Source organism: Poecilia reticulata, chromosome 14 (assembly GCF_904066995.2).
Source record: "Poecilia reticulata chromosome 14, P_reticulata-male-v2, whole genome shotgun sequence".
Classification (NCBI taxonomy): domain Eukaryota; kingdom Metazoa; phylum Chordata; class Actinopteri; order Cyprinodontiformes; family Poeciliidae; genus Poecilia; species Poecilia reticulata.
Genome location: NC_088843.1, coordinates 18,083,613 through 18,371,970, shown reverse-complemented (window position 1 = coordinate 18,371,970; position 288,358 = coordinate 18,083,613). Strand labels below are relative to the sequence as shown.

The window sequence follows — 288,358 nt, the reverse complement described above, 5'->3', positions numbered from 1 at the left end:
CTGTGTTGCCCTGCGACAGACTGGCGACCTGTCCAGGGTGTACCCCGCCTCTCGCCCGAAACGTTGGCTGGAGATGGGCACCAGCACCCCTCCCGACCCCACTGAGGGAAAAAGGGTGCAAGAAAATGGATGGATGGGTTTCTCTGGCAAACTGTTCCACAAACAGGAGCCATATTACTGGATGGATAATAAATGACTAATACTATATGATCACGTAAAAGGTTAAAATAAGATTCAGAAATATAAATGCATATGTATAGAAAAGAACAAGAAAAATGACAAAACAAACTCTAATCGATTTCTATTTGCTTTTTCTCTTTCTCTCTGTTTGAGCCTCGCGCGGTGCATCTGACCTCTGACCTCAACTCCTCCCATGGACCAGATGATGTCAGCCAGTCTCCAACTGTCAGTCTCCTGTTGGGCATTTGGACTGAAAACTGTGTGAGCTTTAACAAGAGACTGAGCTTTAACAACCTCCGCTGGTCTGCTGTCCAGTATCAGCGTAGAGGAAGAAAAGCTAAACATGCTTCAGAGCTGTGAGAATCCACATCAACCACTGTGAAGGACGACCTGTCTAATGTCAATCTAGATCACGACTTTAAATCTGAAACAACAGAGCAAGAGTGAGCAGCAAAACTTCACTCTACCAAGTATCAAGTATTTCAACTTTTGACACCAAAGAGGACAATGTCCAGAGCAACAGCTAGTTTGGATGTTTCTGAAAGGCTCTCCACTCAGAGAACTATTGCTGATCCACTGTCGAGTGACCGAAGTCCAGAGTGAAGTTTTAGACTTTAATGACAGGAGGTAACAAATCCTCCAGAGCAAAGAGACAATCTGTGTTCCTGCTTCTACGCTTTACCTACTTTCCAGATGGAAAATCTGCGCTTTCTTGTTGGGTTTTGAACGGACACTTATCTATACCTTCACTGCACTAATGTAATTTATTTTGTTTTTGTTTTTTGTGGGGTTTTCTATCTAGAAAACACATGAAATTGGGTAGCTTAATTATGATCATTCTTAGTTGTTTGACTCCTAAGGATGTTTAAGAGTTTAGAAATTCATTCTTCTAGACATAAGAGAAGTCAATTTAAAATGAACTTTAATGTGTGTAAAAGACTCATGTGTTGTCTCTGCCTGGCAGAGCTTTCCATCCAGAATTGCTTCATGATTGATTGTCCTACAAGCTCTCTGTATTGTGCATAATTTTTAAATAAACCTGATTGAGTGATTTTACCTGAACAGTGCTTGGTAAGAGTTTTTTTTCCCACAATAATGGACAAAAACATTAAAGGCTCTCAAGTAAAAGGTGCGGCAGTTTTAGCCAATGTTGGACCCATGAGCCCATGCTAACATTAGCATATTAACCTGCAAAGACTTTTAAGCATCATTTTTTAAAAGAAAAATTAACCTGTAACCATATAAGCGAGTAGTAAAGCCAGGGGCGCTGCCAGGAATTGTGAACCCCCTGACAAAAAATTTTGTCTGGACCCTACTGAGCAGCTGCTGTTACAATTCTTTGAGTCTATTTGACCCATAAAAAGCATCACAATTTTAAAGTCTTGCATCTGCCTTGCCTCCTTTGGTTCAATACTGGTAATTAGCACAATATTTACTGCTCATGAATTTAACATCCAACAGTCCACATATGCAAGTAGGTTGCTTACATTTTTTCTATTAGTTTTAGATTACTGAAATGTTTCTCCCCACAAGCAACGTGCAACCACACATTTGCAATCCAGACTTCTAAAATTGCTATGTAGTTGCATTTTATTCAAGCTGCAGTATATAACTTTAATAAAAAATATGTTTTCTCCATATTTGTTAAGCTGTCACGATGTGGTAGCAGTTTGTTATGAGACAGATAATCTGTGTAAACAATCAAATCTCCTCCATCTCCTTCCTGAATTACTATTACTGGTTAAAGTACTGCACCGTTCTGACCAAAACAACCAATCAGAACTAGTAGGACGCTCTTAGCGCTGTCAATCATCCTCATTCACTCACTGCTAAACGTGCTAATGGTGGAGAAACAACTTATCATTACAAGAAACCCTTTATCTGCTGTCATTGGTAGCTATGCTAACTAAACTGAATATTCACAGTTTGAATCTGCACAGCTCTATGCTATGCTAGCTGCAGCATGGCACAAATCGAGGGGGAGGAAGGATGAGCAGCACCACATGAGATTGTGATTGACAGCACTAAAACTCTCCACTGTCTGGTTGTTTCTAGCATTGGGAGAAGACAGAAGAAATAGATTTTTCACAGATTACCTCTCATACCATACTGTCACAACATAATGACAGTTTAAAAAAAATATGTGAAAAAAAATATTTATATAAAAGTGGTAAACTGCAGCTTTAATTTCACTCAGGAGAGGATGGGTCAGGGATGTGGGTTAGAGCTGCTGCTGACTCACTCATCTGTTAAGTGGTCAAAGGCACAAGGAACAAGTTAAATATATGAGTATGTTGGAAAAACTTTTTCAAGCATTCACTCCAGTGACAAAAATAGTCAAATCCAGTTTACTCAAAATAACGTAGTCTTGTACTTTTCTCAGGCCAAACATGTACATTACTCATGTAGCAGTTTGCACATAAAACGGCTATGTATTGTTTTATTGCACCCATACAGCCCCATAACACCAAAAATAACAATTATTTATATATAGCACATATTGGAAAGCTGATCCTCCTGCTGTGGGCTGGAAAGGTTCCTCTGGTTTGGGATGAAGTCATCCAGCTCTGGTAGGCGACGATGGTTTCCTCTGTCTTCCATCTTCTGTAAATCACCTACTAACCTTTTGATTTAATTCCAGCTCTGAGACTGCTGCAGCTCACTGGAGACCCTGCTGTTTTATTTCACTGTTTTCTTTCATTTTTTTGTTTAGTTTATCTTGTTTCATTGGTTGACTATGTTTCATTTTTGTAACTGCTTTGTTCAATTTGTTTTGTCTTGTTTAGTTCCTTAGTTTTGGGTTTTCTTTGGTTTAAATTTGTTACTTTGGAACATTCTATTGTTTTGTGTGGCCTCCAGCCTTGCTGCAGGTAGCAGCCATGGGTTCTTTTATACTATTAAAGTATTGATGATTTTAATTGGTTATGCTGGAGGTAACCTCATTTTAGTCTTTGGCCAAGTTTAAATTGTAGTATTTGTGTTTCCTTTTGTGTTTGCTTGTTTGACCCCACCCTTTTGTCTCCAGGCTGAGAGCTGAAGGTAGTGGGAGGGGCCTCCTGGGAGACTGGAACTGTGTGTTGTGCGAGTGGCTGGTGTTGGGATTTCTTCACGATTGCATGCCTGTTCACAAGTGTTTGGGGTGATTTATTTTGGATTTATACATTTATTTTAGGAACCAGTTCCCATTTGGACCACCCTCCCCCTGCTGGTAGGCCTCAGTACTGTACACTCCCTTCTTATTCCTTATGTTTTGATTGTCTCTTTTTAACATGAAACAATAAAATGTGATTCATTTTTTTTGGAAAAGTCTTGTTCTCTTTGGTCACGAACCTCGAGCCTGCTGCCAGTCAATTTCCTTGGGTGCAATTCCCAAGGTGGCGTTGTTGACAACTTCTGGTTACCCTGCTGTTAGGAGCAGGTATTAGACTCCTACCATAGTGTTGCCACACTCACATTACTTGAGTTGAATAAACAATTTAGTGAGACTTGAGTAAAGCATATAGACCTAATTTAAGTAAGAATAGGTATTGCCTTTTAGAATGTTCTAAGCCAAAGGAAAAGACACCAAGAGGTAAAGACAAAGTGGGAGAATGTTGAGTGTCTACTTATTAACACTAACAATTTTCTGACTCGGTATCATTAACATTATAGATTTCAACATATTTGTCTGTTTAACCCCCCAGCTGAATCCAGCATGACGATGTCAGTTCTATAAAATTCACCAAAGAAATTTAAAGGGGCAGTATTATGTGTTTTCCAGGGACATAGTGCCATTTCATGGCACAGTCAAGTAACTATCTCCACTTCAGATGCTCTAAAATTCTATATGTATCAAATATAACTAAAAATAATTTTACTTCCTAATTTAATGCCATTGTCTCTGTAAAAACTCCTGCTCTTTCTGAAACTTCACCTCCAGGAAGTCATCACATCGCTCCTCTATCAACCCGTCAACGTTTTTGTTTTTTTTCTTTTAACCAGTTTTGCACTGAAGTTACATGTATAACTGATTAAAGGATTTCTCAAACATGAAAGAATCAAGCTAACATTCCAGGTATGTTTTTGATGAGGGAATAAAAGAAAATAGGATGTAAAGCTGAAGAAGAGTTGAATTTACATAACACTGCCCCTTTAAATAAGAGTATTTGTCCCTGTACCTATTAATACCCTCATTTCTTACACTGAAAAATTATTCTCATTTGACAAAGACAAGGTTAGTAATCAGTGAACCTGGCGGTTCTGAGAGTACAGGATAATTTTTGCTTGTTGTTGGATTTTAGAAGTCAGCTGGAATAAATTAGAATTTGAAAAAAAGAATAAAAGTAGGATGTAAAACAAGTTTTTTTTAAAGAACTTTTTTTAGTATGTTTTCAGAAAGTAATAACATTTCTTTCCATAATTAATAATAATAATATTTGGTAACCAATAAATATGATCAGATTAACCATGATTTAACCCTCCTGTTGTCCTCGGGTCAAAATGACCGAGATTTGTATGTGTTTTCCCTATACACAGAAAATGAGGACAAGTACGTGGGGTACGAAGTTGTTTATTTTTAGGCCCAACATGTAAGAAGAACGAAATGGCAACGAAATTGGGTTCGACATTGGGGGGAACGAGCGAATCGTCCATGGACAAAACGCACGTTCAAGTTTCCGTAATAAGTACTACATTTCCCAGGTTACCTAGCGGTCGGAGCTTGCGCAATATGTTTTGCACGGCCCTGGCTCTTGGCAGTGTATGTTTGGTATTGTTGTCATATTAGGAGAGTGAAAGACGCATTTATTACCGGGGCCATAACCGTGAACGTGTCGCATGAGGTAAGGAAGATAATGGGGCTCTTTGTGTGCTCTGTCTTTGTCTTCGCTCGCCTCCACAAGTGTTGTCTCGAATATAAACAGCACAAATTAAGCTGCTCAGCGTGAACACTGAGCTAACAGAGACACGAGCTAACAGCAACACTGGAACAACCCAGCGAAAGTCAAATATTAGGAGTTAGAGGCTTCTTGTTAAATAGTTCACACAAGGAGGCTGTTGACCGATCAAGTTAGAGGCGTTTTGGGAGGTCAGTGGGATCAACTTCTGCCTGAGTGATCCCAGTAAATTAAGCTAACTACCTGTAGTCAGCTGGCTAATGTTGACTCACACACAATAACCATAGCTGTATGTGTCTAAAATAAGCAGGTGTGCCTTGCTGTTGAGCTAGTTTAAGGAAAAGGAAAGTGCAATTATGGTTTTATGATATTTCCATGGAATAAATGCTTGAAGTTGTTGCTAATAAAACAAAATCGGCATGAACGGGTAAGAGGAATAGCTTTGTTTTCCTGAGTTCACAAGCAGAAGTTCCCCCTCCCGCCAGCTGAGAACAAAGGATCCTCTCAGACTTGTTTTAGGTCTCATGGTTAACTTTAGACTTCTAGCATTTTTTTAAAAAACTAAGAACAAGTCAGCATTTATGTGACTTCATGATATCTTACAAAGTAGAATAAAATCTCTATCAGATGTTTTAGTTAATGTGATGACTTTGGAAGGGTTGTTTTTGTTCCAAAGTTCCAATCACCATGTTATTATTAGTGATTCAGCACAAAATGGCTCCTAGAGAAATACACATCTGTGGCATTTTACACAGGCTTTTTTTCCTTTATTTTTTCTAATTAATCTGAACTATAAAAATCTGAAGTGCCTGCACTTGTGTGAAAAAGTAACATTGTTAAAGCCTAAGTTAAGTACATAAAGTAGGTTGGAAACATAAAACGAATCCCTCACTATTATTTTTTTTGTGTCTTTTATGTATTTATTTGCAGGGATTTCTGAGGAAATGCATTGAGTTCCTAACAGTTTTATTTATTTATTTTCTTGTGAATTGCGGCAGGTTAGTACATGGGCCCCACCCTGCCATGAGAGTGGACCACCAGGTCAGCAGCCCCCCCTCCTTCTGCAGTTGATGGATCTGCAGCTGGTCCAGAGATGACAGACAGCGTCAGGGCCTTCCTCCAGAATGTTGCGACGGTCAGCACACACACGCGACACACACTCATGAGACACGGCAGGATGGTCATCACGATGCCGTCGTTTAGCTTGACTGCTTACCTGAGTGTATGACCTTCCTCAGCAGCGGTGATACTTATACTTGAGTAGGAAGGAAGTGGAAAGAAGATCCAGTCCCTCATTGTGCTCTGTGCAACATAATAAAGGTTTGAATGTTCAAGTTAAAAATAAACAAATTAATCAGAATAAGATCCAGCATCGAGCAAGAAAAACCTTTACAGAAATGTATGTTCAAATGATCTGAACCCAGTGAAAAATGCAACTTTTAGACTCCAAAAGAGTCATTTTTGCTTTCAGTGCAGCTAAGAGAGGCTCACGTAGATCCCCAGAAGTTACATGACCTTTTGACAAAAAAAAAAAAAAACAGCTTAGAATTTTTTTAAACAAAACATCTACTAAAAAAAAGCGTTATCATTAGAGAACCAACATTGTTTTATTCTTAAAGGTTTTCAAATAAAGAAAACCGTTAGACTTTTCCCATAGCCAAATGTTGGGAAATGTTGATCCATGAAATATAATTTACTGTCAGTTCAGAGAAAACTGAACTGAGAACCACAAACAGGGTAGAATTTTAGGAAGGTGTGTAAGTTTTACTAGTTATACACGAGATTAGTGCATTTTTATGCTCATCTGCCAGCATAAGCTTTCAGAATTGAGCTTCTTACTTTCGCTAGAACCGTTATCATTTAATACCATCAGCATGACTGCTAGACATCTGAGATAAGAATTAAAGGCGTCTCTACGTTTTCTCCATCTGTGTGTCATTTATTAAATTCCCCTGCAGACCTGGTTTCTCTACGCTAGCTCTTTATTTGTAGCAGTAGCTCAGCAGTTGAGTCTAAAAGTTGAATTCCTCTCCCAACACTGAGAAAATTTGAGTGTTAAAATTAAAAGAATTTTCAACCACATACGTGTTTGTATATATTTGTTTGTTTGTTTGTTTGGATCTGCCAGGGGATCAAGGACTCCATATTGGGGATTGGAACCATCTCCAAGCTGGATGCTCGCATCCAGCAGAAAAGGGACGAGCAGCGGAGAAGGAGGGCCAGCGGGGCCCTCGCACAGAGACGGGCACAGAGTGAGGAACGCAAACCGGACAAGTAGGTCGGAAACACCAGGTTCTGACTGAGGTCGGGTTCTGACACATCTGTTTGGGTTTTTACCGTAACACATCAACACAGGTTACATCTGTTTATTGTAGTATGTTGAATTCACGGCATGCTGCAAAAGATGTTTGGGGGAAAAAAAAACAAGTCTGGAGTGTGGAATTTGATAGAGATGTTATCCAGGTCTGGAGCTGCGCAACGTCGAACTGCAGTTGTCGTCACAACGTTCACGAGTGTCGTATATCAATCCCGATGTTTTATTGTGAAAGCAGCTCTGGGTTGTTGCTTCCATCAGGTGTTTTTCTGCTGTGTCAGAAACGAACACCTGAGTTACATGAGACACCAAAAGAGTCTCATGTAAAGACAGTGGAAAATAGGGTTTTCAAATATTCATTTTAAACTTCCTAATATATTTTTAGCCATATTTACACTGTTGTACTCAAAAGCACCAGCTTTCTTTTATTTTACCAATTTTATTTATTCTTGAAGGGGGGGAAAAAGGCAAACTACTTAAGTGATCAGTTTAAAGATAATAGACAAATTCCTCATTTAACTGATCTGTACTCAGCATAATAAACACTGACGTCATTCAGAAAAGATCAAATATTTAATAAACAGAGACTTTAAACGAATGAATGAGCGACTCGAATGAATGATGTGCCAGCTCTGACTTATTGCAGAGGTAAAAATGTCAACGATGATTTCCACTCTGCACAGACGCACCTTTATTAAAACTAAAATCGCTTTTCCTATAAATAATCCTGACGGTTGTAATTTGTCTTTAATCTTTTAGTGAGCCTAGAGTAGCCAGCAGGATATTTCAGTGCTGTGCCTGGAATGGAGGAGTGTTCTGGGTAAGCTGCTTCTCTGCTCTCTCTTCTCTTCTGGAAGCTCCTTGGTTTACAATTGTTGTTTTTGTTTCTTGCTTCTTCTTTGTTTTTTTGTCAGGATGCAGTCAAACGTGATCCCTCACTGTGCTTTATCTCCTCAGCTCAGTCTGTTTCTCTTCTACCGGGTCTTCATCCCCCTGCTGCAGACCCTCACGGCAAAAATCATCGGTACGCGCAGCCGCTGGTAGTTGCGGAGCGGATTGTTGGGCTTGCTGTTGATGGAAGCTGTCTGTGCTGCAGGTGACCCCTCCCTCCACGGCAGCGTGTGGTCCTGGCTGGAGTTCATCCTGACCTCCGTCTTCAGCGCTCTGTGGGTTCTCCCTCTGTTCGTCCTTAGCAAGATAGTGAACGCCATCTGGTTCCAGGTCAGAGCCACAGTCTGCAGTGTTCAAATCAAAAATAAGAAATAAGAAAATAGTGGTGGGATTAGATCTAAAAATTGAAGGGGCCGGAAATTAAGGAATCCTATTTTAATCTAAAACTATACATTGACAAAATAAGCAACATTGGCGCTTTATGATACCAAGTTATTGAATAGTAGACATATGAGATACACCACAAAGATGTTTGTGTTTTTAATCTTTTATTTTGGTTATCCAACCATCAGATTGGTTTTAACCAATTCTAACCCGTTCAGCTTTCAAGCGTTTCAGGAACAATTGAAAGCTGAAACACTTTGATCATTTTTAACATGTTGAAGTTGATGGAGATAATCAAAATTAACTGGAACAAAAAACAGATACACTTTGAAAAACAAGCATAGAGTCAATTATTGGTTCAATTAAATCAAGGTCAGGTCATCACAGCGACATTGTCTCCAAAGGTCAGAGGTCAGCCTGTGTTTTTTTTTTTTTTCTTCTTTTTTTGTGCAGGACATAGCTGACCTAGCGTTTGAGGTGTCCGGCGTCAAAGCCCAGTCGTTCCCCAGCGTCAGTAAGATCATCGCCGACATGCTGTTCAACCTGCTGCTCCAGGCGCTCTTCCTCATTCAGGTAAAACGCTCTCCTCGCTTTCAGAAACCACATTCCTGCTCAAGCAAAGATTCCAAAACACATGTCACGTCCACGAACGGCACAATGAGTGAAAGCTGTGGTCCATCAGGGGATGATTGTCAGCCTGTTCCCCATCGACGCGATCGGACAGATGGTCAGTCTCCTCCACATGTCTCTGCTCTACTCCCTGTATTGCTTCGAGTATCGCTGGTTCAACCACGGTGAGACTACTCTTCGTTTTCCACCCTTGCAGTGAGTTGTGTGGATTTAAGAGGGGGCTCAAGCTAAAATGATCACTTCTGTCTGCCGAAGGCATCGAGATGCACCAACGACTGTCCAACATCGAGAGGAATTGGCCATATTACTTTGGCTTCGGTTTACCCATGGCTCTGCTGACCGCCATGCCCTCCTCGTACATCATCAGGTCAGTTGTAGAGTCGATTTCTTTTTTCTTAGATATAATGAAATTACACAAAACATAGTACTTTCTCAAAAAGAATACCAGAAGTAGTTTCTAACTGATCTGTATTTTTTTCCCCCCCTTTGTAGTGGCTGCTTGTTCTCCATCCTCTTCCCTCTGTTCATCATCAGTGCAAATGAGGCAAAAACGCCAACAAAACTATAGTGAGTGTCAGCTACTTTTAAAATGCATGGAAAGTCTTGAGCCAACCCTCACTCATCAGTTTTTTTTTTGTTTTGTTTTGTTTTACATATTTATTAAAACGGTTTTAAAATAACTGAAGTGACATGGTTATTTGAACACAATGTGGCTGTAAAATATATAAATACTTATCCTAGCCGCCATCTTGTCTACTGTTTCACTATGCAGGGACGTGACACTTTTAAACTCTGTTAATTTCCGAATTGCCTTCTTGTTCTTCTTCGTGGCATCATGATTTTTTTTTTTAGCATCAATGTGGTTTTTGAAACTTTCATATCATGACAGTCCTACTTCACCTTCAACTTCACAATTATGTGTTTTTATTGTTCTATCACAAGAAATTTCAATAAAATACAGTGACGTTTGTGGTTGTAAGACGACAAAAACACGAAGCGTTTAAAAAGGCATCGGCAAGTTGCTGTAAAATTGTTAAAGTAGTACTAATTAGTGTTTTTTTAAACATTAGCTTCTTTTGCATTCTTTGTCGCACCTTCTTCGCTACATTACCCAAAAGCTCTGGCGGTTTTTGGTTAAAACGTACAGAAATGAGGCGCAGCTCCAGACTTTCCTGTGACGCCGTCGGTAAACCCGATGCGTCTCTGATAACGTGCGTTCCCTCCCCAGTCACTTCCAGCTGCGGCTCTTCTCTCTGGTCGTGCTGATCAGCAACAAGCTTTTCCACAAGACCGTCCACCTGCAGTCGTCTCTGACGCCGTCGCCCTCGTCCGAGAAGCTGGCCTCGCCCCACACCTCCCCGAACCGCCACAGACTGCTGCAGCACAGCCAGTGACGGATCCACGCGGAGCACGGAACGATGTCGACCAACGTTTGGCGATTCCTCCAGAAGGGTTGACCTCGAAGAAGGCGACACGCAACGCAAGATGAAGGGTTTACGTAGATTATCCGATCTTCGGCGGTTGGGTTCGGTTTAAATCCACGCCAGGCACATTTTGACTCACGCTTCTCTCTTAACACGTTATAGGAATATTTACAGCTGTAACTTTATTTTGGTTTGGTCTTCTTTCTGCATAGGTTTTTTTTTTGTTTTGTTTTGTTTTTTGTATAATGTGCCATTTGAGTGACGCTTCGTAACAAATACAGCACAAGAGACCATATAGTTTTAATCTTAAGCAGATATACCTTAAATAGACTTTTTCTCTCTTTGCAGGAGCATTGAGAAGAAACGGCACATTTAGGTTCCACCTGCAGCGTTTTGCTTAGTGCTGAGTCTTGCACATGGATGTCGATATCCGACGAGTTTCATAAACAAATCCTTTAAAAGGAGTGTTCTTCTTTTTTGTTTTTCCTTCCTACGTTGCAATCTCAGATCAATTCAGGCGGCACCATGTTGCTGTTGATTACCTTTTATAAGAAATGGCCACTCTTGTGTTTTTTGGCTTCTCTTCCCCCAGAAGACCACCACTATCTGTAGTATATGTAGTGACACCAGAGGGTGAAGGGTTAACCCCACTCCTTAATGGTTGTGTGTCATTGGCTGGTCATAGTGAGACAACACTGCCAAACCACTGCAGTTCTGTTTTCTTTTCCACTTCAGGCACAACCATGTGAAGCTCTATAATAAAGAGGCCTTTCTTTAGAAGTACCAAGTAGGTGATCTCCATCACTTAGCTAAACCTATCCTACCCAGAAAGCTGATGTCATTATACCTTATCTGCAAAGATTTTTTTTATTTTTATTTGATTATGGTGTACATAATTTTGGCACCTCCTTTCTTCAGACGCCCTAGCTCACTCTGTAATCTTTTCTCTTTCATTTATCAAAAGCTCATGGCTGTGGATAGGGGCAATGATTTTGAAAAAGTGTGCAATTCTGACAGGAGTATAGTGTTAGTGATTTTATTGTTGTCGGGTTTTTTTTTCTTTTCTTTTTGTAAAAGTAACATTTAATTTCAATAAAATTTGGTCAGTATTCAATGTTTGAAACGTGTCTGGTGATTATTTCTGCTTTTGCGTGATTTGAATTGTGAAGTGAAATGTGCTGCTGTTGCAGTTTGCATTTATTTTATACCTGCTGCTGCCAGACGTTTCTGGCCAGACCTTCCCAAAAACAAGATTCTACTGGCACAAATAAGGCAATTGCGATATTTAAAGTAAATCCATTTGTATTTTTTCATCCAGTTTTTTTTTTTTCAATCAAATTCCTCCTTTTAATGTGTACTTCTGCTCTCTAGTTGCTGTATGTCAGAAAAGTGCATGTATTTCAGGAACCAAAACATGTCAGTGGTCAAGAATTTTCTATGGTTATTTCAAACCATGTGATTAGCCATCTGATTGACATGTTATTAATTATGAAATTTCAATAATGTTTTATGGAGCATCACCAATAATTGTTAGGTGAAGATTCTGCTGAAGAGTCTAGCTAGCCCAGCCTTGTTCAGTAACTTGTTCAGTGATCCTCTGGGATTAAAAAAACAACAGAAATTACTTATAATCGTTTAAAAAGAAAATATTAGCCTGTTTTCCTTAATGGAGTCTATCTAAATGTAATTGCATTATTTACACATTTCCTACAACTCACTCTCAGTCAGTAGGGAGGCATCTCCCCCACAGATCTAGTGGAGCTAAATAGCCAATCATGTGTAGTTGCCAGGGGAAGAAATAAACATTTGGCCAATCAGCATCGCTGAATTTAATATATTTGGGGCGCTCAGAATATCTAGCCCCTGCCATATGTGGATGACAGAAAGTTTTGGGTCGCCATGGTGATAAAGTTGCTAGTGGCGACAACGCCAGTTGAGGGAAAGCTAAAATTTCCACCTTGACTGACAATGACAACATAGAGGATTTTTTGTAGACGGCGGGTAAGCTACAGCTTCTGCTCCTCTGCCATGATATTGCCCTGCTCTTTTTTGTTGTTTACTTTTTTTGTTCAGCAACTGCTGTCATGTATTTGCTGATTGTTAGTTATGAACGTTGCGGTGGTTTATTTAATGATACTCTGGATAAGATAAAATAAAATAAAAAAAGTATTTTTATTATTGTTGTTACTAGTGAAGATGCTCTTGTTGCATTTGAGTTCCTGCTGCTATTATAAAGTTAATGTTTGGTTAATTACATGATGATTTCTGGGACAGATGGACATTCTGGTGTGGTGTTTGTACAGGGAGGAGCTGAAGTCCTATTTCCAGCAAACTCAGCTCTATTAACATTCATATCAGTAAGATTTTGCTGGACTTATTATTGTCAGATTAATTCAGGTGATAGCTTGGGGTATCCAGTAGAATTTGAAGTCTTTTCGATTCCTATATTAAATGTTAGCTGGTTATTTCACCCTATAACAGTGTGTTTTAGTTCTTTTGGGTAGGAAGACCCCTGCTGCTTAGTGTTATTAGATGTGTTTCCTAATTTTTCATAGAATTTAGTCTGTCGTTTATTCAGAGTTAAAATTGTAGGCGACCACAAATTAGTTGGCATTTTTCGCAGCAGTTTTGAGTCTCATTCAGAGTTAACTATTTGACACTTATTAAATAATATACGTTTTGCAAAATACTGAACAGACTTTTTTTGCTTTTAACTAATCGAACACTTTATGTTATTTTGTTGTATGAAGAATTCAAATTCAATTCAAAATATCCTATTGATCCCAGAGGGAAATTAAATTGACCTTTTCCATTTAGATTTACTGTAATGTTATCATCATGGAATTATTGTTATTTTTCTACTGCTTATTTGATTCAATTTCCCACCACAGTCCTTACACTGGACTATGAAGGGAAAGAATGTATGTCTGAATTATTTCACTAAGAGTCTGAAATTGTATTTATTTATTTTTTTAAGTTACAGGTTTTAGAAACATAGAAATTACTTAATTGGTAGTGCCCAACAGCAAATGAAAATTGAAATACTTGAGTTTAACTTATAGAATATAAACTTTTCATCTGAATTCATTAAATTCCTATGTATTTGTATATTTATGCATTAATACATTACTGGCACGCTGAAATGATCCTGGGATAATTTATTTCCAGTTGTATTTTATTTTAATTGTATTTTAATTATAATATTCATGAATAAATGTCAGACTGGCGACCTGTCCAGGGTGACCCCGCCTCTCGCCCGGAACGTTAACTGGAGATAGGCACCAGCAACCCTCCTCACCCCACTGAGGGACAAGGGTGTAAAGAAAATGGATGGATGGATAAATAAATGTCATGATTTACCTACTACCTTTTAGCAATTTTTATTCTCCATCTATATCATTTTTGACCAGTAGGTGGAGACACACTTCTTCATCTACTCTAAGGACACGTCACTACACCGCAGAGCCAAGGCAGAGAGCAAAGATTAAATGACAACCAATGAACCAATCAAATTTATTGTAGGCTGCCGTTGACTGGCTTTTGACCAATAAACGTGCACGCAAATGATAGTGGAGGCGGGATTACGTTGAGGGTGAAGGTAGTGTGTGAGAAGTGTATGAGTAGCAGGAGCGGCGGAGCGGGTGAGTGAGTGTTTAAAAAATATATATATTATTGAGTGCTTGTTTTGCTCGGGAATATATATTTTCAGTTTGAGATCTGGAATTTATGGAGGTTTTAAAATAAATAAATAAAAAAAAAGAAAGGCGCGTTACTGGTTTTCACTTAACAGGAGCTAGCATGTTAGCCTCTGTAGTTTATCTTCTACATATACATACAGCAAGGGAACTAACACATACGGCCTAATTTCTACTCTTCCCTACATATCTGCATGCTGTCTAAGTGCAGCAAACATTTTAATATCTTGGCTAGCTTTTACTACAGCTGCCGTGGAAGTGGGTTAATGCCATTTTAAGTCTAGCTTTGATTGATGACTCTGCTGCTTAAACAGATCTTTCAAATAGAATGTGATTCCGCTTCAAATGTGATTCCGCTTTAATCGTTAGACGAGATGTTTGAGTGCAAAGCTGGACACAGCGGTCTGCACGGGCTTCAGAGTGGCTGCTTCCTGGTTTCTGACGCCATATGCAGTGCGTGGCCTTAGCTGGTTGGACTGGAGACAGAAGTTCTCACCAGCAGCTCAGACCCTGAATCTTGACTCTTGCTGATCATCGTTGCAGTGGTCTCATAATGCAGGATCTGACCAACGTGCGCCGCTGCTTGTTCTGTCCTGAACAGGTAGTACGGTGAGCTGTCCCTGATCTCGCCAAAATGACCAAGCTGGGCTTCCTGCGTTTGTCCTACGAGAAGCAGGACACGCTGCTGAAGCTGCTCATTCTGTCCATGGCTGCTGTCCTCTGTGAGTCCTCTGCATCCTATATCCTAACAGAATGGCTGGGAAACGAAACGGAACAGGTGTTTATGTTTTGTTTTTGCTTTTGTTGTTTCTCCTCCTCCTCAGCATTCTCCACCAGGCTCTTTTCCGTTTTGAGGTTCGAAAGCGTCATCCATGAGTTTGATCCGTAAGTTTCCATTGATGCCTTTTAGATGAAATGATGTCCTCATGCTGTTGGCTCACCCTAACTTTCTTCTAACAATCAGATACTTCAACTACCGTACCACCCGCTTCCTGGCAGAAGAAGGATTTTATAAGTTTCACAACTGGTTCGATGACCGAGCATGGTATCCCCTGGGAAGGATCATCGGCGGCACCATTTACCCAGGTAGGAACGATGAGCTTACAGTCATTCCCTTTTCCAGCTCTTATTTGTGTTATGCAAACTAGAGCAATCCATTCACACGTTTGTCACACTTGGTCATGATGACCAAAAAGCTTTAAAATATATATTAATCTTTTGTTTTAGCAGCATGAGCTGCGCTCATAACAAGTAGAACATATTCAGTCTTTATAACCACGTTGAGAAATTCTGTCAAGAAATAGTTTTCGATGAAATCACCACGACTACAGATGATTTAGTCCATTAAAAACACATGTTTACTTGACTTGTAGTGCACCAGGTTTCTATTTAAAATGCCCTGCTATTTTAATAACTTGATTATGTTCCCACAAGCCCTCAGCATCACACATCCTCACCATACCCAACACTGGCTCAGCTTTTAGTTGATGGGGAGAGCCTTTAGTGGTTGTCATGGAGATGCCAAGACGCTTCTGATTGCTTCAGTGAATTTTAGAGAATCATACGGTTTCCCTCTGTACCATTTGGAACGCTAAATATTGGCTCCTGTCCAGGCAAGTCCAGGGTTTAAAAGAGATGGATCTCTGTGCCACGTCATATTTCCACCCCAGGAAACAGAAAGTTGTATAATACTAATTAGAAATTCCTAGAAACAAATGTTTTGGTTTCATTCATTTCAAAATTATTTCTTCACACAGGATTTTTTTTTTTATTATATTTTTCATTTTTAAGTATTTTTAAGCAACTTTATCAGACGTACCACATAATGAGTTGACCGTCTTCCTCTCATTTTCTTCTCCAGGACTCATGGTGACGTCGGCCGTCCTCTACCACGTCCTCCACTTTTTTCACATCACCATAGACATCCGAAACGTCTGTGTGTTCCTCGCTCCCCTCTTCTCCTCCTTCACCGCCATCGTCACCTACCACCTCACCAAGGAGCTGAAGGTAAAAACATCCACCACCGGAACACACTCTCGGTGAAGAATCCAGAAACTTACAAGTGAAAGGTCTTTTTCTTTCTGTGAGATGTTATCTGGTTTAAACAGAGCAACTGTCCATTTCTACATCTTTGTAGTATATGTTATATGCATTAGGAAAGGACAGAATCAATTTCTTTCCTTCCTACTTTGAAATGCAAAAGTTTGTGTTCATGCTTTATTTACAAAAATAAAGTTAGTTTCTCCTGATAGTTATGTAATTTTGGGACCTTTTTGATTGCGGAAACTTCTTTTTTAAAATTTTTTTTTTTACATAAACTTGCAACTGGTTCATTTATTTATTTCTTTTATACTTTCAGTGACTTAGTCTTCCCTCACTATGTTGGATCTTTGTTCAGTAAACAGTCGCACTCTGACTGAGTTGTCAATGCAGGTGGAATTGAAATAAAATGTCAATACTTCTTGGTTGGTCTGTACAGCTGCATGCTCCTTGTGTGTAGGATGCAGGTGCTGGGCTCCTGGCGGCGGCCATGATCGCAGTGGTTCCTGGTTACATCTCCCGTTCGGTTGCCGGCTCCTATGATAACGAAGGTACTTGACCTGCTGTGACCGCTCAGCTGTTAGGTCACAGTCTGCAGAAAGGTTCTGGATCGGACTCGTAAAAGCAACGTTATAGTTAAGATGCCCATGTCTGTATCTCCTCCCCCTCTCAGGTATTGCCATCTTCTGCATGCTGCTGACCTATTACATGTGGATCAAAGCGGTGAAGACCGGCTCTGTTTATTGGTCCTCCATGTGTGCGCTGGCATACTTCTACATGGTGAGGCCAGTGAGGTGTTGGCATGGCGTTTGTAAAGTAAACAGCGGTGACTGTGAGGTGTGTGTGTGTGTGTGTGTGTTCAGGTGTCGTCATGGGGCGGCTACGTGTTCCTGATCAACCTCATCCCCCTCCACGTGTTGGTGCTGATGCTCACTGGCAGATTCTCTCACCGTATTTACGTGGCTTACTGCACCGTCTACTGCCTGGGCACCATCCTCTCCATGCAGATCTCTTTTGTCGGCTTTCAGGTATGTTGCATCGCCAGTGGCAGTATTTTCTTTTTGTAATAAAAAAACTCCCCAAAAAGGCTTCCATGTAACGGTGCGTCTCCCCTCCCACGCCAGCCGGTGCAGTCATCGGAGCACATGGCCGCCTTCGGAGTGTTTGGGTTGTGCCAGATTCACGCCTTTGTGGATTATCTGCGCAGCAAACTCAACGCGCAGCAGTTTGAGATCTTGTTCAAGAGCGTCATTTCTCTGGTGGGCTTCATCCTGCTGTCTGTGGGAGCCGTTCTCATGCTCACAGGTAAACGACGTTGACGACATTCTTGACCGACAATAATGCCGTTTCCGTCAACGTGGTGTACATATGTGTTTTTTCTTTAATACAAATTTTAAAGAACTGCATTAGAAAAAGGTGGATGGAAATGGCGAAATTGGAAATGACGTCATCATATCAGCTTCACGTTTATATCCTTGAAGTTGATATAATAAAGCTGTAAATCAAATCAATTTCAAGGATATAAACATCGCATTACGACTATCTGAGGACTGGTCTGTGAAACGGGAGATGATTTATTTGGAACATGCTGGATTTTTTAAATATTTTTTTCTTGTTCTGGTTTCCTATCAGGTAAAATTTCTCCCTGGACCGGTCGTTTCTACTCTCTGCTGGACCCGTCCTACGCTAAAAACAACATTCCCATCATCGCCTCGGTGTCGGAGCACCAGCCGACAACCTGGTCCTCGTACTACTTTGACCTCCAGCTGCTTGTCTTCATGTTTCCTGGTGAGTCGGCAGAAGCAGAGGATGCAGTCATCACAACGTGATCTCTCTGTGTATTTACCTTCAGATTTCCTTTCCCTCCTTTCTTCCAGTCGGCCTCTATTACTGTTTTAACAACTTATCCGACGCCAGGATCTTCATCATCATGTATGGAGTGACCAGCATGTATTTCTCAGCCGTCATGGTACGTTTTGTTTTTAGCACGCTCCCCCAATACATCCGCTTTCACAAAGGATCGTAGAAAAGGAATCTTTTTGCTGATTTTAAGTGCTAAAGAGTCAGATCAACGTAGGGATAAAACGATTAATCATGATTAATCAGTTGTTGAAATAATCGTCAGTTAATTTAGTAATCGATTAATCATTAAGTGGAGTATACAGACTCAAAAAGTAATTTCCTGGAAAAAACGCATTCAGAACAGTAGATTATCCAAAACTTTACAAACACATGTATTTTGCATTTAAGATAGAAAAAACCCCCCATCTTTGTCTGTAAATATATTTTGTCCCAAACTCCACAAAATGTGTGTAGTTTTAGTTCAGATTTATTAAAGGGATGCTATGTTGCTGCATTTTAAGCACTAAAATGTTTATTTTCTTAATTCCAAAATGTAATTAACTTGTTTGGATCTTTTAAAGTATTTCTTAAGTTGTGTAAATGTCGCACGAATTGAACAGATCATTTTTTTTCACGCTTCCAGGTGCGTCTGATGCTGGTGCTGGCTCCAGTGATGTGCATCCTGTCGGGTATCGGTGTGTCCCAGGTCTTAACGACCTACATGAAGAACCTGGACGTCAGCCGGCCGGATAAGAACAAGAAGAAGCAGCAGGACTCCACCTACCCCATCAAAAACGAGGTGAAGTCAGAAATCACTCACCTGTTTAAAGCACTTTCCACTGAAGGAGAAATGCTTTGGCGTTTCAGTGAGCTTTACTGTTTATGCTACCATTAATCCTTAGCGTTTCAGTCGAAGGAGCATCTTGCTTCAACAGTAGCGCGTTTCTGATGTGTGTGTGTGTGTGTGTGTACCCTGCAGGTTGCCAGTGGGATGATCCTGGTCATGGCTTTCTTCCTCATCACCTACACCTTCCATTCCACCTGGGTGACCAGCGAAGCCTACTCCTCTCCCTCCATCGTCCTGTCCGCCCGCGGCGGAGACGGCAGCCGCATCATCTTTGACGACTTCAGAGAGGCCTACTACTGGCTCCGCCACAACACCCCCGAGGTCAGTCAGAGAAACGAGGGATGGAGGTGGTGATTGTTAAAGGGGCAGTATTTTAACAACTTTTTTTTTTTTTAAAGCTTTACGTGATGTTACAATGTTATTCCCTCATCTAAAACATACCTGGAGTGTTGCTGTGATTCTCTCTTGCGTGTTTGAGAAATCCTTTAATCTCCCATGCAACCATTCAGCTGTGCAAAACCCCAGGGTGGACCCAGTGCCGCCTTCGGACGCAGCTCATCCTCTGAGTTTCTTTAGACACGTTTGTTGGAGTAAAGCATTTTTCTCCTCTCTCAGGATGCCAAAGTGATGTCGTGGTGGGATTACGGCTACCAGATCACCGCCATGGCTAACCGGACCATTCTGGTGGACAACAACACGTGGAACAACACGCACATCTCCAGGGTTGGACAGGTGAGTTTTACTGTTTAGATTTGTCGCGTCAAAAAGGATTTCGGCGCTGACTGCGGATGTCTCCTGTGCTGTAGGCCATGGCATCCACTGAGGAGAAGGCCTATGAGATCATGAGAGAGCTAGACGTTAGCTACGTTTTGGTCATCTTCGGAGGACTGACTGGCTATTCGTCAGATGGTACGTCATTAAGCTACAGGTCGGTGCTTTATAACTCTAGTTACTGTGTGTTGAGTCTGATACAAGCATCTCTTTACATGACAGACATCAATAAGTTTCTGTGGATGGTCCGCATCGGCGGCAGCACGGAGACCGGCAGACACATCAAGGAGCATGACTACTACACTCCCACCGGAGAGTTCAGAGTGGACCGCGAGGGTTCGCCCGTCCTGCTCAACTGCCTCATGTACAAGATGTGCTACTATCGCTTTGGACAGGTCTACACAGAGGGCAGTAAGTCATCCGAGCAGTATGAACCGATTAGTCACAGGCCAAAGAAGAAAATGTTGACCGTTTAGATTGGATTTTATCTAGCTTTAATTAAAAAATTTTTTATACTAACGCAAATTGTATCTATAGGGATTGCACTCAATACAGTCCTTTGCAATGATTGTTCTGATGATATATGGTGTAGCTTAAAATTTTCTATTTCATGCACTTTAATTAGCATGCTTTTTATTTCTATGTAAATGAAAAACTCTAATCTCAGATAATTAGAGACGTAATCCCCTATTACATGATCTGTTCTGTTGGCTAAAATACTTTATTTCTTTAACAAAGTAACATTCTTGATTTATATTAATTAAAATACTAGGAACCCTGTAAGATAACATTTCTCTAGATATTGAAAAAAAAATTCAAAGAATTGCCAGAATTTAGTTCATTACTATTAGCTATTTATGCCGTCAGTGCGTCATCTGGTGGACTCAGATAAAAATACCTTTATTTTTAGAATTGCATCTTTGAGATTAAAGTTCTCAAAAGATCTTTACACCTTCACATTACTGAACATGGCACATCTAATTTTTTAAATCTTGTTCTCTTTAGATCATACACTATTTTTACAATAAGAAAAAGTGAAAGTATCCTCCCTGGAAGTATTTGTTTTAGCACATGCCCAGATTAGCTGTTGGCACCAATTGTGCAGTGACGGGCTCCACTGAGAATGATGGACTATAGGAAAACCTGTCTGCTGTTGTTGCAAATACAAGTGCACATAGTTAAGATCTAAAATAAATACTGATTATTGCTGCAAAGAGTTTCCACTCAGATTCTGCTGTTCTCTGCAGAGAGGCCACCTGGTTATGACAGAGTGAGAAATGCTGAGATTGGGAACAAGGACTTTGAGCTGGATGTACTGGAGGAGGCCTACACTACAGAACACTGGCTGGTCAGGATATATAAGGTGAGTCTGTCGGGATTGTTTGAGGGAAAACTCCAGTCAAGGTAAAATGCATTTATTTCAAACTTCAAGTTATTGGTGCAACAGTTTCAGACAAAAAAAGAAAAAAAAGCAGCAGCTTAGAATGTACACAGGCACTTCAGCATAAATAGAACATGTTGCATTGCAGCTTTCCACTGAACAGTCGACATCAATGAAAGCTTTGAAAATGTCAGTCCTGGAATCAGATTAACTCATCGTCTTGTTTCGGGATTCAACTTTTCTCTTATGTTTCAGGTCAAAGACCTGGACAACCGGGGCCTTTCAAGGACATAAAGCCTTCAGACAGCAACATTGCTCTTCAGCCTACAGCACTGAACATCTTCCCATGGGAGTCGGCGGACGGTTGCGAGAAGTACTTTTTATACTTTAGGGAAGAAAACTGCATCAAAGTGATTTTGGTTCTTGAGTTGTTTTGGGGTCATTTGGGTTTTAAGAATGTCCGTTTTTACCAGAAGCCGGAGTCAAAACATCCTGTCTGATATCAGGAGGTATAATTTTCCATTGGGTGTGTAACTGAAAGCAGTGTTCAATTAAGAGTGCTTTGGATTTTTTGTTTTTTACAATGTGATCAATTAAAGTGGGATTGATTGTGAATTGTGTTGAATACCTTTTTTGTTTAGTCATTGCAAGCTCTTAGTAGAGCTCACATCCTCTGATTTTCTGAGTTTACATTTCTGACTCTTAAAACACAACAGGAAATAGATTAGGTGTCATTTTATACTGACAAAAATTGAGTAACTGTAGAAAATAATTTCATACACTTACATTAGGTTAGTAAAACAAAGTGTACCTATGTAGTGTGCCATAGCTCAAGTCCTTTACATTTCCGTATAAAAACTAAATACCTAGCATGTATTTTGGTCCGGCAGCTCCTGCAGAAGCGCAGGGTTCTTCCTGTAGATGTAAGCGTTAGGATCGTCGTCCAGCTTCACCAGCTCGGCCAGCGACGACACGCATGGATCGTGATCGGTGAGCATTGAGGGCAGATGGGAGGATTTATGGTGGATGCGACTGGACCGGCGCACCGGCGTCAGAAACTTCAGGTCTTTGATGTTGCTCTTCCTCCTCGATGCACTCGCATTCACCTTGCCTTCAATCGTTTTCTTCACACTACATGGTTTCAAGAGTTGGGGGGGGGAAAAACAAAACAAACAGAATGAAGACAGGAAGTAAACAGTGGTGCAAATAAAAATGTCTGCACTTACCTCTGCAAGTATGGGGTGGTCTTCACACTGTATTTGATAACTGAAGCGCTAGTTTGGGGCGTCGTCTCCATCACATCATCATTGCTATCATCTTCTGAATCATCCTCACTTTCCTCAACATCTTCCTGTTTCACTTCCGATTCCTCTTTAGTCTCTGTCTGTTCATCCTTCTGCTCTTCATCTCTACATTCTTCTGCTTGGTCGCATTGTGCATCTGCATCTAAATGAAGCAAAATGAGATTAAAATAATCTTGTGTGGGTTGTATTATGAAGTTACACAAAATCTTGACTTTAAATTCACTGCAGTAACCTTGACAACGTACCATCAGAGCTTGCGGATGGAATCGCCATGGCCTCCAGGGCGTCACAAAGGTTCACAACAATCTGTCAACATGAAAATACAAGATTAGATTACCTTCTAACTTGGTGTAACATTTTTAATCCATTTCCATAAGAAATCTGCTTACATCATCTACTCTGCCCGGAGATTCAGACAGATCTACCTCAGAGTCGTCCAGCAGATCCAGTGTTGTGTTCATGATCCCAGGAATCGGGCTTTGTGCACTACCTCCTTCTCTCCGAGTTTCCACAGAGGGCGCTGGGATTTCATGCTGCACGCTTGGGTTGGGTTCAACTCCACACTGAGAACCGGGCTCCAGGTCAACATTCTCTGGAACCTTTGGATCCACTTTTACTTTTGTAGTAAGCTTTGTTTTTGGAGGTGCTTTGGTTGTCATGGCAGGTCTTTTCAGAGTCTTCCCCTTGGAGGCCAGCCACTCGGCCAGTTTTGCTCTGCATGGAAAGTAGGGGTTTAATAACCTTAAGATTGAGTAAAACTAATTTTCGTTCCTGTTTGCATGAATACTTTACCGTTTTTCTTCTGCCGTCTCTGTGGCAACTCTGTACTGACTAGGTGCGCTTGAGATCACAGGTCTACTGGCTTTCTTGTCGGTGACTGGAATCTTCGGCTTTGTGTTCTGACCACCTCTTGCTTTAGTGGCAGCCACAGTTGTGCTTCTGGATGTAGCAGGTGGTAGCGTGGCTGCGAGGGTTCTGGTGGGAGGCCGTGCAGAGCAGAACCCAGCAGGGCGACAGTTACCGACGGGGGGCCTGCCCACCTGATGGGATTGGTCAGAAACTGACTTGGACCTCATCGGCACTGGCCTTTTGGCGACTTGCCTGGACACCTCGGTTACAGATTTGGACCTTTTCTTTATGGCTGTGTCTTTGACCTTTTCGCTCTCTAGTTTAGATGCTGGTGGCTTAATGACTGCTGCACTCAAAGAATCACTTGACTTCCAAATAGAGCCAATTTTTGACTGAACAATTCTGCCTTTGTACATCCCTGGAGCAGGTTTTAATGTCTGCTTTGGAGCTTCAGCCACAGTAGGTTTGAGTATTTGTGCTTTGACATCTTTAGTATCTCTCTGCAACTTTCTTTGAGTCTCTCCAGACACTGGCTTCCTACCGAGCTGTTTACCCTTTGCCCTAAGAGAATCATCCTTGTTGAAGACATCTTCTCGTTTGTTGGCTTTGATTTGGAATGGCACAGCTGATGTAGGGCCCGTTTTAACAAAGGATTTTGCTCCAGTTGGAGGCTGAGTGTTCTCCTTGTTTCCCTAGTAACGTTAAAAGAGCATGAGCGTTAAATCGGGTGTAAAAGCTGGTTATATTTTCATTTAATAATAAGACTTTTATCCCGAACTCACCTTATGATTGGGATGTTTTCGTAGTGAAATTGTGACGGTGTCCATAATGTGGCCTAAAAATTAGTTGCAGACAGTTAGCGGCAGAAATACACAAGCATGACTTTAATATCTAAAAATTAATTACGCCATCTAATCGATTCGAGATATACGTAATCTGGAAGAAATACGTTGACGTATTTAAAATTTTGGACTAAAACAAATGGTAATTTATTTGGCATGTTATATATATGCCTGCATCACCTTAAAAAATACTACAGTTATTACACAACGCACACAGACTTGCAAGAAATCTTAATTTACCTTGCAACGGTTGGTCCAAACAGCTTTACACCACTGGTATCCTCCACAGTAAGCCTCTGTCTGAGGAAAACACGCGGATACAATTTCATTTGACTTCGCGCTTATTGCTGTGTGATTGGCTGGCTAGTATCGCGAGAATTTAGAACTAACCAATAAATTGTCAAACGACAGTTGCGTCATTACGTAGCCTGAGCGGCTTCTACATTACAGCAATTTGAATGTTTGAACCCAAATAGAATTCCAGAAGTACTGGTCGGAACACACCCATTGTATTGCAGTTCTGACTGAGGCAGGGGAAAAATATAGGGTAGTGAAGATAGACTTATGACATTAGGAGTTTTTACACAAAATGCTTAATGCTGCGCATTTCATACTTTGTGTGTAAATTATGTTTCCAGGTCAGCCTCCATGATTACTGTCTATAATCCACAGTATAACAATGGTCGCTCTCTTTGATTTAGATGCCGTGTTTTTTTTTTGTTTTTTTACATATCTACAATATGACTGGAAAACCACAACATAAGCAGTCAAAGTTCGGAACATGCCGAGACATGTTTTTTGTACCTTGGGAAAGTGGCAAACAAATCTCGCGCTAATTTTTACGTCGGCTAAACGTTGTCTAAACCAACCGGAAGTTAACTTACCTTCAAAATAAGAAAAATGGAAACGTAAGCAAAAACGTAAAGTAAACAAAGTCTGATTGTTGAACTTTTTGTTTTTTTAAAGATAAGGGTTAATAAATTAGAAATGTGTAAATTCTAATATAATAAATTAATAAAAGTTCATTTATTTTAGTAACTTAATTTCCTAAGTAAAACATGTGGATAATGTGGATTATCCTCCTCATTATACACAGACTGATTTTCCACTTAAAGTTATGTGAGTAGTGGGCTTAGTAAAAGTATATGTAATATACTTTTTACATATTACATATATGTAATATGTATGTAATATATATATGTAAAATCTTGTAAAAATATATCTAACCTTGTAAAAATAAAGGTTTTTATTTTTACAAGGTTCTTTTAATCTGATGCATCAAACCTTTAACAAGGGCTTATCATGGCAGTATCCCTCTCAAGCCAAAGTAATCTGCTCTGACCTAAACCTTAACCCCAAGGATACTAGACACACCAATTAGAACTAATCCCGTGTTCAAAGAAAACCTTTTAGTAAGGGCAGACCAATCAATCTATAAGTCTATTATTATTTGCATGCATAATATAAACTCTCCAAGAGACCAAATCTTCCTCATTATACCCCTAGCTACAAAGTTACCCTAATTGAACTTCAGCTGCTCTAAATTAATTTCATATGAACAAAAATGCAATTTTTGTAACTTTGAAATTATGTAGTTCTTGAACCACACTGCACTCAAGTTCCCATTTCAGAGGCTTTTATAATTTTATTCTGAAGGCAATAACCGGAAGTCTTAGTTCTTCATAGCTTAATGCTAGATCTTCATAGCTTGGCAGCTAACGTTAGCAGTCGCCTCTTTCCTCAAAAAGTCCACAAAAAATAGAGTTTTAGTCCTAAAAAGTCATAATGCAGAACCACTGCGTCGTGCTGGACTGTCCCAGTGGTATTTCGGACTTTCAGGCGCTCTTCCGGTTTCCACGAGATCCAAACAGGTAAGTGATGCTAATATAGCCAGGAAGATGTGCATCAGTTAGCATAAAATAGGTTTCGCGGGTCTAATAATGTCTTTTAATGCCCCGCTGCATGTAAATTGTGTGGCTTTGTGAGCTCCATTAAGATTTTACTGTTATTCCATAGTTAAATCCTAATATCTGTATAAATATTCGCAGTAAATTCACAGTGAACTTTTGTGCATTTAGTTAAAAATGGACCAAAACGAATTTTGGACTTTTTTTTTTTCAGCAAAAGTCTGTATAATTATTACTAATGGGATCAATAAAGTATTTTTGAATTTGAATATGTAGGAACTCTGTAATATGTAGCGTCATTGTATACCTGGCTTGTTCCTCAGATCGCAGAAGTGGGTTGAACAGTGCCAGAGGGATGACCTGAAAGAGAAATCAGCGGAGCAGCTCTACAAATACTACAGACTCTGTGGGAAACATTTTGAAGCATCTGCATTTGATAGTGTAAGTTCTGTGCTCAGTTTTAATGGCTATGTTGCAGATTAGAGCGAGATCCAACACTACATATATGTAGATTTCTATTTATGTTTCTACATCTCTACTATGTATGCCAGGGGTGTCCAAAGTCGGTCCTCGAGGGCCGGCATCCTGCATGTTTTAGTTTTCTCCCTGGTGATAGTAACAACCTCCTCAGCAAGTCAATGTTCTCCTTAGGCCTCTAATGAGCCATCATTTGATGCAGATGTGTTAAACCAGGGAGAGAACTAAAACATGCAGGACGCCGGCCCTCGAGGACCGACTTTGGACATCCCTGATGTATGCTTTTAAAATAATTTATTTCTGTCATTATAAATCCTTTCACATTTCTCCAGTATTTTCATGCTAATCTACACAATGTTGGTTCCACATTTCCTTATCCTGTAGAATTTTATACCATTTTATACCACAATGGTGGTATAAAAGAAGTCTAATGTAATCCCTATATATATATATATATATATATATATATATATATATATATATATATATATATATATATAGGGATTACATTGTGTGCTTTTGTTCCAGGATGCTCCAGGTTCAGTGTTGAAAGCTGACGCTGTCCCGTCTGTGTTTGATGGTCCAGGCCAGCCTCAGAGTGGACAGGTGAAGCGTGGTAAAGAGACGGTGGGTAAAAGAATGATTAATTAATTATACTGGATGTTAAATGTTTACATCATCTGTAATTGTCTCAAACTTTTGACAGCTTTTTGCAAATGCATTATCACACTAGAGGGAGATGACGTTTTAGAATGATTTGTCATGGTATTTTTTTTATGTATTTGCAAAAAAGTTTTTAACTGCTTTTGATCTAATTTCTCTTTTGATTTGTCTGATTTTCTCTGAAGACAAAAGATAGTGAAACAGAGAGAAGAGGAAGGAAACGTAAGATGAAATAATGCATTTTTTTATTTTAAAAAATGTGTTCCAATTGTAACCAAAATGTTTTGGGTTTTTTTTTTTTTTTTTTTTTTTTAGGAATGAAAAAAGCTCCAGCAGAGCCTATTACTGAAACTGTCCAGAATGTACCAGAGGAAGATGAAGAGAAAAAGTACCTCAAGACTTTATTGGAGGTTCTTCTACTTCTCGGAGAGCAAAGCATTCCGCCATTTGCACCATGTAATGAGAAAGATGACGGCTTGAAGTCTTGTAACTTCCAGGCGTTGCTGGAATACCGCCTGAACTGTGGAGATGAAGTCTTAAAGAACAGGTTTGATTCTTCAAGGCAAAACTGCTTTTCCAACGAACTTGACACGCTAATCACGGTTTGTGAGCAGTATGTGCGCAGTAAGGTGATCGAGGGAGTCAAACTAAGCGGCTTTTTCTCACTACTCACCAGCGAACCGGTGAAGATCTCGGGAGAATGGTGCCTTCCGGTGTTCCTTCGTTATGTGGACCAGTTGAAAAGCCATCAGGAGAAGTTTGCGGGGTTCTTGACCTTTGAAGGAGACGAAAATGACCTGGCAGAAAAACTACTCTCTGAAATGACCGATCGATGGGGTTTAGATATGAGCCAGTGTAGAGCGCAAGCCCACGCCTGCTCTGGGACCCACTCGAGAAAAATTAAAGCATTTGCTTCCAAATTGGTTGAGAAGTACCCCAAGGCTTTACTGACATTAAGATCTACTAATCCCTTGACTCTGTCTCTGGCCAACAGCATGGGAGTGTCGGGGGTTCAACTCGTCCTGTCCACCTTTAAGCAGATTGAATTGTTTTTCTCTCAGTCACCATTACTGCAGGTGGAGTTTGAGCATGCAATTTCCATCTTCTATCCAGACAAAGAGGACAAAGCTGAGGAGCTGAAGAAGATCTGTCGGACCGGCTGGACCAGAAGGAATGATGGGTTTGAGGTGGCACTGGATGTCATAGAGGCACTGTTGCTCTGTGTGGACAGCGTCCACGACAACGAAGACATGAGGTGGAATGACCAAGTCACCCACAGTGCTTTAGAGATCTCCAAAGCCTTAACTGACTTTGAGTTCATCATGGCGTTAATCGTGCTGAAAAACGTGATGGTGCTCATCCAGGCGTTTGGGAAAAACCTCCAAGGGAAAGCGGTGGACATCCATTCAGCTACAGCCAGCTTGACTGCCGTGCTGCAGTCCCTGAAGGAAATGTCCGACAACATCGACGTCTACCACGACTTTTTCTACGACGAAGCCGTCAACCTAGCGGCAGCCATGGAGATCCCTGTCAAGGTTCCTCGGTTCTTCTCGAGGAAGCATCAGGGAGAACAAGGAAGCACTCAGGAGGATGACTACTACAAGGAGCATGTGACGGTTCCTGCGGTGAAGCACGTCATCAGTGAAATGAATGATCTCTTCTCTCAGGATCACATCAAGGCCTTGGGGTGTATGTGTCTGATCCCACACATCATAGAGGGGAAGAAGTCCACTCAGCCGGACGAGGAGAGCATTCAGGTGTTCAGCGACGACATCCCGAATGCAGGAAGTCTCTCCGCTGAGCTGCACTGCTGGTGGGTCAAATGGAGCAAGAAAGGGAAAGGCGAGACGTTTCCCTCCAGCCTCCATGACACGCTGCAGCTGGCGGATGTCAAGTTCTTCCCCAACGTGATGACGGCTCTGAGACTCCTCAGCATCCTACCCACGCTGGCTCTGGAGGACAGCTCCGACGTGGCGTTCAAGCGTTACCGGATGTACATAGAGAATATGCCTGACAATGTCAAGTCAAAAAGCCTCGCCCTCTTCAACATAAACTACGACGTTGGGTTTGATCTGGACTCCATGGTAGAGCTCTACCAGAAGACGTGCCCTGAAAGGCAGGAAGTCTCTTGAGTTTCCAGAAAATATTGAGCTTTATTTTCTGACCCTCAAATGCAAATGGATCGTTTTGTACTTGGTTTTATTTTTTTATGTTGAAGTGTAGACATGAATATGGGCAGATCTGTACACTAGGTCTCCATAGTTTTCTTTTTTTTCACTGTTGATCAGTTCTGTAGTAAAACTATAATTTGTTCTAGTGTTTTGAGAGTTTCGTCTGGATTTGCAGAAAACATGCCCAGTCTTGAATTTGCAATTAAAGAGAAGGAATTTCTAAATTCACTGGTATTGTTGTCATTCTGCTTTTATTTTAGGTTTTCCCTACTTAGCTTTCAAAATATAATTTCTGGATGCGATTGTAAAGTCACACTGATAATAAACAGTATCTAATTATTTTACCAGAAGCAGAGACTATACATTATAAACATTTAACATGTTCCATGCCTTTGAAAGGTTTTCATATTCCCTAACATTTTTTAATTTTTTTCAAAAATACAAACCATTGTATTTTGTTAAAAATGCATGTGACAGGTTAACATACTGGAAAAAGTAATTATAAAGAGGATATTGGGGAAGTGTGTGTTTGTATTCATAAAATACAACCTCGTCTCAATACTTTGTAGAACCATGCTTCAATGTCATTCCAGTTGGACTAAGTATTTTGGGAATAACTTTACTAACTTTTCACATGTACTAACTATTTTGTGCTAAACAACTCAACCTCAGTCAAATTGAATGGAGTGCCTGTAAAAATCACTTTTTCAGCCAGATTCTCAATCGTGTTGAAGTTTGAACATTTAGGGAGCCATGCTAACGCATAATGTGTTGACCTAAACCCTACAATTATAATGCTGTATGTTTACAGCTAATGCTGTGTGTTCATGTCTCAACTCCAGCAGCCTTAAACTGTTTTTTCCCCCCAGTTTGGTTTGTATTTTATTTAAAATCTTGCTGGAAGACAGGAAAATGTTACACAACTGTTTTTATTCTCTTTCAAATCAGTGCAAAAAATAAAATAAAAAATGGACTAGTCAAAAACTTCAGTGATTTTATGTGGAATGATGATGTTGAAATCTAGATTTCGCTTATAAGCATTTCCACAGTTCCATTTATATTCCATTTAATGAAAATAAGTGCCTTATTTTATGGTTTATTGCAACAATAAATATATTCTCAACTGGCAGTGGTGGAGTAAGGGTCATAAAGCCCTCACATTAGATCAGAAGCAGATGTTCAACTGCTGATGTATATATTTTAAACAACATATTGAAATAAATATTGAAGCCATATTAGAAGAGTCAATGTGATTATCAAAATACAAAAAGGCTATTTTTTTTACGACGGAGTATTAGGGCCATAAAAACAAAGAAAAACCCCCGAAATTATGTCATAATTAGCGTGGCCCTAATACTACGTGTTACTTTTTACAAGATGTAAATGAATAATCACAAAGCCATATCTGTTGCAGAGTGCATTTACAAAACAGAAAGCTATCTGTCCCATTCTGCCCTCTGCTGGTGAACTAGTGGTATAGCATATACTAGTTCCTGGTTGATAGGACAACACGCTTTCGGCCACTGTTAGCTTAGCTCGCATCTTCAACTTCGGAAAGCATGGAATTAGTCGGTTTTTAGTTTACCAAAGAGGCACTAGACGAAAGTACAATAGAAATTATAAGGTGTTGCTTGCATTTTATGTCCAAGGTATGGCTCTGTAGACAGAGTTTGGTTTTAGTGGGCTTACCAGCTTGCAACCGCCAGCTAAGCTAGCTAAGTTGCTAGCTACACTACAGTCCAAAATGACTGACTGCTGCGCTGCAGCGAACTGTGATTACCAGCAGCAGGGGTCCGAAAACACCACTCCACTTTTCAGCTTCCCTTTGGATCCGGAGCGGTAAGGATTCGTCTTATTTCGTGGAAAAGTTGAGCAGAAATAAGCCGCGTACAGCTTGCAAAATGAATATGTTAGCCCTGGACTGTTAGCGATGGGGTTAGCTTTACATCATGTTAGCTAATAGTGACACAACTCTGGAAAATGGCGCAGACTCATGTTACTCTTAAAAGAAAAGTCCGTGTGAAACAAAACACGTTTGTTAGCCGTTATTGACTTCCAGGGCTGTTTCATAAGAGGCCATGCCTGACTTTGATTAATTGATTAAGCTCAAGGAAAATAGGCGGAATGGAGTCTTTTTTTTCTTCCAAATGTGTAAATGGCTATCGGATCAACAGACAGTCCACAGGGGTATCACGGGCTGACATGGGGGCAGTTTGGCAAGAGCACACCTCGAGTAGCAGTGTTTTGGCGTTGCAGTTTTAATAACATGCTTAGTTATACAAATTCTACTGCAAGTGTGAAAAGCTAAGTTTGCACAGTTTAACTTGTGCAGTTAGAGTTAACTGGCGATAATAACGCTATAGTGACTAATTATGACTAATTTTATGTTGAAGAAAAAACTGCTTTCTGTTTCGAGATATCTATAGGGTTTGTATTCCGGCTGAAATCCCTCCATCTCCCGAGTACGCGCAGGCAGAGTTGAGGGTTATTCCACAGCTTTTCAGTAACCTTTGATTAGTTTTTGTTCAAAGTCTAAAAATACGTAAAATCTATTTGCGATCTAAATCAATATTTGTGGAACCTCTAGTTTGTCAAAATGCAACAAAACAGGATATCGATTTTTTATTATTAACACACCAAAAAAGAAGAATCAAATTATCCATTTTTGGCATGTGGGCCGAAATTAAATTGGAAGTTGCCATGGGACACAAAAAGTACAATTTTTAAAATACAAATTCAAAAGTTTTTTTCATTGTAATTTTTGCTTGTTTGTTTTGCTAACTTTATTTTACTTGTACATCCTCCCCAATACACTAAACCTGAAATATTTTACAGAAATAGTTTGACTGCAGGAAAACTGGTATGTAATTCATGCTAAATCCAAAGTATAAAAAGGATCTCACTTATTAAAATACAGTTCATTTCAGAAATTGTATTGCCAAGTTATATTCTCAGCAGCAAAAGCATGCTGCTGAAAAAAATTTTTTTCTTTTTTTTCAATCAAAGGTTGTCCAGACTAAATAATCTGGGGAAATCAGTCAGATTGGGCATGCAACTTTTAATTCATCACATGTTTGGAAAGATGGAATAAAGAGCACACAGAGTCATGGTGGCTTGGTGCAAAGGAGACTTTTGAGAAACTATTACTACTGTTGTTGTTTTTTTTCTGAGTCTGTGGTCGGCAGGCTACTTAATGTCATTATTTATCTTGCTTATTTTTCAGATGCCAGCAATGGTTGATCAACTGCCATCGCCAGGATTTGGCATTGCAGCCGCCAGAGCAGTTGCACAAGCTGTACAAAGTTTGTGCAAAACACTTTGAGCCCTCCATGATTGAGCAACAGGTAAGAGTCAAAACTGAGCTCGTTGTCCTGTCGGCAGTTAGAGACGAATGAAGCTGGTGTCAATTCTTAACGCGGTAACTGGGTTTGTTGACAATTAACTTAATGTATGACAGGGAAGCTGTAGTAGCTGAATACTCACCTCAGGCAGCCACTAGGGGGCAGCGTAGCAGGAGGAAGCAACCTGAGCCAGTACAAGGTTAATGGCTTTATGCTGAAAAGTAAACAATGAGGTGAATTAGAGCCAGGGTAGATTTTTATCAGACAGATCGGGAAAGATTAAGATGATCTTGCATGAGAGAGTTTATGAGGCACAAAACCAGAAGACAGAGACTGTCTGTCACCTGCCCAACCAGATTGGTGTGTTGTCATTTGTAATAATTTTAGATGTGTGAGACGAGTGTTCTGCAGGTTGCTTAATTCATTTTCTATGTAGTCTTTACGTTTGTAGACTGCTCTATTGTTTGAATGATTAATTTTACCAATGCATGCTATTGTAAACAAACATGGTTTGTTTACAATCTTCATTGTAGCCACAGTGGTATTTACCACTTACTTTTAAGCTCATTTCATTATGATGACAAATCTACTAGGAATAACGGAGTTAGTGTTAGCACATGTTTTCCTGGGACTTGGTTGACTTTATTGGTTTGTTTATTTATTTCTCAGCAGCTACGACGTTAAACCAGTCTGTAAAATGTTTGCAGTCTGAACAGAACCACCTACGTGTTGCATCAGGTCTAAATGTGTTCAACAGATAATAATCCAATATCGTTTGGTGATGTTTATAACTTTGTTTGTGGTCATTCTACTCACTGCTTAACACTAAAGTTACATTGCATTAGCAGTGTGACTAAAACTGTACAGAAAATCTTTAACTTTGGGTGAAAGTTTATTAACTTTGTGTACCATCCTAAAAACTGTGAGTAATTTAATAAGATGTCCAAAATACCAGAGAATCTTCATTGTGCACGCAACAATAAACATTTAATATCTCTTTTTTTCAGACTGCATCAAGCTGTGTGTTAAAGGAAGATGCTGTTCCTACCATATTTGACTCTACTGCTCCTGTGACTCAACAGGAATCATGCAACAGGAAGCGAGCTAGAGACCCAGTAAGTATACATTTTAGTGTTTAAAATTAGTCCTTTTGGAATTTAAGCATAAAAACCCTAATGATCAAATGTGTCTTTATCCAGTCAGGAGAGGAAGCTGCTGTTGTAAAGAAATCAAAAGGTAACTTGTTCAGTTTGCTGGAAATTGAATTTCTTGCTTTTATCCCAAGAACATGTCGATGCATTAAAAGATGATGAGTTTGTACAATCATTTCAGCTTCTCAGTTATGCTTCTATTATTATTTCACACCAGAAAATGCACCAGAAGTGAAAGAAGAGCTGACAGAAATGGAAGTACCTCAAAAGGAAAACCAAACTCAAGAGGATGTAGCCATCTCAAAAGCAAAAGAAACTCTGAAAATTTACTTTAAGGAAATCCTGGCTCTGACGGGATTCAGCATCAATGGGGCAAACAGCAGTGCGGATGAACCAATTGGCAGTGTGCGGGGTCAGCGGGCTCACAATCCGATATGTGTCGAGAAAATAGACAAAAAGGAAATCCTGCAATTCGGCGAACACTTCATGCAGGAGGAGATCCAAAACAGCCTCAGACTGTCGAGATTCTTCTCCATTCTTGTCCAGGACGTGACAAACATAGAGGGAAAGGAGCAGATTCCGGTTTTCATCCGGTCGGTAACGATTGCAGGTTTCCCCCAGAAGCACCTGATTGGCTTCTTACCATGCGACTTGGATGCAGAGAATCTGTTCTACATGCTGCTTTCTGAGCTGAGAAATAAATGGGGTTTGAGGATGGAGCACTGTCGAGGACTCAGTTATCTCTCCACAGGAAGCATGTGTCAGAAAATGCGGGATCTTACCTGCAGAATTCTGCAAGAGTTTCCACAAGTAGTGCTCTCCCCAAGTGACCCGTACGCGTTCAACATTTGGATCATCCGCTGCATGCCCGTGCCCTCCATTCAGAAGGTTGCAGATACTGTGCAGGAAGTGGCATTATTACTCCGACAAATCCCAGAGTTAAGCAAACGATTGGATGGAAAGATTCAGATGACATATGGGCATATAAAGGGTGAAGTTGACCGGATCAAAGCTGCTCTCAGTGGGATTTGGGAATACGGCACTGACGCCTTCCAGACTATGCTAGAAATCCTCGAGCCATTCCTTACCTGCATCAATGAGATCATTTCGAAGGTGGATGAAGAAACGGCCCAACAGATGGCCAAGCTCAAGCCGGTTCTAAAGAACTTTAACTTTATCATCTCACTCGTCGTTCTGAAGAACACACTCTGCTGTGTGAGCATACTTAACTCCAGTCTCAGGGGAATAATAAGCATCAGCAGTACCTTGCAGTATACTATCTCCAATGCCTTAAAGCTGGTCAGCAAATACCAACAAGAGCTAGCAATATTTCACAGGAAATGGTTCTCTGACGCTGTCGGCCGAGCAAAAAAACTGGGCGTGGAGATCACTAAACCAGAAATGGCCCAAGTGGACCCAAACGAGACCCCACTGGAGGACTTCTACAGAGAGACTCTGAGTAGGCCCATCTTGCAGTACCTCGTTGCAGAAGTGAAGAGAGTGTTCAGCACCGAGATGGTGAGGATTCTCCGATGGCTCTCGTTGGTCCCGTCTTACATGGCCGACCACAATTTCAGCATTCGCAGGGATAAAGTAGCTGATGCCAACTTGAACAACCTCGCACGCCCTGACACATTCTACGAAGAGCTGGGATGTTGGGAGGTGAAGTGGAGGCACGCGAGCAAGCGGAGAATCCTCCCGACCACGGTGTTTGCTACCCTCAAAATTCCAGATATCGGGTTTTACCCAAATGTGCAGAGCTTGCTGAGGGTGTTGGGGACTGTTCCGTGTGTAAACGCGGAGGCAGATGTGTACGGACAGTACCACATGGTACTGGAGCGATGTCATTTCTATCTGAAAGCCACCCCGCAGGAACAAAGACAGTGCAACATGGCATTTGTGTACGTGAACCAGGACGTGCACTTTAGTGTGGAAAAAATGGTGGAGTCGTACATCGAGAAGCATCCAGACATCCTGAAGTTGCTGCAGATGGTGAGCAGATAAACACAGGCTGAATACAAGATAACATGTAAAAGGTTACTGTTCATTCTGAGCTAAAGTGCATTTGTGTTGCTATTTTACAGGACGATGCCATAACAGAGAACCCTTCACAAGGTAATTTCAAGCTATTTTGTTGCAGTTTCAACACAATATTATAGTTCATCAAATTGACATTGTTACATTTATGCCTAAAACCGTAAATTAATTTCACTGTTAATGAATTTTGTTAGAAATACAGACTAAGTCTGGAAAAGGCTGAGATGTCATACCAGATCCATTTTCCAATTTTAATATAAACAAAAAAAGATCGCTTACATTTCTTAAAAAACAAAAAGAAATTACAAATGACAAAATTATTATAAAAAAAGTGGCTTTTTTTCTCCAATCAACTCTTCTGTGAGTTGTAAGACCAGGTATGAGGGCCAGGCTATGAGAATTTTTGTTTAATTACGGGAATAAAGTCATCAGATTCGCAGAATAAAGACACAATTTTACCAGAAATGTATCTTAAAATTACAAGGAAAAAATGTAATGCTGATGTGTTAAAACTATTTCTATTAAGCATTAGGTTTTACTAATAAAACTTATGTAAAAAAGTATAACTTCAGAAGATGCTCGACATTTCTTATATATTTTAATTTTTTTGAGTTCTCAAAAAATTACTACTTCATTCCCTTGATATTATGACTGTATTCTGGTTGTGACGTTATTCTTGTAGTAAAAAAAATAAATATGGCCCTAATAATCTGTCATAGTTTACCTGAATTCAAAGTCTAAATAAATATAAGCTGATATCAAAAATAAATAAATGTATGTAGACATATAAACCCTGAGATTTATTTTCTCATGTCTGGATTTTAAGCAGTTCTTTCATTTATTTATTTTTTAAACAATGGTCGTTATTAAGACTCGATTAGGGATCATTTGAGATTATCTGTAATTTACTTTGCAATGGATTTCTTCTTTATCATAACACTGTAATCTCACCAAGGTCCAATCTCATCTTTCGATTCAGTGACTGTCCATGGAAACCACGCCGAAAAGGATGCTGAGGAGGAACTGAAGCGGATAAATCTAGAGATGGATGCTGATAGGCTCGTGGAGATGAAATGTGCAGAAACTGATAGGGAAGCTCTCAAATCTGCTTTGCAGGCTGCAGTGGTGGCTGCCTACAGCAGTCACAGCAAGCTGCACACAGATGCATGTCCTGTTCAGGATGGAGAGGTGGAGTATGTGACCAAGTCTGAAATGAAGGAAGTTCTCACAGTGTGTGAGAATTCAGTCAGGGAGGGGATCCTCACAGAGGTGGGGAGTTCGTTTTTTTCCCTCATCATCGACCGTGTTGTGAAACTGGGAGAAAAAGAATACCTCCCGATCTTCATTAGGTTTGTTGACAGTTTTGATGTCATGCGCTTAGAGTTGGTAGGATTTCTTGAGGCAGATCTGGAATGTGACGTCATGGTGCAAAGTCTTCTGCAAAAAATAACTGTGGACTGGCGCCTGGATTTAGGTAACTGCAGAGGTCAAGCTTACCTTGGCTCTGGTGATGTTTCCTACAAGCTCAAAGCCTTTGCCTGCAAAGTGCAGGAGAAGTATCCGCTTGCTATCAGCACACATTGTTCTGCTTATTCATTCAACACATGGTGGTCTAAATCAATCCCAGTACCTGCTGTTAAAAGAGCCCTGGATACATTTGAAGAAATCCTGACATTTTTTGGGAGCAGTGCTGCTCTAGAAAAACAACTTGACCATGTGATAGCATATGGCCTGAGAGAGAGCTATGAAAAGGTCCAAGAGTTACAGGGGAAGTTCTGCACTGTTTGGCAGGAGAAGCATGACTCTTATGAGGTGTTTGTGCAGATGCTTGAACCCCTAAGCGAATGTCTGGAGAAGATCAAGAACAACCCACAGAGATGGAAGCTCTCCGTTTCTGAACAAGCCGCAGTCCATCTGCGCAAAGTCATGGAGTTTGATTTCATAATTTCCATGGTCGTCTTGAAGAATGCTTCCTCCTTCACCAGAGAGCTCAGCGCAGGTATCCAGAAGGACCAGTTCAGTGCGGCGTCCCAGCTTTGCCAAATCAGTGGTATCGTGGCCACTCTGAACAGAGTAAAAACCAATATGAAATTGTTCCACCAGAACTGGTTTGATGAGGCTTGTGCGATAGCACAGAGCCTTAGAGTACAGATCGAAGTGCCTGACAACTCTCTTCCAAAAGATGGCTTGATAAAGCCAGCCACATATTACAAAGACTGCCTGAGTGTGCCCCTCGTAGATAACCTCATCAATGCCGTAAAGGATCATTTTTCAGATGACCACAAAGAAGCTCTGAACTTCCTCTCCCTTGTTCCCTGCTCAGTCACAGTGAGCTACATGTTCGAGAGCCTGAAGTCAAAGCCGCCTCTCTATAGCAGCGACCTCCCTGACGCTGACAACTTCTTCACAGAGCTCTGTTGTTGGAGAGTAACGTGGAAGACTAAGGTGGCATCTGTGACTATCCCGAGCTCCATATTTCACACGTTACGCCTGCCGCTCATGCAGTACTTTGGGAACATCAATACCTTGCTGAGGATCATGTCTGTCCTTCCCAGCACCACGCTAGAGGACTGTGGTGTTGTAATGCGCCACAAGAAATTCCAGGACTACTTGAGAAGCACGTATCCCAAGGACAGGTCTGTGTGTTTGGCTATGCTCTACGTCAGCACAAACTTCAGCAGGGACCTGGACCGTATGGTCAGCCAGTGTTTGAAGGTTACGCCACAAGCGTTGGAGGGCATCTGTTTGGTATGTACCCCTATTCTTTACTGTGACGTAGAGGGACCGTTCTGTTTTACTCTACAGCCTTTTTTAATTTAACAAGATTATCTTGCTTTCTTGCAGGACAAGGAATCAAAGAGTCTCATCAAGAATTCTGAAAATAACATGGAAGGTAAACGGTAAAGATATTATTTTTATAATTTAGTTTTTTGCCTGTTTTTCTGGTAATTCTAACCATTTTCCTTGATGTATTTAGTTGACATGGTCAAGGACGAAGTTGGGGAGCTCAGTATTCAGCAGTCTCCTGAGAAGTTGCAGATCCAAGAAATGAAAGCCACGGATGAGAATGGGCTCACAGGAGACAACCGTCAGAGCCTGGCTACAGTTTTTAGGCTGGCAGCACTCCTGGGAAAAAAGAAACGCAGTCTCTGTGAGCTTTCTGAGGAAGACAGAGAACCTCTTGTTCAGGAGCTGAAGTTGTGCCACTGGTTTGGAAGTGAAGGCAAAAGCATACCATGGATTAGTGATGACGAAATGGAGAATCTCCTCATAAACGGAATCAGAGATGTCATACTAAAAGAAATGCAGGAGTCTCCATTTTTCTCCCTGATCACCGATAAACCTGTTAAAGTTACTAACAAAACCTACCTACCTGTTTTCACTCGTTACGTTGGCGAATCTACTCCAAAAGTGGAACTGATTGGGTTCTTACCATTTAATGAAAATGGCGACATTGACAGGCAAGCAAGTAACCTTGCAAAGATTCTTACTGAAGACTGGGGCTTGCCCATGTCGAAGTGCCGAGGCCAAGCATTCATGCATTTAGGTCCAGGTTATCAAAGTCTGAAGAAGATGTCTTTAGATTTCCTCAACAACTATCCGCTCTGTATCGTTACGCCCAGTGAGTCTTGCGGTCTCGCTCATTGGTTGGCCAGTAGTGTGCCTTGTCCTTCTGTGGTAAAAATGCTTGACATCACAGAAGACCTGCTGCTGTTCTTCGACCAATCTCCTGATCTAGAGGAACAGTTGGCAGAGGCTGTTGATGGGCTTTTAAACATGCCAAGAGAGGCTTTAGAGGAAATTCCAGAAACTTGCTGCTCAAGGTGGAAAAAACGGGAGGACTTTTTTGACATCCTTGCTGATACATTAGAGGGCGTACTCAGCTGCTTGGATGCTGTTAGCTCTAGTGCCACAGGCGCCAAGTCGATGCATGCTCAGGTTCTGTCTGCTGCTCTGAGGAACATGGATTTCATCGTCACTCTTGTGATTTTGAAGAACGCCTGTGCACCTCTTCGTAACTGCAGCACCGTTTTCCGCTGCGGAAACCCTGCTGACATCCTTTGCGAGGTGGAAAAAATTCCTTCCATTATAGCAACGCTTGAGAAAATGTTAAAAAATGTGAGCTCTGTGCACACCACTTGGTTTGAACAGGCATTCCAGTTAGCAACCAAGGTGGCTCCTGAACAAGTGTGCTTCTCAGAGGAAGTTAATAGCTATGATTCCCCGGAGATTTACTATGTAGAAAATCTGAGTATTCCACTACTCCATAATCTGATTGAGGAGATGAAGTATTGCTTCTCAGACAACCATTTAAAGGCTCTGTCTGTCCTGTCACTGCTTCCTTCTTGCAATCCACAACCCATACTTTCAGAGGCCACAGACAAGCCTTTCAGCCTATACCTTGCAGATCTTCCTGAGCCTGACATGGCTGAGCAGGAAATTAACGCTTGGGCTGCTGTCTGGAGAGAGAAATACCAAGATAGTGCTCTTCCAACATCTATCGCTGAAGCACTTGTTCATCCAGAATCCAAAAGCCACCCAACCGTTACATTACTGCTCAGACTGGTTGCTGTGTTGCCGAGTGTCAGTATGGAGTGTGACCTGATGAAGACCACTCTGAACTCAATGAGGGATCTGTTTAAAAACACAACGTGCAGAGGCAGCCGGATCAGTCAAGTGATGCTTTTGTTGCACTCCACGACACTGCAGAGACTCCCAGAAGTCATTGAGATGTGCATGGAGGTTGATCCAGAGAGCGCTCCATGTCTGTCCCAGGTATGTTCACTTGTCACATGGATGTTTTAGCCAAACAACTATACTAATGAAAAATATTGAATGTCTAAATTTGAGGTTTATAATGATTCATTTGAATCATTATGAAATGCTCATATAATATAAACATTACATTTTATAAATGAGAATTGGTTGGGCTAGTTTTAAATAGACTCGGATATATATACACTCCCTGTCTAATTTTGGTAAGTTAGGAGAGAAACCATATGCTTTTTGTTGCCATCGGCGCGATTCTGGCAAAGATCTGCTTAGACCAGTGGTTCTTAACCTGGGTTCGATCGAACCCCAGGGGTTCGGTGGAGCCTCTGTCGCGGAGATAAAGACACACTTGTGTAAAGTCGTGATGACGCGTCCCGCTTTGCCATCACTTGCTGCAGAGGATCATGTTACATTGCTTAGCCAATCAGAGCTGCGGTGGAGCACTAATTGAAGGAGTTCCACCCTCAGCATGGATTTGAACTTGTGTCTTTAATTACTTAAGCAAAACTCACCGTTTTTACCATAGACATTAATATTATAACATTAATGTCTATAATATTAATGTCTATGGTTTTTACCAAATTCTATAATCTAAATCTGCTCCTTAGTCGCATCTTTTCGGGGTTGCTACTGCCTCTAGTGGCGTGGGGGTGGTTACACAGCTAATATAATTACATTACTAAATCAGAACACCGCCAAGTATTTTGTGTGTCGGCGGGGGGCAGGGGGGATAAGAAGGGTTCGGTGAATGCGCATATGAAACTGGGGGTTCGGTACCTCAAAAAAGGTTAAGAACCACTGGCTTAGACCTTTGATTACTCATATCTTGGAACATAGCTACCTTTTAAACGCAATCCACCGATTTCCAGGTCCGTATTATCCAAAAGATTGGTTTTAAATTGGATAAAGAAGGCTAAAATTAGTTTTTATGTATTTGATTACTGTCATGGTTGTCTCTAGAATTCAACCATTTAGCTGCTTGACGTGAAGTAGAAATATTAAGAGGAAGGCTGCCTTCTCCTATTTCTCCCACCCGCCTATCCAAAAACCAGTGTTGGCATTGGGACCATCACCATATTTAACAGCTGTTCCAGTTATCTCAGGTTTGAAAGCCTCGTCTTTAATCTTTCAAACATTCATCCTGCCGTTGTGGCCAGATGCCTCAATCTTCGTCTTGTCTGCCCATAAAACTCTGATCCAGAATGTATTTGGCTTGTCCACATGGACAACTGCAAATTTCAGTAAAGATTTAAGAGGTGTTGATGTTGGATCAGGCGTTCTGCTTGTTCAGTTCAGTTCAAATGCATTATTTTTCCCAAAGCGAACTGAAATAAAGAGAAATGTTAAACTTGCTGGTGTTTCAGCATGTTCAGGCTGTGGTGGACCCTGAGTTGGTACTATTCCAACCTATCCAACTTCCTTTTTATCACAGTTGCCAGTTTAGGTCAGGTGGTTGAAACCTGGACAGGGTTGGGTGTCCCAAGCACTCGCCAAAGCTAGAGCAATTTGTCTTCCGAAAAACCTGTGATTCGTTAAATTTTACCTGATTTAGATGTGAAACTAAGCATTGTTACTCCCATTTTTGAACATTTTCACTAAAAGAATGCAGTTACAACTGTGACTTTAAACTAGTAAAATCTGATAAATGAAAGTAATATTTAATTTTGCTTTAAACAATCCTGATTTTTCAAATCTGTTTTAGTAAGTTTGTCTTAAGTCAACTTTAATGTTGGATGTTTCAAGACGTGTGAAAATAACCCATGCCAAGTAGGTCAATGTTTTGTCCAAAATCCTGAAAGGCCGATGGGAAACTCAATTTGTAAAATTATTGAGTGCTGAAATGGAAAACGTGAATGGATGGGACAGTTTTGATATATTGGAGGGTTTTAGAAAAAGATAAAATCCACTATAAATCCAAAATCTTGTATGTATTGAAATTGTATTCATCCAGAAGCAGCATTCAAATGCAAGGCACAAATTGTACAATACTTTCACAATGAGCTCATATGACTAATGCAGTGATAAGAGAACAATCTGTGGTTGTTATCTATGCTAGATAACTAAGGTTTTCAACTCATTTTAGGTCATGAAAGTTCTCCAAAGATTGAAGTTGGACAGAAGTAAGTTGATGTATTGCTTTTTCAGTGACATCATCATCATCATCACCAAGTTTTGTGTTCTGTTTAAATTCAGGGTAGGAGTATAACTTTTGTTTTCTCTTACTGAAATTTAGGGGACCTTGATGTGAAATCAGCAGAATCCCAAGAAACGAGTGTTGCAGAGAAACCTGCAGATGAAGAGGTGAAAGCACCAGATAGGGGAGTGACTCAAAAGGTAGCTGAAGGACCTAGAACGGCGGTGTCTTTCTACGAGCCACAGCTACGTGAACAAATCTTAAAGGAACTCTGGGACTCTCAGTTCTTCACGGTCATAACTGAGCAAGTGGTTGAAATTGATGGTGAGCTCTATATCCCATTGTGCATCAGGTACTTAAACAAAGAGGACATCCAGTGTGAGGAAACACTGGCTTTCATCCCTTTCACCGAGGACTCTGGTGTCCTTTCCGAGGCCATAGAAACCGCCCTGTCTGAGAAGTGGGGACTCAACATGGAGTATTGCAGAGGACAGGCCTCACTAAGTGTTGGTGAAGCAGGAGCTCAGATGAGGGCTGTAAGTTTAGCCATTGCAACAAAATACCCTCAGGCTATTAGAACAGTTAGCTCTTCTCTGTCCCTCAATGTCTGGCTGGCGAGATCCTCCCCTGCTGAAGAAGCAGCCAATGGATCTGTCCTCATGGATAAATTATTACACTGGCTCACAGAGGATGTAGAACGCCAGAACATGCTGGAAGACATGATCATGTTGACGTACCAGCAGAATGAGGCAAAGGCCTGTGAGTTGAGGGACAAACTCATCAAGAACTGGGAGAAGAGTCATGATATGCATGAGGTTATGGTAGAAATTTTGGAAGCAGCTATGCTCTGCCTGAATGAGCTGAAAGGAGAGGGAAGTACTTCAGACCAGCAACAAGCGTCAAATTTCTTTGACGCAATCAGAAACTTTGAGTTTATCTTTTCAACTGTGGTGCTGAAGAATGCCCTAAGCTTAACTAAAAAGCTAAGTCAGTCTCTTCAAGGTAAACCTTTAGATATGTTGCTTGCTGTGAATACCTTGCCTGATCTCAAAGCGTCTCTCGGTAAGGTGAAGAGCGAGATTGACGTCCATCACAAGTCCTGGTTTGAGGAAGCGGTCTCCTTGGCTTCTAAGCTAAACGTTCAGATGCTGCATTCAGTTCTTCTAGAGCCGCTGAGTGACTTTTACAAAGAATCTGTCAGCGTGAAGGTCGTGGAGCACTCGATAGCAGAAATTGACGACCTCTTCACAGACAAGGTACTGGATACTTTAAGATGCCTGGAGATTGTGCCTTATGCAATGTTCAAAGTGGAAACCAGCATTCTTAGTGGTCTTGTGTTTCGCCTGTACAAGGAGGACTTGCCAGACCAGTCCTCTCTTCACTCTGAGATGAAGGCGTGGAAGGAGAAATGGTTGGATCCTCTGGCAGGTTACCTTCCAGCCACTGTGCTTGATACGCTCAAGACATCACAGATCAGAAGTTTTAGTAATATTGAAACTCTCCTCAGACTTCAGGTCATTTTGCCATTTTCGCGACGAGAGAGCAACTTTAGGCAGGGGAAAAGGAGTCTGCAGGACTTCATTCAGCAAGAGAAGAGATCCCTCTCTGAGCTCCATTCTCTGTAGGGGTTACAGGTCCTCTGGTTGAAGCTTTGAGCAGTGTGTTTGAGAGGAAGTGGACGTTTGTACCCCCCAACTAAAGGACTGTTTTAGCCTTCACGGACAATTGTCCCTGTACATTACTAAATTTTTCTGTTGGTTGTCATCCTTCGGTCCTATGCTCTGTTATTTCCTTTCTTTCACTTTGTAGTTTGTACAGTTGTATCTCCCAATGGGACCAATATAATGGAAAAACACAAAGCCCCAGTGATGGTTCTCAGTGCTTGTGCCTTGATGAGAAACTGATTTTTATCCCTTATCATGAAATTGAGATGGTCAGCATTGTCCCATTGGTTTTACTTGAGAATCTTCTACCCCCATAATCAGAAATGACACTGAGTTTAATCACTTTTACCAACTTTTTATTTTTTAAGACTCACTCTTATATTTCCTTGGCACAAATAGAAACCGTTAGTTCTGTCATGTCTCTGATTATTTTCTGTGTTTGCCATCTCCTTGCGAGAATGATTTTGCTGTAAACGTATCTTTGAGAATAATGTTTCCTTTATAGGAAAATCTTCATATATATTTGTCAAAAAACAATAATAAAATGATCCAAAAAGATATGTTCATTGTTGACTATGAAAAGGTAAAGGTAATTTTATTGCACATTTTCAGCAAAGAGGCAATACAAAGTGCTTTACAGGAATTAAAGGGAAATACAAACTAACAAACCAAAGGAAAGAAGAAGAAAGAATCTAATGTTGATCTAAAGTAAATAAACTAGATACTCCTACTCAGGGTTGGTAGATAAGTATAAGTAAGTATCCTCTGGTCTAATTCCTTTTCTGGCTTGGAAATAGTCTAAAAAGTAGTTGCTAAATTTGTTCTAATCCCTGTTCTGGGTTGCTAAATTAAGTATAAGGAAGTAAATATCTGGACTTTCTAAGTATTCTCTAAACTTGTAAAAGTAACGAGTACTCCACAGTTTCAAAGTAAAAACTAAATGAAGTGTCTTTTGAAGTATGGATGCTAATATGAAAGTCAACACAAGGTGGCGCAGTGTCCCTATTATTCAAAAGTGTCTTGTAACAAACTACAGGGATTCAAAAGTAAGAATACTTTTTAACTATAAAGCCGTTTCCTCACATAACCAGATTTACCAAACAAGACTAAAATAATGTACTAATTTCCGTTGTTAATGACGCAGTCTGTTGGTTCCTATTCTTGGTCTAAGAATATGTCCAGAGGAAACATTTGGGATTCTTCATCTCTATATGGTGTGTAAATATTTAGTTTACAGTTGCTACTTATTTGCCAGTTGAGCAGGAGGCCATTCTGCTTCTCGGTATGAGGGAGGGACTTGTTTAACCTGTATTTGCAGGAGATGCAAATCCTCTCTTCTGTGATTCATTGTTGCTTTTGTCTGTTAGTTAATATGTAATTTAAGGAATAAGTTTATTCTGCAGGTCTGCTGCTAGACGTTGCCTTTCCTGTTAATCATTTGTTAGGAATTCCTGCAGTTCTGAAAGGAGGCATTGCAATAAAAAAAAAACCCTGCATGGCTGTTTAAAAATGATAATCTATTGAAAACAGTGATTTTATTTAAGTTCTTGATCTTTTTCTTGTACAAACAGAAGTGGCTATAATTTAAGTGTAAAACCTGCATTACTTGTAGTAAAAACATAAAAAATTCTCCAAAAGGTCCTCGGTATCAATATTAGACTACAAATTACATTTCTGTAAGTGGTAAATCTTTTGCGTTTGTTCACTCATCGCTGATTTTTATAAAGAACGTCACTTCAGTTTGTTTAGTCACAGTTCTAACGTTTTTCATTTTCTCCCCCCACAAATTTCAGTTTTATGTTCATAGAGAAAATATTTCTGTTACATTAACCTCTGAGTACTTTGACATGAGAATGTGTTTTTATTTAAGTTGGCTCGGGAACAGGGATTTCAGTATTAAAATAACTACTAATAAACGTTTCTGTACTGTCGGAACGTGCTAAAGTAAGCTAATTTGTAAAAGCACTGCAGTGACATCTAAGTTACTAGGTCAGATCAGTAACTTTAATAAATTGAAATCAAAATTGTTTTAAGAAGACTTTAAAAGAAAATTGAACCTGGTGAACCTTTCATAAACCCTGCTCTTTGCTCTTCACCAGGAGCTAAACATCTGCAGGCCATGCTGTATTTGTTGACCTTTTTAAATGTCTGTGCTCAGGCTGTTACAGGTAAAATCTCAGGTGTGGCCTGTGCGTTTGAGCGTGAAGAACACATCCTCCCTCTCTAAGCAAAACAAGGCATTCCCATAATTGACCTCTGCAGCAGGCTTCCTGTTTAATGTCAAGGTCCTGTGCTGATATAAGAGCCGTGGCAGTCTTGTAATCATATCCATACACGGCTGGGATTTAACTACACTTGCAGGAAAGACAGAGGGGCTTAAATGGATTTCATTTCAAGGTTCTCTTTCAGGGAGATTTGACAGCACAGACCGCAACACAGACCCGTCTACAAGCAGAAGAACTTTTGGTTTGAGTTATTCAGACGTCAGCTTGTTCATTGTACCCTCAAGAAACACTTCGTTTTTATTTGCAGTTGTAAAACTGTACAATTTGAAACAGTAAGTGAAACGTGAGGGATAGTGTAGGTATTGTTGGTGAGATGGGATAGCATAAATTACCCTCTGGATCGACAGTAAGAGGTTTTTAGATTTACGAGGGATCTCGAGATTTATCTAACTCCGAAGTTATTGCTTTCAAATCCTAGATCTCGATCTGCATCCGTTAGCGGTTATTTTTCGACTCTTGAGAAGTCTCCACTGAGCAATGTGAATATACAGAAGAGGAACGTCCAAATCTTTTGTAATCCTTAAAAACCCAAGCTTTAATCCGTTATGAGGATGTTTTGGTGTTCCGATCTAACAGTGTAAATATTCACAAGAACCAGATGTATCTGCACAATTTATCTAGCGTGGTGTTTAGAAGCCAGTGGCCCGGTCGATGCCGAGATTAGTGATCCTGCCGTCGCCCCCTCGGCTTTGTGTTTAGCAGGAAGTGTGGGAGCAGAGACATCTGTAAATGAATTGAGTGTCTGAGAAGGTTGGAGTCGTCTCCCCACCCCTCATGGCCCATCGTAACCCCCAAGGAACTTGACACATTTTGCTCCTCTTCAGAAACACCTCTTTAGACATAGTAGGGTGTCGTTGTACGTTGTGATGAAGGACCTGTATGACTGATGCTCTGACAACGGGACCTCAAACCTCGAGTTGGACTCACGGAGATGTCAACAGCACCGTGTTGGCAGGAAAATACTGATCCCAAAACTCCTTTATCAAGAATGTAGACAGTATTTTTACCCATAACGTTTTAATTTAGCATGTAAATATCAATTGTAGCAACACAATGTCGGCTTTTGTTTACAAGAAGCATTTGTTGAGTGATGATACAGGTCTGAAATGGGCTGCATGGTGCCGGAGTTCAGTCTGAAATGCTTGTGAAGGACCTCATGTTGAGTTCTGAAGTCTTTCCCCCATCTGTCACTTAAAAGGGCTTCATACTCAAAGCACAAAGATGCCGAGGGTTTAAAATGATGCAAATAAAGTGTGTGAGACGACTGGACGACGCTTCTCGTTTCTGTGGAGGTTTCAGACACAACAAAGTTTGGGGATTTTCACCTATTGAATGTGAGGCTCTCGTCACTCAAAACTAAGCTGCGATCCACAAAAACATTTCGAAACCCAATCTGAAACTAAGCTCCAATCCAGAATGTTCTTATTTGTCAATAACCAGCTAGCAGCACATGCACATGCCTACGTGTCATGCACGAATCGGAGATAAGAGGCTAAATGAAAGCTAACCGTTACAGCTGCGGTTCGCTGACTGTTTCCATTCGAAAAACCCACTTTTAATCTCTTGCTTCAATCCAGAAATGATGGCTTTTAAGAAAAGTCCTGCTTTTCATTTGACTGCAGAATTATCTACGGTTTTCTGGGGGCTTGACCGATGATGAACAGCAGGCAGCGATGAAGGTATCCTCGTCAGAAAGTGAAATATGTTCGTTTATTAGTTTATTGTTGTGGTTTTTTTATTGCTGGCACTGACAACATTAAAGGGAAAACAATGTTTTTTTTAATCAAGAAAAATTCCTAGTTCCGTAAGGTGTTTTCTTCTTCTTCTTTTGAAATTTTAACCTACGGATAATTAATTTTTCCAATGAATTTGGACTACTCTCTTCAGCCCTCTATGTTGGTTTTGTGAATATATCCTAAGCCATGAAAGTAACTGTGCACCATTCGGGCTGGGATCCTCCTGGGTGAAAGCTGAGGGTCCTCCGTCCCATTCATGATATTATGCTTGATCCACTTGAGATTACAGGGACAACAGCCTGGAGCTGTGAAACCTCTTCCTCCTCAGACATTAGCACACAGAAAACCTTCTAAATCATTTACGCAACACAAACAATTCCTCAGCAAAACTAAAATATAGTTACACATAAAGGGTTTGACTGAAGGCTAATAAATTGCAGTTTACATTTTTTTGGTTTCTGAAATATTTCTTTGGGGTTTAATAATATCCACCCATCTGAGGGTACTTGTCTCAATTACATGACATCGCAGCTGAAAATAAACTCGAAGCTCTGGATCAAACCGCATCTGATTGAAAATGTATTTGAACATTTCCAAACCGTGGAGCTGGAGTTGAAGTTTAAGAGACACTGATGCATGTTCGCCAGTAATCCCCTCTATTAAAGCCTCGGCTGCAGTGACAGTTTTAAAAACTCAAATGCAAATGTAACATTATCTCCGCGAAGCTGGTTTTCATCTTCGACGTGGATTATCGATCATAACTCCGTTCTGGCCCTAGTCCTCCATGACGTGAATTATTTCGTTATAATAAACCACCGTGCTCCCCCTCACTCCCCCCGCCGCCACCCCTCACATCTTCTGTGTTGCTTGGAAGGTGAGATGTGAAGATCAAGGGGCTGCGTGTTGATCCTAGCTCAGGAATGGAGAGCCTGTGTGTAAAAAGTCTGTGGACAGGCCCGGTCCTGCTGGAAGCTCCACAACTCCCACACACACTCTGACCTCGTTGCCCATTCACAGCCGACTGCCATGTAAAACACATCAAGCCTCTCTGACACCATCCCCCCGCCACGCTGGCCCTGTGTATTCTAAACAAGGTTCATGCATATGGAGCTGTCGTAAAGCTGTTTGGCAAATACGTATTGAAGCCAGCAGTGGGTTGCCAGAGGAAGAGGGGGGGATTGTTTTGGTCAAAAGCAGAATGACAACACCTGGCCCGCCGCCGCCGCTGCTCCCCGATGGCACAAAAGGCCAGCAGTGGAAGCTGCAAGGTCAAGGCCTGGACAAGAGCTCAGCTCCAGTCACTTCCTGAGCCAAAGCTATACGTTGCGTTCCCACAGCCGTTGCAGCCGCGGCGTATCGCTTACAGCCTGGTTAATACCGGAGGAAAACAGACCGAGCAGGAAAGCTATGTAACATTAGGAAGCTTTTCTGCTTTTTTTTTTTTTTTTTTTTAAAGATTTTTAAACAGAACATGTGTTAGAGAGTGTTTGTGTGTCTAAATGTGGACGGACCACAATATCCTGTCACACTGCATTACGGCGCATATACTGTAACTGTTATATATGGTGTCCGAAATGATTAAAGAAAGATGTATGTCGTCTTGCGAGGAACTCGAGAACGTCGTTTCATATTTTCAAATAGCTTGGGTTTGAAAAATTTGGAGAAAATTAATCTCAGTTGGCATTTGTTGATCTGTATTTATGTTTCTATATTAGCTTTACATTTTTTAACTTGATCACATCTGAAAATTGACCTGGCATGATAATAAATTTTGCTGGATGATAAATTGTCCCAGAAAATATTTCAATAAACGATAATATTGTAGTTTTGAGAACATTTAACATTTTTGAATTAATATAACAATTATGGCATAATAATGCAAGTTTGCCCTCTCAAATATTAATACACTTTAATTTGGTACAGAGCATTTAACACTGATACAACATTTTGAACATAGAAGATGAAACACGACAACCAAAAGCAATTAAAAAAAACACACACACACACATAACCGAAACCATAAATAAAATGGATTATGAAGTTTCTAAACACTTGGAAAAATACTAATTATTAGACTGGAAATTATCGAGCTCATTTGAGTTAATTAATTGCTCATTGCGACGGGTTTTCGGGAAAGTAAAGACGATTTAGAAAAGCCGAGTCCCTGAGTTCGTTCATTTGTTGTGTATGTGTTCAAAGAATCCAGAAATGCCACAAAGTCTAAATGTAAAAAATTTTTTTTTAAATAATAAATAAAAAAAGACATTAATGATAGTAGTTATTAGAGAGTTTCAGTAACCCTACACGGTTCTATCATTTATATTTATGATTTGACTACATTCATTGTCTGAGTTTGGTGATGGGAACCACTACTTTTGTTCACCATTTCCCCCGCTCTGCATTCAAATGAAATGTAAAATAAAATAGATAAACTGCATGTCACGTTAATAGGAATGGTCTCCTTACCTCTATCAAGTTATTGTGGTTTGAAAACTGGAGTACTATTTTTTATTATACCATTCATACAATTTATAGCATAAATAAGATGCCAAGAGTCCCCAGAAAGTTCTCCAACTGTATGGAGCAGAGTAACACAGCACCACCTGTTGCTGTGCACTGCTGGTCAGCTGACTGAAAGAGAACATTTTTATCTTGTCTGCAAGAAAGAAAAAGATATAATTTGGCTCTTTGGAAATGTTTCGAATCATTAAAAAAACCTGATATTTGTTTCACTATGTGTATCAAAATGGTAAAGAAATATAAACGAATACATTTTTATAGAAACCTTTACGTAAAAAGTAATCTTTTATCAATTTATAGGAATAATTGTTGCTTTTTTTCCCCAGTTATCAAACCATGAGAATGTGATCAAAGTTCATGCCTAATTAGTAGAGAATGAGAAATGAACCATTATACATCCTTACAGTAAAACTACATAAATATATATTTTTTGACTGGCAGTTGAAAAGACAAAACAAAGACAAGACAATTTTAGCCCCCGTACAAGGCGTTTAGTTGCCCTGGTCGTCTAAGGCGTTGGTTCGCAAAGTTGAGACTGGGTATCAACAAATGTGGAATGACAATCCTCTGGAGAAAATAATAAAAATAACACTTGGTAATACATATTCCGGCTAAAAATTTTAAGAGACGGAAAACCGCTTCAGGGTGAATAAAACAATATATTGGCTTTGCTGTCTTTGTATCCCTGTTTAGATTATTTACTTTGCAGAAATAAATAAAACGTTTAACTGATTCTCAGAGTAATGAGTGTTGTCCTCTGACATTGTCCAAGTCATAAGCTTAACAGTTTGAAAACAACTGATCTGAGATTTGAGTGGATTTACTGAGCTTCAGTGCTTGGAACAATAACAGGACTTCTGGATCGGCTCGGCGGACTCTTTGGACTCGGATGCCTTTGTGATGCAACATAAAATAGACAAAGGTTTCCCCCCTTCTTTACTATAATGCTCAAGTCCCAGCAGGGTTTTCACAAATAAATAATTAAAACTTAGTAGTCTTGCAAAACGTTCATTTGCTTTTATTCCCCAAAGAGGACAATAAGATTAAACCTTTAAAACAGGTGTGGCGTTTCATGAGTAAAAAATACGATTCTGATCTAATGCATCATATAGGCCTATAAATAACATTTACATTTACAAGACAATATCTTAGTGGTGACATAATGCAAAGCTCGATAAGACACCACTAAATATCCTCGCAGGGATCTGTAATGGACTTTTACTGGCGTTTGTTAATAAAACCAGAGAAACCATAAAGATGTCACAGAGCAGAAACGTGAACGGACTATTTATCATCGGGGCTGACTGGAAGTCTGTCCCTCCAGCTCCCTGTGGGAATATGAAGGTGTTTCGCTCCGGGTCCAAACACCGGTGCAGCCCCGCGTTCTTATGCTAATGCGGTTCTGACATCAGCAGTGAGATCAAAGCGGGGCAGGGGTATTTTAGAGCTCAGTCTGCCCCCATTCAGCTCACTTCCACTCCAGCCTCTCTGTCTGTCCCACACACACACACACAGGCTGCTGGCCGGACACCGCTCACACACACCATGCGTACCTGTCCGGAGCCGATCCACCGCCCCGTCTTGGATTTTACTAAAGCTTCCAGCTGATAGGAACCAGGACAGCTGACCTGAAGGATAACGCGACCCGCTGAGATTTAACTTTTTTCCCTCCTGGCTGCTTGTGCGGACTTGTGGAGCGGCGCGGTAAAGGTGAGCCGCGGAGATACGGCTGGAGGAAAAGTTAAGCTGCTGCTTCAGAAAGAGCGCGGTGTCCGGTTTAAATAATGTGCTGCTAAACAGCATTGGCGGAACCGTAAGCTGTAATAAGGTCCTGCTGTCGCGGCGGCAACCTGCAATTTATCGGTTTATGATGGTAGGTGAGGGGACATTCAGATGGAGGTGATTGGAAGTCTGGCGGTAGAAATATTTGGTCTGCTTCGACGGAATGTTTTGTCCTAAAAAGTCTTTTTAATTTAATTTTGATTTGTTCATTAACTTTTAATCTGTAGTTAAAACTGTTAAAATGACAAAAACAAAAAAAACACGGAACAAAAAAAATATGCCTCTTTCCTTTAAAAGTAATACAGCCTGCTTAGCTAGTCCCCAATTGTTTATCCTAGATATTTTAAACAAAGCTTAAACAGAGAATGTAGATTGAAAAGAAAAAATTTCCTCTCTCTCTCTCTCCCTGTGTGTGTGTGTGTGTGTGTGTGTGTGTGTGTGTGTGTGTGTGTGTGTGTGAGAGAGAGAGGGGGGGAGAGAGATACTGTGTGTCTGCGTGTGTGTGTGTGTGTGTGTGTGTGCAGACCTACCTTTTAAACAGGAGCTACCTTATTGGGTCAGTCTTGGTCACATGTAAATATCGGAAAGTCATTTAAAACGCAACAAAAGCTTCAAATAGGCTTTCCCCGAGGGTTTCCAGTTGTTCCATCGATTAGCTAAAGATTGTATTGTATTTACCTCACAGTGAAAACTTGGCAGAGCTTGAATAGCCGCTGCCACACACTCACAAACACACACACATAAATCTACACCAAGGCAACAATTAATATCACCTAATTTAGTTAAAACAGCTTCGAAAGCGACTCCGACCAATCAGCGCCGAGCTGCGGACCTCGCGCTTTTACGTGCGCGACTTATCAGCGGCGTGCACGTTTCACGCGCTCTCTTCAAAGGCTTTGAGTTTATCAGTGGCTGTTTTTATCAGATCAGGCCTCAGAAGATCTGCCCCGTCCCCCTCTCTCTCTACACAAATCACTGCCTTGATCTGAGCTGCTGTCTTGCTAATGTGATCCTGATCTGGAGCTTCTCACATTTTTCCTTGTGACAATAAATTGAATTAAAGGGGCGCCATGGTACGGAACAATCCTCCACTGCAGATTCCCTTAATTGGAATGAGTAGAAAAATTAAAGTATGGGACTATTTGTTTGTGTTCAGATTTAGATTATGTAAACAGTAAGCTGGAGTAAGTTTATTATTTTTGGTTGTGCTGTTTTGAGCATGTTTACAGTTGCAGAATAAAGATTTTTGTGAAAATGCAAACTGTTCCTTTGTCTTCAAGTTTCACTGCTGTTGCTTTTGTTTTCCCTGTGTTTATTGGCTGGAACGAGCTCCGGCAGAGGATTTTCGGTGCTGAATGATTGAATACTTGGCCTACAACAGCTGCTAGTGGACTCTGCCTTGAGACGTTTTCCCCATATTTGCTTTATTTATGTATTTTTTGCTCTTCTCACCGTTCTAAAATATCAAGGGAGTCGACTCCCTTGATATTTTAGAGACGGATTTCACCAAGTAAAACCAAGCCTGAAAATAAAAAGGCAAAATAATCCAAATGGAAAATAGTACGACTTTATGCACTTAATTAAATTTATCCTAATGTGAATTTTCCAAATTGAAGTTGAAGTTGCGTTTTACATCTCATGCTGAATTTCTTGTGTGCGTTGCATTGATATTCTCCTGATTTGCTGCAGGACTTTGTGACTGGGGGCCGGGCCATGCGCGTTGACCTCTGAGTGTGAGCTCTTTGTGTTTGCGTCCCGTGTGAACTGGAAGCCATCATGAGGAGCAGCTCTCACATCCTGCCTCTCGGTGTGCTCACTGCTCTGCTGCTGTCTCAGGTCTGCTCGGGCATCAAATGGCTGTAAGTATCCTCCACAATCCAACCGTCCTGTTCCGTAAGCAGAAAGTGTGGTTTTTTTTTTTTTACTTCTTCCCCACCAGCTTAACGTGTAAACTGTTTTCACTGAAGATTTGGAACTTTGTTTGCTGGACGTTTTCGGAAAGCGGAAAAGCTCTCGGCAGCTTGGAAACAGACACCAGCTTTCCGTGAAGCTCCACTGTGTGTTCTGTGTGTTTGTATCCGATGCCGGGGGAGAGCGACTGGTTATCGAAATTATAAAGGAAATCGTAATTGTTTCATTACTTGTAATGCGGCCTAAAGTAAAATCTTACACAATTTATGTCGCACATTTTCACGTCGGAGACGGCGAACGTGACGAATTCTGGCGGCAGAAGAAGAGCAGGAGGGCAAAATGAGTTGGCGCCGCGGTGGTGTCACCGCTTTCTGTGTGTAGTCTAGTTAGGCCTCAAATTATAAAAAATGGCTCGCTGTAGCTGGAAGACGCAATGCAGAGGCTGATTGCTTTTACTCGCTGTAATGTAAAAGCAAACAACCAATTTTCACAAGAGATTTGGAAAGTCCATAAAATTCCCAGTTTGCTATTTTAGATTTAGTTTATGTTTGAGGTGAACGTTTGCTATTTTCTTCTTCTTTTTTGCAGAGTTTACAGAGATGCACCGATGTGATTTCTGATTTAGTTTGAGCTCAAACCCGCTCCTTTTCATCCTGTGTTTTTTCCTGGATAACTTTAATGCGTATAAACTCATTTGTGTAAACTGAGCAGGTTTGATAACCTTAAGTAAAAACACAACAACGTAAAGTTGTGGTACAATATAGATTTTTTAAATAATAAAGAAGGACTTTTATAGCATGATTAAATCACTTTATTTAAATAAAGGGCCAAAAAAATTTCACACTGCTTCTGAAAGAAGACAACTTATTTTTTTATTACGTTTGGTGCTATTATGATTTTAATGTGTAGACTTGAGCAAAATGAAAAAGTTATTTTTAACTGCTTATTGCACAGAATATGGTCTCTTTTTGCTGTGTTTTTATTTGGCCACTTTTTGCTTTTTGCTGCTTTAGCTTGATAGCCGTGGTTTTAAGACGGCGCTACCTTGATAATGATGCTAGTTGGTTTTGTTTGAAACTGACAGATTAAGCGATCTGAATCTGTCTTAAAGCGGGGGGGAAAGTGTGCAGCAACGGGTTGGGGAGGGTAGCACAGCTCTACTTCTCTCCACAGAGTTGGGAAAAACGCTGAAAATCTGAAAGACTGAAACAGGTTTTATGGTTTTGAAAATATAAATTTTCAAGTCAAGTTTATTTGTACAGCACACTTCAGCAACAACGCAGGTTAAAGTGCTTTACGTCATAAGAACATAATACGTGTTTTTTGCTGGTTTCACCAATTATGAAACCAGAGAAAAACATTATATTTTGACAAATGACATCATCACAAACGCCAAAAAATAAATCAGAATTAAATTAGCGGTGAGAGAGGTGGACTTAGAATAATAATTAAAAAAACAATAAAAGTGATGACTAAAACTATTTGTTACTTCATTTTTTTAGGTAACTGCGTGGTACAGCTTTTACAGCGCCACAAATATTTCCCCTGAAAAATATTCCTATTTGAAATAAGCTTCTTCAGGACACTACACAGTTAGAGAGCCGTGATTTATATCACTAAACTGCACATAGGAACGTCATGTAATCATATTTTCGAATTTACCGATATTTGTTTTTGTTCTCGCGGAGAAAACAATAAAAAAAAAAACATTTACATTAACTGGAATTTCTCGTGACAACAATAAATCAAAATTCTTATCATGACAAGAAATTTGTCATGATAATTGATACAACCCCTAAATAAAATATTAAAGATATATATTGATCAACGTTCCAGTTATTACCAATGAAGGGGAAAGCTTCGATTTAAATAACTCAATGTTTCGACAGTTTTGCTATTTTCTATTAGTGAAGCTTAAAAACTGAACACTGCCTGTTTGGCTCTGACTCTGGGGATGCAGAGTAGAACCTTGGTATTGTGTAAAATTTGTTTCAACAGAAAAACAACAAAACAAAACTAGAAAATATGCATCAGTTCATGCATCAAAACATGTGTTACTTCCAGTTTCCATCACCAGCTGATTGATTCCTGCATCACTGTGTGTGTCTGTCGTGAATCCACGCCGTTGTGCGTCCTCCGTGGCTGCAGGACGCGCTGGCAACACCTCAGTAGGTGTGCCGGTGAGAAGCCTGAATGCCATGTGGCGAATCTAAGTGGGAAAGCTGGAGAGCCCTGATCGCGCTCAGCAGCGCAACTCAAAACAGATGCAGCTGTAAACACCTGCGAGTGCTGGCTCGGTTCGAGCCCAGCTCAGTCGCACCGGATCGCCGAGCACATAGCGGCGGCCCCTCTAATGCGGAACAGGCGCTGCGACCTCGGTCCCTAACCTGCTTTAATGTCTGAGAACGTTGCGAACCGAATCCGTCCAACTTCTCATTGTTTGTGCTCTGCTGATTCATGTCAGACTGAAGCCGCAGAGGACCACACTTCCTGCGCTGGGAGCTTCTCTGGATGTTTTCTTCATTTTTTTTCTTTTTTTGGCACATCTTCAGTGCTTAAACAAAAGAAAATGCCTGCGCCAAGAAGAAGTCACTTGTATTTTATGAATAGGCATCTGACTTTGCTTTGCAGGGTGTGATAGACCCGTGCTTTTCTGTCTGTGCATGCCAGAGCAGGGGTTAAAGTGCAGGCAAAGACAGAAATCAAACACTTGGCACAATGCAAGGAATAAATCTCGCAATTTTATCTTCATAAAAGTGATACTTTCGCAAATCAAGCAATTAATATATTTTAACCATCAGCACCAAAATCGAAATATGCAGTGTAAACCAGTCAACAATAAGCAATAAATCAAATAATCGCATTATAAATTAAAATGAGAGCAATCATTTCCATTTGCGTGCTAGTTTGTATTGTTTGCTTAATCTTTAAAGAGATGCTCCACTTTAATGTTACTAAAAAGCTGCCATTTTAAAAAAATGCTGCAAACATTTCACATGGTACAAAGATATTACTTTGTGTTTTGGTTTTACAAAAGTCCAAACAGGCAGTTTTGCCAGTTTTCCCTGTCTGAGCCTCATGTTTTGAAGGGCAATTTTGTATTATTTTTACTCCATAATCAATTTTATTTATTGTTTCGGTTGTTTCATGTATTTGCTTTGGATGTTTAAAATGCCTTCCAGTTTCAGAAATAAATTTTAGAAATCAATGTTCTTTTTGTAATCTTTGAGAGGTGTACTTGCATCAATATGCTGTTATTATTATTTTAAGAATAAGAAAAATGGTCTCAAAACGACAACATCATCGTTTTTATGGCGAAATGCGCCAACGTTTCAGGCTTAAAACAGAGCGTATCACGAGAGCACACTGACTGAAAGTGCGTTTGTTTTTTGTCTCTGGCTTTTTGCAGAGCGCTGTCACACACACCCGCCTCAAGACCAGTCAACCAGACGCAGCACTGCAAGCTGCTCCCCGGTATGGTGTCCTCCCAGGCGCAGCTGTGCCGCAGCAACCTGGAGCTCATGCAGACCATCATCCAAGCCGCCCGTGAAGTCAAGAAAACGTGTCAGAAGACGTTCGCCGACATGCGCTGGAACTGCTCCTCCATCGAAATCCCCGTCAATGCCACCAAGTATCGGCCGGACCTGGAGAGAGGTACAGCTGGCGTCGAGAGAGAAAGAGACCGCTGTGTTTCATACACGGATGGGCATTTATCGTATCGTTTATCACTTATTGTGATAAATTTCTTATCGTGACAATAAGTTCAAATTATTGCCCATATTGTTGGGATTATTAGTTATACTATTTTCCTCAGTTTCTTTCCCAGTAAATTTGGAAAATATGATTAAATTAAATTACTATGTGCATTTAGTGACACAAATCATACTTCTTTCTTTGACTGGTGTCCTAAAGAAGCGCATCACACATTTTTTCGAGAGCAGTATTTGTGTTTGTGGAGCTCTGATTGCTGCGCCATGCAGTCACAGCTAAAGTTCCCTTAAAAAGAATGAATAAATAATTCTTACTGTCAATTTTATCATTATCACAATAGTACCACAAAATATCGTGATACAATTTTAAGTCCACATCGCCCAGCCCCAGTTCCAAATCAAAGCAAATATTTAAAGCCACAGCAGTTTGGATTAAAGGCACGCTTTCCATGATCGCCGTATAATTTTGCTGCCAGAAAAATAATTCCCATCGCTTTAACACGAACAACCCGTAGAAAGGAATTGAACCGAGGCTGTTACTCGGTGTGGTAATTTGGCTTGTATGTCTGAAAGCACAGTTTTCTCAGGCCGCATGCCTGCTTGGACTGCAGTTTGATCCAGCAGTTTCCCATCGCCAGAGAACCTTGAAACAGTCAGTGGTAGTTTCAGGGACGGCGCGTCAGGAAAAGTGAGGCGGCGTTTTGGGGCGTACAGCGCTCATTGAACAGGACATGGCTGCCCTGGGGTTAACGAGCAGTCTGCACCGGACAGGAAATGGCTCATCGCTGACCGGGCCTGGCTTTGATCTAACCGTGATTCCTTCCCGTACCTCCGATTGCTCCCATGCTTTGACATTATGTGTGTGCACGTCACTGCCAATCACATCAGCGTTCACTCTACATTAAAGCATGAGAACCGGTGGTTGTGTATGCAGGTCTCTGCTTTTTTGCTCTAACAAAACCAAAGAAAGCACTCAAGAAAAGTTAGAACAGACTGGACATTAGAGAGGCAGAATAAAAAACAGAGCGCGTTTAAATATGGGTATCAAAAGTGGGCTTTTTATCCTTTTTCCTTGATATTTTCATCTGAGCATCTTTAAATGAGTTAATCGTTATGAAAGCTGCAATTTAATGCTTTTAATTGCTTTTATACAGAGCCTTGCAGAGGCATGCCTTAAGTCAGCGGTGTCAGACTCATTTTCATTTTGGATCAAATCAAGATTATGAATGACCTTAAACAGTCGGCTGTGGCAGATTGTATCTATAAAACCAAACTAACTGTTACACTGTTAATAAATAGCTGTCGCTCTGTTTTATGAGTTCTTCTTAGAATTAAATATTTGTGAAAATAGAAACTTATTGAAGATGAAAACATTGATTTCATTCATAAAATAATATTTAAGCACACAACTGTTTTTTTGAAGTCTCTAGCACATAGAGGTCCACATAAAAAGTTACGGTGGGCCCAAAGTTTTTGTAAAGTTGACGGCACAGAATAATTTTATTGTCTATTATTTTCTTATCTTCTCAACAATTAAATGCAAATTCAATAATTTACTGGAACAAAGTGGAAAAGAACAAATTATTGTAGGTAGAAAAAAAGGTATTTTGTCCTAATACAGGGAAGTTGTTCTGTTTCAGAACTTTATGTGTCAAATGTTTTATAATTTGTTGGCCCAGAAAATGTTTTTAATCTATTTTTAGCAACATAATAAACCAAATAATTCAAGAGAAGAAGGTAAAAATTGTATTGCCTAAAATGCTGTGGCAGGTGAAATTAAAACTATTCCACTGGAGGAGTTTGGATAGAACGTGTATATAGTCAAAAAGGAATTTATTGTAAATGCAAAATATATATGCATATATTTTCTAATTAATGCTCTGAATGTGCTGATATCATCTCAATGCAGTTAGCGATTAATCGATTAGTAAATTATTTGACGATTATTTCAACAACTGATTCATCACAATTAATTGTTTCAGCCCTAAACTATGATATTAAAATAAGAGTAAAAAAAATAAGTAAAAAATTAGGTCCATTTGTAGCCAGAGAGGCCACACAAATATTGTTCCTAATACTCTGATCCGTCTCTCAGGAACAAGGGAGGCTGCTTTTGTGTACGCGTTGTCGGCGGCGACCATCAGCCACACCATCGCCCAGGCCTGCACCTCCGGGGATCTACGGACGTGTTCGTGTGGCCCCATCCCCGCAGAGATCCCAGAGCCCGGCTACCGCTGGGGCGGCTGTGCCGACAACCTCAACTACGGCCTCTTCATGGGCTCCAAGTTTTCAGACGCCCCCATGAAAGTGAAGCGCTCCGGGTCCAGTGCCAACAAACTGATGCAGCTTCACAACAGCGAAGTCGGGAGACAGGTACGCGAGTGTTAGAGAGGAGTTCTGCCCAGTTGTTCTTTCTAGATGTGGTGAGTTAATCCAGATTCGTTGGTGTGCAGGCACTGAAAGAGGCGCTGGTGATGAAGTGTAAATGCCATGGTGTTTCTGGGTCCTGCTCCATAAGGACCTGCTGGAAAGGCCTCCAGGACCTCAGGGAGATCGCCATGGACCTGAAGTCCAAGTACCTGTCCGCTACCAAGGTGGTTTACCGGACCATGGGCACGCGCAAGCATCTTGTCCCCAAAGACATTGATGTCAGGCCGCTGCGGGAGAATGAAATGATCTATTTGCACAGCTCCCCAGACTTCTGCACCAAGAATGAAAAACTGGGTTCTGTTGGGACGCAGGACAGGTAAGAGCAGCATTTGGGTTTCTGTCTCTTTCATTCCTAAAATGACCTGTGCAGCTCCACGTACCGTTACGCAGTAGAAATGGGCCACTATCGCAGCAGTGAGGCAAAATACCACAAATTAACCTGCCATCTGATTTACTCAAAAGTATACAATAAAGTGTTAAAGTACTGATCCAAAGGATTTTATTTTAAACTGAAAAGTAAAACAATTAATCGGCTTAATCATGACGATTAAAATAATCAACTAATCGAGTATTTGATTTGTAGTTACAGCATATTTGTTAAAAAAAATGGCACTTGCTGAAAAACATGTCCAGAGACGTAATTAAGCCAAAAATGTAATACATATATTTACATTTTGTACTACTGATAAAAAGAAAAGACAGCTTTAGTTTCACCAAGTTTTGTAAAAATAAATAAAATAAAATAAAAAATTTCCTATTAAGCAACTTTTGCTTTCCAAACACAAATCAGTTAATCCAAAAAAATAATAAACAGATTAGCCTACACTGTATTGATGCTAAGTCATGCAGAAAGGACAGAAATTTTCACATGTTGATATTAAACGTATCTTTTTAGCTGCAGATGCATCGTTTGCAAACAACAAATGAATGATAGGTTATTGAATTTTATAATAATAATAATAATACATTTTATTTCAAAGGCGCCTTTCTGGCACTCAAGGACACCGTACAATAGTAAAAAAAAAAAAAAAAACTGTGACAGAAACAAATAAAATGTAACAATTAAAAATAGATAAAAATAAATAAAACAAAACAATGTTATCTATATAAAATCTATGTAAAATCAGGCAAACCAATTGTGTCATGTGCAAAAGGCAGATCTAAAAAGGTGTGTTTTGAGTACCACGCCGGAAATACATCCACCGCGGGTCTCGTCGGAACTTCCAAGAGGACACGTCGAAACCCATAAAATCCATCTGGTCTACCTCTCGTCGTCTCCGGCGTGCTTCCAACCGGGTTGTTTATTAACTGAAACTCACATTTCAGTGCATAAATCTGAATTAGTTTTTTTTTTAATGTGCGTCTTTTAATCTATTTTTGTAACCATCTGCTTAGCTTGTATCGATCAAGAAATGTTTCCAAACAGCTGATTTTTTATTTTTTCATTCTTCTAACCAGGAGATCTGGGCTGAGTTGTTTTTAACCTGCAGTGCTCAGAAACAGGTGGGGGACGGTGTTGGCACCTACTCACTGCTCCACAGGAACTAACTTTTATCTCCATCATCTCAATATGAAAGCTTTAGCCGTTAATGACTGAAACTGTGGAGGCGTGTTTTTCAGATCAGGATAGAAACTCACCAACCAGGGGAAGAGATTTTCTAGCCTTTTTCTGACTTGTGGACCTTTGGAGTTTTGTGGAGGGAGAGAGCGAAGCATTTCTAATTGGCTGCATTTTTCCAAAATAATCATTTTGTCATATCACTTTGAAGTAGTCAGAAAAGTTCATATTTTATGTTAACTTGAATCATAATGGATTTTAAACCATCAGTGCTTGATTAAAGCTGATTAAATCTGTGGAGAAGCAAGGAAGGAAGGAAAGAAAGAAAGAAAGAAAGAAAGAAAGAAAGAAAGAAAGAAAGAAAGAAAGAAAGAAAGAAAGAAAGAAAGAAAGAAAGAGCCTCTTCTGACTGAACTGATTATAATACGGTTTTACAGTGTAAATGCTGTAAAATAATCACATTTATGGCTAAAACCTCGGGATTTAATCACGCCCACAGCTGTTTAATCTCTTCTATCGCCACAAAAACAAAAGAACACGGAGGTCTAACATGTAGTTTCTATAACAACATTATCACTTATAGCTTTATTACATAAAAACTTTTAATCTCATGATTTGCCTGTACGGACTCCCCGGTGGAAACGTTAACCACGTCAAGCGTTTGTTTTTTAGCTCGCCCAAAGAACCTTGACGAGGTCCGGAGATAAACGCCACAGTTTTTAGCACAGCTTTTTGCTGGAGGCGTCACTGTTCAAAACAATATTGTTTAATGTTTGAGGTAAAGAAAACAAACACATCCATCATAACCTCCGATGGGTTCTGGCTTAGATTTGTAAGCGTGACTCATATCAGCACCAGACAAAGGAGGAAATGACCAGTCCCGAACGTCTGCTCATCCAGGAAGTGAGCTCCAGCTAAGCGCCGCCCGCCGTGCCTTTCGGCTGCGTTTATTTTCCAGGCCCGGCTGATAAAAAGCGGCGTGCCGTCTGCGTTCCCCGCCGCCCCCCCGTCTGAGCATGTGCCGCTGAAAAGGCCATTGTGAATGGAGCGCTTGTGTTGTTATCTAAAACAATTACTAATGGAGTTATTCTTAGCGCCAAGGGCCCCTCGAGTTGATATTGCTCTGAGTGGGCGGCAGAAACGGGGACCTAGCCAGCAGCGGTCAGAGATAAAGATGGACCCACGCCGTTCTCGTTTTCAGAGAAGACATCAGACAGGAGAGAACCCGTAGAATCCCAGATTTAATTAAAAGTCGCTAAATTTGAACGTCTCTGTTGCAGAGGATTACAAACAAAAAAGTGGAAGCAAAAAAGTCCAGATTTGCTCCTGTGTCGACGTTTTGTTTCCTTTTTTTACGGATCACAATGAATCTTTCATCCTTCAGGAAGCGGAGGGTCGTGCTTTGGTACGGACGCCATCACTGCCATATTAGGCCGTCTGAGCAGCTGACAGATTTGTTTTGTTGTAAATGTCATAGAACACATGACTGTTAAATCATGAGTCTTGCAATCTTGTGCCACTTATCACAGATAAGCAGAGGACCGGCTTAATGTAGAGGACACTTTCAGAGTGCAGTGCATGGTGATAACACACCAGAAACACAGCTTATAACATCATGCTTTATACTCACAAGTGTTTACACTATGACTGTCACATCGTTACTGGCTGATACTCGACCTGTTGGGCATGTGTGACGCTCTCGCTTTCTTAAGCTGAAATTTGTTTTTAAGATATTTAAGAAAGCAAATAGTTTTTATCTTGAAACTGAACTTGAAGAATGCACTTCACTTACAACTGTTATTGTTTTCTATAACTACATTTTTTGTATTTTATTCATTCGTTTATTTGACTTCTGAGGCCAGGTGAAATCTGTGGTGAAAAAGCACCAGATTTTTGCATTTTGCATTACAATCAAGCCAAATTTGCATTTTGGCTTGATTGTAATGTAGCAGGATTGTCATTCAAGGTAGCATTAAAAAGATCTAAAAACGTTTTAAATCTGACTTGCTGAAACTTGCAGATACCGTATATAATAGGCCACAGCTAAAAGTTAGTTGTTCTATGTTATTTCAGAGAGGTCTGCAGAGCAATAGATGTTGTTCTGGGAGATTTTGGGGGGCCGTCCGGTCTTGGGAAAGTTCACCTCTGTTTCATGAATTTTAGTGATATTTTAGTGACTAGGGTCACTTAGAAGTTAAAAATTTGAAGGTAAAATATTTTTTTTAATGATTTTTGTTCTGTGTTGCTTTATTTGGGCCTATGATAGATGTCTGAAACACAGAGGGGTATTATGTGTTTTCCAGGCACATGGTGCCATTTTATAGCACAATTAATTAACCATGTGACCTTCAGTTGTTATGAAAATACTATGTATACAAAAAAAATATTTTTTAAATAGCACGCCCATTTCTGACGCCTTGAAATTGGCCTCTGTCTCTTTAAGAAGCTCCTACCATTTCCGACAATCCATCTTTAGCATGTCAGCACAGCAATACTTCTCTGTGATGCCATTTGCAGTTGTTTTTAGGAATGTTGTAGTTTGTATAAGCTCAGGTGTTTGCTAACCTGTGGGTAAATAGGCAGAGCATTGTATGAGCAGGCATCTAGGCACTTCTGATTGGTTGCCATGAGAGATTCAATGATTTCTGACACATGCATAAATGTATCAGAGCAAAACTCCAGTTAAGTTTTTGAAGAGGGAATAACGTTATAAAACGCTCTAAAGAGCCAACTCTGCATAATACACCCCTGTTAAAGAGGACATACTTCGTTCTTCCCTTTCTGTCAGCTAAAAAAACTATCGCCTGCTTAGTGAAAATCCAAGTGGGATTCTGCCAGCATTCCCAATAGATGAAATGGGATCACTTGCTGCATTGGTTTGTCATGTCCTGGAAAGACCAGATATTTTGACCTTGAGCAGAATCCTGATGCCTGCATCTAACCCTGCAGACGTTTTGTCCTCTTACTCCTGACTCTACTAACGTGACCAGTGTGGCTCCCTCTGATGCAGCAAACCTGACGCTCAGTCTTCGCTCTCCCTCCCTCCTTCCTGCAGCGGTCATTAGTTTAGAGGCTCTTTTACCCCGCTGGTCATTAACACCCGGCCACCATAAAACCAAACAGTTACGTTCGGAGGGGCGAGCCAAAGAAAGGGAGAGTCGTGTCCTGTTTGATTTATGAAAGGACTATTCTTTGCTCATTCGGGATGCCTCCGGGCCTCTGGAATGAGAGGCGCCAAAGTAGCCATTGCTCAAAGACAACAAAATGGAGGAAAAAAATGTCTGGAATAAAGAGAGCACGAAAGGTTAAAGCCCGACAGTCGGTCACAACCTCTCAGAAGAAATTATTGAAGAGCCTGCGAGGGGCCGCAGGAGTTTTTTTTTTTTTGAATTATAGTGTAAATGAACCCTTTCGTGCATGAATTATGATCCTTTGTGTCACGATTTTTTTCAAATTTTTTTATTTTTATTTTCTTAAGGCATAAAAAAGGTAGGAAAAAATAAATAATTTTTTTAAATTCTTTTTTAGGTAATCAATTGTAATTTTCTCAAAATACAATGTTATTTGAAAAATACATCAGTAGTATTGTTCTTTAGGGGTGATCTGATGTCACAATATTTTTTTTTTTTATCTGCAAGAGTCGTCTACAGTAGAAGGAGGGACCGCGTCGGTCGGCATGCTTTTCTCTCTGTCGGCCATATTGGATTTAACAAAAATTATTTCTTGCATTTGCAGTGGAAGGCCAGTAGTTGATGGGTGTATTTTATGATGCATTAGTGTCCACTTCAGTGGTCTGTGTGCATTTATAACATAAAAATCCACAAGCAGCACAAGAAAATCTCTTTTAGATAGCTGTCCACTGTGGTGACCACTATGCATGAAAGGGTTAATTGAGTTGAAAGAGATTTAAAAAAAAAACATTCATCATTCACCTCATTCTAACTAGAGATAGAAAAATCTATTTTCCAAAGACAGAAACATTTTTAGGTACAATCTACCTTTAGTTTGTATCTAATCCTTTTAAACCCCTTAAAAAGTGTTCAGAGATCAACTTCTGTTATAATTCAGACGTTCTGTAATTGATTCCAGACATAGGAGCAGTTTGTAGCAAAAACCTCTTCCTCAGTTCAGATTGGAGAAGGTATAGGTAAAATCCCACCGTCTGTTGGTTGATTTAGCTTAGCAGGTACGTAGGTAGATTTCCAAAAATGGATTTATAAATCTGTGATTTAGTCTTCTGGTGGAGACCAGCTCAGAGAAAAAAAAAATCTGTGGAAGGAGCTTTGAGATTTGTTATAAGTCTAAGACAGCCATGCTATAGGCCGAGTCTAACATGCAGACAGTGAGAGGCAGGATGCATGTTTCCAACATGTACAACCTCTTAGAAGCTATACTTGCCTGGCTTCAAATAGGAACAGGGCTGATTTCTGGGGTTGCACTGATTACAGTTTTCTGAACACCGATATTTAAACCGATACCAAATTTGGCTGCCGCAGATTTTTTTGTTTGTTTGAAAAGTCACTAAGTATAGCGACAATAGTTGCAAAGTTGGCATCGGTGGTGTGACTGTTGTCAACCAGACGTGACCCGGTCTGACGGTCGGCCTTCTTTTACTGCAGAGCAGAAGGCGACAAGGTTGGTGGATAAGGTTGGTGCTTCTCACGCAAGTCTCGACCGATCTCCCAAAATTAGGGACATTTCAGCAGATTTATCTTTGGACCCCTAATGATTTCCAAAATAAAACGGCTGATCTTCAGCTGAAATTTCTACACCAGCAGCTAAAAGTGTAGTTTAAATGTGAAACTATCGTATGCAATGTGTTGACTTTGAGCTACATCCTCAAAATAACATGAGTTTGGATTTTTCTGCAATAAAACATGTTTATAGTCAAAGAGTTCATTTTTGAACAGCACTGAGATCATTTTGAATCGTAGTGAATGCCTCTTCCTGTGCTGCCAGAACATAAAACAACTCTATTATCAGTATATAGATGAATGTAAGTATTGGAGGAAGACTGATAATGTCAATGATAAAAAGTAGAGATCCAAGGACTGACCCTGGAGGAATACCGTTCGACATGTTAAGCATTCTTAAAACAAACCTGCTTATACAGTGAGACCCATTCAATAAGTTCAAACATTAAAAAGTTAATTTACGTCAAAGACTGTATCAGTCTTTATTTATGTTAATTACAATAATTTTCTGCTTACGGTCAATAAAAACGTTTAAAATTAGAATAGTGCACAGACCATTAAAAAAACAACTTTTAAAAACAGAAATGTGGACTTGATGAAAAGTATATTTAATACCTGCTTAAAGGTTATTTTTGTAGTTGTACTGTCATTGTTTGCTAAAACTAAACGTACGCTCAGTACTCTTTCAGTTTGCTTTTCTTTGTTGTACCAGAATGTATTTTTATTTCTATTTTAGATGTGAAAATGTTTCATTTTAAAACATTTTCACTGATGGAGAGTCTTCCCATTTTTTAATTTAATTTTTTTTGTTTTTGCAGGCAGTGCAACAAAACCTCCGTCGGCAGCGACAGCTGTGACCTGATGTGCTGCGGCCGTGGCTACAACCCCTACACGGAGTTGCTGGTCGAACGCTGCCACTGCAAGTACCACTGGTGTTGCTACGTGACCTGCAAAAAATGTGAGCGCAACGTGGAGAGATACGTCTGCAAGTGATCCACCGGTGGGCGGCCCCCCGTCGGCTTCGTATTGAGCCCCCTCTCCATCCCCATGCTACAGATTAACCAAAGCACTACAGTACCCAGAAGGCTCCAGTCTTCAGCTTTAGCATGCGTATCTCGACAAGAGTTAGTATATTCTTGTGCAGTATCCATATCACGTTTCATCTCTAAAACTTCCAACTGGGCTTCGAGGTTCGTTGATGGGAAAAGTGTGGAAAGAGGACCGTCCTAACGGGTGTTATCCGCTGTCATGTTAATAATCGTAACCCCTCACCCTGTGGCAGAGGTACGGAAAGCCAGTGTAAACATATTTCTAGTAAAAAGAAATAATATTGGATTTTATGCTGGAGGATATGTTTGGCCTCCTTCCCTGGATATCAAAGGGCTCTCATGGATTCAGACTTTTTTTAGGTACTATCGAAACTTTTTTTTTTTCCTCTGGAGAAATACACCACAGAGGAGGAACACAAAGGGAAAACCTCACGTACTTTTCAATCACGGAACATTTCTGCGGTTGATGCCTGGGACTCGTCACGTGCCCCGCCTGGACCATGACGTGCCTGATTCCCTGTGGAACGAGAGAAGAAATCAAAGAACTTTGTGAAACGGTGCATTATCTCAATTTCATGCAGGCAGATCAAAATATATTCTATTTTTCAGAGCATATGAGCGTAACTCATGGGTTTTGTAAACCACTTTTGCGTGGGTGTATATACTGTTATTTTGTATACTGAAATAAAGAAATAAGTATTTATAAAATATCCCATAACCTTACAGACTTTTTGCATTTTAAATTAAACACCATTGAGAGTCATGTTGTTTCATACCATTTACAGCAGCTGCAGTATATTTTGTATTAAAGCAGATCATCTCAGCATTTCCTCGCAGACATATTCATACCACTTGACCTTCAATATTATTTACTGGACTTTAATGTGAGAGACCAACACGAGGCAGTGCATGATTATGAAGTGGATGGAAAATGATAAATGGGTTCAAATAAAAATCTGAAAAATGTGGTTTGGATTTGAATGAATTCTCTCTGAGTCAACGCCTTGTTTGAGAACAATTACAGCAGCAGATCTGGGGTATTTTTCTGCGTGTTTTGCACATCTAGAGATGGACATTTAAGCGTTTCCTTCTTTTCAAATCAGCGCAGGCTCACTCAGACTGTACGGAGCGTTTCTATGAACAGTTGATGTATGTTTAAGATTGTTGTCCTGCTGGAAATTTCCATCTGACCAGCTTCCCTCTCCCGCTAATAGCTGGCATAATTGTTCTCTTCCTCTTTGCTAATTTTAAAAACGTGTAGTGCTCTTTGCGTCCATTAAATTATAATTTCAGGACAAATCCTAAAATCGCTAATTTCCTTGACTGTTTTATGAAATTCCCGTTTAAAATAAAGTTTGACATCTGTGTTTAACTTTTGGTCACGTGGACGTTTATATTGATGCTCTTTTTTTTAAAGAGTATGTATCCTGCTTATGCAGCTCTTTTGTTTCCTCTCCTCAATTTCTCTGTTTTTCCCCGTATGACTTTATGTCAAATAAGAAATGTACTGGAACAAAGTAAAACATGGACAGTGATATAAAGATATAGAGCATGTAAGTTATAGATCATTTGATTTGAAGTTAGCGCTTCAGCATTAGCTTCTGCTAAATAGCGTGTTGATGTAGCAGTTTAGCGTTAGCGGAGCTAATGTTTATGAGTTAGCACAACTGACCTTTTATTTAGAGGGACCACCACCATTTTTTATTCACAATTATTCACTACTTTATGTTGGTCTATCACACAAAAGCCCAATGAAATACACAGGTTTCTGGTTGTGCAGTGATAAGACATGAAAAGATTTGTAACTGAGTTGAAGGGTTCAATCTGACAGGCTGTTTGGATTATGGACCTTACCAAGCTCCGCCCAGAAACGCCCTCTAAAATCCCACGTGGCTGCATGTCTCACAAACAAAGCCTGGCGGAGCTTAGTTTCTATGTAAACATGGCGTCTTTCATTTCGACTGACTCTCTCAGAGTATTTCTGAGTCGATTAGTGTAGCATTTCTGCCGGATTTTCACAAAATATCAGCCACAACAATGGAACCAACAAGTTCATGTCATCTTTTTTGGATGACATCAAGGTGTTTGAGCCATGCAATGCCTCCAATATTGTGCGCGTCACAGCTAAATGCTACCGGTCGATGAGGAAAACAGCAGATCCTCACACCCTCAGCATAAATATAGCTGTGGACAAGATCACTGATGCCTATTGGTCTTGCAAGGCTGGGTAAGTCGGGCATTCATTGTTTTGAGGGTTATTTTTGAAACCAGTGATTTCTGTTGTTGGCAAATGTTTGAGTGTGCCTAGGCCTTATACACTGTGCTCGGTGCTAGCGTAGCTAACACGATTACAGTTTAGTAAAAAGCCTTTTCAGGTAAAATAAAATCTTTAATGTATGTCAGATACGGTACAAATTGCATCTGTTCAGCTAACGTAAGACTGTAACAGACAGGCTTCAAGGTGCAGATGTTGTATCGGTACTGCCATTGTGCTGTACTTAGCTAAAAGGTTTTCATAATGGATGTGTTTATTATTGACTTTATTATTTTTCATTCACGAAACACAAAGAAAGCAAAGCAATAATACTTACACCAGCAGACACTCCTTTGTTCTTATTGAACCTATGACGGTTGAGCTGCAAATACGGTCGTGCACAAGCTTTGATCCAAGCAACGCTTTCCGTTTCAGATTTTGGAAATCTGTGAATTTTAGCTCCACAAATACGATCAGGATACCTGACATCGCCTGTACAGATACCCCACTGACAGTGGAGAACCATTCTTTTTTGAGTCCTGACGCAAAAACTTTAGCATGTGTTTACTACTGTAGCTTGTGTCTGTAAGACGGTTACGCACGTGGTAGCTGCGCTGTGACGTGAAATGGGCATTAGCCAATGAAACGCGGCCCCTGTGGTAAGGTCCATTCAACTGAACGTTTTACCTTCTTATAAAGCATTAATAAAGCAACTATCTCACCTCCGCTCCAGGTTTAACTCCTCAGCTTCCTATCTGTGTGAGACCCCCACTTCCGACTACAACATGAAATAAAGCCAAGTTGATTTTTTTGCTAACATAAAGCTTACTTCTGCCTGCCTGAAACAAGCCGAGAAACGGTCCTCTAAGGGGGCTTCTCATGATTTTTAGTGGTAGATTTCTAAATTTATGAAAGCAGAAAAATTCAGAGTATTTCCCTTCCTTCACTAAAAAGAATCAATCTTATGCGAATCTCTTCACCAGCACAATTTTTTTTAACCGCATATTCAATGACTCAGGAGTTGCTTCACAGCTGTAATCATCTTTTTTTTTTCTTTTACTGCGTTCTTGGCTTCAAACGCAGGTTAAGCGGATCCCATTAGGAGGATCTATTTCAGGTAATGAGAAGAAAAGTGACTCCACATCCAAAGCCAAGACCCTGAATACACAAACTTATTTAATGTTCCAACAGGAAACCAATGACGATGCATGCTAACAATGTGACTGGGTGTTGGAACCTAGCAGCAAATGCTTAGAGGCCTCACACCGACAGAGATGAGTTTACTAGTGGGGGCATCGGCTTATTTTGGGGTGCGGGGGAAAGAAATCAATCTACGTAGCTGAACATAGACAACAACACCAGTAGCTTATAGGCTATTTGTTAACAAGTTTAACGTGCTGTATCGGTATTAGCTCATCTTTTAGCTAACATTACCTGCATCCAACAGCTTTACTCAACTCAGTCGGTTAGTTTGGGGGAAAAAAACGGTGCCAAGTTCTTTGCGTTTTGTTGGGTTTTGCTGCCATGATTCAAACACACAACCGCGTAGCTTTGCCCAACAGCAGCAGCAGGTCTCCGTCGCTGCCGCACAGATGTAAACCCAGCGCGAGCGTCTTAGAGCTCATGTTGCGTTTAAAGGCGGCTCTGAAAAACAGGTTACGACGTGTTAACAACGGATTAAACAGCTTTAGCTGCTGAAAAAAGTGACGTAGGGAACAGATATAGGAGGAGGTTCTTAGTGCTGTCAATCACTCCTCTGTGTGCAGCTGCTCATTTCTTTTTCTTCTTCCTGCCTTGCTCTCTGTTATGCTCCAGCTAGCACAGCCTGTCATGAATGCTCAGTTAGCATGGCAACCGGTCACAGCAGATAAACTGTTTTCCTGTAAAGCAAAGTTGTTTCTTTGCCTTTATCACATTCAGCAGCGAGATTTCTTCAGACGGCAGAAGCAGCTCAGGGAGGATGTGGATGAGCTCGATCTTTCCACAGATAGTCTCATAACAAAGTGTCACGACATAGTGACAGTTTTAACAGGCGTGTTAAAAACTTTTTTTTTCTTTTTAATAAAAGTTACATACTGCGACTTTAAGGAGCCACTATCATGATGCAAATATGCAAATTTCAATTTTTGCATGTTTTGTCTCCAAGATTACTCCGGCCAAGCCTAGCCTCTCACCTGACAACCCACCCACTTCATTACAAGACAACGCTAATGTTTGTTCTGTTGGATTTACCGCTGCATAATGGCTGCTGGACAACAAAAATGTTTTTATCATCGGCTGCAATACAGAGCACGTGTCCATGCGTTTCCTCCCAGTCACGGAGAACAGAGCTGCATGGCTTCATTTGACTTTTGCTTGCAATGTCCTTGGGATATTGCACAAGAGTGCTGTAGTTTGCGCAAATCAGTTTAGGAAGGATTCCTTTGAAAACTACCAACAGTAATCAAACTTAGACGGAGGGGAGGTTCTGTTCCTATTGTTCATCCCAAATCTGGAGATGGTGGCGATGTAAATACGCAATGATGTCTTGTGTGTCTCTCCGGGAGGAGACCCGGAGGAAGACCAGAGACACGCACTCTATGTTTCTCGGCTGACCTGGAAACGCCTCGTGGAGGAGCTGACCCAAGTGGCAGGTGGAGAGAGAAATCTTGGAAAGTCCTCTCTTCTTAGGCTGCTGAGCCAGGATTAATTTGTTCTAAACATGCATTTTTCTGTAGGATCTAATGAATACACATAAGATCCTACAGCTCTCATCCTAAGACCTTACTTTTTTGTTGAAATACCCATTTGTGTGAATGTAAATTGTTTAATGTTGGGAAAGTCTTCTGCCCTGTTTTTTACCCTAAAGCCAAGCATGAAGTTTGACTAATTCCCTCACACCTCCTCTAGATTAGATAGTGCTCCCACCTGACCTGCTTCAGTTTGGAAACGCTGGACATCGCCGAGTTACCCTCCTGAGCAACCACCGTTATCATCAAGCCGTGAAAGTATTCAGCTGACCTCAGCCTCACCCCCCTTAAATTATCGCACCTTCAGATAGTTCACATAGCAACGAGCTTCATGTGAGGCCCGATTGTGCCGCCACAATTAGAACCTGTTGTTACTCAGTTGTATTATTACACTTTCCAGATTTTGCTGGAATGTGAAGAGATTTGGCTAAAACCGTTTAACAAATAGCCTCAAAACTAGCGCTCAGTTGTACAAAACAGACCCTAAAAATAGAATTACTTCCATTGTTCTGGTTTTCTTTCTGTCTCTCTTTGTCTGAATATCTAAGTATCTGCACATGGTTTGCGTGACCCCTTGCTCTGTGGGAAATGCCCGGTAATGGAGGAGGAAAAGAGGACTTTAATGGAGCGGAGTGAAAATATATCGGAGGCTAATGTTGACCCGGACAATATATTGCCAATTGCCTTTGTGCAGCCTGCAGTCTACATAACAGGCTGTGAATGAGGGCCACAAAGAATTTGGCTGCAGCAGTAAAGCCTTTCAGATGTACTGACCCGTACTGTAAATGGACTTTTGTGGACCATCACCCCCAGCCTCACTTTGCAACCTTTAAAAAAAGAGCCCAGCACCGTGTGCTGTTTAAATGGTGTTTATGTGTGTTTGAGAGTCTCTCTCTCTCTCTCTGTGTGTGTGTGGGTGTTTGTGTTTGGGCAAGTTGCTGGGAGATCACGGATCGTGCAAGGCATGCACCTCTTTTAGATAAAGACAAACAAGTGGACAGCCAAGATACAAACAGCGACACCAGCAGCAGCTGATGGTGCTTAGTCACAAACCAGTTCAAATAAAGACCTGTAAGTGGACGCAAATGAGAAGTCAGAAGCCCACTGTGGCAGATGCTGAGGCTTTTCCTCATCGGGTCAATGTCACTGACGAACCTAGAGGAACATGACCCATTAGTGGTCATGTGACTATAAGATCAGAAAAATGTGGCGTGCTCCTTGCAGATCACGTTTTCACCAGCGATGGAGGGATTGAGGAGGAGATTGGTAAATAGATGAGGGTTGTGTCTGCCGTAATCTATGCAACTCTGCAGTTTTTTGTAAAGAGGAGAGAGATAAGCCAAAAAAGAAAAGTTTCAGACCCTCACTTGCGGTCATGTGATACGGATAATGACAAATAGAATGAGATCTGACCGGGTTAGTTCTGGTAGAAGACCCTACGGTAGACTCAGACCTCGAGGGGAATTGGGATGCTCTGGACTGAGCTGGAGAGATTAGTTTGTTTTTTTATGTTTTAGCTTATCAGTCTTAACAGCAACAATATACAAAAAAATCACATTGGTTTAGGTCTAGCTAAGCTGGTATATCTTGCTTACATGCAGAAACTTAAAGTTCAGATTGTAAAAAATAAATTTTTAAAACTGCACATTATTGGCAAAGAAGACCAGTGATTCCAACAATTTAATATGACATCTTTTACAAAAAATGGCCCACCATTTCAACCTCATTTTATCGTTCTACTTTTTACTTAGCTTTATTTATTTCTTTTTGTTATATTGCTAATATTTTTTACAAATGTGCATGTGATTCATTATTCACAAAAAAAAAACAAAACAAAAACAAAAAAACATCTCCTTTACAAACTCCCACAGAAAATCTGGGAATGGCTCTCGGTTTCAAAACACTTTGTCTTCAAGAGAATTTTGCAGTATTTTATTGTTTTATTCCCACTACGAGGTACTTTTCTTTGAGTACGATATAAGACACTGGGACAGATTAAACTGTATTTGAGAGATTTAAGACGATGCTAACGTGTGTGGTCGAGCTAGCAAAGGAAAGCCAGAACTGAAGCCCTGCAGGAAAGGAAATAGCAAAGGCAGAATTAATATGAATGAATGAAAGGAAGAGGAAGCTAAGTGTGCTGGGAAAAGTAAACAGTGGCCCGCATAATCGCAGTAAATCTGGTCGGGGGGCCACAGAGCAGCCTGTGCCTTCAGTCAAGGAGTCAACAAACCGGGAGGGGGAAAAGCAGCTAGCTAAGCAACATTACTGAAAAGGGTTAAAGAGACTTTATTCATGTGAAGATCAGCAGAACCCTGATGTGTTTGCAAAGAGTCTTACTGCGTTAAACCGGCTAAACCTTAGCAACAGAAATCGGAAGATGACTCTTGGTTCTAAACAGTGTGTGTCCTGAAAAATTGTTTTCAAGATAAATAGGAACTTTTACCCATATTTCTGCTAAAAATATTTGATGTGAAATTCCAGCAACAGAAACGCCGTACAGCGTGTGCTTCATGTTCTTCGGATATTGAAGCTTGGAGCCGGGAATAACGTCAACAGCTGATAAATCACATTCTTTGTTTTCACTACGGCACGATAAAAAACCCTAATCATTTCAATGTCATCCAGACGTCTCGTTGCTGCTTTGGGATGATAAAAAGGGAAACTGTCACACTGTGTCATGGAAACGTATCCTTACAAGAGCATTTTGTAGTAAAACAGTTTGTAGAGATGACAATTTGTGTGAATTAAGAACACATTCTGTGGAATCTGTGATTTACCATCATACTTTATGAAAAACAAAAAAAGAAGAAGCCAAGAGCGTCATCTCCTACAGCGTGCTATCCAGTCAAAACACTGACCCAGACTGTTGTTTTTATCTGGCTGCTCCACTTCACCATCCTGCAACTCAAGTCCTGTTTTCAGAAGCCTCCAAGACCTTCAAAACCAATTTGTAAAGCTGTGTTTTACAATTACTCCGAGTTGTACCTCCTCCAACATGGCTTGATGCTGCAAGAGTCAGTGCAGTTTGTGAGATAAGAGTGTTGAGAACCATGGCTCTCAAGCAGCAGTAAAAGTATCACTTGTGTTCCCTTTTTGTGGTACTAAGAAGAAAGTCTGATATCGTTTTCAAGGTATTTATGAAAACAGTGAACCAGAGGTTTGTTCCATGTGCTTCAGATATTGAAATTTGGAACATCAAATCCAATTGAACCCAACCTCTAAGTTTGAACACTGGTGGGATTTGCTAAATGTTGCACTGCATGTCCAGGCTAAATATTAGCAGGCTTGTAAATACATAAAAAAATAAATAAATACTTCTTCTAACAGTTTTATATCAGGGGAGCCTTGTTGGACTTTGAGGTCGGGTGTTGGTGGAAAAAAAGACTCCAACTGTACCCGCCTGAATTTGAACTTTCTACTTTCTCAAACTTCAAGTGTGGAAATTTCATCTTCATTGTAAACACGGAAAGTATAATTACGCCAGATCCTTTAACCAATCAGTACTGACGCCTACGCATGTTTCTACTTATTTATTCTCTTTCTATCTTTTCTGTTTTGCCTTTATTAATCTCCCACTTACCAGAAAGAGCCCAGGCAGGCCCTGTTTTGCTTTCTCTTTAAACACTCTAGAGAAGCAGAAGACTGGAAAACGCAGCGTTCATTAAGGCTGATCTGGGGAATACGTGTTACCAGCCACAGACTGGATGCCACCCAGAGCTTCAGACCAGAGAGAAACATTCGTCCATCCAGCCGCTCCGGGATCAGCCAACACAATCTGATAAGTGCAATTGCCCGACTCGGTTTTCCGACCACAGATCAGCTAGGCGGTCGGGCCATTAGCCTGTGTGAGGCACATAGTTAGTCTGCATTTTTTTTTTAAATTCTCATTTGTTATTTTTCCCCATTAATGTCTTAATCTAACAGGCTGCAGTCACGCAAAGTTGATCATTGTCATTTAGGTATAATCTGTTTGGAGTGAATAAGGAGAACAATATTAAATGAAACATTGTAATTATTAGTTTTTTGGGTTTTATTTTTAGAATAATTGCTTTTCAAACAGGCAGCTGATTGGAGAAAACAGAAAAATATATATATATATTTCTAGTTTGGGATTCATTTTTTCTAGTCCAATTCCTTGAAATCCCTTCAAAAATAATTAATTGCACCTTTAATATTTCTGTGCAGGGAGTCACAGATTTTTTCTGAGCAGCAAACAGAAACATCTGCCGTAAACAAAGTGTCCCTTTCTTTACTGATTAGTGCGTCTCCATTTGAAGCGATTCCGGTGCGCTCTTTCTGTTTCCAGTTTCATAAAACAAACTGACAACGTTGGACGCTGTCAGGGGGGGGAGCTCTTTGTTTGTCACATATACTGACATATTGAAAGCAGATGTGGCTCTTGTTTATTTCTCAAAGAATACCCCGTTCTCATGGAGACCGCGCGCGGCCCAAAAGGTCAGCAGACGTAAGCGTCAGTCTTTATCTCGCGTTCGGGAGGCTGCTGCTGATTTTCTGTTGACCTCCGGCCGAAACGGGAGGACACGAGTCCAGGCCCGGCAGCTCAAACTGCGACTAGACTTCCCTAAATTAGAGCGCGTAAACAACGGGAGCCATAAAAGCTGATTCCAATTCCCTTCGATCCGGTTAAGTTGTCCAAACGAATGGCTGGGAACTCAAATTCAGACGTTTCTTCTCAAGCGAATCACAGCAAATCAGCCTGTTGCTCTCACACATCTTTCAACTTGTGCTCTCATTTGCAAGAACCATTATTTTACAGAACGAGCGAGCAATAGATGTGGCAAAGGAATAGACCCGGCTCGTATATTTATCTCATTCTCTCGACCGTTTCTAACATCGGGCTACATCTGAACAGTGGCCAGATTACCCCCTTGATTTAATTGCTTCCATATTTCTCAGCCTCGGTGAGGTAATTCCATTTATTCGAGCGCGATAGGCAGCCAGCAGAGCCATTTTGTGCTATTAGCCATGCTTGAAGCGCACACTTGATTTGTGACTTTTCTGAATAAGGGAGCTGTGTTGTGGGAAAAAATAAAAGGTTTCTCCTTTTTTATTTTCACTCTCTGAGAACATCGAGCAGGAAACAATGCGCCAGCATCGATCATAAATAAGCTGCTCCTGAATGTGGAGCAGCTGCTGAAAGGTTTCGAGCTCCGGATAAACACCGAAGGCCAAATCAGCGCTGACATATTTTGCATGTTCTGTCAATCCGAAACCTTCGTTCTGGTTCTGGTTCCGTCTGTTTCCATACAGGCTGAACTGATTTCCATCAAAACAGAGGGATATCGAGTAACGAAAGGTTTTAGAGTGCATTAAAAATTAATTTAATTACCTCAGTAGAACATGTAGAACCTATAAATGCTTCAATTGCTGAAAGGGCAATTACCCACAAAATAAAATAGAAACTGCATTGAAATACTGGGATTAAATGTTCTTTTACTACTACTTTTACTAATGTCAGAAATTATAACAAATATCATCAAATTAACTTAATTGAATTGAATTTAAAGCGCAATTCACATAGTTTTTCCTTTTAAAACCAATCAGGTTTTTCTTCTGACATATTTTTAGGAGATTTTAATGGTTGATTTCACTTAAGCTTATTTTTAATTTCTTTTATTTGAAATGTGAGTCTGCCTTGAGGAAGCTTTAGAGACATGTTGGACTTCCTTTGTAACCATTTGCTGTCAATGGAATAAACAGAATAGAAAAAAATCACATCCAACCAGAACTGAGAGCTGCTCCTGTCAATGTTATTTTCGTATTTAATTTAGCATTATGTTATGTCTGTGCAGCCCACGTTGTTTTCAGGACGCCTCTTAGGACGTCATGTGGTCGAACACGTCATCGTCACAATGTTCAGCAATGTTCCTGCACACAAACATGCTGTCTCGTTGTTAGATTGATGACATCATTCTGTTTCATAAATCTCAGTCATGATTAATTATTCATACCTGCATTTTCTGTTCCCCGCTTTACAGATAGAAAGAGGCAGGATTTCTTTGAGTTTTGCAACAACAGAGTCGGTTCTAGTGATCCAACTTCTAAAATTAAACCAGAATTAAAATATGTCAAAATGTAAGAGCAATTGAATGTATTTTCTTTTAGCACTTTATCACAGGGGGGGGTTTAATTATTGCTTCAATATCTTTCATGCAGGAAAAAAACAATATCCCTCATCTGTTTAATTCATTCATGGCTGTCTACTTATAAAACAATATGTTAACTGGAGAATGAAAAAGCCGATCGATCACAATTTCAGAGAAATGCTAATGGAGCCGTTTGGAGACTCTTGTTCTGGGTCTGGGCCCAAGTCCACACGTGAAGCCTGACTTATAAAGAGTCTGTAAAATGAAACAGTGAATTTTCTTCCTTTATGAACATAATTTGACAGTGACTGTTCAACAAGTATGTATCACTTATATCTAGTTTATATACTTTGGATCAGCATTATTAGATTCTTCTTCTTTTGCTCTTTCCTTTGGTTTGTTGTTTTGTTTGTGTTTCCTTTTAATTCACGTAAAGCACTTTGACTTGCCTTGTTGCTGAAAATGTGCTACATAAATAAAATTACCGTAGAACTTGTTAAGACAGAGAAGAGCTCAGTTTGTTGTGTGTTTCAGACTTTGGATCTGAACTTTCCCAGTTAAGTTCTGTACTGTAATCTATTTTGAAAAACACAAATAAGCAGATAAAAAAATAAATAAACAAAACTGACTGACACATTAAAAAAAGCTGAAAAAAATTGTGGTGAAATTACGTTCATAAACTGAGACGCATCAGGAAGCTTTAAGTGACACTTGGGTGATGCTGGGAAAATCTAAAACAGCTTTTCTGAAGCACATTGCTGAAATGGCTAAAATTTAAAATGCATCTAAGAAAGAAATATAAGCTATAATATGAAGGATCCTGGTCTGTGAAATTCTTGGTTTTTTATATATGTATATTTTTACTTCATTACATTTAACTGTTTTCTAACTTTCTTTTCCATCTCCTCATATGGAGCGAAAATAACTTGAGGAAAACACGAATACTTCGCGGTTTTCCGAGTGAGGTGCATTCCCATCCTTCCCCCTTTGTAAATACCCTCATGCAGGGTGTAGAAAAATGGGCAATCACGCTGTTGATGCGCACATTTGTATAAGGTTCATGCGTTTGGTCCCCCGCGATGCAATAAAAACCTTCAGCTGGGGCATCTGAGTCTACGCTATCAAGATGGGAGCAGGCAACGCTCAGACTCCCTCTGTCCAACTCGGCATACATCATGGAGGGAGGAACTTGTTTCATCCACCAATAAACATTTTAATGTGTGCGGTCACAGAATCTTGTAGTGATAAATACTCCTGGAAGAGCTCTCATTAAACCTGCACTAAAACATTTCGCAGCAGTCTGTGTGGTCTTGTTTGGACCTCTTGATGAAATGATAACCGAGCAGCTGGAAAGTGTGAACGCACCGGAGCAGCCGGGGAAGCCGGGGGCATTTACTGCCCCGCATTAGCTCATGTAATTGTCCCGATCAATGCTCTAAATTAAACGATAGGGTTGCCATTAAAGGTAGAAAAAAAAAAAAAGGCAAAAACAAAATGTAATCGAGTGGTTAGGGGTAGCTCGGGTTTTCTAAAGCGAGGTGAGGTTAAGCTCATTATCAGAATGAGTTTCTTTAGTAGTGGTGAACAGATGTTGTGAGTTTGTAGGAAAAGTGAGCAAATCCTGACAAATCGGCTGCTTTAGGTGATTTAAACACATCAAACAGAAAATGTTAATGTCTGATGGAGAACAAAAAAAAAAGCATTTTTGCCATTGACTCTCAACACTTTGCTAAGTTTAGTCCTGATCCCGTGTGCATTTGTCCTGATCCAGCCAAAGTTACACTAATGGCAGCACGCTCCAAAATTTATTCAGCATTTTCCTCGTAACAAGGAAATTGTTCAGCAGCAACGAAGGCCTATAGGGCATCATCCTCTAACTGCATCACACAAATATGTACTTTTTCTGTCTGAGTCGTTTTCGGCTCCAATATTTTTCTTAAACAAGTTTGTCTGTCTCCTTAGCTGTTAGAATTGCAAGAGATTTCTTTACTTCTCAACAAAACCACGGCGATTTGATGTCTTTATGTACAGAAAACATTTTTTTTTATTCCTTTCAGCATTTAACAATCTTGATATCACAATTTGTCTTTAATCGTTAATTAAATCTTCAATTAATTCATATTATTGGTAATCCAAATTTTGTTAAGACATGTAACAAAACTACACGCGGTGAGCTGCATGGAAGCTTGTTTTGGGTATTTTTTTTTACTGCGGCTGTAAATGTTGAAATATACAAATCGTTCATAAAAATTGCTGGGGAAAGACACTCTGCCACTTTTCTTATTGGCTTATTTTACTTTCTTTTTTTAAAACAATTGCATATGAGAATAGCAATCATAAGTATACTGTGGATATTGAATGTGCGAGTATTGAATAGGTGAAGGCAACATTTTGTCCCACAGCTCATCATTATTGAGAGCTCAGAAGTAAAAAATCGTGTGTATCTCAGATTTTCTGCCACGGCTCCCAGCTCTCCTCACTTGTCCTTCTTCTCCCTCTCGTGGCCCTGCTGCTCTTTCCACATTTCCAACTCGTTTTTAATGGCCAAAACCTAATATTTACATCTTTTGTTTTTGAGCTGAGGCCAAGCAGAAGCATGGAGTGGTGCATGTGTGCAGGATGCTGGAGGTGGCAGGAACTAATGATCTCATTAGATCTCCAGAAGGGAAATAAACAATTGTCCTTTTTTCAGAGTCTTGCATTACTGAAAGGCGCAGGAGCCCTTGCATGAGCGTGTGCGTGTGTGTGTGAGAGAGAGATTCCTTCTAATGGGTCGTGTCGGGGTATCGTCACAGATCTCTGCGCCCGAGTTAAAATAATTCAAACTGCAGCACAGCTCAGAGGATGACACGTTTTTGTTCTCGCTCTGCGCCGAGCCAATCGCTGCTGTCGCTCAGCACTGAGACGTGAATGTCCCTGCAGGTAAAATGCCACCTCCTCCTCCATTTTCTCTCCAAAGAGGTTTTTATAAACACAAGCGGCGGAAACTGCACGCTTTTCAGGATGTTCTTTAACACCTAAGTATGCTCTAAAAGTGACATAGTCGTGTCCAGAGCAGCAGAATCCCCGGTTCTCCGTGCTGCATGCCCGCTGCAGATTCATGGCAGATTTCTTCTCTCTTTCATCTCCTTTCCACCCTGATCTGCAGCAGAAAACACAGCATGGCTGGGAGGATTGGACAGCGGTGCATTCCTACACGACTCTGCTCCCTGAAGCATTTGCATCACAATCTTCACTCCGCAGCTCAACACAATTCACAGCTGTGCTGGTTCAGCATCCCGCGATCTGAGATTCCAGTGGAACACGCGTGGCTTCCAGCAGATCCTTTCTGATGACAGCTCTTAATGCCGTTGAATAAAACTAAAACAATCGAATAAAAATTTACATTTTTTTTCATTTGAAACGTTAAGGATGACACAAAGAACATTTTCCTCAACAAATAATGCAGCATTGCACCATCGTAAATATATGGTAGTTAATGTTTAACTTTACAGAAGCATTATGTGAAATAAAACCGCACACAGATCTGATCAAACTTCAGCGTTCTTCTGCGCCAGAGTGAAAAAGTAAAAGGTAAGATGTTAAAATGATTCACTACAACAAAATCCATCAGTGGGGTTGAATTAAGGACTTTAGTTCACAATAAAGAATGAGTTTATTCACTTAAAATGACATAGAGACATTTTATTTGACATCCTAAGCTAGCACTGGGTTGTGTTTGCTGAGTAGCTAGCACAAGCTAGCGCTAGCTTAGTTTAGCATTCATTTGCATCAAAAAGTTAATGAAAAAAAACAGTAGTTTACAAAGTGTACACTTACGTCAGAGTCTTGACTTAAGCTGATAGAAAATCTGTGGAGAGAGCAAAAGATTAGGGAGATGGGAAGGAGGACGGCCTCAGAGATTTGGGCTACCTCACTAATGCCAGTTAGCATGCTGTTTGGCAACACTAGCTTGCTAAAGGGTTTATGGCATGTAACGCCCATAAAGATTTTTCTCTTGATAAATACATATTTTAAAATAGATCATTATATTATATATAATTTTCTTTCAAAAATAATTGTTTTATTTGAGTAAAAAATAACTTATTTTAATAAGTTATTTAATAATAATTTTAGGCTTCACTATTTGTTTTAAATATGAATTTTATTATTCAAATTCAAATGATTGTCAATAAAAGTCTTAGATATTATAACTTTTTTACGATACATGCTAGGCTAGCAAAATAACTGACTTAACTGGTTTTAACCAACAATTTAACTGATTTTTTTCTAACAAAACAATGCAAAATTATATTATATTACTTACTTTTTACCTGGTTAATATTCTAGACATTGAGGACACAAAGTTTCAGATTCAGCTGGCGTCCTCAACACTGAGACCTTCACACTTCTCTCCGGCCGAACAGTTTGGAATTAGCACCTCAGCCTCAGCTGCTGCTCCCCAAATCCCCCCTTTTAAAAACCTCTGCTAAACTTGTTGGTTCTCCACCTGTGTACTCCAAACACACACACGTCTGGCTGAACCCCTCCGACCCGACATCAGACTCCAGCAGCATTCCTCTTGGTGTCACATGGCCGCCGCTGAGCTCAGTCTGAGTCGAACGGGCCATTTGATTTGTGTACCAACACGGTGCCAACATTCCAGCCTGTCGGGCGTTTTGTTGGAGGGATTTCCTGTGTGCTCTCGTGCCAGCGAGTTTCGATCACTGCTGCGCTGTGACAGGTGGACGCAGGGCCAGGGGTGAACTGCTAATGTGGAGGTTCCACTTAAACATTGAGTGCTTCTCTGGGAGATGAGACTAAAGTGTTGTACCTGCTTTTTGTTTGCAGCTGCAGACAGGAGTGCACTTTTATCCCTTTAAAGACCTTTGCGAAGTTCTTTACCTCGTCAGAGGTCACTTTTTCTTGTCGGCTCGTCTGTCGTACCAAACTTCAGCCACACCAGGGCCAAATTAACTCTAAATCAGATCATGTTTAGCTCAGATTAAATCAAGCCAACTCCCCAACCAGCTGCAGCTGTGAGCCCGGCTCTGTTTTGGCTGGCGTTCCTGAGAGCGCTTTGATGAGGACTGTGGCATGGCTCTCGAAACCAGTCATCCCAGTGATATTTCACAGATACGCCTTGAGTCTATCAGACCGAATTGGGTTGACTTCGTATTTAGACTGCTGAGCCTGTGCTGGTCAGAGAGGAGCTGTCTGGTCAAACACACACTGGTACAGTTTACAAACCGGTCGGAGGTCAAAGCGGTGATGCCATTTAAACAACTACAGCAGATGCTGATCCAGAGATGACAAACAGAGGATTGTTTACAACACCGAAAGGAAAGGGGAACCAGTTCTTCGCCCTTTGAATTCGTCAACAGGGCTGCAAAAAGGGGCGAGTTGTTACTGTGAGTACAGTACATGTTCCTGAACGCCCCTTCTGTACCGTTTCAGCTTCAGCTCTGTCAGTCTGCATTCCTTCCAGGATTTAAATTAGATTCAAACATCTGTGTCTGAAACCTTGGCAATGGGAGCCATTCTTTCTTAACTGCCAGTTAGAGATTGTTGCCGAAGGTAAATAGATTACGGGAAGAAGGTCCGGGGAATCTTTCTTGGGTGCCTAATTCTGGAAAACGCTGTGACCTCAATAGCTCTCAGATTTGTCCTTTGCTCTCTGCCAAGCGACGCCCGGGGGTTTGCTAAGGTCTGTTAGCTGTGGCACCGCTCAGAATAAAGAAGGAGGCTAATTATTTCCAACGACACTTTAAGTTGCGAGCTTAAACTGTTGACCTGAGGGTGTGGAGGAAGAAATTATCTAACTATCTTGTCAGTGTGAGAGATGTGCCGCATTTGTGGAAGTTGAAGGGGGGCCACGTTGTGACTGTGTGGCTTTTTGATTCAGACCCGTCTTGAGGGGATCCTGCATGCATGTCTGGAATCTCAGGTTCCCTCTCTGTTTGTTATTTTCTGCTCTTGTTTTGATAGATGATAGTCAGCTTGTGCTAAGTTGCTCTGAGTGTTGCCTACTCAGTTAAATTTAAACAGGTCGAGGGCAAACTTCTCAATTTCTGGGAAGAAAGTTTTCACTTTTGTTGCTCTTATCAGCGTAGAAAAATGGGCCTTCGAATTCATTTGCACATTTTAATCCGAAAAATGTGCTGTGCATTGCTACGTCGCCCCCTATCTCAGCTTATGGGTATTTCGGGTATGTTTCCTTCAGCTTTAAACTAAAGTTTTTTTTGCCAACTCTTTTTTACAAAATAGCTTAGTTTCAGTCAGATTTAATGGAAGGTGTCTCAGAACAGTACAATTTTAAAGCTACTGATTCTAATTTAGATTTCGGTTTGAACTTTGACTAGACCATACACTCTTAACCCGAGTTTGTTGACTTTACTAGAAAACTGCATGCGAACACGTTGCCTCAAACCATTCTAGTTTTTACACAAAGATGGAACTAAGCAGGTTTAGCTGTGGTAACTTTGTAGCAAACACATTTATCAGTCTTTACCGAAAACGGTTTAGCTCACAGAAATTTCTTCGCATAATAGTACTATTTTAAGGTAAACCTACATGGTCACATTAAGTAAATTACCAGTATAACATTATTTAAAGCTACTTATAATATTTTGTTTATATAGTAACCATTAAGGGACCCTAAAGATCTAATCATAAACATTAGTTCCCCCTTTGGTAATATAGTAATTAACGTCGAATCATAAAACTGTTAAATTTTGACTGATGACACACGTCACTGACACATCATGCGTTGTGACCCAGTATCAGTTTTATATTTTTATTATATATGTATATATATTGTGCTCAAAGGAATTTCTTGAAAATTGAAAAACTCAGAGCTATGGTTGAACTTGCAGGGCTAAGTTTGAATAGGCTCCGCCCCCTCGCTTAAAAGCAACCCCTTAGTTATCTTTGTACAACTGGATCTTTATATTCTGCATTTTTGTAGAACATTAAAGTAAATTAATTTGATTAATTAATGAGACAACATTTTAACCAAACGTGAATGTTTAGTCAATCACTAAAAACTTTAATTACAATTAATACAGGTTTAATCTAAATATTAAGAGATTCGTATGCATTGGTCCAAACCATTCCACTGGAGCTATTGGTGTATGCTTCCCTGTACACATTCCCATATTATGATACTACCACTACCATGTATGATGGTGGGGATTGTGTTAGCTTCCTGCCACGGGTTTGGCATCATCTGATCAGAGCACCATTTGTGTTTTGTCATTAAATATCTACGAGATAGTCAGCGTTTCTGGTTGGTGTGTGGTCAAAAGCTGAAGGGGTGGAAACACTTTGCACACGCCGGTCCAACAGTGAGCCCGATTCCTCCTGCAGGAAGCGGTTCCCGTTCTACGGGCGCTGGCCGCTGCTCATGAAAGCTCAGTGAGTCAGAAAACACCTCGGCTGGACGGGGAGTGATGTGCTGAGGAATCAAACTGGTTTACTTCCTCTGTCTCCACATGCCTGAGCAATGTGTGTGAGCAGCCAAACCGGAGAGATTTATCAGCACTTATGAACCACTACCCCCTGCCTGACCCCAAGAAACCTCCAGAACAAGGAAACCTAATAAATCAAGGGGTCAAACCTCAACATTAGGCTCCCCAGTAGATGTATGTCATGTGCTTGAAAAGGATTCCAGTATTTACCATAGTTCCTTCCTTCTTTAAACCAACTTTTCCTCTCCCACTGTGTCAAGGTTTTCCTTTTGTGACTTCTTAAGCACTCATGTTATTTCTCTTCCCAGCGTTTCTCCTCTTGTTCTCCTGGTTGCAGCAGCGAGTCTGGTGACTCTGGCCCCTAACCTGCCTGCATGAGGCCGCGATCATTTCCTGTGGACCCTCCTGGCCCCGTCTGCCTGATAGCAGCTCTAATCCCCTTAGCTGAACTCTGTCTGCTTACCGCCTGCCAACAAGAAAAAAAAAAAGAAAAAAAACGTGCATTCAGTCATTTGCTGTCATGAAACAGGGGGTAGGAAAACTGTCATATATTTCACATAAAGTACTTTCTAGGAAAAAAAAAATTAAGAATTTGTCTTGGTGAGATAAAAACTATTTCCAAAGCATCTAATGACACCCACACTTCCCTCGTCCATCATAATCCAACGCATGGTCGGACAAACAGTCCAGTTTACTCCATGCAGCCGCTGCCCAAGGAGGATAGCTAAAACACATGTTCACAGAGTCAGGAGAAACATTAATCAGTTGCACCTTCTGCTCCCAGAAGACGCCTGGGGCCGAAATGAAATAATAAGAATAATACATCACGTACGGTTCAAAATTATTTGTACAGTGTACATCCGTGGGATGTATGCTAAACCCCCTGATTGAGATTTCTGAACCCGCCGGATCATTAATAACTCGTGCAACAGAAATAATCTGTCAGCGTGCAAATTATATTTACTCAACCACAGCCATGTTTAGTGAAATTCATGTCTTTCATGTCATTTTCACTTTGGAATTTCTTTTTAAGTGGACTGACAAATTGAGATATGACTACAAATTGTAATCAGAGCGTTTTTGTGGTTCTCCACATTCTCCTGGAAATAACTACGGTTCTGGGGAAACGTACAACCTCGGCTTATGCCATGAGATCTAACAAATGGCCAAGCTGCACAGAGAGGGAGATACGCAATTTTCTAATCTGTCGACGCGATAGCGATGCTTTAAAAAAATAGATGATCGTCAGTCATTTGGGTTTTAAGATCTGTAAATGATATATTTTTTTATGCGGTTTACTCAGCTGTATTTATTCATTTATTAAAGTTTGCTGATTTCATGAGATTGTTATTGTAGTTCTTATTTTGGCAATCTGTCTTCAACGTCTTGTAAACATATTTAAAAAGACAAATTCAGAGGGAAAACTCTTCGGTGTTTTTATAGTTTTATTAGCTCCGGTGGCCTTTATTTGTGAAACAGCAAAGTGAGTTGTGAGAAAAGTGGAAAGATCATTGAGCTTTTTACTCAAACCGCTGACTGCTGCATCAAAGACGAGGCCTCTGTACTAACGCAGCGCATCAAATGTTTTGTGGGGGTTTCAAATAATTTTTTTGGCTTTTTTATGACAGTAAACTGACAGAATAAAAGGAGGTAAAACATGTGGAAAGGAACCAAAGACTGGAGTCTAACTTTGGACGGCAGCGTTGGGATCTTTAACCACTTAAAGCAGTGCTTTATTTTTTTAAAGAAGAAAATCTACCATTTAACTTGTTATATTTATTAAGTGTAGGGAAAAAAAAAGAAGAAACAAGATATATATATTTTTAGAATCAGCTTTAAATTAGTCTTCCATGACTTCCTGCTTCCCTGGTTTGCAAATCTGACTGGACCCAGCGACCCATTTCCCTCAGGCCTCTGAATATCCACCGTTCTTTCAAAAGTCTCGTCAAACACATAGAAGTTTACATCCCCGTACCACCACTGCTGCTGTTTGCACACCTTGCCAATACAAGTTCAGGCTCTCTTCCTTTCTAATCTTTAGCACGTTCAAACCTGCATCCTTATTATTTCACCCAAAAAACAAACAAAGCTGAAAAGACGAAATAAGGTTGAAAATAGAGCTTTTCCTGCATTGATTGTTTGACTTTCTTCTCACCTAATGCAGCTTAAAGTTTTGTAGAAGATGACAAACTGCGCTGGGTCGGTGGTTTTTCTTGGTATTTCTGGAGCAATGTGGCTGTATTGATTTGTGTGACATGACGGTTTCTCAGGCGAAACTGTCTCTGCCTGACTGACAGTGTGGTGAGCCACAACCAGTGCTTTGCTGGGAACTGATGAAGCCCTGCTGTTTTTAAATCTAATCCAAACCCGCTCACCCCATCATCAGATATTATATTAATTGTAAAACCTTCAGGACATACTAACATACATTTGATAACCCGTTTCGTATTTGGACATCTCCTTACTTCTTGCAGGAATGCCAATAGTATGATGTGTGTGTGATAATTACAGGTTCAAGCTAATTAATAAATCAACATTTCTTTTGTATGTTTAATTTTTTTTTCTCTTTTAACTGTGTCAGCGACTGACACACACTCTGAGCACTGCACTTCTTCAAGTATTTACTTAATAAAACGAGTGCAATAAATTACTCAGATAATTGCCGTGACATAGTTGCACAATAAAAATATCGCACTGTTAGGTTTAGCTCAACTTATTTTGTCATACAAAAAATGCAATTACCTTCCTGAAGTATGTTTTGAGATTGAATCTACTCGTTCTTTCATACGAGTTCTCACAGAAAATATTCAGACTTTGTAATAACCCAGCGGTGTAATTTCATGGGTCCAGTAGGCGAGGCTTTTTACGTGAACCCAGCTGAGGCCAGTTCAGCACACAGTGAAACAACCGAGAAAAAACCCCAAAAAACTAACCAATCTAACCGCTCTGGATACAGAAGTGAACATTTTTAATAAATAAATAGGCAATTATTTAAATGTATCAACATTTAATTAATTATTATTTATATAAATATATATAAATATAAAATTTATATACATTTTATTTCCAAAATAGATGTTTTTTTTGGTATATATGTAACAACCTAACCATAAATTCATCGTCACTTATCTGATGACCTATGAAAATCAGTGGACATGGCTAATACTGCCTCTGGTTGGGTTAGTCGGTTGCTATGCAACCAGATATTACAGACCATCACTCTATTGCTCGTCTAACTTGTGATGCATTCGGTAAAGAACGACTCAGCTCCATCACATTTGATCATTTTGAATAAATAAAATGATTGCCACAAAAGTTATTGTGCTGCATTTTTTAGACAAAAGCTTTTGCAGCTCACAAATTCCATGTTTCAACATTTTCCTCTGTGCTGTTGAAGATTCACTCACCTCGAGATGCCAGATGCTTGAAATTGAAAGTGATGGCTTGACTTAGTTTAGGATTAATTTGGAGAATACCTATAATAGTGGCCAATTAGGGACACTCAGAAGATTTCAAATTTAATTCCCAGATGGTCAATTAAGAGAAAAAACAATTATTGGGTGACGTCACTGTAAAATTAAGGCACTCCACGCTGTTGACGCCAGCATACACGCACTATTTTAATCACATACTTTGAAGGCATGACAGGGCGTTATGGTCCATAAATGTCTCATTATTTATATCATTTTTAGAGCCACTAAATATGTTTTTTTTTATTCTACCAACACACATGGCAGGAATCTGTCTACATAATTGGACAGAAAGGACTTTATATTTCTGAATATTCACTTTACACGTTTGCCCTGTAAAGTGTATTGGAACAACATTAGTTATAAGAGATGCTATGCGAATAAACGGAGTATTCAACAAATAAGTGGCATGTGGGAATGCATAGAAAGAAAGTAATTTGTTTCTCTAAGGGTTGCAGTTATGACAGACATAGATAACTATAATATCATAAAGATAGTTTATTTATTAATCAGATTTTGTCTGGATTGACTCTCAATACTTCTTTCTGTAAATGTGACTTTGATAGTTTCTTCCGTTAGATAAAATGCACCCCTTGAAGCACACATCATTTAAATAAATCATACATGTGCCCAAATCACACAGTAGAGCAGTGGAGTGTGGTCAGATAACGCTGCATTTTAACGGAAGACACATTCTGGACAAAACATGAAGAGGACCCTTCAGACAGCTATCAGCAGCGACTCCAAAAGGCAGGTCCTGTAATTTTACTGGGTGGTTAATTTATATTGTCTGTCATTTTAATTTTAGGAATTACCGAGGATGGTGGGAATAAAGCAGAAACAGAACAAGGGTTTTCAAAGCAAAGCATGATTACATATTTTTCAGGACATCCATTAACTTTTGAACCCGACAGAATAAAACCACACCCTGCACACATTATAAAGGCCCAGGCTGAGGGAGAACAAAATGTACTGTGACATTAAAATAATAATAGTTAAAGCACTTTGTTGCTTAATGCCTTGACACTAGCTTACTGTCATTTCTTCACGTGACTCACATTGCAGTCGCAAAGACACGCAAGTCAAAATACATTCAAGAAATCCTGTTTTTAAATTGATTTCTTGTTTTCAAAACTTTTGCATTTCAATTTCCATGGCTGGGGAAAAAAAGGTATTTTGTAGTGATTTTAAGCAAAACACACAAAAAAGGAACACAATTATAAAGAGGAAGGAAAATTATAGTAGGCTTTTCACAATGATCTTTTTGCATCTAGTAATCTGAAAAGTGTGGCACGTCACAACCTAAAGGTACAATGCCCATGTTTAAATGCGGGGGATACGGTAGGAAGATGGTTTGCGCTTCATACAGGGGCAATACTTGAACCTGTTAGAGGCTGATAAAAAGTCGAGACCGGGGCAAATGTTTACCTTCCTGGGACAATGGAGTTACAATGGAATGGTAGATTAAAGCACAGTCAGCTGTTAGGATGGCCCAGTCAAAGTCTAGGCCTAAATTCAAATAAGAATTAAGGATTTACAGACGCTCTCCTTCTTCTTCCAAAAGAAAGGTAATTTCCCAGATGTGCAAAACTGACACATCCTGCAAAAGAGCAGCTGTAACTTCAGCAAAATTAGGTTCTATTGACTCACATTGTATGTCTAAAAAATAGAAGAAAGCATTTAGTTGTGTCTACTCACTTCTACTCTTTAAATCAGAAAAATCTAGCAAGTTTTAGATTTTGAACTTAAATGTGTGAATTTGCGAACGATAAACTGACAGAGTAGTAAGTTGTGTTACCTTTTTATTAATATGTCTCTAAGAGTTGAGTAAACAAGGGTTTTTAAGTTAGCACTAAAAATAACTGAAAGAAAAAGGCGGGAGTGAGAACTGGCTCAGTTTTCTGTATCCCGTGTTGCACCGTGTGAGGTGGAAGTGGGTTACACTGACCTCTCTCGTGTGTTTTCAAGGCAAATATTCATTGTAAAACAGTTTACACTGGTTGAAGACACTGTCCTCTCACGTTGTGTTCAAATTAAATGCTTCTGAGCAGAAGTCATTGTGATCAATTGAGTTGAATAAAATGGATGAGACATTTTTATTCATTCAAATTGGGTCAAGAATGTGTATTCTTCTAATTTAAAATAAATATTAATGTTATAGTATAATTAAAAATAATGTTTTAAGTGTGTGCTCGTTCAGCTAGCTAATGCGGGAGGTTTGGATGACTTTCATTGCAGCCCAGAATGAAGTCATAGGAGAACAGAGTCTAATTTAAAGTGATGCTGGACTTTAAGGATTAAGACTGAAGCACACGCAGAAGCACGAACAGAACAAAAGCGGTTTGTTTCTGAGCGATCCGGCTCGGTTTTCGCTGCAGGCCGAGGCCGCCACGACTCACCGATGCTCCCAGCTAACCGGCTCCTCTGGGCCCAATATCTGGACTCTACAAGTGTCCCCCCTCCTCAGCGGAAACCGAGCCGAGTAATGAAAAGTGGCTGCCGAGAGCACCCCCCTGCTGACAGACAACCATTGAACAAGATGTGTTTGTTTGCTTGAAGGATTCAACAATGAAAATTTGCTCATCAGCTGAAGGTAAACACTATTAGCCGTCTCTGATAGCGACCGCAGCTGTACACAGAGCCTCGGCCGTGGCTTTGATGTGTCTTGCATATAGGAATAAACATTTAGACTCCAATTAAAACCATATTTCATTTCTCACACGAGCTGTTTCTGAGTCGTTATACGGCACGCATTGTTCCAAATCCCCCCCCACCCCCCTCGTCCCGCCATCCTCCACTCGGACTGACAGCTGGACACTGAGTAGATGAAAGATGGATCAAATATTTACTCTCGCTATTGTTCTCCTGGTGGCCTCCCCTCTTTCACAAGCTGATGTATTCATTAGATGTAAACAGGCCCATATGACGAATCATTAACAAATGCAATCTGGCAGTTTTTTATGGTAGTTTCCTCTGTGTTTGTCCTTTCGGCTTAATGAAGCTTAGACCACTGTCAGCCTGTGATAGAGAGATAAACGAGCAGAGCGGATTCAGACTTGCAGGGCTAATGCGGCGGGAGCAGAACAAATATTATTGCAGTTTCTGCTGGCGAACGAAACTCCTCTCTGCTCTTCTGAGCTCTTTACCAAAGAGGAAGAGGTGATAATTAGATGGTTTCAGCTGCTTGCCTACTGAAACGCAGAATCTGATAAAAAGAAGAACTGCATTCACCTGCAGAAGCTCCTCGGTCGTCTCCAAGGCGACGAAACCAAACATACTTTAAAAATTGCATTTTAAAAAAAGGGGGGAAGTCACAATTTTCCATAATAATACACAATTACGTATGTCGTGATTATTTGTCATTCTGCCTGCAGGGAGACATTTTATTGTAAAGAATAAAAACGTGACAGGAGTCAAACGGGAGCAGTTGTTAGCACCTAATAATTTAGTCCAAACAAAGACTTTAAACGACTACTATTATGTTTATTGGGTATTCATGGCAAAAATGGTATGCAACGCTTTTTGACTTCTGAGTGACCTCAAAAAAGAAATGAATGGTTTGAAGCACATCTACTGTTATTACGAAGCTATTCGTGCTATGTGATGAAAGAGGATTTTTTTTCTATCAAATAATAATAATTTTGACTAAGTTTTAAACTGGATTGACTGTTGATTACAATCATTTGAATGTGTATTATTGAAATGACACATTTTGTGTTGTACACTATTTGTTTCCCCTCTCAGTCAACATTAAGGGTTTTAATTCATTGCTGTTTTTATAATACGGAAATAAACAGATTCTTTTTGTTTACACCCAACTCTATTATTGTTAAGATGGATAGAGTAGAATAGAAACAGTGTTTACTGTCATGCAGAGGGGATATTCAGGTGTTACAGTAGCTTAAGGGGTAAAGATTCATGCAAAAAAGGTTCTTTAAGTGTTAAAAACAATATAGAAAAAAATAAATTGCAACAAAAATAACAGTAGTAGCAGTGGGAATAATAATAATAATAATAATAATAATAATAATGATAGTGTACTGTACAAGACTGTAACAGAAAATAATGTGCATTCACTACAAATAGATCCAAGGAATGTGCAAATGAGTCAGATCACGTCTCCATGCATAATGTGCATGTGTGCTGAACACCGAAAAAGTCTGTCATATTAGTAATGAACCCGGAACGAACAGTCCGGTCCCACTGTGATTTACTGCAAATGGCTGACATGCATCCAGAGACGTCGCAACGCAGGATGTTGCTGGTTCACAAGAATGAGATGGGATGAGATGACAGAAAGAGATTTGGAAAAAGTTAAAACCACAATTTCTTTGGCTTCAAAACTAAGGTGAACGGTTTCATAAATCCCAACATGAGTTTAAAAGCCTCTCTAATTAGTGCAGAGTAATTCAATCCAGAAGATTTTATTTTTCCTTATTTTTTATTTTAGTGTGTTCTCGTTACCAAAAAGGGTTAAATAACATTCCTTTTGCGAATCTTGAGCTGTTTTTTAAGGGGGTCTCTGTTCAGTGCAGAATTGATCAGTTCTATGTTTTAGACTTTGAACAACAGATGATTGAATGTGGTTCAATCATCTGAACTGTTAAAGGACTGAAATTTAAAAAAACTTATAACTGGGAAGCGTCTGAGCACAGAAACTAGCAAGAGGACAAGTTCCACCTTTGATTTGTGAAACTGTGTGTACACTGGCCAATGCAAGCATGCAAACAGAGATCTGACAGCTGGAAACTGTTGAGATTTTTATTCCACGTCGCCCTTTATTCATGACTCCAGCTGCTTCGGTGACACTGGAAAACAAGAGACGAGAAAAAGAAAATTCTCTACAACTTTAATATGAAAGCCTCGCAACCGAGCTTTGTTAAAAAACAAACAGTGACGCAAAGATCAAGGGATACAGCCGAAACATCAGGGAGAACGTTGGGGAAACATTTAACAGCAGGGCTAGTTTATAAAACCGAATCCCAAGTTACCTGCACCGTTTCATATATCTGCATACGTTTTGTGTTTGCTGTGTCCTCAGCAAACATTCACTGCGTTTGGTAATTCAGAAAGGACATCCGTAGGTCTTTGCAGTGGACAACGTTGAGTTGAGAAACGTTCAGTCTTGATTTACTGTTTTAGTGACGACATTCACCTAACCTCCCAAAATGCAGCTGAAATAATTAACGTAATTGTTAAAACTGCCACCATGCGATCGAACCAATAGACCACTGGTTTGGTCAACTCTGCCTGCCTCTGTCGTCGTATCCTTGGCTTTCCTGGTGAAGTGGTCCAGGAGACCCTTAAGAAGACTCATGGTTGCTCTGGAAACGCCTAGGGATTTGTCCGGAGGAGCTGACCCAAGTAGTCCTGGGTTAAGTGGACGATAACGGATGGATGATGGCAGGGAGGGGTGTAGATATTAGCTTATTCGGTAGCTTCTTCACTACTGCTAAGACAGTTTCCATTGAGTGTATTAAGGTATATTTGAACTACTAAAATAGGCAGTAATAAATGTATTTAGACGGAGTCTCGAGAATTCATGGATTCTGGATGTTCGCTGATCCTAACCCCCTTGAATGCTGGGGTCCGTTGTACCTCTTCATGTTGACATCATATTGATCCGTGTGAGACAGCCGTCTCTTTGATGAGACCCTAAATGTTTCTCTACAAATGACAGATTTGATCGTGGTGATATTTTGGTCTAGCGTGAGACATAGCGGTCATATCGTACAACTGAGGAAACTAAGGACGTCACTGTGACCAGATGTTGGAACTGACGTCCCCACAAGTTGTGTAATCATGAATCACGTTGTTATAAGTACCCAGCACATGCTGGGCAATTGCACCATCCTACCACCAGGGCTCATACAAACCTACAGCGACCCAATGAAACACTGGTAATACTGACTGATCCTTACACACCCTGGGTCTCAAACTCTGCTGACCTGAAACTTAGAGATGTGTCTCTGCTTGACCGCTCATCGACTGTTTGGCTTTCAGTGATATATGGGAGAGCCTTTACTCTCTATGGTGTTTATTTGAACAAAAGCAACAATATAGTGTGTGTGTACTGGACCAACACCAACTCTAAAGGTTTGGATGCACAACTGACAATATTGGATGAAAAACAAAATAATTCACTTCAGGCGTCCAAAGCGTTTTGTGTCAGGCTTTGAAAATGTGTGATGGTTGTTTTCACACGAGGAATAAGCAGAATGGTTCTCTTTTTATAAGACTAAAAACTGCTTTAAATTAAATGCCCCCAACACGACCGCAGCACTTGTAAAAATCCTGAATCTAAGGGATGGAAGTGAACTCGGCGGCGTCCTGCGCCTGTGCTCTTTAACAAGTTATCACTCAGCTCTCCCTTAATAAACTCAGTAAGAACTCTCTGAGCAGCCTAATAAATCTACACACTCTAATCTTTCCCTTCACTGAGAGCATGAGACAAACGCAGCCACGGGGTGTTTAGTTTCTCTTGAAATCCCAAACCAGAGCATTGATGAGGACCTAAGATGTAGCACTCCCTGGGGAACAAAGGCATTTTATTGGAGTCCGTCCCTGCAGGGAGTTTCTTCTCTTTCAAGAGGCCGAGCTACCAGAGCCGTCCCCGCTGCTCCCTGTTGTGGTGGGATTACAGGGTGAAGGTCTATCTGCCTGCTGCAGAGAGTCGCTGAGGTCAAGCAGGGCTGGGCTGATGGCCCCTGCCCCCTACAGCATTCCTCTGTAGCCACGTCTGGCCTTGCTTTTGAACTACACCTGAGAGATGAGTGCGATTCAGAGACGTTACGGTCACTGATTTGTATTTGACATCCTGGAAGTCAATATCATGTTTGGGTTTTGGTGAAAAAGTAATAAATGTGTCTATAGTGATACTTGCCGGGTTCCTACAGGGATGAGACTTTTTATGAAGTGAATTGTACCTACATGCCACCAGAGAGTATTACAGTGCTACTCTAGGCAAGATCTCTGTTTACTCACAGAGTATGAAATACAGGGTGCTATGGTAACTTACTCAATGGTTTTTTTTTACAAGCTACCTACAGCGATTTGATTTACAGGAAACTCTTCTGTAAATTACTTTAAAATATACTTCTCAGTATTTGCAATAAAATATAAATTTTTTTATTTAACCTTTCAATTATGATCCTTTGTGATCATCTATGGTCATGAGCTTTGGGTCATGACTGAAAGAACGAGATCACGGGTACAAGCGGCCGAAATGGGTTTCCTCCGCAGGGTGGCTGGGCTCTCCCTTAGAGATAGGGTGAGAAGCTCGGTCATCCGGGAGGGACTCAGAGTAGAGCCGCTGCTCCTCCACGTCGAGAGGAGCCAGTTGAGGTGGCTCGGGCATCTGGTCAGGATGCCTCCTGGACGCCTCCCTGGTGAGGTGTTCCGGGCACGTCCCACCGGGAGGAGGCCTCGGGGAAGACCCAGGACACGCTGGAGGGATTACGTCTCTCGGCTGGCCTGGGAACGCCTTGGGATTCCCCCGGAGGAGCTGGAAGAAGTGGCTGGGGAGAGGGAAGTCTGGGCCTCCCTTCGTAAGCTGCTGCCCCCGCGACCCGACCCCGGATAAGCGGAAGAAAATGGATGGATGGATGGATGGGTGTCAGGATTTCTTTCCAATTTTTTTAATTTTCTTGAGGCATAATAAAAAGGTAGGACATTTTTTTTTTGTAAAACAATTTTTTTTTTTAGGTGATCAAATGTAATTTTCTCCAAATACAAAGTTATTTTAAAAATACATCAGTAGTATTGTTCTTTAGGGGTTATCTGATGTCACAATATGTTTTTTTACCTGCAAGAGTCGCCTGCAGTAGGAGGAGGGACCGTGTCTGTTAGCATGCTTTTTTGTGTGTCGGCCATATTGAATTTAACGAAAATAATATCTTGCATTTGCAGCTGATGGCCAGTAGTTGATGGTGTTTTTTATGATGCAATAGTGTCCACTTCAGTGGTCTGTGTGCATTTATAACATAAAAATCCACAAGAAGCACAAGAAATTGGCTTTTAGATAGATGTCCACTGTAGTGACCACTATGCATGAAAGGGTTAATTACGTGAAAATAAGCACTAACTTCAGGTAGCAAACACCGCTAATATCAACAAATGTCCCTTTAGTATCCAGGACTTTCTCTGTATCTATCGTACTGGTACCCTGTAAGCATTTAGCTCTGTTTTTCCCAAATTTCTCTTTTTCTCTTTCTCTCTCTCCATGACATCATAATTAAAAGAACTTCACATGTGGGAGCAGTTCCAGTTAAAATGCTCAATAGCACTTTATCTTCTTTTAATGCAGTTTCCTTTTTTCAACTGGCTCATTTGCTCTCAAACGTCCTCTTTCTTTCCATCTGTTAGGTCACTTATTAGCAAAGCACTGCGGGGATGTTGTGAGCCCAGAACACCCACAGCTGTTAGTTAGGGATGATTTGTTTAGCTTGCTGTGATCAGAGAATGAGGTCAAATGCCTTCACTCACTGAGAGAGAGAAAGAGAGAGACGGTGAGCATCCGAAATAGAACCGAATCCGGCAGGTGCGTACCGACTGTGGTTCCGTTGACCGCATGATTTATCATGTAAAAAAAAAACATATTTATTTTGTTTTTTAAAAAAATTGTGTTTCTTATTTAATGGAAACAATGCAATTGCAAAATGGTGTTTTGTCAACATTAGTGGAATATTGACAAGGTTTTGCACACGTTTGTAATGGAAACACAGCTGTTTCTTTTTTAAACCTTTAATCTTGTGTTTTTTCTTTGAAAACTTTTCCAAAATGACAGGTCAGATTGTTTCTAATCACACCGACTAAGTGTGACTATTGTCTGTAATAGATCTTCAAATGAGCAGGATTAGATCCTCCTTTATTTCTTTCGTCTCCACTGCAATAGAGAGCAGGATGATGAGGTGGTAACCGTGGGAGAGCTTGTGCAAACTTTGGTTATTTTTACAGCTCCCTAATGAAATGATATCACAGATATAAGCAAACCTGTAAAAAAAAAAAAATTACAATCATAAAATCCAGCGCAGTTATCAGAGGGACCGTGAAACATTGGTTTCCCCATCGGTGCAAGTTACGCTCCACCGCTCGGCCCCAGACTGTCCACCGATTGCTACCTCTGAGTGTGAGTGTGAATTTTTCCCGGAGCTGTTGCGACTTGATTCCTCCTGATCAGCAAAGCAGGAGGTCGTCGTGCCGCGTTGTACGCGTGTGTTGTGTTGCATGCCAGCATCCAGCGCCTCTCTGGGGGAGCTGCCGCTATTAGCACACAGATCCGGCTCGGTCTGGGGTGAAACTGCGCACAGACACAAGCGCTCAGCGTTTTGGGAGCAACTTTTACAGGTCCTAATTGTACGCTCCAAATGAGAGGCTGTAAATCACATCACAGGAGGACAGTTGGGCCGTACAATGATACAGGAGCCTGTGAGCGCAAATAGGGCTTTGAAGGGACTCCAGTCTGACTGGCATCCTCTGCCACTGAACATTTGGGTAATTATGGTCTGCATGTGTGCGTGTGTGTGTGTGTATGTGTATGTGTGTTTTTTCTCTGTTTATTTTTCTGAGCAATAATACATTATAATTTTATGTTGTTATTGCCATGTTGCCACACTGTTGATGGAGAATTTCTTTTTTTGGCTGCAAATTGAAAAGCTGGCTACATACCAAGCAGAGATCAAACAGTGCGAGCAACTTTCAAGTTTTCTTTTAGTCATAAATCTACACGAGAAACCCGTCATGGTTAAGAACACCCCGTTTCTCTTAATGTTTCGGATAGAAATGTAAAAGAGAAAAATCTTAATTTTATTTATTTTGAACATATTAGAACAATGCAGACAAAAATAAATAAGAATCAATAAATGGCGTGTTGAAAATGGAAAATTGCTTATTTATTATGCTGCGTCTTTGATATGTGTTATTAAAAATCCCACAATATCTTGTTTATTTCCTGTCTTGAGTCCTTCTTTACAATTTACTAGATGGGTAGGACATGTATAAATAACATTTATCGGTTTTAATGAAAAAATACAACATTTGGAGAACAAAATTAAGAAATGTCTGTTTGCTTTGATACAAGAAACTGTGTACAATTAGCTCCCTTTTTACTGTGTACTTGTATCTAATCATATTTTCAGGATTACAGGACTGTGGATTGGTGCAAGCTCTGTGAAATCACAGCTAGAAGATTTGTTCATTCTTCCTATAAGCATGTGTGTTTCTTTTGTTGTTGTTGCTGTTGTTGTTTGTTTACTCTGGGTGTTTCGCTGCTTGAACTCCACATTCTCAACCAGTAACTGTTGCAGCTTAATTATTAACACTATTCAACAAAAAGATCATTGAGAGATTGTGAGCTCACTGAAATCTGTTTATAAAACCGCTGCACTAAATGTCATTGTAGCATATCCACTAAAAATACTGAGAAAACTGAATCTGGAAGGAGGAAATGAACAGACTATCTTTCAATATGATCTAAAATTAAAATCGGCAAATCAAAGAATTTATTCCACATCAGTTTGATGGATTTCTATTTTGGGCAAAAGTACAACAAACGGTTCAAGCCAAATGATAATAAATGAAGACTCGCCTGATTCAGTTATTTGTAATGTGGTTCGGATGGCAGGTTGGGTTTTTCAGTGCTGCATGCTGCGCAGTTTCTAACAAACATGTCCGTGTTTGTCTTCATTTCTGTGAATCCTGACGTCGGACTTCACAAACTGACGTTTCCTGTAAGAAAGACCACCTCACACTAACTGAAGCATGACTTTCTTAAGCAATGCCACTCGATTCTCATCTCCCTTCAGCGCTCCTTAAACCGGGCCAGTCGGTGAACAGGAGGAGGGGTTGTGACACAGGTGAGAGAGGAGGCTGCGGACCAGGAAATGAATCTAAACATTAAAGAATAACTGAACTAAACAATACCTAATCAAAGAAAGAGCCTAAAGAACACAGACTAATAATGAAACCCCAAAACCTGACATAGACCCCCTACTGGCTGGATTTGACGTCATTCCTTGTCACGATGAGAAGCTAGCCATTTTTTAAATTTTTTTTGCTGCCGTCTCATTTCCAGTTCCACGTGGACGAACAGAAGACTCCCTGTGCTCGACACAGTGAGCCGGTGCCTACTAACGACCTCCGACCTTTGACTTTTGTTTCGGTTCAGAGCGTGGACACACGCTGCCAGGACCTGAATGGCACCCTGCCCTCCTCTGGTGATTGGAGGGGGGTCAGAAGGTAGAGGGACTTCTGACATTCCTCTTTGACCTCTTGAGCGCCTCGTGCTGAGTGATTGAGCTGAGGCTACGTTAACAGAGAGATGGACGACCAGGCAGCCTGGCGGTCAGCCGTCTTCGTGCTTTGCGACTTTGTTGGCCCTCACAGTCCTGTGGCTTCCAGCAGAGTCACCCCGTTTAGGTGGACTTTTCCTTTGAAGCCTCGGGGGAGCAGTGCTCTGAGCTCGGCTTTATTGCGGGGAAATGGATGGGTCAGGTACCTGCTGTGACCTGTCGTTAGCCTGAAGATAGCCTTATCTGCCTAGAGTCAATCAGAGCTCTGAGCTACTGCGGATTACATTTGCAACCACCTCAGTCGGGATTCCGTGGTCCATTCTGCCGCCGAACGCCTCCTGCTGCTAGCAAGCAAAGTCCTCAGAATAATGGATCCCAGCGAAGCAAAGTAGGAGAGCTGCATGGGATTATCAAGCCCCATTAAGGAGTTGTTTGTCAGCGCCCAACATGACATGACTCCCTTTGGTGCTACTCATGCCTCCTCTGAACCACAGCATTGCAGGAAACAGATTAACTTCTGTAATTGAGGCTTTGATTTGATGTTCTGTGAAAGTGGGTAGCTAGCTGCTGCTGCTGATTGTCTGCTGTGATGATGACAGGACTGACTCAGATGTGGAGTGATTTCACCCGCTTGACACACAAATATAAAGCAAACCTGCTCCAATCCAGCAAAATCTAAACGATTTTGACGGTGCAACGCCGATGTCCAAACTTGGTGCAGAGTTGACAGCCATGCTGTTCCCCCCATTAATTTGGGAAAAAAGATAATGTTTTTGCAAATACTTTGTATTTTTCTTTTTATCTGCCTTAATTAAAAATGCATTTTTCTTTTCATGTAACAAAGAAGAAAATCAATTACTGTAAGTCTGAAAAGAGTCTCAGACATTTCACTTATGAAAAGAAAGGTACATTCTGGTTAATTTTTGGGTTGCCTGTAAAATGTCCCATGATGTTAAAATAAAACAACATTTTAAAAAATCCCCTAAACATGGAAAGAATTATAAAAATGCTTTCTGTTATACCCAATATTTTCCACTTTAAGATAAATAAATTTGACTGAAATTGCAACGGTAATTACAAAAAGTGTCCATCTGCATTGGTTTTTCTGAAGACCCAAATATGAAACATAAGCACAATACCAAAATTATTCCAAGGGTCGCAAATGGTCCCAGAACTGAAACCATAATGCGCCATTATGGTCTCATATGAGCACTTCTGAATACCAGTACGACCCAAACGTTTCGGGTGCCTAAAAATCTGAAGATGAAGAGTTTTTGTCTTTCAGGACTCACTGTGACACCGAGCGTATACCGCCAAATGAACAAAACAACGACTCCATCAGAGAAAAATAACATTTTAGGACCCAGACAAAGTCCAGGTCCAAATCCAGCAGACAGTATGTGGAGTCACCTGAGGCTGAAAACTAAATCAAAAGATGCATTAGTTCATGCACCTGGGTTATTGCGGTATTTGATCTTAAGGCAGATTCTTTCAGTCGAACTGTGCAGGATAAATATCACATAAGACGTGGAAGAAGTTTTATTGTCTCTTTATTATGATGTTGCAAAAGCAGCACTTTAACAGGGGTGTGCACACTTTAGAGAGCCACTGATTGGTTATTAAAGTAAACCGTATGCACTAGTTTGGCTTGATCTTGTTCTAATCAAAAGATTTTCAGAACGTCTCTGCACTGTGTGCTGAAAGTATCTGCAAATCTCCTGTAATCCTCAGTGAGATGAATGCCAAAATGTTATAATGTGAAACTAGAAAACAAACTTACCGTTTTTGGGTTATGTGCAAGACAGCTACAGCTGAAACGTTTGGTTATTGATCACAACTAGCATGATTCAAATTAAGTCAACAGACATTACTTTCATCTCATCCACATTTATGTTTAAAAATTGAGTTTTGTACTGTTTTAAAAAGCAGGTAACTGCCAGGTGCAACAACAGGAGAAGAGGGACTCAGATGAAACCCTTATTTTCCCCAACCAGTTGTGCTCACTTTTTTTTTTTTATTACATGAACCAGGAAGTAAAACCGGAGTCAATATTTTAAAAATTCCTTAGCCTGCAGCACACAGTTCAAAGCTAAGATATTAAGATAAAAGCCAAAGTAAATAAATAGTAATCGGTGCAGTCTTATCACACTCTAGATGTTTAACAACTAAGTTTAAAAGTGTCCCTATTGCATTATCTAATGTACATATAATCTCCCAGAAAGTATAATCCTTTTTTCTTTTTTGCACTTTCTAAAGCGTTGAAGTAACCAATTTTCTGTGTTGATTTCTCATCTGCTAACTTCAAAAAGATAGCAGAGAGTTGCCTAACAAGACCCAAAGACGTTACGTACGACAGATGGTGGCCATGTAGATTTTTTTTTTTTTTTTCTGTGGCATTGATTTTAATTTTTCTGTTATTCTCACAAAAGTACTTTGCCTCTCATGTCTTTGTTTGGACATTGAAAGAGAAGAAGAAAATCTGCTAACAATTTCCAACTTGGAGAAAAAAAAAAAAAAAGACACTACTTGTGACAATAAACCAGAATTCTTCAATCAGTGATGCGTGAAACTGCGGTGCCGGTTCTTTGTAGCAGGACAAGAGCATCAAATATCAAAACACTTTGTGTCCTTGTAGACGTTTAACAGGTCCAAAAATTCCCATTTGGTCTTAATGTTCAGCTCATTCCCAGGGAGGGCGAGTTAAAACGAGCAGACAGCTGGGTGAAACATCTCGGGCTTTCTCTTTCTCGGCTTTGTTTGCTTTGGTTTAACATTTCCCATTTTCAGAAAGACCACGCAGGCTGCAGCACAGTTGAGCCAAAAGAAAAGGAGCTGTTGTTTTTTCTAGATTTTTTTTTCTTTTTGTGTGTGTGTGTATGTGTGTGCGCGTGTGCGTGTGTGTGTGTGTGTTTACTTGGAGAAACCTTGTGTGTTTTTCATTTCCATTCTGTCCTTTTTTCCATGCGCTGTAGTAAGAGGTTTAATTTGCAGATAATGCTGGGATGGATTTTTCTGACAAACCTAATAACTGATTAAACACAGCCTGTCAGGGTGATTGGTCTTGGGTTTATGGCTAATAACTGCCAGAGCTGCGAGTCGCTGTTTCTCCTCCGCTCATTGTGCTTTCAAACAGGCGTCGAGTAAATTGTGAGTTGTCCCGATGCCGGAGTTACCGCAGCTTTTCTTCAATGTTTAGCTAGATGTCAGGGTCTGATGATCCGTGACAAGAAAATATAGCGAAACCAATAAGAATGAAGACAATTTTTTGAAAAGCAAAACAGCTGTTGGGACGTTTCATTACACAATACTTTTTGCAGTTTTTTCAAAAAAAATTTAAAGTTAGGATAAAGATTTCTTCCAACAGTTTATGATTTCTGATCAAAGATTGATTTTATTTTCTCTTTATTCTAGAGGCTTCACTGTCAATTCTTTTCTTTTTTCCCATTTGTCTAGAAAACACTCAAGAGGTTTGGGTCTGGCACAGGTTTCAGCACTTCTGCAGTGCACAGACACGGTTCCACGCAAAAAGCCCCAAACTTGTGTCTCACACATATGAAGATAGATGTGCTTGTGTAGCGACCAAAACCCGACTGACCTGGCAGCGGATTGGAAGAAGCGCTCAATTTGCTCTTAACCAGAGAGGATAAATGCAGATTGAGGAATAATTTGGCACTATAGTTGGACCGGTGGCACAGCTGAGGTTGGCAGACAGAGGAATGACTTGAGCAGGAGTCAGCAGGATGATAACGAGGCCTCAGAGCTCCCAACAAGGAGAAACAAGGAACTTTGAGGAGCGAGTTCATGAGCTTAATTGACAGCGCTAAGACCCTCCTCCTTGCTCTGATTGGTTGCTTTTGGTCGGGAGCGGTGCATTTTTCAAGAAAGAGGTGGAGGAGATAAAATCTTCTCACTGACACAACATGGTGATAGCTTTAACAAATATGTACCGGTATATAAAAACATGTTTAAAAAAAATAAAAAATACTGCAACTTTAAGAAATTGCAGGTCAAGATAAAACTAAACAGCGAATGAACTCGTCGGGGTGTATTTGGGGACAAGGGTTCACTCTACTTCCAGGTAGGAATCCACAGAATATGCAGCAAGTCGTCTGCCGGGACTAAAGACTGCAGCTCTTCCAATAAATGCTCCCACTGTCCTGCTGTGGAGCAGCCAGGAGACTAAAATAAAAGTCGAAGCTGGCTTCTCCTCCCCCGACCGCAGGTGGAACCACACGCCTTGCCGTGTGCTTGGACAAATGTTTTCACACAGGCCGTCTCCCCTCCACGCTTATTAAGATCACAACTTATGTCACCAAACGTAACAGTGAGCGCGTTAAGGCAACGGGGGCAGAAATCTGTTTATTTAGCATCAGAGCGCTCCGTCGCCGCGCGGGGATGACTGAAATGGAGGTCGCAGCTTTAAAATACGCTCACCTCATATTTGACTTGTGCTGACCAGAAGCAGGCATACAAACCATGACCTGAATTAAGTCAACAAACAGATATCTGGGGGCTTATTTAGGCCTTTTCTTTGCTCTGCAGAGCATTCAGAGCTGATAGCTTCGCTTCTCCAGGGCAACTCTGACCTCGTCGTCGTCTCTCCCCTGTTCAAGAAGTGATTGACAGATTGGATAATGATAAGACGGACACAATCAGGTGGTGATTTGTTTGGGTGAAATGCTGCCTGAACTCAGATATGTTTTGGCCCCTGCAGGAGCATTCGGTGCTCTTTGATGTCTCACAGGCCTCTGTTCGCCTCGGTAGGTGGGAAAAGTAAAACCAGAGCCGACTGCCGAGTGGTTTCGGAGCGACACTGCAGAGCCTGTTTGGACTTCAGATTTCATTGCTGCTTTGTTTTTGTTTTTTTATTTAAAAAGCTTGCATTTAAATTTACAAGGTTTTGTTTGAGGATACGGCAGGCCGCAGGGTTCTGCTGCACATTTAAAACAAAGCAGGTCTCCCAACAGCCACTTTTCCATTCTACATCCTTCAGATGTTTAATTAAAGGAGGACCTTTAAAAGTTCCCCCAGTCAAATATTTAATTTGAAATTGAAGTGTTGGGGTTCCGAATTAAAATATTTTCTATATTGGTGGTGCGCATGAGATGTTTCCATTCTGCGGCGTAGCGTTTTAATCCAGATTCCTTCAGACCCCCATGCAGGAATTAACTGAAGGAATGTCTTAATTCAACATGTACCCGCTAAACGCTGCCTGTTTTTCTGGTCAAAATCTGTCAGCTGAGGGTTTATTTTTGGTGCTGAGCATGCTGCATAATTGTTAATAGCCTGATTTATCCCCGTTAAATTGAATGGGAACCACTCTGGTGGAGGAACACTAGACTGTTCAATGTGTTTTAAAGCTGAATGAGTCAGATTTCAGTTAAAAGAGAAGTGCAGCCATCATCGTTTCGCATCAAGCATCTCATGAATGCCTGATTGTGAAGCATCTCGCATGTAGGAAGCCGGTGTCTACATATTTGTTAAAACTGACACCTTGTTGTGACAGAAAGTTATGGGGTAGAAATTTTGCTATAATATCTAATATCTAATCACAGATAGATTAGATCAATCTCCTCCACCTCCTCCCTGAGCTACTAGTGTTGCCTGACGAAAGGCACCGCTCCCGGCCAAAAACAACCAATCAGAGCCAGGAGGAAGATCTCACTGCTTTCAGTCAAGCTAATTTATTCCGTCCTAAACGTGCTAATAGCAGAAGAAACAACTTGCAGTCATAAGAAAAACATTAGTCATCTGTGGCTATGCTAACTAGCCTGAGCCTTCACCACAGGCAGACAACAAGGTGGGAAAAAAAAGGGCAAATGAGCAGCAGAACACAGAGGATGATTGAGAGCGCTAAGACTCGCCTCCTGGCTCTGATTGGTTATTTCTGGGAGCACTGGGAAAAGGCAGAGGAGCTCAATTATTTTTTCACAGATTATTTGTCTCATGCCAAACTGTCACGGCATAGAGACAATTTCAACAAATATGTAGAAGTTACATACTGCAGCTTTAAGGCAGCACTCTGAAACCAAAATCACTTTCGCAAGCATGGCCGAATGAAAACAAACACAGCTGCGGCTGTTTTTTGTGGTGGAGATAGAGATACAGTGAGGGGCGATCTATATTCCACCCCTCACCTGTAATCATAGATCCAGACCAGAGTCATTTTGCCACCATGGCAGAGCTTGTTCAACACTGGCAGACTTTTGAACAACAGACACACACACATAAAAAAGTCACTTCTGTCCAAGACAAACATCAAGGAAAGGTCGAAGGACGGACGGCAGGAACGTGGATAGAAGTCACTGTATTTTGTTGGTTGAATCCTCCCTCTCGTCGTTTGGGCCATCTGGAAAATGTCTCGTTCAGAACAGAAAAGGTGAGAGATCCCGTGAGGCCCGTGTTGTGCCAACAGTGATGCTCCTGATATGAGCCATGTGTGGAGGTTGTTCCTCGTCCAAAGGAGTGAGCTCACGTTTCTGTCCAAGACCGTGAAATCTTCCCCAACAGCAATGTGTTTAATCACAAAACGACTTGCTGAACTGTTGATCTTAAATTAATAAAGCAACACGATAGAATACAATACGGGTTGCTATGGCTACATATGCAAATGTAATGAGTTTGTGAATGTGATTTACTAGCCCTGAACCAGACTGCTAGATCTGTTTTTGTGTCTATATTTAACATTTTTGACAAGTAAGTGTGACTTGTGTCTCTGTGGTCAAAGAATATGAAATAAAAATAGTAAAAAAAAAAAGGAGAAATATCCTCCAGCAATGCACATCTTGATCTTTCTTTTGATGGATCGCTGCATGTTTCTACTGCTGTGCCCACAGTACGTTGTGCACTAATTTAAATTAAGTGTATACTTCTTATTACTTATAATAATATTATTATTATAATCACTATTATACCTCCAGCATATTGGCTTTCTGCTTTCCGACGCTCTCCATGACGACAGACAGTGACTCACGCAAAGTCCTCATTCAAATCGGGGGTCGATCTGCAACGACTGTTGCTGCTCTCATCGATGGTGCAGCCAATCTTTGTGGATCGCGTGCAACACACCCACTTACTGCGCATGCCGATTGTTTTTCTTTCACGAAACGTCCCCATCCTTATTTGGGATCTGTGCAGACCAGGCCCTAAGAGAGCATAGTTTGATATTTCAGCTGCTTCCTCATTCAACATCCAACCGTTTTCTCCACTTGCTTATTCCTTGCAGGGTCAAATTGTCCCATATATTTCTGCTCCCCCATATATGGGGCAAAAGACATTTTAAACTATTTCTATATTTTTTGTTCAACCCCCTTTGACCTGAGAGTTGGTTCAATCCAAACTTCCACATGAAAGTTGGTTGCTCACGTATGATAACCCTCCATTGTGATTGAATTAACTTTGAGACTCACTACCTCCTCAGTGAAGCTTGACGACAATCATTCCATCCAGTAAACCAGTTATTGGGTTTCAGGAACATTATTATTTTATTTATTTTTACAGGTTGACTTAGACAGCCTTTTCTTCTTCATGAATGAAAGAAATCTTCATTGAAAACAGAGGTTTGCATTTCCTCAGGTTTTCCTTTTCTGACAGTTAGAATCATTTTTGATGATCTGAAACATTTAATTGAGACTAAAAGCAAAAGCAGACGGAGTCCATCGGAGGAGAAATATGTTTTCTCAGCGCTGCATTTGTTGCTCCTGGCAATTCTTAAGCTGCAGTTGTCAAAAAAAAGCAAACGCGAGGGCGAGGCCAATTTAGGCTTTGATTGAACAGCCAGAATGGAATATCACTATTAAACTCTAAAAGAGAAACTTTAACAACTGCGGGGACATTAGAGCACATTTCAACACCTTCCTGAAAAAGGCCACGCGCGCTCGAGACTCCTTCTTTGGTCAAACAAAGGCATGCCTGGTCTATTTCAGACACCGCTGCAGGTCACATGCGGGGACCTCTTCTTCTTTTTCCTGCAGAACAAAAAGGACAGACATGAGGACAGACCTTTAGCAGGAGCTAAAAGAGGAAAACCACAGAGAGCAGCTTCAGAGAGACAATATTACAAAGCAGAGACATGCTGCAGAGGAACGGAGTGTGATTCAAATAAATTAATAAAATATATTGTCACGGTAATAGGGTGACAACATGCTTTAGTATTTTTTACAGCAACAATTTTTATTGGTGTAACTTTTTTTGCTAAATGTTTATTGGTATAAAGAAAATAAAGTTGTCTTTATACTAGCAACAGTTATGGCTGACAGTTTTACAACTGATTTATTTAAGTAAAAAAAAACAATGTCCTTTTTAACAAGCTTAGAACAGGCCGTAACAGGGGTTTACAAAATAAAATGATTAAATCTAAAAACAATATACATGTTCAGCTTAAAATCCTTTTTTTTTAATTTTTTTTTTTACATATTTTCTCTACAATCACAATTTGGAACAAAGCAGAGTTGGAGACGTTGAAAAATTGACCAAGAAAAACCTGTGTTCTTTAAATATTTAAACTGTTTCTAAAACATTTATTGTTCACAAAATGAAAGTGATGACCCAAGTTAACATCAACACAAAGATAACATTCAAGGAAACTCTGAGTCGGAGACATTTGAACCTTAAAACCAGAAATAATACTTCTTTTTTTTCCCTCTCTTTCAAAAAATTAAAGAATTACGCCGTGCTTTGGTCTACTTTGAAATTGAGCACGTTGTCGTGCTGAAAGATGGCAAATGTTTTCCAAAGGTTCAACCGGGAAAGTCTGACCCGGCCGGTCTGAGCCGAGCATGTTCCCATCTCCAACTGGATTTTAAAGCATTGAACACCTGGTGGTTCCTGTGGTTTTCTTGTGTTGACCTTGGTCAGTTTCCTAACCGTGCAACCACAGAGGTTAAAATACTGCGATGTAGCATACCAGAGCAAGACAGCCAAGTATTTTCCAGTGAAGTCCGTCAAAACCAAAACCAAACTAAGAAGAATATTGGGCATACTTCTGGCCAAAACTTGTCACATTAACTTTATAGACCAATAATAAGCCAGTTTGCCCTGCCCCAAGAGACTAAAAGCAGAAGGCTGAATTAATCTCCAGATAATTATGCTCCAATATATTTTTATTCCACCTTCTGCAGCCGGATATCGTTCATTTTCCAGTTTCATGCTGACAGCTAGAAATCCTGACATTTTCAGTGGCACGTGAACGAACCATTCGCTCTGATTGACTTTATGGTATTTGAGCATACTGCCAACCTGCAGGCAGACGAGGTCAACGTTTTTCTCTCAGTAAAAACACCGAATACAAGGGAGCACATTGGGAGTGTAATGGAGGAGACAGGGATTGGCTCTGAAAATCTGGAGCGGGAAAAATCTATAAAATGCACTGCCAGTGGATGACAGCGTTGAAAAGGAATTTGGTGTTTTATAAGCGTTGACACTTAGAGGGTCTTTTGTTTGTGAGGAATAGTTATGCTCCTGTAATGAGAGGCTGAAAACAATTGCCTCCGTTCACAGATCAGACATCTTATGAAAAAATGGTGTCAATTATGGTAAAAAAAAAAAAGGAAGCAGATTCTCATCTAGTTTTATGATTCTCCTGACATTTATTTTTAAAAATAATTACACTTGTAGTACACCTCTGGGGACTGTTTGTGTTCATACCTGACTGAGTTTCCACCATAAAATCCGTGCAGTTCTCAGGTTTGATTGTTCCTCTCAGGCCATTCATTTGCTAATGTGTTTGAGCTGGCTTTGGGTCTGTCCATTTCATACCTGCACACATTTTCACTACTGCTGTTAATCAAATATGATTAATAACGACTTAACACCATGCTTAACTTTTTAAGCTTGAAATGTTTCCCAGGTCTTCATATTCAGGACCGTGTTGCTGCGTGTTTACCAGGCGTGAGTCGTTAGCGTCTAATTAGCCTTTGGTTAAGGTTTTTTTTTCCCTAAAGCTGATTAGTGTTGGAGCTGGGTGTTGTTGAGGCAGATGAGCTTTTGCCCGTTACATGGATATGCAATTAAGCCTATATTGGTTATTGTGCAACATGTGCTTAGACTGATCTTGTTAGCAGAAGTGCTGCAGGACGGACCCGTTTTTGGGGGCCCTGCTAGTGACGAGGTAGTTTTAACGTTTTAAGCTTTTCAGCTTAATCGCACGTGTTAATGTGCTGATGTTCACATGCATAATATAAACCATTACATACCAGTCTATTTCTTAATCAACTTAAGTATTTTGACAAATGGTGGAGATCAATGAACACAGACATGTTCAAATATCAGGTTTATTTTTATCTGAACTCTTTGCATTACACACTATTCTCTTTAATATCGGTTCTGATCACTGACTGGCCCTGTTGATTCTTCTATAATAGATCATGAACTCATGTTTTACCGACTCCCAGTGACATTCTGGTGGATATTTTTTATTCGAGTCATATAAGCACGTCCTTTTCTTGATCAAGTTTAGTTAAGCTATTGTGTTACTCTACCCCATTAGCATTTTGCACCCTCATTTTGTACACCTGTGTTGCCTTTTCATCTCTTCCTATCATTTTGTAAAAAAAAAACATTTTGCATCCTTTGTACCTACTGTTTCGCTCTGCTCCGTTAACCACGTCTTACACATTTGAGTTGGACATTTTTGTGAGCTGAGGTGATAGTCATAAAATAATTTGACATTTTTCTAAACATCTAGGCAAACAGAGAGGCAGAGCGGCACATCCACAGACGTGTTTCAAAGACAGACCATCATTCCACAATGACGGTCTGTACACAACGTCCTGTGGTATATAACTACTTTATTCTCAAAAAGTCAAGATGCAAAACGGTAGATGTAAAGTAACGTCTCAATGACTGCAAGGTGTCCAGGATTAGTGGCTTCAAAACAAGCCCACATCTCCATTATCACCCCACCGCTATGCTTAGCAGATGGTAGAAAATGTTTTTGGCACAATAACCCGATTGGTTTTGACCAAACATGGAAGTGTACGTTTATGGCTAAGCATCTCACTGTCCAAATTTCTCGATCCAGATGCTTTTGTTGGTTTCTTCAAATGTTTTAAATATAACTTTTGTTGACACATTCTGCTTAGAAGAACGCAGACCTTCTCCAGCCAACTCCTCTAAACAGTCCATACTTGATTGTCTTTTTCTTTTTCCTTTTTTTTATTGTACCGTCATCAGCTTTGATATTCAACATTCTCTGAGGATGGTTTAGAGAGTCTGAGTTGGAGCTACGGTTTGTTTTGTCAGAGCGTTTCACTGTTTGAACTGATAAAGTATTTCCTGCTGAGAAGATTGGCAACTGTCTTAAAAGTTTCACCACATGTGAGCGATTTCTCTTACTGTGGTATGATGGGTTTACGACTGTTGGGAGTTTGCATTTAAACCTTCCCACATCATTTGGCATCAATTGTTTAAGGTCATTGCCATTGTCTTTTTTTCTCGCCTGAACCCCTGATGACCCGAAACAGCAAACCAGAACACCTTCTACGTTTTTACAAGTAATCACTATTGCTGATGTCTGTGAATTTTGTTGCCTGCCATTGCTGTAGAAACAACAGTTGACTTTTTTAACGTGCCGTTTCTAAACTTTGAGGTGGTTTATTTATAATAACGTCTAATAAATCTGTATATGTGATATGCATTTACGACTGAGGACCATAATACAGTACAGTCAATAAAGGTGATTTATAACTCTAGAACTGTAATGGAGATTCTTTCCTTTTCTGGCAAACAGTGATGCAGAACACACCCCAGTCGGATTAGGTTTCAAAGTAAGGTGTTTCATTGATTTTTGAGTGAACGAAGCCCCGATGTATGAAAACCATCTGTACATTGTTGGGAGGGTAATGGTGGACGAAACACAAGTGGACGGTGCCATCAGCGACCCGGCTTTACACTCGGCAGCAGAACTTGTCCGACCCGCCTGCGTCGTGGGAGCAGTATGAATAGCAAACATAATTTGTAGAAGATGGAATCGCGCGGGACGTGTTTAAACTTTTTACACGTTGCGGATTAGGAACAGACTCCCACAGATACGACACGTTTGAACTCCGACGGATCAGAGTCCAAGTGCTTCCCGATGTTGAAGTGCACGCAGACACAGCGCTATAACAAACAAGCCGATAGCCATCTAGGCGGCTTCATCTCGCCCTGCCGTTCCCTTTCATGCCAAAGAGCAAACAGAGCTGCATGCTAACAGGAGGTTTTACAGCATGCCATACGTGTTACACTACAGATCCTGTTTAGACAGCCATTTGTTGTAGCGTGAGCTTATTACTAACTTTGCAGCCTTTTCACAGCATTCTCCAGACTTAGACAGCAATGCCTGCTTTGTATTTGATCCCTCTGTTTGGACTGTAGCAACAGCCTTGTTTCGTACCCTGCGTCAGCCGTCACTTGAATGACCTCTTAATATCGCCGAGCTGCAAACTTTAATGTCCTTGTGAGTCGGTGTGTGTTTATGTGGCTCTGGCCAAGACCGAGTAAACAGCCTCTGGGACGGAACCGCGATCCCGATGGAGGAACTCTGGTGTTCCCTCTGTGGGTGAATCCATACACAAATATATATACAGTGCCTTCCAAAAGTATTCGCACCATTTGAACTTGTTCATTCCTCTTGCTACAACCACAAAACCATATTTTCAGTTTATGGAATCAAACGTGCGTCAACGGTCGTGCGACGCACACCACCAATCACAAGACAAAGTTTTGGGTCTTTGCAGTTCAGACCTTGAATTAATTTTACAGCAAGTCACAAATAAAAACAACAACACCAACAAGTAATGTTTAACCAGAGGGCGTGGCACTAAACAGATCTTCACTGAGCCCACTGCTTCAACCAACAGAACACAAAACTTATACATCAAAAGTGCTGGTAAGACTAAAAAGGTGGGCAATAAATGAACCAGATAAATACATAATACTTAAACACACCATTCAAACTCAGTGGTTAAAAAAGATCCAAACTGGTTCCATCAACTATAAGACGAACGACGACGTCCGCCTGACAAAATCAAGGAGGGAAATAGCCTGAAGGAAATCTGATGGAAAGGGTTCTACGTACTCAGTCCATCACGTTATTATGAAATAAAAGTACCATTCTAGCACATGAATGCTCTTTGTAGCTCTAGCTGAATGTTTAGGGGTGTTGTCCTGATGGAAGGTGAATCTTTTGTTATCTCCCAGAGCTTCTCTTGGTTTAGCTCCGTCCATCTTCTAGTCGCCTCTGACTAGGTTCTCTGTCCCAGCTCAAGAAAAGCAACCAGACGGCAGGATGTTCCCCCGTTATGTTTCATTACAGGTGTGATGTGTTCAGAAACGACATGCGCCATCAGTCTTCTGCCTGCTTCTCTGATTATTCCTGTCCTTGTGTCCGCTCTTTGCTGCGCCATCCTCCTTCCTTTACAGAGGATGGACTGAACAGAGCTCAGTGAAGTACTCAAGGCTTGATGTATTGTTTTCGAAGCTAACTGCAGTTTAAACTCCTCCACAACAACAACTCATAAACAACATAAGGACTTCTGTTTAGCTGTGGTGCCTTCCTGGAGACGAGGACACAGACGTGCTGCCATCGACTAATTATTCTCCCTATCATGCTGTTAACTTCTTGCTTTTCATTAACATAGAAAGTACTCCTGGATCAGTTCTTCTGCGTCTTCCTGTGCTTTCAAATCCCCAGTCGGCCATGGCAGATGGCCACTTGTACTGAGCCAGGTTCTGGTTCTGCTTCTTCCTGTTGAAGGGGAGTTTTTCCTCTCAGTATGAGGGATTGCTGAAAAGTCAATCAATGACACAACGCAAGCAGTTCTCTGCTCTCAAACAGGAGTGAAAGGCTGCAAGTCAACACCTCAAAATAATCTGATGGGTTTTCTAACCTTTTTAAACTAATTTAAATAGTAAACTTTTAAAAGATGAACTGATTAAACTCTAACGCAGCGCTGCGTGTGTGTGTTCGCTCGGGTGCATGTTCCAAATCAAACCTGGAGGTCGCTTTATTGGCGTTTACGCCATCATGGAAAGTAAAAACAAATAGCTACACTGTTTTCCCACCTGTAACTTGAAAGGTGGTCAATGTTGTTTTCATTAAAATAAAGGAAGTTTCTCGCCGTCACACACTAGCTGTTTGTGAACACACACATGCACTCTTTTCCCCCCCACCCCCACACACACATGCTTTCCACTTGTGGACCCGTGGTGCAGACCCGTTCTCGTCTTTCTAACAGCCCGTCGAGACGGCCTGCGGCGCGGACAGCCCCTTCACACTCCTCTGTCCTTCGCAGATCTCATTACAGTGTTTTATAGCGAGGCACGCTGGGTTTTCCCACGCTGGAAACTCTCACTTTTGTCAGGGTTCAGCTGAAAATCCATTAATTCAGCCTCCTGCATCTTCTGCTGCTATACAGGCCTCCATCCCTCTTGTTTATAATATTTAAGACGCTGACCTCATGCCTGGTGTTGCACTAAGCAGACGGGAGGAGGAGCGGGGAGTGCCGCAGGCCTGGAGGTCTGCGTCTCATAACGTTAAAAATACTAATTTAAAAACTGGAAAAGAATTTTGATAGTTTTGACTGAAATCTCACAGGAAGTGAGCGTTCCAGCTGTGACGGGCCAGATGAAATCAAAACAGGAGATTGGAGGGGCGTTTGTTCATTTGAATTTTTTTCTTTTGCTTTTCTCTCTGTGTGTATTTTTAACGCAGTTCATCAGCAGCTGTCACCCACCTGGGATGAGTTTGTGTGTATATGGCTGCATGTGGGCGAGCGCTGTTATTAGTTCATGGTCGCCTTCCTGGATTAGGAAGCAGTGACGGCCGGGTGGGGTGAGAAAGTGAGCCAGGCCACACACACACACGCACACACACACACACACACACACACACACACACACACACACACACACACACACACGCGAACACGCACCCACACACACACTGTACACACACACACACACACGCACACACGCGAACACGCACCCACACACACACTGTGTGGTTTTATTATCAGCCGTATGGGTTACAGAAAGGGTCAGAGTATGACAGTGTATTAGGGTCACGATAGATAGAAAAAACAAAATACATTTCCACCAAAAAAAACTTCTAAATTCTCTAGAAAAAAAAATACTACAGTTTTAAATGCATCAATATAAAAATTACAAACAAAAATGTAAAACATAATCTCCCTTCTTTGAAAAACAAATGAAAAAACATCATTTAAACGCTGCAAAGTAATACTGATAAATACATGCCGTCTTAATCGCATTGCTTATGGCAATTATTTATTAAATATGAATAACCATAGCTTTTGGTAGTTTTCTTTTTAAAAAAAAAAGGAACAAGAAAAATGTTTCTAATCCAGTTTGTGAGCAGCCTGGCCATGCCAGCAACCAGCTTCTCCAATGCTAATGAAAGTTAGCTTTGTTAGCATTCTCGTTCGCCAGCGTCAGCTGATCAGCTAGCTTTGGAAAGGATGCAGCCTCCTGTCACAAAACTGTAGCCAATTCTGGGTGCGCAATAGTCTAATTTTTGCCCCTAGTGCCTCTAGAATGTTTGGATCGTTCTTCATTTTTTATCCGTTATCTTTCTGATGAATTTATTCAACAAATTTGTGCGAAAACTCTGGCAAGAGCTGCTTGAACTGCAGAACATGGACTCAGAGCAACATATTTAAAGTGACAGATTTAGGATGTTTTCAATGCGTTTGACCTGCTGAACTGACTACAACGTGAAGTGCCTGGAAAAATACATTTCCACATTTTGTCACAATACGAACCCTAAAGCTCCATGTTTTTCGTGGATAAGCAGATGGGAAGTGAAAACACGTGGCATTCAATTTGTTTTAAAATACATATCTGAAAAGCACGGTGATATTTTCAATCACCTTGTAACTTCTACTTTGTAGAACCCACCGTTCATGACCATCACAACAGCAGGGCTTTTGAGGTGCGACTCTGCCGTCTCAGTCAGGCTGGATAAACAGCATATGAGATGTCAAACTCATTTTCATTTCTGGCAAGATCGAGAATATCTTTAACATGGTTGTGGTAGAATGTATTGATAAAATTATCTATTAATAATCTGTTAAAATATGAATAACTTACCGTCTCTGCATTTGCAGTATTATTTGATACTAAATAATATTTAACTTCTTTTGGCTTTCATATAATTTGTACAGATAAAAAAAACTGCGATTTGATTGATAAAATCATATTTAGACACACAACCATAATAATGAAGGTTCTATTTCTACAGGGTCACATTTAAATTCTGGTGGGCTGGATTTGGCTCACACGCCTTAAGTTTGGGTTTAGGTTTGGACTGGACCGTTTTTCCAGTTGCCTTGAGCTAAGCCATTGTTGCTCTGGATGTTTAGTTCTGTTGTCCTGCTGGACGGTGAAGTTCTGACCCAGTCTCAAGTCTGTGGCAGACACTCATAGATTTTCTTATAAAAGTTTCCATATTTATGTTTATCCATCTTCCCACCAACTGAACTGAACTCTGACCAGCTTACAACTCCTAAAAGCTTCCCCCAGCATCATTCTTCCTCTGCCATGTCTCACACTGTGGATGTTTCATGAGTTCTATGATTATGACGACGTGTCAGTGCAAGGGGTATCAGCACCTTTAAAATCATTTTATTGCTTGTGGGAAGCTGCTAACAAGACTTCTTATGCCTTCTCTGCATAGTAACGACTTTCTTCTGCAATAAAATATGTTGTAGTTCGTACTAAGACGAGACGTGAACGAGTTTAAGAAGACTGAATGCTTCTACGAGGACCAATCTAGAGCTCCAATCTCCAAAAGTACATAAAACAATATTTAAGGAAGTGTTGAAATAAATTGGGTTCTGGCTGATACTGGTAAATGATCTGATAAAGAATGTTTTTACTAACAGACGGTGTGTTTGGAACCCCTGACCTGTTGCGCAGGCTGATCTGGAACACGGAGGCCGAGAGCGCTGCGTCTACAATAATAATAATAATATGCTCCTCTGCAGCTCCCGCTGTGTAAAACCTCAGCCTGCTGCGCTCACAGGGGCAAGAGTGAATTCCTGACTGGAGATGCCTCAAGCTGTTAGTCTGAGCAGCAAGACTTCTTTAAACACATCTCTTTCTATTGTCACAACGTATAAATATCTGAGAATAACTTTGGATTCTCGCTTGACTTATCGTGGCCATGAATGAGCCTCGTCTACTGAGCTGAAACAAAAAAAAAAAGTATGTTTACTTCAAAATAAAATTTTTTCACTCTGGACGGCCCTTTTATGCTCCCTTCATTTTCAGCTGCTCCACCGTCTCCTCTGCCGTTTTCCTGCATTCCTTTCCTTCCTTTCGGGCCCTTGCTCACGAACGCGTCAGACAGCTGAAGTCACGGCTCTTCTTTGTAAATCATGTCGCTGTCTCATGCAGCGACAGATACACACTGAGATGCTGATGGCGGAGTTGCACGCTCAGCCCCACGTGTACACTTTGACAGCTCTTAAACACCCTGGCACAGTGTGGTGACAGGCCGCCGAGTGCTGAGGTTGATGGGACAGTTGGAGTCGCAGCGACAGATGGAAAATGATCACTGAGAGGCGTTGAGAGCCACTTCACATGCCTGAATGATATGCAGCGCTCAGCAAATGTATTGATATCCCTTGAACCGTTTTGGTATCAATATATTGATATTTTGGAACGATCTGCCCACCTTTATTTTAAATTTCTCCATTAGTCAGGGTTTAGGGCTAGGGTTAGTGTGCTCTGCATCCCCAGAACCAGAACCAAACAAGGAGAAGAAGCATTCAGCTTCTACGCACCACAAATCTGGAGCAAACTTCCTGTAAACTGTAAAACAGCTGAAACACTGACTTCCTTTAAATCTCACCTGTTTAGAGTTGCATTTGAAACATAACCTATTACGAATTTAACGGTGGCACTTGACTTGATGTAATGTTTTGATCGTTGATTCTATGCTGCACAACTTTATGTTTTTGTTATCATGTAAAGCACTTTGAGATGCCTTGCTGCTACACGAATAAAATTTGATTGATTGATAAGTCAGAAAAGGAAGGTCTGAGTGAAAGATAATAATACGATCAATCAAATTTGAATCCTGTATATATATATATATATATATATATATATATATATATATATATATATATATATATATATATATATATAAATAGGGAAGAAGGGAGCAGGAGATCGACAGGCGGATTGGGGCAGCGTCTGCCGTGAAGCGGGTGCTCTACTGGTCCGTTGTGGTGAAAAGAGAGCTGAGTCAAAAAGCGAAGCTCTCAATTTACCGGTCGATCTACGATCCCACCCTCATCTATGGTCATGAGCTTTGAGTCATGTAGAGCCGCTGCTCCTCCACGTCGAGAGGAGCCAGTTGAGGTGGCTCGGGCATCTGGTCAGGATGCCTCCTGGACGCCTCCCTGGTGAGGTGTTCCGGGCACGTCCCACCGGGAGGAGGCCTCGGGGAAAACCCAGGACACGCTGGAGGGACTATGTCTCTCGGCTGGCCTGGGAACGCCTTGGGGATTCCCCAGAGGAGCTGGAAGAATTGTCTGGGGAGAGGGAAGTCTGGACCTCCCTTCTGAAGCTGGTGCCCCCACGACCCGACCCCGGATAAGCGGAAGAAAATGGATGGATGGATGGATTGATTCAAATTTGGTTGTGCTTTCATTCACCATACTGTTTCTAGCCAGCTTTTTATTGCTTTGGTCCAATTTTAACCTATCAGCGCGACATTCCTCTCTCTCCTTCTTTGTGTGATTTTCTTTTTTCCGTTAGTAAACCCAGGAACATACACCACTAAGCTGCCATCTTGAGACTTGATTTACTTGCCCTCTGAACAGAAGGGAGTCCCACCTGGGAGGATGTTTTGGCACTGGGGGTGTGGCAGGTGTTACACCGCACGTCCCCATGGACCACGCTGCCACCCTGCCGCACTGATGTCATCTGACATTCACACTACCTCACGCCCTGCAGAAGGGATGATCCTGTTACCATTCAGAGAATGGAATTCAAGCAGAGTAAATCCTCAACTGTAAAAGAGACTCTCTGGATGTTATTTATCCTCAAGCCAAGGAAGTTCCCATGTGAGCACGAGGCATCGAGGGGTTAACTTAAAATCCTTCTTATTTTCCTTATACAAGATGATTTATTTCTCAGACTTAAGTTGTAGCACATGTGTCTCGCATGGACAGAGCAGCACATCGGATATGGCTGCTGCCCCGGCGCTGTGAGAATCATTTGTTAAAGGCCCAAAGGGGTCAGGAGAATTTTTAACCCTACAATCAGCCAAGCCTGCCGGCTGTGACATGCATATCACTTGTTGGACACGAACGCTCTTTGTGTTGTTCGACAAGCGCAAGCCTTTCATTCGAATGGCAACAGCTGTCACGCCCTCATTCATCCTTGTGTACCAACAGGCAGAACCTGAGAGTCGGCGACTGACAATTGCTTTCCTCTGCGAGTCAACAGTTCAGCCTCTGATCCCTGGCGTCGAACCACAAGGAAATCTGGACGCTCCCTCAGGCGACCAGCGCACCGGGGCCGTTACGTTGGGCTGCAAGGGATAGCAATCAGGATATCAAAGCCATTTTGAGCCTTAAAATACATCAGTGCTCCTATTGAGGCTTTGTTCATCCCCATCTCCAGTATCCACTTGGCTTCTATTCTCGGCGCTGTTGTAACTGGGATTATGGTTACATGTTGTCTATTGTGGCTCTTTTTTTCAAGAACACCTCCGTTCCCGCAGGACAGCAATCTGTGAGTCAGTGCAGGGTGTCTTTACACGCGCTTTGGTCACGGTAGAGTTCAGGAGCAGCTTCTATGGTTAGCCAGTAGCTAATGGTAGACGTCAGCTTGTTCAGGCCCCAGTGACCTAACCTCAGTCCTACAGAGAATGTCCAAAGTGGGCAGGAAAACAATTATTTTTAGTGGGATATGCCATTTCTGAAAGGAAGAGCTCAAATATCCAGTCAAATTTTAGTTGTTTGAAGTTCCATTGAGGTTCCATATGTGTTTTTAATTGTAATATTATATTTCTAAATGTCATGTTTTCAATAGATCTAAGCAAGAGATCATCATTATTAGCAGAAATAAAGACTTGAAAACATCGGTCAATTTGTTGTGTTTGGTGAGTTTTTGTCTGGACTGAAATGCAGACGAGAGAAAAGGGATCATCATGAAAGGAAGAGAGCCGGCCAGGAATAATGAGAAGTGGGGAGCTTAAAGTTTGCTGAGAGAAGGTCGAAATGACAAATGGGCCAGAAGAGCTAATCAAAGGTGAGTAGATGCAGCTGGGGGAAGGAAGGAGGCAGAGGTAAATGGGAAAATGAGATGCAGCCGGGAAGAGGAGCAGAATGGATTAAACTGAGGAGGAGAAACAGAGAGAATGACAGGAAGACTTGAATATAATCTAAACAATAAGCAAAAAGAAACACATGTCTAAAGAAACAAGTCCAAAGCACAAACAATGAGAACAGATGAACACACAAGGAATAAACTAAAAATGACAAGATATATGAAAATAAGTAATAAATGATCAAAACAAAAACACAAATTAGACCACAAAGTCCAAACTACCAAAATAAATGAACTTGACACGACTGTACGTCCAATAACAAAGCAGCCAGTAAATCTAACGAGTGAACTAATTTAATGTAATTTGCCTTACAGTTTGTTGCCGTTCACTCATTTGTCTGACCCCAGTATTTCCCTCTCTGGCATGTTTGTGGGTGGGAAACGTTTCTCATGTAGACGGGAGTTTAGCCGTTAAAGAGGGAAACTGGGCCGACTTCTCTGGACCCCAGTAAAACTCTTCCAGAGAAGATTCCCACCACGCCGTCCACGACAGGAGGAAGATATACGCTGGACAGGCGAAGAAGAAAGCCAGCTGCACTCTGAACACTGTAATACGCTTCTATATACATTTCCCCAGTGTACATTTCAGGAGTCAAAGTCAAGGCAGCTCCTTTGTGCTACGATCTCTCAGCAGAGACTCCCACCGATGTGATCAAGTAGAACATTTCTATAGTCAGGAGGCCATTCCCCCTTTACGTTCCTCATCAGGACTAACGGTGTGTCTGTACACCTGTAACACGATCTTAATACACAACAAGCAAGAGAGGCTTTCCCCTTCACTCCGTTCGACATCCTCCAGTGTAATAAGGAACGAATGCCGAGTACGTAAGCGACGACGTTATGCGTTAGATATATTGTGCACTCAAAATGCACAGCGTATAAATATGAAAGTAGGCGTCCTGTGCTCCAGAGAGCCTCTGCTGTAACTTGAGTTTTTGCCCCACTTTCCGAACAAAGCCATGTCATGTTCACTTTGATGCACCTAGGCTTGAACCGGGACAGCGCAGAAAAGGAAACAGCTGGACTGTTTTTATGAGGAGGGTCTCTGGCGTTCCTGATAGCGGGATCACATATGCCTTTGATAAAAATAAAAAAAAAAGTGTGGGGAAATGAGGGTCAGAGTTGAAATTGCTAAGGCCAACAAAACAGAAGAAGACAGAGACATAAATCTGGTAAAGTCAATTTAAGTTATACATAGATATCAGGGCTTAGAAGGAGACGTCTCAGGATCAGTGTCCTGAGCTTCGGGGTTTACGTCACCGGGCCCCTCCGCCCAGCCCAACCTCCTCCAAACTGTTTCTGTCTTACTGGGTCGACTTTCCAGTTTCTGTCTCATCGATCTTTTCTTCACCAGCACTCATCCCTCCCTGCCAGTAAAAGGTAATTCCCACACCACCTTTTCTGTGCACTCCACCACTGTTAAAGCCCCATTATTCATCTCAGCTTAAGAATGACTCGATGTGAAAGCTGTTATGTTGTCTGAAGAACGATTGAGAATTTAGAGGAAACCTTAATGAAGGTTTGGACACAATGGAAGACATGCTTCAGCAAAGTACAGATTACATGTAGTTAATCTTTCTTGTTGTTTCAATGCATTAGTACATTCAGTTTCCAGAATTTGACACGGAAAGGAGATGGGGAAAAACTAAAAGTACAACTTTTTTGTTGTTTTTACAGACAGCGTAAAGGTTTCATCAGTAACAAATTGTGTTTTAAAGAATCTCCGAACGGTGAAGATTAACTCGTTGTAGGTTTGAATGCTTTATGTAATGCTGCATTTATGCAACGCAGCATTGAAAAACCCTTTTTTTAGGGTTTTCACAAATCAAGAAGCGATTTTGTAGATCTTGCTGTTGAAATTTTATTTTATTTTTTACAGAAACTGTTCAGAGTAATGAATATACCATGCTCCTGCAACACAAACCATTTTTAAAATGGTGGCAATCTTCAATATTTTTGTGACAGAGTGACTAAGAACTGCTTTTTTTTATCTTCAAAATGAGAGGATGTAAAACTTTAAGCACTCACCCCAACATCCAGGACCAATAGTATTCTAGACGTATTTAGACAAAGTTACATGGCAACAATTACCTGATTGGACTTTGAGAGACGGATGAGAAATGTGTTGAGTTGCAAAAATCTCCTCACACCTCTATAATCTTACTTGACCATGTTCACACAGGTAGGAGGCAGGAGGACTGATTCAAACACTGCAGCAACATGATGACTAGCAGGCTGTAAAATACCATCAGTGTAGAATAAAAGATCACTTTTGTCTTTATGTTTGAAGTTTCCACATGCCTGTGTGTGTTTTAATATTAAAATTAATGTCAATTTTTTTTTTTTGTTTCTAAGCAAACATGACAGCTGCACAACTATTGTTATCCCTATGAACATACAAGCAATTTCAAGTCAACCATATTTCGCTTCAATCGGATGTGGAAGTGAAGGAGCCACATCTTGCGGCAGCAGGACGGATCGCTCGTACCTCTGCATGACTTACGACATATGGAAATTGACTTTAAAATGAGAAACCTGCCCTGTTAAGCTAAAGAGCAGGTTGGAAAACTCTCTGGTTCTTGATGTTTTCTGCAGCACATTTGTCACTGCGGCGGCCACTAAAGCGCAAACATCCATGTGCAGACAAACGGACGAGGAATCTGCACCCCCAACCGCTTTAAATGGCTCTCCTCATTAGACTGTAATCATACTTTCATATGGCTCAGTGTTGTTTTACAGAACATGTGTGACTTATATGTGACTAGCCGGTTAATCAGTGCGCACTTACTTTAATGTGCTCTTGATAGACTGGACTGATTTCATCCCCTTTGCTCTTGCCATTTCGCCGTCATTACGACGGCACTGTTATGGCAACAGGAAAGAAATCCTCGGCATGACAAAGGCCAAGGGAGCCTTTGATTAAATGTATCAATCTCTATTAAGAAGCCATACATGGTGTCAGTGCTGGTCATTATAAAGAGATGATTAAATCTGCTGCCAGGTAAAAATTCATCCAAAGGAGCATTTATCCATCTTATCATTTCCACTGACATGTTCGTATCTGACACAAAATGTCCTGCGCTGTTTATGAGGTTGTATGAAAAAGTATTCATTCACCTTTGACCTTTACTTTATAAAGTTAGTTGGTTTAACTGGATTGTATTCAGTTGGATCAGTATAAAATGCGGCTGAATACAAAATGCACATCACGCTTTTCGGATTTTTATTTATAAAACAATTCAAAAACGATTTAATCCAGTTTAATGCTTTTCTTTTAAAATGATCACGGTCTATTTTTTTGCTACTTTGTCACATAAAACCCTAATTTTCACATGTATGAATAAGGAGCGGGAGGAAATATGTTGGTCTTTTCTCACTCCTTCCCCAGCTAAATGTATTCTCGTTTATGTCTAAATACAGTATGATTTATATAAAATGTGAATTTGATGACTCGAGGCAATATCTTGTTCCTACTGTATGTATATTGAAATATATGTTTGTGTAAATATATGTGTATTCTTTGTTCCTTTTTTATCTACTATACACATTTTTCTTTTGTATGGCTTGAAATAAAGTAATAAATAAATGAAATGAAGTCATAAAAATAATATATTGTAATATATATTATATCAGAGGGTATAAATTGACGCATGGTAGGTTTAATACCAAAACTTTCCAAAGAAATCTACTATAACTTCATTATTTTCAAATACTTGAAGATGGTTTATATCCATAAAAATCCCCAATTAGTACAACTCCCCTGATAATGGCTTCTGAGTTTTATTTAAAGTACAATGTTTTCAAAATATCCATTGTTTAAAAAAAGAAAAATCTTTGGGCTGCCCCAAAACATCTTAATGCCCTGGGCTACTGCCCTGGAAGTCTGGCCCTGGGTATAATAACTTTATAGAGCACCATGTTCAGTATGAAGGGCTGCCTCCTGAACACATCAGAAACTGAAGTAGCATTGTCCTCATTCATCTTTGCTATTTGTAACTAAAAGGTAGATTTTGGTTGCATGTTTTCTCTGCTCTCTTTGTAGCACCGCCCTCTTTCCCTTACTACTCGCCGTCATACTGGGCCCTCTGTTTTGTTTTGCGCATTGCTTCCTGCAGACTGTTTTCTTTGGCTGACGTTAATATTACAACAAAGATGCCTGATAGTATCCATCGTAACTGTTGTCACACACAAACTACATCAGGTTCCTGGCATTGCTCAGCAGAGCTTATCTCGACTTTTGTTTCCTGTTGCTTCTGACTGGCACCTGACGAGTCTGCCTGTAGTCTGAGAGCAGGGAGAAGAGCTTCACTTGTCTGTGTAAATGTGCCAAAAATGACCGGGTTCATACTACGGTGTTAAGTTTAATCAGTCATGGCTCTGATCTTTTATGCAACCAGAAGTTTATGTACACCAAAAAAAAAAAAGACATGCACCTTTTTTTGAAGTTAAATCTCTTGTTTTAGGTCAGAATCACCAAAATGTTTTCTAAATGAGAGAAAGAATAAGTCAGAGATTTTTTTACTAATATGTTCAAAGTCAGGAGTTTGCGTACGTTTCCGTAGTATTTGGTAGCATTACTTTTGAACTTGATAATTTGGATTAAATGTTTTGGATTGGTTTCTCCCAATAGTTTACTGGTATTCTGGCCCGTTTCTTCTAACGGAACTGAAGGAACTTGGATCAGCTTCTTCTGCATTGCTAGTACATGCCTCAGATATATCGTCCATTTGGAATATCAATCTATGCGCAACATAAGCTTTAACTTTCTAGCTGATGTCTTTAGATGTTGCTTCAATATTTCCAACAGCCCCACAACATTTAGTGCCTACAAGCACAAAATGTAACCATCATGCCCTAACAGTTCAGACCACGGGACATGTGAAGGTCTTTTTCTTGTTTCTTTTGCATTAATAGCTTCTTCTTTTCAGCCCATGTTGGTACAGGATATGATTCACTGTCTTACCAGCTTCAGCAGCATCTTCACAAATCAGTTTTTCTATTTTTCATTTTTCTGGACTGAATCTGAATCAAAACATGTTCATCTCTGAAACACAGAATCCGTCTTTTTCCTGAGCTGTACGATGGATGGATATTCCCATCATCATGTCAGTAGTTGAATGTTTAAACAAATGAACACACATCTGGAAATTGTTCCAAAGGATGACTAAAAAAAAAAACAAAGCGAAAGTTTCTGGCTAGCCTAGTCAAACTCTGGACTCAGATCCAATTGAGATGCTGCGGTTTGACCCTACGTAACCTCACAGATCTTTGAAGGCAGATTCCCGGCCTTCAGAGATTCCCCGTTTCTGCCGCTTTCGAGAGAAATTATTGGGTTGCACATGCCAAGAATGAGGATGATCATCAGAGCTGGTATCGGCAAACAGCACAACGGCCAGCCACTGTGATGGTGTGAGAGCGCTTCATAGCCCAGGGCATGGCTGACGTTCTCATGTGGTGAGGTATTATTGACGCTGTGTGGGTGCATCAGAATTTTGGACGGGTTTATGCTACCATCAGGGCAACGTCTTTGCCTGGGAGGTCTGTGGTTCTTGCTGCAGGACAAAGCCAGACCTCACTTTGCACGGCCTCATAGGCACAAACTCCTCTTCTGGTCTTCCTGCAGTTACCTTTAACTAAAATAAATCAAGAAGCCTTTGGAAAACTGCTGCAAATGTAATTAAAGGAGGGTTCATGTAACACAAAAGCAAATCCCAGCTTTTCCAGGGCGTTCCCACGGTAATGTCTAGATTTTGCAGAATATGGATGCATGAACCTAGAAACTATTGTGGTCGTAGGTTCCACAAAGATGCAACTTAAATTACACAGCATTGTCCTGGTGTTCTGAGTTTAGGAACGTAAACTTAAATCTTATTCATCAACATGCCAATTTATGCAAAACTCTTACCAACCTAGCCTGACTAGAATTTTTTTTGCACTGCATTTTATTAAATTCATGCTGCACACAGGACGGTTTCAGTGAATTTTGAAAACGATGTGCAGTTGTTCAGTTGTCGTGCAGAAATGGGGGTCTTGGGTTCCGTTCCTGGCCTGAGATCTGCCCGCATAGAATTTGCATGTTCATCTTTTGCATCCACGGGTTTTCTACAGCTGCTTTCTCACCATCCAACAATATGCATGTTAGGTTGATTGGCCTCAGAGTGCACATGTGCATTTATGGATTGCATACGTCGAGTTAAATGAAACTATTTTCTGAACTATACAACTCTGCAAGGACAAAATGAAATTGAACCTTATGACATCAATAAAACAATGTTTAAACAGCTACAACACTGCAGTCATTCCATTTGTTATTGAATAACAAATGGAATGATTACAGTGTTCATCACGGTGCAGCATTTTCCTGACAGCCTCTGCATGAAGCTGTTGACATTCAGTCCATTTCTAAATCACATCCAGTGTTTTAAATCTGCTCCTTATCTGTTCAAAACAAGAGCTGCATTCTTGGCACTAAAGCGGCTTTTCTCCGGTATGGGGTGATTTAGAAAACGTCTGCCTTTTGTCTCCAGTCCTGTTTCTTATTTTCCTGTAGAGATAGCTGGCAAACAAAGGTACAACCAGGGCTTCTGTCGGTTCTGGTGAAGAGAGGACCGAGCCAAAGAGTTTGGTTTACCAATTTGTCTCACCCACACATTAAGGTCATGGAGTATGGATATGAGTGAATAAACAAGACCCTGCGTACAAGTGGCTAAGATGAACTTCCTCCATAAGGTGGCTGGATTGGCTCTCAGAGTTAGAGTCTGACCTACCTTTGCCAATTTGACTTCATAATTTAATGCCTTGAAAATGGGTATCTGTCTCTTTAAAAACTCTTGCTCTTTTTGAAACTCCACCTCCAGTAAATCACTACAACATCCTCTATTGACCCCTTATCGATGTTTTTGCCAGCGTTCCACTGAGAAGTAGCTCGTATTAAGAGCTCAGCAGATGCGCAGTTCCATTAGGTGTTTGCTAATTACTGCTGGCTAGTCTGAAGGAGCTGAGCGGGAGAGTTGCAGTGGAGGGCTGATCCATGAGGCGGAAGCTCAGAGGAGGAGCTGCGCCTCAAAGGCGGGGCTACGTCCACCAGAGAAATAAAGGATTTCTCAAACATGCATGAAAGAATCAAAGCAACACTCCAGGTACGTTTTTGATGAGGGAATAACATTACAACATGACGTAAAGCTCAAAAAGGTCAGTTTTAGATAATAAAGTCAAAGAAATCTTGAAAGTTTTAGAGTTTGAACTTAAATGTGAGTTTATGTAAGATACATTTGCTGTAGTAAGTTGTTACATTTTTATTAATCTTGTCATATTTCTAAGAATAAGTAAGCAAATGAGGGGTTTTAGGTAAAAAACTATTTCCCAGAGTGCTCAGCAACTGGTTTTTGTAACCTGTGTGGCGCCTTGAGTGAGATGGAAGTGGGTTACACGGACCTCCCTCTCGTGTGCTATCAAGGTAAATATCAATTTTAATGCAATTATTGAGTACAATGTCATTGTTCAACCAGTAAAATTGTGCTTTTAATGTTTTTTTCTCTCTCTTTACGTAAACATTGTACATTTTCCTTTAGAAAATTTGTCTGATTTTTTAACTACAATACAAATCTTGAAGGAAACTGAAGTGAAGGGTAATTTTTCCCTTTAGTCTATAAAGTAAACAACATGTCAGAATCTGTTAAAGAAGCTTATTTCCACAGCATGAAGATTGGCCAGAAAAATCAGGAGCTTTTCCACAGTCAGGCGGAATAACATAATAGAAGCAGAAAAGTGTTTCTAAGCCTCGTCAGGAGCATTTTGTCTGTCATTATCCACATTACAAAAGTCTTTGATTCTGTGTCTGATTTCAGTGCTGAACCTGTAATGAGAATAATGCTAATGGCTTATTTTCTGATCAAGAAAGAGGAAGCTTGGTATCCATTTCAAGGACCAGCAGTGAAGGAATGTTCAAGGTCATATCTAAAGACAACAACCGCAGAACAATGTAGCAACTTACAAATGGATGCACCAAAAAAAAGTCGAGTCTTCATGGTTAACAACCAAACGAAGCAGATCAATGGAACAACACTGGTACATGTGGAACATTGTGGCCTTTTCTGTTTACTTTTGGAGCCAAGAAAACAAGTTATAGTCAATTCAAAAATACTTTATCACGGTTAGGGCTACTCTATCTTAAAAAGTTCAGTATAATCTCATAATAGTGCTGTAATGATGAAAATATATCAATTCAGTATGCTAAAAGATTTATTTTTTATTAGCCCCATAATGGTCACCACAGTGGACATCTATCTAAAAGCCATTTTCTTGTGCTTCTTGTGGATTTTTATTTTACAAATGCACACAGACCACTGAAGTGGACACCAATGCATCATAAAATACACCATCAACTACTGGCCATCAGCTGCAGAAATTATTTTTGTTAAATCCACAGACAAAAAGCATGGCAACCGACCCGGTCCCTCCTCCTACTATAGACGACTCTGGCAAGCAAAAAAATATTGTGACATCAGATAACCCCTAAAGAACAATATTACTGATGTATTTTTCAAATAACTTTGTATTTGGAGAAAATTACAATTGATCACCTAAAACAAAAGTAATAATAAAAAAATTGTAAAATTTTTTCCCCTACTTTTTTATGCCTTAAGAAAATCTAAAATATTTTTTTTAAAAACACAAAGGATCATAATTCATGCATGAAAGGGTTAAGATACGTAACTTGTTCTTCTTTTCTTTATTTTAATGTGCAAAAATCACTGATGAATTTGTGAATTTATAAAAAATTTAGAAAATTGTACAGCAAAACCCATTTTCATCTACATTTCTGCATTGCTGCATTTCCATCACAAATGTGCACAGAACTTTGCCACTATTCTGCTAGTGCTGAAAAAATAGTTTCACAATAAGAGTGCTTCCATCAAATAAGAAGCACAATAAAATTCACACGTAAAAAAGACATTATCAACATCTGGTTGTGGATCATGTCTTAAGTGATGTGAAAAGAAAAAAAACACACCTCACATTAGAGCCAAAACTGCTTATCAAAAGATAAGAGTTGCTTCCATTAAGAACATGTATTTTTGAAATGTCAAAGGCAGCAGATGGCATCAGTGCATCTGCTCTTCCTGTGAGATGAAAACTTTTGGACAACAAGCTTGCAACAAGAATGACATCAGATTATCCACGTTTACCCCAAAATAAATATTGAGAATCGACTGAAATTCTGCAGGAAGGACATGGATGGACAGTAGAAGACTGGAGGAAAAGCTTCCATGTATGAGGTTCCAGTAAAAAAAGAAATTGACCATAAAAATTGCTCAAAATCAAAGCTATTCTCTCTGATGAATGTTTCTTCTGACTGTGGAGCCCATCAGGCGAACTCTTTGTCCAGAGGAGGAAAGGTGAAAGTTACCATCAGTTCTGAGTTCGTCCAACAGTGACGCATCCTGATGGAGTCCATGTGTGCGGTTGTTTCTCATCCGAGCCAGAGGGCTTGATCTTGATTCTGCCACGAACAAAGAGTTGGATCAAAACACCCTCCAAGAGCAGCGTCTTCCAACAATACACCCACAACTTGATGAATGTTTCCTATCACGATGGGCACCGTATCACGAAACAAATCAGAAAATGAAGTGACAGAGTGATCATAACTCTGAAAGGTTGGGTCATTCTCACAGGAAACTCAACAGATCTTGTTACTGAAAACCTCTGGCGACGAAACGGAAACTAACACCAGAACCAAACTTTGGTTGGCAGAGAGAGTTTACTTTTGGTGGAAACACAATGAACTGGTCCTTCATGGACACCAGCAGCAGTTAACCACTTGAACCAGTTTGGTGGAAAAGCCGCCTAAAACGATACGAATGGGATAATATTGATAAGATCTGACCTATGGTGATGTGCTCTGTTGTCCTGGTTTTAGTGAGAACGCAAGCAGCAGAGTTCTGAATCAGCTGCAGCTGTTTTTAGGCAGACCTGTAAATGTGACTAAAGATAAACCCATGGAAGAGTTTCTCAAGATCTAATTGGGACATTAGTCCTCGAGTCCTGGAAATGTTCTCCAGGTGATAGAAGGCTGAATTTGTAATTGTCTTTATGAGTTTCTGAAGGCTCAGGCATGAATCCAGCAGATTTCAGGCCTGATCATTAATTTCTAGCTGTAATAGTTGTATCAACAGGACACAACGCTCTTCAGGTCAATCCACAGACTTTCTATCGAATTTAGTTCTGGGTCACTCCAAAACTTTCAAATTCATTTTGTGAAAGCAATAATTTGTTTACTTGAATGTGATTAATGATGGTAAGTAGCCACCACCACGTTTCAGTGTGGTACAGTGATCTTCGTAGGTTTTTTGGAATTGCTTTCATGAGCAATTTTCACTCTTTTAGCCTCTCTGTTCAAATGCGTTTCCAGAAATCTGACATTTAACCTCTTTAAAGTTTCTGCGTTCCAACTGTTCCAGACAGCTGCAGAACCATCGACACCATAAAAAGCTCACAAAGTCCTGATGCAAATCAACCTTTTCACTATTTATATCGGAATATTAATAGAGCCTGGAGTAATAACATTTGTTTAGGTTGCTCTCCAAGGGAAGTTGGTCGGTGAAGGTCAGGGTGGTTACTGCTGTTTGTCAACACCATGGTGGAGCTGAAACGCTGGAACGGGTTTCTGGAAAGGTCTTCAAAACCGAGGACAGCCATGTTTCTTTCCGCTGCTGAAAAACGAGACGACCAGGCCCTCTAGAATAACACCCAAAGCCCAGTGGGGGGAAAGAAAAAAAAAAGAAACACTGTCAAATCCCACAGTAGGAGAGTGTGTGGATTTAATCCCCAGTACTCCTCTGAAATATGTACAGGTTTATATGAATACTGCCCTTTTTATCATAAATAATATGTGCATAAGCCTTCCCCACTGCTTTATGGCCTTCATCACAACATACAGGCATAAGTGAAACCATACTGAGCATTGGGAGGCTTTGTGTCTGTGCGTGTGGTTTGGGGTTACAGTATAAAGTCACATACTCTGAAAATAGAGCTATTTCCCTTTAATGAGCTAAAACTACTTGAGATTTACAGGCTGATATCTGATCAGCGCAGAGAGACCCACGGAGACGATGGCCGAGAAGGCGGGAGAAACTGTGGAGCTTTTTTTTTTTCTTTGAGCGAGAGGACAACGGCTGCTGGATGGGTTCACATATATGGAGCAAATGCTTTAAGTGGTGGCGAGTGCCATCTATCTGTGCCCTGCAGCTCCATTAATAAACCCATTAAGTCTGTCAGTGAGGGATTGAAGGTCAGTGAGGGGCTCTACATCTTGGGCGATCCGTTCCCTCCTCTCCATGAAACCTCCAGCACAAAACCCCCCCAAAAACCAATATATTGTTTTCTTGTCTAATTAGAGTTGGTGTGACTGTTTGTTGACACTCAGCCGTCACGTTGCTGCTGCTGTGACCTGCTAGACTCGGTTCAATAGGGGACCAAAGTTGCAACATTTCAGCTGGTGCAGTTTGCTTTCACACTGCACTGTGCCAAATAGTCCAGACTACTTCAAGGTTTCCCTCGGTGTATTATCAGCCTGGTGGGTCACCAGGCTTCCTTGAATTCCCACCAGGCCAAGCACTGTGTGTTTATTTTAAATAGGGTTTTTGTACACCAGTAAGAGTGACAGTAAAGACGGATTAGGTCTATAGTTGACTCACGCACTATTATTTCCAAATTATAATGTCTGCTCATGCACCTCTGAATTTCTGAAAACATGTTAGGCCGCTGGTGGACTGTCCCAGTGCCCCTATCATCAGGGTTAGTATGTTTTCTGGGGGAAACTGTGTATCAATCGATCACATAACATTCTATAAAAACATACCGAAATGTGTGTGTAAAACCTTTTTCACTTTACAAAGGCCCAGAGTCGGGTGCCGTGTCTATCTGCTGCACTTTCCTGTTCAGGTTGTACCAATAAAAGTTATTAACACTAGCAGTTTCAGACTGTAATAAAATCTGTCCTCTGACTTAGGTTCTGCTCTCCCTGTGGAAGACCACACATTGGAGCATTTACATGGATTCACAAGCCAAGGAAAACTGCCGGCTGATGACTGCAAATTTATATTTACCTTTGAGTAATGACGGAGGTATTCATGCTCTCGTCTACTGGCAGCCTTCAGTAAGAATGAGCCTGTTTCTTCCTGTGATATTAACGGTTTGAAAACTTAAATAAGGAGCTGCTTTTGATCAGACCGCGCAGAGAGAACAGAGCTAGAGACGGAGTAAGAGCCGGGAACGTCTGGGAACGCTCACACAGTCAGGGAGAGCAGCAGCAGTCACAACGCAGCCTGGGGTGCTGGCTAATTCCTGAGAGACGGTGAAACTGAAAGAGTTGTTGTCACTATCTGCAGTTAAACGGCCTGGAAACGCATCGAAGGTTCCTCGTCTGTGATCACGTCAGGCAGACTCACTCGATGTTCTGCTTAGGAAAAACAATATTTAAGCTCAGAGTCAAACCATCACTGCGTTAGCATTGCTGGTGATAAAGAGTAGCGGCAACGCGAGTCTTTTGGTAAAGAAATTTTCCAAAAAACGATGCGTTTATTAAAGTTCATATTGTGACGATCCGAACATTACAGGATCAAATTTGGAAAACTTGGAGGGAAACAAGTTTTTCTATACAACAGAAATTGTTATACGTTTATCTTCCTTTCTGTTTTCTTGACCATCCTATCCTGTCACAACCTACCAAAAAAAAAAAAAAAGAAGAAACAATCTGTGGCTATTTTGTCATGTGACCAAACTTTTAATCTGCTCCCACACTGATATGTTTCTGCCACCAATCTGAGCGCACAATCAGTCTGATCTGCTCCTTCTCATGTATGTAGCATGAAATCACGGCCAAACCCGATAAAAACCAAATGAGAATACACACACAGGGACAGACCTTTTTTCCATCCAAGGAAAGTGTCTCTTGTAAATCCTGCATTCAGAAGCAGAATCTGCTCCGTTTGCCAACGTTGTGCACAAGCAAGGAATCTGACTTCAGTTCTGCTCTGCTCTCAAAAAAGACGATTAAAGTGTAAAGAAGTTGAATAGGTTGGGGGGTGGTTTCCCAGGAAAGAAAATCATCCAATATCCATCTACTATTGGTAAATTCTTTAAATTGAATTGACTCTATCACAGAATGTTGTTTTTCACTTCTCAAGTAAAAACAGAATACTCCAGCTCCCTTTGCCACCACAAACACTTTTGAAGAGCTTGCTGCACCGATGGCAGTTTCCTAGCCGATCATCGATCTTTAACAAGCTTGATCTGCTGATTCTGATTTTTTTTTTTGTCTGAATTGTTGCTAAATATAGCAAGAAAGTCTAGTTAGTAACAGCAGGGCGACTATCGCTAACCACAAACGTAGAGACCTGACCTGCTGAGTGGGTCTGTCTGTCCAGCCCTCTCTCATGGGAGACAGAGGTTAATTTTTAAACCTTTGCAGAGGCAGATGAGATAAGTGGATAAGATCGGCTTCACGTGATCATCAATCTCCCAAAATTAAGGAAATTGGGACTGACTTATCAGCTGGCCGGTGCATCCTTACTTCGACCTTCAAACGTCCCGATGACCAAGCCAGGCTGGTACAACTGGGCCACGCACCTCAGATGAGCTACAACTTCTGCTGGACTCTGGACCCAAGTGCTGCCAACATGACAATAAAACATCAGGATCTCAGGCCAGCAGGTGTCTGTCATGCATGATGTGGAGAAGAAGTCCAAGATCTATTCTGGTTGGTTTTTAATGACTTGCTGGGCGTTTTGTCTGGAATAAGGAGTAAAAACGAGTACTTGGAGATTTCATAATAAGGTTTGCTAGATAGCTTCTTTTTGATTTGTTTTTAAAGTGAGTCATACGGGCTTTTTCATTGACCCCCTACAAATCTGTGTTTCTCATCAAGCAGTAAATTATGCAGAGCCGAAATCCAAACTCTAGGACTCACTGAAAGATCATGTAGGAGTCTCGCAGTGAGTCCTATTGTCTCATCTTTTCACTCTGCAGTTTTCCACACATGATGGGAACTGTTTGGACATCTGGTTCATCTAAAAGGAAAAAATTAAGAAACGTCTCTTTAAGTGTAACGGATAGAGTCGTCAAATATCGCAAATATTACAGAGATTGATTGCTGCGTTAGTGAAAAAAATCAAGCGCATGCACTAACATAATGAATTTTCCCCTTTATGCACAAAACAGTTACTTGTTCAGCCATAAAACATAACACAGAGTTTTATTATCTGCAAATCCACCTTGAGATTTATTGTGAAGAATTTCACTCGGAGCCAAGTAATTCATCCGGAATGCAATGTGTAACGAGTTTCCCCGTCTCTACGTGTTTTGAAATGAACAGGCAATGGCAAAGTAAGTGACATATTTATAGAATTCCAGCTAAGAGTTTATGTATTCATTAAATGTTAAGCTAAATTTTTAGGGGGGGGGAAGTAAGCAGACTGTATCCACCTCAGCTGTGACACATGGGAAGAAAAGGAAAATGCCAGGGGAGTTAAGTAACGGGCCACAGAGAGGCTGAGGATAATGCGGCCTGACCAGCGGTGATTAGCAGCATGCTCCTGTCTGTCGGACAGAGTGAGGATTTCAATCGTTACTGTTCATGCAATCCCTTCGCCACCTGGATGATCCGGAGAAAAGCGAGAAAGCAAAAAAGGAAATATGGGGATTTTAGAACAAGGAGGGGATATAGAGTCCAATTTCATCATCAATAACAACTACTGCTACAGTGGAAGACTTTTCAGTAAGTCTGACAACAAGACAAACACCTGTGGGCACCGGGAAAGACGTTAAAGTTCCCCACACCCACAGTCGTATCCCTGCTAACCTATGTGCCTAAAGCAGAGGAATGTTTGTAAAGAACGCACATTGCAACGCATCACGATCCCCTATTTAATACAGTGACACCTAGTCGAGGCTTATAGACAGCAGCGGCGGCGGCAGTGGTGATGGAGATACAGTGGTGATGGAGATACAGTGGTGATGGAGATACAGTGGTGATGGAGATACAGTGGTGATGGAGATAGCTAGCTCAGAAACCAACCTCCTGACGTGTTTGTTGATTTGATCAAACCGTCGACTTTGCCTGAATTCACGCCACGAAATTTATTCCACCGTGTCATAAATGACATACACCAGAGCAGACTTAGAGCAAACCAATGTCTAGATGCTGACAAGCTATTTTCATACAAAATAGGCTACATGATGGCGAGGCAATTTCCCCAAGGGTACTAATGCATATCTTCTCCAGAATGCAGTATTCTATTGCATCTTATTAATCGTACTTATTTATAAAGTATATGAAAGCTAATCTTACCTTCTGAAAAGTGTTCACCAGCAAGTTCACAAATACACCCAGGGCTGCCAGTCCTTCCGACTGACAGCTGCTGTCCATCTCCATCTGTTTCCCTCATCAAAAGGTTTACAATAAAATGACAAGTTTGGTTTCCATCCTTGTTTGTTTGGCACAACACACTATGACCATCTTTATTGTAAAATCATTTAAAATCAATCTTACCTCATTTTCCTGTTTTGAAATATATTAGTACAAATATATTTGAAATATGGAAATAGCTCAGTGGCTCGCCTGAATTTAGAATAAATATTACTTCGTTTGCAAATTATTTGTTTTTGTTCTCACTTTTTTACACTTAAAGTATTAAACAGAAGGTCATGATGATACATTGCAATGTGCTTTGTTTAACCTAACAAGCAACAAATGGAGGATTTTGGAGTGTGTAGAGACCTGCCGATTGTCCTCGGTGGTTGTGGAAGGTCAAACTGCGGTTCTGCAGGCTCCAGTCGCAGAACCGCTGAAACAAAGTTGCAGCCGCAGATCTTAGGCTATGAAATCTGTCGAGAAAGAATCTGATAACCAAACCAAGCATTGGGAACAAACGCCATAAAAAGCACAAAAGAACAAACTAAAACCCCACTCGATTCGGAATTGGGCCGTAATTAAATAAAAATGAACAAACTAGTCAAGACATCTAGAAATATCGAGAACAGGAGGTTCTTTAGCAGGCTAAACGACACATATTCTATAAATCTCCTGTACCTGGATAATCCTGTAAGTAGACTTTCATCACCACTTGATTTTAACGTTCCCCAGTGGCTTCCTGAACTCTCCAGCATAGTGACTGACCTAAAGGTCCAACCCGGGCTTCCAGCGCCTCGGAGAGGAAGAGCCGAACGAATCGCTTGAAAACAACTCGAGTGCTTTTGCAGGAACTGTGACCACTACGTTGAAAGCTTGAAACCGGCTCTGACGGTGTGGAAGTGCACCGGCAGGAACATGCTGCTGGGAACATGGAGCTCATATTGTGGTGCGGATGTGGAGGCTGCGAGGGAGAAAGTTTAACGGTGAGTCGAAGACAGATTCAGCAGGATTTATCTGGGCCGAATCCTCCACCGCGTCCAGGAGAAATCCACGCCAATAGGGAAGCCAATGGGACATTCTTTCTTTGTAAAAAAAAAAAAAAAGAAAAAGAGAGAAAAAAGAATTATAATCCAAGCGCCTCTTTTGTGATGCAGCCAGGCAGCTTTTGTAAATCTACAAGCTGGATTGCCTGACCAGCAAGGTGGACTTTTTTCTCTTTGCCAAGAGCGCTTGGCCCGGAGCCCTCCCCCATGAATCTCTGCCCTGCTACTTAGACATCAAGCAGTTGTCTTTTACAGACACACTTTTCATTCCCTCTTTGCTTTTGGATGGCTGCAACGGGTCTCACCGGGAGACAATGAACCTCATATGTGTTTAATTGCCACAAGGATTCAAAGATCTGTGGTGTGTAAGAGACCAAAATTGCCAAGGGAATTAAAAAGAACACCAAGATCTTCTTCAAGATCTTCTTTGAAAAAAAAAAAAATACAGGTACCTCGTTAATTCTTAGCGACAGCAGCCATGTGTTTTTCATTATTAATGTACTATGAAAAACCTTTGGTATGGATATGGGGGCAAACTAGATGCTAACAAGCTTTTTTCATACAAAATAGGCTACATAATGGTGAGGCAATTTCCCCAACGGTACTAATGCTTAGATGCATATCTTCTCCAGAATGCAGTATTTTATTGCATCTTATTAATCGTACTTATTTATAAAGTATATGACAGTTAATCTTACCTTGTGAATAGCGTGTCCACACCTGTAAGACGGCCCCCAATTAAAAGCTCAGGTGACTTATGCAAATTTATGCGAACTGTATCTACTTTCTAATCTGGGACATTTTTGATCTGAAGCTGAAATGTGGTCTTATGTCTTTCTGATTTGAGCTCCATGAAGGACGCAGTAAAGAGGACGCTGCGGCTTGTGCGCAATTTGTGTTTATGGTTGCTATGGGAATAAAACCCATATAGGTGACAAAGTGGCTCACCTAGAGGTGTTGACCTTCACTTTTCGGGTTTGGCAATAAACCCTTCCCTGTGAAAACAAATGTACTCGATATGAGCTGCTGTTGCCCATTAGCATGTTTAACTGCGGGGTCCCGACCGGTTTTTATTAAAGGGGTTCCTAACACTTTGTCAAGAGTCACAGAGTTTTGGTTGGCGAACAATGTACCTGTCGTTGCCTTTTGGGTTCGCGTCATTGGCGTCGTGTCACTTTGTTCTGTTGTCTTTGGTTCCGTTTATATCCAAGGTTCTCAAATTGTAGCATGAATACTCCTGATGGCGGAGGCACAAGGTAACATAAATGCAAAGTAAATTCACACTAATGAACCCAAACAGCCAAAAGTAAGAGCAGGAGAAACACGTTTATCTTTCCTATAGACAGAAACAGTTGACTCTCTGTGGTCATGGGGGCTCGGGACTACAAGCACCCATAAATACTCAAGACCTAAAGACGTTTATGAACACCTAACATGAGACCTTACTACACACACACACACAGTAAAAACCATCTTAGAACTGTTAAAGAATCTAATAGTCTCCCTCATCTATGCTATTGAGTGTACAACCAATCAGCAGCAAGGAAAACACATACCGCTCCTGGATTGGCTGCTTCGCAAACACCAGCTAATAGCGTGTCCACGCCTGTAAGACGGCCCCCAATTAAAAGCTCAGGTGGTTTATGCAAATTCAGGCTTTTTATTTTTAGTTAGGAAAAAATATTGCTAATTTAAAGTCGTCCTAGTTTTTACTTTGTCTTTAATTTTCTAGTAGATAGACCCACATCTATGGAGAGCCATTTCAGCCAAAATTAAATAAATAAATAAATGGGTGAAATAAATAAAAAATGAGTAAAATAAATCAAAAAATGAAGAAAATGAGTGAAATAAATAAATAATTTGTTAAATAAATAATTTAGCTTTTTCATTAACCCATTTTTTCATTTATTTATTTTTCATATTATCAATTTCCCTTTTTTCATTAATCTATTTTTCATTTACCCTCTTTTCAATACACCATTTTTCATTTAACCATTTTTTAATTTAGCTTTTTCATTAACCCCATTTTTCATTTCTTTATTTTTCACATTATCAATTTCCCAATTTCTCTTTTTCATTTATCTATTTTTTATTTATCCCTTTATCCATTTACCCATTTTTCATTAATTTATTTTTCAATTAACCACTTTTCAATTTCCCTTTTTTATTAACCCAATTTTTTCATTTATTTATTTTTCCGATTATCAATTTCTCTATTTCTCTTTTTCATTAATCTATTTTTCATTAATCTATTTTTCATTTGTCCATTTTTTCATTTATCCCTTTATCTATTTACCCATTTTTCATTAATCTATTTTTTAATTTAAACATTTTTTGATTTCCTTTTTCCATTAACCCGATTTTCTATTTCCCAGTTTCATTAATCAATTTCTCATATATCCCTTTTTTATTTACCCAATTTTCTTTTATCTATTTTTCATTCAACATTTGTTTGAAAAATCTTTACTTTTCCCATTTTCCAATTCCCCTTATTTATTTAGTATTTCCTTATTTTCTTATTTATCACATTCTATTTCCCCGCAAAACTTAGGGAAAAAATAAATGCAAATGAGGAGAGGCACGTCATCAGGCTACAACTTCCCCAATTGGTTGGTTAGCGTCACACCCATACTTTGCTTCAAGAAAGATGGCGACCTACTAACGGGTTATCAATAAGCTGAAGCTCATTAACTTCATTAGAAAATCGTGTTATTACTCCTGACTTTAGTTCTCGTGTGGCCGCTCAGACAGAACGTGTTTCAGTTGGCGGCTCTCATGGACTCAGAGTTTCACCGTCGGGAGTTTTTATAGTTTGGACGAAGCGGCCGCTGAAGTTGGCTTACGATTGAAGGTTCGGGACACCTTCGTAGCTACCAGCTGTGATCCAACTATAAGGAGCAACTTTACTGTACATCGTAAGTGAACTGCAATATCCAGAGGCAGCTCTACGGAGCATCGGGCTGAAAGAATGAGAGTGGAGAGCCTTGGAGATCTGCGTCGGAGGCCATCTTTCAGACATGCACCGCTGCTGTCCGTCCAGGATCCTCCGGTTGCCCAGACGTTACACGGTAAGCTACTAACGCTGATGTTTGTTTTCCAACTACAGTCATATTTAATCAATAGGGCTCAATTACGATCGCGGGAGTTTTTGAGTTGATCTCGGCAGCAGGTGACAAGCTGAACGCCTCCAGGATGTTGAGACCAGCACGTCCTCTGATCCAATACATCTTATTAAGGATAAAATCAACAAAACGTGTTCAAATTAATGGCCCAACAGGTTGATTAAAGACAGTAAAAAGGTAGGAGTGGTTTCGAGTCGATCGCCTTGTTTTACCTTTGTAAACAGACAACCGGAATACAGTGACCTTTAGTGAGGGTACAGAATGGAGAGTGGATAAAAGCTGAACTCCTGCTACAATCTTTGCCTCTCTTGGTTACATCCCTGAGGTGTGCCAAGTGTGGCCCACATGCATATAAAGTAAATATGACTATTAATTTAAGTATTTCTTTGTATGTATAACTTGACCACCTTAGTTTGCCTGTTTTTGGTCAACATGTGCCTCAACATGTGGTTACTGTTCCTTAGAGGTGGACAGAGGACCCACAATTTATCCTCCAGGAATAACAGCAGCACTTCAACATGTTTTTACTCAAAGTAAATCGTAGCTGAATAAGAAATTAAACAAGAGTAAAGAAGCATTTGGTAAAAAGTTGATCAGTACTGAGTAACTGATCAAGTTATCAATTATTTCATATCTAAAAAAAATACACAATTAGAAGGCCCAAAATATTAAGTTCAGTGGAAATTTTGGTATTTTAAAGACAAAATGAAAAATTAGTTTAAATAATAGTGATGCTTCATAATAAAATGACTTGAGTAAAAGTAAAAAGTTCAGCATAGTAAGAGTATTTCTAAAAGTTCATTTGAGTTTCAAAAAGTTACTCAACTATATTTAAGTAAATGTAATTAGTCACTCCTAAACTCTGCCGTTCTGAGGGAACAGGAGAAGGAACTGTTAAGGAAATAAATTAATCTTATTTTGATACTAAACATTGTTTCAATTAACAAATGAATCATAACACCCAGAACATATTCTGTTATGTTTATTCAAGGGTGAAGGAACAGAATGACTGGAGATCCTGGCTGAGAGGGACCAGGGCTGACACGACGAACAGTGAGGAGAACCGTCTGCACTGTGAGCAGCACCAGAACTCCTGATGGGTCTCCTTCAGGAAGAACCAGAGAGACGGCCGACCTCCACAGAGAAGAGTTCACCCAAACATCAGAGGGAAAATGAATGCTGGTGCTCAAACAGAGCAGCCTCTTTTCTTAAACCCAACACACACAGGGTGTTGTGGCCCTGATTAAAAACCTGCTAACTTCAATTTAACTGAAACACAGAACATCCAGAAATGTGATGAGCTTCAGCTATAGAGTGGAAATGACAGTGAGATGAAAACATTTGTCTATATCACTCTGTTATACAAGACATTAACATTTTAAAGTGTTTGTTCCAGAGCCCCTGATACAAACGATAGCATTAGCTCATCCATCAGACATTTACTGAGGCCTGAAACATGCAGGGCAGACGACCTGAGGACTGACTGGTTAAACTATTTCATTGATACTTCAGATTGCAAATTTCCAATTGAAGGCGTCCGTAAATGAACAATCATTATTCAATAAACCAAGCTGTGTAAAATAACTGCTAGGGTTGCTATTAAGAACCCAATATGTCATGTTTGTTCATTTCTACGTTGTCGTACATACAAGGTCCTCCACTCACTGTTTAGCTTCATGTTGAAGAATCTTCAGTGTAATGAAACCAAAAAATAAAACGGGTCCAAAACTTTCAATCTGTATTCTATTTTTGTAGCTTTGTTCTATTAAGATCGCTTCCTTTATTTTAAGCCACAAACAAACTATCCATTTTATTGTCTCTGGGACGTGAAAACATGAGATTTGATTAAATTAGAACTTCACATATTAGAAGGAACACAGATTTCATAATAATCAGTTTGTTTATTCAATACAGTAAAATACAGACGGTTCATGCATATCAATGGTATAAGAACAGACACATTTTTTTAAATGAATGTGTCACCAGTGCATTTGGCCGAGTGTTCCTGCTCCAGAAAGGTGAAGGTCTCTGGTCATCCTGAAGCTGTGAGCCCACTGGGAGTCTGAAGGGAAACACTGAGACCAGAGGCCTGCAGGATGGTCTGCATCTGAAAACATACATGATGGAAACATTAATGAATGTGCTGCGCCAAAAAGCTGTACTTTTGACCTGGTGGCGATGGAACCAGTTATGGTAGATCTGAACTTAGGTTTGATGACCTAAATATGAGAAGCTTCAGACTGACAGGAGTTAGGTTAAAGCCACATCTTGTGAAGTTGGGATATTTTTCCTCCAACAGGATCCAGAGGAATAGCAACAAACCAGAAGTTGGACTAGAATTTATTTCAATGTCATTTGTGAATGTCAGCTTCTCATTTTCAACAGTGCATATGCATGTGGGCCACACTTGGCACACCTCAGGGATGTAACCAAGAGACGCAAAGATTGTAGCAGGAGTTCAGCTTTTATCCATTCTGAACCCTCACTAAAGGTCACTGTATTCAGGTTGTCTGTTTACAAAGGTAAAACAAGGCGATCGACTCGAAACCACTCCTACCTTTTTAATGTCTTTAATCAACCTGTTGGGCCATTAATTTGAACACGTTTTGTTGATTTTATCCTTAATAAGATGTATTGGATCAGAGGACGTGCTGGTCTCAACATCCTGGAGACGTTCAGTTTGTCACCTACTGCCGAGATCAACTCAAAAACTCCCGCGACCGTAATTGAGCCCTATTGATTAAATATGACTGTAGTTGGAAAACAAACATCAGCGTTAGTAGCTTACCGTGCAACGTCTGGGCAACCGGAGGATCCTGGACGGACAGCAGCGGTGCATGTCTGAAAGATGGCCTCCGACGCAGATCTCCAAGGCTCTCCACTCTCATTCTTTCAGCTCGATGCTCCGTAGAGCTGCCTCTGGATATTGCAGTTCACTGACGATGTACAGTAAAGTTGCTCCTTATAGTTGGATCACAGCTGGTAGCTACGAAGGTGTCCCGAACCCTCAATCGTAAGCCAACTTCAGCGGCCGCTTCGTTCAAACTATAAAAACTCCCGACGGTGAAGCTCTGAGTCCATGAGAGCCGCCAACTGAAACACGTTCTGTCTGAGCGGCCACACGAGAACTAAAGTCAGGAGTAATAACACTATTTTCTAATGAAGTTAATGAGCTTCAGCTTATTGATAACCCGTTAGTAGGTCGCCATCTTTCTTGAAGCAAAGTATGGGTGTGACGCTAACCAACCAATTGGGGAAGTTGTAGCCTGATGACGTGCCTCTCCTCATTTGCATTTATTTTTTCCCTAAGTTTTGCGGGGAAATAGAATGTGATAAATAAGAAAATAAGGAAATACTAAATAAATAAGGGGAATTGGAAAATGGGAAAAGTAAAGATTTTTCAAACAAATGTTGAATGAAAAATAGATAAAAGAAAATTGGGTAAATAAAAAGGGATATATGAGAAATTGATTAATGAAACTGGGAAATAGAAAATCGGGTTAATGGAAAAAGGAAATCAAAAAATGTTTAAATTAAAAAATAGATTAATGAAAAATGGGTAAATAGATAAAGGGATAAATGAAAAAATGGACAAATGAAAAATAGATTAATGAAAAATAGATTAATGAAAAAGAGAAATAGAGAAATTGATAATCGGAAAAATAAATAAATGAAAAAATTGGGTTAATAAAAAAGGGAAATTGAAAAGTGGTTAATTGAAAAATAAATTAATGAAAAATGGGTAAATGGATAAAGGGATAAATAAAAAATAGATAAATGAAAAAGAGAAATTGGGAAATTGATAATGTGAAAAATAAAGAAATGAAAAATGGGGTTAATGAAAAAGCTAAATTAAAAAATGGTTAAATGAAAAATAGATTAATGAAAAGTGGGTAAATGAAAAATAGATTAATGAAAAAAGGGAAATTGATAATATGAAAAATAAATAAATGAAAAAATGGGTTAATGAAAAAGCTAAATTATTTATTTAACAAATTATTTATTTATTTCACTCATTTTCTTCATTTTTTGATTTATTTTACTCATTTTTTATTTATTTCACCCATTTATTTATTTATTTAATTTTGGCTGAAATGGCTCTCCATACACATCTGTCCAGTGTGTTTTAGTCAAAAACAACATTTTGGTCACAAAAGTCAAACTCATTTATTAAACTTGAGCTAATTTATTAAACCTGGGTCACTCATTTTCAAAGAAAGAGTGACCCAAATCATTGGTGAGACTGTACTAAATGTTTTTTTGTTTTTTTTATCAGTCTGACCTAAAAGAATCTAGACTTTTAGGCTAGACTGATCATCTACTATGATTTACAAATCCATTTCGTACAAAATAATCGATCTACTTTATTTGATTAAATAAAATATTGCATGGTTAGTTTATTGCTCAGAATGTAAAAAAAAGTCAACATATATATATATTTTTTCTTGATTGTAGCTTTAAAAATGATTTCTCTTTCTCCCAGGGGGGAATACTTTCCTCCTGGCTTACATAAAATATGCATCGGTTGGTTTATGCATGACGGTATTTGTTTTGGTGTGTGGAAGAGGAAAAGGTATTCAGAAGGCTTCGACCTAATCCTCTCTACTGAATAAATCTTGACAGTCTTTTATCTAAATCCTGGAATTTTTCATCTCAGAGGTCACTTTAAATGATTTAAAAGCTCTACAACACCATGGAAGATTTATTCACCGTTCTGAACTCTCAACGTCCTAGGAAGGGTAATGGATTACATCTTCTGCCCAAATCGTGGATGTGAATTCTTCATCTTTCTCTTGAACAGTTCCTTGAATTAAAAACCGGAACGCTGACAGTGATGTAAGTGAATTCCAACAGTTCAGTGATCAATAATGACCTGTATTCTGTCAACACCGTATTTCATTCATGCGGTTTTCCTCTGGTTTAACTCAAGACAGTGTAATTCTATTTGTTCGTTTTGTCTTATCCTCGGCCCAAAGGCTCAGTTTAAAAACTGAAATAAGACAGGGAACCTGATTCATGTAGATCAACAATAAAAACTGTCTCTTCTCCGTGCCGTCTCGGTAAATTTGCGAGAAAACAAAACCTCAACTAAAACAAGTTGCTCAACTTCTTGGTAGCACACCAAGATGCACGTTTGACACACAAAAGAAACAATCAGTTTTTTATATAAAGTCTCTCACTGAAACCATTTGACATGCTTGACCTCCTTATTTTCACAGAAAACTGTAGAGGTGTTAACTTTACTTCATAGGTTAAAGGAACAGTTCCTGTAAAAAAAAAAAAAGTGGCATCTTTAGGAGACTTTCAAGACGAAAACCAAATAAACACAAAATGTCAAAAAAATAAAATAAAATAAAATCATGCATTCAGTCAAATATAGTGGTGGAAAAAACAGATGATCAAGACCACATGACATATTACAGTTTTATTAACAAAAACTAAGCCAAACGGTAGAAGTAAAAACCAGTGGTGGAGAAAGTACTCAAAAAATGTACTTAGTACAAATACACAGTCAAAAATGTACTCAAGTAAAAGTCAAAGTACCACATTAACATTTTACTTAAGTAAAAGTAAAAAAGTACTGGCTTTTAAAAATACTTATGTATTAAAAGTAAAAGTACTCGCTGAATGCATCACTTAATCGCTAATATCATTAAGTGTGCCGATCGTATTTAATTTTAATAGATCAGAAATGTGCCATTTTAATGAACACTACCACAGATTAAACATGTTCTTATTGTGTTTATTCTCTGTAACAGTTTAGACTTAGATATGTGATTCTATGAATCATAATTTCAGGGATGGAAACATTTTGTCTCCTGTCCTAACATAGCATGAACTTCATTAGTCACATTTATTTAGAAAGAAATCTAACTGAAAGGGGATGTAAAGAAGGTGTGGGCGGGGTGGAGGATATGCAACCAAGGAGCCATGTAGCAGAGTTGTAGTCAAGACCACCGAACCCAAGACCAGCGCCCTGCGCTAAATGACACAATAACATTAAGTTTACCTATCAAAATTGGTTTTCAGATTGATCTGAAAGATCCACATTCCCATAAAAACACCTAGATATTCAATACTTAAGAGCTGAAATGAATTTCGCCAGTATCAATTAAAACTCACTTCATTCTGTTTTGCTTTCATCGCTGTGCTACAATCCGAAGAGGTCTCCTGCTATCCTAGAAAAATAACGCCCTGGGCGGTTGCCCATATTGCCCATGTCAGAAACCACAACTGAAACATCGCAATTAACGGTAAATAACGTTCAACTATGAACACTGTCCAACGGCGCAACAAGTAACCAAGCAGAAGGAGCACCGTGACTGTTTTCATCCTCCCTCCCACTGCGATGCTTGCCACCATGACAGGAGACGAAATCAATCAATGAGCAATGAGCATGCTCTGCATTCATACATTCAACTTTTACTTATTCAACGATTAAATAAATGTGTGTGTGTGTATATATATATAGCTACCGCAGTGTACACAAGAACAAAGAACGGCTCTAAGTGAGGCTTCAGTCCTTAGGACTTAGTAAAGATCCGTCCAGATGAATCGGATCGTTCGTGAATGTTATATCACTATATTGCAGACTTTGGTCACAGCGTTGTCCTAAGCAACACCTCAGTCAACACCTCCACACAATAATTCAGCGCATGAGTGACAACTTTTTTTCATCGCAGATGCAACATGTGTCTCTATACAGCTAGCTTAGCTAGCATCACTTCCACAGATCTTACCTTTCTTTAAGCTTTCCTTCCAAGTGACGCTAAAAGTTGGACGACGTCCTACCGTCTGTGAAAGCGAAGCGCTGGTGATTTTACATGTCGCCATATATTATGATTTATGCAGCCATTATCGATTAAACAGACATCTTCTCCCGCTCAGAGGAAACCACTGCGCATGTCTGGAGCTCCGCGTGAGAGTAAAGGTGGAGCCGATGGTTGACAACAGACACTAAGTCACGTTATTGCTTGGATTTTACGGCGCCACCTTAAATCCCTGAACTTCACATTTTAACGGAAAAAAAGAGCAACGCGACTTGGATGTAACGAGTAACGAGACAGTTTTGTAGAAATGTAGTGAAGTAGAAAGTACAGATACTTACTGTAAAATGTAGTGGAGTAAAAGTAGAAAGTCCCCATTATTAAATCTACTTAAGTAAAGTACTGATACACGAAAACTGTACTTAAGTACAGTAACAAAGTACTTGTACTTCGTTACTTCCCACCACTGGTTAATAGTTTGAGTCATGCAGAACTGATTTGACCATTTCCATAGCAACAATCAGAAGCAAGATATTCCCCCAGAACTACAGTGAGCTCATTGTAGCTATGACCTCATCTATGACATAGATCAAAGGACATCTGAGGTTATGAATGCTTGGGTCTCAAAACAGGAGGTTATATTCAAGCATCTCTTTAGCAGTGTGTTAGACAAATATTTTGACAATGGAGAAGATTGCTTTCACATCCATGTTTTTTCCGATTACCTTTGGTGCAGGATATTTGGTCACCAAAGGAGTGAGGAAACTTTGCAACAAGCTGTTTCCTGGGGTGACATTTGACACAAGAAGCTATAGGGATGAGTCCATCGAGTACGATGAATTTGACTCCTATCTTTTCAACCCTTCCCCGGCTGGGGAGTCAGCCTCTGCTCTTATGATAGCAGCACTAGAGGAATGGAGCCATCAAAAAAGGTCTGCCGAAAAGGAGACCCTTGATTCCGAAAGCGCCACCTCTGCACTTATAATAGCGGCATTGAATCACTGGACCCGTCGAAAGAAGACCAAACGGTCTCAAGGAATCTCACGAAAGCGGCATTAGAAGACCGGACACCTAAAGAGAGATCTGCCCTAGGGGACGATTTGGCTGATCTTTCATCAGAGGAAGTTTCCTCTGAAGAGACTTTGACTTGTGCACTGGATCCCTATCATGTACGACATCTTATGATACCGGAATTTGCCCCAAGGAGAACTCACAATCAAAGTGCTAAACAGCCTGAAAGTCACCCTAGAAAGTCTTGCTGTTCTTTGTCTTGAAGGACAGCATGTTGCATCTGCCCCGGCTGGGGCAGTTTGCTCATCAGGCCACAGCACAGAGAAATATCATTCAGGTCGGTCTGATGGAGAAAATGCTGATGAATAGAACGATTTCTCCATTCCTCCTAACGTGCATAGATTGAGAAGGGTTGGAGAGAAAAGGAGGAAAAAGAGGCGAAAAAGCTGAACCTCTGCTCTAATGAGCGGCAAACTTCCCCGGCTGGGGAAGTTTGCCTCTATCGTCTGCTCTGACGATAGAGCCATTAGAAGACCGGACCCATCAAGAGAGATCTGTCCTATTGAGCGATTTCTCAAATCTCAAAGAAGAAACTTCCCCGGCTGGGAACGTTTGCCTCTATCGTCTGCTCTGACGATAGAGGCATTAGAAGACCGGACCCATCAAGAGAGATCTGTCCTATTGAGCGATCAAATCTCAAAGAAGAAACTTCCCCGGCTGGGAACGTTTGCCTCTATCGTCTGCTCTGACGATGGAGGCATTAGAAGACCGGACCCATCAAGAGAGATCTGTCCTATTGAGCGATTTCTCAAATCTCAAAGAAGAAACTTCCCCGGCTGGGAACGTTTGCCTCCATCGTCTGCTCTGAAGATAGAGGCATTAGAAAACTGAACCCAACAAGAGAGATCTGTCCTAGGGAACGATTTCTTTAATCTTAAAGAACAAACTTCCCCGGCCGGGGAAGTTTGCGGTGGAAAGGAGACTGTTGAGTCTAAAGCTCAACCTCTCTTCTGACGAAAACGGAATTAGAAGACTGGACCTGAACCTGAAGAGACCACTGTCCAGGTAATGATTTTTCCAATTTTCCCTAGCAACAAACATGGATACAGGGATATGATTATGGATATGGATGGATATGTTAATGAACAGTGAAAAAGTTGCGTAAAGTGTAAGGGAGTTGTAATTACAACTGTCCATCCATTTCATCCATCCATTTTCTTCCTCTTGGTTCAGGACGTGGAGGTAGCAGCTTACGAAGGGAGGTCCAGACTTCCCTCTCGCCAGCCACTTGTTCCATGTCCTCTGGGGGAATCAGAATGCGTTCCTAGGCCAACAAGGAGACATAGTCCCTACAGCGTGTCCTGGGTCTTCCCCGGGCTCTCCTCCCGGTGGCACGTGCCTGAAACAGCTCACCAGGGAGGCGTCCAGGAGGTATTCTGACCAGATGCCTGAGCTACCTCAACTGGCTCCTCTTGACGTGAAGGAGCAGTGACTCTACTCTGAGTCCCTCCAAGATGATCGAGCTTCTCACCCTATTTCTAAGGGAGAGCCCAGACACCCTACAGAGAAAACCCATTTCAGCTCTTGACGTGGAATGTCAACTCTCTGGTGGGGAAGGAGCCGGAGATGGTGTGTGAGATTGAGAGGTTTTGGCTAGAAATAGTCGGTTCTACCTCGACGCTTGGCTCCGGTTCTGTAACCAGTCTTCTCGAAAAGATTACCCACCCTTCTTGGAGTCCTTGGAGGGGGTTTTAATTTAATAATAATTAAATTATTATTTAATTATAATAATTAAACAATAATCTAATTATTATATTAAATTATATAACAATTAAATTATATAATAATACAATTATTATTTAATAATAAGAAATATTATAAACATGATAATAATAATAATAATAATAATAATAAATATTACTATTTATTATAAATAGTAATATTATTTATAAGAATATAAATAATATGTATATTATTTATATATTGTTATATATAAATAATATATATTTATAACAAACACACTGTTTTTTATAATTAAAAAAACTCCAACGTGTTTTCCTTAAAGAGGAATCACCTCCAACCAGATGTTGGACTTGATTTTATTTCAATGTCATTTGTGAACGTTAGAGTGGAGCTATAAAAGTTGAAAAAAGTTATCATTTTGGAGAAACTCTCATCAACATCAATACTTCCACTAAATAAGAGGCAAAAAAAGTAGCTTGATAGAGGATAAGCCCCTCAGACTTTGAGCTCAAAGCGAGATGTCCAAAATATCCATCCATCCATTTTCTATACACCCTTGTCCCTAGTAGACAATTTATTTAATTTCAAATAATTATCACGGTAGAAGCCATTTGTTTGTTAAATACTTAATGAAACATATATACCGTGTTTGATGTTTGTTGTAAATGACATATAGTCACAAAGAACGAGATAATTAGTCTAAGTTTGTCGTTTATTGAACGTTCAGAAACTGCAGGGGCTGTGATGCGCCACAGCAGAGGTAAACAAAGGTAAAACAACCTGAACAGGTGATCAACTAAAAACATCTCCTACCTTTTTACTCTCCTTCTCTCATTGTCATTTAAGCACACCCGTTGCCCTGACAACCGCCTGCGCAAGCCATAACATTCAGTCCGTTACAATATTAGGTTTTCAGGCTTGACATTTATTTTGCGATCATTAATAAGCCTCTCTGAACACAGCGGTGGTTGATTAGTTAATTTTAAACTCCTGCTCCGCTCGTTATTTTGGCCTGGAACCGAAACGCACAGATTTGCGCAACACCTTGTAGAAACAATAATTACTGAGATCATTATTTTTGTTGGGTCTTTAATATGAACATCTTGTTGACTTTTTAAAAATTTTGTTGTTGTTGTTGTTCTTTAATAAAGTTACGAACATTTTGATAAGGAGCCAGAGGAGGACGTGCTGGTTTCAGCGTCCTGGCGGCGTTCAGTTTGTCACCTACCGCCGAGATCGACGTATTGCACCGCTGCTCTAGCAAATGCTCAGAAACAACATGAAATGGGGAAAAACCTATTTATTAACTAATTAAGTCGTATTTTAGATCGTTCTTGAAAAACTAATCAGTCACGGCTGATTAGTGGCTGCACCTGCACCCACTGATTTTTTTTACAGCAGACAGCCGCTCCCCTCTCTTGCAGGTACTGCGTACCCCCGCTAAATCTTTTAGGGGTACGCAGTACCTGACCGTACGCCCTTACTTTCACCCCTGCTCGCAGGCAGACAGACTTTCATGGTCTGTCCGCCTGTGACAGACCATCAGTGGTGGAGAAAGTACTCAAAAAATTTACTTAAGTAAAAGTACAAATACACAGTCAAAAATGTACTCAAGTAAAAGTCAAAGTACCACATTAACATTTTACTTAAGTAAAAGTAAAAAAGTACTGGCTTTTAAAAATACTTAAGTATTAAAAGTAAAAGTACTCGCTGAATGCATCACTTAATCGCTAATATCATTAAGTGTGCCGATCGTATTTAATTTTAATAGATCAGAAATGTGCCATTTTAATGAACACTACCACAGATTAAACATGTTCTTATTGTGTTTATTCTCTGTAACAGTTTAGACTTAGATATGTGATTCTATGAATCATAATTTCAGGGATGGAAACATTTTGTCTCCTGTCCTAACATAGCATGAACTTCATTAGTGACATTTATTTAGAAAAAAATCTAACTGAAAGGGGATGTAAAGAAGGTGTGGGCGGGGTGGAGGATATGCAACCAAGGAGCCATGTAGCAGAGTTGTAGTCAAGACCACCGAACCCAAGACCAGCGCCCTGCGCTAAATGACACAATAACATTAAGTTTACCTATCAAAATTGGTTTTCAGATTGATCTGAAAGATCCACATTCCCATAAAAACACCTAGATAGTCAATACTTAAGAGCTGAAATGAATTTAGCCAGTATCAATTAAAACTCACTTCATTCTGTTTTGCTTTCATCGCTGTGCTACAATCCGAAGAGGTCTCCTGCCATCCCTAGAAAAATAACGCCCTGGGCGGTTGCCCATATTGCCCATGTCAGAAACCACAACTGAAACATCGCAATTAACGGTAAATAACGTTCAACTATGAACACTGTCCAACGGCGCAACAAGTAACCAAGCAGAAGGAGCACCGTGACTGTTTTCATCCTCCCTCCCACTGCGATGCTTGCCACCATGACAGGAGACGAAATCAATCAATGAGCAATGAGCATGCTCTGCATTCATACATTCAACTTTTACTTATTCAACGATTAAATAAATGTGTGTGTGTGTATATATATATAGCTACCGCAGTGTACACAAGAACAAAGAACGGCTCTAAGTGAGGCTTCAGTCCTTAGGACTTAGTAAAGATCCGTCCAGATGAATCGGATCGTTCGTGAATGTTATATCACTATATTGCAGACTTTGGTCACAGCGTTGTCCTAAGCAACACCTCAGTCAACACCTCCACACAATAATTCAGCGCATGAGTGACAACTTTTTTTCATCGCAGATGCAACATGTGTCTCTATACAGCTAGCTTAGCTAACATCACTTCCACAGATCTTACCTTTCTTTAAGCTTTCCTTCCAAGTGACGCTAAAAGTTGGACGACGTCCCACCGTCTGTGAAAGCGAAGCGCTGGTGATTTTACATGTCGCCATATATTACGATTTATGCAGCCATTATCGATTAAACAGACATCTTCTCCCGCTCAGAGGAAACCACTGCGCATGTCTGGAGCTCCGCGTGAGAGTAAAGGTGGAGCCGATGGGTGACAACAGACACTAAGTCACGTTATTGCTTGGATTTTACGGCGCCACCTTAAATCCCTGAACTTCACATTTTAACGGAAAAAAAGAGCAACGCGACTTGGATGTAACGAGTAACGAGACAGTTTTGTAGAAATGTAGTGAAGTAGAAAGTACAGATACTTACTGTAAAATGTAGTGGAGTAAAAGTAGAAAGTCCCCATTATTAAATCTACTTAAGTAAAGTACTGATACACGAAAACTGTACTTAAGTACAGTTACTTCCCACCACTGGTAAAAACTAATGCAAGCCACTGCTTAAACAGTATGAGAGATGTAAGGTTGCAGTTTTGCTTCTTTGATTTAAGGCCAGTATGAGGTTTGGAATATATTCCAATATTCCAAAAAAAAAAAAAGTAGTTCAAATTAAGCTTGAGATCTGTGAAGGTTGACTGATTTGAAGAAGAAAAGCCTCCTTTGATGTGAAAAATGAAAATCTGAGAAGGAAAAATGATCTTTGAAACGCTGAGACATCTGAGGGAACCATTTATACACATCAAAGGCAGGGCACACATCTTATATATATATATATATATATAAGAAATCTTGCAAGAAAAAACAGGTACGTGGGATGAGAACTGAGAAAGCGTTCAGAAGTTGAAGTGTGATGATGTTATGTAAAAAATAACAGCCTCAAGGGCCCAGTCTTTCACTGCTTTATTTCACATCAGGGGAGTAAAACATGTTTCCAACGGAGAATGTTTTGGTGGTTGAGAAGGAATCCGTCATCTTTTCTAATTTCACAAAGTTCGCTCGTTTCCTTGTGGAAAGTAGATGCCATTCATGTCCAATTGGGTACGGAAGAGGATTAGGGCCACTGGAAAAAAATAATAAAATAGTTCTGACTTTAATCTCAGAATCCTGAGATTAAAGTCAGAATTTTTTGTTTTTTCCCCAGTGGCCCTAATCCTCTTCCGTAAACTGGGTTATATTTTCGTCAAGAAAACAATAATGTTTGCAGTATTCAGTTTCTACTTCAGAGGTTTTCACGTAGTTTCCTTCAGTGGTTCTCGGTACAGCGCCGCCACAGGCCAGAAGGGGAACAGGCTGCTTAAAAGGTTTGGTTTGTTAGACACATTTTGCGATTTTGGTTCTCAATTGAACTGAGTTTACCGGATTATCAGGTGTGAAAGCAACCAAACTTTCTCCTTGCAGAACTTTATATGACATAACGTTTTTTTTTTTCAGATTTGTTGACTATATGAGAGCCAGATGGACAAATTTTGCATGATTTGGTTTCTGTTTTTATCACAATGAAACACTAATCCAGTGATATGAACCATGGATTTGTGTCCTAACCTTTGAGCTACCCAGAGGTATTTCCTAAGGTGCAGCACAGAAACAGCTCCAGGATATTTCTGGTATCGCTCAGGACTCTGCTCTGGACCAGGATTTACCTCAAAGGCACAATAACTCACGTCCACAAATAAGAGAGATGATGCTATGTTTGAAAGCACATCCTCTTCAAAAACATGTACAGCACATTCAGCACAAAGCAAAAAGATCAGCGAGCAAAACTCTAACGTTACCGTGTGCGCAGCGATACGCCTCCTGTTATTGTTTGCCTTTGTTAGCTGTAGGGGGGAAGCCCATTGTGTGTTTGGGGAGGATTCCCCTCTCGCTCCACATGTCAGGTCTCAGTTACATCATCGAAAGAAAAAGCTGGAATCACAGGAAACCACAATATCCATGAGCATAAATTTATGACGTCCTTAATAGAGCAAGATGACACGAGTCATGAAGAATCAGTATATTTCATAAAGTAGAGCAAACCTGGTGAGCCCAGTGCTAGGGGCGCTATAGGGCAGTGTCCAGCGACCTACCATGTTTTTGAGTTTAAAAAAAGTTTTTAATGTTCACAGAAAATGTTTAACTATTACTAGGTAATTATGTGTTATTGAAAGACATTATTAAAGATACCTAAATCCCGACTTAAAAACATTCAAGCAATAAAAAACGTAAAATCAGTAAACACTTAGCCTGGTGGGGGTCCAAGTAAATCCTGGTGGCCCGCCAGGCTTATGGTATACTGGGGGAAACCCTGAGAGAATAAAAGCTTGACGGTCACAAGGTGCGTCTCCATTACAAATGTGTGCGAGTCTTTGTCGATATTCTGTCGAAAAAACACAACTTTGCAACTACTGTGTTTCCATTAAGTAAGAGTCACTCCAGGTTGTCAATTCGGGCGACAAACCACCTCATCCTGGTGCAAAAACCTTTTTTTTTTTTTTAAATTGCCCTGTTTCTGTTAAGCTAATTTTTCTTTGTCATTTCAATTTGCTTACTTTTACGGTTAATGCAACTGCAGTGCTATTTTTACACAAAGTTCTCTTTCCAGCGCTGAACTTCCTCTACCTTTCATGAAGCGCCGCGACAGACCATATGGAGTGTGCGAGGAATTCCCATAAAAGTCTACGTTTGCGGAATCTGGGAAAGGAGCTGCCTGTCTTTGTGAAACGGTGAACACGAGGAGTCACGGCGAAGAGTGAGGCATTCCTGCTGCTGGGAAAAAAAAATAAAAAATAGCCAAAGCAGCAACTGGGATTCTGTCCAAGCGGGGAGTTTTAGTGCCTGAGACGGGTTTAAGCAGACGATGAATGATCAGAACCATGACAGCCCGGGATGAACCAAACCACCCGAGAAGGGGAAGGAGCTCTGTGACATCCGAGATGACACCAGAGCTCCTGCATGCGTCCCTCTAAGCTTGTAATGTAGTCCTGTAATCCCCGTATTGTGTTTATAATCCGTCTATGAAGAGCTGCAGTCACACTGAATGGTCTCTGTGCGCCAATGGAGGAAGATGTACTTCATGATACCTTAATGACTTCATTTCTGATGTCACCCTTTTGCAGAACAAACACACTCGTCTCTCCAGAGCCTGTTTAATGCTGCCGCAGCGCAGAGAGTGTGTGTGTGTGCGTGTGTTTGTGTGTGTGTTTGTGTGAGGTGAAAGCGTTCTGAGGTCAGTAAGGGTTTATGACCGGCCCTGGAATGAGGGACGCTGAAACATCTATCTTGTTGCCTTTGGGCCCCTCAGATGTGGATGTAAATGTTTGGGATCTTTTAACTGCAAAATCCAGTTTTGCTTTGGCTTCAGCTCACCGTCTGATGACCAGATGTTCTTCCAACTAGTCTTTTAGAAAGCAGGATTCATGGTTCCTCCGCATATGGGAGGTCCCCAATGATTCTTACTGCAAGTTTGAAAAGCACCTTTGGACTGGTCAAACCTCCACACATCAGTCTGCAGAACGTTTTGTAAAAGGTTCAGGGAGGTTCATTGAAGTGAGATTTAAAGGGACAGTACTCTTTGTTTTGCACAATTCAGTTGTTACAAATACGCTTGATGTATCAAATATGACTTAAAAGAAATTTGACTTTGTAATTTCATGCCACCAGGTGTTTGCTAATTACCGCTGGCTAGTCTGGAGGAGCTGAGCAGAGGTCTGCTCTGTGATGTGGAAGTTCAGAAACCTGGAAGCTGGATCTCGGACGAGGTGCCAGGTCCACCCAGGAGTTTCGCACAGCTGAATGGTTGCCATGGGATTTCTCGAACATACCTGAACGAATCAAAGCAACACTCCAGGTGCGTTTTTGACGAGGAAATAACATTGTAACATGATGTAAAGCCTAAACAAAGTGATTTTACAGAATACCACCCCTTTGATGTTCCTCCAGGTAGATGGAAACGCTCCTGTTGCCACTTGCTCACGGAGGCCATGTTCACTTTCTGCGTTTCAGATGGGAGGGCAGGCATTGACCTTTGAGGTGAAAGAGGCCCAAAGCTTCTTAGATCTTGTCTTTGAATCTCCCTTTATGAGACGGTGCCGTGCTTTGGGAGGAATTTTGGAAGGTCGCTAACCTCATTGAGGCTTCGCTGTTGTCTCAAGTCTTATCTGTTTGTAGATTACAGGACTCTGCGGAGCGTCGGTCGTAGAAATAGCTCTGTAAGTATTCCCAGACTTTATTTCCCAGACTTTATTTCTTCAGGAACAGTTTGACTTTTTGCTGCTGGTGAGACTTTTTTGTCAGTCGAGATTCTGTAAAAAGGTACTTCAGATTATTTCGGTCAACACGAGGCAGAGAGGAACCCGAGGAACCGTTATCGAGTTTAAATATGTAAAGCGAGAAGGTCTGTGTGAAAGTTTTGATCACAGAAACAAAAGAAAAAAAAAGACTGAATATTCCAGTCAACTTGTGTGATGTTTATAACTGTACTGTAAAAACCAAATAATAGTTACAGTCATATCCAATACATTTATGCGTTCTGATGAGGCTCATTTGTCAGATTAAAATAGCTCACCTTCATATTAAAGATTGTTTTAATTACATTTCTGGACAATTAATGTTGTTTTAATTGGTCTAATGTTATATTCTAATTTTAAATATCGTGTTTTTATTAGCTGTAAAATGGAAAATCATAATTAACAAGAATAAAGGCTTTAATTAATCTATACAATATGTTTCACTCAGTAATAAAGTCATAGAAAAAGATGAACTCTTCAAAAATATTCTGATTTATTTTAAATGGTCCAAAGCTAAATATTTGCTATTACATGTAAAGGTGACACATTTTGAAAATAGAAGAAAACAAATGCAGGAATACATCTCTTTTAGCTCGAGATCTAGAATAGTGCAGAATAAGCCCACATCATCACTCCTCCACCACCTTGCTATACAGATAACACGTTTTTATTTGTTTGTGCTGATAAATTTAAATTTTGGTTTCAGAAGTGCAAAGCTGCCGTTTCCCCATATTAACCTCTCATGTCATGTATTAGCTGATTAAAAACAAACAAACAGATATTTCTTGTGTGCTTATTTACATTATAAGCCCCGACAAGCTGGATCCTAGAACCAAGGTGTAAATTCTCGGCACCTTCTGTGTGTAAATCATATAATTAAACACATTTTTTAAATTTTATTGGAGTTCTCCTGTTGGGTGGATTAGAAGGCGTAATGTGCTGGTAGGTAGAAACTGTCACAAGCCAGCAGGTAATTTAAAGGAAACGTTTCTGATGAAAACATCAATGAGCTCAGCACTGTAATCAGCAGAAGTAAGGATTCCCTAAGGTGTGCGCATTTTCACACAAAGCTAAAAGGTAAGAATGCGGGACATTTGAATTTCATTCGGAAATGCTGCTTTGTGATTATTTGAAAACGTAGCGGGGGATCTACGACATATCAGACATGAGGCATCTGTGACGGAGAACACGGCAGCTTTTCTTCATTTATCAGATATTTTTGCTCCTCCATGTTCAGAAAGCGAACTAAGAGCGAAGCCATTAAACTCCTCCTCCGTCAGTCGCTCCTGATGGATTAGACAGTTAAAAACTAATATCTGTATTTAAATAAACCTTGGAGTTAATGAGGACACCGCCCAGGTGTGGGGAGGGGGAGGGGTTCGGGGGTCAGAGGTCGATTTGTGACACGGCGTATTTTAGAGCGGAGAAGTGGTCTTTGACAGCCAGCGGTACCGGTTTAGCTCGTGTTTATTTTGCGAGGTGCCTGTGATGGGGAGCAGTGCAGCAGATCATACAGAGCGAGAGACGCTTAAAGCACAAGCGAGTGGAGAGAAAACCTGAAGAGGAATCGACCAGGAGCGAAGGAAGCAGCGTCTGCTCATCCTCAGCTCTCGCTTCTTTTCTCCCTAAACACAAATGCGAATGAACACGACGAAAACGTTGATCTGTGCGGAGAAAGATGAGAATTTCACAAATGTTTTCTTTACATTTCTCATTGCAATTTCAAGCCACGTTGGGGAAAACGCTCATTATGATCTTATATGGAAAACAAAGCCACAAGCGATGACTCCTATTACAGGGGATGTATATGGTGTGTCACTTTTTTTCCTTTTCATGAATATCCATCAAAAATATGTTGTAGTTTTATTGCATTTTTTTTTATTTGCACTCTTATTTTGCTGCTATGAGTTGGGACTCCTCTAAAGTAAGGTGTGAGTATTTGAACATCTCCTAATGCCAAAGCGCCACGTCTCTGATCGGGACCGCAGATCCATAATATTGTTGTGTGTTTACATAAGCATGAGTCGGTAAATGTAACTGGTCAGTAAAAATGATAAAGCATAAAACCACTATGGGAAACAAATGTCTCAAAATCTTGTGTACAAGAGGATGATTGACAGCGCTAAGACCCTCCTACTGGCTCTGATTGGCTGATTCCGTCAGATCAGTGCATTTCTGCAGCTGGGCAGAAGAATTTGGTTCTTTTTCACATATTATGTGTCTCGTATCTCATAGAGACAGTTTTAACAAATATGTAAAATAAAAAACAAATAAGCTATTCTGTCTGCTTAGAGACAAAACTGACGACAGAGAGTGAAGCTTTGAGGCCTTCAGGTAGCAGCGAGGCTCATCTGAGAGAGAAAACATCCAGCGTAGTGACATCATGATGCGAATCTGGAAACAGAAACTCCAGAACCAGCAGCTGTGTGTCACGAGAAACTTTCCAAAGAACGACTAAAGCATCCATCTTAATATCTCCAAAGGAAGAAGGTTTAGCGGGATTAAACGTACTGTTAGAAGACGACGTCTCGGCAACCTGTAATCTGCACAAGATGAGACTTACAAGCTGCCAGCAAGGTTCACACACTCTCAGCGATCGTTTTCCGGTTCTTATCATGAACAAATTGATGCATTATCTGCAGCCCTGGCGACAAAACAATACAGTAATGCAACAAGAAGGGTCCGCGTTGGATTCAGTTAAGGGCGTAATGCGGTAAAGGAAAGCAGAAGGGCTCGTTTCATTAGAAGCCGAACTCGCAGCAAGAACCGGCTGCACTGTAAGCTCAGTGACATGCAGCCTTTCCCATGTGCTAACAAAGGTGAACAGCAGCCTCCAGGCAAGAGGAAGCTGGGTGAGTTGGTTCAGAGCAGGCCTGCTGTGTCGTCCTAAAACCACTTTTTTTCATTTAGATAAATGGAACAAAAACATCAGACTAAAGTGCAAAGACCAAAGCAAATAGTCACTATGGGAATAATTGGGAAAGAAAGAGTTTAAAGTATTCCTCAAGTCCAAAAGCTTGACAACTGTAATACTTTAAAGGCATGGAAAAGTAAGAAGCAAATGGTTCCAGACTTCAACGGAGCGCGTCGTATTTTTCACTCGGGACGTTTTCAAATTGGACAGACCAGCAGAGGACGATTACTAGTTTGCACCAAAGGTCTGATCGTGATTTGTATAGAAGCGTGCACCTGTCCTCAAACGAAGAGAAATACGAAATGAGGCTGAACTTCCCATAAACATATCGATCAAAGTCATAGGAGGAATTTTAGTTGAGAAAGATTTGGTTGTGCACACATGCAGCAGTTTCAAATTTAACTTCAACTCAACTGGCTCAATGAAGACAAATCCAGCGGTTTGGAAATATGACATTTCAGAGAGTAGTACCGATATATATATTCTTTTTCCGTTTTGAAAGGCAACACTTAAAAAAACAAAAACATTTGGCCATTTTAGAAAAGCAAAATAGAAAATAATTAAATTAATTAACTAATAGAGAAGGGACACCCTGAAAAGGTCGCCAGTCACCATAAAATGCATTAGATTTTGTGTTAGTTTTTTGAGTAAATACCAGGATACCTTGTTATTTCCTGAAAATTTCATAACGGCCCAAACATACCTACAACTTTAAATCCCAAAACCCTTTGCACACTTGTCAAACACACATCATCCCAGTCAGAATGAGCAAAAGCAGCTTTGTGTGCTTGATTACAATTGTTTTTACCAAATGTAAGCACTTCAATAATGAGCAGCATTGGTCCAAGCAGTCAGCCCTGCGCAACACCAAAGTTGTCTCTGGTACTCAGATGTTTTATCATTGACTTGTGTCATTAAGATAATCTGGACTCTGTCCAATAAACATGACTCATTAGTCATGTTTATTGGACTTATTAGTTGCAAAGCGTTAAAGCTTAAGCTTATGTAAAAGACTTATTTTCAAAGATATTAAATGTTAGCAAAGCGGATTAATTGTTTTGAATGATCAGACACCAAAACATCTAAACATTTACTTGGGTTTGGAAGGTTTTGCAACCCCACCCCAAAAATAACATATAAATTAAAAGTGGCATAAATTACATCTTCAGCAATGCAACTAGTAAAACTCTTAAAGCCAATTGGTGAATTAACGTATTTAACTATTCTTAAGTCATTTTACCTACAAAGTTGTGACAATATTCTTCCAAGAATTTGAACCTTATTTACCTTTACTTCTTTGGATTTGGTCCATCTTGAATCCTGATCGTTTTAGAGACGGATCTTTTAGTCCCATCAATCTGAAATCACCACGCGCGCACGCACACACACACACACACACACACACGCACACACACACGCTCGCAAACCGCGTTTCCACCGACTATATAGTTGCGCAATTTGACATTTCGAAAATAAATTTGCTCAATGGAAAGCCAATTTCAAAAAAGTTCAGGCATTAGGATGCGTTTTTTTTTTTGGCCATGTCAAGATGATATTTATTTTGCAGAACTGCAATGGAAACTTTTTTTGGCATCACACAAGTCACACGATCAGCAACAGGATGATGCCAGGAAGACGACGACAGGAATTAGATGGACGATGAGGATACGTGGAACGGAATGAACCAACTAACTCGTGTGATTTTAATTGCTCTACTTATTTAACGCAAACACAATTGCGAAATTGTGTTTTTTTTCCCCTACATTTGCTGCATTAGCATCACTGACATGGTTTTGCGGCCATTAATTTAAGGAATCACACCTCCACACACACACGCACACACCCACACAAACACACACACACACACACTTAAACAAATCCAGTCAGACGACTCGTAAAGGGAGGTAAATACACCCATGCCGTTGGACTGAACGTCTTTAATAACCAAAAAAATTCTCCATACAAAAGAATATGTACATTTGTTTAACTGAATAGCAGTTTATGGAAATGATATAACATTGTTCCTTTTTTTCTCTCTCAATGCTTCCAGTCTCCACCTTACAGGATCTAAAACTCGTCATGGGCTGAAGGCGGCGGGTCCATCTTTGTTGTGGCAGATTATTCAGAGGGACTATCCGGGTCCGGCGCCCCACGTCGGATATCAGTCTTAGGAGTTAACAATATTCATGTGCCACATTCAATATTATCAGGAAATAAATCTATGCATCGGTTTACATTTCACATATATTTGTAGAGACATAAATAAAGCAATAATTGAATACCAGTGCAGGAAAGCATTCAGAACAGGGAGACACAGGACTCGATCACAGACAGCAGGATTTTGTTAAACAACAACAACAAAAAAAAAACAGTTAGACAGGAGCCTGAGAGGGACATTCCAGAACAACCGAATGTAAAATTTAATCAACCGAATGTAAACGTCAGCGGACCAGACGTTAAGAATGGAATTCTTTGTCGGAGAGTTCGTAAAAAATAAATCAACAACAACAAAGGGATAGACACAAAGGTGGATGAAAGAAATAATCAATTGCACCGTTTCCCTGCCATTCGCTGTGAGGTCCCGCCGTCCACCTGTGAAATTCACGTTTAAAGCCTGGAGGAAAAACCGAGCGTGTGCAGAGTGCGTGTCCCGTCGGCGGGCGGGGATCGGCGAGACGTCTCCGCAGCCGGCCGCCCAGTCGCAGCTTCCACCTCACTGGGCAACAGCAGAAATACTGCTGTGACCAAAAGCTCATTGGTGGGAGCGTCCCAACTGCGCACGCGTGGCCGTCTGACGCTGATGACTGTCTGACGCTCGCTTATGTCAGAGTCCGAAAACTCCCTGTTGCACGCATCCAGTGACATGCACCCTGAATGAAGTTAGGAAAGCATCGTGGTCGTCAACGGTGGAAGTGCTGGGACAGTAAGCTGGGAATGAAGACAATGTGCTGAAGATGCTCTCTGGTTGCAGCAGAAAATGGATTTTTAACTGAGGTTGCAAAGGGCTGCAATGGTAATAATAGCCAGTAAAGATACACCGATATGTCGACTCTGGTCAATTTCCAGTTTCAGGTTTTTGTAAGGCTTTCCTTGCTAATAACGCTCAGATCTATAATAGAAAGCATTCTACTGACATCCAACCCAGTGGGTTGACATCTGAAACATCATTAGGATGACTGGGTTTATTCCTGACCTTAGAGAGTTACGAAAGTAGCACTTTACACTCAGCCTTCCTGTTATCTGGTGTAAGCCTTGCTCTCCATTTTTCTCCCTCGCAGCCTGAGTTAACCCCAGCACTGCAAAAACTATCTTGGTACACTTAAAATAAATCGAAACTCTCCAACAAGTAACTGTTCAGCAAGATATAGGAGCCTGTTTTAAGTAAATAATTCATTAACATGGGTGAAAAAAAGGACTTCTTCCACCAGCAGATTAATTCACTTATAACACTGGAAAATGTCTTGGTATCAGTGGAGCGAGTAGTTTTTTTTTTATTACCAATATTAAGGAATTACTTAAAACTAGCTCCTATATCTTGCTAAAAAGTTACTCATATGTTGGCTTTGTCTTATTTCAAGTGTCAAATGATACATTTGTTTCGACATGCTCCAACAAGTAATAGAAAACACAGATTTCTTTCAAAACTTATATCTGTTTCTCCCAACTTCATCTTAAACATCTCAATGACACTAAATCTAGCAAACTTTCAATCTTCTTCTCACAGCAGAAACTTCCGCACTGAAGAGTTTGGGTCAAGTTTGTAATTGTACGACTGGCAACCAATGAAAAGATTCTGTTTCTCTTTGCATCTCTACTGGAAAACTAGATGAGAGTGGAAATGTCACCTGAGTGGTCCCACGTATAGTCTCGCGTAATTGTTGAATTCATAAACTGACGTCAAACTTAGTAAATTGAAAACACTTTCTGTCCCAGGACTTTCATTTGACTTTTCTAACTGGAAAGATTACTGGGGGGAAATGTCCTTAATAAGTGCAAATCGGTTCATCCAGAACAGCTGCTGCTCAGAACCACACTCCAGTCTGTTCAGTTCATCTCCCTGCCTTGTATCTGTTCAGACGATGTGCAAGTTTTACCAAGACTCCCAGTGGCCTTCTGCCCTTTGCCTCCCCCCCCCCCAAATCTCATTTGTCAGAGTTCTTGCGCGGCCGGCGGAAGCTGGACATGTTCTCGTTTAGTGCATAGATGCGCCTGTTGAACTCCTCAAAGCCTGCCACGTCCAGCTCGCCCAGCACCTGTTCGTCGCACTCCACGGCTACTGCGTGGTCTACAGGAATGCAGTGGTAGTCTTCCAGCCGGGCCTCGTCTGTTAAGCCAAGCCCCACCCCTAAGCCCAACCCCACCCCCAGCCCCATGGCCTCTGTGCCCATGATCTCCTCAGCTTGCTCCACGGAGCAATGCAGCTCCGGGACGAGGCCTAACGGCGCCTGACCTGTTGCCAGGGAGCCGTTCATTGCGCCTGTATGGTTACTGGAAACAGTTTCCTCTCCAGCTTCCTGCACTGCGGAGGAACTGGATGCCTCTGTGCTGCTGGCCGGCCGCTCCTCGGATTCTTTTTGTTTATCCGCTTCCCACTCTACGCCAGCGGTTTTATTTTTCTCCTCTACCTCCCTGTGCCCACCCTCCTGCTGCTCGCCCTCCTCCTCCTCCTCCTCCTCCTCCTTGTTGGCCGCTGCACGTGTGTTGAGGTGAGGCGAGGCTGTGCTGGCGTCAAGCAACGTGGACACATGCTTTGGTGCCGGTAAAGGTGGTGTCAGGTTAGCTGGAGGCCGCTCTTCCCCTGCGGCTGCCTTGTTGTTTGGGGAAGGCGTTGGCTTGTACTTGAGCTGCGCCTCGGCCTCCGAGCTCGTCCTCTTCCTCGGGTCTCGGTCCGGAGAACTGTTGTGGTGAGGGTAGCCCGTTTCTGAGGCGGCGGACACACCCAGCTGCGACTTGGAGGGCACTGGAATCGAGCTGGAGACGTGATGTCGGTCACTGCAAGGAGCAAAGAAACAAATGAACAAGAAAATACGATAAAACCGTGGAAATAATGCTTCTGTGGATGGTAGAAAAGTCCATATATGGTTCAGTACTTCAGTATCTACATCCTAGTACAATACACTCAGCCCCCTTTACTCCAACACCCCTAAATAGCCTCTACTTTGACGATGACCTGACTTTATGGCAAGTTGGAGATTCTGTGTGTGTCTGGGCAGAGAAAAGTTAGTTATAAATAGAACAATTTCGACATTTTCATAACATTGGTTTCATGTGTTTTTGCATGGCTAAACCCACTGCTTCAATAGAGAGTTGCTGACGGCATGTTGTTCTATTTTTGCTGCAGTATTTTGGCTTGTGTTTAAAGCTGAAGTATAACTTTGATAAAAAACAAAATGTTTTTTTTTGCTTTTTACATTTTTGTTAAAATTATCAATATGTCTCGACAGTATAAGAAAGATAATCTGGAAAAAAAACTAACTCCTCTGCTTTCTCCAAGTGCTAACTGGAGAAATACGCCACTAAGAAACAACCAATCAGAGTCGGGGGGAGGATCTTAGCGCTGTCAATCATTCATGTGAATGTAGCTCACGCCCTTCCCTGGCTCTACCACCAGCAGAGCCCGTCAAGAATGCTAAGGCTAGTTAGCATGGCCATGGCTGACGGTGGATAAAACCTCTTGGCTCTGATTGGTTGTTTCTGACCGGGAGCTGAGTACTTCTTCAGACCACAACAGTAGCATTAGGAGGAAGTGGAGGAGCTTGATTGTTTTCAGGTAAGAATACCTTCGTAAGGCACTGAAAGTTTATTACGGTAACCAGCTGGCAGAAGAAAGTGAGATTTCCAGAGGGAGCCGATGCTGATCAGCACCTCGGCAGCGCGGCTCCTAGCTACTTTGCTTCTAATCCAGGGGGCAGCTGCAGCTCTTTGTAAATCACTCCACTTTACAGCATTCAGAAAGCATTTTTGCAGCCTCTGAGGCTTCACTCATGTTCTCTTGAACTGGAAGAGCGCAGCAGGCGTCCGCCAAAGTATGTCAGATATTTTCTTCTAAAACAGATAACAGGCTGGAGATGTGGGACACCCCGCCCAGCCCCCAGACTGGAGTCATAAATCTATCTAAATGGGGGCCTCACTGGTTCTCCTAATAGCCAAGGCCATGCAAAATTCTCTGGTCTACTTAAGTGCTGTCTTCAATGCGACTCCATGCCAAGTTACACGCTCACGTGTGTCGGTTAAAAGGCTTGAGGACAGGCCTCTGCTTGTTCAGTTGGACGTCCTGTCATAACAGATAAGTCTCCTGTCACCTGACATTTACCGAGGAAGAGCAGCTCGCTGACATCGAGAGCGCACGCTTTCAGGGTCGGCCGGTCGGCCGTCTGACGGACGCTTTTACTACCAAACGCGTGACGGCTTGTCAAACGGACCCCGAGCCCGACCCCCGCAGACACCCTGCTGAGGTGGTCCTGACCGGGTTCACAGGCAGGACGTCCAGCCCAAGACAGGAGACGCCTGTCTCGAGTTAAGAGAAACCAGTCAACTTCAAAGTGGGTGTGTTGCAGTGAAATCAGAACCATCCGTAGAGTAAGGTTGCAGCGTGGCGGCGGAGCGAGGATGCAGCGAGGCATGGCTGACTGATGGGAAGGAAACAGACAAACATGCTGAGAAAGGTTCACCAGAGTCGGTGAGAGGGATCCTCTATGCGGACGGGCATTTCAGCAAAAACACGTCGTACACAGCGCACATCATTCACCTACAGAGGCTTCAGTGCTCCTGCACAAATAGTTATAATGGAAAAAGAGTCTCTAGAGACACAAAACACCAAGGCTGAAGAGAAAATGCAAAAAGATTTTTAGTTAAAAATAATCATTCAAACCATAATAAGCCCTCTAAGGACTACCCTAAATATTGAAACTTTGTTTATTGGAAAAGGAAGGCAAACACAGATCGGCTGTACCTCCAAGAGCTGAAATAATAAGTGTCAAGACAGTTTTCACTGAGAATCCATTTTCCCCCAGCATTTTGCACAGCTGAATGGTTCCCATGAGAGATTATAGGATTTCTCAAGCCTTTTATGAAAGAATCAAAAACATTCACTCCAGATATGTTTTTGATGAGGGAATAACTTTATAAAACGACATAAAGGTCAAAAAAGATGATTTTACTTAACACTGCCCCTTTAAAAGCAGAATCAAAAAGTCTTAACTGACAGGAAAACTCGACTGTGGCACCCCGAGGGCTGTGCCGCTCTGGGCGGCGAGCCCACATGAAAACCGGACACTGATGGTAGCGCCGCGTTTTGCAGGCGAGTTGCATTATTCCCTTCCACGTGTCCAAGTTGAGAAGCGGTGAATGAGTAAGTGAGAAGACTGGGTGTGTCTGCGAGGACTGAGCCAGACAGATCTCTGGCCAGCCATAACATCTGCCGCTTCAAACCAGTTCAACGGTTATCCAGACGTCATGTTTTGCTCGAGTGTGGCTAATTAGGCTACATGCGCAGGATAACAGTCCGCGTATGTGCAGATTAGGAGAGATGGAAATGCGGAACAATGCCAAACAGTTCCTCAGGGTCGGGTAACTGTGATTCTTGGTCTGCTGTGTGACGGTTCAAGTATCGCCGTTTCCTTTCTACAAGTAGGAACTGTTTAAACAAGCATCTCCTTGGATAAATGAATAACTCAGAAGGTCAAACACATTTTTTAAAGAGGGAATTTTGAAAATTTTAGAGATAGGAAGTGGATCAACAACTGATCAAATATTCAAGCACTCCCTTGAATCGATCCTTTTGTAATTTGCCCTAAATTGAAAGAAGGAAAAAGTCGACCCTCTTCAGCAGCATTATGGAAGATTTATTGAAATATTGCTCCAAAACTGCACACCAGAACTTGGAGGTTAAATGTTCTGTGGAACTTTTATATCTGTAAGAAATTGAAGAAGCAACGCAAAATCATCATAAACTGGAAAAAAGTTCTGCTGATTTAATATGATTTAGTAGCAGGTTGAAGTCTCTAGCGGAGTGTCTGTGTCTGTGTGGTGCATATCTGAGCAATAGTTAGATGGGCCACACGATTTCTATGCCTAATTCATCACAGAAAATATCACACCAGCTGCGTTTTCATTACAAATGTGCGCAAAACTGTCGATATTAAAAAAAAATCCCAATTTCACAATTGCGGTTTTGCCATTAAATAAGAAACGCAATCAAAAACACGCGAGTTCACATTCACACATTGTGTGAATGTGAACTCCCCGAATGTGAACTTGTCTGATTATTGACACATTCACGCAATGTGTCAATAAAAAAAAAAACACATGCCACACCATCATCATCCAACTACTTCTCGTCGTCGTCTCCTTTGACGTTTGTTGATCACGTGACTCGCGTGATGCAAAAAAGCGGTCCCATTGCAGTTTTGCGAAATAGATCAACCTCGATACGGTCAAAAATATTTTTTGAAAAGTCAAATTGCACAACCATGCGGTCAGTAGTAACGCAGCTACTGAAGAAAGCGTAGCCTTTATTCCCTTTATCCTGCTCTCCTCATTTCCTGCCGATGTAAAACATTTCAAGAGGAAACAAGAATTTGGTAAGCCAAGCCGTTCCAGGGGCCAAGCCGTTCCAGGGGCCAACCCGCCCTCGACGGGTTCCACAGCACGTCCCCCCTGTTCATGTCTGAATCCCGCTAAGAGCCAAACGCCGAGGCCAAAGCAAACAAGAGCAGATAAGATTTGGTCCTTTGAAGTGTCCTGGTGATGTCCCTGCAGTGCTACAACAAAAAGCGTGTTATGGTTTCATCTGCACTGCGGTGGGAGCTAGTTTTGGTTTTTTGCTTTAACAGCGCAAGGATTACTGACTGTCAGGCCTTTGAAGACGGGGAATAACCCGCGTTGCGATCCTATCATCTGCTTTTTGGATTCGGACGCCGTCTCAGAGCTTTAAAAGAGCTACAGTTTCACACAGAAAAAGAAGAGTAATAAACTACCGTGAGGGCAGTTAAACTCTTGGCTTAGTGAAGCAATGAAAATTGTAATGTTACCATAGTATGCCCTGGTGTCCAGAGAGTTAATGTACCATCACAGCGATCCAGGACAGAGAAAAAGAAACATTCCTGGTTTCGCCCTTTAAATCAGCCATTATTAGGAATACAGAAAATGCACAACCACCTGTCTGGCTCAATGAACCTTGCAAATTGTTTATTTAATGTATATATATCAGCTTTTTATTTTTCTCAGAGCAAGGTGCAGCTGTCCACGTATATCGGGTGTTGAATCGGCACCTTTCCTCTGCTGCCGTGTGAACAAAGCGTCGCTCAGGGAAACGCGGCGGGCCGAGGATGCCGAGAACCTCCAGAAAACTCTCGGTGGATTCAGAGCATGTTGAAGCTCTTGGCTTTGATCTTGCAGACTGCGCGTTTTCACAAGCAAAGCGGTTTTCTGGTACCGTCCCTGTCTGCCTCGGGGTAATAGATTCACCATCTTTCCGCTGGTTCTCATCCTGTTCTGCCCGTTCTTTTTGTCTGCAGCGAGAGTCTCTCTCTTTTTCCAGGTTATCTGCTTTCTGGAGCAACGCGGTTTGGAAATGTATAAAGATAAGATCAAAAACTTGCCAGAGGAGAGTTAAAATAAATAAATAACTTTTGAGCTTTGCGTTTCATCAAAAACCGTCTCACTTGATTTGCGCACAATATTCAAGATGAGCCCAACTCATTATCAGTGTTCGTCTCGGTGTGTTAAACAGGAATCTCCCTGCAGAAAGGATGCATGCTGAAATACTTAGAAATACAGGGCTGGCTCTGTTTCCAAACCTGCTTTGGAAACAGCTTCCTCTCTCCCTTGTGGGATCCTCCTTATTTGGATGCGTGGAAAGAAGAAAAAGGTGGCACAGAGGCAAAGGAAGCAGATTATACTGTCTGTCACAGTCTAAGGGAAAAATTACCTGCAGCTGCCATTTAGTCTTTCTATTCATCCATATTTCATAAGATGGTCCCAAAGCGAGATACTGTATCTGAATTTATTCTCTCTCTCTCCCCCCCCGCCCCACACCACTGGAGTTTATATGGAAAGGAAATGGTGCAACGGTGCGTGTTAGAAGAGTATCTATCCTAAGAAAAAAAAAAAAGGAGAGCTCTGTGGGACGGGAACCATTTTCCCTGGAGACATGAGAGTCTGACTCCTTTCAATATTCTCTGAATAATGTTTTCCAGGTTGAATGAAGGATGTCTTTCGTTCACGTCTACAACGAGAAGACTGATTAAAAAAATTGAAGTATTGCTAAACCCAATTAAATCACATAAAGGTTAAAAGTTACATTTTATTCAGAGCATCATATTTAGTATTTTGCTCATCTAATTCTAACAAAGCATAGAAATGTTTTTTGACCAAGAGAATACAGATTTGATAAATCTCAAACTAGTGTTGAGTTATTCAATCCAGATTGATCAGATTTTGATAAGGAGATGCACTTTAAATTGATGGTAACACTTTATTTGAAGGGATGAAAGGCATAAGACTGACATGACACTGTCATAAACATGACATAACATCTGTCATGAACATAAAGAAGTCTTTATGAATGTTTGACAGTTGTCATGAAGTGTAATTCAGTAAATAATGACACTTTTAATGCAAAGTTGCTCTAAAAGTTGCATTGAAAGTCCATTAAAAAGGTCAACTTTGCATTAAATTATCATAATTTACAAAATCAATCAAAGTTGGCATTTTTAATGGACTTTTAATGTAACTTTGCATTAAAAGTGTCATTATTTACTGAATGACACTTCATGACAACTGTCATAAACATTCATAAAGACTTCTTTATGTTCCTGACAGATGTTATGTCATGTTTATGACAGTGTCATGTCAGTCTTATGCCTGACACCCCTTCAAATAAAGTGTTACCAAATTGATTAAAAAACAAAACTGAAACGGCCATTTAATCCAGCACAGCTAGGAAGGCAATGCCCAAGCTGGCATCAGTACTTTCACAGTGTTGTCAAAAATTGACAGTATCTTTGTCAATATTTAAAAGAAATGCGATCTTCCATTTTCCCCAGTGACAGAGCGTTCACGTGAACATATTTAGTTTGAATATTTTGCAGTGTTTATACTGATCTGACATTTGAATAGAGCAGACATGCAGCTGCAACATGTATGTGTTTGGTTAATGTTCATACAAGGCATCTAGCAGACTTTATTAGCTGCTATGTAATGGTTACAGATGATGTCTTCAGATGGCTTAGTTCTCCTTTCTTTCCAGGAGTTGGGATCAGTGAAGCTAATCACACATTTCTACAGTTTAAACCATAACCCATATGAAAAAAATCAGAGATTAATGGTGTGTTACTCTGACTTTACAATATAAAGTCATATTCTGGACTCCAGTGAGCGTTGGTCTGTATCCACAGATTATAGCAGCACTGTTACAGGACAATGGGGTCGTTCATTTTCAGGACACATAATCTACATAAACGGTCCAGGTGTCGGAGTAACGGTCCTAATGCATAAAAAAAGGAATAAAAGGTTGAGAAAATTCAAAGTATGTAGCTTTAATAAAAATATGTTTAAAACTGTCATGAAAGTATGAAATGAGACAGATCTCCTCGGTCTCCTGTCTGTGCTGCTGCCGCCATCGGAAGAAACACGACGGTCAAAAACAACCCAATCAGAGGGGGCTGGTGAGCGGCGAGTGCAAAGAACATGGCTCCTCCTGGATGTGCCTGGTTGTTTGTAGTTAGCACTGGGAGAAGGCAGAGGAGCGCAGATTATGCGTCTCAAAGATTTATATGTCTCATATCATGCCGTCACGACATAGTGACACTTTCAACAAACGTGTAAGATAATTCATTTTTTTAAGTTCTAGAAAAAAAACTTCCAGAAACCTGTGGTGGAAAGACATTTATCAACACACAATGGGCAACCAAGTACTTCATTTCTTTCTTCACAATAAGAGCCTCAGACACAGAAAGCAGAGGGGTTGAAGCATACAACACACCGGATGCCCGGCGGCAATCGAGTTTCATCCCGTCAGTCGGACGCTCTTCACACAGTGTTTTTACTCAGACACATTCGCAACAAAAAAAGAAAAAAGAGCAATTGACATTTTCTACTTGAGTAAGACGGGACGGTACGGTGGAGAGTACATATTTCATTAGGTCAAAGTTCTCCTAACTTTGAATACCTTAAAAAATCATATATCATAGCAGCCAGCAGAGTGTAGCTTGATTGTGTAAAACACATGGTCGAGACCAGATGAAATACGGTTTCCATATGTTTAAGCTTATTGAAAAGGTTATGTGATGAAGGAGACTTCAATGCTCCAACTCACAGGAGCACAGCTGCTCCAACGCGGCAATAAATTCAACTTCAACACGGTTTTCAAACGTTTAAATATGCATATTGGCCCAACGCTAGTTGGGTACGAGAGGAGAAGTGTTAATGAGCTGCATCAGACGAAATACCTACGAGGAAAATCCTGGAGCTGAGCGGTTTGGACAGCGCCGGGATTTGTCCATGTAGGGACTAAATGTGGGGAAAAGCAGATCTGTGCCTTAACCTGATGCGCCAGATGGTTCGTTTCACAGAACCATCTGGGAAACCCTCCATAGAAACTGTTTGGAAAAGGTCAGGCACCTTTGAAAATACTTAGCAAGTCACTGAATGAGGAATCTGTTAAAGTCAGAGGAGAAACGCAACTTATCCCACAAGCTAAGGGGAAGTCTAAAAACACCGGTCGGCAAACACGAGATCACGTGATGTTACAGTCATGTTTCTCTTGTGGTTCTGATCTTTTCACTTCTCATGGCACCAAATTCGTCACTTAACACTTAGAAAGCTAAAGTAACATTTTTCTAATATTAAAATAGATTGTAATGGTCCAAACATACACTGCTGACCATGTTGCAGTCGGTGTTTCGTTTCGGCAAGGCGGGAGGAAGACTGGGTAACTTAGGAGACCGCAGGAACATTCACTTTTTTCCTCTAATAGATTTTGATTTAGCCACACACCTTCAGGTCGATTAAAGCTAACAGAAAGAACGGACAACTGTAGGAGTGAGATACTGGAAGGAAATAATTTCATCACTCAGTATAGAGTCTCCTCCTGAAACCGTTCAGTCCAAAATTATTCAGATTTAGCTTTAATCGTTTTTTTAAACCAACATGTTTCTCTTGATTGGGAGTGTTTAACATTTTTGGAGCAGCCAAGCAAGAGCCCTGACTTGAATCTGAAGGAGAAAACTGGGGTAGGAGCCAATGATTAGGGCAATTTCAAAGAGCCAAAGCTCATTGCGAAAGACAAAAGCATACAAAAAAAATAAAAATATACAACAGGGTTTAATTGCTGTAAATTTACCTTGCCATCTTTTGTTCAAAAGAAAACCAAAACGACATTTATATGTGGCATTACTAAAAAAAAAAATACTTGTATATTTGACAGCTTGGGCATTGCCTTCCTATGCAACTCTAATTGATTCTCATCAACCTTCTGTGATCTGTCTGGGCTTCCTCCCATCGACTTGCATTCTTCCAGTAGAATCTCTACCGGGTCAATCAGCGAACAGAAGACGTTGTGAACGATGACGTTGATCTTCTGCACTGTTTTAGAGTTTTAGTTTTGTAGTTTTAGCAATGGAGGAGGAGGAAACGAACAAAGTCGTTCAGTCCAAGTATTGAATCAACACCAACAGCTGCTTCACTTAGCTTGGAACTTCTCTCTGCGCAGTGGAGGATGGTTGCTTGTACCAGGCTGCATATTCAACCATAAATGGCCGTACCATTTCCTATTGGACGCAAAATTCTTTGTTGAATGAAGATCGCTTTAAATCCTAATTTGTCAGGCTTATTTTTGGCTTAATTGTGAATATGTCAGCTGTTTGTTTGGCGCGACAGTTTTACAGCAGCCTAAAGAACTGTTACACCACAAACCTCCATTTTTAAAATATCCCATCCACTCACACTCACACAAACACACACATGCATAGCTTAAGGGTTTTAGGAGCAATGCTTTCATCTCGTGTATCTTTGGGCCCTTCCATTTCCCATTACGCCGGGGGGAGGGTGGAGGGCTGTGCGGTAATGGAGAGCTGATTTGGGAGCTCCGACTCTTCATGGCTTCTTTTCTTTCAAAACAAAAGATTATTCAATTAATGTGTGAAATACACATTTTCCCCTTTGCTGACCCTCTGAGGAGATCGGAGGATCAAAGACAACTTTGTCTTTTATAGGCCGGTGCGGCTGAAGTCTGATTCATACCAACTCCTGGGTTTACTGGGGGTCACTTGCAGGTCAGAAGACGACACACAGAGATCTGAGCAGTGATAATTGTGGAGGGAAGGAATATTGCACTAAGAGAAGGACTGGCTTTTCTTTTTTGCATGAAAACAATGTGATAAATCTTAGCTGCATGGAGATTAATTACTACAATGAATTACTACATTGCACTTTAGTAGCCTGGAGGAAGCCGGACATGATTTGTAAGATGTATGTAATTTATTTTACACTTTTAAGCAACTGGAGGATAGTAAGGATATTATTAAGGCAGATGGGTATACGGTTTTTGCATGGCTGTAGTAGATCATTTTAAGAAAACATAAGTTAGATTAGCGTGCTTTGGGAGGAAATGCTGCAAGAGTAATTCATTGTCAAACAGAATAAAAAATAAAAATGAACTGGTGACTGAATTTCAGACATATTCCAGTCACAGAATCAGAGAAAACTTCCTATTATGCATGAAGAAGTTTACATACCAAGTTAATTCACACATAACACTTGGTGATGAGATAAAAACAACTGTTTGGAGATGTAATATTGTTAGCCTAGAAAATATCTTACTTTTTTTTTTACTAATAACTTTGAATCACATTCCAACTGAAACAGATTTTTTTCCTTTGGGTCCAACAAAGAAAAGGATCAGATTTGTAGCTGCGTTTCCATTTCTAATGCGTGCAAAACTTTGTCGATATTCTGCTAATGTAAAAAATAACCCATAATTTTGCAATTGCGGTGTCTCCATTAAAAAAGGAACACAATTAAAATCACACGCGAATAAGTTTAATGCAATAAGTTATTAAAAAAACATGCTTCATCATTTTCCTACTATCTCCTGTTTTCTTCTTCTTTTATGTGGCAACATCCAGTTGTCAATCATGTGAGTTGAGCGATGTGAAAATTTTTTTTCCTACTGCAGTTTTGCAAAATAAACCAATCTCGACTGTACCAGAACCTTTCATCAAAAAACAAGTTTTGCTTTTTGTTTTTTCAAATTTGCCTTGTTAACATGAAGCAAATTTATTTTCAAAATGTTGAATTGTGCAATTTTATGCCCAATGGAAACGCAGCTGATATAGAAGGCTAATAAAAAGTACAAATAATGCTGACAGCCTAAGGAAAACCTTGCAGGAATGAAAAAAAAAAGCTTGGCCTCTGACACACGAGCAGGACTCAAGAGAATCCGCTTATTCTTTGCACTGTTGTGTCTCAGCGATGCTTTGCCAGCTGGACTGGTCTTAGAGTGTTTTTTTCATATGCAACAGGTTTTATGGCTGAAAACATGCGGTTTTGTATGTTGTCATTGGCGTAACACCGTGCTATCTTAAGTTGTGTATTCATGTGGCGGTCGGACTTTGAATAATATATTCTCCTTTTAGGCGTTTTCAACAGGGATCTCAAATTATTTTAAATTGTGAGGGGGGGAGAGAACACACACACACACAAGTATTTGTGATATGCATGCATGTGTGATTAGGCTTTGCCTGAAGAGAAACCTAAATGCGAGGTCAACACTGGATCCTTACCATCGCACCATCAGGCCGTGCTCCAGAAAGTTCTTCAGGTTGGGAAGCGTCTGCTGCAGGTCCGGGGTGGTCAAACCGTGCTGATATCTCAGCTGCAACACAAGGAAACAAAACATTATCATTAATGTAAAGCAACACGCTACACCCATTCGGGCCACACATACAGCACGCGGTCACCGCTCTCAAGCACGAGCCTGACATGTTAGGCGAAGAGCGCACGAGAGAGAGAGAGACAGAAAGAGAGAGAGAGGGGGGAAAACAAACATCCCTTACAGAAAACGTCTGAAGTCTACATTCTTCCACCATGACCTGTTCCTATTCTCTCTTTCAGACTATTACTCATCTGGACACACAATGGGCACCTTCTGCTGATAGCGGGCATGTGTGATAACAAGCAAGGTGCGCTGAAAGACAGGAGATGAGGTGGGGGCGGCAAGAAAAACACTTCTGATAAAACATCTGGATGAAAAGAGTGCAAAGAGCACATTATGGACCTCATTAGGTTGTTCAGCAGCCTCTCCCCCCGCTGGTTTCTAATTCTGGCCTTGAACAGTTCCTCCTGCTTTTATTTTTTGATGATAGAATCTAATCCAGTAAAAAAAAGAGGAGAGCGAGGCCACCTCGAAGCGCCAGATGCATCTAGGAGTGATGTCACAGAAATGCCAGCCGGCGATCATCGCAGGGAGTTTATTTAACCTACATCCCTGGACGCCGTCCACCGTACATCTCCGAGGCCCCGCTGTCACACGGGCCGCCTCGGCACCCATCTGACATCTGTTTTGTTTCCGCTCGGCTACCACGGCAACCACACTACCCCCCCTCCCCCCATTTCCTCCGACACACACTTCTGGTGCCGAGATGAATTGCACGCGACTCCCACAGACCAATAAGTCAGGATAACGGGCTGCGTTTTCATACAGGGAGCATAATGGATGACTGACTTAATGATAAGAAATTAAAGGGAAATAGAAGCTCGGCCGGGGTCACCGGCCCTTGTTAAGAGGGGATTGTTTCACACTTGATCAGGAGAAAAACGGCTCTGAGGACGTCAGCAGCCCCTAACGCATGTTGATAATGTGTTGTTTTTTTTTCTTTGACTATGTAATATATCAAAACCTCAAAGAAGTTGGAGATCTTTGTTTTTCTACATAATTGGAAAGTATTAGGTACAACACATTGATTTTACATTGTTTTGTAGTTTTATAACAGTAAAGAAGTGACAGAATCAACACGTTTATTGTTAAATAGAAAATTCAAAACTTCCAAATGTTTAGTACTATATAAAAAATGATGCCAAATCATCACAGGTTCCAGTTTTGAAGAAAAACCTTTGATAATAACGGGAGCGCCTCTTACATTGTGAGTGCAGGAGACAGACATCAGCCTCCTGCAGATCCAGCATGAACTAAGCTGGTTTAGAAAAATGAAAGACGGATGTATGACGCATTGGAAGAGGTTAAAAGGTAAATGTTTAAGAACCTAGCCAGAAAGATCACACTTCAAATTTGCACACATCAAACTAGCTAAAGCTTTTGTATATCTCCCTTGCTTTACAAAATCAATATTTGAAACTAAATTTGTAATTGTATTAGAGAATTTTTATATATTTTTTTTAATAAAACATGTTCCGATCGTGGGACAGGGTCACCTCAAAGTCCAGTCAGTGACAGGAAGGTCCAAAACCCGAACGCCCATCAACACAGAGATCCTTTCATTCAGTCAGACCTCACACTCCGGTCGACTTCAGGGCGGATCTGGGTTTGAAACTGAAAGCCAAGATCAATACCTCCACCAGTTTAAAAATAAAACCAATAACAACACGAGGGAACAGGGTTTGCTTTTTCCATTCCTACATGTAAAAAAAAAAAAAAAAAAAGGAAATTCCAAATCTTACGGACATCTCAAGGTTCTTGTCTAGAACACAGAAACTATAAATGCTGCATCATATACGAGTACAAAATAAATACTGCTCTCTCTGCGAGTAAAAACGGTTGTTCCACATGTAGCATTGCTCTCTGCAGGAGGAATATTAAAGCGCTCATCTCTGAATCTCTTTGCGTGGCAGCAGCTCTGAAGTGTGTGTGTAATGACCACAATGCATGTCTAACAGGAGCCTCATGTTGGAATCGACCCCAGCATGCCTCAGCGTGAGCAGCAGCGGTTCATGACTCTGCATCTGCACGCCTCGCTCTCGTAGCTCATAGCTCTCCTTATGTGTAAAAATGCTGGCCGGACTCCAAAACAAAAAATAGTTATGAGTAAAAACAGCAAAGAGGCTGACATCACCGTTCTGGTTCGTTCATCTGAGGAGGATGGGACTGATGTAGGGTAACAGCTAGTTACTTTTTTTCTTTAGTAATTGATAATTATTATGAAAATATTATAATCTGCAAATTTTTATTTTTTATATTACAAAATACATTAAAAGACGCAAATAAATAATCTGGTTCCGTTTGAAATAAAATAATCACTTTATCACTAAATTTATTGAGTGAACGTATGATCATTTGTACCAAAGGAAGCATCTGCTGCTAAAAAAAATAATACTAACATGTTTCTGCTTTACTTATCAACACAGAGCAGGGCAGATCTGTTGATAATTTTTGGGATTAAATGTTTAAAAAAATGGATAGCAAAAGATGTTTAATATGAGATTTTCTTTACAGAATTTAAACCAGGTAAAGCTAAAAAGCCACTTGAGTTGTGGATGCAACATATTGACATATTGAATGCAAAATGTATTTCATTCTGTACAGTTTTGGCTTAAATTACTGCTCTGAGCATGTTGTTCTTTCAGAAAACTGCCTTTTTTTAGTCCGTATACTCCAGATAATTAATAAATTACCACATTTTGTTTATTATTTCAATAATCTACTAATCCAATCAATTGTCTCAGCCCAAGACTGATGTAAGACTTCAAAATCCCACTTTGAGAATGGTTTGCTAAAGCTTTTGACTCAACTTGAGGTCAGAAATGCACAGAAAAAAAAATCCTGAAATCACAGAACTTCATGTTTATGCAGGAAACTAAAAATTCCTCAAATGTTGACGTCCCGACAGCTGGTCCATAGCAAGCCAGCCTATCCACATCCACAAATTTCTCCATCAAATTTCTCGTCCGTTGGTGCCCTGTTTGTGTCTGGCTGCTTTTCCATTGACTGTAAAATTTAAACTGCAAAATAAATGTAACATGAAGTTTATTTTGAAACATGAAAATTTTGAGAAAACTCAAGATTCCCTTTAGAAAGCTTTTGGACTAAAATGAGGTGGGTTTTTTTTGTGTCCATGTCGAAATTGATATATTTAGCAAAACTGCAATGGAAACGCTTTTTTTTTTTTTTTTTTTGCATCACGAGTCACATGATCAACAGCCGGATGTTACTCCTGGCGAAAAAGACAACAGGAAGCAGCAGGACGATGGCTTACTCTTGTTTTCATTTTTTGTTGTTGTTTTCTTTCCAGACAACGTGCAGGTGATTCCACCAGAGCTCTCACAGCGTTGCACCGTTCAGAAAAACTTGAGTTAGTCATTCAAAAATGTTGAATCCATAGGTCTTCTGTAAAATCGCAACTACAATTTCCCCAAAAAGTCACATGCATATCCGCTACCAAGAATAAGGGGGTTGTTACTTCATCACCCGAGTAAAACGCCGACCTCTCCTCTGATTGATGATGAGCGCCATGACTGAAATATTAATATATCTCTTGTAAACCTTTACATCCGTCACTGCCATGATTTTTAACACTGCCAGAGGGCTACTGACTTATTCCGTAAACTGAATTATTCACCTGATTTTAATTAAAACTTGTATTTTATGGAAACACCACAATTGCGAAATTGTGCTTTTTCAACATTAGCAGAATACTGACAAAGATTTGTGGACATTTGTAATGGAAACGCAGCTTGTGTGTCTGTGTGTTGCTTAAGGCCCTCGTCTTATGGAGGCAATCGCAGTGTGCGCCGGTTGTCGAATATGTAAACTTTCCTCCCCTTCGTCTCTGCCCGCCTGAGACAAACAAAAACACCAGTGACCCGGCTAACTCGCATGGAGGAACGGAGTACGTTGGAGCAGCAGAGGAAGAAAGCGCAAGACTGCTTAATAACAAAAAGCTGGGCGTCATTTGCAACTGTCAGCGCCTCGAAAGCTTCGACATCAGGATGGAAACAAACAGAAGAGAGGGTGAGGTTTAGATTCTGGTCTGCAAACCCAAACTGTTCCCTGGGAGGATGTCGCAACGTGTTGTAACAGACACCGAATAAGAAGCAGAGCGGTCCGACTCTTCTGCGCACGACAGAACAAAGAAACAATCGGTGTTACTGTGTCAGCAAGAAGACGATGTACGTAACTCAGGATCAGTCGGCTTGAGAGACGGCTTGTCGTTTCCAGTTTCTCCTTCCTAACTCGCCGTGATGATAGCCGGAGTCCTCGGCGTGTGTGTGCCTGCGTGTGTGTGTGTAAGCATGTTTTCAAAACCGTCCACAGGCTTCTTTGTGATGGGCTAACCAGATCGTAGTGAGAAATTCCCCGGGCCCATTGAGGACAGCTGAAAGGTGAGAGCACCAAACAGCTGGGGCTGGGGAGGTGCAGTGGTGGGGGGGGGGGGGACACCCACTAGAGTTTTATCACATGACACAATGGAATCGATCCAAGCAGGGTTGCGCGTTCCTGCTCACACCTTTTTCTCTGCACATTCAGATTCAGAGAAAACCGCAGCATGTGTAGGGTGACGTGTGTGGGGGCAACGTCTAAGGAGGGTAGGACACTTCGGGTAGACAAAGCCACTCTGCAAAGAATGGGGGATTGTATACAGGTTGAGGCTGCCAATCCGCTGGAGCCATGACCACACAGAAACACACTGAGGCCGAATGAGATCCTGAGGGAACCAGTCAGTTTACAGTGCATGCCATCCATCATTTGGCGAAACCTTCCTGCTCGCCCTGAGCCCTGTTCAGAGGCTAAACAAACAGTCTCGCTTATACCGCATATTACAGTTTCCCTGAGTTTGTCAGGGCTAATCACCTTCAGATTAGATCTCTAATGTGGGCAGGCAGAAGAGAACCGTGAGGCTGATTACTGATGACGAGGTGCTGAGGGGAGGGGGGGTGTAAGGGGAGGCAGGTGACCAGGCCACTTCCCACTTAACTCCTTTTATGGTAGCAGTCCAGAAAATGCGGCTCAGACATCGTTGGGATTCAGAAATTGCAACGTTACTGGAGACAGGAGCCAGAGGAAGTCTGGGACGCAGAATGTTTTCATCGTGAGCCGCGCAGTCCATGCATCAACAGGTCAAACGTCTTCAAATCAAACTCCAGAAGAACCTGTGCATGTCTGTCCTGTGTGGACGGACAATTATCCTGTGATTTATAGCCGGCGTGCTTTTGTCCATTGGTAAAAATCGAAAGAGCGCCGCTTTTACTGGCTCCCTGGGGAAGGTAATCAGGGGGCTCATTAGTACTTATGACAGCTCATTATAGAGGAGCTAACCAGGTGTTGCCTCTTCCACTGTCCTTTGGACCGGATACTTACAGCAGAAACAATAAAAGATTCATGTGTTTCCATTTCTTTCTTCCACTGTTTGCATTTTTATTTATGTTGGAAATATTGTTGTTCTAGTGTGCAGCATTTTGGCTAACAGCAGTTATGAAATGTGCTATAAAACAAAATTTGATTTGATTAGATTTGAAGGGTGACACATATCAACTCTCAGACACAAGACTCATGCAGAGAAGCTTGTTTTTAACATCTCTCTCTTCTGGTTCTAATGACATAAACGACTACCATTCATGGAAATAAAAATAAAAGATAGAAAAGGATATGGCAAAGATTTTTATGAGAAATATTTGACAAGTGAAAGCGTTTCAAAATGAACTTTTTTTTGTCATATCCAGTCAGTTCTTCTGACTGATTGGATTGGTTCAGAAAATCCATGTCATTGTTCACAATTTCTCCTTCTGTTTGGCCTGGTTGAAATTCTGCTGCAGAAATCCAGCTCAATGGGAGAAATACCAAACAGAGAACTGGAGGGAAATGAGAATTAAGCAGAATTGTGCAAAGACCAGGTTATACTAATGCAAACATGGGAAATAATAACATTAAATTCCAGAATTTTCCAGGCTGCGTAGGAACCCCACCTGGGTTAATAAGTTTCAGTCCAATATGGTTAAAATTAAATAGATTCCAACTTACAAAGATTTCAGTATATAAAATACCTGGCACGCAGTGATACATGCAATAAAACGGTACCCATTTCTTGCCTCATTAGAACCAGTCTGGGCCATCTAGAGTCCCTCTGGCGCTGCTTGGCTGCTGCATAAAACACCAACTTTCACCAAGGCAGCAGGTGAAGCTCTGAAGCTTTATCCTTCTCATTATAGCCGTCAACTACAGTATATTTATACGCCTGAGCTTGTTTGTCTCTTGTCAATATGCTTTAACTCGTCCAACAGGCCCGCACAGTGGCGCGTTGCTCCAATTATTGTAAGTTTTTGTTTACAGCTCCGAGAGCCACATACGCCGCTCCGAATCCTTGGATTTCCGTTTCTTCCACTTGCCAAGAGAATGATGGTTGCCAGCAGTCTGAGCGCTACATGTAGCTTTGATCCAATAAACAGTCCTTTCACCTCTGTGGCGCAAACATTAGAACATAGTATTTACATTCTGGAGGACCTCCATCCAATCTTTTGTTTTGATGTTTTAATTCGGCTGAAGTTGTCCGGCAGAATTACAGAACACGCCTTTTCTAGCAAAACGTTTTCCCTATAGAGCATGTTTATTTTACCCCAGCAGCTAAGACCCAATAAAACAAAACATTACAAGGAACAGCAAATACAGCGCATGTCACATAAAGGTGGAAAACTGACAAACATCCAGGAAAACTTGTCTGTTGAACATAATTGCTGTATACAACAGGGGTGGGGGTCTACAGGAAGTTAGCCTACGACAGCACTTCCTGTTTTCGTCTAGCTTTTTCTTTCAATGTAACAACTTCAATAAGTTAGGCAGAAAGTTTCACTGTAATGGTTCTGCCCAACTCAGCCTATGCATCCATCACTCAACCACTAATGCACAAAACAAAATGGCCGACCTAAAATAGCTGCAGATCAGAGTTAAACGGTATAACAAAAAAAACATGTGAAACTCTTCATTTGACATACATTTATAGCGGTGCCTCATTGTTATTTACTGCCCAGATGTTTAAAGACTTTTTGCATTTACAGCTTTTGCTACAGTTGATGGTGGAACCTCACATGGTGCAAGAGGTTCAAAACCTCAACAATCGTGTGGTGCGGCATGGAATATGAAATCCAATATGATTAATCACTGCAGCCTTTCATGTGTCTCCATAAATATACAGAACAGGGCTGAAAAGTTGTTTGAGTCTGGCTAAGGTCATATAATTCATTCACAACAGAAACTCGCTTCCCTTCAACTGGAAGCAGCGTTCTGGCCTTGAATGCGTGCCACGCTCATCATCATCCACTCTCGAAGTCAAACTAAGAATCAGAACTCATAAACACCACAGGCGTTTGCTTACTGCTGAAAATTTCTTCCCACAAATTTGGACTGTGAAGAATCGCTCCTGACCTAAACACGACTTACAAAGGATATTTCTTTTTCCCCTGATAAATGGGAGCCGAGATTAGAAGTTTTGTTACATTTCACATCTTGAAGTAGCAACGTTAGACGGTGTGTGCCGTTCTATTCTCGTCACATCAGTCGGCGTAAGAGGCAGGAAGGGAGGTCTGCTTGGTAACAAAATTACTCAAGAGCAGACTCCGAGAAAAACTCCTAACTATGTTCATTTCTTTTTATAATATTTTTGTCTAAAATGTGATGAAATTGTAATTTGCTTGTGGCAGATTCCAGCAGAATCAATTTGAGTAAAATGATTTCAAAACCTAACCTGAATTTAGCCAATTTTGTTAAGATTCAAGAATGTTGAAACATTTATTAACACATTTTCTTAAACTTACATATTTTACACTTTCAACTAATCTTTAAAATTAACCCAAATATATTGGTTGAATCGGAACAATGTTTTTTTTACACTATGGATTTAAAAAAAAAAAAAATCCTTGAAAGATGTGAAACACACCCACATAAAGCTAAATATGAACCGATGTTAGCTTAATGTTTTATATATTCAGTAATTAATTATTGAAAGTTCATGTTTAGAGTTGACCAGTTGATAAACTGCTCTTGCTGACAAAAACCTTTAACATCTGCAGTAAATATGGAAAAGCTCAAAATCAAAAGATCACATGATTTAATGCAGTTGTACTAGAAGTAATTAAATCAATCAATGGTATAAAACAAAACACATGAAGTTTTATTTTTGCTAATTTACTGGTTGATGAAACACAAATGAACATTTTCCAACATTGGCAATCAGAGCTAATGATCCTGCTGAACATGAGAGAGAACAGAGTGCAAGTAAAATCAGAGTAGCTGAAGTTTAGCTTAGTGTCTGGAGACAAATAAACGGCAAACACGGTATTAAAGTTCTGACTTTTATCCACCTCTTCCATCTGAAACTCTGCAGCTTGATGGACACTGTATGGAACGTTTCCTTCAAACATCAGAATCCATTCACCAGACGAACGCCGTTAAAGAAAAGAAAGATTTTATAACCAGATATATTGGACGCTTGCATTTGAATTCACCCTGCGTGAAAGTTTAGAAAAGATGCTGAAAAGATGAGACATAGAAAATGAAAAACAGAACTAGGTAGCTCATGATCAAGGTTGATGATTGGGTTGATGTGAAAAGCCTGTTATGTCTAAATTTATTTACTTAGGAATTTGTTGAAAGATGTTTACAATCTTAATGGCGTTCGGCAAATTAAGCAAGTAATATGTCAGAAGGACACAGCAAAACATTGCAACGCATTTTAGTTTTCTGGGGCTGCCGTTCGGTCGTGCGGTCTGCTTTCGGACCGGGGTTGATCCTTTAGTAGCAGCTACAGTCCTTTTGACAGCTCCTTCAAACTTCACACTCAAACAATCAGGAGCACAAACTAAAACGCAGCTCGTACAGGCGACAACGTTCCATATTCAGTCAGAGCAGGTCTGCTCTGACTGACCTGCTCTGTCAGCACAGCTGCATGTTCTTCCTCAATATACAGCAGGTTCTTCACAGGGACCCCAACTTTCGCCCACCATCCAAAAACATGGATGTCAGGATAACTGCTCGCTCTAAGACAACTTCAGGTAAAAGTGTGCAATGCGCGATTGTTGGTGTTGAACGCCTGTTGATCTGTGCAGAACTGGGGGATTAACTGCAGAAGCCATAAATCCCTCTATTAAAATTTAACATTTAAAGTGAATAATGAAACCAGAAATATTACTTCAGGTTAAGTCCCACTCTTTCTGAAACATTACCCTGGAGTTTTTGAAAAAGCAGGTAAGGATGACACCCTGCTTCACTGAAGGTTTCACTTCGAGAGAGAGAGAAACAGAGAGAGAGAGAAAAAGAGAAAGAGAGACAGAGGGAGAGAGAGGGAGAGAGATCGCCTCCCTCGTGTCGGTTGGCCAAGAGGTAAATGTACTTAAATCTAAGATCGGGCTACTTATATTAAAGCTGTGATAGAGCCAGATTCCATTAGTCTGTTTGTAACCATCACTGTAGTCACTTATATCCATTCAGATCAGCTCAAATGAAATGCTGCCTTACTCTTTACCTGGGTCAAAAGCGGAGCAGGAGCAGCATTACGCACTGAAAGCTCCTCCACTTCATCTGCCATTGCCGGATTCCCCTCCACCTCTTCCACTCTCCTCTGAACAGCAGTAATGCATCACAGGTGTGGCGAGCATTCTCGGAGCGCGAGTCCAGTTCAAATGCGGCCCTAACTAAAACCAGACTCTTCTGTCGCATTACTTGTTGTTAGACGTTGCCGAGTATCATATTGCTGCCAAATGCAGTCAACAGATTTACATAATTACGGGAAAGGCTGTGTGAGATGAATAGGAAATTCACTTAGGGAGAGACCACCGGTCACAAGAGATCAGTGGAAGTCTCCTGCGACCCCAATCACCGTGGGGAAGGTCTGAGGTGAACACAGCTATGCCAGCTGTGACTACAACACGCAGTAGTGTGTGTGCTGGTCAGCAGAGGAGGTCAGAGTCTGCTGGGCTACAGTGACACCTATTGGAAGGGCCATCTCCCCTTAAGAGGCCCTCAAGGCCAATCAGTCTTGAGACTGCAACGCGAGAGTCAAACAAAGTAACCCGATAGCCTCACAAGCTAACAAGCTAACCTTGTTTGTGAGGTTCCACCTCTGAGGTCAACTTCATGTTAGCAGCATTGGCATGTCGGAATGTCATCAATTGCTCCAGGCACCTCTCACAGGAAATCACACCTAGGCTAGCCAGCTGATTCTCTGATTTACAGTTTTGTAGCAAAATATACAAAATTTGTTCTTCTGGGAACCATAAATTTCCAAGGCCGGACCGCCGAATGGTGCCAAACAACGGGGTTCAAAGTGGTGCTACGGGACGGAGGGCAGCTTGAGATCAGCGCAGAACATAAGTATTTTTCTCTTGGCAAGAAGAGGCGCAGCAACAGGAGAAAGAAAGCTTCTCTCCACAAACACCACGAGCTCCTGCCCAGTAACGGCACACCGCATAAATAAAGCAGACAAATGCAGCAATAAAAGGTTTCTTTTATTGTAGCCAGAGCCTGATCAGACTCTTTTTTATTATTTGGAATTAAAATTATATGTGGTACTTTACAAGGAGGGAAATTGTTTTTATACAAGTTGTGTTTCCACAAGGCCCCTTTGGAAAATAGCAGAGTCCAGATGAGGATGAATGTAAGGTTTGTGGGCAGGTGCCTATTCTGGCTTTCTGCAGCCCACATGTTCTCTGCTGGTTGTGAAAGGCCATCTTATTTTCTTTTCCCTCTGTTTTAATTTGGTGGACTTGACTGACATTTTATATTATTATTATTACTGCAGCAGAGGAGGCTGGCAGGCTCATTTAAGAAAAGTTATTGCAGAGTGATAGCAGTAGATCAGCTAGTCAGAGTTGAAAAGTCTCTCACTTTGTTTTCAATAAAAAAAAGAAAAGAATTTCCAGGTATGAATGAAATTCTCAAGACAGAATACACATATCAGTACCTCCAGGAATTTCGCCATTGTTTTTGTGAGTTTTTTTGCAACCAAAGTCACAGATTTTGTGGACCATTGGCACTTTTGAAATATTTGCAATGAATTTTGCTTTATTCTTTCCACAACAAACTCCTTCCAAAATGTACATATGGAAGAAATAAAGATGAGAAAAACAAAACAAGCCGGCAGACGGAAAACACAAACATTTATATTCTTTAAAGATCATAAATAACTCGATGTCAGCAGACAGCGACACAACCCATAACCATGATTGGTACTTTGCGCTTCTGTACGAGGATAAGTGTGATTTGTTACTTGCCATATCAATCACAGACTATAGATTAACAAGCTTGAGGCAGCAATGTGTTAAAGTAAAAAAAAAAACTACTATTGCAATAAGCAATAAATCAATTAATCAGACGAAAAATGAAAACAAGTTCAATCATTTCTATTTGTATGATTTATCCTTTTACTATTTTCTCTCTCCTTCTACCAAAAAACTGGATTAGAAAAGTCTTCAGTCTGGTAAATTGGTTTCAACTACTTGTTTTTCTGAAGGACAATTTTGTTTACAGAGAAAAATTAATTTTGTTGTTTCCGTTTTGTTCATTTTGGATATTTAAAATGTTCCGGTGTTAAATGTTCACTAGAATCTAAAGTTTATTATGCTTTGAGAACGTGTCCTTGCATTACTTTACCGTTACCACTATATCACTTGAAAATGGTCACAAAACAACAATATAATCATTTATGGCAGTAGCTACAGGGACAATTTATCATCCTGTAAAGCTGGTGGATGTGATTGGCATAAGCTACCTGCAGGTTAGAGTCGGCAAAGTTTTTCACCATTTTTGCTGAAAATTTGCAACAAACTCACAATTATCCGCCAAAATGAAAAAAAACAACAACAAAAAAAACATGCAGGGGTCTGTTGATTTTGCGTGAATTTCCATGATCCCAAAAACTGGCAGGACAGACATACGTATTTCAGACCTTTAACAGAACTGGACAATTTCAAGCTTTACCGACCCCGATATGAAACTCAAAAAAACAATATTTCTCTAATCACTGAACACATCCTGTGCTCTGACAACACTTTACCTCAGGGTAAATGTTGTTACTCTTCTAAATAAACTAAAAATGAAATATTTTCAGTGTCAGTGGACGGTAAAGACTGACAGAACCGCCCACCAAGTCATATCTGCATGTGCGAGATTAACAACCGTTGCCAACTTAGCCACTTTATTGATATATTTAACAATAAAGTCAATGGGAAAAAAATCTGTGTTGGCCAAAATCATAATCAGCAGGTGTGGCTTTATGCTTGTGATCTGCTATAAAACTGCAATCAGCGCACACACGCTTCAATATAATGCCATAAACTGAAAATACTCTTCTTTTGTGGAAACTGCCTACTGTTCAGCATCAGCAAAAGTGTGTTTATGTATACAGACAAAGCTCCATGAATAAGATTATTGATAATAGGCATTAGCAGACATCAAGGTTAAGGGAACTAAGATCAACTTTGTTTAGATTCCCACAGAAAGGATCGGAGATCGCGATTGTTCTCCAAGAGAAAGAGGATGTTAGGCTTCAGGGAAAAGCAGAACACAAACACAAAATATGTTTTCTTAAAATATCCATCACTTTTAGTCTTTTAAAGCTTTTAAAGGTGGCCGGTGTTTTGCAAATTGATCTCTGCACTACCAAGAAAGCCCGTCTGAGGAAAGAGAGCCCGTCTGAGGAAAAGGTCGGATTAAATCTAACCTTCGACGTTCTGAAACTAAGTGACAAATTTGCCTGTAAGCAATAATGCCGTAAAATTCCACCCTCGGCAAAAAACTCCAGCTGAACTTGAAAATAAATGTTGGAGACGAGCGGAGAAATTTTTTAAGCAGCATAACAGAACAATAAACAGCAGCAAAGAGAGCCCTGGCTCTCCGTTTCATTGGCTCTGCGGATCAAATTAAAACCTGCCACGGCACTGGGAGAGCCCGGCCTGCGTCCGGTTTACTTTGGAGCGCCCCGAGCATTCTCTGGTCATCTGGGTTTGTTCAACTGTGACCCTGCATAGTGTTAAGGATGTTAAAACATTTTTTGCGCTGCCAAAAAGTTTCAGTGTTTGGAACCGGAGCAGTCACAGCCCAATAGGAAAAAGATTTGTTAGGATGAATGAGTGATTAGGGATACTACTGTGTACAACGTGTAATTTTAACAATGAAACAATAAAAAAAATTAAAATAAGAAAGAAAAGAATTAAATCCGAACCAAAACAAAACAAAATGCAATCTAAAAATTCAATGTTTCGTTCAAGCTTCTTCTCTTTCACCCACCCACAGTTGAGCCTTGCTTAACAACAGCAGCCCCTGACCGGTTGGCCCGAACGACGATTAGATTAATTTGCTGCACTTCCTCTGCAGCTGCTGCCAGACAAAAATATACATAATCAGTAAAAGTCCCTTCCTTTTCAAATCTGCACGGTTTGCAGAGCCCATGCCGTATACGTTTTCCTCTGCAATGGACGCGTCGTGTAGAGCTTCACAAATACAGCCGCAGAAAGGGAAAAAAAAAAAGAAACGTACATAAAAGCGGCAAATGGAATTCGGTTAAATGCCACCTAATTCCTGATTAACCAAATCTGATTAGGATGTAAAGAGAGAGGCAGAGAATGAGAAACAAATCGCCATTGTGTGGTTCTACTTCCCCGTCGACCCCCCTCCCCCTTTACGTTTCGAGGCCAACTAGTACGTCAGGTTTTCCATCAATTCAGCAACGGGACAAGAGTGTGAGGTTGAACGTGCGGTTTCTAACTCTTTAATGAGCTGGACGGAGGCCACCGCTCGACTGAAATGAGCGTTGGGTGAATTGGATACGGAAGTAAGGCCGTTTCTTAAATTATGGAATAGTAAAAAGAAAAAAAGCTTAAACGAAAGAGAGATCCAAGACATCTCAGCAATCCAGACTGCTGGGATAAACGGAGGCGTTTAAATACAGAAAACTAAGCACTATTTCACGTAGGACTGAAGTTATGGCATTCCTGCTTAATGTCTGAGTCCTGCAGGAGCTTCACAGCTATGGAAATGAGAGATAAACTCCAACTCTTTACGCTCCAACTTCTGACAGCCGAGGCGGTCGCAAGGCGAAGGCGCCAAACACAACAAAGCTGAACATGTAGACTGACAATAATTACAGCATGCGCATGTGTGTCTCTGTTTGGGTGCAAGTTTAGTCAGAGGTGGGTGTCCCTGCTGTGGGCACTGTCCTAATTGCTCTTAAAAGAAGGAGCCAGCAACCTGGGTGAGGCGTGTTTTTAATTTTAAAAAAAGGGCCCGTTTCCATGGGGACAACAGCCGCGCAAGGCAATAATTTGTCCACCGACACCAGATATGCGTCTGCTTTCCATCATAATGTACGGGTAGCAACGTGGTCGACACCAACAAACAAAGCCGTTGATCTGTAATTAGGCCCGAATCTGGACAAATGACATAAGCGTGTCAGATTGAAATGGGAAATATAATCATTTTTAATACGCTAACTGTCCTATTTGCTGAATTTATGTTTGAAAATGATTAGTTTTAAATTGATTGTCCTAATATTTCAGAGTGGCTGCGCCAAATATGCTGTTGGGTCTTTGGTTTCCCTTCACTGTAGCCCCAACTTGGAGGTATGAAGGTCCATTTTCCCAGGGGTTCTGGTCGCCAGAACTCATGCCTGGATCACACTGAAAGATTTTAAAATTAGAAAACCTCAGAGAGGTTATTGTTGTGTGTTTTTCTAACACACGACAATAAAAAAAATCTTAGGTGTAGTCAGACAGAGTGCGGTGTGGAGCCATTTCATTTCAGACGGATTTGACTGACCGACATTAAGAAGTCAGATGGAAAATCTCGCAAAAACTCTTGCGACAAAACGTGAGTTCAGAATAAATAAAGACGGCTGACCGGGAGGAAGAAATGGCGTTAGTTTGTGGACTATAATTAGCAGAGAAAAAACAAGAAAACAACCCATCTATAAGATCCACTAGAGTTTCTAGTTCATGTTTGTCCTCATGGAGGACAAATCAGGACATGAGTCAGAATAAAAATCTTGCTGTGTGAACTAGGCATTAGCAGGAGATCGTTTGAATCTTGCGGACTTTCATTTGGACCTGCAGTGGGACAAACATTTTCTTGAACATCTATCTTTTTGGTAAAGCTTCTGATTCCCTTTCAGTTCGACTCTAGCATCAGAGAGTTTGTACCGTGTACGTCAAAAGGTTTTAAAACACCAATAATGGGAATATTCATTTATCCGTCTCATATTTTGAATTCACTTCAGTTCTTATGATTTATTTGAGTTGTTCTTTTCTCTCCTTTGGACTGAAAAAACAATGTGTGCAAAGCCATGTGCAGCTTAAATATTTTCAAAATGACATTTGAAAGTATTAGAATTACATTCGGTAAAACGTCCTTCAGCAAGAGGCACTGCAACCACACGCTCTCTGTATTTGTGAACAAGCTTCTGGCTGATTTCTGCCTAAATATTTGACCACTTTACTTGGCAGAATTAGTAAAGTACTTTTAAATTGGTTGTTTTCCTGCCATTAACCGACCTTTGAGCACAAGTCCACAAATTCTCAGCAGGGTTGAGGACTTTGGTGAAGTCGGTCCGGATAATGGAAACCCTCCAAAACTAGTTTTTGATCAAAGCTGCAACTTTCAGTCCAGTTCGAATGTATTAATTATGGAGAAGCGGTTCTTGGTCCACAGCCTCACGGTCCATTTTGATGATCAGCTTGAGCCTTTGTGGCTCCTGGATTGGTTCTGAATATTCTAAACAAGTTGTTTTTTCCCCCCAAAGGACTAAGGTTTGGGTCAACTGGTTGTTCCAACAGAACACAGATCCCAAACACACATGGTTAAACCACACCAAGCTGAAGACATGACTTCAACCAGATTCCACATTTATGGACAACTCTTAAAAGGACAGGTCTGTGCCTGGAAACCCAACAATTGAAATTAATTCTTCCAATCCCCCCCCCCTCCAAAAAAGCTGTAAAATGTCCAGAATTATGCCACGACCTCATGAAGTTCAAACCATCTCTTCCACCGATCATAAAATGCAAGGATGATATCCCTGACTCAAAAGTCTCTGCCCGGCTGTCTACCCATTAAAGAAGAGCGGCAAAAGCAAATGTGGTGGATGAGCAGTTCTTGAAAACAACTGATTGTGTCATTCAGATTATGTTACAATTAAGCATCGGCTCTTTTGGGATCTTTAGTCAGAGCCATTGTTCAGAAAAGTATTTTAAAATCAAGTTTGAATTGAAATGAATCAGTTTAGGGCTACTTTGAACTTCTCACAACTTGCACATTTAATTAGATGAAAAATAACTGCAATTATTTACCTTGTCTCAATATCCTGAGCCCACTCTTCAAAAGCACAATAAGAAAGTAATCTATGCAGCTTTAGAAGATGCAGCGTACATCAATTATTTCCACATGAAAAGGAAAACGATGTCAATTTAGGGCCTCTATTTTTATTTTATTTTTTCAAACCTGAGCAGGTGTTTGCTTTAGAGCTGCTATCATGAGCCACTTATAGCCTCTTTCCCCTCCCAATAACCGTAAAACTGTTATACGACCTCGGGGACAACAGGCCTGAGCCCATCGTAGACACTTCATTAATAAAGAGAAAGTCGTGACCAGAGGACAGAAATTAAAATTTGATAGCATCCTTTGTATGTTCCTCCTGACGCAGCATAAGAAGCTGGGAGTTTGAGCCGATTGAGGAACTTTTATATCCCAGAGAAAGGTGTTCATTCAGAAAAACCGAACAACTAGGAGATTATTCAAAGAAGTCTATCGAGTGTCCACCATACTGTGCTATCCGGTCTTTTTAGTTATGTAGAATAAAATCAGAGTCGAATGGCTTTAACAGAACCCACACACATAGAAAAAAAAGCAGGTTTTGCAGGATTTCAGCAGAACCAGATTTGTATTTGTTCAAACACTGACCAGACGGGGCCAGCATTGTTTTATTCTCAGAGCTGTTTAATTTAATTCAGCCACAATAATGACTGCAGTACCTCACAAACACCCAAATGGCAGCACGCGGAGTTTGATGAATTAACAAAACAAACAAGTTTTTCTAAACTCCGTGACATAAAATATACTCGGTTTCTCCCCTCTACATTCTCATGACAGGCAGGAGGGAGTCGGGGGGGCGCGATAGAGGGTCCACCAGCAAAAGAAAATTCTTCTGTTTGTGTGCCTTGGTCCAGTTTCTATCACCCTACTTAACTGGGAGAAAAGCAGGATGGATCCAAAAATTACAGATATTGTAACACAGTATGACCTAAGTCTGATCAAAGCCGCTGATAAAACTCCCAGTGGAGGAAGCAGATTGTACAGTGAGCAGTCTCATAGGATTTTTTTGTTTTGTTTCACGGAGAGGTTTCGTTTTCTGAAAGCCGGTGCTTCAGATATGATCATATGACAAAGAAAAACAAAACAAGAGAATTTAGTATGTCCTCGTTGCTAAATCTTAGTGGTTTGAGCACATAAGTGAGATATGGGGAAACAAAAACAAAAAAAAACAAAAAAGAAAAAAAAGAAAGGAAAACATACTTCAACTACAAATTCCAAACAGCTGGAAACTGCAGACGCACTATTAAGTAAATGACGGAGGAGAGCAGCCAACACTCTCTAAACACCCTGAATCACAGCAAACGTACAGTTTCTGGAACGCCTGCACAGAAAAATCCACAGCTTGACCTGTGGGAAAAACTACATTCAGAAATAATCACAACATCGCTGCTCTGACTGATGGGGAAAGATGAGGCACGCAGGCGAATCCCTTTTGTGATTTTTGGGTCTCGGTTTATTTGTTCCGACTCTTTGAGTCGTTAAACGTGCAAGGCAAAACTTGAAAACATTGGGACGTTACGGGGAACGCAAATATATTGGATTGCAGTGATTCTTGCACTTACTGACTTCTTTTTGTCCCCCCACTGTTGACAGTATGACCACGAGATATTTTAGCGTTTATCTTGTCAGCGTCATTTGATGCGGTGATTTACATCCAAACCTGCATTTAGGGCTTGCAACATATTCCAGAAGGTAAAACGTAATACTTTGTAATGCTGCCATTTGTTCTCAGAATAAATAGAGCAGAGCAACCAGAGGATTTTTAACACGCTCTCTTAGCCTGGTTCTGCTGGAGGTTTCTCGTCGTTACAGGGGAGTTCTTCCTCTCCACCAGCTCCACATGCTCACACTATTAAAATAATGAATCACAGAAATCTGTTGCTCCTCTTAGATTAATATGTTTTTTACATCCCTATAAAACTAATTGAAAAATTACCTTAAAGAAATCGCTTTTATTTCCAAAACAAATCTTGGACTACAAAGTGAGGTGATCAAACTAACTTTGTTGTGAGGATTATTTGGATCTAATGATCGTTTTTATCAAATGCTGGTTTATATATATCAAAATAAAAATAAAAATAAATAAAAAATGAAACTGACTGAATGCAGGGAGAAATTTTTTTGGAGTAAAAAAAAAAAAAAAGGGGGCAAAAAACATGAGTTTGGATTTGCGTTTCAACTCAAACGAAATAAATAGAAAATATAGTTTTAATTATTGAAATGTAACAAGTAATTTAACAAACACGTCAAAAACAAATTAGGGCAAAGTCTGGAGGCACCGTTCAGTCAGTCTCCATGGTAACAAACACTTCCCACTACTTTTACTGCTGCTTTTATGTCATTATATGTTTGCAACAAAGCGTGAGGATTTGGGGTTTGCAACACTCCCAACTACTTTGTTATTTGGATGGAAAGACGTTTTGCTGCCAGCGTCGCTGGTACGCCACAGTGGACTCAGACGTGTTGCTATTGGGAGGACTGACTCTCCAAGTGCGATGCATCGTGTGCAGTCATACATGGTCAGCTGACGTCCTGCTCAGCAGCTGGCCACAGATTTTATCCTTAGTAAAAAAAAAAAAAAAAAAAGATTTTCTAGATTTTTCCTAGCCATCTTCAAAGGTTATATCCTCCTCTCCTTTTGTAAAATAATCAAAAACAACACAGGGCTCAAAATAAATCTGTTCTCATAGGTTAAAAAAAGAGGCCACAGCCAAACTCAAGTCCAGATGCAATATACAAAAAAAAACAAATGTTGAATGAATGAAAATAAATAAACATGATGAGAAACAGTTCAGAGGAATTCATCTTTTTTTGTTTTACTTCAGTTTTTCTCAGCTTTTTGCTTGTTTCTAATGTTTCAGCATAACTAATTTTGCACAACCTTTCACTCTGCTGCTAACCCAAGGGCTAATTTGGCCAAATGAGCCTAAACGTAATAATAAAAAACTTTTTAACCAACTTAATTTTCCCCCGCTTTCTCTCAGCTTCACACAGTCGTAGGATTATTCCCCATTAACATTAACTTAACGATTAGCCTTATATATAGTGTAAGGAGCTACCCTGGATTCCCTTTGTGGTGACGGACAAACCTGGAACAAGTGACCACAAAATGTGGAAAATCAATTAAACCAACTTAAGTGTTTCATAAAGTCATAGGTGGTTATCCAGAGGAATTCCCATAAAGCCAGGAGCTGAAGCATAATCGCAGCACACTAGCAGCCTTCACTATGTACACACACCCAGAAGTGGAAACCGCAGAACAGTGACACACACTTAGAAGTGGAGTCTGAGGCCTGCTTGTAAATCAAATGTTCTGGCTGACAGAAGGTAGGAGCTGGTCAGCATGGGAGCGTCCAGTAATTCAACTCGTCTTTCTCGCTATCGGAAGCGGCTGAACTTGAAACCGAGCGAGAAGACGGCAGACAAAACAACGCGGCCAGTCTCCTACTTTTGGTGACACTTTTTAATGGAGGAAGAAGAAGAAGAAGAAAAAAGAGCTTTCCACTTCCTGTAGTAAAATATAAAAAGGGGGTTCCACCAGTAACAAAGTCTGAGCAAAATGTTGCACTGGATTCAAGCTGTAGCTAAAAACAAATGTTTGTGATGGAAAACCGGGACCACACAGTCGGGATTTGAAAACCCACCGGCAGAGAGAGGTGTACTTAAAAAAAAAAAAAAAAGCCTGGATTTACTTAAAGGGGCAGTAACACGTAAAACCGACTTTCCTTTTTAGATTTACATCATGTTACAGAGATATTCCTTCGTCAAACATATACCTCAAGTGCTGCTTTGATATTTTTCAGGCATGTTTAAGAAATCCTTTAATCCACACACTGTAGGATCAATCATCACATGTGAACAAGACATTACGGTATATTTGGTGTTTGAATGATTGCAAAGGTAGTCATAAGCATCTTTTAGAGAGTGGCGCAAGTATTGCCGGTATTTTAGCCATTAGTGACCGATTGTGGACCCTAAACCCTGCAATCACCAGGGGTCCTTTGTATTGCAGTTAAAGATGAGTTTATTTTAAAGCGTTTTAATAAATCTTTACCAGGAGAGCCAAGTAACTGCTTGGGCCTGTAAAGGAACATTTAAGTTGGGCACAGTATCAATGCAACAATTATTGATACTTTTGAAGAAGCATAAATGAGTCAATGAAATACCCCGGCAATGTAAGAGACACGCATCACGTATCTAAACCTAAACATGAAACTAATATTTCCTCCCGTCTTCTCTCTATGAATCAACGATGTAAGGGCCAACGGCGTCAGACCGAAACTGCTCTTGGTTTTACCACTTTCTACCTGCCGGGGGTGGTTACTACCCTGAAATGTGACAGATAATGAAATGCTTTTAACTGTCAGGGAATAAAAGAGATCATAAGGGTTGGTAGGTGCGCCGAAACGATGGCGTTGAGACTTCCAACTTCTCACTGTTCAACATTTGTACGGCATGTGGCCGTGCGGAAAATGACGGTTATTCAAACTATATTTCACCAAACTAAAACAAAAACAGACACCTCAGCGGCTTAGATTACAAAGAATCTCACCTGGTGCCTCACGTCTTACTTTCCCTCCTTCCTCAGGGCTGAATACTAGGCACATATGATGAGGCAGTTTTGCATTTGCTGGTGCCTGTCCTCTCTAGTATGCAATTTTTTTTTTCATATCAATCCCTGAAAAATGAAAAACGGATGTGGCCATCGCGGAGAGATGAAGACACAAAGTGGCAGCGGGCCGTTGAAATGGCCTGATTGCTTCCAGGTCTCGTCTGTCTTTGGGTAGAGATGGTGGCAGAGCCCTGGGGGAAGCGGAGTTCAAGTAAACAAACACCTCAGAGTGGGCTGCATCATAATTTCTAAATCCTGACGGGTCTGTTTGTCGAGACGAGGTTTGTGCAGGGGGCAAGTAAACAGAAGAGTGAGAGTTCTGTTCGAGGGGAACAGTGGAGACTTGCCCGTCTGTTTCTCCTCTCTTCTTTCGCCGAGAAGGTTTCTTTGTGGAGCGCACCAGCAAGTGAGTCACAAACCGCAGGCCTCGACTGGACAAAGAGACAACCCTTCCAAATGAAATCCGAAATATTTCTGTCTAATGTAAGTCGTTTCTGAGAAACATCCCGGGGGGATCCGGTTTCTGCTCGCATTTAGAGGGGATCTGAGCAACGGAGGCAAAAACGAGACGGCACAAACACGGCGCACACGGTCGACCGGAGGAGAGCTCCTCATCAAAGAGCGACGCCTCGGCGTTCCAACGATGGATCCCAGTTAGCTGTGATCTTTTTCTTCCTCTCCCACATAAAAGAGCCTAAGTAGATTTAGGGTATGAAGTTACACATCACAGTTTCCTCTTCATCTTCAAACGGTTCTGCTGGGTCAGATTGCCGTAAGGAATGACTCCAAGATGTGACAACAGAAACTGATATTACAATTGTGAGCATTTACATACAATGTATCACGCTAGGGAGCGAGGAGGTCGCATTTTATTAGTGTAAATTTGATTTTTGTGTAATACTTGCTGATTGCATCCAGATCATTCTGATTAGCCGCAGTACAGAGCTATGCAGCAGCTGCAGAGAAGTTTTAACAGCCATGAATCTGAAAAGTGTGGCGGGTGGATTGCAATCGTCCCCTTGTACGCTGACACCCTGTAATCAGTGGTGGGCTAAAAGCTTAATGAGCTAAAAGCTTCCCTTAAATTAATGTTACAGGATAACTTTCATTTGGATAAAGCTCAACATCTGTTAAGAATTGTTCAAGTTGAAATATGTTTACGGTCATGCTCTTATTTTGAAGACTACTTACAGTTTCCTCTCCTCACATTTCCCCATTATTTCCAGAAACTTTTATTTCAAATAAGATGACAATGAGAAAATAAAACACGGACAGTAAAGAACAAGATCTAAACATAAATGCAATATCTAAGGGCATTACAGAACATGTAAGTTATCATGTCAACATTTAATTTGTGTTGCAGTCTTTCTATAATTTGAATTTAAGTTAGCGCTTTAGCATTAGCTTCCACTAAATACCGTGATGATGATTCTTTAGAGTAAGCAGAACTAACTTTTCAGTTTCCTGTGCCCATAACTACCTTTAATAAAATCCATTTGCTCCAAAATTCATGGTTAATACACAGGTAATGTAACCATCACTTTACATTGTTCTGGACTATCATATAAAATCCCATTAAAGCTATGGGTTATTCTAGAAAAATGTGAACATTTCAAAAGAATTTAAATACTCTTGTAAATACACAAAGTAAGAAGCGGACGAGTCGATCTTTAACGATGCGCACGAGGTCGGAAGTCTTGTTCGATCTCCAGTATCCACAATAATAAAAGAAGAAAAGGAGCAAAGTAATAGTTGGAGACAGTTTACAATGTGGAATTTTAACTGTCTTGACCATTTACTCTGAGGTGGAGGGCATCTGCTTAATGTTCACTTTTTCCATGTCTGTGGGTCATCTGGTTTTTATTGAAGCCCAATCATATGAGCTAATGGCAGCAAAGCACTATGCCAAGACTCTCCGGTCTGAGGTCACCGGCGTTGCCCCGGAGGTGAAGAAACGAGCCGAGGACCCAAAGTTCACAAAAAAAAAAAAAAAAAAGCACGTTGATTTGAAGATGGTACTCGTGCAGAAATAAGCAGGAGGTGAACGGGTTTGTTTGCACTCTCCTCATCGAAACAGATGACACACTGTGTATTTCCACATTCTTTTTTTAAGACGGCAAACGGAGACATGGCTGTCCTGCCAGCTTGTTTTTTATTTACAAATCAAAAATTTTCTCCTAAGTCGGTTTCTGTGGACAAAAAGTGCAACTTTTCTTGCATGCAAGCCAAACCAACACAGCCTCACTAAAAAGCTTAGCTTTGAAAAAAAAAATTACTTCTTCTATTTATTTTTTTGGGCTTGAAAGCATTTGCATAATTGCAACATTAGAGGACCAGATTAAACACAGAGCCTTTCCTGTGTTTGACAATGCAAACTCTTCAGAAATGTTCTTGCGATTTTTGCTAGAGTGATGATGTTAGCAGCTAAATTCAACAGCAAGGCATCATGGTTAATCTCTTAATCCACAGGATTACAGAGGACCCCTAAGGAGAAAACGGCCTCTTACTGATAATTATTGTAATTCGAAAAGGTTAAGTTTACTTTTCCCAATCATGTAAAATCTTTTCCAAACAGCGTCAACAAGAATAACTCAGTCCAAGCAGGTCCTGTTCCGCTCGCTGCCACCTCCTTTAACCACTAACTACAGTAGGCTTCCCCATGAGTCATAGCAGCACTTTATGGAGCCACAGTTGCCACTCTTTACAGCAGCAGGCTCTCTGACGTATGCATCAGACCACCGCCATGGCACTTTGCCTGTAGATCACGGTACGAAGTCACCAGAGACCTGAGAGGCGGAAGGCTGCAGCCATCTTGCCCCAGTCGACAGAAACGAAGGTGAATCCAGGGGTGGCCTGGCTGTGCCTGCAAAGAATTTACTGTAATAAATCGGAATTCTGCGTTTTCCTATGCTGGAGGCCACAGAGTCTCTCCGTCCAAGTAACTAAGATCTAATTGTTCCCGTAGATGTTGTGTAGCATCAGTTGTCGTCTAATCAGCCCCACATGCCTGTTTCACAACAGCATAGCCAAGTGGATAACTGAGAGTTGGAGAATGCAGCAACGTGGCCCTTTTCCAGACAAAAGGCTGCTGGTTTTCCTTTGGAGTCAGCCACACTAACTTGGCTCATTTGTCTCTGCAAATGGAGGAAAGGCAGGTTTGGCGCTTGTGCCCCCCCCTGTGGAAGGCCACTTCAGGCCCAGCTGCAGGCCTCAGATGTAGCGGGGGCCAAATTTTTTAACAAACAGCAGCAGCCCAATGGTAATCATTCAACAACGAAGCCGAACAGGGAGAATTTTATTTTTTTTTAATTCACATTGCTTTTGTTGGATCATTTTTGCAAATGAGGAAATTCTGCATGCGGACCAAAACACAGAACAGTAGTGAAAAGAAAAGGGCGACTTTAGCAATTGCACTCAGATTTTCTTATGTTATTTGATTGCACATGAAATATTTGGAGGTTTGGATACATTTTTATGTCTAATTTCACTATCCCATGTTAACCAGATTTAAGTCAGGCAGCTGTAGCGCTGTTAACACCTCGAAGTGCACTCCATCTAGCTTCCTTCACTTTAAAGGTGTTAAACGACATCATAGTACAACTGCGGTTAAATTATATTTGCATTCTCACCCCTCTTTGGGCTGCGTTTTTGATCTCTTATTTTTGTTAAGCAATTTTTTCTATTTTAGCTTATCCCAATTCCTTTCTTTGAACCATAATATGAGAAATAGTGGTAATAGTATTCAAAATACTTTTTGGTCCCTGGAGGTCGTCTCTATTAATATCAAGAACAGAGGCAATGTCACACTGTGTGTGAGAGAACAGTCAATGTAAAATAGACTACTACTTTAAAGGAAGATGAAATGATTTTGGAGTTTAAACAATACATATCATAACGTCAGATTGCTGCTCAGCATGTTGAGCATCTTGACTCATTGCAAACCGAGTCCAGAAAATGGTGATTTTTCTTTGATCAACTGGTTTGGAAGGAGAACAGAGGAATTAAAACCACATGCTGAGGGAAAAGGATCTCATCTTTACTCAACTCAAATCTGAGCTTCTGTGATGCAATTGATCGATTGCAAGCTTGCAGAAGTTGGCTGAGAAGCCTTTCGCAGAGATCATCAGAAGTGAGGCGGAGGAGAATCGTCTCCAGCGGCTTCTCCTTTGTTGAAAGTGACAAGCTAACCACCTCTTCGGTTTTAAAAACGCCGACTTATTATCACTAACATATGGAGCTGCACCGTTTCGGCCACAAAACGATATTACTTAGAGGCAAACCTGATAACTCGCCGTTAAGATGGATGGAGACGTGGAATGTACATCACTGAGCTTTAAAAATGAGATGAAATTTCACCCTGAGAAAGTGCCGATGTTCTCCTGAACTCTGTGCATTACTGCTGCTTCAGAAAAAAATGGAGCAGGAAACAGCACATCCAGAAAGTATTTGCCGTGTTTCATTTTTTCCACATCTTGTTACATTCCAAATTTTATTAAATTAATCTCTTTCCGGAAAATTCTACCCACAAATATCCCGTTATGATGTGGAAAATGTTATCAAAAGAAAACCAAGTAGTAACATTTACGTGTGTATTTACAGATTTTGCTTTGTACATGTTTATTCGCCTTTGGCAGAAGTCCCAGCCTCAAATCTCTCAGAATATGATGCCACTTTCAGATCTTTTCAGATATGTTCAATCAAAATCATGTCTAGACTGTCTCGGACTCTCCTCAACATTCAGAGAGGTTCTGAAGCCACGCTTTTGAAATGCATTCATCTTTCCCTCTATCCTGACTAGTATAACAGTTCCTGCTGCTGCAAAACATCCCTACAGCTTGATGCTGCCACCACCACGCTTCACTGTAGGGATGGTATTGGCCTAAGAGTTCAGTCTTTGTCTCATCAGACCAGACGATCTTGTTTCTCCTGGTCTGAGAGTCCGTCAGGTGTATTTTGGTAAACTCCAGATCAGCTGCCATGAACCTTTTATTAAGGAGTGGCTGCTCTACCACCCAGGCTTGATTGGTGGATCGCTACAGAGACAGTTGTCCTTCTGGAAGGATCTCCTCTCTCCACACTGAACCGGCTCTTGGTCTCCTCCTTGACTAAGGACCTTCTCCTCCAATCACTCAGCATAAATGGCTGACCAGCTTTAGAAAGAGTCCTGCTGCGACAATCGTGTCCTGTGTGCTGGATTCACCCCGGGTGTCAGAAAACTCTCTCCTTTCGATGTTGTTCGTTGTTCCCTGTGTGTTGACCCCGTAAGTATGTAACAACAAATGTGGAAGAAGTGAAGAGCTGTGAATACTTTCTGGACGCACAGTGTTTCTCCTATTCAATGAAACTGGCGCCATATTTATTAAAACTGTGAAAAAAAGATCACGCTCCTTCCCCTCCTCCCACTGTGATTATTGCTGTCTGAAGAAATAAACAGCTCCCGGTCAAAAACAAGCAATCAGAGCTAGTCAATCACCCTTGTGTACATGCTGCTCAATGTACTAATGGCGGAGAAACAACTTACCATTACAGGAAGTCTGTTTATCCGCCGCCATGCTAACTAGCTTGAGCGTTTGTGACAGGCTCTGCTGTTGGGAAACAGCTGCAGCGCAGCAGAGAATAAGGGAGAGGATGTGAACGGCGAATAAGAACGAGTTCTGCGTTTCCGCATTTAGCACTGAGATTACTAGGAGAAGGCATAGGAGCTCGATTTGTTTCACACATTATCTGTTGTACACCGTCACGACAGAGTGACAGTTTCAACAAATATGCAAAAAACTGTTTGTTTTATAAGTTGCGTACCGTAGCTTTAAAGTGCCACGTTTAGTTTGCATAAATAACTTTGCCTGAGCGCAAGCCTCCATTGCCTTAATCCGTCTTTCCAGATGTATCTCACAGTTATCATTCACCCCTCACATGTGCCCACCTGTGTCACAGCTGATTGTTTCCATCTGACTTTAAAAAGCCTGGAGTTAGAATCTTTCAGCAGAGGTTTCATGAACACTGGTGAGGACATCCTGCTGAGTGAATCTCATTTTTCATCTTCAGCAGACCAGATTCCTTCAAAAGCCCCACATTCCCGCTCTTCAATACGACTCGTTAAACTGTCTTATAAATTGACGCCGGGAGTGCTCTCTTGATAACCTGAAAAGACCTTCAACTCATAGATTATGTCACCAAAATATGGCGAAGGCGGCCAGCTGTGGCATTATTATTTTAGATTTGATTTGCGACGAGCCGACTGCCGTCAGGAGTATTTCTCCCAAAGTTACTTCCATGTGCCTTCTATCAGCAAGCAAATTAAAGTTTCAGCAAGACCGAGCACGCAGTCTGATGGCAACACATGGTCGACGTTCGTGAAATTGAAATCTCAGAGAGCTCAGGTCACGAGGTGTAGCTTTGATCAAAAACGGACTGGGCGTGTGTGTGTGTGTGTGTGTGTGTGTGTGTGTGTGTGTGTGTGTGTGTGTGTACTGGGGGGAGTTAGAAGGTGGGAATAAGAACTTGGATGACTGCACAGCAAATGCTCTACATGCAACAACAGGAACAGTCTGCAGAGATCCGATGAACTAAGAAGTCCTGGACTAATATCTGGACTGAGAGATCATTTTGACTGTTATTCAAAAAACATCTTGAATATTTAAAATAAGACGGATCATGTGGTTATGTATCAAGGCACTTAATGAGAAAATGACATAGATGCATTTAGGCTTGTTTCGTTTTTTTTTGTGCAAAAAAAGTTTTTTAGTTCTAAGCATATTAGGGTCAAACGTCAACGTTCACATTAGGTCTGACACAACCACATTAATCATGACGAATTGATTATTCGTCAACTAATTTAATTGTTAACTCAAAAAGGGATGCCAAACAATATATATACATAAACAATATATAGACATTGAATTTAAGATTACATTTTTTTGAATGCTTTGTCAGTGATTAAGTTCTACACACAACTCAAGTGGCTAGAAGTAGATTTAGATTCACCTGGTCCAAAAAAGTAAAAAAAAAAAAAAATCCTATTGAGCTCCTTTTGTTATCCAATTATTAACCAGTCTTCAGATTAGGACTGTGCTGATTGAGGAGAATTTGTTTTAGTTGCAGACGCATTAATTGTTACAATTGATGAAGCGCACAATAAAAAAATGTTATTGCATTTTAGGCTAAAAAAATATATATATGGTCTTATTTTAAAAAGAATTTGAATTGTTTGTTTATTGTATTTCTAATACAAAAAGATGTAATTAAACCTAAAATAGGCTTAGGTAGTTCAATGAATAATCTGCAAGTTGTGCCCTTCTTCTCCACCTGGATTAAAAAAAAAAAAGCAGGCAAAAGGAATGCAAACTGCTAAATGTCTGAGATTATAAGTGTCTTGCGTATAAAATTTAAAAAAAAAGGTGGCCAACTCACTTATATGCACTTTAATAAGCATAGCGAAGTCACAAGATCAGCGAATCACATGACAAGACCAAAACTATGAATGAGTTGATGCTACCGACCGGTGGGTTGTGTGCAGTTCATGCTTCACACAGCTCATTTCCCTGATGTCCAAAAAGATCTAACGAGACTCTGGAGTTTACAACCGTGAAAGAAGCTGAGAGGCTGCAGCCGGGCTTTGCGGTCCAGTGTGCTCCGCTTCCTGCTGCTCAGGCAGTTCACACATGGATGGGTACTCCGACATGTGGAAAACACCTTCAGCAAGTTTGCCCACAACACTGCAATTTTGACCTTTTGCAGCAAATGACACAAAAGGTCTAAGTTCTTAAGAAAAGATTATTTTGTTTTCATAAAAATAGGTTTTATAAGAGGTGAGACATTTTGATAGCGATCCAGAAAGAAAATGAATACTTATGACAAATCTAAATTGCATTTTATCTTATAATTTCCAACTTACTTCACTGAAAAAGTCAAATAGTTGATGCCAAATGTTTTGAGAACTACCAGGTCAAAGAACCTAAAATGCTCACCACACAAACAAAAATGGCCAATCCAAGACATGTGAACATCAAAGATCCTCCATGCAGATGTTTAACTTTGTTTTTTTCATTTTTCCTACAAAAGGGATGCAAAGAAAGTATTTGGACTAGAAACATTACAAACTGGCCACAGTCGCATAAAAAATGTTCAGAATGACATCAGGATCTTGTGAAAATTAGTGACAGGAACATGGAACTATGGAGATGGTGAGGTTTCACCCAACCTCAGCCAGAATTGTTGAACCTGTGGGCAACAAATGGCTCATGTAGGAATTGTACATAAATATATTTTATGCATTATGGTCATTTATCTTCTGATCAAATTGTCAATTATTAAACTTCACTCATTATTGGCAACTGTTCATTCCTTACCTGGGCGATGTTCTTGTTTAGCAAGTAGACGCCATATTCAAAATGAAAGCGCTCTCCTCTAGAATACAACGGGAATCTGTAAAACACAGAAGGACATTTAATTGGAGAGGATTATGAGATTTCACTGTTTGCGATCGATTAGATGATGATTTGATGGCTCAGTCTTTGCAATAAAACACACGATTAGATATTGACCTTTGAAACCTGAAGCTTTGCAGACTTTGAGAATAAATGCAGAGACAAACTGAAGCTGAAACTTTGTTTCTGATCTGTGCAACGAATCTTAAACCTTCATTCACTCTCTCAGAAACAATCACAAAAAAATGTATGAAAATACAGAAAAATCTCATTATTTTCATCAAGCGAAAAACTCCCATTTATTTTCATTTTAATGTATCAACCCAGAGTTTGTACTTTGCATTTCTCTTCATTTTTATTGAACTACTACAAACATAAGGAACATATGTTTCAATGAGCAGCTGTTAATCTAGTTATTCCTTCGTTTGGTGTGAGATTCAAAGCTGCTGCACGTGTTACAGACCTTAGGAAAAAAGTTACAGCTCAGACTTGCAAAAAAAAGCTTCATTTTAAAAGTGTGTGATTGTAAACATATCTATTTATCACTTTGCAAATTTGTAATTCTACAGAACACACACTGGTATAAAAAAAACTAGAAAAGAAACTTGAACATTTAGAAAAGTCAAAAAAGTTGCTAGCATATTGGAGATAAATTTCAATTCAAACTTACAGCTTTTGAAACTCAGAATATTTCCAAAAGTCAAACATTCGCTGAGCTTTTTTTTCCAACCAATTTTTGACTTTTAAAACTTTGAAATTTCCAAGTTTTTTTCTAGAAAATTTCTGAGATCAGTTTCAGAATTTGAGGGGTTTTTTTTGCCGGAATACCGTCTACAAAGTCCCTAGTACACCTTCACATGCTGAAGCATGCGCTCATGGAGTCTGCAGCGTTTGCATTCGCTGACAGATGCAGACGAGGTAAAAAGCTTAGTCTGGATCCACGGCCCCACAGATGCCCAGTCAGCACCTTGATCTACTGAAGCATCAAACAGGAGCAGTGCAGCACCATCTTTCCGCCTCCAAGCACAGACAAAGGGAACTTTTGCTTTCAGCGCGACGGGAAAGTCCCATCAGTGAAACCCAGATGTCTCGGTTGGGGCCGAGACGGAGCAGCGGATGCTGACATGAAGTGGGAAGTGCTGTGAAACCGGTGGACTCGTCCCTGCCTGTCATTAACAGCTTATATCGGCCGATCTCCCACTGAGAGAATATTCAGAAAGCTACGCCGCAGTCTTTACGTTAGAATGCAGAGCATTAAGTAGGAAGGCCAGTGTCAAAGCGTTTCAGAATCGAGTGTGAAGGCAGGAAAAAAAAAAAAAAAAAAAAGGAGCTTCCCGGAGTTTCTTTGTGGTCTCGTCCAAAAATGTCAACAAAATACACAAGCTCTTCGAAGGACAATGGTTTTATTTAGAGCCAGAATGAAGCTGCTGGCATAAAACCGCCTTACACAGCTTTGTCCTCACAGGCGACCATTAAAGTCATCTGTTGCTATTAGCAACACATGTGCTTGTTGTTAAGTACGGGTGAACTAACACGTCAGCCGACGTCTAGGTGGACCACGGCTCTTAAAAGGACATTTTCCATCACATCATTCACTACAATTTAAAGATCGTTCATTAAGACATTCAGACTGCAGGACTCTGCTACCGTACGGCGCAGAAAGAGAGGTCAAAGTTCAAACCATCGCTTCCATCCATCACAATGGGCAAGGATCATATTCCCAATTCCAACACATCTCTGTCCCACTGTTGCCAACGTATTGACTTTGTTGCTATGTTTAGCCAATTCTTTTCCCCCAAAAGAAGACTAGCGACAAATCTAGTGTCTGTTTTCTGTGAGCAGAAAGGAGACCCACTGCACTGTTTCCATATCGCAATAGAATCACAAATGTTGAAAGCTGCTGGTGATTCCACTATGAATTAAGTTGATGTAAATCTCATTTCTCATGTTAACCGATGTTTCCCTGCATTTGATTCACCGATTCATCTCCTCCACTGCGTGTGTCTCTGTTAGCTGTCTTACTGTTCAATTTAATATTATACAAAACCGATTTATGTAGCATGGGTTGAGACAACGTATTTAAGTTATTAAATTGACATTCTTGAATTATTTTGCAAAAGTTATTGGTAGAGATGCACCGCAGACATCATTTCTGTGTCTGTTACGGTATTGAAAAAATTCTAGATCAGTGACAATGTGGCCGATTCTATTCAGTTTAAGCATAAGTTTTATGCTTTGAGTGACATAATTTATTATACATTATATTATAATTCCTAATTGCATATTCTGATCCATTTCAAATAAGGTTTAGCTCTGAGGTGGAGCTCCGTCCTTAAAGGTGTTTGGTCCACTCGGGCGTTTTACTCAGCTGGTTAGTTGCCGAGGGAGATCAACAGTTTTCTCAAACATGCATGAAAGAATCACGGCGACATTTCAGGTATGTTTTAGACGAGGGAACAACATTATAATATGATGCAAATCTCCAATCACACAACGCTCATGGTTGTGTGATTACATACTTACATCATGGTTTTTGTATTCATAGTTATAGAAAGTTATATTGACTTATGCGCGCTTCAACTATGTGGAATGGTTCTGCAGGATAAGAGCATCTGACTTACTTCCTCTCTTCTTGAAGGGCTGGGACTCGGGGTTTTTTTTCTTTTCGCAATTCCTTAAAAGTCGATCATAACTGGGTAACTGCATATTAAATCAAAACACAAATCCTCCATAGTGGACTCAGTCGACTGCCATCACATTAGTAGCAGTGGAACAGGGGGTTAAGCTGCGCCTATAGCAGATTACTGCAAGGTCTTGACGTTCTTAAACCACAAATCTTCCATTAATTCCACATTTGAGCATTTATAACATCAGCATACCTCAAATGCCATTCTTTTATTTGGCTTAACTAAACGTCCTGTGTGTTTTATTATCTCAACGCCTGTCTTGAGATCTTAGAATCGTGCAGCGGTGATGGCTGTGAACACCTCATCACTCACGCCGCGGCTCTGGGAAGTTTAAAAGGTAAACCCCGAACAGATGGGGATCACTGCAGCGGTGGATTGAACCCCAACAGGAAGTTGCTGTAAAAAGTCTGGCTGAGTATATATTAAAAAAAAAGGACGACATAGCCGGGAGGCCGCACAACCATTTTAGATGTTCATCCTCCGTATCCCTGACGTTTGAGGGAAAGCGACACGCCAGAGGTCAAGTCTGAGCAGTCGGAAAGAACCACCGGAGAGGGGAAGAAAAACAGATCTTCCCTTTGCTCCCGCTGGCACAGCCGCTGCGATTTCCCCGCGAATAGATAGGATGTGATTGCTGATGAACATGCTGCATATGAAAAGGAAAAACAGAGGCGCTTCCAAAGTCCACACACGTAAAGTCATGAACGCGCAGGTTCAGTCGCAGCGCAGTGATTAATGAGCGCTGTCCGCCACGTCTTGAAATCACTCTGGAGAGACTCCGGTTCACCAAACACTAGGAATTCCTCCCGGGACGTCCAGTAAAGTCAAATATATTGTTACACGGGCAAAACCAGGATGGTGGAGGAGTGGAGGGCAGGAAGGGGCGGGGGGGTCTGGACATAAGGAAGGTGAGGAGCAACTACAGGAGGAAACCATTCATGTTGTTCAAGCATCCAGCTAGGACTGAAATGAACGATTATCATAGTAATTGAGTATTTTATCGATTATTCTGATGGATCAATGGAAAACTGCACATTCCACAGATTTTTTATTGAACTCCTTAAGCCTTATTTATTCAATATTAGAAATGCATTAAATACATTAAAAGATGCAAATAAATGGATAATATTCCAATCTTCACTGCAAAATGCACATATTTTTGTACAGTTCTGGTTTAATCACTGCTCTGGTAGTGTTTTGACTCTGTATGCTTCAGTTCATGATTATTCAACAACTACATTAGTTGATTGTTTCAATAACTGATTAATCTGGATTAATCGTTTCAGTCCGACATCCAACCTGATTTTATTGTATTTTTTTTGTGTGTGTGTCGAGTTTAATGTGAAAATGCGATCTGAAACAACCGACAGCATCCGTTGTGTTTGAAATTCTTCTCACGTTCTCTTTTGTGGATATCTCGTTCAGTACCAATACCATCCTCTTCCCTGGCCAAGCCTTTGTTAGAATGTGGTTTCGCAGAATGTGGTTTCTGTATGATTGAGATAAAATAGGAAAGAAACGTCCTGCCGAAAGCAGCGTGCATCGCTCCAAGATCTCTGAAATCTGAATTGATTAAGCACGTGGCTTTCATTTGGTTTCAATAGAATGTGGAATACTGATTCGTCCGACCACAGTCCACACGTTTCCACTGTGTGACAGTCCTCAAACTCAGAGGAGTCCGTGCCAACTCCGGCGGAAAAAAAAAGAAAAAAGACTGACACAGAGCTTCATATTTGCATAGTAAAGTTTGAAGTGGCATCTGTGACTCTGCTCTATTGAATGCATTGCCCATGAGATTCTATCAGCTTCTGATTAATGACAGATCGTGCTGTGGAGTCCTCAGAGATGAACATCGCATGTGTCCATCTCATCTGAATGTTTTCTGAAATATTTCTGCACAAACCAGAGGCAATCTGCCCATCTTTGGTGCTGAAATCTCAAGAATTTTGCAGACATTCAGACCACCAGCTCCAATATTCTTTGCTTATATGGTTTTCTATAATGTGCCAAGTTGCTTGTTGGACAGGCAAAAACACATTTATATGAAAATGAAAGAGTTCATTTAAAACCTGCTCTACTTATATGCTTCAACGCACTTCAGAGTGGCATTATGTGGCAATAAAACTTAAACCGCCATGAAAACACCCCGGCTGGTGGCGTCTTGATCTGATTTTACCTTCATAGACGCCACTGTTGAAATGTGTGTTGACCTGTGACCCCAGATGAAGGCAGAACCCCAGCAAAAGAAGGACTTGATCTAAATACGGCTGCACTAAATCCAGTTTTCTGGATGATTGTCAATCTTTTAAAAATGCCTGACTTGTCGATTCAGATTTTGTCCGATTCTGAGGTTTTTCGCTGGGAAGTTGCTAATTTTACGAAAAAGTCACTAAGTTTACATCAGTAGGGTAACAGCTGTTACCTGCATATGTGCAAATGTGACCTGGTGGTGGGCAGGTGTTTCAGTCAGTCCTCGTTCACAGTAGAGAACAAAGGGACGGTGGTTGATTTAAGCAACAAGATCGGTTTCTCCTGAAAGGATCGGCCGATTGCAGATCTCAAAGAATTAAGGAAATCGTTTTCGATTCATTAGTGCGCCCTTATAAACGGTCCAATAAAGAGGAAACTGACTCACAAAAAAAACCAAAAAAAACAAATGGTTCTATGACATAAAAAAAAAATGTTCAGAACCATGTTGCAGTTTTATCAGAAATGTTTGGAGATTTACCATTTTGCTATATGGGTACTCTTCCAGCATGGTGGCCAAAACCTAAATGAAATACGATGCCACACACTATTGCTTCATATTTATACCCAGGAAAAAAAGAAAAGACTTTGATTTCTAATGAAAAGTTCCTAAAAACTCTTATAGCTAAACTGAAACTCTTTAAAAGTGTTAGTCTACCTAATGTAAATTACAGAGATTGTTAAAATTTGTGAATTTACCCCAAAATATTTCTTAATATAGATGAACTATTGTATTCAATTTAAAGACTAGATAAAAAAAATTCCCAGTAACAACATGCAAGAGAATATTGCGATGAAAGAGGAATTTATTGCAAGTTTTTTTTGTCTGTTTTTTTACTTCTGTACCAGGAATGACAATGAATGTGAATCTTTTTATGATTTTGCTGACTTTTCCAAATTTTCCTCTGATTTGGCGTCGTAAAGGGGAAAAGAAGATGATTTATCTTTTTTATCAAAACCTCTGGCTGTAGGAGAGGACAGCTCCGGCCGTTGTGTCTGCTACGACAGTAAAGAGTTTTAGTAGTTTACGTCTGGGAGAGATATAAAAGCAGAGGAAGAGGAGATGAAGACCTTTTACAATCACTTAGCCAGGAGCATAAAGCCAAACAGTCCTCCATTCTGGACCGGATGAAATAAATTACATTCCTAGAGGACAGGATAAAATCACCACCATGTTTGTCCATCTGCATGGAAACCCCTGAATAAGCAGACGAAGCAGAGAGTCGCCCACAGATCTGGAGGAGACGCTGGTCACGTCTGCCCCGTTTCCGAATAAGCTGACCGAATTGGTGTGACCTTATCGTTTTCTTTCTTGCATTTCCTGCTCAGCCTGCGTGGCATTTTGTTTCATTTTGTTGCGAATTTAAAAATCCCGTCCGATCTTTTCCGATCCAGTCAGCCCCTTCACACATCTACGCTGCGCCCCGCTCTGAGGAGCGACGCATCGGCCGCTCAAACACCGCAAACCGAATATGACAGGCGCCCATAATCAACACCCCCGCTCACTTAACCGTCCACTCAAAGACTGATTAGCGAAACCTGAAATCTGTTTCCATTTAGCCAATATTCAACGCGGCATGAAGCAGACGGGAGGAAGGGTGAAAAGAAAAAAAAAGGAAGAAATGACAGTGATTTGAGAAGAGAAAAATATCCTTGTTTCCCGTCAGAACAACCACCACAGGACAGGCAAACGTGCGAGACCCAAATGTGTAATTAATAAGAAGTGTGCAGCCCTGACAGTAAAAAAAAAAAAAAAGACAAAAGCAGCACCTTGTAGGAAAGTCCCCTGACTTTATGGGCGAAAAATACAGTAAAAAAAATAATAAACACTCCTGGTCTGCCAACTTTTTTTTTTTAACTGCCGGCTCTAGACACCAGTTATCCACGCATGCAGCCTCGTTAAAAGCAGGGAGCAACCAATAAACAAGCGACTTCAATGATGAGACGAAGCCAAAGGACATACCCCGCTCCGTCTTCCTGTCCGTGTTCTTTTTAAACCTCCCCCCCTCCTTACCATGGGTCTGTTATTTCTGCTGAGGGATATTTTAATAGCCGGCTGAGTTATACGTCTTTCATCTCGGGTTAATCGAGCATCACCGTCTCCTCCGCGGCCACGGACTCCACCTCAGGGGCCTTCTGGCAGGTGTCAGCAGCACATGATGTCTTTTAAAGCCTCCAGTTAACTGAACATATTTGCAGGCGATTTGTGCAAAGAGAGAAAGGGGGAGAAAAAAAGAGGCTATGATGACGTAAAGACTTAAAACAGGGGTGTGTGAACTTTTTGTCAAAATCGGCGAGTCAAAAGAACTCGGGGGGCCAAGGAAATAAAAAAAAACTGAAATCAAGGAAATAAAGTAATCAGAATTTTTCTCTTCTTTTATTTTGTAGTATGGGATGCCATTCATTGTAGATCCAAAAAGGATTTTGTACGTTTGCTGTATGAAAGGCGTCTAGTTTGTAAATTATTTTAGGGGGGCTCGATTGAACCAGTTTATTCTCAGTTATAAGAGGAAGATTTCTTTCAAAAACACTTGCTATATTTAGTCATATAAGGAAAAGATGATTTAGGTGCAGCAAAGTCAGCTTTTCAGTTAAAGTTTCTGGACAGAAGTGGTTCTACTTTTTTATAAAAGCTTGGTTATGTAAGAAAGACCGTTTCGTGCTTAATATTTTCCATTGTAAGAAGATTATGTCAGTTATAATTTTATCCTGATTACAAATAAAAAGTTTCTATCTCCATCAACCCCCTGTGACGGACAGGGTGTGTTTTTGTTGTTTTTGTTTTATCATGAATTGCATTTGAGGACCACACAAAATCAGCCAAAGGGCCACAAGTGACACCATGGACCGCACCTTGGACACGCATGGTTCAACATAAAGCTTTATAAATGCATTAAGCTTTGTAAACAATTTTTTTAAAGGTTTTGTTGGCTCTAGTGGCTTTTATTTGAAAGTAGTTTGACAGGAAAGAGGGTTATGAGAGAGGGGGAAGACATGCGGCAAATGTCACCAGGCCGGGAATTGAACCTGCGATCACCGGCATGAGGACTAAGGCCTCAATACATGGGTTGTGCTTTTCCCCTGCGCCACCACAAACAAAGATTTTTAAAAGCTAAAAAAGCATGTCTGATGAAGCATTTTCTAATGTTGTATTGGACTCTTGGTTCCCCTCGGGGTTTATTCTATTGAGTGGAGGAGTTTAAAGAAGGACGCAGTGGTGTGGGTGGTCGACCTCTGTTAAACTGCGCTTCACCAGGATACGTGGGAACGCTTCCAATGATTGACTGACCTGCTCTATTGTATACAAAGTCGCCACATGTGTTGGCGTGCTTGTTTAGACGTTTTAATTAATAGTCCATGTGTGCAAAAAACACACAAAAAGAAGCAAAGGAAGCACATCTTATCTTTTATAGTGGCGAGTTGAATTTTTTTTTTTGGGGGGGGAGGGATTTGTTTTGGGAACATTAATACTTTTAGTTTGATTTAAGAAGAACAAAAAGTTCTAACCTCAAATAGATGCAGTTCAAACATAACTAAGTTTCCTGTACCTTTCAGTATCTTGATGCACCTGTTTTAATGACCAGTGATGATCATTCTGTCATCACTGGTCTGTTCCCGAGTTGTACAGTAGGCGCTCGCTCACGTCGTTCTGCTTTTTCATCTCGGCTCCTAAGATTATCCAGAGACCCCAGCTCCTTAACCAGCAGCCATTTTCTCTTTGCAGTCGTTTTGCTCCTTTACTTGGACGTAAATGTGAGAATGGAAGTTCATTCTGAGTCCCGCCTTCACAAGTATAAACCAGGATTTCAGTCAATATTGATCAAATTGTTGAAAATCACCCATCAGAATGTTATGTCACTTTAAATGAAATTATTGTAACATCAATCTGGGTAGAATATAAATGTCTTATGAAGCTGGTATTAACAGGACTGTAGGTAGTTTTGCAAGTATTCACTCCCAAAACAGAGCAAAATACATTTAGGAAGAAAATGTTGAACAGGATGTGTGGCTAGACCCCATGACGTCATTGATCAAGTCGAATTCAATGACGAAACTGAATACAACAGGCCTGTTTTTGTGCTAGTTATGCTCCTTGATTCATTACAAAGCTATTGCTGAGCTGCATGTTCACCAGATGACCTCCGAGTCTGACCAGTACGTCTGGCTGCTCCACTTTTTTCTTTTAGTTTCTTTTCGGAAAGGGGAATTTGTCGATTTACATCTAAACGGCTTTGATTAAATGAAAAAGCTTCTTTTTTTTAGTTCAGCCTGGTCTCTTGATAACTATCACTAAATGGATCTTGCATTACATTTACAAAATTCATTTCAAGTATTTAATGTACATTAAATACTTACATTAATATTATCTGACCCAATCACAAGGTTTTTAAAAATAGACTGAAAAGATGGACCAATAAGCATAGGAAAAAAATTATTGGTATGGTCATCAATAAAGTCAGCCAGCAGCTGCTGTGCATTTGTGACCAAACTAATGGAGGCCTTTTAAGATGCATATTATATATATTTTTTAAATCTACAAAACTGGCATGGCCCTCGTTAAAGGTCGATTTAAAAAGTGTGATTTATTCTCTTGCAGGGAAACATTTCTGCACAAAATGGAGTAACTGCATCTCCTAATTATTTATTTGACTTGTATGTTGCGTTCAGGCTCAGATGACCTATTGACACACACTTAATGTTATAATCTCTAACATGTTGACTTTAATCAGGGTTTATTACAAGCAATCACATGCAACACAAACTGCTTTTACAGACCTTACTAATGAGATGTGGCCAAGAATATAAATAACTATCTGAAACATTTAACCATCTATTTTTCTCCACTTAAAGATCATGAAATCCTACAGCATTAGACAGGCAACTGATTTTACTCCACAGAATCTTCCAGAAAGCTTTTGAGCACAGATGCTTCTTGTTATCTTTCTAATGAGGAATCGCCAAAGCTCGCTCGACTGGCCTAGACAACGGCGGGACTTCCGAGATGAAGGGCTGCTTATATAACAACCCTGTCAACCTTAGCAAAGACGCCCTCACTTTTCCTGAGCTATTATAAATATACCTCTGCCGCCATTGTCCTGGAGCGATTTGGCGGAAAACCTCAAAAAAGACGAGTAAACAGTCTGACCAGTCCCGGACAGCCTTTGTAGTTGACGCGCGGCGCTAAATCATAGACCGTTTTCAAATTTGATTTAAATCAACTGGCTCCGGAGCTGATTGCCTCGTTTATCTCTCCTGTGGAGAATAAAGCAGCTGTGCGACTGCGCCACTGCTGAACACGTGCGCATCGCCGTGAAATAACAAATGATGGGATCTGGTTCTATGTGCCTCTAAAGAACGCAGCAGCTTTTTACAGTGTGTACTGGACACGACTGAACATATGGCTGGTTCATTTTCAGACGGTGCTACACACAACTCGGAAGATCATCTGAAGCTAAACATTTATGCAATTACACTAAATTATAACTGGGTGTTGAAAGAGCGGGAGGGGAAATGTTTCTCATTGATGAAAAAATATGTACTTCCGCTGATCCACATGATACAACACCGGTCTCATCTGCAGATAAAACTAAACAAACCTGCGTAGATTTCTACCACATGTAAAAAATGTTTATAATACACAGCATATGTGCGTAATTTGTTTCAACTAATTAGGCTAAATGGAAGAGCCAGCTACTCTCTATTTTTATATAGTGTCTTTTTATGCCGTCATTTGGGCTACAAGGAAGTGGAAGTGCTGTAGATCACTGACAATCAATCACCTGTTGGCAGCAGCAATGGGAATCTTGTTTTTTGATGTCTGAAACTAACACACTCCCAACCATTTTATTGGTGTAAACTGATTGGACATTGTGTGCACGTCTAATATGCACATGAATCTGAATGTAACAGTTTTGATCTCCACTGTCAAAACAGATTTGAGAGGAGCAGTAAGGATTTTGCCGTGGCTGTAAAACAAGTGACTGGATATTCACAATCCATCTGGTGCTGAAGATTGACTGTCTTGTCCATGTGTGTTGTGTAGACGTGAAGAAGAAATACAACCAAGTTTCTGGAGCCAACACTTAGGGCGATGTTGATGCCCAACACAGAACGCAGCACCTGAAATAGATACACCGAGCCAATCGTTGGCGCTGAAAGACAGAACTGCGCCAGGTGAGATTGAGGAGCATGCAGGATAAAGAGAGAGAGAGAGTTGGATCTATGATGCCAACAAGAGGCAGTTTGTTTTTAAATGTATCCTCTCTGGTACCCGACTTCAAAAATTATAATTTCCGGTCTCTCAGGAAGCCAAATCAGTACGGATGCACAGCCTAAAAAAACCTTTGTGAATACACCTAAAATCGTTTCTGTGGTCTGGGCCTACATTGTTGGGGATGCTTTTAAGAACTAGTCTTTGCATCCACAAAGCAAAAGCTGTGTCTTCCATCTTGGCAAAAAAGTCAAGCTTGTTCCCACTGCAAGCTGGACTCCATCAACACTGCTCCTTGTCCTTGATCCTGTTTGTTGTATTTACAGGTGTGAAGTCATAAAGAGGTGCGCATCTCCCTGCGGCTCTCAACCAGTAAAAGATTGACTGCTCCTTCCAGGTCACGTTCATTCAGTTTAGGGATCTTGGCGTCTTGATCACAAATGAGGGCAGGATGAAGCTGAGCCAAAAAGTGAAACTTTTGATTTGCCCGTTGGTCGGTGCTTCATCTCTCATCATGAGCTTCCACCGTAGGGTGGCTTAATTCATGTTTGAGGTGAGATGAGGAGCTTCGTTTGAAGTGGAGCAGCTGATTCGCTGCATCGGAAAGAATCAGTTGGGTTGCCTTGGCCAGAACCAGAACTCACTGGACAGACTATGCATCCCTTTTGGCCTTGGAGTACCCTGGGATTCCCAGACGAGTTCCAGAGTGACTCTGGGAAGAGGTATGTCTGGGATATCCTGCATGAGCGAACGACAATGGACAGGTAGATGTCTGGATGGTTATAAACTCCAGTCACAAACACTGTTGAGCAATGAAAGGCATGGTTGACCATGGTGGGTATGATTGTCACTCCTATCTTGTCTGTTTAATGGTAACTGACATAAAAATAGTCAAGCCCCAGAATAATATTGTTCCCGTTGAAATGAAGTTCCTCTAATTTCAAACTGGCCTCGATCCTTTGCGCTTACACAGACCCTCAGCACATCCTTGGGCAGTTTTTTTGTGTTTGAACCGAGTGGGACTGCCTAAATACCTCTCACATTCATTGTCCTTTTGCCAGTGATATGGTCTTTATAAGCCATCTTTTCTCCCAATACGTTTGAACAACAATAGGAGGCAGCTCTTGATTTTTAATAGCTGGCTTCTGGTCTCAGTCAAACCCTCGGACATCTGGATCGCATCTCTCCATTTCTCCCCCATGCAATCAGAAACATTGGAACCGAGCTCGCTCCCCGCGCGAGCAAATGTGGGCGCAACATGTCCGCTGATTGCAGAGAACATTTCAGACTGGTCCAGCATCGTTTCTGAGATTGTCAAAGAGTACAAATAAAAAAAATTCCCTTACCTACCAATATGTCTACCCCTCTTCCACACCTTTCTCTAAAAACTCTTACAGGGCCAGTTTGAAATTCTGCCCCGTTTTTTACCGAACAACACAGTTCACATCAACACAGGACTTGACAGGTTTTCCTGTTCCAAAATCTGCTTCTATTTGACAGAAGGCAACCATTATTGCCAACCCACAGAGGGGAACGGATAGTGATATTAACCAAACTCAAAAGGGTGGACTATCTTCACATACTTTTTTACCACAATGAAGCTGTGGTGCTTGTAGCAACCGGATTAACGCTGACATATAGCGACAGCCTGTTGTTCTCACAACAAAACCTGAATAACTCAGTTCCAGTCTCAAGGGTTCTTCAGTAACGACCTGACTAAGGTTTGTGAAATCATCCGAAAACGACATAAAGGTTTATGAGAGCAGAGGAAGGCAAGATGAAACAATTAGCTTCAAAAGGAATTTTCACCAACTGATGCAACTAAATGTGTGCATCAATGCAAATCGTCTGCTTGAGGCTTTAAAGAGCTGATCATAAACCACCTCACTCATCACCTCTAGTTACCTTTGTCCCCACACTTTGATTACCCATTTTTGCACACCTTCAGAGGAAACTAGTTGCGTTCCATCTCCACACACATCATTGCTGCCCACATGGCTCCAGGGGTCATAAACATGCAGAAAGAGGGGAGAAAGTCAACCCAAATGTTTGGCCCTACTCAGGAACACCTAAGAGCAACGGTTACCAGTCACGTCTTTTCAACGAGTTAATGGCTCTCTTTTTTTTTTTTTGTTGCCTGACGTCGATGTAAATATCCTGCTTGGTAGGGCTGGAAATGTGTTAAGTGACTCCCAGTGAGCCTCTCCAGCTGTTGTCAGACATAATCACACACACGCAGAAAAAGAGAGGTCAATATTCAACACAAGCGCTTTAAATGTTTTTCCTTCACACGCTCTACTCCCAGCGGTTTATCTTCATATAAAAGCCACTGGTGGATGTGAAAGTGTCTATGCTTATTTACATGCCAGTTCTACAAGTGCGTCTTTGCTGATGAAAGAAATAAACACTTTGAGCGCGAAAAGAGCAAAAATTGTTAAACGCTGGTGTTTATAAAAAAGATTCTCGTGTATTACTTTGTTTTTACTACACAGAGTTTTGAGTTTTTGTCTTCCCCGTCTTCTTAATTTATTTCACAACACATAATCTCAAGGCAGAGCCAATTCTATAAAATCATAAAGTCAAATTCAGAATCCCAAAACGTCAATTAGATATACACAAAATTTCATCAAACGTTGTCCAAGGAAGTCCAGTAGCAATGAGTTCTTTTGAATAAAGCTGGCTTGTATTTTTTATGGGGATAAAAAAGGCTTGGGCAGGTGAATCGATTATCTGCGTTCACAAAGAAAAATAATCTTAGATATGAGACACTTCAGTCCAGAAATAAGTAAACAGCATTGATGGCTCAGATTGATCAGATTGGAGGCAAAGTTGAGAGAAAAGGCCAATACGCTTTGAAAGAATGCAGAGGAGGGATATTAAACATCTTTGGCAAAGGATGCTGAGTGTGGAGCTGCCAGAGAAGAAGAAAAAAAAGGAAAAGCATGAAGGTTAATGGGTGAGGGTAGATTTGAAGAGGGATGGTGTGACAGAAGATGCAACAGATGGGAGGAGACGAAGGAAAACAATCTGGTATGTTGAGCAAGCAGCTAAAAAGATGATGAAGATGATGATCAGCAAAGCAATGTATAAAAATATAGGGGGGAAAGTACAGACTAGTGGAAGCATGTCTCTATGAAAAAAAAAAAAAAAAGATTACATCAAGTGTTTCTCATCTATTAAAAGTCTTTTTCTACTGAACTCTTGAATGTGAGGAATGTCAAATCCACAGTACAGAAAGTCCATCCGAAGCATGCAATTATTTTCACGGTGCTCAGTTGTTTCTTGATGCATGGTTACAAGACCAAAACACACACAAATATTAATCATTTTGACCTCTCTGCCATTACGGAGCGTCTCTGCAAATCACCCCAGACACCAAGCGCCCAGACAAAAGCACCGGCTGATGTTAAGACCATCAAACTGAATAGTTTTCCTCAATTACGTGCCAGCCTTGAAACAATAAAAAGATAGAAAGTTACATAGCATGGAAGTGAAGTGTTTACGTCCCCAAGGCATGATGCGAAGACCGTCAAATTGATTTACGCGTTCTGATCTCTGAACACCTGAAAAGACTGCAAATACTGGGAGGCTCAATTTGCTACCAAGGCAACACAAAAACAAATCAAGATGAGAAGAGTTTATCTCTGTGTGTCTGAGCAATCAAAATTACAAAGGAGAGAAGATTACTTTTATCATTTCAGATGATACTTGCTGTATATGTCCTGGAGTCCTAGTTATTCAAACCTTAAATAGTAGGGTTTGAATCGTTTGCAGAGATTTTGGTTTAGAGAAAATTCCCCCGGCACCCTTTAAGAGCCTGCAGTCTAATAAACATGTACTTTATTTGGATGGCAGTTGCACGGTGGCGCAGTTAGCAGCACTGTTGCCTTCAGGCAATGAAAGTCCAAGATGTGGCATGAAAGATGTTCTTACATAGTAACATTAGATTGTGTACAATGCTGTGCAAAAAGTGTAAGATTCAATGTCTCAAGTACATTTTACTATCAGACCCGAGAGAGTACAAAAAGGTTTTAGTTAAGGAAAAAATGTTTATGCCAGTCTAGCCCTACATAAAAAAACCCCCAGTTATTTCTTCTATACTCATTCAAGAGGTCACAAAAAACCAAAACATCTAATGCATTGCAGCTCTTTCACTTCGGTTAAGCTCAATGGTCCTGATCCAGCAATAAGAAATAAGACAAAGGCAAAGAAACATGAAGGGTCACCTCGCACAAAACAAATCTATCAATAATTCCCAAGATTTGGGGGAAATATTCTTACCAAGTATCTTTGGTCTGGTTTCCAGTGCAAATATCTTAGTACACTTGGAATAAGGCAGCTTACAAGTAATGCAATATTTCTTAGTATTGATGAAAAAGTACTAGCTGCACTGGGAGACCATTTCACATATAAAAAGATGTTTTTTCCATTTTATAAGTGAACTAGAGCTTTTCATCAAAATTAAGGAATTGGTGACTAAAAACAAGTTTCTAAAGTTTGCTGGAAGTTACTTGTAAGTTACTTTTGTCTTATTTCAAGTGTGGCAAAAATTTTTGCACTAGAAACCAGACCAAAAAAAAGCTTTTTAAGATTTGGTGTATTTGCGGTGCGAGAAGGCGTGTGCCGTTGCATCTTGTATAACGGGAACACACTGTTGCATAATAGAGTTTGGATTGGGCCTAAAAAAATCCAGCCTGACCCAAGCCTGATGGCGTTGCGTCCAAGCTCGATCCAAAATACTTTAATTATACACCCGAGCCTGATCTAAATCTAACATATTTTACCGCTTTCATTTTTGGATCATAATTTGAGTAAGGAGTGTAACTTCTGTTTTTGTTTAACATCTTCCAGGTCCATTTTCTCACTTGTCATAATCGTAGGGTGAGTCGAGTGCAAATCCTCTGGGATGTGTGACTGATGGGAGCGGAGCGGGGCAGATTTACCCTTTAGGTTGTGCAGCGTGCTGCACTAATGAACTTCTGTACCTTACTTTATTTCCTCAACAAGTCAAACTACTCTTCAATTTAGACTATAACGCATAGCTTAATGCAACTTTATATCATGAATTCTGGTTTGATTTTCTCTTTCCTGAAGGTTTAAGTGAATGCAGCACAGATGCCCAAGCCCAACCCGACCATCAAGCAAATCATTTTGTCTGACCCAGCCCGAATTTTGAGTTGGGCTTGGCCTATAAATCTAACTCAGTGGTCTCCAAAGTCGGTCCTTGAGGGCCGGCATTCTGCATGTTTTAGTTCTCTCCCTGGTTTAGCACACCTGGATCAAATAATGGCTCGTTAGAGGCCTAAGAAGAACATTGACATGCTGAAAAGGTTGTTACTTTCAGCAGGGAGAGAACTAAAACATGCAGGATGCTGGCCCTCGAAGACAGACTTTGGGCACCCCGATCTAAACTATTTTCATAAAAAGAGCATCATACATCATTGCTTTAATACATGGGTGTTGTAATGTGATGCTTTTAATGCTTAGGGATCTGATGCTCAAGCTCCAGTTGATTTAGCAGCAGGACAATAACCTAAACCACACCAGCAAGTCCATCACCAAATGGCTCACATACAACAAAAGAAACGGTTTAGAGGCACCTAGTCTAAGTCCAGATCTAAATTCGATTAGCATGCCGTTGTAAGACTCTAAGTGGGTTGTTTGTGTTTGAAAACCCTTCAATGTGGTGGATTCTAAATAATTCTGCAAAGAAGAGCAGGCAAAATTTAGCCACATGGATATAACAGAGCGAATTTAGACTTTAGGAGCAATTACTTTTAAGGTGACTCAGGCTATTTTTCTCTCCATGAATGAAATTATGAGCTGAAAACCATTTTTAAATGCTCACTAATTGGGCCACCTTTCTCTATCTGATATTAAAATCTATTCAATGATCTGAAAACTATAAGAGCAACGGAGGGGCAAATACTTTTCAGGAACACTGTTGTTCTAATTCTTTTAGTCTAGTCTGAAGGAACAGAATCGATTCGATCACAAAAATCTATCAGCACTGAATCACGTGTGGGAAAATTAAACCATCGATGTCGTGAACTCAGCTGATTGGTTGGGGACACACTGTGCCGAAGTTACATTTTTTACCGCACATGCCCATATTTGACACCTGTCTCAATTTTTCACCCCTGCTAACATCCAGTCTGGCCTTCCAAGTCGATCTAAGCATAAAATAGTTGTTTTTTTTCTTCTTCATGTTTAAGGGCTCAGAAAAAAAATCTCCAAGTCAAACACACAATCATGTCTGCAACTGCTTTCACACTAAACAAATGTGGATTAAAGTAAATACACATTTCCAGCTGAACTGCGTTCTGCCAAGTTATTTCAACTCGAATAACGGACAGAGAAAGAGCAGATAACTACTTAATGGAGGGAAAAAATTGGACACAAGATAAATGGGCCACACTTTAGCTACAACTGCTTGTAAAAATCAAACCAGAGTTGCTACTTCAACCTGGACACAAAGAGGCTGTGCTTCCTCTAAACGATGGGAAGTTTCCGAGGTGTATTTTGTAGCGTTTCACAGCCAAACCAAACGATTTCGGCGTCTGACTTCAGTCCATCTCATGTCATAATCAGAGAAGACGAGCAATTTACAACTCTGTACATGTTTGTATAAAAGGAAAAATCCCCCCTGATAGTGCTGTTTATATGACAGCACTGTGGAAATGTGTTTTTTTTTTTTTTTTTTTGGGTGGGGAGGGGGGGTTCCAGATCAACAAATAATCAGCATCCTGAGTCGCCGCAACCAAAGCTAAACAGCCATGATTACACTTGATCCCACAAGATCTATTTTATTGGGTTAAAAAAATTTATTGTCGGATTGTAAAACAAAGATTATTCACAGGATGTTTGCTTCGTGCAATTAGGTGGTTTGTCACCATTATGGGATTCTGAAGCCAAAGACGTGTCTGCTGGCCAAAGCCGCCCTACAAAAACAATACCCAAGTTGAAGTCGATTAACAAAGGGCAAAATGTTGAGTTATAAAATAGCATGAAACATTTCAGCTGCACAGACCTTAAAGTGGCACTACCATATATCTTCAAGGCACTTAGGGCTACATAAGAGCACAATCAAGAAGGTATGTTACCCTCAGTTGTTACAAAAATGCTGCATATATCAAACATAACTTCAAAGAAATTTGATTTAAAAATTTGACAGCTTGAAATTGGGCTTCTGTCTCTTTAAGAAGCTCCTGCTTTTTCCGACATTCCGCCTTCAACTTGTCATCACAACGATGCTTCTCATTTTACCTTTTAGAAATGTTCTTCGGAGACTTAAACTCAGCAGTTAGCTAACTGCAGCTGCTGCTAGTCTGAAGGAGCAGAGTTGTTTCTCAATTTATATCAAATCAACAGTATAAGACAAAAATAAAAATATGTCCACTTTAATGATCAGTTGCTGCATATTTTGAACTGGAAAAAAGTTTTTTTTTTTAAATATATATATATAGAAAAAAAAAACGAAAACATATTTCAAAACTAACAAATTGGGAATTTTTTTTTATGCAGCTGCATTAAAAAGTGCATTAAGTTTTTTCTGTTGAGGTGAGGATCTAATACGTTTTGCTTAAAGAAGGTCAGTGTTTGTCAGATCTGATCTGTAAAGTCTTTCATTCCCAACATTTCTGGACGAAAAGGTCAAAAACTGACTGAAACCAGAAGGTACAACAGCAATCCCAGAGAGATCAACAGGAGTAGAGAGATTTCTTGGGGGACAAATTTAGAAAGAAAAAAAATGAGCCAAACTTGAATGAGACATGGAGCAGAGATTGTCAAGAATAACCAGACGCCACTCGGTTTCAGAGTAGCCACAGAAAGATCTCAGGTGGAAGAAAAGACTCCAGGTAATCAGAGCCAGATCAGTTGGATTTTTGTTGTGTGTGTGTGTTTTGTGGCATTTATATAAAATGGATCCAACTATTTTTATGCAAGTTGGGGGGGAAAAAAAAATAAAAAAATCTCAGCTCCAAGAGTGAAAACCGCTGAACTGGGGACAAAATATCAGTCGTTTTCTGTTTTGGGTCTGTGAGGCTAAAAGGGAGAAATAGCCCTTCAAAACACACACACACACACACGCATACACACACACACACGCACAGATTTAAAAAAGAAGTAACATTCTCTCTACAGAAAAACAGGAGTTTTTTTGTAAATTCTGCGCGAATATTTACTGACAGAATCGTGGATTCCTTGGGCTCAGCGGGAACTTTGGAAGCGAACTCAAAGAAACCATCCAGAAAAATAATTCAGGCAAAAACATTTGGATCTTTAAGAAAGATGATGACACAAAGCGCAGTGACTGCCGACAGGATATTCTGTCCAGGCAAGACGCAGGTCCCTGTGAGAGCCATGTCCTACATTTAATAGACCACCTACGGGATCCAATCCAGAACATTCCTTCTGCACTGGAAAATGGTTTCCATCTCGCATGTTTTCACATAAATGTCATTCCTCATCACATACATCAAACGTCAATAGTTAATTGTGATTCTCCAGACTCGATTTTTTTACTCTCTCCAACTTACTCTCTCTCCTTCTCAGAGAGTCTGTCAGTGATGGTGTCCTTGATGGAGGAGCGGGAACCCTTGTGGATCACCGGGTACCGGAGAGGGAGCTGGAGGAAGCAGGAGATCATCAGGACCAGGTGTGCCGTGTAGCCCAGGGCGACCGCCACGCTCCCATCGTCCTTTGCTGCAGCACAGACAGGATTTAACTCAGACTTGTTAATTCATCCGCTTTTTAAAGAGACAACATTAACACATCAAAGCCTCCGAGGCCGTCGTGCAAAGCGAATCCAAACCCGAGGCGGCGGCACATTTATTCACAGTCAGGAAAAAAAAAGGTATTTTATTCCGGCCAACACTTCAAAGCTTTGTGCATCGCTGTCTGCTTTGTTTTGGTGTTCTGTTACATGGGAAAATGAATTGCGCTGACATGATGTCCACAAAGTATGAATCCAAACTAAAAGAAAAAAAAAAAGCATAATCAACCAACAGAAGACGACTTTGAAACAGAGTAGCTGAGGGAAGATGAGCGACCGCGCTCATGTGGGAGAAATGTTTGGGAAGTTGTACAAAATACGGGGCCAGAAAGCAAAATATTCCCAGTTCGGCAAATGTTTTCTAAAGTTCTGTCTTTTAAAAGGGTCTCCAAAAAAATAAAAAAATAATTCAGATCAAAGAACAGGCCAACTTGCTTTACATAAGAGAAATAAAAAATAAGAAAATGTCAACATGTAATCTGGTTCCACTTCTTTATAATGACATGCAAACATCACATGATGAGGAAACCATGAGCATTTAATAATCTGAATCAATGAAGGTTTGTCCTTCCTCAGGGCCTTATTAAGCAAAAAAAAAAAAGGCTAAATTTAAAAAATCTTAACTTCTTCACTTAAAAGAAAACAAGTTCAGCAGTTTACTAAAATAAGAAAGTCTGATATTTCCAACAAAGAAGTTCTCTAAGGATAAATTTAGGAGATTTATTTGGATAATTTCCAAAGAGTAAGTGGTACATCTGGGAGTCTTTTCCAGCACCAAAGTGACATCCCCATCGTCCAAACTCGCCAGGAGCGTCTCAAATGAGATGCTGTTCTGGTATGGAGCCCAGACAAACCGCTTACAGTTCAGAAAATATCCAGATGCGCACCTACTCCGTTTATCACCTCAATGTCAGAGGAGTCTTTGACACAAATGCAAAAATATTAGTTAACATCTGAAAGTTTGTGTTTTTTCTTTAACAAATTTAAGTTGAATACAGACGTGCACTACACCTTTCAGATTTTCTTGGTGTCAAAACATAACAACCACTTCCTTTCCCTTCACAATTATCCCAATAATTTACACGGATCAGCCTAAACGACAAAAAACTTGCATGGATAAACTTAAAATCATCCCCACATGGGGGGGGACACCTTCGACTTAGGGTGTTTTCATACCTGATAGTCCCATAGACTTGATTCAAGACTAAAATTGCAATATCTGCTACGCTTTCAGTTGTTGCAGTTTGCTTTCTCACTCACACTCACTGGACTGAACCAAACAAAGCAAACTCTTTAAATGCCCGGTTAGTCCCTGACCTGTGGTGGCGCTGCACCCAGAACTACCGAAGAAGACGCCGAGGTCAACTTCCTCCTCCTTCACGAAACGTAAACAAAAATTGAGTGGCGTCAGATTTTAGCGGCTGTAGGATTTCTCTTTTGTCTCTGGCAAAGTATTTCTCCCGCTAATGCAAGACTCGCGTGTTTGTTTTGGTTGTATTTACCCAGAATGCCCTGTGCTATGGCTCACTTCCTGCTTTTGGAGCGTTTTCAGTCGAACCAAAACCTAAGATTTTAGGCGAACCAGATTGACAAATTCAAGCCATCTGGAGCACAAAACTCCCAATTATTGTCAGAGTTAAAGATCCCCAAAATAAATTCCTTCCAGTCTTTGTTTTTATTTTGTCCAACTCGGTATGGAGCCACCTTCTTTTTCTTTATTTCTGTAGCTGCAAAGCTAAAAAAAAATGTGGGAAAATATTGGATTATTTGTTTCCATTTATTATGATTTTGCAAAGAGAAGGGAAAATAAGGAGAGGAACAATACACATGAAGGAACTTAAGGGAGCAAATGAACCACACAGTGTCTTTGGAAAAGAGCTGAATTAACCGAGCTCTCATTGAAACCAGGTGAGGTCCACTTAACTTTCACAGGCACGTCTGAATAGAACTAAAAAAAACCCAAAAAAAATAAAGTCACACTTTCCCGTGTTTCCATGATTTGATCTAATAAATAATAATGAATATCGCCATCCGACTTATTTTCTGTCCAAAATGGGACACACACGCCAGGGTTCAGATATAATTGTCAATTTAGCGAGGCGTTTCAGCGGTGGAACGTTCCAGATCGTTCAGTAAACATCAATCCACCTTCGCAAGCTTTAAAGGGAGGATAAATAAATTGTCCTGCATTCTTTTCCTTCCCTGTAACCCAAAACACAAACACAGACACGTACTAAATTACCTTGAAAGTCGTCCGAGTTTGGCAGCTTCACTCCACAGATGACATAATCCGACTGATTGACCTGCGGATTTAAATAGGAGGTTTCATATTAAGGACAACAAGCAGCCAGCAGAAACAGACCCACACAAGACGAGGGATCATGCGGGAGGAAACGGTGCGCAGCTGGCAGATGGATTTGCTGTAAATCATCCGGTTATTGTCTTGTGGTGTCCGCATTCCAGCGTTTAAACTCGAGAGCCAAACATCTTACAAAACTGAGTGATTATAATGAGTCTGTGAGGAATCGACAGAAATGTGAGGACTCTGGATGATCTCTGAAAGCAGTGAAATGTGAACTGTGAAACGGACATTAAAGGGAATTAGACATTATTTTGGACTAAAAATGGGGGTCTGAGGGGGGGAAGGCACATCACACAAAAAAACTGTCTCCAGAGCTTTTTTTTTTTTTTTTAATGTGATTATTACTCCGTCTTCGGAGACGCACAGAGAAATCAGCTGGTGACAATTTTTGGCTTGATCGGTGCTGACCGAGGACCGGACTAAATAGAGACTCAAGAACTGGATCTTTTTCGTGACGTTTGCAATCATTAGAATACGTGACGTGTTTAAAATGAAGAGAGAAGTAGCATAGAGGTAAGCCAAGCCATTTAAAATACATATTGTGTATTTTTAAGTGACGTAGCAGTGTAGCGCATATGGATATTGTGTTTGTTGCTACGTCTTGTCCGTTTTATTTTTCCTCTCTTTCTGCAGGTGTAGAAGCAGGCTCCTACGATGCGTTCTATGTTTCCTTCTCTCCTCTCATCTCATTCTTTTCCACAGCTTTCTCCATTTCTTTTCTATCTCTGTGTCCACTACATTGAAAATAAACCCAAAGCAATTTCTAATTAAGTTTATTAAACATCAAGTGGACCATCGTAGCAAAAAGCTGCAATGCTCCACTTGTGAAAGTAAATCTGTTGGGGTTCACCTTGACAAGGTGTCATAAATTCAGAGTGCCACACTGGACACAGGACAAAATGTAAATTAAAAAAATACATAAAATGAATGGAAAAACGTGTAGAATAGGAGCATGAGGCCGCAGTCTTACCACGTCGATGGGGTAGATGTAGGAGAGCTCAGAGAGGAGCTGACGACAGCGGAAGGTGAGCTGGGCGTTGGTTTTGAGGAACTGCTCTCTGAGGAGATCAAACCAGACGGAGACATGGGCAAAAAAAAAACAGCAACAGGCAGGTGAAAGCTTTGATAGGAAGTCATCACAGCTGCATAATATCAAAGTGAAAAATGCCAGACAGTCATAACAGCAAAGCAGAATATACACTCCAACGAGGGTCATTTGTCAGATTAAAAGTACCTTTAAGCAGGTGTTAAACATACTTTTTAAATTGATCTGATGTAATATTCTAATTTCAAATGTCATGTTTTTGTTAACTACAAGTGGAAAATAATCACAGTGAACAGAAATAAAGGTTCAAACATTCATCTCTGTGTTTCAGTGTAATAAATTGACTTTTCAATAATATTCTAGTTTGTTGAATGTAATTAAAGATCCAGACAAATTGTAGATTTTTGAAAATCATGTTCTTGTCTTTTATTATGTTGAACTGTGCCTAAGGAAATGGGCCTAATTGTCACATTTGTACCTCAGAAAGAAAAAAAAAAGGAATATTGATTAAAGTTTCATTACTGAATATTAAAAAAAAAAACATGTGGATTAATACACAATAGCTTGTTCTCTTCTCTTTCCTACCTTGAGGAGAAGTTAAAAATGGACATGTTTTTCACATCATTAACAACCAGGGTAAAAGAAAAAGCTTCTCGACATTAGAATCATCTATTTGGGCTACTTTACCAGAGTAACCCACATAGATGAGGACTGGGAAGAAACAGAAAAAATGTGTGGGTAATAACCCATCATTTTGTGCAGATGAAAAGGCATTTGGGGTGGGTGGGACAGTAATTGAAAGTGATCCATCCTCCCATAAATGCTCCCAACCTTTCACTTGAATTTCCTTTCTGGCTTCGCCTGTGGTTAGCCATCTTTTATTATTTCTATTCTCCCAGCAAGAAACACTTTGGTGCAAGTGGGAGAGCAGATAGACTGGTGGGTGAAGACCGTTTGATCTGAAGTGTCCAGCAGGTTTTGGCTCATATAACTGGCTTTGCCCACCATACCACCTCATTTATAAGTATTTTCCTAAAGCACGCAAACTCGCCCAACTGTCCCTTTGAATACTTGCAGAAAACGGTGATGAGTAGATCCTTTTTTTTCCCCCCACGGATTTTCTTCTCTCCCACTTTGTGCTGTTGAGTTAATTTGCAGGTAAAACTTTATACCTCGGATATAAATGAAAGTGGTGGAAATGTCGGGCTGAAAAATAAGAAAACTTTACCAAATACTTCATTTGATCCACACCTAAAAACTGCGCAAGTAAAAACTGAACGATGTTTAGTAGCTGTTTTTTCTTCCCAAAGAGTTTCGAGGCATCAAGCAAACAGTGTTTATTCTTTGAATGCTGATGCTTTTCATTACATTTTCCCCTCCAACGGAGCCCGTTACCCTTGTGCTATTTCAATTATACAAATATCAAAAATATTTAGCTGGGAGTTTTACTAGGAGTGCATCAATTGCAGTTGTCTGACTGATCACTGCCCTAAAAAAACCCTGACCTGCCAGTTCAGGTTTTGGTTGATCCAGATTTACTTTATTGACTGAAAAGTTGCTAAATATAGGGACAAAGTCACTACTTTGGCAACAGTGGGGTGACGATTGCCTGCCCCTCTCATGGCAGAGAAAACGGGGCACAGCGGCTGATTTTCAGACCTTGGCAGAGGTAGATGAGATCGGTTTGACATGCAAGTATCGGCCGATTACCCGTCTCCCAAAGTGAAGAAAATCTTGGCCAATTTAAAGGTGCAAAGCATTTTTAACTTTTGATTCTTTTAAAGTATCTTCCAAACATTTCTCTAACAGAATAAACCGGAAGACTTGGAAAATATGCAAACAGCTGCTTAGAAATGATGAGAACACTTTGATTTGATTTTTCCACCAATTATTAAGAAAAGTATAAATTATTTTTGACAATATTTTTAGCAAAATATAAATCAAACCAGATTTTTTTTTTAAAAACACTCATTTTACATCGATTTATTGTCAGGAGTGAAACAAACAAGCTATTTGGTTTATTGAAAATATTTTTTAATCTTAATGCAGAGGTTCCTAAACTGTGGGGCACGCCCCCTAGGGGGGCGCCGTGCCATTGCAGGGGGGAGTGGGCAGGATGGACGAATAAAAAACCCCCAACAACGATGAACACTGTGTGTGCTGGGGGGTAGTGGAGGAGTATAACAGGGAGTCTGTAAGAGTCTCTCTACACGCCACACACACCGTTTCAATCAGAAGTCCAAAGTCTAACTCTTCCTATTGTGATCTATATTGTAATCCATGGGAGGGGGGCAGAAAGTGTTTGGAAACCACTGTGGGGGCCCCAACAGTGGTTTCACCGTCTTAAAGTGACAGATGTATGAACTAACTTGGGTTCACCTGCAAAACCCTCTACAAGAATCAAGCTTAAAGTAGAGATTTGGATCAGCAACTTATGTTTGGATACTTCCTGCGTCAGTCTGTATGTACTGTTTAGAAGAAATGCTTCTGGAATAAATAAAGCCTCATGTCATCTGCTTTGACAGCCCATGATTTAGAAGTGATGCACTTAACAAATCACAGCTGAGGTAAACTATTGTGATTTCAAGTTGATTCAGAGTGACAGAAACAGTTTCAGGATGCCAGGTTTTGGACTCTCCAACATAAACTGATGTACTTGGACTGAACGATCGCGCAGTTGAACCATTTTCATCCATTCACCATTTGCATGTTGGAGCATCAGGCTAATTAACAAAACCTGGGATGAGCTTGTAGAGAAGCTAATCAGCTCTGCACGACCTTTTGAACTGCATGGGTTTCGATCAAATTGTTTGGATTATTTTAATTTTTTTACCATCTTAATAAAAAGTGATCAGAATTTTACTGTAATTACCACGATGTCAGGTATTCCAGCGCTTTGTGTGAGCTTTAGCGTCTTTTACAACTTTAATCGCCGTCAGATCTGAGGCTGAATACCGTTAGCACGCAAACTGAATTTTTGACACGCGAGCTATAATAACTACCAAATATTGTATTTCAAACGGTCATTTGTAATAATTATACTGCATACTCCAAGGAGTGTGCAATTAAATCACAATTTTATTTATTTTATGTATTTTTTGGATCCAAACGATCACAAAAAAACAACAACAAACATGTATTTGTCCAAAATAAAAGATGAATGTGTTGTGGCCCGTTACTTTTTCCCAGTATGCTCTTATTTTGTAATGCCTTTCAACCCTGTCGAGTCTGAAACTGAAACGTGCGGATGTGTTTTGAGTTAGCAAATGTAAAAGAGGAGAGAAAAAGCAGCAGCGTCCAGAAAACAAAAAGTATGGGGTCAGCTGCTCAGACGTGTGGAAGCGAGACAAGAATCAAAAACACGTGATTGACGAGATTTGCTACACGGTGGCGTCTGCACCACCGGGAGACAACAAACCTGTTCAACCGTCTGAAACTTAATGACACTTAACTATGAGCAACTTTAACACAAAGGGAATTTATTAAAACATATTTCCCCCAAAACCTTAGTACATTTTCAATTAAATGTGTGCAAGTTCATTTGGTTGAAATAATTTGCTGTTAATCATTACTAGTCATGATAAAAAATAAAAACATGGTCAGAATTGATTTATTTTTGTTTATTTGGTTCAGTCAGTCATTTGGTTAGAGGTTTAGTTTGTTTATTTTTATATTTATTTGCTATCGAGTATTTTTCTTACCCAAAGATGAATGAATTATGCTAAATTTCTCATTTTATTTGTGTGCACAAAAAAATTTATAATTTTGGGGGAAAAAAATTCTTAGTACTGAACACAGCTGAGTCTGCTTCAAAGTCAAGCAGTGAGAAAAAAAATGGTGTTTGTTAAAGAGAATATACATATTTCGTTTTAGCTAGACATATAAAATCAGACCCGGTTTTCCTTATTCCTGTGTTTAATCATGTCATTTTATCTGAGCAAGTTTTCTTCTCAATAGATAGTAACAGTATAACTCTGCTTACTGAAGTTTTCCTTCTACAGTAAACCAGGCACCATTAAATGGATGTTTGAGCTCAGACTACAGCAACTACAGTAAATCCACCAAAGATAAAATCAGAAAAACCTACAGAAGACTCCCGTCTTGAAGTAAAAAAATAAAAAATGACAAAAGAGGAAAAGATTCTATGAAGCACATGAACAACAAATATTTCCACATAATGGATGGTAGGCAGATGTGCGAGTGCCTGTGTTAATTTTCTGTCCTCTGAGTCTTTTGGCCCCATTCGGGCCCCCTGGAACCACCAGGTATTATTCCGATGCAAAAAGCGGTATCCAGTGTCTGCACCCACCACAAACATCCCTCCGCAAGCCAGGACAAAGACGGGCCAAAGGGCTTTTCAGGAATGCAGAGAAAACATAAATAAAGATGCGGCGGCACAAACACCTTGTTTTAAAGGAGCAAAGTGGGACGTGAGAGCGGGGTGCACTCTTGTCATAATTTGATTTAAACACAGCAACGTTGCGAGTTCAGAGACATGTACAAATAAATGGAGCTTTTTCCTGTTCCTACCTCCAAAAATGTCTAATTACATCTTCACACATACCTCTTGGCCGTACATTCCTTCTGCGACTTTGTTAGGGATTCTTTCTCCTCCTTCAGACTTTTGTGCTGAGAGGAAAACGCTTCCTCTGAAAGACACAGAGAGAGAGAAAAAAAAATGTAAATGATCAGGTTTGTTTGCCTCGATCCGCTACATCTGAAAATCCAGGTGGCCTCGTGTTGTGCTGGCTTCCCTCCACCGTCGAGCTCGCGCAAGATCAAAGGCCCTGCCTTTTTGTTTTTCTAATCGGCGCTCAAACCATTTCCTTTTGACACCACATAAAACCAGACAAACACATGTATGGAGATTATAGGATTTGTCAGACTCTGTAAATACAGAGTGGGTAACATAAACACAAATTGAAAAGACACCATTAGAGGCGGTGATGATCCAGCCGGAGGAAGTGGAGCAACTACAACACAGGCAGGCTGCAGCGGCGGCGGGGCACAAAACCACAGAGGTATAATAAGCCTGGGGTTGTAACACAATATTTTTCAGATCTGTGCGCCAAAAATAATTTGCTTTATGTTCTGATTGTGCATATAAAACTCAGCGGGGCTTTCCCGTCGTATTTGTGACATGGTAATAACCTCTGAGCCTGCTAAGAACACGTCTCTACCAAGCCAGCGCCGCTTAACGTCGAGGTGCGTCAAAAACAGCAGCGTCGTTTTACAAGCCTTTCTGCTTATTGCTGCAAAAACAAGAACTTGCATATTAGAACAAGTAGACGCTGTACTATTTCTAGCCGCCATGATCGAGTCCCCCTTCGGATGCATTCACCATATTACCAAAGTATTCACTCAACCAGCCAACAATTTGGCCTCTTACGTCAAGAGATGCTGATAAATCTTACCTCAGCTGCATGATTTGATCACAAATTGAATATTGGTGGTTTGTGTGTGTCACTGCAATAAAACCCATTTAAGAGCTTTACAGTATTTTTGGTAACACTTTATTTGAATGGGGGTGAATAAGACTGTCATGACACTTTCATAAACATGACATTATACCTGTCATGAACATGAATAAGTCCTCATGAATATTTGACTGTCATCATAAAGCGTCATTTGGTGAATTATGACACTTAATACAAAGTTGACATTATTCAAAATGTCTTTGTTATGACAAGTTGACATTAACCAAGAAATCATTACTGATATAAATTTGTTATAAAAGTATTACTGATTGCACTTTAAAAATTAGGTAACTTTATGTTATTAAAGGTAAAATTTAAACAGTAATGATTTCTTGGTTAATGTCAAGTTGTCATAACAAAGACATTTGAATAATGTCAACTTTGTATTAAAAATGTCATAATTTACCGAATGAGGCTTTATGACAACAGTCATAAATATTCATGAAGGCTTATTCATGTTCATGACATGTGTTATGTCATGTTTATGAAAGTGTCATGACAGTCTTATTCACCCCTTTCAAATAAAGTGTTACAGTATTTTTTTTTATATTGAATTATTTAAAATTCACTCTCAGGTAAGGTTTATCACTAGAGGGTTTTATTTTATTTAAAAAAAAGGAAAAATGGCATAAATAACTAGGTTGACCTGTGATCACTGAACCTCAGGTTCCCTTTTTAAGAAATTCTTCTTTCAGCTTTTATTTTATAACAGATCTTTTTTGTGACCATTTTAAAAACACACTAGCATGTTGATATAGGTACCTAAAAGGTTTAGCCGACCCTATATAGTTTTTATTCATTATTTTTACTGAATGTCTTATTTTTTATTTGTTATATTGCATTCATCATCTTACCGTGATTTATGGTTGTCTCAATAAATTTCAGTAAATAATATGAAAAATATATATATATTGTCAGTATTATTGGAAACGCTATTTTTAATATTTCCTTCACTTTTTTTCTTTCATGAGAGCATCAACAAAATATCAGTAAATTCTAACATTTATTTAATGCAATTTAAAATCATGTGTCTTCAAGTTCTTTCGGAAAAGAAACCTATTTCAAATGGAAATGTTTTTCGGGAACGGTATTTGTGTCTGTTGCGCTACGAATGCTGCGTCATACAGTCATAGCCACACATTTACCTAAAATATAAGTAATAGTGTTTATCATTGTCACAAGAGTACTAAGTATACTGCGATAAAATTCCATATCACCCACCTCTATTGTGCAATACTTGCTATTTTTTGAGGTACTATATCACCTTTAAGTTCAGCAACAGCCAAAAAATAAAACACACAAACTTAGCAACCCAAGTATTGGCCAGCAAGCGCTGCACATGTGCACCGACGCTCCAGCGCAGCCAGAAAGGATGAGTCAAAAGCATAATCTGTCTTTCTACAGTCGACATGTTAAAAAGGTGCTGCGGATGTTTCCGAAAGGAGACTTTCCAGGACCTAATTTGGCGTGCGGTCCAATCTGTTAAGATGCTCTTATTGCAGCTGGCTCGGGAAAAGTACGTTCAGAGCAATTAAGATTATCAGACCACATGTCATCAGATGGATCCACATGAGCTGCTTGTTATCAAATACTTCCACTTACATGCAGGCTTTTCCCCACAGGGACCATAAGGGTGGAAGGTGAGAGACTGATGGGGAAAACAGAGGTTCTAGGAAACATCTCAATCAGATTAGCTGCCAGGGCAGATAGCATCAGACAGAGATCAGACAGGCCATCCCTCTGTTCTGAGTGATGACATGAAAACATACTTTAACACGAACGACAGAGGCCTGTATCACTCTGCCTCTTTCATGTAATGCCCGGCTGGACCCTATCTGGTCTGTCCATCAATCTCCCGATCCTTTCATGTCTCTAACCTGTTCCAGTTTGCACAGTGGTATGATGCAGACAGACGGTCCGCAGCGGAGGCCGTGGAAGCACACATGCTTCGCTCTGGCTGTTTGTTTCTCAATATATCACCGCATAAAGCCATAAAATATTGGCTACAATAAAGTCTGGAGCCGTTATAGTGAATGCGATATCAAAAAATTATAAATTGCTCGTAACTTTCCTGGGTTTTGACATGAGCCAGTAAACAGTGAGGTCCTACTCGCACCAGGCGGGTGATTTAGATGGAAATCCAGCTGTAAAATTCAGCCCCAAGTGCTTCTGGGGATTATTTACGTAGTCTGGTTTTTTTGGCTTATCGGTTTTAAATCTGTTCAGCTACTAAGAGGCGCTTAATATTAGGAGAAATGTTGAACCGTGCAGTGGTGTCAACAATACATGGTTAGTCTCAAGTATTGTGCAGAAGTTGGAAGAATATTTCAAGACACAGACTCCACTAACAGGTTTAAATGTCTCCACTTCCCACTTCTGACACCATATATAACCTTCAGAAAGTGCTGGAGTGCCATACAAAACAGCTAAAGTGTAACATTTTCCTGCTCCTTGTCACATTACAACTGAATTCTTCAAGGGCTCCTACTTGTGGTTTCTGTCAAATATCAACATAAAAAGTGCAATGCATCTGTACGCAACCCAGTTCATCCGAAGACGGGCCTCCGAGGTTTACAGTCTCACCATATCAAGACCGAGAAACCCAGCAAGACAGCTGAGGGATACAGTTAAGGAAAGCTGGAGCATGGTTGGGAAAAGGAGAAGAAATAGAAGATGTGTAGAGGACGCACCAAATGTGGGAGTAGATGGTCCAATCAAAAATTAAGCTTTGTGGCCTATCTGCAATGAGCTATGCATGAAGCAAACCTCCCTCTTTGACCACACCATCCAAATGACAATCTATAGGAACACAAGGCAACATGGTTTTACATACAAGCCGACTGAGCTTAAGCTATTTTCCATCGAGGAATAAGTATAGAGTTGAAGTCTCTGGATATACAAAGTTGTTGAAGACGTATCCCAAAAGACATGCAGCTGTAATAACAGAAAAAGCACATTGTACCAAATATTGACTCAATGGATACAAATGTAGATGTTTCTTTTCTCTTTGTAAACTGAAAAAAAATATTCTCCCTTCATCTCACACAATCACATTAAGATACATAAAATATAAATTTGTGGTTGCAATGTGACAAAACATGGAATAAATTGAAGAAAAGATCAAAATACATTTTTATAAGGCCTTCTGTGTTCATGGAGATTTGGTCGTATGACTGCAGCAGGATAGATGATGTCAACTCTTGATCTCTTACCTCCTCTGAGGACAATCTGTTCACTGTTAGTCAGATGAGAAGTCACACCGCCACACAAAACTCTTCAAGACATTCTGGAGAGTTTGGCCGTTTCACCATAAAGGCTCATATCAAGCCGACAAAGACTGCATTGTACTAAACTACGAAGCAGGGGAAGAGTGAGCAGCTGAAAATGTTTATATGTAATCTAATGGTGGAAATTTCAGCTTCAGGTTAAACACTTTAGGGCACAATTCTTCCTTGTTTTATTTGGCACAGAAACTGTGAAAAACAGCGACTGAACCGAGAAAAAACAAGGGGTAGATAAAACCCCGAAGTACAGAAAGTCAGATACCTTACAAACAAAAATCACTCCAATTGTTCCAACCTGATTAATTTGATATTATTCAGACTGTTAGCGTCCACTTCCTGCAAAACATCAAAACATGAGAGGGGCTTCAATGATCTGTGACCTCTAATCGCATTGCAGTGTTGCAATGTGATGAGGAAATGATCCCCTGTCAATGACTGAATTTTAAAATGTATTTGTATTCGACACAAGTGGACATTAACTCAATGCACTGACTGAAATGAGTAAAACAGAAGTAAGCATTCAGCTACATATTTGTAAAGTTACAATACCAGCCTGGTTAAGACGGGTACAAAGCCTTAAAACAAATCCATATTTTATTGCAGTAGCGTGATCTCACAAAGGGATCTTTAATTTGGGAAACTATAGCTTAGTGTTATCATAAGACTCCTTTTTCCTCAGTTTATAAAGAAAAGGTTAAATTTGCAGTTTTTGGCCAGTCCAATTGTACAAAGTTGGAGCATGAAGACAAAGGGATTTTTGACTTTTCTATACAGAGACCTTTGTATTTTGTAAGAATCAGCGCAAAATGCAACAACGCAATTGCAGAAACTATCACAAAATGTGTTCATTTATGTCGTTTTAATGATGTTTTGTTACGTTATGAAACTAGAATTTACTACTTTTAAATTATGAGATTACTCCAGAACCCGATGTTACAGTGTAGGATGAATCAAGTGGATCTTGACAAGAATTACTCCAGGCCTCATCACAAGTAACTAAAGAACATAATTATAATTCATTCCCAGATGACAATAAAACAAAATAGGATCAGATTTAACCTCTCGTCTTCTGTATTTATATATCAGAAACACAAAGTCCCAGAATTTTAATCAACGGCTCCCAGACACTAATGCTTTAGTTATATTTATTCTTTAGGGATGCCGCTTAGGCATATATGTAATAGACATTTTAGTAATAGAAATTGTATAAAACAATTATTTCTTAACATAGAATTTTACTTTAGTGTAAGATTTAGGTGCTGCAATAAATGACCGATTTATTTATAAGGACAGGGTCACCAGTTCTGCTTTTTTATGGCTAACATTTTAACATACAGATTAAGGTGACTGGGGGAAAATAAAAAAAAAGAAGCGTAAGTAAGTGAAGCATTGAGCCAATAAGCAGAGTATTATTGTCGACGCTTTTCTGACAGCCAGCTGGTAAAAGTCTACGCGTAAAACCGAGCTTCTGCAAAAGGAGCTCTGATGGTGATGGCTTCATTATGAGACCTTCTGTCTGAGGTGACACATACCACGCCACAAAATACTTTCGCAAAATTCTGTTCTTCACTTAGGAAAGTCAACTACTGACATTTATTGGTCAGGAAACCTAGCTGCGGCGCTGCAGACCGTGAGAATAACCACTGCTGCTAAGTACAATAAATGCTGCTCACAGGCCTGATTTATGTCGCCCGCTTGCGATGGAGAGCTGGAAAATAGACAGGAGGAAATTGTGACAAGAGCGTGACCTCAGCAGAGCCAAAGGGATTCCTCTCTGACTGGGGAAATAACTGTTTTTATTGTTAGCTCGCAGGTTTAAGAAGAGGAGGAAAAGTCCATAGTGGTGGTGGTACCCACACACTGCCAATTCTAGGGTATGTGGAAAACCTAAAGTAGAGTTATTGTGTGAGCTTTTTGCACATTCTTAGTATAATTTCACCCATAACTGGAGCTGAAACGGCCCTACAGCTACTTGTCCCTGTTGTTCTTTAAATTATTTTCCATTTTCATGTAAGTGCTTTATAAATACAGCTGGATTGGATTCTGGCGTCAGGATGATTCAGATAGATACTAAAGTCACATTCTAATAATTACTGTAGGGAAAAGGTGGACATTTTCGCCTCAACGTCATGTACTAGCGCAAACCCACACCTGTTGCGCCTCCATCTTTGTCAGAATGATCTAAACTATTAGTTTGTAGGAGTAAAATGGCTGACAAAGGTGATCTGTTACAGGACCATATGAGAGTGAGAGGCAGCGAGACCACGTGACCAGGTACAGATGAAAAGCAGAACAGCGAGGACAGAGGAGTAAAAAAAACAACTAGAGATTAGTAGTTGATACGGTAACCGCTAAGAGGACGTAGTGCATAGCAGTGTGTGTACACACACTGGTAAACTGTCAATAACCCTTTCGAGGTTTGCTGGATCCAACAAACACTGGAATGTGTAAAATATCCTATACATTAAACATATGCTACTAACCCAATCAACACAAACACCTAATAGCCCTACTATTAAAACCACCTGCTTAATATTGAGTAGGAGCACAGAGTTCACCAACACAGCTTTAAAACAGGGTCTCCATAAGACTTTGTGATGTTATGTGGCAACACATCAAGACATTAGCAACAGATCCCTGAAGTTCTGCTAGCTGCAGATTGGGCGTCCGTGGATTTGGCGGGGAGATTTGGACTTTGGAGACCAAGTCAACAACACTTAACAACAGTTAGCTCTGTCTTTATAGATAAAGATAATTCACACTCTCCTGTCGACTACCGTCAAATAAAGGCATCTTGGGCCAAAACAATCCTTAAAATAATGTCTTAAGCATTTCATGACAAAGTTCCCCACATACTCGGGCGTACTTCACTCTGTGGACGTCCACGAATACTCAATGCAGACTCAAAGCGAATGTCCACCGAACACATTGGCCCAAAGGTACAGTTTTACAACCGCGTGTTAGTAAGCTGCTCAGCAGGAAACAGGGTTCACATCAAACTTATGTACGCGACACCAAGCTGACTAGGTTGATAGTCGGCGTAAACAGTTGAGCGGTTTCGTAGCACATCTAATGGCATAGTGAAAGGAGGCTAAACACAGTACCAAATCAGAGATGCTAGAAACATTTTCACACCACACCTTTCACTAATCATTTCTATAAAATACACTCAAGTTTGTGGTTGTGGTCAACTTTGAACAACTTTCTACTCTGGCTTTAAAAGTACAATTTCTCTGGCGCATCCTTGTTTGTGTCTGAGTGAGCAGAGCATCTCTGTGCTGCCAGTTGGCTGCTCAGTCTGACTTGGATCACGTTACGCAGGTACTAAACACTGACTGGGTGGTGGGAACGCTCTGGTCTGCTTAGACACAAGTGTGGACTTCAGTCTACATGTTCCCACACTCTGATATCACCATCAAATTGAAATACCTACTATTCATTTATCCACTGTGTTCCACTGATAGCCACTAAACTAATGAGAACGTTGATGTAGCCAATTTTTTTTTATATTTTGCTAAAAAAAAACAAAAAAACAAGGTTGCCGTTTTTAAAAGTACTGATTGCTTTTCTGCAATTAGTACTGAATTGCAAAATGACTGTGCAATTCAGTCATTTTGCTTTATTGGTTTCTGTGCTTTTTAATAAGTCAAATTAAACTTAAAAGACAAAATCTTAACTACATTAAACAAAAATTGAGCGTCTCCAAGCAAAAGACATGAGATGAAAACAATTTCAGCAACTCCATGAAGCACTGTAAACACCTTTCTCCAAAATTAATAGCTTTATAATAAAAATATGTTTCACCAAGACATGAGACAGGATAATGCATTTGAGCTGATTAGAAGAGTTAAACAACAAACTCCAAAAAAGGAACTAAAGCAGCAGTGCTAAATAGCATTTGTCTTCTCTATTTTAGGTGGGGGGAAAAAAAACAAAGAAAAAAAAATCCAGCACAGTCCTATTCAGCAACAAGATGCCAATTCATCCTCGAATACCTTTTCCTATTTAAACGAGCTAATGGAGCTATGTTCCCTGCAAAGCACCTGTCCAGTCTGTAAACCGGCTCTGAAAGAGCTGCAAGTTCTTTCAGCTGCAGACAAAGTGGTGCCAGAGGGTCATTTTTAAGAAGTTCAAACACAAAGGAAAGCTTTTCTCTGAATCAGCCTGAAGGCTGTCCCTTATTGTGACTGCATGTGTTTGTATAGGTGAGCTTCATGTTAACTGGCTCTGGTTGGCCCAGTAAGTTGCTCTGGTCTTTGAGCAAAAGGCAATCTGACATCAGAGGAGGACAATATGTACTGTCAGAAAACTATATACACACTGCTCCTTGTATATCTAGAGCAGATGGAAAACAACATGAGAACGATGAAGCTGGTGCACCAAAGTCTTGCTGAAACATAAAATTTGTGAGTTTGTTTCTGTGTTTTGCTTGATTTTCATTCAGTGAAGTAACTGAAGGTGGGTAGAGCAGACTGAAAAGGGGCATCGTTATTCAAAATAAACTTTTACAACATGTTATTCCCTCATCGAAAACATGCCTAGAGTGTTGCCTTGATTCTTTCATGTATGTTTGATAAATCCTTTAATCTCCCATAGCAACCGTTCAGCCGTGCAAAACGCCTTGGGGTACCGAGGGCTGCCTTCGAGATGCAGTTCCTCCTTGACAACATTCAACATTTTTTTGAAGACGTAGGAAGAAAGAAAAAAAAAAGCTTTGGAGCGAAACGGTCACAGCGCCAGACTTTTCTGCATTTTGTGGTTAATGGAAATGCAGCTATTGTTGGTCTCTGACTTTAAATTTCAATAGACTGTATTAAAGTTTAGGACTGGCATATAAAACAATGTGAAAAAGCTTAAGGGAAAAGAATACTGACGCCAGTAAAGTTTGCCTGATTTGAAAAACTATAGGGACTAGATGACTTCTTTTATTAATTATTATTATTATTATGACACGAGTTCTGACAAAAAAAAAATAAAACTTTACATCCAAACTACGCTCAAGTTCCATTTTCCTCTTTTCCTTCAGTAGCTGCTGCTGGGCCTTTTGTGGAAAATAGTGAAAAATACGGGGGCTTAGGTTAGAATTAGTTGCACATGTTTTTACCATAATAACAAGTCGTCTTACACAAGTGTATTAAGTATTTGAGTAATACAACACCACTTGAGGCAAGTAAATGAGTTGCAGAAGCTCTTTTCATTTCTTCCACTTCTTGTGAGTCTGTGTTAGCTTTAGCAGTGTCATGGGGTTAAAACAGCAAACACAGCGAGCGCATCAATGGATGGTTCGCAAAGCTGGGTAAGCTGTTGTTGCAGGGGAAAAAGTGAAATAATGCGTTGGGATTTCGTATTGCCTAGAAGAATGAGAAATGGAAAAACGTGTGCGAGTTCACCAGAAACCCAGCTGGTAGATTCAGAGCTGAAGTTGCTAATATTTGGGGGATTTATTATACATTTACATAATTAAAATCTTTGCTCCTGTAACCTTGCTCTCCGTTTCAATTTAAAACTGAATTGAATACAATGCGGTTTTGGTCTCCTCAAATTCGATTTACCTTTCTTCTGTAGATGTGCCCTCTCCTTCTGCCGAACGTCTATTTCCCTGCCGAGCGCTTTCTTCTGCCGCTGCAGCTCGCAGCAGAGCACAGCTATGCGCAGCTGCATGCACTCCCGCTCCTTCTTCTGCACGAAGACAACAAACAGAGAACACACAAAGACTTTGAGCGGAAACGTCTGTCATGTGGCCACAGCAAGGTTTGAAGTTTATTGCGTTTCGTAGAAGACCTAAAATTCCTAAAAGGTTTTCCAGAAACACGCTCTGTTTTTGGTGCCTTATCCCACGTCTTGCTGACTTAATGCCCGTCCACAAAGACGAGGCTTTTGTTTAATGAGGTAAAATCCAGTGTCAACTAATGACAGAGGAGGAGGGGAGGGAGAGAATGATCTGACTCTTGAAAACACCTCACTGAGCTATGAGATCAGCGTGGTGAAGCCTGTCAGTAATGAGCCCCTATCGTGGGAAAGCCTGGCTGCAAGTCAAGTGGTGGGAAGTTCTGGCTTTTGATATTCAAACAGCTGATAACAGGCGAGTGTTTGAGGCCTGAGGTCAAACTTAGATTTTGGAAAGATTTCAAACTGAATACAATTTAATCTGAACCAACCTGAAAGTTAGGGGTGCACCGATTGACTGGCCGATCCACTGCAGTTTTCTGTCTGATTACCGATCTCTTAAAAAGCCTTGCATGCCGATTTCGATTTTGGCCAAAATGTTGTTCGATATAGCAGGAACGTTGCTGAACTGGCAACAGTGGGGTGACTACTGCTAACTGTAAACATGCAGACATGTCCTGATGGGTACGCCTATCAATCAAACCTTTCTCATGGAAGATTAGAGGACAGTGGTTGATTTTTAGACTTTGCCAGGGTAGATAAGATTGGTGGATAAAATCGACTTCACATGTAAAAATCGGCCCATCATCGATAAATCGGAGCACCACCAATTGATTAATTACCTGATATGACTCTTCCTACTGTCATGAAATTATCTCATCACAAATAAATACAGTAATAGTAAAAACAAAGTACAATTCAATAGTTATACATTTCAAGACATACAGAAAATGATTGTCTTTTTTTTCTTTCCTAAAATGCAGCACAAAAACATCCAAAAAATTCCAAACTATTGCTAGTTTTAAAACGTAAATGTAGCAAAAAAAAAATGTTTTTATTGTTAAAATTGAACATTTGTCTGGCTCTTCGTTATACCTCATCACTCCAGGCAGAGTAACCAGAGAAACTCTCCCACTATAGAGCTTATTGCGTCTTTGCAAACCTAAGTGTTTCTGCCATATAAATTTTAAAGAGAAAGTTTTCAGTGGGCAAACCTTAAGAGTTGACAAAACTGCAGATAGATTTCCCCTCTCTAGTATTCTGTTAAAATATTAAATCTAGAAAATCCTCATCAACAGTCCTCCCACATTTACCCATTGGTGATTAGCAAGATCTAGTTGTTAATTTCCACCTTGAATCAGGATGAGTGCAGAAGTTTGTTGTTTTTTTTTTCCCCCACACACAGCATCTCTATTTTGGCTTCCCTGGTTTCCCCCCAACCTCAACCTGACAAGATGTCAAGTCAAGCAGGTGTAAACACGAGGCGTGTTTTTAAACTGATGCAGACGGTGGCACTATCAGTGTTTCATCACTTGGAGGAATGTGTTTGGAGTGGCAGCAGAGGAAGTGGAAAATATCCACAGGGAAGTATCGAGGCCGAAGGATGCAGATATATCTAATGTACAAGAGGGGAAAGAAGAATAGACAGCTTTGATGGAGTCTAATAAAATGCCATAAAATCCATCCAAACAGAACTCTAGTATTTCTCACACAATGTTCCCTGACTAGCAAGAGCATCTGAGTCATTAGTCAACATCTAGTGCGCTCTGTAGGGTGTGCCTCCTTCATGTCTCTATGCAGTGGTGGGCGGTGTGTCTTGAAGAGCGCTAACTATCTAAAAAGGAACAGCTGAATGGACAGAAGGATCCAGATGTGGAATAAAACACACACACACACGCACGCACGCACGCACGCACGCACGCACGCACGCACGCACACACACACACACACACACACACACACACACACACACACACACACACACACACACACACACACACACACACACACACACACACACAAAACAGTTGGCAGTAAATGAACAATATTAAGTCAGAACTTCTCCATAAAAGAACTAAGATTTAAAGCTTCAGTATGCAACTTAAAAAAAATAATAACATATTTGCTGGAACTGTCACTATGTCATGACAGTATAATATGACAGATTATCTGTGAAGACAAATAAACAAAACAGAAAAATCAATCGGCGACAGGAGGAGGGTCGTAGCGCTGTCAATCACCCTCTGTGAGGCGCCTCTCATTACCCCGTTAACTCTCTGCGACGCTGCAGCATGCTCAGGCTAGTTAGCATAGCAACAGTTTTTCTATAAGGGCGAGCTGTTTCTCTGCCATTAGCACATTGAGGATTGAGTACACGAGGGAGATTGACAGCGCTAAGACCTTCCTTCTGGTTCTGATTGGTCTGTTTGTGGTCGGGAGCCGAGCCTTTCTTCAGATGGCGAAAGCAGCTCAGGGAGGACATGGAGGAGATCAATCTATTTAAGATTATCTTTAAATATGTAAAGAACATATTTGTTTTTTTTAATAAAAGTTACATCCGGCACCTTCATAAGAGCAAAAACAATTGTTGTACGAGTTGTTGGATAAAAAGTGTTCAAGCAGGACGAAGGAAGACCTGGCAGGGATCGAGCTCGTCTTTGATCCCGTAGCGCACGCCCAGCAAGGCAGAACTGCGACATCTCACACACGCAAACAATCAGATAGCAATCGCTGCGTGGATCTAGGTGGAACAGAGATATGGACTCTTCTGGCAAATCGCTGAGGGCCTCTGTGAGAAAACAGCAAGACGACTGATAGAACCTCCATGTCCTGGGTGCTTGGCGACCGTGGCACTTGCATGCTAGCCACCTCTGGCTTTGGCACGAACCTTGAACCTCCTACACTTTCACTGAGCAGGGAGTTGACGAGCGGGTCACAGGCGTGTGTGTGTGTGTGTGTGTGTGTGTGTGTGTGTGTGTGTGTGTGTGTGTGTGTGTGCGCGCATCCCAGGGCCCGTCTGCCTCCTACTGAACATCAAACAGCAGTGGGTCAGCTGAGTAAATAAGCACCGGGCGTGGGGGGCATGTTAGAACCCAGCAGATTAATGACAGAGTGTGGGTGAGAGGGTGAAAGGACCACTTTGCCCTCCCTTGATCCAGGCTCAATATAATGTGCATGGGGCTGATACAAAGCTCTGAAAAGGCAAAAACCCTCAGAAGAGTCCAACAATGCCCCGCTCACTCCACTCTACAAGGCTTTTAACAGAGAGCTAGAAGACAGGGATTGTGTGATTTATTAGCTGATTTTGGGCACTGAAAAAGGTCTTGAGGAATGTTTTAATATGGAAGAAATATCAGAGACAGGTTTTCGTAGGAGATCCTTTGTACCAAAGAGGATGGAGGCTTAACATTTTTGTGGGAAGGCTGAAGCTAGGAGGGCAGCTTGCATAGTCAAGGTGAGGGTCTGGGAAACAGAACACAAAAGAAGAGAAGTATATCAAAAGAACACAAGGGAAAGCAACAGCTGTAACAGCTGCTCTAAAACCCTTCAAGTTTTAGTATATGTGCAGCAGCGCATAAATTCTCACAGATTCGACTCCAATGGTGGACATGAAACCCCCCCCAGCTGTCGAAAATCAGTTCGGCATAAAGGGTACGTAAAGGCATGACCAGCAAAATACTGTTAAAGTATAAAGAGCAGTGATTGACACATTTATTGAGAACTGCAGTAAAGATGTGCATTAAAAGGCCTTGAACTAAATGCATGTTTATAATTGCAGTACTTTTAACATCTGGCATCGTCATTAACTGCATATCGATTTTATCCTTTAGATAATTCAGCTATAGCTCAAGGCTAATCTAGCAGTTTTTTCTCTCCCCTTAAAAAGCTTTCACTGCTATAACCTGTCTCCACCTTTACGTTAACATAGAAGTACCCAATCGTACGTCTAATGCGCTAATAGTAGAGCTAATTTTTCCACTAATGCGCTAATAGTACAGCCAATTTTTCATTTAGGAAAAACACCAAATGAAAATAAAAAAAAATTTTGCCTCCCCTAAAGTTACTTTTTCAGATAATTTCTAACATGCTAATTTGGTTGTTCTTTAATCTCGAAAGTAAAGGCAGATGCAATCCGAATTAAGGTTAGCGCCTTAGCATTAGCTTCGGCTAAATGCAGTGTTGGTTTAGTGCTTTAGTATTAGCAAAACTAATGTTTATGATTAGTGCGTTAGGGTTAGCAAAGCTTTGTTTATAATTAGCTGCCCGTGTCCAGCACTGAAGGTACCTATGCCTCTTCTGTTTGTTTTATTGTGTGTTTTTTCCCCCCCAAGCACCAAGTCAGGCAGAACACGGCGATTACCCAGGTTCTGATGGAGGTTCCTTCCTGCTAAAGGGAAGTTCTTTGCTCCACATTTCTCTGACCTTCATTCCTCTTTGCAACAGAGGTTTTCTTTGCATTCTTGCAGGTGAATACTGCTCACATTTATGAACTGAAATCAAATTGTAGCATTTGTAGTCGTCTAAAATTATTCTGCTACAGTACTGCATTCATTCACTCATAGAAAAGCTTCAAAAACCCATTTACCAGTAGTGCCAATACATGGGACTGGATCAAAAATCTTAGCACAGAATTAACATAAATTCAAAGCAGGATTTTGGCGTTTTATTTTCACAGCTGTGTGGCTGCCAATTCAAAAAATGCTAAACATGTTTTCTTGATTTTTCTGTGGATCATGGCCAGGGTTATGACAGGAGGAGGAAACATAAATAGGGGATCTGATTCAGGGCTTCATCAGCCAGGCAGTGTGATATTACTCTTTATCCACTTTGTAGTTTATCCATGAAAACACTGTGAAGCTGCCTTAAGGCTATAATGACCTCTCGCTTTGTATCTTTAGCATGCAATTCCATCCCAGACTTTGGGTGGTAAAAAAAAAAAAAAAAAAAAAAAAAAAAAACACAAAATCTTTGTAAGTACTTGTCATGGCAGACTCTGCGGATGCTTGTTATGAGAGAAACTAGCTGGCGTAGTAGTATTAATTGGTGTGCTTGACCCATGTCATATTTGAATTAGCAGCTAATCTAAATATATTTTCAGCCATCGGTAAAATTGGTAAACACATGAAGTGAAAACCAATGAATGTTACTGAAAACAAGCAAATCTGCTCATGTAATTTATATCTGCCGTAAGAATATTGTTTACACCCATTCCAAGGTTAAGCTCAAGTTCTCTTTAATGCCCCTAGGGGGCATTATGGGTTACTGCAAGCAGAGAATATCTCATTAGCAATAAATCCAGTAAGTACAGCAAATGCCATCACAGTATAGACGCAAGCATGCAAGCACAAATACTGACACACTTGAAAAAACACTCAAGAAATATATAAAAGGGGCAGCAGCAGCAGGTGAAAATATATTTTAAATCTGTTGCTTTTTAAAACAAATCTTCACCCTGATGGTAAAAGGGAAACTCTGAAGAAAAGGTGGATCTTCATGGATCACCGGCTGTTGATAACTGCTGCTGCTTTGTGCTGTTGGGGTTATAGAAAAACCAAAAAGGGATGATGGATTTCAAACCATTTAATGTTGTCAACTTTCTGAAAGCCACCGAGAGTCAAATAATCATTAGAAGACTTGCATAGAACATAGGTTATGCTGCCAGTTATCCTTCAACTTTGAATTTCGAGTGGATGATTCTTCTTTAACACAGATGGAGCATTAGAACGATGTTGCATGATATTAAGTAACGTTATTCCTGAGTCACTGCTGCCATATTTGAATCACAGTTGTGTAAATGCTGTAGCAGTGGTGCATATCGGTGAGGCAGCAGTCTGACTTAGATGTTGAATAGAATCTGTATGCAACTGTGCTAAACAGGCAGGAAGATAATGTTGGAGCATTCTACCCTGATTCAGGAAATTGCACAACACTGAAATCCAGCGCAGGGCATTGACTTAGAAGCCTTAGAAGATTGGTCTGTTGTTAAATAAAACTCAGTGATACTTAAAATAGCAAAGACATTTCTAACTGATTGCACGCGAGTGAGAATCGGAAAAACTCTTAGCAGATAACGGCAAGAAAGAACAAAATACAACATTTCTTTTTTTAATCCTTCCTCGCTTCAAACTTCTGTCTCTCACAGGATGGCTGGATTTTGTAGCGTTTTGGGAACCTCAAAGTGAGGATAAGGTTGTAGATTCCCAAGAAATTTAAATGGGGACTGTTAATTTGGTAATTCTAGCCATGCTGATTGCCAATTCCTCAATGTTCACACAAAACAATTTAAATGCTGCTCCTATTTCTTATTATGTGTCAGCTCTTACACAAAACAAGGTAATGGCAAGTCAAGGAATTCCAAAAATTTATGAACATGTTCTCAAAGATTTTAATTTAAAAATTCTCTTTATATTGTCACTTTTCCATAACATTCAAATTCGAACACCTTTACTTGTATTAAGGCAACAAGTTGCTGACACACGTTGAGTATTTAATGGGGACTAAAAGGTTCTGGAAGACCGGCTCACCCGCTCAGTGCAAGCCGCCGTCGTTCTTAGTTTTTCCTCAATCTCCTTGCCGGACCTCTGAACTGTCACTTGGGTCTGCTTGATGGCTCTCTGTGCTGTGTGAAGCCTGCCAGAGGGGAAGCAGAAGACAAAGTCACCATTAACAACATAATTTAAACACATTGGACCACCAGGACACCCCTAACTTGGAACAGGACCGCTAAGAGGTCATTAAACTGATTAGATGAATAAAAATTGTTATTTACGAGAAGAACTGCAAATAAATTCAAGCTCGGTTTGGATCTTTATTGTGACTGTTTACATGACACAGTAAGAACCATGATTGCTCCCATGTGAGGAACAGTGATTGTGCAGTGTTTGTTATCCCTCTTTGTTCCTTTTGTTTTGTTTTCCTGCAGAGGTTAATGAAACGTTTTGACATTAAATAATGAGCAAAAACAGCACGGAGTTCACTCCAAATCCCAGATCGACTAGTTCAACTTGCAGCACGGATGCCCACGACGTTCAATCACCACAGATCTGGCCTTCCTTCAGCCTAAACACTGTCCAGCAGGCCTAAACCCATCAGTCCCGGTAAAGCAAAGACAAACCCCCTAATTAACTAAAGCCACAGCGATTTCCAAATTCCATGTCACTGTCATCACTGGAATAGGAAACTGCAACATCAGTACACAAATGACAGGCAAACACATTATTATAACCATCAATCACAAGGAGCTAACGTTTCAGAATGCTTGCTTCAAATCCAAAGGCCATCAAAGTAGAGACGAAGCCCGCTCAGCAAAACCCGTGGGACCGAACTCATCAAGAGACAAAATTCTCCCATGGTGGGAATGAGCTGAAGAGCAGAAACCGAGAAAGGGAAACTGACAAGTATCAATAAAAGTGTCAGGCTGAAGTTAGATGACCTCATTCCAAGTGGATGTGTCAGTGCTATCCATATGGCGCTGCACAGAGATGGTGGCAGTTCTTTTGTTTTTACTACTGCACACTTCCTTTTTCTTGTGGTTGCTGGAGACGCCAATAACAACAAACCAAAAAAAGGTTTTCGCCACAAAACTGTCTATATGTAAAGTTTCCAAGTAGAAGTGCTAACACTTCAAATATGGTGAACGGATCACATGACAAACAGAAACCAGTGATATAGCAATTTTGGCTGGATATATTTTATTGCAGTTCAGCAGGTGCTGATACTGTGCATAAAGTAGAACCTCGGGACAGAACAACATATGTGCCGAATTAGGGTTCTTTTTATTTTCTTCGTCTCTTACAAGAGTCAGCTTCTTTCGTCTGGATCAGAGTTTGATTGCATATTCTCACCTCCCTAAACAAGCCGGACAGTCGAGACAAACGGACTAGAGTTTGATTAAAGCAGACCAAACATGGCAGGTGTGAATGCATCTTTAGTCTAGAGATGATACTTAGTGCCTTGTAAAGGAATTCTGATCACTTGAACTTCCTCACATTTTGTCAGATCAAAACCACAAATGTTGACCCATTTTTAAGCAACTTTAGACTTCAGATAATTCACTCCTTCCCTAAATGATATCATGGAACAATCTTAATAAATAAGCCAACATATCAGAAAGAGAACCATGGATCTCCCATAATTGTTTGATGCAAAATATTACACCAGAACAAAAGATTTTGGGAAGATGATGCCAAAAACTGTTAAGGGAGAGTCATTACACAAAGTGAAATGAGTCTTGTACTGATATAGACTGAAGGGTGGCTCAGTGAGTAAGAATTCATAATGCAAAATGGAACATAAAAAGCCATGTCACACTTTGCAAATACACTCAGTGACATGGTATATATTTTGGGGACATGCCCTGGGGTCTAACGAAACTGACCAATGTAGAAATCTATTTCCACTAAATGAATTGAAGAAAGGTTGAAGCTTGTAAGTCTGACAACATAGCTGCTTTGAAGTAACTTTATGGAGACAGATGTTATTGGTAATTTTGCTGAGAGAAGAACTGCCGCATTTCATAAAACAGACGGCATCACAATGGAAAAATATGCAGAAAACCGAAGGAACAACTCAAGGAATCAACCAGAAAATTAAAGCTTCGAAAATGGGCAATGACCTCAAGCATCATTTTCAAAGATGCTGAGAATAACAAAGTCAATGTTTTGAAAGGGGCATCACAAAGCCCTGTTCGGAGTCTCAAATATTGAAAATATTTCTGGTTAGAGTTGAAAAGGCATGTGTGATCGAGCCGGCCTACAAAACCTGACTCAGTTACGCAAGTTCTTTCAGAAGGACCGGGGCAGAACTCCAGCAAAGTGCTGCGAGAGGCTTTTGGGAGAAAACCCAAAACATTTGACCAAAGCCATACAGTTCAAAGGTCGATTCTAACAGATGCCAAGGAATTGTCTGTAAACTTCAAAATGTGAAGGTTAAAATTTTATAAAAATCTAATTTATTCCGTGGCATTTAGCAAACAGAAACGTCGGTCATCTTTTTGCCCGAAAGCAAGATAACTAAAGTCAGATTTCTATATCAAAGAATAAGAAGATAATGGGTTGTGTAATTTTTAACCATGAATTTTAATATCTGTTTTGAAGAGGATACTAAAGACAAAACCTTCACACTGGAAACTGGATTACAGGCAAGGCTTGTGGTCTGGCCATCAGGGTGATGAGAGGCCTCTCTCTCGGTACGTCCTTACTTTCGGCGCACAAGAATTTTCCCCTCAAGTGGATTTAGTTCAAGAGGCTCTTTTTTTAACGAGTCCACAATGTAGCTGGGTCATTTTACTAATCCTGGGGGGCTTTGTCGTTATGAAATTCACAGAGTAATCTCTGGGTATTATTGCCCCGCACTGGCAACCAACCTAGCAAAAAGATTACTTGAATGACAATTCAACCCAGGCTGAAGTTGTTCTTCAAGAAAAACAAACAAACAAAAATCACTGTAGATTTTCAACCCACGTTTTTAATCTGCTTGAGGTGACGGTGAAAGCATGCAGAGGTGGATCCCCGGCATATCGAAGTGGATCTGCTTTGACAGCTTCGTTTGTTTGGGTGATTGTGACATGAGAATCAGATATGGCCCCATTCCTTCAGGTTAAGGTTGTTATCTCTCCCTGCTTTTCACGCATGTCCGCCCTCTTAACTCCCCCGCCCCTGCAGGTCTTGGCCTAACGCCGGTCCATTGCTATCCAGCATGAAGACTGGTGCAGGAAACTGAGCACCCACAGAGGGACAGCCCTTTGCAGTAGGGGTGCTGTGCAGACGATGCTAATTCATGAGCCTTCACAACTTTTCCTTTGCAGGGAGGCACACTGCAGCTGTGCCACAGATCATCAGGACGCTATGGCTAAGGTTCAACCATTTGACTCCTGATACACATCAAACAACTTTATTCAACCCTTTCATCAAGGAACGAGTTTCTGCAACAATGAAGTTCTACCTCTAAAATCTTCTAATTTTACTTGTTAAAAAGCAACATTAAGATTGTTGATCTGGCTTTTAAGATATTGTAAAATAAGCATTTTAATAACAAACGGTATTAATAATTATCAATAACAAGGAAAAATAAAAAAAAGACCTCTTCAGTCAAGGTGGTTGGTTTAACATATATTTGTGAGGCTTTCCAGGTTATGGTCCAGCACCTGTGGTTTGGAAAATCAGGACCGGGAAGGAGGATGAAAATATAAATGTGTCCTCTGGCTTGAAAAGATTAACAAGAGAAAATGTTGTGAGAAAAAAAAACTCTGAAGATTAAAAATACGGAGAGAAAGAACATTTTTTAATACAGTCTTATAATATTTCATAGTGATAATGACCCCTGGTCTATTTGAGGATAGAGGATAGTTCTGCAAGTTCTACATTGGGTGAAGGAGAATTTTTTTACCCTAAAGTAGAAAAAACAAATGTGCCTGAAAAAAATGTTGCCATGGTATCAAATCATAGAGTATAGTTCTTAGTATCGTGATAATCCTACTCTCCACTGATGAATATTCAGACCTTGTTATGACATACGTTTAAACTCAAATTGAGACTGGCAGCATGACCTACTTTCTAATTTATCTGGAGTATTGAAATTTGATTCCAGGATGGTCATTGGATTCTTTAAAAGAAAAATGGAGGAAAAAAACATCAAAAGTAATATCCCACTTCCTGACACAAACTGCCTTTCCATTACAAATATGCGCAAAACTTTGTCAATGTTCCACTAATGTCGAAAAAAACATTTTGGATTTCAGTGTTTAGATGAAATAAGAAACCATTAAAATCACACGTGAACAAGCTTGTCCACATGATAAGACGTTAAAAATTTAAAAAATACCACCACTTGGTGTCGTTGTCCTCTTTGTGGTTTCTGCCAGAAGTAATATCTGGTTGTTGATCATGTGACTCATAATGTGAAAAGGTGTTTCCATTTCATTGTTTGTAAAATAAATCAATTTTGATGCAGCCAAAAAAAATTTAAAATCTCAACTTTTTAATCAAAAACAATATTTTTTTTTCCATTAAACAAATGTATTTTCAAAATGTCAAATTGCACAGTTATGTGGTCAATGGAAACACTGCAACAGTTGACTTACACTATTCAAACCAGGAGCGTATGAGAAGCAAAAAACGTACTTTAAGCATGTGACGGGGCTTTACGTTCTATAAAATCCATAAAAATTTAGAGCCACATAACAGCTTTTTCAATACACAAGGATATTATTTGACATTAAGAACGCTGCTCTTATCCCAACTTTTCCTAATTCCTGCCCTGCATGTTTCTCAAAGCATCCTTTTTAAAAGTAGAAAACTCCACACACTGTTGACTCTCGCGAATTCATTTCAGGCCACCACCGTCCAAACAGTCGTGGGTGAACAGGGCCACCAATTAACCAATTCAAAACAACGCCCACCTTAACATCTCAACCGGGAACAAAACAACACCTAATCAAATCCAACAACACTTCTGAATTCCATCTTAAATCTCATCACAGAAGAATGTCAACACATTTAACCACTTGTTATTCACATCACCTCACCATTGTCTCCATCTACACGGGATGGAAGATAAGATGACTGGAGAGAAGTTTCTTTGACAGGCCTATGGGTGTTCCTCCAGGCTGACGGCTTGGGCTCCCCTAACTTGCTAAAAGCCATGTTTACAGAACAACAAAGATCCAAGCTTCAGAAGAAGAGACTCAGAAGAAACCAAGTCAAGTCTCAAAAGGGTCAGAAAGGGTTCGAGCACTGAGGCAATTCAAGATTGTAAGAATACCATGACGAGCAATGTATGGAAACCTTCTACATTCACAACATACCACACAGATGATCAAATTTACTGTTTTTCTTACTTAATATTATACCATTAAGACTCAGATGCAACTTCTCTTCTGCCAGTGAGTAGGAGTGGGTGATATGGACTTAAAGTTTGATCAAGACATTTTGCGGTACTAATGTGATAAGTATAAAAGTCGTGGTACGAGCCTCTTAATATTTCTTTTTTAGGTAACTGTACTGTTGTGATTGCATGACACAGCAATCATAGCCTCCTCAAACACTAACACTGATCATGAAAATCATTCCTATTGATAATACGCTTCTTTAGGACAACAGAACTGAACACAGTAACTGCATTTAATCATATTTTCAAATTTATTGAAATTTATTTATACTCTAACAAAGAGTGGAGTAATAGTATTTCTGACAAGATGTGCAGTTTGGGTGGAAGTTAAACATTACTAATTGGAATTTATTGTGAAAACAATAAATCCAAACTCTGATCTTGATAAGAAATGATCATGATAAATGTCCTTCTCTACCACTGACTCATGGTTAAGATGAACAGCAAAAATGTCACAAATACAAGGATTGGACAAACCTAATCCTTAAAATAAATCACTATAAACACCAAACAATAAAATACATAAATTATAGATTTTTAAAAATCATTACTGATTTTTGTGTGTATACACACGCACACACCCCCACACACACACAGACACTGTATAAATTGTTTCAAATATTTAAAAAATAGCAAAGAAAAAAATTAAACTGAACACTTGCTGCCTTGATGCCGTTTCCATAAATAGCTCAAAAAAGTCCTGAGCCGTTTTGCACCTCAAGTATTAAACACGACTCTTCAATTTTCACCAGACATTGAAAGTTACATTAATCAAACATCATTATAAGACACCTAATCTGGACATCTTAAAAATAATAAAACAGCTATATTTGTAACCCAACATTTGTCATTTTCATGGTTTTTCACTCTGATGTGATTATGTCTCATATTTTATGCTTCATTATATTTTATGATACATTGGGTGTTTTTTCCTGTTGTTTTATTTTAATCATTGTGTTTGTTCTTCCAGGGAAACACCCATCACCCTGTATAAAGTTGACTGTTGCATCCAAACCAACCAGAAAAAAAAAGGAAAAAATGTCTCCCAACACTCACCCTTGAGGAACACTTTATCTGGAAAGCTGCAGATTTGCAATCGGCTATAGACAAAACTACCATCCCAATTCAATACACTACAAAGTCTGGCAGACGTGGTAAGTGAAGGCCATCATCTTACACAATAATAGCTTACACAAATCTACAAATTCGCAGGACATGATTTGGTTTTTTTTTCAAAGCAGTAATTATGTCACAAGCTGCATGTAAAAAAATTAAATAAATTAAAAAAATATTGAAGAAAAAAATTTAACTGTCAGACGTTTTGCATTCAGGTCATTTTAGGAGTAAAATACAGATGACCACATGACTAAATGTGCAATCTTGGAAGTTTACTTCGGAAGTCTTCTCCAGCAGCGTGAAATGAAAACAGGAGTCTCCAAATTGCTGCAACAGTTTTAAGCTCATCCAGTCAGCTTGGTGCCTGCTGAGACCCGAGGGTCATCCGCAGACTCAGATCCAGCTGCCCTATTAAGGGAGAATCTTAACATCATCCCATAGCGCCGATCATCCATCCAAGCAGGCGAGCGGCCCTGTGTGAAGGGAAACATTATCCCTTCAACAGTCTCGGGAGGCACAGGACCTCCCATAGCGCTTCGTCATTACTGCACACTGCTTCTGTGGACACATACTGTACATAAATGCATACTTCAGACAGTGGATAGCGAGTGGGGCAGCACAGAGTGCATGTGGATTTAATCACAGGAGAAGAAAAGAAAGTCTCCCCCTCTGTACGGGTCCAGGAGTTTGAGGCACTGCACTGAACCGTATAAGTTGTACCTCAAGAATGATGTTTCCCATGTGTCCCTGGAGCCGGTGTTTTAATACAGAGCATGCACACGGGTTTTGTTGTCATTCGAAAGACTACTCAGTGTCTCTGAGTGAGTACATAACACTTAACCTTCAAAGAGCTGTAAGTATCACTCAAGGATTTCCACTCGAAAGGCACTTTAGTCTGCCATTAACGCAGGCATGCCGCAGAGGACGACGTCTGAGATGTTTTAAGCTGAAACAGTTCCCAACTGTCAAGCCGCCTTGTTAATATTCAACCAGTCAAATATGCAGCTGGATGATGTGGGCCAATAATATCTTTCACCAGTCCTCCCTCTCTTACTGTGAGACATCAAGCGATGCTAAAAGGAAGGGGGAGGGAAGAAGTGCTTTGTTGAGCAGCTGGATCATCTTGGTCACCGTCTGCTTTGGGGGTTTTTTTCACTCTACCCACACAGGGGCCCGTCTCAGCGTAGGACGCAGTCTGCCCTTCACCTCAGCCTGTGTGAGGGAGACAAAAAGCCGAGTGATTGATGATATGGATGCTCTTCTCTTCATCTCGCCATCTGAGACGAGTTGTGCTTGCGAGCCCACATCGCCGCGTTTCTTCACGCGAGCGAAGGATGTCAACAAGTGGGTCCACGCTGAAAAGCGGGCCGAGTCCGCTGACAAATGACTGACATTTTTCTTTTTCGCTGAAGTGGGCTTATAATGTTCTCTGTTAACGGTCAGTTCTGAGAAAGATGCATTTGCTCTTTGACACGGAGCCAAATCCGACGATGAAGTTGTCAAGGCGGAAAAACGTCACTGTTCTCAGAGGGTTTGAGAAAGATACAGGCAGTGTGGATGAGGGAGAAAGATATATATATATATATATATTGTCAGATGTTCACATAATTCTTAGTCCCACTTCAAGGAATAGTTGAATCCCACCCACATCAAGTTGAAAGTAATGTGGAGCATAATTCACATTTTATCACTTCACAACCACAAAACTTCAATCTACTTAATGTGACAGAACAATTGTGGTAGAGAAAAACGAGTCGTAGTTGAATTTTTTTTCCTCATAAAAATCGCATTTTAACAATTGCACTGATTGCAGTTTTCTGGCCGATCACCAATACACCAATACAGCTTAATTTGTCTAAATATAGCGACACAATTGCTAAGTTGGCAAAAGTGGGGAACTATTGTTGACTGCATTTCAGACATTTGTGAAGGCAAATAACGTTGGTTTCCCATGTAAGTATTGGCCAATAATCGATCACCATACACTAAGAACACAGAGGCCAATTTATTAACCGGATGACTTGCTGTTGTACCCCAAATTAAAATCAACATATATTTTTCCTAGTGTGGACCAGTCAAAGACTACACCTAAATTCAACTAAGAATCTTTTAATATGTTTCGTAATATCACACCTTGAAATTGAGCCTCAGTCTCTTTAAAAAAATAAATTAAAAAAAACTCCTGCCCTTTCCAACACTCCACCTTCAGGAAGTCTTCACAACATTACACATCTATTCACACGTTAGCAATGCAAAGCTTGCATGATGAGCTCAGCAGTTTCACTGGTTGTTTGCTATCTTCTGCTGGCTAGTCTGAAGGAGCTGAATGAGGGAGTCACTTGAAAGCTTAGAAATTCCAGAGTCCTTGAATGTGCCGCCACCAAGCATGTTGTCACGGGAGATTCAAGAATTTCTCAAATATGCATGAGAGAATCAAGGCAACACTCCAGGTATGTTTTTGATGAGGGAATAACATAATAACACGATGTAAAGCTCAAAAGAAATTTTACATAAGACTGCCCCTTTAAAGTTTGTAGTTGCAGCGTGAATATGTATGAAAATATAATTTCCAAGGTTCTGAATACTTCCACAAAACTCTGCATGTATCCACAAGCAGCACATCAGCGTATGGAAGGTTAATGCCGTTTGAAAAATGAGGGTCAGAAACTAAAAACCTACGGTTTTGCATCTCAGGCGACGGGGTCAGAGGTGAGTCCCAGCTGGAGTGTACAACATCTAATTAATCATTCTACTGTACATAATCAAAGCCCACGTGTATGAGAGTACATTAAGCCAAGAGAAACCTGTGAAGGGGGGGAATTTAGCGGAGGGGAGTGTGAGGAGCAGCAGGCAGAGAGGTGTGGTGGAAGAAGGGAGTTCTGTGTGAGCGCGTTAAACTCTGTAGAGTCCCACAGGGCATGGATACAAGGAAGAGGATGTGGATGAAGGCTGTAATAATAGAAAACGTAAGAGCACAGGTCAGAGAAGTTATGACTCAAACTGGGATATTTTTTTTTCCTTCTTTTCTTCTACAAGCTCCTCTGGAGGCAACGGTCTCGACTGATATAAACATAAACCGTGACCACTTCAGTAATAAAGGAGCGCTGCGAAGGTTCACCAGGTTTTGGCATAATTCTCTTTTTCCTCGATACTATAAAGTTCTGTGATGCATATCCGACTCCCCCCTAAAGAGGGAAAATGTTAGTGGAAATGTCACAGCTCTCCTAATGACAGGATCCTGATCCTATTTTACGAGTGTCTAAATAAAACCATCCAGATATACATTTCCATGGGCAAACTGGATGTGATTATGCCGTTATAAGATCGGACTCGGGCTAACAGAGGGTTTCCCTTGAGGGAGGGGAAAAGCCCTTTGGAATTAAGAAGGTAGCATTTACATGTTACCACATTTAAATATAGCTGTGGAGCAACAAACCTGTGTTTGTCAACAAATCCTAGGATTTCCTTTTGGCCCGTGTCCTTAACGACAGAACCAGGGTTCCCCCTGCTCGTAAGCAGCAACTTGTCTCTGCGGTGTACAGAGGTGGCTGTAAGGTAACATTTTCTAAATACCTCCACCCTGTTTTTGGTGCCAGGATACGGATAAGGTGGTTAAAATCTGACATTTTATCCCCCCGTTTTGCCCAGTAAACATGATGTAAATTGCAGGCCCTGTCATCTCATATCAGGTTAAAGATGAGACAGTTTCATTCATCAGGGCTTGCTATTGTTAGCTGTCCACATGGCGCCATCTGGTGGGTGGAAATATTCTAACATACAAAAAGTAGAGCTACAAGAAGAAAGTTTAGTGGCTACAAATGAGAAAAGCAAACGGATAAAGGATCCAGCTTTACCCAAAAGAAGAGGACGCCTTTAATAGGTTCTTTGTTTAAAGTCACATAATGCAGAAATTGGATAATATATTCCATTTAAATGAAAAGTGTACCTGATCATCTATACCGACGGTTGGCAGTGGCTCTTTGAACCTTCCAAAATGTCTTCTAATAATTTGGCAAAAAACAAAAAAAACATGAGGAAGCAACAATGTTTTTAAAATAATTTAGTTATAACAAATGTAAATGTTTTATTCTATTTTAGAGCTTTTTTGAATGGACTAAATTTCTTAAACAGAATTACACAAGTGCTAGTATTTATTTATTTTTTCCTCATCAGTGCGTTGGCAACTAAATACTTGGGGGGTTTTTTAGATCATTTTCCAGAAAAATACACTTCCCATAGAAGAATCTTCTTTTTTTTTAACCTTTTATGATTTCTTTGTTTCAAAACGTAAAACCAGAAGTCACGTGGAGTTTCTTAAAATATGACCACAAATTTCCTATAACAGATAGATCTGTGGCTCTGAAGTTTTATTAGCTGGACTGAGAACAAAAGCGGCTCTTTGGTTTGTAAAGGTTGCAGATCCCTGATCAGTCAGGAAGCTGCAATCACAACTATTAATGTAAATCTTCTCAGACTTGCCATTTTCACCAGTCATTACAACAATCCATCAAATCTGACCAATCATCTTAAGGTTTTCTGTATTTCCTCCGCTGAATTTTGCCCCCTTCCAATTTAACTTCCTGTTTCCCAAAGTTTCCTGAAAGCCGAACCAGCAAGATGAAAGCATGAGTGACGCTAAAATTTGCCTCTTTTTTTGGTAAAACCCTTTTTTGAATCATGTTAACATGACTGAGCAATGTAGGATTCTTCTTTTGCACTTTTGACAACTCCTCAGGACGTAACTTTACTTGAATTAAGGGCACCATTTCAAGAAAGCACTAGAGAATACTATTTGCACTTTAAATATTAACTTTGTCTTTTTTTGGGAAGATCATGTGCAGCTTTTGTTTCTTTTGTCGTTTGTTTTTTAACCAAAATATTTTTATTGAGATTTTCCACTTTGAAAGTAAAATTATGTACCAGTCTGAGCAAGCTACTTTTGTAATTACTACATGACAGCAACACGAAACTCTGAGCCCATTTTGGGGCTGCAACTAATCCAAGTCGGAGAAATGAAAGACAAAATAAAATAAGAAAAAGAGGACTAAACCAAAAATGAAAACAGAAAAACACTGCTTCTCAAAACAACTGGGATAACTCAGCATTATCCAACAATTGTTCATGTCTATGCAGCAGGCTACAGCAAAAGTCCAAGGAGAATTTTTACTTTTTTTGTGTGATCATGTCATAGCAAAATTAAAACATAAAAAAAGTCATTTTAGGCCTCAAAAATCAGAAGAAAAAAAAAACAAAAAACAGCCCAACATCCTGGACCGTCTTTGAATCTACAGCGTGGCGGGACTCTTACCTGAGCAAAGAGAAAACGCTGTAGGAGTTCCTGACTGAACTCTGGTCGACCTGAAGCAGACTGTAATTCTTCCGCTCCGACGGATCCTGAAACGAGTCACGTGTTTAATGCCGACGTCCAAATATAACTAATGACGTTGGGGGATCAACCGTTTCATAATTGTGCAAAATCTTCAAAAAAAATAAATAAATAAAAATCAGAGGCAAAGGTTCTACCTTGTGATCAAAGTCAGCTGCATAGTAGCCATCATTCAGCCCAAATATGATCTCATTTGGGTATCTGGATCGAATCTGTGGGCAAAGCGAGGGGGTAAGAGGATGAATATGGGGACCGGGTCGGAGAGAACAAAGTGCAACAGACATCTGGATGTGCATGAAACTGAGTTATCTGTTTATGAGCTTTGAATACGGTCCCACTGAGAAGGAATGGCAAAACCATAGGGTTTGTTCTGAAAGTGCTTGAAGACTGAATTCCCCCGCATTCAATGTGCAAAACTCAAGACAGACACCAAAGTGATTTTCTCCATTGGAATTCTAGAAATATCCCGCCGACTTACAGGATCCATCACATCACACATTAAACTTTTATGCGTGGTGCTTAACTCAGAAGATCAAACAACCAAAACATCGTGATTGATGACTTCAGCACTGATTTGAAATGTCTGAAAGGGGAACAGAAAAATACGTTGTTTTGTTCTGTATTGTAAATGGAATTTACAGGAATACAATTTTTTTTTTTTTACTTTCTAAAACATTTATTATACTCATATCCCTCAAGTTTAGAGTAAAAGCTTACATTATCTTGTTCAAATGTAGGAAGGATTAGATTTACCGCAGCATAAAATGAAAAAGGAATGCAGAGACGTGGGATTTACTACAGCGCGGGTTTACAGTGCTCCAAAATCAGAAAGGAATGTGGGATTTACTGTAAGGATTTACAACCCCGCCTCCGACAAAAACAACAATAATACCAATACTAGAATGTCAAGGCCTTACATACGGTGCAAATTAAAACGCAACGCAACAATCTGCACGCAATTTAAACTCGATATCTGAGGAGCGGTCGAGATCGTGACCGTCTAATATATCCTGAGAGAAGGTACAAATATCCGCAGACGGCTCTGCATTAAAAACAGACACCGTCCCGCGGGGGGGCGGAGGGGTTAGGAACACTTTTCAGAATTACCGACAGTGAAAACGGTTCGCTTTCGGATCCAACACGTGTTAACGGTTAAACTTTGGTAGACGAGGTTAAAATTTTTCAATGTAAAGGAAAAATAAGATTTTAAGAAGATCCAGAAGCAGCAGCGTAGCACCGCCTTGCTTTGGAGTAATAAAAAAAAATAAAATAAAATAAAAAAATATATGGACTTGGAAATCCTTGACGTTTCGTCCTCTGGGGAGAGAAAAGAGGAACATCGTTTGAAGCCAAAGCGGCCTGTGCAAAGATGAACGACTTCTATGGATTTATGCATTTAGCTTGTAAATATTTCAAATCTATACGATAAAGAAAAGGTGGCTCAACATTACGGACGCCGTGAAACTACACATATATTTCTCATTATCTTACTGGATTTTGGGTCAAATTCACAACGAAAAGTAATAAATTACGTTGTTTTACACATGGCGTTGGAATTTTATAGGTCAGTCCAAAAGGAAATAACATAACAGAAGAGAAAGAAAAAAGAATTATGTGTGGAATCTAAATTTGTTTTGTATGAAGTGCTTTTATATTCAGCCTCTTACTCTGATGCCCCCAAATAAAGGAAGTTTAGGTAATAAAAAACGGGCCACATTTTGAACAGCTCTTTGAGAACTTTTCAATCCATCATCTAGAAATGGAAATAGCATGACGCAAATAAGACAAGGTCGTCCAAATAGACTGGCACTAATCAGAGAAGATGCCAAGAGGCACAAAGCTGGACAAGTTGGGAGGCAAAAACAAACAAAATATCAACCATCAGAAACATCCTCTACTAATCTGGATTTTATGGAAGATTAGCTGCGTTTCCATTGGCCATATAATTGCACAAAATGTAATTACAAAAATAAATTTGATAAATGGAAACACACCGTATGTTTGAAAAACTCAAGTTTTTCAATCATACAGTGATTGATAAACGGCTCCTTGTTGTTCACATCTCCTCAATAAGCACATGTTGTTGTAAAAAGGTTGCTCACCTGTTGCCCTGTGTATCTCAGGCCGTCCAAGTTGACCTTCCACTCAATGAGGAGCTGGTACTGCTCCTTCTGCCCTCCCCAAATCCGAACCACAAAGCAAGACACTGAAGTGTCCAGGAGGTCCGGGAGCATACCAAAGTCCAAGCTCCGCCAGGTCGGGTTCTGGAACACACAAAAACGCACAGCTGAAATCTGGCCGACACAACGAGAGTCAGAACAAACGGACTAATTGAGGTTTCAGAATTAAAAGGAAGACATGAACTGGCGCACGTTTTTTAGAAAAGCTGAGCTAAATCTTTAGACACAGTGAGTGAGTGAGTGAGTGAGTGAGTGAGTGAGTGAGTGAGTGAGTGAGTGAGTGAGTGAGTGAGTGAGTGAGTGAGTGAGTGAGTGAGTGAGTGAGTGAGTGAGTGAGTGAGTGAGTGACGGTTATTGGGAGGTAATTCTGCTGGTGAGAATTAGAAAGAATGTCTTCTTTCTTTGCTGTGCCAAACAAAATGAAGTAACATCTTCAACCGAGGACAGCAGATGGAAACGAAGGTCAAGTGTACTCACCAGTGAGTCTCGAATGACTTCACTCTTGTAAAAATCTGGAAAGAGAAATACCCAGAGAATAAATGCAAATTAAATACAGGTAGCATGTGTGTTTTCTTCAAACAGGAGAATCCCAATGATAAACCAGAATTTTTTTTTTTTTAAATGTAAAAATCCTTATTCATATTATTATACATCTACTTCCACTTTTCAATCCTGCAAAATTACCTTAACATGGTTTTTCACTTGGTAATCTTACCATCCAGATTTTACTTTAGCTAATTTTTCCTTGCATTAAGAAGACATCAGAGTAATCTCACACATTACGTATCAACGGACTCAGTATGCAGACGAGGAAATGCACCATCTCCTTTCTTACCATTGCCTTTGGAATGTGCACTGGATTCAATCTTACCTTGTGTTGGTATAAAGAAAAGTTTTCTTCAAAGATTTTTGATATAAGGTTTGTGTGGAGCAGCTTCAGGTAATCAATAGCCTCTTTTGCCAAACACAAATGAGCGACACCGCCACTTTTCCAGCCTCTCTTTTGATATGTTGTTTTTAAGACTAGTTGTGGGTTTAAATAGCGTTTCACTGGCGATGTTTTCATGAAACATATAATTGCCCAGTAATATTTTTACATTTCCTGTCTGCTTAACAACTTTTTATACAAAAACACGGTGGACCGCTTCGACGCCCCGACTGCCGGGCTTAGCAAGTTTTCTGGGAGAAACCCCGAGACGGTCGATGTGACCGACTGATTGAATGCAGCAACACATCAGAAGCATCGTCACGTTTTGGTTCAGACACCATTTCCTGTTTCCAGAACACTGGGAGGGTTAGGTAGGTTGTGCTGCTTCAGAACAGATCACTGGACTTCAGTAGTGCTGCGACTTGATAACGGAGCAAAAATGCAATTGACGCTTTAGAATCACACAAGTGATAACAAGGTTAACGTTTTATATTTCCTCCGCTGAGTTCGCCGTTTAAAACTACCTGCTTTAATAGTTCAAACATCCCTAATATAAAAAGTCATAATAAAGAGTACTTATTAGTTTTATTGTTATCGCAATACCACAAAGTATCATGATGACACTTTAAGTCCATAACGGCCACAACTAGTTTCTATGCATTATTGCAAACAGTGGAAAACGTCTTAGCGCTACCACAGATCCCAATATCCAAGAAAAAAAAGCCAACTTCTACAGTTTTCCGTATTTTAGCTCTTGCAGGCACAACCAATCGGCACCAATGAAAATAAATGCAGCTCATGGATTGGATGGTCAACATACTCACAGCGCTACAGACTACCCCACAACACAGAACAGGAAATGAGATTTGCCAACACAGAGTCTGACCAACGTCCCCTGATAAGGTTTACAAGTCTGACATGCAGAAAAGTAGGTATATGTTTTAAAAAGAAAATTGTTTGAACTGTCAAAGTTACTGCACTTTTTTGACTTCCATTTTTCCATTACATCAACTTTAAGTTTTTGGGGGGGCTTTAAGTTACAGTTCATATTCAATGATGTACGTTTCGAAAAGTTTTGATATTACAACGGAGAAGGTTTCCACCGACCTCTAGAAATGCGGTCTCCTACGCAGAGGTGGAGGGTGAAGTAAGTGTCCAGCAGTGGAGAACCATTCCTGTTGACTATGTTCCTGGCAGCAATGCTCCGGAGATGACGCAACCGTCTCTGTTTGGCCAGAGGAAAATAAAAAAAAAATAAAAAAGAGAGAGAAGGAGTGAAAAACAAGGATGTGATTCATCATGAGCAGAAAGCCAACATCAGAGCTGTAGTTTGCAGTTTCAGTTTTGTTCCAGGGATTCCTGTAACCTCCACAGACATGCAAGAAGTTGTTTTTGTAAAGATAACCTTTAACGTGGACATGTTCCCGTGTTTCAATGAATTAAACTTTAAGTGGAAGGTTTAACAGAAGGCAGCAAAGTTCTTCGTTTCACCCTTTTGACTTTTCGACTTCTGTCTTTCATGGAGCAAGTCAGGTTTTGAAATACTGGCCGCCTTTTAGGAAATCTCCGAGTTAAGAGGCTCCACTTCCTAGAGAAAGAGCAGCGTCTGCTGTTTTAGGAACGCTAGCCCTGCTAATCGCTTGTGCAAGATGCTAAAAACCGTGTCGGATGTCAACTTCATAATATTTGTCTCTGTTCTGAAACAGTAGTAAAACCCTGTCATGTATTGCAGTATAACGTCGTCTCGCGTCCAATTGAAACAATTTGCAGAAGTTCACATCAGGGAGGCGAGACGGAAACTTTTTAAATGCAGTCTTATATCTTCACAAATGAAATTCTAAAATCTTGGACACAGGAGTTGGTCGCAAAAGTTCCATCAGCGCTCATCTTTTTGCTACGCAAGTATTCATTTTAATGTCTCTCTCTACGTGGGTGAATGCATATGTGAGTCAGTGGGGAAGGATGAAAACAAGGAATTACATTTGGCCTTGACCGGTCGGTCCAGCCGGCTTCCTGCAGGCGAGCAGAGGCAGAATCTAAGTCATGAGATTCCCTATAAGATTACTAACCCTAAGAAACAAAATAACTGATTGTTCCACTGGGGACTTTGAAATCCCCTCCTTACAAAATGCCACTGCACATTTGTGAATGAGCTGCAGCGGAGACGCACACACAAAAAAAAAGGGATGTGATGGAGCTACGGCAGGGAACTGGGTTCTTCAAAGTAGAACTACGTGAAACACATGGCGGGCAGCTGAGAGCGAAATGAAGTTGTCTCAAAGTGCGACTCTGGTGTGCATTTAGTGTAACAATCACATTATGTGAGAACTAGCTTTGCTCCGAGTGTCTGAAATGCATGACTGAAAAGGCTCACCGTGGCATCTGAAACAGATTCATTCTAAAAATAGACTCGATATAAAACAACCCGGAGAACACAATGCGTGCAGATTGCAAACACCTGGAAAAAAAAAACTTTGCTCAAACTCCCCACATGTACGGGGTGCTGTTTGTAAAGTTAGACAGAAAAAAAAAATAATAAATGAACAGTAAGAATTTTAGTTTGTCGTAGTGGGGAAAATATGTCATCGTTTATTTTTCATAGTCATACTTTCACCATGTTATTCCTACATTCATAAATGCCAGGCTTCCAAATTAAATATTTTGTTCACAAGCTGAATATTGCATTTTCAAACTAAATATTTAAACTACTACCTAAATATTAAACTACTACATTTACGTCTGAGCTAAATATTTAGTTTGGAAAATAAATATTTAGTTTGCAAACTGCATTTACTTTTAGTTTAGTTCCAAACTAAATATTTGTTTTCCAAACCAAACATTTAATTTCCAAATATTTAGTTCGCAAAAATAAATATTTCATTTGGAGCCAAGTATTTAGTTTGAAAACTAAACACCTATATGTTTGAAAATTAAAACTATAGTTTCAATACTGACTTAACTAGTTGCAATAAGTACTACAACATTAACTATAACTCAGGTATTGTTGGACTTTAGGGATGAATACTGAAACTTTCTCAACCAGCAAAATATTAAAGTGCTGATCCGGTTTGCAGTGCTGCGTAAGAGTGCCAATATGTTGGAGTGCAACCACAAAATAGTTAAAGTTCACACTACTACCTGCAATCTCTTCTCCATTTTAGAAAAATGCTGAATAATGCTGGCCTCATATTTGGTCTTACTTGTTGCGTTTTAACTTTTAAAGCCTGCCTTTATCGATGTGGTGGAGATTTTCTGGTTTTCTGATAGTCATTGAAAGCGTTTCATTTCCCAGCACTACACCAGACAAACAGCTAAATAAATTGTGACATTCACCACATAAAATGTATTCAGAAGGTTCTTCCAAGAAGCTACCAGAAATATTGTAGCTTTCTAAAAACAACAACAACAACAAAAAACAGTCAAATCTTTTCCAGAGAAATGATGACTAATGTAAGCAAAAACTTCCCAGAAGAGCACACACAAACTTCCATCTAATATCTTGCAAGCTACCTGCTGGCAACTAAAGTTAAACTTGCCAAACAAGACAATGATGATGCAATATTTTTAAAAGTAAAAATAAGCAGGAGGCACATATGGCCGCCGCAGAATTACTCTTTCCTCCATTGACAGGAATAAGTTTCAAAATGATTATTCTCCAGTCTGGCACTGTTAGGCTCAAACGGTTGACCTTGGTTCTCGTTTTATCACTGTTTACACATTTCTGACTCGTTGGAGGCTCTTCCCTCGGTTAACGTCGGTGAACCTCTTTATGTCTCCAGCCTGGAGTAAATGTAGTTTGCGGATTGAGCAGGACGGTCCAAACAATTCAATCTAGACGCACTGTTAGAAACGGCACAATGCTTTTTATTGCATAAACGTGTTCATGAGGTCAACAGCTGTCATGGACTGTGTTTACATATTCACATGACAGCACATACAGGCGATGTATGGAACAATCTCGTCACAGTTGGGGGTCATTGTAATGTTCTGAATCCGTCACGTTAGAAGGCTTTAAAAAAAAAATTAGCTAGCAAATATTTTATGCATGTTTGGAGAATTATCCCCCCCCCCTGATTCTGGACGCTGTGCAGCTGGAAACATTTTTACTCCAGGTTTAAATAAATCTCTTAGATCAATACTAATGAGCAAGGGTTGTATCTAGGTCTGTCACAATAAACAATAAATCAATTAACCGTATGATAAATGGAAGCAAACACAATCATTTCTACTTGCATCATTTTTCGTTTTTCCTCTATCAAAAACTGGATGGCAAAATTCTTCATTCTGGAGTTTTTGTCTGGACTAACCCTTTTTTGAAGGACAATTTTGTTTGAGGAGACTTCAAAATTATTATCTTTTTGTTTCTGTTAAATTTTTTTTGGGATACTTTAAATGTCTTCCAGTTCCAGTGATAGATGTTAGTTAGAATTTAAAGTTTATTGATACTTTAAGAATGTGTTCTTGAGTTCTTTAGCCACTGCCATTACATTACTTGAAAATGACCTCAAGACAACAATATTGATTATCGCTCATTGCAATAACTTCTGGGACAATTTATTGTCCAGGAAAACTTGTTATCCTGACAGGCCCAGTTGTATCCCCAACTCTAGCATCTCTGTGACTAGATGTACAACCACAAAAGCGAATGAAATGATTTAGCAGTGCTTCCTAACAGCTGATTGTGTAAATGAGCTGTTAGTAAATCATGACAGTCATGAGGCTGTCATGCAATAACAGCCTTCAGCCAGAGGCCTCTTCAGATTAGCTGCAAGACTGGCTGCTACAGGAGATCCTTTCACCTTCCTCTGAAGACTCCTTGATAATGAGTTACGACAACATTTACTTTCCCTTTGGGATAAATAAAGGTTTTTCTGAATCCATTTGACGTTCTTTGATAGAGGATTCCCATTTAAGCATCTCAAAGCTTATCTGATTTCTAAAAAAGTAAAATGTATCGAAACATAGTGTGTTGGTGACAGTGTTTGTAGACGTAAAGAATCCAACTCATGTCTGCATAAAAATGTTGCCATGCAAAAAGATATTGAAAGGTCCAAATTGTCAGCCACATTACCATGATAAGCTGAGTGATATTTCACAGGCCTGATTATAGGAAAATTGAGTGAAAGAAAGACGTTTAGGATTGTTGAATTTAGATCGTCATCAGATAGAGGGAAGTGGTTTAAGAAAGTAAAAAAGAACAAATAGAATCAGTTCGTCCTTGAATCTTATTGTTTGTTTCGAGCCAAAATGAAGTCATCCGCAGTGAGTACTGAGCACGCTTCAAATAATGGCTTACACTAACACAATGACGCACTGTTGTTTTTAGAGGCTCTGGCAGAATGAATGAATGAGAAGAGTATGATTTTTTTTTTTTTTTACCAACTTCCCGATTTAAATTAGCAGCAAAGCTAAAATAAAGCCTGAATTTGAGAAAATTGCAATAGAATTGCAGGGCAAACAACGCAATGACATACCCTGCTACTTTCCCCCCCTTCAGCTGAGTGACCTGTCACATGCAGATGGGCATAACGACAAGTTCTGTCACATTTTCAGAAGCACAGCTGCTTGGAACAGAAATGCTATGCATTTTACGGTAAAGATGCCCCTAAATGGAGCAGCAAGAGGCCCGTTTTAATATTTCAAATGCAGGTGGAGAGGATTAAAAGACGCCGGTGTCCCAGAAGGGGTCAGTTTATTTCCTGTGAGCTAGCTGAAGTAAGCTAGCTGCGGCTAGCTCACTAGCTCGCAGTCAGTCTGACAGGCCTGGTTTCTTCTGGCAGTAGTTGTAAAACTACAGCAGAACACAAACACATGACTCCGGCCAAGTTCTGCTCAGTCCGCCTACGTTCCGCTGGTGCCGAAGAGTATATTCAGGGGGAGTTTGCGTTTACCTGCTGGGATGTGAGTTCCACATGCAGGGCTCGAGAGGATGAAGCTCCAGAGTTGGTGACAGAGGCGGCGGGGATAGCAAGAGCCCGACCGGTGATGGAGTTCATCCTCCTGTCGGCATCTAGCGAGTCTTCTTCTCATTCAACAAAACGCTCCATTCTTAGCATTTCAAAACAAAAGTTCACCAAGTTGCGGGCAACCACGACAGACACGCAGTTACGAATGTTCATGTGCGTAAAGCTTTCCGACAGCTGTCAGTCCAGCAGCCGGACGTAAACAAAGTACGGGCTATTCTGCTACATTTGCTTCGGAAGTCCGTCTTTGAATTGGAAGTACGTCACTGCCGTCTGTGATTGGCTTAATGTGGCATTTGTCAAGCAAGGGCGGGGCTGAATCCTGGCAAGGTGCATTCCTATTGGCTGAAAGAGCTGTTTGTCAACCAGGAAGGGCCTAACGTCGGTGGAAATCTGTCAAATCTGCGAAATATGAGGAAGTTGTATGAGCAGCGTGACATGCAGGTGACAGAAAAACGCTGGGCTTCATAGTTTTTCTATCAGAAAGTCACTGAAATCGAACAGTGACTTTCTGATAGAAAGTCACTGTTCTATCAGTGACTGGTAGTCTTTTATGTGAAATATAAAAGACTACCAGAAACGTAAAGTTTTTACATATTTTCAGTATTCTTTAGATAATTACAACCGTGATGGAATTGAGGATATAAAGAACGTACAATAAAATCAGTTTTATCTGAAAGATATTAAATTTTAAAAAAATTAAAAGTTCTAGTTTTACAGTAAAAAGGCTGAATATACAATGTTATATTTTATACAATTTTATACTATGTTATTTTTTCTGTTAAATGTTACACTAAAAAAAGTGTAGTTAGCATTAACATGTAAATAAGAAAGTCAAAAATACTCTAGGAAGTCACATACATTATACCAAACAACCACCAGGGGGCGACACCACCACATTGCATCTTTTTACAAGCAAAGGACTTCGTATTATATGGATTTTAGCTGACCTATTAATTTTTTTGTTTTATTTTATTTTGTTGTGTATTCTTGCACAATGGCAATAAAGGAATTCTGATTCCGATTTGTTTCTGTAAGCATGCATATGAAAACAGACTTGTTTTTGGTGGTAAAACAGAAATTAAGTACTTTTTGCCAAAAAAAATGCTGGGATTTAAACATCTGTACTTTTGCCCAAAGGTTATTTCTATTCATCTTTTTCACACTTGGGTATTGTTGCAACCACAAAATGTAACATAATTTATTGTATTTGATTTCTCACACAAATTGCTATAAAAAAAATCATTTTAAAAAGCACTCTTTACTGCCATTACAGCTGCAAGCCTTCTGGTGACATCTCCATCAGCCTTGCACAACTAAAGGCTGAAATCTTTATACACTGAAGTTTGTAGCTGTGATGTGACCAAATATTGAAAAGTTGAAATGGTATAAATACTTTTGCACCAAGGCATGTAGATTCTGTGCAACCAGTGTTGGTTCCTTCTCATTGAGGAACATTTGACATGTCAATGGGATGTTCTAATTATCCAAAATGTCAGAGTCTCGGTTACGTACAGGATGTTCAACGGTGCAACTGAAACAGGAAGAAAATGTTTTTGAAAAAAAGGCAAGGACAACCAAGTCTCTTCAAAATATACAAAAATTTTATTTAAATAATGGAAGACAGATGATGTCCATCACAAAGGCATCTCGTTTTTTTTATTGCTCTGAGATTTATCACAAGGATTTCACTACTCTAAAGGAAGTCACAGTGTTGAGACAAGAGGAAATTGCTCTTCAAGCTTATCGACCACCATCATTCACAAGAAGCAGCCTTACTGAATCAGATGATTCCCTGTTCTGTCGAGGAAGGGGATAGCCCAATGCCTGCAAGTACCAAGTAGCTTAAAGGGATAGTTCCATATTTGAAGTAAGGTTGTGTTCGAAGGTTGTAAGAAATCAATCTCATCCGCAAAACTTTTTTGCACAAATCCAGATTAGCTGTCAATGCTAAAGCTAACAACTAGCTAGCGAGGGGCAAAATCAACTTACATCAACTCCTACCTACCTCAAAAGAAAGCAGCAATTTCCTTGAACGCAGTTTAATGTCCCTTTGGACCATCGTTATGCTTGCATTGGGCAACTATGTACACCATGTCTGATTTTTATTTACACAGGAAATTCAGGTAGGAAGCAGAGTGCCATCAGTGATCTTCGTTACTGTGAATTAAGCACGTCAAATGCTGCACACAGGACAATCGTTGGTGGCACAGCCTCCATTTCCTGTGTAAGTAATCATCTACTTCAAAGTAAATAACGCTTTAAAGCAAACATGACAAATGGTTTAAAGGTTCATGGAAATAAAGTTGGCGTATTTTTAAGACTGAAGTTCTTTTAAGACAAAAGTATGCTTTGGTATTGGTCTGCAAGATCAACAAATACACTAAAGGATGTACCAAAAAAAAAAAAAAAAAAATTATTTCAGGTAAGTTAGTGACTCCTTGGAAAGTTTTAACAGAACCTCACTTCAAATAAGTACCGAACTCAAAGATGTACCAAGAATCAAGTTAATATCAACTTACTTATTTTCACTGATCACACCTAAGCTACAGTTCTGCAATGACACACAACATACTGGAACCATCAGGTGTCAGGCATTCAGTTCTCTAACTGACCCCAACCTTGTCACTGCTGCTCTAAACTTAAAAAAAAAACAACAACAAAAAAATTCAGGACAGAAAAATTTCAGTTTTCATTGCATAGATGAGTGCCACCTTTCCCGAATCAAAACCTGGAATGAGAGAAAGGAGAACATAAAAGCAAAGCAGCAGGAGGGTCACTTCCCGAGGAGAATCTGATTATCAAAGGCAATTTTTCGAAGACAATCTCCAGAGCATAATTGATAATCAAAAAAAAAAAAAAGTGCATGAGAAATATTCTTGAAAGGATAGGTCAAACAGGCTTTTATCCCTTCAGCTGAATACAATTAATACTTTATGGCAATAACAATTACAGGCAAATGTGTGCTGTCCATCAACCATGTCGATCCAGCCTGTAGAAAATGTACACTTTCTGTGTACATCTAATCACTGCGTTCGAAGGGGTTGACGGGAAAAAACACATCTTTGGCTAAATTAACATTTGGGCTTGTTGACTCATTATTAAAGTGGTGCTTTCCACTTGCATTGTATGTGCATTTAGCATGTTATGTGGTTCTAAAGCGTACAAGGAGTAGTATATGAACGCACAGGTAATGGAAGATGCTGGCAGGTTTTCCAGATTACTTTACAGCTCCATCTAGTGGAGGTTACCCCCCTCTGCAGCGATGAGACGGTGCACATCAGAAATTTTCTCCAAAAAAAGGCACAGCTTTTGATGTGGTATTTGGTGTAACTTTGACCAAAAAAAAAAAAAGTTCTGCAGTGAGGCCACTGTTCTTGAAACCAGACTTATTTTCCTAAGCTCAAGCTGTGCAAGTGTGAAAACTGTTTTTGTTTGTTTTCCACCAGATGTCGACATGCGTACGGTTTCACTGTCCAGACATAAACCAGACCGCTGAGGCAGAGCAAGGAGGGAAGTTCAGCAGGAACCTCCTCGTCCTCTCACTGGATGTGCAGGATGTCGCTCTCTTTCAGACCGAAGCGGGTCTTATACTTGTCAAAAAGGCACCGGAGAGACCTGACATACATTCCATGGTACAGGTCCACCATCTCCTCTGTTGGGTCCTCAATTTTAGGCACTGTGATCGGCTCCCCGACTGTAACAAGAAGGAAAGAAAGTGTTAAGGAAATCTTGAAGAGGGTCTAAAAAAAGTTGAGTGGTGTGGAAATTCTAGTTTTAACAGTACAGCAACGCTTATCCAGAGCTGGATTTTCAAGTATGTGGGCCTCTGGGCTGAAGCCAGTTTTGGTGCCCCATCCACTACCTAATGAACAGATAGTCCTATACATCAGCAGGTATGAACCGATCTATAGTAGATTTAATATGTACCCTGGCCAGTTGCCCCATGTTGTTCTAAAAAAATAAATAAATAAAAAAAGTACTATAACATTATTTTCAAATACTTGGGTATTGTTTATGTTCATAAAAATCTCAAAATATTTATGCAACTCACCCTTTACGTAGGTGAACTGGAATATATTATAGGAACTAAACATTCCATGGGGCACCAAAAAATTAAAAATTTTGTCGTAAAACTTTTGAAAACCATGTACTGGTCAATAGACCAGTACATGGTTTAATAATAGCCAATGTTTGTAGCCGCAATGTGATAAAAAAATGAAAAAGTTCAAGGTGGTGGGAATAACTTTGCAAATCAGCGCATCTGACATGCATAGCAGACAAACTTGCCTATGGTGGTGATGGGATTGCAGAAGGGCACAATGCCCCAGGCGCTGCCGTAGAAAAGGCACGGGGCAAAGCCCAAGATCTTCTGTAGCCTTTTCTGCAGAGCTCTCCAGCAGGTCCCCTCCTCAAAGATCACCTGCTTGTAGGCGTCGTTCTCCCCAAACGAGTACACAGGAACCAGGTCGGACCTAAGCGATCACAAGGAAAGTGTTGTAACTCGACCGTTTCTTGAAGTCGAATCGGAGACCACAAAAAGAGAGGAACGAAAGAAATATTTAGCCTCGAGGGATGTCTAGTGGATGCTGATTTAGATATTCCTTTAATAAACATTTCCTTCTCACCGATCGCCATCTGTTGTACCCAACCATCCAGTTAGTTTTAGAGCCTACATTATTAGCATTTATGCTTTTATCGTTATACAACCATTCTATCAGAAAATGACCTGGCACCGACGACAATCACCACACCAGATGGCTCAGTGGAAGACGTGGCAAACGTGTGAATTTTAACACGTCTCGACTTAACCAAGCCACCTGCTTTTATTTGACAACAACCACCAAAAGAAACACATTTAAAAGAAGGTGTGTTATACTTTTGTTTACAGCTTACTAGTTGCCTTAAGTCAGTTTAGGTTGCACAAGAACACCATTGGCACCAGGAGTCCGTTCTGGGGAAACACTTGAGTTTTTGTCCTGGTGAGGCATAAGAATTATGCAAGGCGATTGCACGAAAGGGAAACTTTCAGGATTAAACCTTCTCATTTTATCTGAGGCAACGTTTTTATTATTTTTACAAGAACATCGTCCTCAAGCTAGTTTCCCCCCATATTTATAACGCCCTGAACTCAACGCTCCTGGCTTATGTGGGTTGCAATGCTAACCTAGTTGTTATGAATGGAGGTCTTCATAACTGCATGTCTTTTTCCAGCAACTTCTAAGCTTCTTAGAAAAAGGTGAACCCAGTGATATGATAATCCTGCCATGTTTGGGCTAGAGATACAAACCAAGATGACTTAGCCGTGCGGTTAATAATGGCGCTTAATGTATTGCCGAGCGCAGGTCAGGACCGGTTAACTCAGTTTGACCTTTCAGAAATGGTAGTCCATGCCACGTGGTGCTCAACACAGCATGGCACATTCATAAAAGATTTGGGAGCAGCTCTCTCCCTCTCTGGGCCTTTCTAAGGTTAATCATCCCGGATTTATCCAGTCCTGTGGTTCACAGCAGAGACATTTTCATAACGGATTTGGCCGAGGCTCGTATTTTGAGACCTTGAAGTTGGTGTGGGTGAGTGGGTGTGTCCGTGTCCCGGTAATACGGCGGACGCTCACCCTTTTCGCAGGGCCAGCTTTACAAAGCCCTTGCGGTTCTTCAGGGTGACTGAATTTACGCCGGGCACACAGTGCAGAGACTCTGCTGCTCCTCCGACAACGATGACCACAGCGTTCCCCGTCCCGTTGCACGAGAGCAGGTAGTCTATGGAGTGCCTGTTCACTGGGCAGATGCCTGCAATGGGGAAGAGATGAGGAAACATCAGATCATTTTTATCATGTCTTGACATGGAAAAGAGGGTTTACTTTAAAGATGTGCAAAAACAGAACTGTGGGAGATCCCTTTCCATCAAAGCAACATGCCCAACGCCCTGAAGTAACCCAAGTGTCTCGAAGGCATCGATGAGCAAAGATAACGCCAATAGAACAAAGAGCCCCCTCAGAGCTCTTTGAGCTCTATAAAAATCAGTAAAATCAGCAGATCGAAGTAAACAGAGACAGTTAAAGCTGGACAACAGGACGAGGGTCAGCTCTCGGACAAATACGCTTATCAGCATCGTCAAACACGGCCCCGGCGACTCACCCCCAGACATCAGGTAGTCTCGAAGGACAGGCAAGCGGAAGTTTCCCGCCAGCGTCGCCAGGGATGGCTTGATCCCGGGAAATTTCTTGGAGAATCCCGTCGCCTCCGTACCAAAGTTGCAGAAAGCACCAAAGCAGAAGATACCATGAGGGTGGTAGCCCAATATGTAATTCCGGTTCGGGAGCAGATCGTGGGTTTTAATGAGCTGCAAGACAAACGGAAAAATGAGGCTGGTTGCCACACCTCTGTATGAAGGTTTAACAACCATGGTCATGTTGGAGCTCAATACAGAGGGGAGGCTTAAAACAAAGGGCAAACTATGAAGAACTACAGTTTACAAAGGGCTGGAGGACACGGCTGAGTTTCATATTAGTCAACATTGATGACTGTCGATAATTATTGATTAGTTTTTTTGTTTTAAATATCTGAAATGCTGCCAAACTGGTGGTATGACATTTCCTGTTTTACCACAGTTCTCACTCCACACCGTTGTCGTTTATTTTTAAGCAGTTATGAGGCTCAACGGTGGCAAAATCTGAAACCGCTGCTGTTACTCAACAGGTTGTTGCTAGGTAACCAAGAATGAGTGAGTCAGTTGATGCCACCCACCTCGTCTAGCTTGTCATGAGAAGTTGAACAGCTAAAGGCTTTTCTTCTGCCTACATCTCCGAGAATGCTGCGCGGTCCTGAATCAGCTTTTTTTTGTTATTTTATGTGCTGGAAGGCATTAGACAACAAAACGACACCAACTGATCCGTTATTGTTTTTAGAAATTGTCTTTACTGAGGATCTGGGAACTCTGCCAGGGTTTTACTACAACTAGGACATCGTTATCAGCTCAAACCAGACAGAGTTCTCCTCTCCCTCCTCAAACGCGGTCATAAAATTACTGACCCAGTGCACATGACATGCACCAGCTCAGACGGGAAACTCTGGACTTTTAACTTTCTGAACCATTTCAAGATCTTTAATTAATCCTCAAGCTGTAAATGTGAACAACGCTGCTAGAAGGTGCCTGAGCAGCTGTGCAGAGTACACGGATCCCTCCATCGTAGCAAGACAAATCTTAAGGTTTCATTAGGAAAAGGCGACTGTGTTTAAAATTGTTAATGTAGTGCCGTGAGTCGATATATCCTGGACAGGAAGAGGAAGATTGAGTGGAATCCCACTTCCACACAATCACATCCTCAGACTTTGACTTTTTAGCCTCCAGCTCATAAATAACAGCCGCTTAATCACAATGGATAAAGCTTGCTTGCTCTTCAGCTAATTGATTCCTCGGCACATAGCTGGTTTTTTTTTTTTTGACTCATGCGCAACTTGCGGTCATATTGATATTTCTATCGCAAGACAAACATGAGGGATGCCCGCTGGATCTGAAACGGGCAAAGACGAGTGGCTGCAGAGGACAAACAGCACAAATCAATACGATCCACAAAGTTCAGCTCCCTCGCATTAATGCAACCAAAAACTAGGCTTTTGTTTGTCAAATTGCATTCTTTAATTTATTCAAAAAGGGTTTTTTTTTATTCTTAAATAAATCTTTTTGTTTAGGCTGCTGCTTTAGCGATCCCCACATCAAATCCTCTGACTGCATCTCCTACGTTCGAGAACGTCTTCTACTGTCTTCTTCCTTCGTGACAATAATCGATATTTCTTCAGTCTCATTTTTCAGAAGAACTCACATACTATTAAATTATGATCAATTATAAATTATAACGTCCTCTGATCTTCTTAAGCTCAATGAACTTTTAAGGACTCTGATCCGGTTCGACTTACTCAGGCAGTCCCCCACAAATTCTTGAAAGAGGGAAATTATCTGAAATCTTTCAGATCAAGATCCGCAAAAAAAATCGTCGATTAATTTTAAGATTAAAACATAATCTTACATCTGATACAGTAAACCAGAAACTAAAAGTGCAGTTTTCCATCTCCACAATTGAATCATCACATTAACCGTCATTCTTCAGCTTCAGCAGCTGATGATTCAGAGAAAGCCCATCGACAGCTGACTGTAAACATCTGATCTGTTTAAACGCGCACCAGTCTTCACCTTTGACCCGACCAGTGGCAGCTACTGTACCACCCTGTGCATGCTGCCAGCGTGAAGGTGTTTTCGTGCTAGTGTGATCACACACCCTGCTCTGGTCAGAAACAACAGCACTATCAAGCAGAACAAAGGCTCAAACTCCAAGCCAACACACACCCTCCATTAACACGACGGGACAAGGGACACCACTGCAGCAGACGACCGATAAGCCTTATCTGTAGGATAATGGCAGACATGCACACAGCTGCTGAAGTCGTACGGCGGGGACTCTGTCCGCAATGTCAGAACAAATAAAGTTTCAACGATTTAGTTCTCTTTTGATTGCATTGTCTCCTGATGTTTAAAGTCTTGCAGCAGCTTAAATTAGTAACGGTTCACTGGACTTTTGACGTAATTACCCTGACGGGGAAGTAGTCTCGGAAATACGTCCATACTGTCCAGTTCCTCACCCAGGATGACCTCCTGCCACCTGGAGAGAAAAACGAGACTTCACTAAAACATGAAAGAAATGAAGACCAGCAATATTCAAAACACTTAAATTATATTTGTATTTGCTGGAATTACCATTTTATATGGGGTTTTAACATCCTTGCACAAGCCTCACGTTGCCATACTTTAAGGCCTTTTTACTGCTTTTATTTTCTTTCTTTCTTATTACACAAGAGATGCCAACAAACTTACTTTCACTTGTAAATGTATCAAAAATGGCTTACTTTATTAAATCGCTTTTTTTAAAAATATATATATATATATATTAGTATATATATATTAGTATATATATATATATATATATAGGGATATTTTACATTAGATAAAAACAGCATCTCAGAAATGGGCTTAAATTTTACTGGACAATAAACTGTAAAATTGTAATGTATGATAATATTGATTTGAGACCCTGTAAAAGTAATATAGTGTTAATGGCATAACGATGCAAGTCTGCCCTCTGAATAACTAATAAACTTCAATTTTGCAACAAAAAAAAACAAAAAAAAATTGTAACACTGGAAGCAGAAGACATTTTAAATATGCAAAATAGGACAACCGAGAAAAATAAATAAAATGGATTATGATGTCTCTGTAAACAAAACTGCCCTCAATAAAGTATAGCTCTGAAAGTAGAAATTATCAAGCTCATTTGTATTTATTGTTTAACTGATTAATTGATTAACCAGAGCCAAAGAGAAAAGAAAAATTAAGCCGAATGTTACTTTTCTTCTCTGCGGTTGACTATTTGGAGGCTGCAGGCTGAAAAACATTGTTGAACTAATTGAGAACAGAGTGAATAAAGAGTTGCAATATAAAATGAAGAACTGCAGAGGGCTGTTTTTCTTGTCCTTCAGAGACAAAAATGCCTTTATTTTGTTAGATTTCTGGTGAGAATTGTGCTTTGCAGCATCACCGACTTATAAAGGACAGTACAAAATGTATTCCTTTTATAAACGCAAGCAAACAGGAAACCAAGAGAGTCGATGGATTGGTATCGACTCTAATAGCCTACCAAAGTGTACCGTTTCCTGACGATTTTGTGAGGGGAACCAGTCGATGCACAATGCACTCCTTGTTTCCGCCCATCGTTGCAAAAGAGCTTACCCAACGCCGTGAAAACACAGAGTTAGTCACTGTACTAACTCTGTGATGACAACCCAGCGACGTTCCTGCACGCCCTCACGTACGTTCGCTATGTGCGACGCAGAAGTAGCCGGTTTCGCCATCCTCTCGTGTGTGCGCTTGTTTTCTAACCTCGTTTCGGGGTGTTCCAGTCAACGATGAGCCAGGCGGTGTAAAGGGCGGCAATCAGCCAGCAATCGGTGCAGAACATGTAGATCAACAGCAGCGTGCAGGCGATACCTAGACGCAGAGGGGCTTGAAGTTACCAGACCTTAAGCTGAGACCAATGAGCTAACACACACACACACACACACACACACACACACACACACACACACACACACACACACACACACACACACACACACACACACACACACACACACACACACACACACTCACCCATGGCTAAGAAGGAGACGACAAACTGCAGCACAGAGATGACCTGCAGATGCTTTTCCATCCTGGAGCTGCAGGGCCACAGCGCCAACGGAAGATCCTGAAGGGAGGAGAGGATGCTGGAGCCGGTGCCTGGGTGGACACAACGCGTGCAAGAAGAGGTCGACATCAATCCAAGTTCAACCGAGTCCAAGCAGGACATGAAACTAAACAAAGAGTTAATGATTTCCCAAAAAAGGCAGCGTCCAGTCGTTTCATTTGAAAGGATCGCTGCCTTCGAATGCTCACCACGAGCTCTTTTTACCGGCTGCTCCAGAACGTCGAAGTCACCAGCTACTGGGCATGTGAGAACTGATGACAATGTGACCACATTAACGGCTACTAAAGCTCGTCACGCTGAGAGCCAATGGAGGAAGAGAACCAGGAACACGCTGCCATCTAATCCCATCTAGGGATGCTGAAAATAACCTCCCTCCAGGATTCACAGTTACTAAATACCTGTAAACTAGGATGCTGCAGCTACTTAAGACTCCCACTGGTTCAATGTGCATCAGAGCTGCACTTCCATTTGTACGGGGAGGGATCTCCTCAGAAAGTGTTCAAAGGAGTACGCAAAAGAGGACAAATTTGCCGTTTGTCTACAGAAACCAAAAAGCCGTAACGGAACATCAGGAGCTTCATCATGCTGTTGTTCCAGTGTTTATGAGGTGGTGGGGTATGTAAATAAATAGTTAATAACTGTACAAATAGATCAGACTGCACACACACGGTTTTATGAACATAATCATAGAGAAAATGGGGAAAATCTATATTTTGGCTCTAGTGTTTGGAGTGGAAATCTATTTATGTTTCTGTCCTGAAAGCTTTGCTAAGGAGATATCTGGAAAAAAAAAAGAAAAAAAAAAAGGTGAAGCTGCAGAGGTGCAACTCTTTGTTATGGGGATCTTACTGCTGATGAGCAAGACGTGGGTTTACATCTGTGTGTGAGCGTCCCGCCCTGTACCCGACGTGGTGCAGAGCCTAGAAGAAGGTGGAGATTTTTACTAAGTCCCTTGAATGCACTGGTCATTCTTCAAACCGACATCTTTTTACAGCACCGTGAATGTCTGACCTTTCATATTTATATGTGCCCATATATTCAGTTTTGATAACACAGTTTAGATGCAGCTGTGGTACATTGTGGTTGTTCAAGGTACAAGTAAAACATGTGCTTTAAAGATCTGTAAAATTTCAAAGCAGTTTCAGCCCATATGATGGCGAGTAACAGAAGCTGTGGTGGAGCTTGTTGCAATAACCAATTAATCAAATAATCGCATGATACTTTAAAAAGAGATCAATCATTTCCAGTCTGATGATTAGTACTTTTTTGATCATTCATTTTATTTATGGTTTTGGGTGTTTCTGTTTTATTAATCATTTTTTGTTTGCTGCGTTTTATTGTATTCTGTACAAAATTCAAGTCTATTAGTGTTTGAGCGGTAAAATTAGCATCATCATGCTACTGCATGCTATTTTTATGTTAGTTCGACTCAAAATGACAGTATCATTTCTGGGACAATTTTAACTTCTTCGGTGCTCACTTTCTTTTTTATGTTTGAACGTTCTTCTACGGAGATGCCAGAGAAAGGGTTTAGGGAGTTTCCTCCCCCACCTGTTGCTGCACACGAGCAGTTAACTGGCTGAACAAAGGATTATAGACATTCCCTCCCACTTACAAAATGTCAAATTTGGGATTTTAGAAGGATTTCCAGCTGCCAAAAAAAGAACAAGGTTCACGATGGCATTGAAACAAAGGGGCACCACCCATCACTCCATTTCTAGAAAACGCTGCTTTGAAATTAGTGCTGGAAAACTACAAGGAGCGATAAAGCATGAAGGAAAAAAAAATAGCAAGAGCAGAGTGAGTGAAACGCTCGTTTTTTATTATTATTCACATTTTCTATGCCACTTTATGAAAAATTTTAATTAACTAAACTCAAATACAGCAAAGCAACACTGAACAGAGGTCTTTATTTGACTTGAGTAATGTTTAACTTTGGGTGACACGATAAACATTTAGGGCAACAATTACTTTTTTTTTAAAACAATCAGCTCATTTTTGATCTTTGAAATGTACATTCAGCTGCTGCCAAAGACTAGTCTTTAAAAGAAAAAAGGAAAAAAAAAAACTATGAATGCATGAAAGTTAGAGAATACAAATCAAACCCTCCAAAACTGCACAACTGACAGTCTCATCATAAATATACCAAAAATGCAGCATCTTCGTAAAACGTTTCAGCACATTTACCTTCCAAAATTAAGAATTTGTGAATAAACGTTCGTGTCTTTATCCTGAAAAAAAATAAATAATCCTAATTGGACCATGTCTGATCTCTTTGAGCACTACTTTCGCATCAAAATCAAATAAAAACCAAGTCTCACCCTTCAGGACTCCAGAATAGGCAGCAAGGATCGTCTTCATGGCCCAGACGTCTCTGTGGTTGACTTGTTTCAGAACAACTAACCGTGAGGAGTTTGCTGGCTGTCGCTCCGAGTCTACAGCTCCTCTGACATCACTGCGTCCAGCGGCAGCTGACTGAAGAGCCGAGCGGGCATTTATTTATTCGGATAACAGAGGCTTTTTTGCGGGTGAGTCTGAGTGAGAGCGTCCTCGAGGTGCGGGGGAAAACGCGGTGCCGCGCGTGGCAAAACTTGTTAAAGCAGTGGCCGCGAGACGAGCAGTCTGCGTGTATTTATGCGTGTGTTTAAGGGCGGTCACGTGGGTCAGCTCAGCTGCTGGTGAAAACAGTCCGGCCTCCACCTCTACATCAGGTGGAGGGGAGTTCTTACCATGCGCTAGAGTCCTGATAAGTTTTGTTTTCTTTATTAGAAACCACAAATGAAAAAAAAATTAGTAGAAATCTAAACTTTGTTTCTTTTTTCAAGATTTTCTTTAGGCTCTAGTGACCCATGTTGAGCACTAAATGGACAGGAAATGGGAAGGAGAGAAGGGGAATCGAACCAAGGACAGCTGCGTTGAGGACTATCCACTAAAATATCAATTAATCGATTTTTATTCCGGACGCAACAGCCAGGGTTCATATTACAAAGAGAAAAGCCAAACTAAGAAACGCAAAAAAAAACAGAAAAAAACCCTGCGAAGATATAAATAAGTTAATATGCTCTAAAACACTCCAGCACATTTTGTTCACTGTGTTACAAACAAATGACGACGCCAGTGATTCTACAATCTTCAATTATGCAATTGACCCTGATAATCTACACACATCTGTATGGTTCCTGAGCTCAGCAGTATATGTGGGTGCAACCATTAATATATATTACAGGTCAAGTTTTATTCCCTGTTTTTGTTATTTTTAACAATAAAATAATAATAATAACAAAAAAAACATTAAATGTCTACATTTCCAGAGTTCCCTATCCAACATGGCAACATGAATAATAGTCACATTGAAAGTTGTAGTTATAAACTGCTGTGTTCACTGGCCCTTCTGAGTTTTCTGACTTGCATCCAGAACACACCGACACACCTTTGACCTTTCACCGACAAGACCTGCTTTTCTCCATTTTTCCTCCAAGACTTTCAGTCAAGTGAAAACACTTATTTCAAAGAGATAGCATCCTGAAGTATCACAGCAGAAGGAGTGAACAGTCGGGTTGTTTTTTCCCTGTGATATATTGTTTAAATGCATGTCACTGTACGTCAAAGTCCTTCTCACAGTCATAACGGTCTGATTTTATTTTGAACTCAGAGCGATGGCATTTCTTAGTAATAGAATCTATTTTTTAATGGCTTTATAACATTTTGTAACTTTACACTACCCATCCTTCTCTGATTGGTCGATGCGTTTAAAGACCAAAGATTGTTTCCAAATCTGTGAAATCTATTTAATCTACAGATTGTGAGACAGAATAGTTTATTAGCCTTAAAGTAGTTTGACATAGCAAATGATACCAAATCGATTTTAAATGAATACCATCAATTAAAACAGCAAAAAGTCTAATTAAAACGAGGTACTGGTGACATTGTTTTCATATATTAAATCAGACTTTTTCCTCAGCAGAATTTAAAATCAAGTTCGAGTTATCATTCGAAAGAATCTGCTGTACTTTGTATCTGATGCAACTCATCCCCAAACTGACACCAGGATGGGACCAGGCCAAAATTCACAGCCTCTGGATGAAATCTATGAAACTGACCTTGACATGAAACTGGTGTTGAGAAACAACTTGCCACATCGGGAATGTGACTGTGCATCTGTGCACTTGTGCAGCGTCTAATATCTTTTCACGTTAGAATTATTTCAGATGGGATTATTTCTCCATCGTTCGAATTTATGAATATTTCATCACTTTTGAGGTTAAATTTAAGGGGCTTTTGTCTCACTTTTTAATTTTCATTCATCTCATTTTTACATAATTCATTATTGATACATTATATCTGCTCAAAATTAAACATTTTAACCGTGCAATCTTCTTTTTGCACTCATGCTCAATAAATAAATGCATCGTTTTTCTTAAAATGTGAGGATTTCTTTGTCCTGAAAGTGCATGGCATTAGGGCTCTTGGAGTCACTGTTGAATTAACGAGGGTCTTATCAAGTGCTCCAGTCATTTCATTAGGAAATCATCAGAGCAATGCCAAAGCATATGAAAGCCAAAGTTCACAGACAGATAAAAATTCATGTGTTATTTAGCTCTAATAAAACAGCCGATTTATGCTGCTGGATCTTAAGTCCCAGATGTCAACTGAAAGCCAAATTAAGCCAAGCTGAAATGTAAATATTTCTGAACTGTTTTTGTCGTTTTTGTGAGAGAGAATAGCTAAGATAAGATGTACTGCGCGATTCCACGAACAGTGATTTCCTTTGCACTTTGATCGGAGTCTTGGAAAATAAGTCAATAATGTTGTTATCCTTGGGTCATTCAATCCCACCTGAGAGCTGCCTGCCATCAGTCACCAGCTTCTCCACACAGCAGATTCCTGAGCTGTCTGCCGTATGAATACACGCATCGTCTCTACGCATAAATCCATTGTTTTCCCAAAGTGGATGCTTATTTCTTGGCGTTTTGGATCTCTTGCATCGCATCTCAGCTGTAAATTTTCCCCACAGTCAGCGTTTTGTAAAGTGCAGCACAGACGCAGACAGAAGCTGCGCCCAGACGGTGTTGTAATGACCGGGGCATTGTCCACTCTGCCATCTGTGTAATGTGGAAACATCGGAGTACTTAACTGCTGTCTCATATTTCACGTTTCTGCCAAAGTTCACAGATGGCCTTATCACGGCCTAAAGCAAACGCGGAATCATTTTTATCGATCAGATGCCTCAGGCAGCGTACGTGCAGATCTTAAGAAAAAAATAGGCTTGCTTTATTGTTCAAGAGTAAATATGACGTAGTATGACGGTGTTGGAAGCTGAAATCCAAAGACAACGGTCAAGTCTTGATGTGGTTAACATAAAACAACAACAGCAACCAATATAACAGCTGAGTTTGTAAGGCGTAAGAGATGCCAGTATAAATCCAGGCAAATTGTTCCCGTATAATAATAAAATCAACAGGTTTGGTGGCTGTAAACTGTGAAACTTCAGACCAAACTGCAGTTTCACAGTGTACGTAGCCTGGTAGCAGGCTATTTGCTAGGCTATCCGGCTGTTAGCTGTAGCTTCACATGTCTTTATTTAATCTAATGCTGTCTAACACTTTGAAAAAAGACACTAAGGAAAGAGTACTAAACCAAAAAAAAATCAATACCTTATAAAAAAACTAATTTTGTTCTCATTTAGGCGACAAAGATCATGGGAAAGAAACGGCAAACGTTTGAGGATAATATAGAACACTTTTTAGTTTACTGACGGTGACTTTGACAATTTTGTTTAAATGTTTGGTCTATTTTTAAAGGTCTTACAGTGGATTAAAAAAAAAAACAGGTTCAGAAAAGGTTCAAAACATTTTTTTTTAATATTCTAAAGTTTTTTCAGAAAGTTTCTGAAAAAGAGGCACCCATTAACTCCAGAGAATAGCACTTTTTTTTTTTTACCAAATCAGAGGTTATTGCTGTTCTGGGATAATGTCTCCACATAGTGATGCAACGTAATGTCTTTTATGTTGTTTCAGAAAGTTACAGGCCTTGCACAAAGCCCCAAACCCAGACAGTCTGTGTTAACACACAAAGTCTGAGGAAACAGGCTCTACCCTCCTCCTCAGCACATCTCCTCTCATTAACCCAAAAGAAAATCAAATCTACACTTTTGACTTTGTTAATTATATTTTTTGGTTTTAGTTTGAAACTTTATTCCAGCTACATGACTGAGGTCCCAAAACATCAGGCACTTGAAAAAAATTTTCTCATTAATTGTAATAAAATATTCAGATAAAAACATGTGAAGTATATTACACATTTGATATGTGCATTTATCAAATAGGACTTAAAACAAATTTGACTTTGTGTTGTAATTCTGAAATGTTGCCTTCAGGAAGTCGTCACATCGCTCCTCTATTAACCCTTTAACAACGTTTTACCAGCGTTGCACTGAGACGTAGCTCCTACAATGAGCTCAGCAGATGCTCAGTTTTACAAAGTGTATGCTAATTG

At 40.4% G+C, this 288,358-nt stretch overlaps 8 protein-coding genes and 3 long non-coding RNA genes across 16 annotated transcripts; 6 read left to right on the top strand and 5 right to left on the bottom strand.

Annotated features, from left to right (window-relative positions):
* Positions 1 to 4,847: 4,847 nt before the first annotated feature.
* ei24 (EI24 autophagy associated transmembrane protein) lies at positions 4,848 to 11,811 on the top strand. Its single transcript, XM_008428256.3, has 11 exons — positions 4,848 to 5,000; positions 6,053 to 6,189; positions 7,183 to 7,328; positions 8,128 to 8,188; positions 8,326 to 8,392; positions 8,465 to 8,589; positions 9,097 to 9,216; positions 9,326 to 9,437; positions 9,529 to 9,640; positions 9,766 to 9,840; positions 10,502 to 11,811. Exons 2-11 carry the CDS (start codon positions 6,148 to 6,150, stop codon positions 10,665 to 10,667), a joined length of 1,026 nt encoding a protein of 341 aa, XP_008426478.1. The 5' UTR covers positions 4,848 to 5,000; positions 6,053 to 6,147; the 3' UTR covers positions 10,668 to 11,811.
* A 781-nt stretch (positions 11,812 to 12,592) lies between these two features.
* Positions 12,593 to 21,888, top strand: stt3a (STT3 oligosaccharyltransferase complex catalytic subunit A). 2 transcript variants are annotated; one of them, XM_008428253.3, is made up of 18 exons: positions 12,593 to 12,698; positions 14,994 to 15,114; positions 15,217 to 15,277; positions 15,357 to 15,478; positions 16,254 to 16,399; positions 16,893 to 16,983; positions 17,106 to 17,212; positions 17,296 to 17,460; positions 17,557 to 17,737; positions 18,065 to 18,220; positions 18,310 to 18,401; positions 18,918 to 19,073; positions 19,254 to 19,442; positions 19,737 to 19,853; positions 19,928 to 20,030; positions 20,115 to 20,303; positions 21,140 to 21,255; positions 21,529 to 21,888. In XM_008428253.3, the coding sequence occupies exons 2-18, from the start codon at positions 15,027 to 15,029 to the stop codon at positions 21,565 to 21,567; spliced, it is 2,118 nt and encodes a 705-aa protein (XP_008426475.1). In that variant the 5' UTR covers positions 12,593 to 12,698; positions 14,994 to 15,026; the 3' UTR covers positions 21,568 to 21,888. The 2 variants fall into 2 exon arrangements, with proteins under 2 accessions (XP_008426475.1, XP_008426477.1); XM_008428255.3 differs by lacking the exon at positions 12,593 to 12,698 and adding an exon at positions 14,190 to 14,338.
* Positions 21,292 to 27,250, bottom strand: LOC103476128 (uncharacterized). Of its 2 annotated transcripts, XM_008428250.2 has the most exons (9): positions 27,161 to 27,250; positions 26,483 to 26,535; positions 24,509 to 24,568; positions 24,209 to 24,261; positions 23,370 to 24,118; positions 22,967 to 23,291; positions 22,823 to 22,883; positions 22,500 to 22,719; positions 21,292 to 22,404 (listed from the first exon to the last, which is right to left on the bottom strand). In XM_008428250.2, exons 4-9 carry the CDS (start codon positions 24,251 to 24,253, stop codon positions 22,140 to 22,142), a joined length of 1,665 nt encoding a protein of 554 aa, XP_008426472.1. In that variant the 5' UTR covers positions 24,254 to 24,261; positions 24,509 to 24,568; positions 26,483 to 26,535; positions 27,161 to 27,250; the 3' UTR covers positions 21,292 to 22,139. The 2 variants fall into 2 exon arrangements, with proteins under 2 accessions (XP_008426472.1, XP_008426473.1); XM_008428251.3 differs by lacking the exons at positions 26,483 to 26,535; positions 27,161 to 27,250 and having other exon boundaries at positions 23,003 to 23,291; positions 24,509 to 24,653.
* On the top strand, positions 25,928 to 29,714 carry thap12a (THAP domain containing 12a). Of its 2 annotated transcripts, none has more exons than XM_081615932.1 (5): positions 25,928 to 26,139; positions 26,499 to 26,616; positions 27,154 to 27,279; positions 27,501 to 27,537; positions 27,631 to 29,714. In XM_081615932.1, the coding sequence occupies exons 1-5, from the start codon at positions 26,054 to 26,056 to the stop codon at positions 29,445 to 29,447; spliced, it is 2,184 nt and encodes a 727-aa protein (XP_081472058.1). In that variant the 5' UTR covers positions 25,928 to 26,053; the 3' UTR covers positions 29,448 to 29,714. The 2 variants fall into 2 exon arrangements, with proteins under 2 accessions (XP_081472058.1, XP_008426474.1); XM_008428252.3 differs by having other exon boundaries at positions 25,929 to 26,139; positions 27,181 to 27,279.
* Positions 29,715 to 30,966: 1,252 nt separating this feature from the next.
* LOC103476127 (uncharacterized) lies at positions 30,967 to 45,144 on the top strand. Its single transcript, XM_008428248.3, has 11 exons — positions 30,967 to 31,325; positions 32,710 to 32,830; positions 33,835 to 33,942; positions 34,027 to 34,063; positions 34,196 to 35,970; positions 36,063 to 36,093; positions 36,995 to 38,763; positions 38,860 to 38,908; positions 38,993 to 40,791; positions 42,872 to 42,908; positions 43,022 to 45,144. The coding sequence occupies exons 1-11, from the start codon at positions 31,231 to 31,233 to the stop codon at positions 44,545 to 44,547; spliced, it is 7,347 nt and encodes a 2,448-aa protein (XP_008426470.2). The 5' UTR covers positions 30,967 to 31,230; the 3' UTR covers positions 44,548 to 45,144.
* A 7,332-nt stretch (positions 45,145 to 52,476) lies between these two features.
* On the top strand, positions 52,477 to 69,229 carry wnt11 (wingless-type MMTV integration site family, member 11). Its single transcript, XM_008428247.3, has 6 exons — positions 52,477 to 52,837; positions 54,599 to 54,768; positions 58,230 to 58,474; positions 60,626 to 60,903; positions 60,984 to 61,276; positions 68,031 to 69,229. The coding sequence occupies exons 2-6, from the start codon at positions 54,686 to 54,688 to the stop codon at positions 68,203 to 68,205; spliced, it is 1,074 nt and encodes a 357-aa protein (XP_008426469.1). The 5' UTR covers positions 52,477 to 52,837; positions 54,599 to 54,685; the 3' UTR covers positions 68,206 to 69,229.
* A 12,195-nt stretch (positions 69,230 to 81,424) lies between these two features.
* On the bottom strand, positions 81,425 to 87,822 carry LOC103476125 (uncharacterized). Its single transcript, XR_535415.3, has 3 exons — positions 87,013 to 87,822; positions 83,174 to 83,204; positions 81,425 to 82,714 (listed from the first exon to the last, which is right to left on the bottom strand). It is a non-coding gene; the product is annotated as an uncharacterized LOC103476125 (long non-coding RNA).
* A 42,254-nt stretch (positions 87,823 to 130,076) lies between these two features.
* On the bottom strand, positions 130,077 to 148,419 carry LOC103476124 (uncharacterized). Of its 3 annotated transcripts, none has more exons than XR_014090908.1 (5): positions 148,224 to 148,419; positions 139,495 to 139,598; positions 137,997 to 138,400; positions 137,256 to 137,791; positions 130,077 to 136,559 (listed from the first exon to the last, which is right to left on the bottom strand). It is a non-coding gene; the product is annotated as an uncharacterized LOC103476124 (long non-coding RNA). The 3 variants fall into 3 exon arrangements; XR_014090906.1 differs by having other exon boundaries at positions 137,685 to 137,791; XR_014090907.1 differs by having other exon boundaries at positions 137,685 to 137,791; positions 137,997 to 138,396.
* Positions 140,349 to 143,218, top strand: LOC145554873 (uncharacterized). The gene is made up of 2 exons (XR_014090909.1): positions 140,349 to 141,429; positions 142,475 to 143,218. It is a non-coding gene; the product is annotated as an uncharacterized LOC145554873 (long non-coding RNA).
* A 14,484-nt stretch (positions 148,420 to 162,903) lies between the features above and the next one.
* Positions 162,904 to 272,050, bottom strand: uvrag (UV radiation resistance associated gene). The gene is made up of 15 exons (XM_008428245.2): positions 271,492 to 272,050; positions 266,708 to 266,825; positions 265,150 to 265,184; positions 264,595 to 264,756; positions 262,630 to 262,704; positions 262,415 to 262,500; positions 250,629 to 250,734; positions 243,990 to 244,116; positions 234,241 to 234,325; positions 229,602 to 229,689; positions 228,512 to 228,572; positions 226,034 to 226,199; positions 206,271 to 206,346; positions 176,794 to 176,885; positions 162,904 to 166,000 (listed from the first exon to the last, which is right to left on the bottom strand). Exons 1-15 carry the CDS (start codon positions 271,594 to 271,596, stop codon positions 165,151 to 165,153), a joined length of 2,232 nt encoding a protein of 743 aa, XP_008426467.2. The 5' UTR covers positions 271,597 to 272,050; the 3' UTR covers positions 162,904 to 165,150.
* Positions 272,051 to 273,145: 1,095 nt separating this feature from the next.
* dgat2 (diacylglycerol O-acyltransferase 2) lies at positions 273,146 to 284,642 on the bottom strand. The gene is made up of 8 exons (XM_008428244.2): positions 284,185 to 284,642; positions 281,767 to 281,895; positions 281,497 to 281,604; positions 280,152 to 280,222; positions 277,704 to 277,908; positions 277,181 to 277,355; positions 275,854 to 276,038; positions 273,146 to 275,260 (listed from the first exon to the last, which is right to left on the bottom strand). Exons 1-8 carry the CDS (start codon positions 284,222 to 284,224, stop codon positions 275,106 to 275,108), a joined length of 1,068 nt encoding a protein of 355 aa, XP_008426466.1. The 5' UTR covers positions 284,225 to 284,642; the 3' UTR covers positions 273,146 to 275,105.
* Positions 284,643 to 288,358: the final 3,716 nt, after the last annotated feature.

What these genes read in the sequence shown, in the direction of transcription:
- LOC103476128 (XM_008428250.2), bottom strand. Translation starts at nt 24,253, where the DNA reads ATGGACACCGTCACAATTTCACTACGAAAACATCCCAATCATAAG. An exon ending in GAAAACATCCCAATCATAAG is followed by an intron (nt 24,119 to 24,208) that starts GTGAGTTCGGGA and finishes TAACGTTACTAG; the next exon opens with GGAAACAAGGAGAACACTCA. An exon ending in TCCATCCGCAAGCTCTGATG is followed by an intron (nt 22,720 to 22,822) that starts GTACGTTGTCAA and finishes TGCTTCATTTAG; the next exon opens with ATGCAGATGCACAATGCGAC.
- stt3a (XM_008428253.3), top strand. Translation starts at nt 15,027, where the DNA reads ATGACCAAGCTGGGCTTCCTGCGTTTGTCCTACGAGAAGCAGGACACG. An exon ending in GTCATCCATGAGTTTGATCC is followed by an intron (nt 15,278 to 15,356) that starts GTAAGTTTCCAT and finishes TCTAACAATCAG; the next exon opens with ATACTTCAACTACCGTACCA. An exon ending in ACAGGTCTACACAGAGGGCA is followed by an intron (nt 20,304 to 21,139) that starts GTAAGTCATCCG and finishes TGTTCTCTGCAG; the next exon opens with AGAGGCCACCTGGTTATGAC.
- LOC103476127 (XM_008428248.3), top strand. Translation starts at nt 31,231, where the DNA reads ATGACTGACTGCTGCGCTGCAGCGAACTGTGATTACCAGCAGCAGGGG. An exon ending in CCTCCATGATTGAGCAACAG is followed by an intron (nt 32,831 to 33,834) that starts GTAAGAGTCAAA and finishes TCTTTTTTTCAG; the next exon opens with ACTGCATCAAGCTGTGTGTT. An exon ending in TTCTGAAAATAACATGGAAG is followed by an intron (nt 38,909 to 38,992) that starts GTAAACGGTAAA and finishes TGATGTATTTAG; the next exon opens with TTGACATGGTCAAGGACGAA.
- dgat2 (XM_008428244.2), bottom strand. Translation starts at nt 284,224, where the DNA reads ATGAAGACGATCCTTGCTGCCTATTCTGGAGTCCTGAAGG. An exon ending in CTGGAACACCCCGAAACGAG is followed by an intron (nt 280,223 to 281,496) that starts GTTAGAAAACAA and finishes TTTTCTCTCCAG; the next exon opens with GTGGCAGGAGGTCATCCTGG. An exon ending in AAGCTGGCCCTGCGAAAAGG is followed by an intron (nt 276,039 to 277,180) that starts GTGAGCGTCCGC and finishes GTGATCGCTTAG; the next exon opens with GTCCGACCTGGTTCCTGTGT.
- wnt11 (XM_008428247.3), top strand. Translation starts at nt 54,686, where the DNA reads ATGAGGAGCAGCTCTCACATCCTGCCTCTCGGTGTGCTCACTGCTCTG. An exon ending in TGCTCGGGCATCAAATGGCT is followed by an intron (nt 54,769 to 58,229) that starts GTAAGTATCCTC and finishes GGCTTTTTGCAG; the next exon opens with AGCGCTGTCACACACACCCG. An exon ending in TCGGCCGGACCTGGAGAGAG is followed by an intron (nt 58,475 to 60,625) that starts GTACAGCTGGCG and finishes TCCGTCTCTCAG; the next exon opens with GAACAAGGGAGGCTGCTTTT.
- thap12a (XM_081615932.1), top strand. Translation starts at nt 26,054, where the DNA reads ATGCAGAACCACTGCGTCGTGCTGGACTGTCCCAGTGGTATTTCGGAC. An exon ending in TTTCCACGAGATCCAAACAG is followed by an intron (nt 26,140 to 26,498) that starts GTAAGTGATGCT and finishes CTTGTTCCTCAG; the next exon opens with ATCGCAGAAGTGGGTTGAAC. An exon ending in AGAGAGAAGAGGAAGGAAAC is followed by an intron (nt 27,538 to 27,630) that starts GTAAGATGAAAT and finishes TTTTTTTTTTAG; the next exon opens with GAATGAAAAAAGCTCCAGCA.
- uvrag (XM_008428245.2), bottom strand. Translation starts at nt 271,596, where the DNA reads ATGAACTCCATCACCGGTCGGGCTCTTGCTATCCCCGCCGCCTCTGTC. An exon ending in AGCGTTTTCTCTTTGCTCAG is followed by an intron (nt 250,735 to 262,414) that starts GTAAGAGTCCCG and finishes CCCCTCTGGCAG; the next exon opens with GCTTCACACAGCACAGAGAG. An exon ending in CACGGCCTGATGGTGCGATG is followed by an intron (nt 166,001 to 176,793) that starts GTAAGGATCCAG and finishes TGCTCCTTGCAG; the next exon opens with TGACCGACATCACGTCTCCA.
- ei24 (XM_008428256.3), top strand. Translation starts at nt 6,148, where the DNA reads ATGACAGACAGCGTCAGGGCCTTCCTCCAGAATGTTGCGACG. An exon ending in GGAATGGAGGAGTGTTCTGG is followed by an intron (nt 8,189 to 8,325) that starts GTAAGCTGCTTC and finishes TTATCTCCTCAG; the next exon opens with CTCAGTCTGTTTCTCTTCTA. An exon ending in GTATCGCTGGTTCAACCACG is followed by an intron (nt 9,438 to 9,528) that starts GTGAGACTACTC and finishes TGTCTGCCGAAG; the next exon opens with GCATCGAGATGCACCAACGA.